This window comes from Notolabrus celidotus, chromosome 13 (genome assembly GCF_009762535.1).
Source record: "Notolabrus celidotus isolate fNotCel1 chromosome 13, fNotCel1.pri, whole genome shotgun sequence".
NCBI classification, from domain to species: Eukaryota; Metazoa; Chordata; class Actinopteri; order Labriformes; family Labridae; genus Notolabrus; species Notolabrus celidotus.
The window spans coordinates 16,899,296-17,187,653 of NC_048284.1; the positions used below are offsets into that span (position 1 = coordinate 16,899,296).

Here is a 288,358-nt window from a genome sequence, read left to right on the forward strand (position 1 = left end):
AATCCTGGGTTAAGTTTTGAAAATATAAAACCGTGTTTTATTCTTACTGTTTTCTTCCTGTTCACCACTGATACATCAGTGCCTATGCTATCACAAAGTTAAAAATGTCTTGACGTACAGCATAACTTTCATATCATCATAAACTATGCAAGTTAGATTCCTTTAACTTCTTATTTTACTTCTGTTCAAAAGATACATCTGTTTCATAAATATAAACACTTTTTTGACACAAAATTTTACTTCTTTTAATAACTTCTGTCAGTTTGTTAATGTTGCATACTCTTAAAAACTTGAGAAAAGTTTCAAAAAATATAAAAACTATTGTTTATTCTCAGTATTACTTTAACTGTCCCTCACGTAACCTGATTGGTCTGATTCCTGTAACTTTCTTATAGCTTGTTAAAGTTAAGAAAAACGTACAAAAAGTTTCATAAAACATTAAACTTTCATCATTACTTTTATGTTTCCATTCCTAACTTATGTCAGTCTGATTGTTACTTAAAAAATAATGAAAGGTTCATAAACACAAACCTCTATATAACTTTTATTTTCCTATAAATAAAATATCTCATGAACTCCTTGAACACATCAGAGACTGCAGTGACCCGTCAAGGTTCAAATTACCAATCAAAAAACAACTCTTCAGGGCTGCAGTCAACTTTAGTTTTAATGTGTGGCTTCTTTTGATGCTCCTCTTAAAACATGACTGTCTAAAGTGTCCTTCAGAATTTTAAAAAGGTGCTTTATAAATAAAATGTTTAATTATTATTATATCATTTTGATTCTTACAGCGTTGTTCATGATTAGTTATGACTGGGTAGGTTTGGTATTGTTTAAATGTAGACAAAAATGTATTTTACTGACAAAAAAATGAGTATCATCTTTTCCCCTGAAGGATACAAATTCGTTTAGAAAAAAAGAAAGAAAGAAAGAAAGAAAGAATTGATAAATAAATAGATATATAAATAAACTGTGGAAAGATTGTGAAGTATGTTGTAGTCCAAACCCTACTAAAGTTATTCTTGAATATTCATCCACACTGTGTCCATCAGCATTTGACAAACACTGCAGAGTAGAGTAGAGTAGAGTAGAGTAGAGCAGAGCAGAGCAGAGCAGAGCAGAGCAGAGGAGAGCAGGTCTAGCTATGAGCTGCGGTTACTTGAGGCCACACAGAGGATCAACAACAAGCCTGAAAAATACTACGTTCATTGAGAAACTTCCCTCTTATCTCACATCTACCCTGGTGGGACGTTTCTCAGAGGGGTTATTCCCGGGTACGAGGAAAAAGGGGAAAAACAGGTTGGAGGAATGAAACAACAAGCCCATCTCCACCCACTGGGGCTATAGAGCCCACCCTCCGGAATTCACAAGCTTTCCCCCTGCCCCCCATCCATCCCTCTGTCCCAGCCCCCGCGCTCAGGCCTGTTTTTGAAGATGCTTGCAGAGGAGGCCTCGCAGTGGCTACAGAATTACTGTTTGGGTCACAGGGTTGGATACCAGCGTCAGATGTTATCCACTCACTCATATCCTGACAGGACCTTTCTGATTAGGACACGTCATGAGAAATCACCGCAGAGCAGCTCACTGACATGAGTGCAAGCCAACGACAAAGAAGGAGTCAGATATGGACGGTTTGGGTGTGACTGTTAGTCAAAGGAAGGGACTGGAATACCACAGCAGAGATAAACTGAGGGTTCTCAAAGTGAACACTTTGATATGGCTGAGAAAAAATAACTCACTGTAAAATGAGGTATAAGAACTCAAACTATTATAACTGGATGTATAAGGATGCCTTTTCTGGAAGGGATATATTCCTCTCTTTATTTTTTAAACCAATAACAGCTACAATTCATTTTTTGGTTATTCACATTTTTTCTGCTGAAAAATCAGTTTTCACACCATTTGAGAACACATGTTTATCCACTCACATTTCCTTAGTTTACACCAATGTTGTTGTTTTTCCACTTTTGTTGATTATTTGTAAACTTTTTTTTTAACTTTCCAACCTTGTGTGAAAAAGCTCAGCCATTGAAAAAGAAAAAGGAAATAAAGAGAGAAACTTTGTGTATTGAGATTTTACAGCCATAAAATGGAAGGCTTATATAAAATGCAACATAACCATGAACTGATCTATTTAATTAAATTGGCATGACTTATTTGTTCTATATTCACACAAACTAAAAGTTAAACTTAAGCTGATATTACATTTACTCAATTTTTTTGTTTTACACTCTACAACAGCTTCAAGTCTTACTTTGAAAACTTTGGATTTGCCTTCCGGCTGCAGCATAAGTTTGTATTCCAGACCTTCCAGCTTTAGTGTTACACCAATCTCTTAAATCGACAAAACTATTTTTATGTTTGTATGCAAAACCTTAACTATTCCAAAAAAGGTAATTGCTCACGTTTAGTTGTTTTAGAAGTCACAGAATTTATATTTGGAGCACACCATAGTGAGCCCTTCCTTATGAAATAAAACTTTTTGGGCAACGCCATTGACAGCCAGAAAAGATCTGCATCACCTCTGACTTTGCTCATTTTTCTTTTTATTTAACTGTCTTTAACTTTTAAACTAAAAAATAATAATATATATATATATATTGAAAAGAAGAACATAAAGAAGATAACTTCTGAAATTTAGAGGTCCAATATTTTTATGAATTGACCTCTTTTAAAAATCTAGTTTTCCACTACCAGAATTGGTCAGGTCATGTTTGTAAATGAGAACTGGTTCTCAAACATTTTTACCTGGTAAAATAAAGGTCTAAACAAACCATGTTCCAGCTCTAGCTGTGGTAAATACAGCTATTAATGGCATTGCTATGCTAACACTTTAAAAAGTTTAAAGTAAGGTATTTGCTTTCATCAACCTGTAAGTTGTGTTCTTTGATACAAATGAAGGCATATCCCTTCTGTAGATGGTGCAAACAAATTCTGTGAAATGTGGCTGTGCTAGGCCTGATTCAGACCTCTGATAGTGTGCAGCATTTCTTTGGTTTCCTCCATTAATCATGTCTGTTATCTATCTGTTTATTCATTCACAAATGTTGGACTTGTTTCCATCTCTGTAATGGGGGTTTCACCATCAGTCTGACTTCACATGTGTATGATGGACATGATGAAAGAAAGAAAATTAAAAGCGTGTTTCCTCTTTTTAAAATGAAGGAGATGTTTGTTGGAGATGTTGCAGTTCACAGTACAACAACAGGACTTCATAATTAAGATCTCAAATTCAACTCTTCAAATATTTCTTTAGGAAAAACCTTTCTCATCATTCCTGATTTTCTGGATCTACCAGCGATACATCATCCTGAAGTTAAAGTTTGTACCTCTCCAGAATGGGAGCAATGTTACAAACTGAACTCTTCCTGATCTCTTTCTCTATCAGTCACTTATCTGAACCAAAAGCATCTTCATGAATTTTGAAACTCTCGGGTTAAAACAGATTCCTGAGTGGTTTGAATACCAACTTTTCTGAGCAGACTTTGGACTCTCTCACCCCAGCTAACCTCACCCAACCCCCACTCCTCACCCTATAGGCTCCCAGAGGAAATTTGCCTTTACCCTGTTGCTGTCAATGCAGTTCAAAGGGTTCATTGAGTTCTCCTCTCCCCTTTTACTCTTTTCCTTTTCAGAGAGGGGGTTATTTTTCTGTCGTTTACTTCATGCATTCCAGCCACCAATCCTTCACTTTTTTAGATCCTTGCAGGGGGAGTGTAAACAGGGTTTACAAAAGCAGCTCATCTGCTACCAGTTATTTCTCACAAGCTGATAGTGTAAGCATGAGATGGATTTTAAATGTACTGCTAATGTCGATTACTACTATTTCATCATGAGGACATTTTAAACTCAAGCCAATGTGTCTAAGCCAAGATATCAGTCTCACCCTTGAGGATTCTCTCTGTAACTGGAGAGTAAACTCAATGAATTGATTTTGGATTATTTTGAAGTTCTTCCTCCAAAAAATGTAAAGATTTCGTTGAGAAATATTTTGAACTAACGAAAAAAAATCACGTAAATCTCCTTATAACGCCTTTTTGCCACGTGCTGCATACTTTACCCTAAAAGAAAAGCCCCAAATCTAGAGACACTTGATTTTGCCTCTTTGGTTCATTGAAAAAAATCAACTAACACAGTGCTTACTAAACAGCTGTATCAACTTGTAAGACGCACAGGATGTCTCAACTACATACTTCTAAAACGAAATGTTTTCAAGAGCCTGGAGACTGTTTCCCCAAACTTTTTGATGCGACAAACATGACCCCACGTTTTGTTGTAGGAGGAAACAAGTGAGGCAAAAAACAAATTCCTTTTTTTGGGTGGCAAATCTAGAGGTCTGAATTATTTTTTTGAATCGGAATAATGGATTTAAGTTAGCAAACAAGCTGAGAGTATCTGAATGAAATATCGGTGACGTCAGAGAGAGAGGGGGAGCCGGAGCGACGGTGGAGCCGGTGCGCCCAAATTTGCGCAAAATGGAAACAAATATCAGTATTACGCTCCCACAGTTGTCCCATTCAGGGGTGTGTTTTTTTAGTGTATTTTTTTTGCTTGGATTCATCATGTAAGTACAAGTTTATTTACCTTATTCGGGCTCATTCAATCTTTAAAATGTGCCCACCCTGTGATCAGAACTGCAGCCTGTGGCTTCTGATGCAATGATCGATCGATTTCGATCGTGTTAATATTCCTATTACATTTGATTAATCAGGCACCAGTCGCTAAGTGTTCGATTAGTTGTATGTTTCCAATCTCTTATAATTTCCTCCATTGTTTTCTGTTTGAGTCTTTAATCCTCAGTGTATTTTTTTTCCAAAATAATAAGCTTTAGTTTGTGCCATGCGCGCGCATCCTTACTTCAAAACATTATTGAATGGGTTTAATAAAAGAGCCGATCCATCACTGTGTCATGTTGTTAACGCCGGTCATTTCAGGTCAATGAAAAGCAGGTTCTACAGCTTCAGGGGTGAGCTCAGTTCAAACCAAATCCCATTCAAAGTTCGGATTATTGAGCTCCAAACTAAAGTAAATGAAAAAGAAAATGTTGTCCATTCAGAAAGTTAGTGAAAAATAAACTCACCTTCATCAGAAGGAGCGGACATCCTCCTGGTTTCGAATGAATGGGATGGCACTGGCAGAGGAAGCGTTTCTCTCCTCTGATGGAGCAAAATGTGGAGGAAAAAAAGTTTAGCCTGTCTGACTTGAAGCTTGCCGACGCACTAGTTTGAGATACATGTTGAGGGCTGACTCTAACCTGGCAGCATGAAGCCGACTGACCGGCTGGAATCAAAGAGACTTTTCCATGGATGAATATTTTATAGTGAGTGTAACACAAGCTGCAGCAGCCGGAGAGACAGGCAGATTTAAGTGTGTTACAGTGAACCTACAGATTGATGCAGGAGCCATGCAGGGGATCACATCTGGAAACTCATCCCCAAAATGATCCGTAGATGAGGGACATTTTTCATTGTCAGGTCTCAATTTTTCAGGGCTGCCTCTAGAATGTTCCACCCAGAAGTTGAGTTTAGCTGTGAGACAAACTTTTTAAAAGCGCTTCAGCTAAAGTGTCTCCTGCAGGATAAATAAAGCCCAATCCTCTTCAGCTTTATCATGGCTCCTCAAACCATGTGGCACCCATGTCCTCCTCCATCATTCTCCCAGCATCCCCCACCTTCTTCTGGCTTGTTGATAAGGATCCATATACTTCACATCCCCCACTCAGCTTGCAAGCATTCACCTAACTTACACTGAAAAAATGCATTCTTCCCTTAAAGGAGGCAGCAAGTAGCTTCAGCTAAGGACATATTGAATCAAACACAGTAGGCTATCGTGTATATATTATCATAGACGTCTTGATCTTAAATTTCATATTTTTTTCTTTACATTTTCTCCAGGATTAATGACTTAAACTCCCCGACTGATCTGGCATCTGCTCACCTATCCATCAGCCTTGTGTCTTCACTCAGCAGTAAACAAGGAAGCTGTTCCCAGACATGTGATTGGAAGTTGATAAACTCAGAGAACTGGTCGATGGGGATGATATAAATAGCGCCATCCATCGGTTTGTTTCACCTGTGAAGATAGAGAGGTATAGGTAGGTAGATAGATAGATAGATAGATAGATAGATAGATAGATAGATAGATAGATAGATAGATAGATAGATAGATAGATAGATAGATAGATAGATAGATAGATAGATGGATAGATTTAGTTTCTTTCTTTTGTTGATAATTCAAAATATAGATAAAAGATTAGCCTACATATTATTGTGGAATAGCCCGACTTTTATTTTGAAGGTCTCTCAAAAATAAACCTACAGAAGTAGATAAACATCCTTGTTTGTGAGCTCACAAAAGAAGATATGGACCCCACTCTATTATGTTTATCTGCTTTCTTTAATGTTATTCAGGTTTGTAAAAAGATGTAATCAAAATCGTGTAATAGAATGCATACATTTTGAAACTTTTCAAAATGAGGATTTATTTTTGCATTTGCTTCTTGAGATTTGAGGTTTAGGCTACTTGAAAAACACTTCATGCCTGTTCATAATTTTTTTTCTTTCATCAAACAGAACACTAAAGAGTTGGCTGCAGTAAAATATTTAAAGAGTTCCTCTCGTACATTTCAGTCAAGTGTGCAGCTGAGGTTACAATAGTTATAAATATTCAAGCAGCATTTTCTAAGCAAAAACAAAAAAAAAAGTTGTAAATGAACAAACGATATTTAAAAAAAATTCCCACAATTGTTTTATATTTTATAACTGAAAAAAAACTAAGTAAAAGTATAGAAGCAAGATTTATTGTACGACCTGTTGTTCCTCCGCGAGTCAAAATAGTTCCTCAGCAGTGCGGGAGCGGCGGTTTCCGGTCGGCGCATGAATATGCCAGGGTTGCCACAGGTGTGCTCTCATTGGATGTTTCAGAACGTCTTCAAATGTGTTAACCAATCAAAACTGGGGAAGTAATCCATCAGCTTCACGAGGCAGTTGAGGTCAGAAGCAGACACGAATGAGTGGAATCCAACTGAAAAAGTGAAAGTTCTTCTTCACCCTTTTTCCAAATGTGCACAACTCAGGCAGCTTTCTACGCTTGAACGAAACAAACCATGTGGTTTTTATGCTAAAGCACCAGTAGTGCACCTTTTTAGTGCAGGGGGAGTAAGGCTTAAATAAGGTCTGCTGTGTGAAAATCTGAAGGCCTTTTCAACAGTATCGACACATCAGTCAGCACAGTCTCTACTTACTGCCTGTTCAGAGTTTTTCAGGAAAAGGAAGCGCCCTCTGGTGTTTATTATGCTCACGCGCGCACGTTTCCGCACGCACATACACACAGTTAACATAACATACAAATAAATGTACTGTTTTTATCCTCGTTTGAAGATACTTATTTATCACTACGAGGAAGATACAAAATGATCCAATATATGTATGCATTCAGATTTGGATTTTTCAATCCTGCATCTGGGTCCCATATCACTCTTTCCCCCTGTGCTGCAAAATGTATTTAGAAAATGTAAGTACAGTTCGTTTGCATGCTACTCTTTTTTTTCAAAGTTTCTCTGACTTTAAAATGATGAAATAATTCGCAAATGTATACTACTTTCTATTTCTAATTTGCTTAATTTGAATTATTAATGTTGATTTTGATTTTTGATGTTTTATTTCTTTGTTGAACATGTTTTTGCTGCACATACTTTTTTCTTCTTGAATGTATGAGTACATTCATGATCTCTTAAAGTTGGTGAGAGCATAACTGGAAAATGTTTCTTAAGTTTTGAAAGATGATTTAAAGTTAAAGTAATGCAGTTTTTTTAAAGTAACTTATACTGTTGTATGTCAAAGAAAACTATACTACACCTAGAAAAGAACATCTGTAATTTGTGTACACAATTGCAACTAATGTTATTTGTATGAAAACGTCCACTAGGAAACTGTTTCTATCAAGTTCTCAGATTTATCATTTTTAGTTTCAAACAGTTTAACACCCATGTCCTTAACTATTTTCATCCTTAAAAGATGGACAGAGAGTAGGTTTTTGATGACAAAGTTTTGGCTAACTAGGATATTTGATTTGAAGAGTTCCATTTTTCTTTTTTTTTAAATATGAAATCTTTGTAATCAAAACCTTAAAACCCAAATGAAAAAGCTTTCCGTAAAATTAACATGTTATATTGTTATATCTGCATTTATCTTTAAATCTTATCCAGATGTTTGGATCAGAGGGATCCAGATGTGACATGTAACCTAAACAACCCAATTTAATACAAAAAGACTTCTGTTAGTTTTGGTTACTTTGAATTACTTATTTTCCCAATACAACTAGTTAATTTTTATGCAAACAGTATGAAAACAGAATTTCAAATAAAGTAAAATGTTGTTATTCGGTATGATGTGTCTGTAAAATATTTGCATTGTTTCATGAAGTGTCAAAGTGAACCTTAAGTGAAAGACAGTCACATATGTGGGTGATTTATGAGAATTTATGTATCTTTTGGTCAAAGTTTGTGACACATTACAATCAAACTTTTAATCAGACAATTGTGAACATTTAACTTTCTACATATTCTTTTAAAGGCTCATGTTGTAGTTACTACTGTTTGCTGGCCTTGTACTGTTAAAGTGTTTTATTGTGTTTTTATGATGGAAAAATAGTTGAAAATTGTCACAGTGTATTAATATAAAAATGAAAAGCTAAAGTCAATTTTTAGGGGTTTTGTAAATTCTAAAGACACAGCATTTGACTTAATTTCTATGTTCAATTTTATGCTATTAAATCTAATTAAAATTTTGCCTTTCAAAATGATTTTTTTTTTTAAAGAAAGAAAAAAGTTGTCTTCCCTCCTTTTTTAGTCGATTTAATCTCAAACTGAGACGACTTAGAAGTAGAAAGTCAGGTAAAGTTTGTAATTTGTAGAGTCTTTAATAGTAAGTATTTTATATAATGTCCTGCACGAACATGAAAGAGCAGTTCATGAACACGAAACATGCATGTTGAGTAATCCACATGGGGCCCTCTGTCAGACCACCCTCACTTTTTGCTCCTGAAGCACGTGTTGGTGATTTTTCAGAGCGACTGCCCCCTGGTGGAGGAAATAAAACTTACAGAGTTTTAGCAACGACCGCTGCTTCAAGTTCCTTTGAAATCATTTCACCACTTTGAATGTCATTATGATGTATAATGTAGAAAGTAAAACACTAGATTATACATCTGAAATTTATGGAACAGTTCAGTTGTTGGTTCAGTATTTGGTTGTTTTATAAAAAAGGTTTCTTTTAGCTTTCAATATTATCTTTAGAAAAAAAAAAATAACCCTGTATAAAATATCAGATACTTGTGAATTTTGTTTAGATGGTGTGGGGGAGGGAGTAACATTCATTCAACCCATTAAAACCATATATATATATATACATTTTTGAATGTATAGTTTTAATTATATACATAGTTCATTTATTGTCTTTAATTATTGCGTGTACCTTTAAGGAAATCTACTATAGCTAACACTTAGACTATATGGGCTTATTTTCTTCTCAGAGATTTAGCCTAACCTCCCCACCCCGAATCAGCTTTCTCCTATATGGGACACAGCTTTTGTCCCCAAATGGACCAGCCGTCCCCAATTTAATGGTCCTTAGCTTGACATGTGTCCCCTAAAGTACTCTAAAACAGGAACACTTGGCTGGTATCATAAGGCGTTTGTGACCGCAGGAACTTTACCCTGCAACTAGGGACTTTACCCCTGAACTACGTGCATTTCGACCGGAGGAACCAGGGTCTAAATTCAGTTCAGGGGTAGATAATCTCCCCCCTGAAAAGCCCTTAATTGGGGGGTAGTACTTTTCAAAGGTCCTGGGACTTTTGGTTGAATGTAACAGTGTTTGTGGAGTTTTTTTTTTGAAGATATATATCTTTTGCCTTTTTGCCTTTATTTTATAGGACAGCTGAAGTGAGACAGGAAATGTGGGGAGTAGAGAGTGGGGGAAGACATGCAGAAAATGGCGGGGAATCGAACCGGCAACCCCTGCGATGAGGACTGTAGCCTTGATTCTCGGAGCACTTAGACCGTTAGGCCACCAGCGCCCCGTGTTTGTGAAGTTAACACAGTTGTTGAAACACAGAGGGAGTTCCTGGGAATGCATACTAGTTTAGTTTTTTATTAAGATTTACAAATATTATTTAATATCTTTTTTTTTTCTCCATACGTCACTGGCCTGATTTGCATAATCTATCCGGGACTTCAGCTAGAGGTCGAAATGTAGACAATAGGGGCACAGGAACCTTTTAGTTCTAGGTAAAGTAGTTATGGTGGCTAAAAGACCCCAGAACTCCTGGTTGAAATGAACCTATAGTCTCTCATTTTGATCTTGGATTCTCCAAACATGACTGAACAGACGAGTTTGATCGAACACTGTTTAAAAAGTTGTTTATTGAAGTTGTGGCATTGTGTTTTGTTCCCTTTTAAAGGTAAACAATCAGCACATGTCAAGAGGTAGAAATCATTATCAGTCTTGAAGAGTAGTGGGGACCGATTTTTAAACACACTTTCACACGTTTGTTTTTTTCTTCCTTTTTTGTAACTTTTTGCTCTCACATTCACAACAACACTGTTAACTTACAGCATCATCATTTTGCACTTGTCAGGATTATACATGCTAAAGTCATTACATATCCCAACAACCTCCGTCCCGTGCACACAAAATAAATAAAACGTAACACACCGAAGTGCCCAGAAGACCCAGGAACAATCTTACCTCATGACTGTAACTGCTGATTGGCTGACTGTTGTAGCCACGGAGGTATGTCCTCCTTTTTACACATCCACAACTGATATCACCATCATTCCTTCTTTCATTAGGACTACAAAAATGGCCATCGGGAGAAGGCTTGTTAGCTGAGAGCTTTATGTTGGCTGAGATCCTGATGAGTCTGCGTACTAACAGACTCACACAGAGAGGGGAAAGGGAGAGGGAGGGACAAAATTAGGCCTTTTTCACACAAGCTCCTGAACATGTACAGGCAATTACAGAACATTCAGGTCCTGAATTTTTCCAGACTTGTCCCATGTCTTAAATCTAGAGGATGCATCTGCATTAAACACCCAAGAGTCGAAAACCTAACACATGCAACTGTGATGAGCAGTAACGTGTACTGCGTGACGTGAACATTATTGTCAACACGCCCACTTGAACACAGCCTGGACAATGCTGCGTTCACATTCAAGCCTGCAGACTTCACCTTGATTTTTTAATATGTGGGATGCCATAAAAAAAATTGCTTAAAGTCGGATTTGAAGATTTGCATCCCCACACAGCCTGACATAGCATGCCAGGTAATCTTCAGGAGTGTAGTGTATGTGTGAAAGAGGCCTTAGACGAACACAAAAACAAAAGGAAACAAAAAAACATAGAGGCTGGATAAAAAGAAGTTCAAACATCTTGTACGTGTTGGTGTAAAGATACAAACATGGTGTGAACAGCTGTTGTAAACAGTATTCCAAATATGATAATGGATGGACAAAAGGGAGAGATCGAAATAAAACACAATCACACACACTGTTAACGGGACTTTCCAGTTATTTGACCCAGCTGATGCTGAGACAGCGAGCGATAAAGGCATACGTGTCGGCCACTTCCTGGATGACCTTGCTGGTGGGCTTGCCGGCACCGTGGCCTGACTTTGTGTCCACAAGAATGAACAGAGGGTTTGTTTGCTCAGAGCCGCGGCCTACAATGTGCTGCAGGGTGGCGATGTACTTGAGGGAGTGCAGAGGGACCACGCGGTCATCGTGGTCCCCTGTGAGCAGCAGCACTGAAGGGTACTGGACACCATTACCCTCAGGGATGCGGATGTTGTGGAGAGGGGAGTATCTGGAGGAGATGGGGGGGGGTTTGCAGAGTTCAGATATTAAACAAGTGAAGAGAAGAGTCACATTTAAGAGAGAGAGAAATCAAAACAATTCAGGGTTTTTCAATCTACTGATCAGCTTATCGTTTTAGCCATCAGGTGGTCAAGACAAAATGTTATTCTGGTGATATCAGCTTGTTTTTTGTAACTGATTTTTTTCCTCCATATGTGTAAATAAATGTTTAAAACAAATCTCATCATGTAACAAATCAAATTTGGAGTGTTGCAGTTCAAAGAAAAGACTCTCTTGCATTCATCCTACACCTGTAACAGGCTTGTGGGGATTAATATAAAATATTACACAGGCTACACATATCCCCAGCCACCCTCCATACATTTTCGCGAAGTTTCTCCCATCTGCAGTAAATTTAAGACAGACCTTGAGACTCATTATCATTATTTCTGGGGATGCAATAGAATTGGTAGGTACTGGAGTCACATAGCTAAGGAACTGAGCAGATTCTTTAAGACCACAATAAGAAAGGATCCAGGGCGTTTCTTATTGGGTTTGCCCTCTAAAGAATTAACACTTTCTCATAATCACTGCATATTGTTGGACAAACTGCTTCTTGCTCACAAATGCATTCTGTTAAATTGGGTTAAAGACACCCCACCACCCACAGTAACACTGTGGTATAGGGAGATTTTCAATGTTAGGCCTCATGAAAGGATAAGTGCAGTTCTTAGGACCAATGAAGGCTCATTCCTTAAGATCTGGAATCCTGTTCTGTTGTTTTCTCTCTCTGCTTTTTGTCTGTTTTTTTATTTCTTTTGTCTTTGCTTATCTTACCTTTTGACATGCATCATGTCTTTTTGAGTCAAAGGTCTGTTATTATTATTATATTTATTTTTTATTCATTTTTTGTTTGTTTTTTCTGTGCTTGGGGAAGGGATGACAGTAAATATCTTTGTCTGAAAATCTGCTATATACTCAAAATGAGCCTTGAAATTTTGTTCTGAAAATGATAAAATAATAAAAAAATATATTGGAAAAAAATAAGAAAAGAGAAGACTCTCTGACCATTGTGTTCATGATATCTGCTGTTCTAAAATTCTCCCTGGGCTTTTTAACCATAGCTTTTATCAATGCTTATTAATGATGTGAATTCAACATACAATATATTTTACATTACAAATACAAAATCTTTACTCACTTGATGAGCCAATCAAACTGATCTTTTTTCTCCGAGCAGCCAAAGTCTGTAGTCCATGCGTGGCCGATGGTGAACTTGTGGAACTTGAGCATGTCCATGACGCCAACCTGAGCCACAGCACAACCGAACAGCTCGGGCCGCTGGTTCACACATGCCGCTGAGAGAGGAGACAGAGTTAACTGTACAGCTGAGCTAACTGATTGAGAAGTCAAGTGGCAATGTTCATATTTGATGTCTTTCCCATTTAGTCAACAGTCAAGATTGAATACCAGAAACATTACAACTTCATCAGCTACCGTTTCAAAATCTTTGGCCACAAACAAGTTCAGATGTTTTGGCTCTTTGACAACAGATAGGGATACACGTTTTAAATTATTAATTTTGATAATTGTTTTCTCATTTATATCAGCTTCAGCAGGAACTGAAATACTCTCTATGCTTGCAGGTGTTTGAAGTAGTAGTACACACACACAGCAACCTCTGGTCTTAAAATATGAGTCCAATGCAGAAGTGCTAAAGACTGCACCCGAGTGTCCGGTTGAGGCTGGCTGCAGAAATACCGTAAACCACATAGACACACATTCAAAAGAGACGATCTTTGCAGCATTAATAAACATGTTAACAGCCTGGTTAGAAAAACATCTTGGTCTGAATTGCTCATTTCTCTATCGGCACACACTGTACGGGGATGAATTTTTTTACATATCGTTCTATTTTAAGATACCAAACTTACAAGTTTTGCCCAAATAAGGAGATGGCCTGCCTCTTTACCTCACACCAGCTTGGACAAAGTTAAGTTGAATTCAGCATTTCCAATATGGCACCCGCCAATTGGCTTCAAAACAGCGCTTCAGAAAACGGATGGGTGACGTCACGGATACTACGTCCATTTATTATTCAGTCTATGAGTAAACAGCATGAGCTGCTCCTGAAACATGACTTTTCATTACTTTTCTTTGTTTTACAAGCAGCATACATACCAACAAGTAGTCCACCGTTGGAGCCTCCATTTATAGTCAGCTTGGAGGGAGAAGTATATCCCTCCTTGACGAGATATTCAGCTGCACACTGGAAGTCTGTGAAGCAGTTCTGCTTGTTGGCCAACATGCCGGCTAAAGGAAGAAAAATCAAACAAAAGTGCTGCTTAAATATCACTTTCATACCATCTGCTTTACACAACCCCTCTTCAAAATCCTGAAACCACAAAAACCCTCTAGTCTCCTCTCACCTTTGTGCCAGGTCTCCCCGTACTCTCCCCCTCCTCGGATGTTAGCCACAGCCAGGACTCCGCCAAGATGTCTGACAAAGATGAGACGGGAGACGCTGTAGCTTGGCGTGATGGAGATGTTGAAACCGCCATAGCCGTACAAAAAACCTGGATGGGAGCCGTCAAGCTTGATGCCTTTCTTGTGAACGATAAACATGGGGATCTGAGTGCCATCCTTAGAGGGATAGAAGATCTGGCAAAAACAGAGAGGACAACGTCATTAGGTCACAAATGGGATTGAAACAGGGCCAGAGGAGGAATTACTGGGAACAAGCAGGTGCCGGTAGTTACCTGAGTAGTCTGGTAGTCTGAGGGATTGAAACCTTTGACGGTGACCTCTCTGAAGATGTGGGGCTGCAGCGGCTCCTTAGTGAGGTCACAGTGGTAGATGATGGCTGGCAGAAGGAGAGGAAAAGCCTGTCATCTCATTTATCCATAAATCTTTAAAGACGTACAGAAAGAGTTTTTTTTTTGTAGTACGTAAACAGCATAAACTTTGCACTCATGTTGCAAAGCATTCTGTAGTCTTAATTCGGCTTAAATGTCTCATACCTGGAGAGAGGAAGGAGGTGAAGTAGTAGAATATTTCAGAGTCCCTTTTGCGTCCCGTGAATCCCACCACAGAGCCGACATCCAGAGGGAACGTTCTCAGTTCCTCCCCGGAGCTCAGACGGTACATTTTCAACACATTCTTCACGTCGTGGAGGAAACACACAAACAAGAAGCTGGAGTATGAACAGGTGGCAAACACTGCAGGAGAGACACGCCGAGAAGAAAAAAACATAGGGAGCCGAAACATTAATGACATTTTAATCCTAGCATGTAAACAAAATAGGTTTCTTGAGTGTTGCAGCAGCTCACCAATAACATCCTTGTCATGTTGAGGGATGAGCTCCTTCCAGTTGGTCTGAGCCGGAGATGCAAAGTCAATGTTGATGAGGCGGTAACGCGGGGCGTCCAGGTTGGTTTTAAATGTGAATAATGTACCCTCGTTGGTCACGTACTCATATTCGGCATCAAAGTTGTCAATTAGCTTCACCCATGGCAAAAGTCCTAAACACAAAATGAAGAGGTTAATCGAATAATGACAGCGCTGGTAAGGCTTGCATTAATTAGATATACATATGAAACAGATTTCATTATAGTTCCAGCATGAAAAATATGCAATAAGACCATAAATCTGGTAATAGTTCCAATACCTGTGATACCCTGAGGAGTGGTCTGCAGGTCACAGTACCACAGTCTGTTGACCGGGTCGCAACCTTCCCTGATAGACAGCAGCACGTAGCGTCCATCATCTGACACCTGTAATATAAGAGATAACATTCAATCTTACCTGATTAATTATGATTTTGTGGTTCTTTAAAAAAAACAAAACGTGTGGGCTTATTCAAAAGCACTTTGTAGCGTACCTCCGCTCCACTCATCCACTTCGAGTGGTCAGGGAACTCAGCGCACAGCACGTCCTCAGACTGTGGAGTCCCCAACACATGGAAGTAAAGCTTCTGGTGCAGGTTAGTGGATGTCTCAGTGCCTGCAGGGAAAAAATAATACTGTCATTGTTGCCCTCTAGTGGTGGTTACAACAGAAACCTGATCATTCTTTCTGTCTCTTAAAGAAATCTATGAAGCTTTTCCCTTTAGCTCATGTAGAATTCTAACTGGGATGTAAGCATGTCTAGTCATTATCTCGTCCTCACCGTCGCTCTTCCCCTCCTGATTAGGGTACGAGTTGTAGAAAAGTCCCTTCCCATCGTGAGTCCAGGACATACAGCTGAACTTGACTCGCTCCAAGCGGTCCTTGAGGGGCGAGGCGTCTTCAACTCGCAGGAAGCGGATCTCCACCCAGTCTGAACCGCTGGCACTGGTGCCGTATGCCAGATACTCCCCATCCTCAGAGAAAGCATAGCCTGATACAAAAAAAAAGGAAATCACAGGAAAGGAAGCAGAACATCAAAAAAGACAGCAGGGGAAAGGTAACGATGTGCTTAGCTGTCAGTGTGTGGATGCTATGAATAGCAGGCTATAAATGGATCTGAAACAATCACAGAATCAATATTCAGTGTCATTACCATATCAAGAAACTACTCAGGTAGTCTGATTCAACTCAATTGTTCGATTGCTGGAAAAACCGAACTGCAAAAAGATTGCTAAATATCAGTAACGAACATTGAAAAGATCATCAAAACAACCCAAAACAGTCTTTGATACCTCGCAAGGCAACTGTTCCATCGTCTGAAAATGTGTTTGGATCCAAAAAGACTGTGGGCTCAGCATCCAGGTTCTCCTGCACATACATCACACTCTGGTTCTGGAGGCCTGTGTTGTAGAAGTGAAAGTACCTGAAAGTAAGAGGAGAAAATGTCACCAATCTTCATAGGGGATTGAGAGTGGGGGAAGACATGCAGCAAATTGTTGAGGCCGGGGGTCAAACCAGCGTCCCCTGCAACGAGGACTACAGCCTCTATATGTGGGGCCAGTGTAGCTGTATTGCAAAAACATAACTGTGTCGTGTCCTTCCTCACCTGCTTCCCCTCTTAAAGGGACAACTATACTTCGGGTAGTCATACAACTCAGTCATGCGCTCCTTGAACAGGTCTCGCACCTCACAGCGCTCTAAATACGGCAACGTCAGCTGGTTCTGAGCGCTGACGAAGGCCTGATGGAAAAAGACAATAACAACAGACAGATGTTTTACACATGAACGCATAAACACCCTGCACTTCAGTTCCAATACAGATGTTCAACTTATTGGAATACCTTTGCTGAGTTAAACCAAATCAGATGCTTTTGGTACACATTAGGGGTGTGGAGGTATTCGTATTTGGAACAAAAGTACAGAAACATTTCAGTATGGTGCAGAAATGAAATGGTTTGGTGTAAAACTAAAAGGTACTTCACCTCAGATTATTTTTTTTTATACACCTATGATATGCAATCTGCGATCCTCGGGCAAAGAGTTACTTTCTGTTCCAAAATCTTGGCTGAAAACTAGGGGGGACAAGTCGTTTTCAGTCCGGGCTCACAGCTGTGGAATGAACTGCCAGAGGAAATTAGGTTGGCAGACTCTGTGCTCTCTTTTAAGTCATTGCTCAAAACATACTTTTATCGGAGAGCATTTCCTGATTTTATTTAATCAAGGTGTCTTGCACAGGGTCCTGCTTTTATTTTGTTCTATTTTGTTTTTAATTTGTTTTCAATTAGTTTTTCTGATTTCAGGTTCTTTTAATGGTTATGCCATTTGCACTGACTGTATGGCCTTTTAAAATGCTCTTTATTTTGCACATGTCCTTAGAGGCATTGTAAAGCACTTTGTAACATAGTTTTAGAAAAGGGTTTTATAAATAAAGATTATTATTATTATTATTATTATGATCAGTGTTGTGCTGGGAACTCTAACAGTGGTTACCTGTGATCATCTGTGTGTTTGTCCGTTTCAGTGAAGAGAGGGAGGGGCAGAGCGAGCGGAGAGAGTGCTCTCACTGAGCGTATCTCTCAGGTAAAAAAGCATCTTGCAGGGTCAGGAAATTCAAAACTAAAAATGGGCTTTAGCCCTGTTAGCTGATGTCCAGTGTAGTAAAGAGTGGTGTGTGGCATTCCTGTGAGTCTGGTTCAGCATAGTTAACTTATATTAGGTTCCTGTTTTGATACAAACATTTACCTATTGTCTGGAAATAAGCCCTCTGAAATTTACTCCCAAATCAATCCACAATCAATGTTACTGATAAATATCTGCTTAAAATAATGTTGGCAGCCAGTAAAAAAAAGTATAACAAGGAGATGGCTAACTAAGGAGCCCCCGACAAAGGAGGATTGGATCAGAATTGTAGCCGACGTGCATAACATGGAAAAGCTAACTTTCTCACTGAATGTATGTATGGACAAGTTTGTTAATTACTGGAACAAATGGACGACTCACTTTAATGCACTGACTTATCAAAAATAAAGACAATGTCTGTTGTTGTGATGCACGGATGGATGTGTGTGTGTGTGTGTGTGTGTGCGTGTATATATGTGTAAGTATGTGTGTATATACGCATGTACAGGGACAACAATTGATAGATTGGGAAGCAGAAACTAGTATATATGTGTTTGCAAAAAAAAAAAAAAGAGGTGAGCAAACGTGACAAAGGTAAATCATGTGCGTCTTCACTCTGTTCAATGAAAACTAACCAATCAGCTTATAATAGCATAAATCAGAGCTGAGCTTTGATTTACACCTGCTTCATATTCACCTGTGTCTTCTCACTGTCAGGGTCCTCCAGCCAGCTGTATGGATCAGGTACTTTGTTACCATGATAATCATCCACCTGTGAAAGGAGACACAAATAACTGTGAATGTGTGAACTAGGTGTGGCTAAAGCATACAGCCGAAGCCAAGTTGGCACCTACAGATTTGCTGGCAATGCTAAACATAAAGCTAAATGTTATATCTAATACAAAACCTGAGGTCAACGAGGAGCGGCTGCCCCATGTCAACAAAGTCAACCTGTGTTGTCAAACCAAGCTAAGCTAACTAGCATGCTAACAAAGCAGACGCCCATGCCAATGAATGAAAAAGCATGATGATTAAGCATCCCGGCTTATGAGCAAGCTAGGCTAAGGAGCTAGATTTACTTACCACTGCATCGTCGCGGTAAGCCTGCGGGTACTGGAAAGACATTTTGGATGTCAGCTTTCGGGAGTTTCGTATGAAAATAAGTGGCCTCAGAGAGTGAAAGACAGGTTTTAAAATGAGTCTGTGGATGCTGTAAAACATCAACTTAAGGCGCTGAGGCTTTTGGCAGAAAAGATGCTCCTGCTGCTTCCACACAGTCAAAGAGAGCTTCAAAGAGAGTAATGTTGGTTTCTATGTGAGCAGCATAAATGATACAGCGCCCCCTGGTGGCAGAAAACGGAACACTCAGAATTTTAAACATTACTAAAGCAGGGGTGTCGAACTCACTTCAGTTCAGGGTTCCAGATACAGCCCAAGTTGATCTGAAGTGAGCCGGACCAGTAAAATAAAACATAATAACCTATAAATAATGAAAACTCTAAATTTTTCCCTTTGTTTTAGTGCAAAAAAAGTACAATTACATTCTGAAAATGTTCACATTTAATTAACTATCATTCCACAAAAACAGCTGTTGTACTTTTTGCCATGATGAGTCTCATAGTGGGGCTGAATATTTTACTCTTTAAGCACTGAAACCTGCTGCAAACACACCAAAAACACAGGTTTCCCATTCACCTGACACAGAGTGTAATGTTTACATCAAAAGAACAGATAGATTATAATAATGAACAAGGTGAGGTTGATTATTTTGGACACCCCAGCTCCAGCAGGAACAGTTTGCTTGCTGGACAATGTTGTATGCAGGGTAATCTAAATGGTAAATAGACTTGTACTTATATAGAGCTTTTCTAGTCTTTCTGACCACTCAAAGCGCTTTTACACTACTTGTCACATTCACCTATTCATACCCATTTACTCACTGCTATGTAGTGAGGGACCATCAGTGTTATTATGTTAGCATTCATTCACATTCACACACCTCTGAACAACAGAGGGAGAAATTTGGGGTTCAGTGTTGCTCAAGGACACTGCGGCATGTGACTGCCGGAGTTGGTATCGAACCGCCAACCTTCCGATTCACGACCAACTCTACCCACTCTACCGCAGGTATAGTGCTAGTATTAGTAGTTAGTGGATGATCTTATAGTGCTGTAGAAAGTCTTTATGAATCTCAACCGGGCTATGCAAACAGCATGTAATCTATTTTCTCACTTTGAGAGAAAAAGTCCCCCCCAAAAAAGTGCCTTTCAGGTGTGCACTGTCAAGACTATGATTTTATGCGACCCCCAGTGGACAAATCTGAAATAGTAGTTACTTTTAATGAAAAATTGCAGTTAATGTCTTCTCTGTAATTTTTTCACTTGGCAAACCATTCCGCGGGCCTGATTGGAACCTCTGGCGGGCCGGTTCTGGCCTACGGGCCGCATTTTTGACACCCTGGACTAAAGCAATGAAATAAGGATAAAGGTCTTGGTGCTCATATGATTTAACAACGGTGATGATAACTTTAGCTTAGCTTCAGCTTTAGCTCATTTGGCATTCTGCTTGAGCTTGATGAAGTTTATTTTTATTTTTGTAGAAATGTATTGTGCCAACAAATATAATAAAATATGGCTCATTCATTTACTTGCAGTTATATGCTGTGAATCACGGGATACAGTATTTCAATTATAATTTAAACCAACATGGATTTAGAGATGCTTTTTTAAAGCTTTTAAAATGTGTTGCTGTCATCAAATTCAATACGATCATATCATTTTTATAAAACAATAAAAGTGTTCAGTTTCAGCATTTGATATGTTGTCTTTTCACTTATTTTCAATTAAATATAAGGATTGAAATATAAGAGTTGAAATTCATCAACATTTTACACAGGACAACTTTTTTGGGATTGGGTTTGTGTAACATAGAGGGAAAAAACTAACCTATAGAAAACACTAGTCTTGCAGAGAAACTAGTACAGTAGCCCAGTAAATGGTGACGTTGCTTCAGTTAAAGGTTATCCCAGTGCACAGTGGATCTCCATCACTGTTCTTATCTGTGTGACAGAGGGGAGAGGGTCAAGCCTTCACTCTTCTTTCTTTCTGCTCATCATCCTCCCCTCCCTTCCTTCCTCTCCTTACTTAATCAATCAATCCTGATGTGACCATCATTATCACTGGCACCTTTTCTCACAGAATGACTGATAGCATGAGATAAGGCCCACCGAGGTAGCACAAAACTGCAGGAAATGAGTCAAATGAGTGAGGTTAATGATTCATTTATTTGGGGGGAGAATGTTGGACTTCCTTTGACCTTTGTCTGAATGTTTTAATGCAACAATCTATAATACTGTATTTTCAATGTTTAGGTTAAGAAACCACCTTGTAATATGTGTAGCGTTGTTCCTGTCTGTTGCTACTCAAAGACTGTAAGTCATTCTAAAGCTATGTAGATAAAGAGACTGGAGACAGATCTAATTGCATGGCAGTAATTCAGTCAGAGAGGAAGCAAAATGCATTGTTTGGATGCCGCTGCTGATCAGATAGTCAGATGTGCACGAGCAGATTCCAAAGACTTGTTACTTTCAGATTCAACTTGAGGTGAGTCAAGGCTGACATGCTGTCAGGCCACATTTCACAGGAAGACGAGACAGTTTGGCAGCTCAACATGTCTGACTGAAGGGTGAAAGTGGAGAAAAAGAGGTGGATGAAGAACTAAAAAATACATGAGGCGTTTTTTATTGTAAATAAAATGTATCATTAAGTGCTTTTGACGATTTCCATTTTTTTTCTTCCTCTTTTTCCAAGAAGAAGACATTTTGGGCTCCCTTTCTTGACCTTTGGTTTCTGAAATGTTTGAAGGTGGATATTTTTTGGGCTTAAGAATGGTCACCCTTCCCCCCTTTTAACTCTATTCTTCTTTCCTTCCTTAAGCTGGAGTCAGGAATACCCCTAAGTGCAACAAGGATCATGTCCTGTTTGCCTTTGTCAGCCTCAGATATGGGTCACAGACCTATTCTTCTCTAACGCCTCTGTTTCCCTTAAAACACACTGACAGTTTGAATGAGTATGTTTGAGTTTGCATTGAAATATAGACTTTTTATGCTCATAGAGAGGGTGGGTTTTATGCATTTGTGTGCTTGTCATAGGCTTCTTAGGAAGTGGCCATGCACAATTTAGACCTTCTTGTTGCCATGTTTTCCTCCATTGTTCAGTCAACAGTGATCTGTCCTCCGCAGTCGGAAGCACCTGTCTCTGCAGCCGACAGAAGAGGATGACCACCTGTTGGGTTTGTTGCACATGTGGGATCACAAGGTCATTAATAAATCGCTACAACCTGCTCTAAGTGGCTCCTGTAAAGCTGTAGTTTTTAATGGGTTGGTAAGTCTTCTAAACCTTGCATTTGATGAGCTGATAACGCAAAAAGAAAACTAAGGTTCTTACATCATGATGTTAGATCAAAGAGTTTGACAGCCCACGATGAATCAGTTCGCCCTGTTGGTCAACTCTCTAACCTCAAAGGGAAAATTATTTCCTTTCCTGTAAGTCAACACGTGTCACACATGCCATCATCACATTTAGAGGAAAACACAGATAAGTTGTAACTTACTGTGATAGTCATCAGACTTTTGCAACAACCAATCTTTTTATCACCTAAAGTTTTGGTTGCATTGTTCAGACACAAGATTCTGGATCTATTCTGAGATTAATGATGAATCAAGGTAGCTAAACAAATCTTTATTTGGGCTTGATCTTTTTGTTGTTTGAGTCTTTTAGCGCCAACAGATGAAGAATGGATCCAATGAAATCACTTAAAAATTCAAGTTGTTGAATACTTCCTGTTTGTACGTAATACACGTTATATGTTGTTACTTTAACAACTAATTAAATAAGTCAGTGTTGTTAAAGCTCCTATGAGGAGTTTTAAGCTGGATAAAAAATAAATGTTCAACAAAAGCAAACCAGGCCATCAGCGAGAAGACTTAAAGTTCCTTACAGGAGCTTTAACAATAGACCTTATTTCCACGACAGCCATCTTTTTGAGACATCACAAGGCTCAGTTTGGGAAGCTCAAATATTGTTATCATTTCTCACAACTATGTTCCAGGTCATATGTCATATACACTTTATTAGTTTGACAAATTATTTACCATTTCACAGCTCCCCAATTGATAAGCAATCCCCATGACAATAGCAGGTGAAAATCAGGAGCGAGATCGGGCCATATTTTAAATGAAAATAACAAAACACTTTTGACAATCTGTAAGCTAACATCAGAACAAAGCTGACTATAGCATTCAGCCGATTCCTAGTTTAGAAATATCTTTTAAATCACAGATACAATGGAACGGAGAAACATTTGCACAAGCCAAACCCTTTTTTTGATGAATTTATTCAAGATGCCAACATTTATGCTGTTGTCCAGTTTCATATCACGTTAGCTAGCCAACATTGTGACGTAAAATAATCATTTTGACATGTTTTATCATCTGCTGAGGCACTTTTCATAGCGTTGATAGGTGCACTGAGGAAAAATCCAATTGTACATCAGCTCATACATGTGGATTTTCAAATGCTTGTAGTAATTGGAGGTTTGAAAATATGGCCACCCTAGTTAAAAACTCCTGTGAGAGGTTTTTTGTAGGTTCAATCGTTGGTATAGTAATGACTACTGATGCATCTTAATGACCCACAAAGACAAGCAAGACCAGCAGGGAGCCAGTCAGTGGTGGCTCTAGACCAATTTTACGGGCCCCTGTTGGCCCCTCCCAAGAACCGCCACTGGAGCCAGTGTATTATTTCTTTATACTAATTTTAATGCCTGTAAATGATAAGGAGGGTAGGTGTCACATGAGGATATAAATAGCACATTACAGACAGAGATCATATTTTACATATGTTAAGATTAACAGCAAATTATATGTTTGACTAGTGATAGACTACAGGATGAGTTTTTTTTTTTTTTATCAAAATGAAATTAAGATCAGCAAAGACATAAGAGATACAAGTCAATTCACAGAAGGCACCAAATCAACAAAAACCAAAAGTTCAGAAATTAATTTTGCTATTAGTTTGATTATGCTAACATGCCGACTGGGTTACATGTCATTAAGATAAAGTGTTGCCTTATTTCATTTAGTTACAATTGACCTGGAGCATTTTCCTTTTTATGATATCTCACCAAACCTCAGCTAAAACCACACTGTCCCAGTCAAGTCACAGTCACTGGGCCTAATAATAGTAGTCAAAAAGGATCCGGGCGCGACAAAACAATACTCAAGCAATAATAAGGACGCTGAGATCACAGGGGACAGCTTCCTGCCTGTTTCTCTCATTCAGCTGTCATTAGCAGTGCTGGGATAATAGTGTCTGATCTGTCCTGTCCTGTGTGTGTGTTTGTGTGTGTGTTTGTGTGTGTGTGTGTGTGTGTGTGTGTGTGTGTGTGTGTGTGTGTGTGTGTGTGTGTGTGTGTGTGTGTGTGTGATGGAGGGTCAGTCCAACCTGTCAAGCCCCTCAGATGTCCTCAGACAACAGGATGTTATGGAGGATCAAATCGGAGAAAAAATAGTGTACATGGAGGATGGATGTGATTGGTGCAATAATTATAGGAAATTCTAAATGGGTTTGTCATCATGAGGTGGGGCTGCTACTGCTAGTTTCTTCAATGCCCATTTTAAGGGAAAATACCGTGCAGTGTAGCGTTTCAGAGTTTTATTTAAACTGTGTGAACACGTTCTATGTTTACTAGAAGTGACTTCATTTTTGTTTGTTTCTGGAGGCTGGATCTAATAAAGCTCTGTCAGTCTCTATTCAGACTTACAGTCCTGAGTTCTTTAAGCAGGAAAAACACAAAATAACAGTGACAATAAGTCAGAGTCAATCAGCCTGAAGAGGAGGGAAGTTCGTCATTGTTTATAGTGATCATGTTGAAAAAGGAAAGAGAGCACTCAGGTTGCCCAAAGCCAACTTGGTGAAAGAGTGGAGGATAAAAGGAGAGTGTTACAAAAATGTGCATTGATGCTGACCTAAACCAAATATTGTTAGTAATTTCAGGAGAAAGAAAAGCTGATGTCATTTACTGAAAATAGATATTTATCTTTCTGTCAAAGCATTTTGTATCTCTGGCTCTTTGTTTCCTTCCTCGTCAAACTTGTCAGTGCACCTCATCCTTCTACACTTCAGTCTTGCCAAAGTCACATATCCTGGCAGAGACACTCTCACCACAAACATCTGAGGACTTTCTTGTCTTAATTAGCTCGGCTGAGTGAGAGAACAAAGCTGAGATCTAATGACACTTCAGCTGAGGAAGTGGTTTGTAATCACTGAGGTAAAGTCCACTCTGACCACAAACAAAGGTCTGAAAAAAATAAGTTCCTCCTTGTTATTATACCAGCCCACAGCCCTAGTGTGTGTCCATCATCTCCACACGTCTCTCTTCGTGTCCTTTTCTCTGTTTTGCCTTTGAACATCACCTGCTTTGTTTTCTGGGTTTGCCAGAAAAATACAGAAGAAAGGGAGGAGGGCGCAGGGGAGAAAATGAAACGTATCGCTTGCGTGCAGACGGATATTACCCTTTTTAGAAGGCAAAACAAATATGTGTGTGTGCACATGCCCTGTAATTTTGCTGTTGACATGTGCACTTACAGTGGGGATCCAGGACCCTGGTAATGACTGGGACAGGTAACACTGGAGACAGGTGGAGGACAGTGCTGTCTGACTGGTCCTACAATAGAGAGAGAGTGTGTCTGTGCGTGAGTGTGTTAAGAGTGTCAGACACAGACTGAGGTGTGCAGACAGACATGGTGGCACCAGGTGATGTCACTGATGTTGTCATAGAGTGGCAGTAAAGTAATGGACATCATTCCTGAGCAGTCACACAAACTATTTAAATACACTGTATTGTACAGCTATTCTACTCTTGCTCAATAAAGTGTTTACAATACTTAAATGTTCAATGTAGCATGTATGTCAAAGGAAGGTTGTCATATTATGAAATGCTCCACATTGTTATTTTCTAGAGATTTAGATGAAAAAAATAAAACCTTGTCCAATGAAACGATAACCAGTAGTATCCGTGACGTCACCCTTCTGTTCCTGAGCGCTGTTTTGAAGCCAATCGACGGCGGCAGCCATATTGGAAATGCGGAACTCAACCAGGCAGATAGGTCTCAGGAAGTTTCAATCTGTTGCCTACCCAGGTGGGACACAGTCAGCTTAGATAAATAGAGTAGCTAGACTAAACATGGCTCTGTTGAAAGGCCAAAAAAAACAACCTTTCAAGCTCACACTTCAACATTAACTTACCTGTTATAGCCACATTTTTGTCTATAAAGGCTAGCTATTCCTCTCAAAATGTCATTCAGTCTTTATGCTTCACTAAGCACACACTTGTTTTAGCTTATGCTACTTAACAGACAGACAGTAGAATATAACTTACAATTAAACAAATAAAGCACATAAGCAAATTTATCTGAACTATTGATTTCAATAAACACTACACAAGGTGTTCAATGTTCATTTGTGAGGCTAATAGGTGGTGGTGAGCAGCTGTCTTTACTCTGGAGGGCGCATGCTAGCTTCTCCCCTTTAACCGGTATTTAAGCACACCTCACAAGTTGCTTGCTGTCCATGGACATAAAAGTAGTATCAATATGTTATTCTAATTTGACAAATAAAGAAATAAATAAACAATTGAATTAACAACTTTAAATGTCAAACATTCACCTAAGGATCATAGCACTTGTGAAGTAAACATTGCCGAACATCTACATGATTCTGGCAGCATTTTTGTCAATGGAATTCTTCGTTTACTATCATGTTTGATGCACTGATATCTTTGCCAAACAGGTTTCACATGATTCTTCGTTTGATGTTTTATTCATAGAACTGGAGGGGATTGGTGTCATAGCTGCACAAAGGAACTTGTATGCATGACTATACGCAGGAATATTGCACCCACTAATACAAAAGGTCACAGATGGCCATTCTGAGTGTCTCTATTTGGGATGTCAGGGAGGAAGTTGTGTGTCTACTGTATGTATGTGTGTGAGTGTATGTCTGAGTGAGAGAAAGTCAGGGGAAATTCTACCCTGAGCCAGAGTGAGACAGCATGGATCAGGTTCACCTCTGTTTGTTCAGCGGCGGTCCAGAAATATGGCAGGAATCTGAGAACAGCAGGGTATCCAAGGGTGAATGAGCTGAATCAGCTAGCTGCTCCCAAGAGACAGATAGAGACGGACAATCAGAGTCATTCAAAAACAAACAATAAAATTACTTAATTCAAGATTAAATATGTCACCATTGTCATTGTTTGTAGGAGGATTATATTTTTTCTTTAATTGGGGTGCTACCTTTTTAGCTATAAGAAATGTGTAAGATCATGCATTATGTTTTCATGTCTGTGAGTGTGCACACTTCCAGGATGACGTGTCTCTCTGCTGGTCATCGCAACAGTCTGCCTAAGTAATCAAGAGGAAGACAAAACAATGTGAGGATCCTTTAACACAGTCAGGTGGGCCTCCTGGGGTCTGACACTTCCTCAGACACACAACTGTCCTCCTTAAGAGATCACTTCATCTGTAGCCACTCAGGAGAACCTTGATTTGAAACTAAGAACACAATATTTTGTGTGAGTATAAGATTGCAACACATCTATACAAGTTAAGCTGATAAAGGCTAAATCTAGTTAGACAGTTTCAAATGTAGATTCCCTGCAGTATTTTTTACTGTGGGGTCAGTTAAACAGAACTGCAGAAGTAGTATATCAGTATTTGTGATCGTTTGAGAGCCACTGATAAACATGGTTATAAGAGTGGAGAGCAAGCGTGGGAAAAGGGAAGCACTTCACTCAAGACAAAATAGTCAGAGGATGTTTTTTTTAACTGTATGATGAAACCAAGGGTCAACCACTATGTGCTGAAGTCTGAGATCAGGAGTTAGATCAGCAACAAATCCAATCTGTGATTTTTAGTACATTTGCCTTACACATGAATATTTTTAATTTGTTTACGCTTATGAATTATTAATTGAAATAAACTTCATTTAGTATTACACTAGGCAAATACAGCACTTGTAGCTGTGCATTTTATTTCAACATTAAAGAGAAAAAAAGACTTAGAACTGTCTTGCTGTTTTCAGTCTGGGATATGAGACAGACAGAATAGTCTTACCAATATTGATGACAAGGAAGCCGGGAGCCTGGCAACAAGGAAGCTGGATGTCAGACATCGGCCACTTGTGAAATCCAGACATATAACTCACTGAAAAAAAAAATGTGTTACATGGTGTATTTGTCTCATTGGTAGACCAAATATCTCATTACACAGCCACATTGACTTGACAAGTCCAAATAGAAATCTTACTTCAAGATACTACAAACAAAAATTTAGGAATTCATTGTTTTATAAAGAGTAAGACTGAGTGCCAATGAAGCAACATAGTATTTTTGACAAGTTTCAAGAAACATATCAAGGAAAAACTTGCTTGCTACTTTGACATCTGGACCCCGAGGTCATCAGGTACTGGTCTGCTTTCAGTTCCTAGAGTCAGAACGAAACATGGTGAAGCGGCGTTTAGTCATTATGCACCATATATCTGGAACACACTCCCTGAAAGCTGAAGGTCCGCTCCAACTCTCACCTCTTTTAAATCAAAGACTAAGACATTTTTTATGTGCCACTGCCTTCATACCTTAGCTTATTTTAACTCACTTTAAATGCAAATTTTAATGTAATTTTTAATATGTTTCTAATTTTCCTTTTCTTTTCTGTTTCATTATATTTGTCATTTTAATTGTGTTCTTTTATGCCTGTCTGAATGTTACCAATGCTTTTAATTTTTTAATGTAAAGCACATTGAGTTGCCCTCGTGTATGAAATGCGCTATACAAATAAAGCTGCCTTGCCTTTGGCGCTACTCTTTACTTATTATAATTAATGAGTCCATATTTTTGGTTTGTGGTACCTTGAAATAATATGTATAATTAGACTTGTGAGGTAAGTGTGGCTTATATTAAAAGTAATGAGATACTATAACATGTCAAGACACAATACACTATGTAAGATTTGTTTTTTTGCAGTGCAGTCAGCATCAGTTTGTCAAAACCATCATCCAGGCTTTCAGCACCTGTAAAAAACAACCTGACATCTATACATGAAATACATTTTTAATCATTGTAGGTCCAAGAGCCACACATGCATATTCACTGTGTCATCAGTTATGAAATTATCTTCATATCTCACGGGTTACAGACATCAATCCCTGCAGGTCAGCTGAGTACAGACATCACAAGTTCTTTCCTCATCTCTGTGGGTGGTTTTGTCAAAATTTGAAAAGACATCTGTTGTGAAGTGTGGTAGCATTCCTGTTAGCCCTGAAACCACGATAATAACCCTCTGCTTGTCAACAGGAGATCATCCACTGGCTGAGAGGAGATGGTTGGTGGACTAGGTGGGTGGTGACTCTAGCGCGGTGCTGACATTTATTCACACCTGAAATGGAAAACAGGAGGGGAAAGGAGATGAATAAGAGACAAATTAAATATCTGTTTTTACTATTCAAAGCTTCTGTAATGTCAGAAAAGCATTGATGACCTCAGTCATTCTGAGAAAGCTTGGAGGAAATTAATGTACTTATGAGTGATTTCTCAACCACAAGCTGAATAGAGTGCTGGGTTATGCATGGTACAGGAAATCACTTAAAGGAACATGAAATTGACGGGTAGATTGAAGAGGCTGACAGGCTGATAACAGCACAGCATGGCAGGGGGAAAAAGTGAGGGGGACATATGAGAGTAAGGGGCTGTGACAACAAAATAGTCATGATAGAATGCTAAATCTTTCTCCTCCAGTCAGCCATAACACTTCAGAAAAGGATGAGGTGGAAGCTGCTTCAGACATTTCAGCTGTAATGGGTTATAAAATGGGCTCAGTCGCAGGCATGTCTGCCAAAGATCATTGTACTCATCCCTAGGGGAGGTGACAGAGGGGGAGTGGTCACCTTTAGTGTCGCTGCGAGAAATGACCCTAGGCTGGTACATACTCAAACATGGAAATTACAGGGCTCAGGGTACCTACCCCACTCACAGAGGCCTCAAAGTCTGTACATATACAGCTCTCTGTATTTACTGTGTGCCTTTACTGATGACCAACTTGTCCAGCCGTCTGTCTAAGGTAAAATACGAATTTTCCTTTCACTGCAAGACATTCGTATAAGCCCTGTTCACACGTGCACTAAACTCCAAAAAATGTTATGACTCTTTAAAGGTATAGGCTATAAGTGTGAACACAAACGGCCAGATTTTTCTGACCTCATCTTGACTTTTCCAATGTGTGTGAACACAGCAGAAAACCTTTAGTGGGAGTGGGTGGTGACGGTTATGTCATGCACTTTGCACACAACAATTGGGATTGTCGGGCACGTAGTTAAGCTGCTTCATATTCTTTTCAGCTCGCTAGGCATTTTTCCACACAGTCTATAATACTGTAAAGTATGTTTCTTATAGCAATGATTGTAAGGCAAAAACTTTTTTAGTGTCTGAGTCTGTTACTTTATATCTTATGTTGTAAAATTCACCTTTTCTGCCAAGAATACTCACTCTAATCCGTCCCTTGGGACTGGAATGACTTCCCCTGCCCCCCTTTAATTTTTCTAGTATTGTATTCTTCATTCTAATGTATGTGTTTATTTACTGTTGAGTGTTGCTTTCATTATTGCTATGTTGTAAGGTGACCTTGGGTGTCCAGAAAGGCGCCCATAAATAAAATTAATAATTATTATTAATAAACAATACATGGTGACTCCATGTGTATCCACTGATAGGGGTATGTGAAAAAAAGGTACTTTGAAAATTTCAGGCTTAGACGGTGCTGACATTTTCCAGAACTTTTTAGAAGTGCATGTGTGACAAGGGCTATCAATATAAATGTTCATTTACCTAGAGTATTTTTTTTTAACTGAATGAGATATCATCTGAAATAAAGGTGAGTGGAATTTTCTTTTTTTTTTTTACCATTCATGGTACTTTGGACATACCACAGTGCAAAATGTACATCAAAGAGTTCTAAGGAAGTATTTCTCGTGTAGGTAGTTCCACTGAAACCTGCTGATGCTGAGGTCTGTGATTCATTCAGAGTAACAGACCTGTCTCTATTTAAGGGAGACACAAAGGGTTTTTGGCTGGTTAGGAAACAGATTGAAATGAACACTGTTGCTGACAGAAACTGACAATTCTATCTTGTAGTTTTTAATGTCTGTTAACACTGTGAGGGGGCAGGCAAGGCAAATTACAACATGCTTCAGATGAGTATTTATAAATGTAAGAATTTGTAAGCAACATAAAAAAAGTCATGTCAGTATCGTAGAACTGGGGTAAGGTGGTACTTTATTTTAGTCAGATAACGAAAAAAGACAAACAAGTCATCCTTAAAGTCTTGGTATGACCTAAAACCATTGGCTGGGTAACCACTAAAGAACACAACATTTGTGAAAAAGAAAGTACTCCTAAATTATCTTAGAAATGAAAACTTGGAATTCAAAATACACACAAAGAGGTCAAACTAAGTTTAACAAACTCACACTTTGCTGCTACTTTTCTATAAGAGCCTTATTGTTGCTAATGCTAGGGTTTTTGAAGATTGCCGACTCACTTCACTTACAATCGAACTCTTTTCCTCTTTTGCTTCTCTTGTGCTACACTAACCACTTACCATGTGTGTTGACAGAATTTAAAAAAAATGATAGCAGTGGCAAGCCTGTTTTTGAAACACATGTAGAAACACAAATAGAGAACTAGCCTACAGCAAACTTTCCTAGCATGGTTTCAACTTTAGAGAAAAATGTGTCCATGTCCTGATTTATGAATGCTTCCCATGAAAGTTCAGAGATAGTAGAGAAAGAATATGGACTTCAGTGAAAACAGAAGCTAAGCTAACCACAAACACTCAGCTGCTAGCATAAAATCAGCTAGGGTCTTCTAAGTTGGTACAGTTACTAGTTTGGCACACCATAAATGCTTTTCTATCAATTTCTACAATGTTAATGAAAAAAAATCTTCTCATACAATGTCTCTGCTATTATCAATGAGTAAGCTGGTTCTTCTTGTTTGACTCCCACCACACTTTGAGGCTATCATTTTCACTTCTCCATACGGCCACTCATCATCCTGTCATTCAAAGAATGTCATGTCAAATATCAGGTAGACCAACTACCAACTAACCACACTGCATCCACCCACACAGCCAAACTTCTGAGTCGAATCTCAGGCGTCCCTCCGCTCGACTCATATGAGGAGTCCAAGATGTTATGTGAATTACTCTCACGATACGTATGAGTAATACATGTAGTAAAGAAAAGGTTCAGATAGAGAGGCATTACAGAGGAAGAGGAGGAGAGACAGAGGACAGCTGAATAGAAGGTGATGAATGAGATGACTGAAGGCAAAGAGAAGCAGCTAAACAGCAAGAGAGAAGTGTATTTTAAATTACATGGTGGCTCATGTCAGCACCCATAATTAGTAGCTTGGTCAGGTGTGATGAGTTGGACAGGAAGCATGAGAAGACGGACAAAACACCGCAGGAACGAAAGAGAGTCTTGAGGCAATAGGATCCACTTGACACATGGCAGTGGAACACCAACTTCCACAAAGAGGAGAAAGTGAATGAGAGCACTGCATTGCAAAAGCATGCACCTATAAATGGAAATAAGCTCACAGACACGCATACATAGCTGTTGTTTGCAGCACGTCGCGTGTCAAGCGCGTGGATGACAAGCCTGAAAATACAGACAATTCTTAAGCAGGGTTGGCAGCCAGCCAAGTCAAATGTTGCCTTTAGAAAGGAGAAAGAGAGAAGGGCAGAGTGGGGTGAAAACAAGGCTACAGGTAAACTTACAGCAGCATGACACAAGTATCAACACATTCTGGACGTTCATCCCCCGCTGACACGTACAGAGGGACAGCTGGGCACTGGTTTCCTGAAAGGGAAAACAGGACAGAATAGTTCCTGCAAAACACAACCTTCACAGTGGTACATTCACTTATCTGTCTTTAACAGCTTTTAAAGAACATTTGGGGATTTACTCTGCATTTCTAAATGTCGGATGAGAGTTGATCCAAACACCTCACTCCAGAAGAAAATGTCAGAAGTAAAAAAAAATGTTTTTTCCATATTTGTTTAATAGTTGTATGCTTTGTAGTCAATGATACAAAATTTGACTTAACACTGATATTTCTTTTATTCTATTTTTGTGCTTTTTTATGCCTTTATTGAGAGCTAGCTAACCCGTGAGCTAAACTGGTAGCAGCAGTATAGTTCTTGTTGATGGCAATTTCAAGTGAAGTCAACATCTACAATAGAATGGACAGACATTTTATCTTAAGCTTTTTGATAAAGCGCTGGTTTGGCCCAATGGTTGTATCTTGCGTCCCACTTACAGAGGCTATAGCCCACGAAGCAGAGGGCCAGAGTTCAATTCCAACCTGCGGCTCTTCACAGTATGTCATTCCCCATATGTCATTCCCCCCTATCTCTCCCAGTTTCCTCTCCTATCCACTGTCCATACCCTCTCAGTAAAGGCACGAAACCTCCCTACCCCAAAAGTACGAACAAGGTGAAACTTAAAAACTACGGGACTTTGATGTTCAAGGATTGTCAAATGTAAGACTTTGCTGCCTCCACTATCCTTAAAGGATATTGAATATGTTTGGTATCAGGCTGTATCATACAATAATACAAGATCTCTGGTATTCTGATGACAAAATAATTTATTAATAAGTATTCTACAGATGAGTCAATTATGAAAGTGACTGTCAATTGGAGCCAAAATTCTAACAAACAGCTTTTGACATCACTTCATTTTTTCAGATCGTTTTTCTTGTAGATTTACTGTTCCAAGTTTTTAGTTAATATTCAAAGCTCTTCTCAGTTAAATATAATATGAACACTTGAGTTCGTTTCTTAAAATTCTTCCCAATAATTCTACTCATTAAAGCTCAACATCAGCAGTTGTCAATGTGTCAAACACTGATACATTGACCAGAAATAGTCCAGCCTGCAGCTGGTTTTTGACTGTCATTATATTTAAGCAGCATTAGTCAAATTTATTTTCTTTCTGTATCTGAATTAAGTGGCTAAACCTCAAGAAATTTAAATAAATAGGATTCTTTCAAAGACAAAAACAAGTGTTGTAGCCCTGTACACATAAAGATTCCTGGTAACTCTAAACTGACTACATTTGAACTAAATTCACATCTTTAAAAAAAGTTTCCTAATCCTGCCTCACACAACACAAGCATGATCTCATCTGCTCCTCGATCTGCCCTTGACTTCCGAACACAACACAGGTACGCCTGAAGATGAAGTGGGTGGCTGTCAGAAAATGAAGACGTATATGTCTGATCCGGACATAGCTGTGTGACAGCCAGTGCACCCCCCACTTCACCCCCCCATGCGCCTGGAGAAAGCCTCACGCCTTGGGGCAAGAGAGTGACACACACACACACACACACACACACACACACACACACACACACACACACACACACACACACACACACACACACACACACACTTAAACACAAAAAAACACTCCCCAAGGAGGAGTCATGGGGCAAAGGGGAGGAGGGAGCAGGATGTGTGTCTGTGTCTCTCTCTCTCTCTCTCCCTCTCCCTCTCTCTCTCTCTCTCTCTCTCTCTCCCTCTCCCTCTCTCTCTCTCTCTCTCTCTCTCTCTCTCTCTCTCTCTCTCTCTCTCTCTGTCTATCTCAAACACACCTTCCCTCCTCCTCACATGCAAGAAGCTAAGAGTCAGACACTTGAGTGATCAGTCGCACAGTCACAGGTACACAGGATACTGAGGTTGAGTGAGCGACTGAACGAGAGAGAGCAAGAGACGGACAGCAGACACTGGTTGATCAGAAATACAACTTTAAAGAAGAGCCCTCACAGCCTGCCTTATGTGTGGCTCCTCTCAAGGCTTCACAGTAAGTGTGCAACATCCTTTTAACTCCATCTTATTGATATTTATGTATCATAAGGATAGTTGTAATTATCCTAAATTATATGCTCAGCTGTATTAGTTTCAATATTAATATATTTTTTGCACTACATAATCATTCTGTGATATGACAAAGTTAGATAAAGAGAGCTTTCTAAATTCAACCTGTTACATGTCGCCCGAGAGCCACAGCTGTGCGCCTTTGACTCATGTCTTGATTTCAAGAGTATATTTAATGCTGTGTCACCAAGTTCAGGGGTTTCACAGTGAGATGTCACACTTGTGACAGTCATTTCGAGTCAGCTGTGGTGACACACTTCAGAGAAAAATAGGGTGAAACAACATTTGTAAATCTCTCTTCGCGCTTTTATCTGCATTTTTGAACTTCTTCAATTAGACCACAAAGTGAGTGCTGAAAGATTCCTCCATAATAAACTGCTGTTTTTTTATAACATCCAAATTCAATTCAGGCTGTTAATATTTGTTCACACGTGACTGTGCTGGGTTTTTGAATTGTGAGCCATGCAATTTTTAAGCGAGGTGGAAGTTTCAGCTGAGGTTGTCCACAATGTCAACAAGTGTTCACCAAAATGTAACAACCTTATCTATCGCTATCCCTGCAGCAAACTGATGAGCATGTGAAAGGAAGTTCTGAGCACATCTGAGCACATCTCAGCATTGTCTTTTAATCACAGGTCTTCTTTCCTCCTCTGCTATTCACTATTTCACTGTTTCATTCCATCAGTCTAGGAATTCAGACTTTGTCAGTGGCTCTGCTGTCTGTCAACAGCCTTCATGAGGCGATGGATAGATAATGTAAAGGACAGACAGACAGAAAGAGAAAGAGATTCTTAATCTGGCTCTAAGCCTAGTCTCAGTCAGTTCAGAGGAAGTCTGGTCGATTCACTGCGAGCACTGATTTCCTTGTGAAAGTGGTCTTGCTCCGGGGATGACGTGCACAGGAACCTCCCTTATAGCCTTGGGGTTGTGATTCAGAGTCAGAGGATGTATGGGACAGTGGGGGCAACAGGGAAGGTTCCACTTTGAAGTTTGTTTGTCCGGTAGGACCTGTTAATGGGAAAGTAAGATTTTCCACAAGGGTTCTTTCTACTAAACATCCCCGACCTGCTACTGTGTCATATCTCTCACTCTGTGGTCTAATTTCAGCTCCTTTTAAAACCTGACTACCCTTTGTAATCCAGCTGTTGACTATACTGTGTTTTCCCTCATGTAACATCTGAAGAAAATAGAAAAATGTCTATAACAATAAGACATCACCCCCAATGCTCATTTTTTTAGTAATATGGAATGACAAACTTTAACATGTTTCACTAGGCCTCCTCCTCTCAGTGCACCACAGCCATGTTAACCTCAGTAAGGACGCCGCACAGCTCAGGGACCATCACAGCAGTGATGCCAGAAACTGGAGATGGGGACATGACATCATGGAGAGAGGAACACTTTGAGGAAAAGTGCACTTACATCGTGAAGGACCAGCCTCTTGAAGAGGAGTCCGAAAACAAGCGCAGGACACGAGCTGAGAGATCCTTACCCAGGAATCTGGCTCTGAAGCACTCCAACGACTCTGCGGAGGTACGCAGCAAAGTCAACCTTTCTTATTTTTTTTGTCCTTATTATTTTAAAGCAGGAATGTGATGCATGAAAATACATCTTAGTGGATTAAACATGTGCTATAGTTGTTTATGTTTTATGCAGCCGCCGACTCTTTGCGTCACTCGAACATCCTTCCATCCACTCATCCATCCTCAGGCAGGAAGCACTTGACATGTTGTTGTCTAAATTTGGCCTTTCCTCTCTGCTATGTCTGTTTAGGCAAAGCTAAGAAATGCCTGCCCTCTCAGCACATACCCTGGGGTCTCCATGATTAGTAGCCTCCTCTGATTCCCAACCCATTGTTACACCGTAAAGCAAGGCAGCGCCACGTGGACCCACCTTATGTATAACACCATAAACATCCTCTGGGATTAAGCATGTGACAGAATACACAGAGATAGGTTGAGTGGTGAATTCATGATAAAAGATTAACTCAGTGACCGGTTCATGAAAAGGAAACATGAGGTTTCCTAAAGCAAGATTAGGGTTGAGCCTCTGTAGATGCTAGATGGTAATCAGGTGAGATCAGAGGAAGTAGGTGAGGCGTCTGCAGCAAAATACCTGTACCACCACTTTGACCTTCTAATAATCTGTCTGAGGTCTGAAGAACAGGATACGTTACCGTAATCTGCAACACAAGGGCACTTCAAATGGAGCCCTCCCAAAGCCAGTTGAAGCAGAAGGTAAAACTAGCAGGCCCAACTACAGCCTAACTCTACAGCTACAAGCATGCAGTGGTTCAAGCGTCATACCCCATGCCACTCAAAGATGAAAGAGAGAATACATTACCATTGCTTTAGGGGGTTTTAAACACAGAGCTCAGGGTGCAGTTGACTGGCCAGGGTGTGCCCATGACACCTTATCCTCTCTTCCACACCCTGGAGGCTCGAGACACAGGGCTGAGTTTCACACCTGCAGCTAGCAGAACAAGGGTAGTGGTGAAATTTTAATATGGTAGAGAAACTGAAGATAACTTGGTTGATTGGCTTATGAAATATTCAGCGTGTGAAGGGAGGGACGCATTCTGTCACAGCCTTGCAAAGTTTGCAGCCGTTTCATGGGTGATTTGCCACGACAGAAAATATATAATAACCACTAAATGCTCGGTCCCTTGAAGGAGCTCTCAGGGGACAATCTTCCCGTGAAATGACCTGATCTTTCATATCAACCACCCAGAAGAAGCAGGACTGTGATGTTTTTCAGCTTTGAGTGCATCCGGCGGCTTGTTCAGGCCTCTAATTTGTGAGTCACTCAGTTGATTACATGCCCTTGTTGTCAAACAGGTGCTTGGGGTGATCAGTAAGGAGCTGATTCCAAAGGGGACACGCTTTGGCCCTCTGGTTGGGGAGAGCTACACCAATGAAACTCTGCTGAAAGATGCTAACAGGAAGTACTTCTGGAGGGTAAGTGGGTCTCTGGATCTGCTAATCTTGCATGTGTTTCAAAACTGTTCACATCCTGTACCTTCTTCCGGGGACACCGCTGTAGCTGTGGCATGGCACAAGTTAGCAGCTGTGGTCAATGTTTGACATCCTGTGAACATATAGCTCTGTTCACCAGAGCTTGTGTTCTTAAAATTTAACCAGATCAGATGTATATGGGTGCCTGCCAGTTTTCTTTGTGGCTTTCTAAGGTCACACGCTTTCTCACACACACACACACACACACACATACACACAGCTGTTTGGTTTCAGTGACGCAGCGTTTTCTTCTCTCTCTCCGCTGCTCTCGGCAGTGGTATCACTGCCAGTAAATACACCATACGCAGGTCCGCACTGCTCCAGACTTATAAACTCTCACACTGACTAAGCAAGGAAGTGGCTTTGAGCCTGAAATCGGTTATGTTACAAAGCAGCAGCATCAGGACATCTTCCATTACACTCACACGCCTGTGATGATTCTACAGTTTAGAGTCAGCAGCCTTGAAATCATGCAACCCCAACCGAGACCTGGAACAGCCATAACACAGACAACCTGTTAGCATTACAGCCATGACTCAAGCAACAACACAGCTTTGAAGAGTAAAAGGAACTTGTCCTTATGAGGAGAAAAATGGTTTAAGTGAGCTAAAATTAAACAGTTTTTTGAGAGGTCAGCAGATGCAGTGATGATTTGCTTAGAAAGGAGACAGACGAGAGAAATAGTGGGTGTGATAGTAGACCCAATACTACAAATCCAGTCATACTGAGAAGTTCTTGCCAAGTGCTGCTGGGGGTGACGTATAGTGTGGCTATGTCAGCTGAAAGAAGATACAGTATTTACCATAAAGACATAGGAAAACCTCTGACATCATTGTTTCTGATCTAGAGTACATCATGAATTCATTTCAAATAAATTGTCTCACCACTTGTTTTCTGGTTCTCTAGGTCTTCTCTGAGGGGCACTTACACCACATCATGGATGGTTTGAACGAAGAGCGGAGCAACTGGATGCGTTACGTAAACCCAGCCTGTACTGTAGAGGAGCAGAACCTGGTTGCCTGCCAGAATGGTTTGGAAATCTTCTTCTACACTATCAAACCTCTTCAGCCGGGTCAGGAGCTTCTGGTGTGGTACTGCCCTGAATTTGCCCAACGCTGTAACTATCCTCCACTGGGGCAGCTGGCCATCGACAATATTGGTGAGTCTGTGAGCAGTGGAATTAATTTGAAGTGTGTTCTGAATAACTTATTGGTAAATGGTAAATAGACTTGTTCTCGTATATTGCGCTTTTTTAGTCTTTCTGACCACTGAAAGCGCTTTTACACTACTCGTCACATTCACACATTCATACCCATTCACTCACTGATGGTAGAGGCTGCTATGTAGTGAGGGACCATCAGTGTAGCTAATCTCATTCGTACACATTCACACACCTCTGAACAACAGAGGGAGCAATTCGGGGTTCAGTGTCTTGCTCAAGGACACTTCGGCATGTGACTGCCAGAGCTGGGATCAAACCGCCAAGCTCCGGATTGATAGACGACCGACTCTACCCACTGAGCCACAGCCGCCCCCATTGCATCAGGAATTATTCTTAAGCTTGTTTCACAAACCTTTGCTCCCAAAATGTACCAAAGTTGTTTGTTCACACATGTCCTTCACAGTCTGAAATCTCCTGCTCTCAGGGATTTTTCCCAAAGATTTCCTGCCACATTCTCACACTGGCTCATCCTGACTTCTTGCCAGACTTTCACCCTGAAGCTTGCAGGAAAAAGTCAGTGAAAAATGTGGCTGTTTGCACTTGCACGTGCAGCCCATCCCAAAACCTTGGGGACATTTTCAGGAGCTTTGTGCATGTGTGAATACAGCTTAAGAGACACATCTGTGGTGTACTGTCACTGCCGACTAAAGCTCCCAATCAAAGCGCTGACCGACTGACACACTCTTTGTGTGGGTTTTTAAGAAGTTTCTCAGTCACACCCACAGCCCTTTTGTTTGAGTGGGACACAAAAGAGAGGAATAGAGCCCTGGAAGCAAAGAGGGTCTGTCTCCAGGTATAGCCATAGTACCTGAGTAAGACGAGCCCATTCTCAGGACTTCCGTCAATCTTTCAGTTTCTCTTTTTTTTTTAACATCTACAAGGAAACACAGCTGGCAGCTCTCTGCCATACAAAGCATCTGACTTTCATTCACAAACACAAAGAGCGCACAGGCTAGCAGAAAGACCACATGCGCACACCACAACGCTCATTTACACACACGCTCCTACACAAGCTCACACACAAGTCTTGTGTGTTGTCAAGAGGCTGCCTGAGGTGCTGACAGCATTCTGGCACGATTCCCCTTATTTATTTGGCTCTTAAGGAGGAAGAGAGGTAGGAAGCGCTCCAGTGACTACTTGAACTTCCTGACGAGGCGACCCGCTGACAGATTGATATCTCACTGAGTGTCGGCTGTTTGTTTGCTGAGAGCTGGCCTCGCAGAGGAGGGGGAGGGTAACACAGGGCAGCTCTCACAGAAGATAAGGGTGACTCTGTTTGTGTAGGTTGATGTTGTGTCCATAAGTAGGTGAAATGAACATGCACACTTCGTTTTTTAGTCTTCCTTTGTTTGTCAGCTCCTGTCATTTGTCTATTCTGGAGCAAGTCCGTTCAGTTGCATCCACCTCGTGACTTCCTGGGTGTTAAGATTCCAAGATAGAGTACAGATTTTAATTTAGATTTTACAAATGTGACCTGTGTAGAGAAAAAAATGAATTTGTGGGTCAGTTGATGTGCTGCAATGGGCATATCTTCTACTCTTTAATGACAACTATTGGGATCAGTCGAGTGATTGTAATCTGTGATCATTCAACTTTTTTACAATGTGTATCCTGTCCCACTTGTGATGGAAACACAGTCTTGGGGATGATGTTCTGACAGCCACAAATATGAAAACACACCAGGTCAAAACGCCCACATGCTTATCAGCTGATCTTTAGCATATAGAAACAGGTTGGACTGATAGTAGATGAGGAACTTGTGTGCATGATCTGACACTCACGTGTGCGTCACCGAACTAAAGGATGACAATGCCCCGCCTGCATTACTGTAAGTCTAAAAAGTGTTTTCACCTTTGTCTCTGCTGACGTTTCTCTGTTTTTTGTTTCTTTCACAGACCAGACTCCAGCTCAGGAAAAGACATTGGGTAAACGAGGACACAGCGTCTCTGAAATCCTCAAAGACGAACCCTCCAAACCTCTGAATCTCTTCCCCTTGTGTCCTCGTGTCGTCTACGCAATCCAGCCTCACTCAGAATCTATCCTTGGCCATGGATATGTCACTCTACCGTCTCTGCAATCATGTAGTCCTCCAGCTGCCAAAAGGCCAGCTCTAAGTAGTCCTGTCCCCTCCGGTTTGCACTTCAACTTTCAGCACAGTCAGGGATCAGTTCCTGTCAAACCGTACCAAGAGCCCTCTGTTCCTGCTCTGAGGCATTCTCCCTACCTACCGCCGCACTACTCACTTGGCCTTCTACCTCACTCATACCCTCTTCACAGTGAGCGACTGAAACCTCACTTGATGTCGTCTGCTCTTCTGCCTTTTAACGAGTATGCCCACTTCCTCCATCCTCTGGCCAGCAGATACAAAGATTTGACACTTGCACTATCCAACACCAAACAAGACCTAATTTTTCCGCCAACCAGGGATCACAAAGACAACAAAGACCTCATATCTGAAAGAAAAAGCTACCTCAGGGTCCCCTCAGATGACCACAGAGAATTCAAACAGGCAGACTTTGCTATATCCGCCATATCGAGTGCCTCATCCATGGTCACCTTGCAGAGTCAAAGAGCACTGCCCTCTCTTGCACCTGGGGGACGTTCACCACCAGTGGGCATGGCTGCTGTTTTTTCAGACCACCTCCCTTCCAAGCCCACCCCTGCCACTCAGAGCAATACAGAGCACGCAGTGGACCTCAGGAAGACCAAACCAGGTGGGCAGATAATTGGCTACAAGACCCTGTCTTACCCCCTCACCAGGCAGAATGGAAAGATCCGGTATGAGTGCAACATCTGTGGAAAGGTCTTCGGACAGCTGTCAAATCTCAAGGTTAGTTCCTCCTCATCATATTTATACAGTTACTGTAAACTGTCTTTCTCAACACTGAGAGGGGTTTGAGAATAATGAAATTCATTATTTCACATACAGAGACAATACCTGGGCAGGACGCCAAGACATAATGTCAACCATTTTTAAAATGTTCTTATCTGAATAGAATCGCCAACCACAACCAATGATTTTGACGATTCCTTGTTGCGTCTCATAACTTGCAGCAACTTTCACATGGCCTGCTGCAGATGATAAGAGAGAAAGAGAGGGAGAAGTCATAGAGTACATACCCCAGAGGCTATAGTCCTCGTGGCAGAGGTTGCCGGTTCGACTGATCAGTTGACCATATCCTGCATGTCTTCCCCCACACTCTACTCCCCACATTTCCTGCCTCTCTTCAGCTGTCCTATCAAATAAAAAAAATAAAAAATAAAATAAAAATAAATAAAAAAGGAGGTGGGGCAGGACATGATGTTTAATGCACAGGTTTGCCTCATTCTGTGGGAAACAATGACGTTGACCAGCCACCCTGTTTTTTTTTTTTTTTTTAAGTTTTACAAAGTAATTCAATTGATATACTCATCTCTGACTCACAATTTCAGGTTCATCTACGAGTGCACAGCGGAGAGCGCCCCTTCCGTTGTCAGACATGCAGTAAGAACTTTACACAGCTGGCTCACCTGCAGAAACACTACCTGGTTCACACAGGAGAGAAGCCTCATGAGTGCAAGGTATGACCCACGATTCAAAACTATGTTTAATTAATTCCCAAAAAGCTTTATACCATTTTCACAACTGTCAAGTTTGATTCGCTTAGCAGGAGAAACAGATGGCTGAGCTCATTCCAAATGTAGCAGAATACTATAAAGAGCACTTCACAAGCTAACTTATTAGCAAAACATATCTTGTTTGCTTCCATCCATGCCAGAACTGAAATATGAAGCAACACTTCCACATTTAGTTTTAGTTTTTGAGTTGCAAAATAACCACCATTCCACAAAAAGATGTTTTACATTACAACAAATGATGTAGTGCTATTGTTTTAACCCTCCTGTTATGTTGCGGGTCAAATCGACCCATTTTAAAGTTCAAAAATCTAAAAAAATGTGTTAAACGTATTATTTTGCTATGAAACTTCTGCTTGGCGTAATACCGTAAACAAAATATACAATGAAAATAGCTCATTTCACACATTTGTAATATGTCCCACATCTGCACTACATTAAAAAAATTCTATGTCATGTAAAACTATTGTATTTATATTTAAGGCTTTTCAATGTACATTAAAAAAAGTTTTAACATGAATTTTCATTAAAAAAACGAGTGAGTTAACCTCATTGAACCATGATCTGTGAGAATTAAAGAATACAATTGAACTAAATATTGATTTCAATGGTTAGTAATGGAGTTAATAATGAGATTTAAAAAAATGTTTTTTAGGGTTTGGCCACTTTTGGATCATTAAATATGCCCCGGGTCAAGTTGACCCAGGACCATTATTTCTGTTCCAGAGAAACAAACATAACAGGAGGGTTAATAACCCAAAGTCATCCCCAAAGTTGATATGTACAGGTTTCTAAACATATTGTTCTTGTTTCTGTTTTGCTGCAGGTGTGCCATAAGCGATTCAGTAGCACTAGTAACTTGAAGACTCACCAGAGGCTACACTCTGGTGAAAGGCCTTATCAATGCAAACTCTGCCCAGCCCGCTTTACACAGTTTGTCCACCTCAAGCTCCACAAACGCCTCCACACTGGAGAACGACCTCACAGATGTCCCTGCTGCCCCTGCGCCTATCTCCACCGCTGCAGCCTCCAGGTGCACCTGCAAGGCTTTTGCCCTCTTTCCCCCTTGGCCTCCCAGAGGCACTCACCAGAGGAGCTACACAGAGTCAACTGTGAGATCGAGAGGTTTGACATAAGCGAAACAGCAGAGCAACTGGAGGCCATGGCTGCTGAAGCTGAGTTGGACAAAGGGAATATTATTGAATTAATAAAGACAATGGAGACTCATGCATCCAGCAACGGGAAGGGCGCTACAGAGGAGGTAGAGCTGAGCATGTACAAGTCAGCAAAGGCTGTACAGCTGCTGAATCACCAAAGCTCTCTACCTCTGCATGCAACTAACATCAAGCTGGAGTCAGGCTGCATATCAGAGCCCTAAGACAGCCTCTAATCCAAGCATATAATCCTTACAGGTCAACTCAGCAGCTGTCTCTTACTGCCCTATTTGAAGACCCTAATCTTAATCATGGATTGACTGGCCGATACTCTAGAGACTTAAGCGTGTGAAGAATCAAGACTTTACCAGCATGGCCTGGGAATAGTAACTTGAGTGGTTAACTGTACACATTTTTGTTAACTTATTATTTTGCTAATATTAAACTAAACCTATTAAGAGAGAGAGGCTGGTGATTTTCTTTTTTTTTTTTTTTTTTTTGTATCTCTGAAACATCTTTATAAACTAAACATGCAGAAACAGAGTTGTCTTTCATTTGTGGTTTAACTGTTTTATGTGTGTTTCCTATTCATATTAACAGCTACTGCAAAGGCTAAGTGAACAAAGTGTTCAAGCAATAACAGAGGAAACCTCAGGTGCCTACTTCTCGTTGTTTAGTGTGCTGATGAGAGGGCCGATGATGTGGATAAACATCCTGTTATGAGTTTTGGGATAGTCACCATCAGAAAGTGCAAAACCTTTAACGCACAGCAGAATTATCTTAACCCACACCCTCATTAGTCATCTTTCTTTTTTCAATAGCTTTCATATTCTAGTCTCAGAATGAATCCAGTGTCAGGGGTTACTCTGCAGTTTATTTTGATATTTAAAAGCTTTTTGGAGTAGCATCTCTATAAATAAAACACATGCTAGCTGTAATAAAACAGAGATTTTACTGACCCTAGAGCAGGGGTGTCAAACATGTGGCCAGTGGGCCAAAACCGGCCCGCCAGAGGTTCCAATCTGGCCCGCGGAACGACTTTGTAAAGTGAACAAATTACAGAGAAGACATTAACAGCAATTTTCCAACGAAAGTAACTACTATTTCAGATTTGTCCTCTGGGGGTCGCATAAAGAGTGCTGACTGAGCGCACCTGAACAGCACTTTTTTTCTGGGACTTGTTTTCTCAAAGTGAGAAAATAGATTACCTGCTGTTTGCATAATCCGGTTTAGATTCATAAAGACTTTCTACAGCACTATAAGATGATCCACTAACTGCTAACACTAGCACTACACCCCTGCATACAACACTGTCCAGCAAGCAAACTGTTCCTGCTGGAGCTGAGGGGTCCAAAATAGTCAACTTTACCTTCTTCATTATTATAATCTATGTTCTTTTGCAGTAAACATTAGACTCTGTGTCAGGTGAATGTGTGTTTGGTGTGTTCGCAGCAGGTTTCAGGGCTTAAAGAGTAAAATATTCAGCCCACTATGAGACTCATCCTGGCAAAAAATACAACAGCTGTTTTTGTAAAAATATAGTTCAATAAATGTGAACATTTTCAGAATGTACTTTTACTTTTTTGCACTAAAACAAAGGTAAACATTTGGAGTTTCATTATTTATAGGTTATTATGTTATGATTTTACTGGTCCGGCCCACTTCAGATCAACTTGGGCTGTATGTGGCCCCTGAACTGAAATGAGTTTGACGCCCCTGCACTAGAGAATGAATAAAAGCTGCCCAGATACTGTAAAAATTGTTCAATGTTACACAGTCTTGCCAAAGGCCATGCTGAAGCTTCAGTGTTTCTCGCATTACAACTTAAAAGGGGTGTCAAATGACCTATTGTTCAAGGTGGCCATCAAATTATGAGACTGTTCACAAACTTACTGAACACTGCACCTCTTCCGGACTGATGACACGCCCCTGATCTGGTCACACCGTGCTCACAGCTGCTCTGTGGTCCACTTCAGCCTCTCTAAACGGAAAGCAATGGGACAACAGGGATCAATAAAAGATATATTTTAATATGTTGCTGAATAATTCAAACACATATCGATAACTATCAGCTCTATCATTAATACATAAGTACTATATAATTTCAATAATGGTATTAATGAGCTGAAGAGGTGTTCACGTGGAAGAGACAGCCCAAGGTGGCGGGAAGGTGAGCTGTGTACAGTAACCGATGGTAAACCGATGCCCCTTTAACACGCAGTGACGTCATGTATTTTTGACGTGGGGCAGGCAGGCAGCGGGAGAAGAAGGGAGCGGATGCACCCGGGGTAAACGATGCCCAGGATAGTGTCACGGGTTTATTCGCTCTCCCACCTCTCAGTATCATGATAAACGCTGCTGGGGCGGTCGTCCGCAGGATGCCCTCGGCGGCCCGACGGAGCGGATGCTGGATAGCCTGGTGCCAGGCGGCGCTACTCGGCGTGTCGGCGCTGGTGATCGTGGCTGAGCGGAGCGCTCGTAAGTGGGAATAGAAATGAGCTTAACCCGGGGCTGCTATGTTTTTCTGTTGTGTGGGCTGGGGGGTGGCATTTGAAAACAGGGCGGAGGAATGTTGTTTTTGAGGGGGTATTATTTCCGAGGCTGTAATGAATGAAAATGCTGTTGCTCAGCCATGATGCCTCGTGCAGGAGCTTACCCAGCAGCAGGTTAGAAACAGTTCAAATGGTGATGCTATAATGCTGAATAGACAATCCATAGTAGTTTTACTTTATATGCAAAGCAATTAGCATGTTAGCCCAGGTAGGTTTGTCAGGCTGGGGCCCCAGGACCTCAAAGGGTCATTCGACAGGGTCACATGATCAAATACACTAATTAACCCCTGTAGAGAAGGGCTGTCTTTGAAACTTGTAAACATAACACACTCTTTTAAATTTTTTCCTGCACCCACCTATTCTAAAAACATGCTTTAAATAGAGGTTTATTATCAACATCATCAATACTAATGACATTATTATAAAGCCTCATGCAGTACTGAATGCACATCTGGAATCTATATTAAACTAAGTGTGCAGCTCGCTCAGGTGTGATGATTGCCTGACTAAGCAGATCAATAGGGCAAGGGCAGGACACCAGAGGGATGAGGTGGCTGCACAAGTACAAAGTGTGACTTTGCCTTCAATAGGTATACCATTCCCATAAGACCAAAATACTGTGCTGTCTGCGCCATAGACTATATTTGAGTCAGTCTGAATAAAAAAAATGGGACATAATTAAAAAAAGATAAATTCAGTAAGAAGATACACTTTCTGGTCCTGATAAGTCATTAGGTTTAGTATGTAATAACTACAAGCTTTGTGAAAGACTGATTTAAGACAGAATTGTATCATCTCATAAACTGAAAGACAATTCACAAGAGGTGGTTTGCTCTGCTCTTTAATTTCTCAAGGACTCTGCAGCTCCCTACAAATTACAAATATGGCAGGCTTGTTACTTATAAAAACTGCACCATAATATGATTCATCAGACTGCACTTCATGATATGTATGTTTAACTAAAACAACAACATTTGCTAAGACGAATGAATACTTACAGCACCTTGCATATGTTTCTCCATTTCTATTTGTTTGTGTGTGTGTCTGTATGCATGTGCTAGTGATCTACTGTATAGGATTTTACCTTTGGAATGAAGAGACGCAGTGGGCGGGCCTCACTCTGGGCCTCTTCCTACCGGGTACAGCAGTTCAGCTGCTTAGTGTGAAATGGTACTATGATGATGGTGATGACAGGCGATGCTACCTCTCTGTCATACACATACTGCACCTGGGCATATTCAAAAGGTAAGATTACTGCGACTCATGATCTCATTTTGCAAAAACATTGCATAATTTGTTAATGTGGAAGAATACAGAATATTCTATTGTCATCATAGTGTCATTGAAACCCTCATGAGGAGGTTACCTTGTCTCACTGCTCCTATGTTTGTGTCTGTCTCCCTCTTCTGGCAGGATGTGGGACTGCATGAGGGCTGTGTTCCGCATGCAGGACTCTGTGGCTGATCTTGGAGTTGCGGTCATGCAGCAGGCAGATGTTGCTGCTTTGTGGCTGCTGGAGGCCCTGGTTCTCACACTGCCTCAGAGTCTGCTGCAAGCGTATGTCGTGGTGTCCACTGATGTGGGCATCATGTCCCCAGGTAACCTGATGTCACCTTTAACAACCTGATCCTGCTTGTGTCATATCTGTTGTTGTAAAAAGGGTCTAAATAATAAATAATGTGTTTTTCTACTCTTTTTTTACTATAGTGGCCTACTGCTGTGGTCTGTGTGTGCTGTCTATTTCCTGGGCACTGGTTCTGTATAGCAGAGCCTGCTGCCTGATACGACCGGGCCACTTGGCCATGCCTCCAGCAGCCTTGCTGTGCCAGCTGGTGTGGAGGGCTGGCATGCTGGGTGCGAGGGTGACCTGCCTCATGTTCTTTGCCAGAGTTTTTAACTGGTGGGTCTGTGGAGTAGCAGGTGAGCAGCAGGCTACATGGGCGGATACTTACATCTTAGAGAAAGAGAATAATGATTGTAAATGGTGCAGGAAAAAGATGCACAAAATCACTCGTATACACTTGTATGTAGGATGTAATTATCCTCAGTGATGCAGCATGTCCTTTAATCCAGTTTCTCACTTCTCTGCATTAGGATGCTACACTGCATATGGATCCCATAATAAGCCCTAACTCTTGTTCTATTTTTATGTCGACCTCCAGGTTTCCACTGGCTCACAGCCTCCTTCTGGCTGGTTTCACAGCAACCAGACATCTGCACTGGCCCCTGGTGTTGGCGAGCCTTTAACGGCATCATGGGGCTCGTCCACGTCTTCGTCTTCCTTAACGTCAAAGATGGACCCTCGCGCTTCCGCATGGCCAGTTTTTATGCAGTAAGACATGATTAAAATTAAATCTTGCGCTTGATTTCCTGTTGTCAGAATGTTGTTTTGCATGTCATATAGAGCACTGCATACTGACATACATGCAGGGCCGATAGTTTTCAGTTTCATCCTTACTTCTAAAGCTGTGTGCAGATGACCTTCTCTCCTCCCTCAGTTCATGCTAGTAGAGAATGCTACACTGCTGCTGGCCGCCTCTGACTTCCTAAGTGAAGCATCATGGGACAGCATGACCCTTCCCACCACTGTGCTTTGCAGCTTTCTCCTTGGTGAGTCACTTTCCCTATCTGCACTTTTTCTGTTTGGGAACAGATTTGTCTTAGATGTTAAAATTAAACCAAAGTCAAAATGTGCAGCAGTTTCTGTGGTATATGAATAATATAGAATCAGAGGGGATGCAAACAGGTTGAAAATAAATTGAATTGAATTGACATTTAAGTTGTGTTTTTGAACTATCAGCAAAAGTGGAAGTGTAATTTGTGGTATAGCTTTACAGTTCCTCACTTGTGCATGTTTGTGTTTGGCTGCTAACACAAAAACTGTAGAGGTTCCATAAAGGGATGCACTTAAAGGTTTGAGGACTGAAGATTTGACTCAACAGAAGACATGAAAAACACGTCAACTGGATGAAAAACTGAAATAACAATCTGTACTCTTCTGGATACTTAAGATAATCAATGCAAGTCAATTTTCAAAAAATAATTCCTCTATCAACTCTTCCCTCTTCCCAGGTGCTACCTCTCTTGTCCTGTACTACCGATTCCTCCACCCAAAGTCCACAGAGATCTCCCAGGGAATGAACCGAAATCACATGGGCAGCACATGCATTGAACGCGGGGAGTCCTCCTTCTCTCTTGGCGATAAAAGCCTTCCAGCTCCCTCCATTCAAAACCACGGCAGCTTTTCCCTCTCCGGTGTGGCTGGTTCTCTACTGGAGCACCCAGGAACCTGCGGGGGCCGGGCTAACAGCTCCTGCCCATGCTATCATCACCACTGGCTCCTCATTCGGCTGGCTCTGAAAACAGGAGACCTGGGGAAGATCAACAGGGCGTATGGGGCTGGTGGAGCGGCAGCCATACTGGACTTGGAGGAGTACAACCAGGAGTATAAGAGTAACGAGGGCATGACTATCACAGCAGGAGATGAGGGTGTCTCCACCTCTGAGTCTCAGGGGAAAGGCCTGGCACCTCTATCGGATTGCAAAGATGAGTTCCAGAGTGTGAGCGAGCCAACATCGACTGAACCACCTGAGGAAGAGGATGATAGCCTAGAGATGGAGAGCCCACTGGAGTCACCCGCTTCAGATTTCAAACGTAGCTCACCAGAGGGAAAGTCTGTGTTTGGAGACAGTCCAGAGCCGTACTTTTGCCCCACAGAGTCGAGTTCGACCTTATACTTCAGCGCTGATCCTCAGTCTCCCAGCAGTGCCAGTAACCCCCGTTTGGACCGGGACATTCATGAACAGGGGGTACGTCTTAACTCCATCCCCAGCGATCCAGCCCTTCACAGGGATGTACGTGGACTCATGGGCCGTGTTGGGCCACGTTGTACTTCCACTCCTAGATTGGACTCTGGAGCGTTGGACTCCCCGTCTAGTATCCCGCATCTCACAGGACCCAGGAGGCAGCTTATAATGTCCCGACGAGATGAAGACGATAGCTTCTAGCTGCTCTCTGGAGAGAGAGAATTAAGGGACGATCCACAACAAAAGGAGAACACCAGCTTTTTGGGAGACTGCTTTTTCATTACCTCAATGCCGTAGGATGAGAAAGCTAGCAAAAAATCACCTCTCTATGTCTATGTATTCAGCACACTATGGGGTACAGCATATGCAACAATTTTGGGCCAATGCTAAACTTGCCTGTAATCGACGCAACCTATTTTCTTAAAGAACTGCTTTGCTCCAACAAAAATAAAAAATCTGAAAATCAGTATTTTCATCACAACTTGAAGATCAAATAATAGCTAGCTGGCCCCTAAGGTGGTGTACAGAGCTCAGACACACTTTCTACCTGACATCCAATAAACATCTTGTAAATTCTTTTGGCAGCAATTAACTTCAGCCTCGAGAATAACACTGTGCAAAAAAAGTAAACACTGGTTCTGCCAGGGTGTGATTAAATATTAAAGACGTAGCCATGAGTAATATCAACAAACATTATTAGAACTATGCTGCTGTTTTATAATCCAGACAAATGTGGATCTCTATATTACATACAGAAACCGCTTCTACTCATTTTAATAAATCTAGCAGTTATGTAAATGGGGAACTTATATCTTGATATAAGAGGACAGGGATGTCACTTTGACTTGTTTGCTTGTCAGTGTGAGCCAGAGATTGTTGGCTTCTTAAAAGCACAAGTATCTTCTGAACTATAGTTGTATTGCTGTGATTTCTTTTGGTATTCCCATTTTAACACCTTGCTGATTTTTCAGAGATCAATATGCTGTTTTTTGTAATATCATGTCCACTGACATTACATCACACAGAGCTGGTTTATCAACCTGGCAAACCTGTGTTGTTAAATGTTTTAACTTTATTTACATGTTGACCATGTAACTGCAACAATGTCTCTTGAATTCACATTATGTTGAGAGAAAATATCATGTCTCAGGCACTAATTTTGAAAAGCTTTCAAATGTCTCATGTAAGAAAAGAAAAAGATGCTTTTGAAGTATTTGTAGTGACTTTTTTATGTGCTATTGATTTCTATTTCCAGGGAAAAGTTGCTTTTTTTTGCTTCTTTGCTGTTCTGTAAGAGGGATGAAATCCACTAACAAAGCAGTGAAGTGTTGCTGTGGTTTTCTCTTGCAGCTAGGTGACTGCCTATACTCAATTTTGAACTGTGAAGTGAAAGGCCACTGGTGGCTTTAATAAGCAATAAACCGCCTACTTATTGGGGTGACTGGAATACAAGTGTTTCCTATTATTTAAATGTTCATTTTCTTAATAATAAGGTGTGTGAATAAGTTGCTGAAACGCTGTTAGTTGTTCTGTCGAGTCTGACGGAACATATTACCATACTTGTGTAAATGGGCTCAAAGAAGGTATTTATGGCACTTGCCCTTTAAGAAGTCGCGCATGCGCAAATCAGTGAGAAAGTTAACTCCTGAACTTCGTAGTCAGAAAAATTCTGATTTATAAAATAGCAGGGAAAACACCACAGAGTTGACATGGCATTTCGCCGAAGAAACAAGAGTTACCCTTTCTTCAGCCAGGAATTCTTAATTCAGAACCATGCGGACATCGTCTTTAGTTTGGTGATTTTCATTTTGATTGGATTGATGTTTGAGGTAAGATGAACTCAGGATTATCTTTTCTTCCCTCGTCTCCCTCTCAGCTGTTTTTAAGATGGCAAGCCCGCTGCACTTTCAAAGATGTACCCCACTAAACTGAGTCTTATTCGTCCCCAACTATGTCAGCTTTGTGAACAAACGTGTGCTTGTTTGACTGCATCCTTAGCTCTGTGTCGGTGAGATGTGTTCCGTAAGATACATAGTGGTGGAAGTTTATGAAGTTTATTTATTAATAATTGAAGCCTCTTTCGTGGTGTTAAGTAGCAACAATGGGTGATTTTAAACTGTGATTAAAGGTGAGAGCTGGAAAGGTAGAAATCACAGCTGTACGCTTTGTTTTAACTTGTTTTCAAGTTATCTTATCAACGTTTGAGAGTAGTTTCTTTCGTGATATTAACCCCATTGGCTTAGACATACGTGGCTTGTCCAGAAACAACAAACTGTACCTCAAATGGTTTGTGAAATTCACACTTTTAACCTCTTGATAAAGTCTTGTTCCAGTTTCCAGAAAGACAGTCCGCTGCAACAGTTTGATTTCGAAGTTTGATAGTTACCACTAAAGCCTGAAAATGAAAGGAAGTAAGTCCTGTCTGGCCTTCAAAATAAAAGCATAGCCGTTGCTCAGAGTGAGTTCCAGAACGTGTTCGACTTTTAAATGTCTTATTTCGAAAGGCACCGGGGGAAGTTGTTCATCTGTTTTTCGCGAGCTATACGGATGTGCTTAACTGCCACGTCTCAATCTCTGAGCCGCTGCTGCTGCTGCTGGCTGCTGTGGGCTCAGTTCAACTAAAGACTTCTTCGACCTGAGGGAATTTCACCGCAGACAGTTTATGAATGAATTGGGTGTCTCAAAAAGCCTGTAGAGCGTACACATGGACTCACAGGCGGCCCCGCTTTGCATAACAGCGAACTTTCAATCCGGAACCCTGGTAGTCTCACACAGCTGGCCATGTAAAAAATAAAAAGGGGATTTCCTTTATTTTTTTCAACATTACAGAAATGGAGAACAAAACTGCAGCACTGGCCTTTTAATAGGGTATTTTGACGTTGACAGGTCACCTGAGGCCTCCCTCGGAGCTCAAGGAGTGACTGGGGTCTGTTTGCATAGTACTCCTAAAACTGGGAACCTGTCTTCAATGATGCTCCTCAGTATGGATGTGACTTAAAGCTCCTGTGTGGAGTTTTTTTTTACTTTTTAGAAAACAGAATGAAATGAATACTTACGGTTCGATATGAACTACTAAAGCAAAACAATTTTCAACTATAACAGGGGCTTTAAACTCTTTTCAGTTCAGGGGCCACATACTGCCCAAGTTGATCTGAAGTGGGCTGGAATAAAATCACAACAAAATAACCTGTAAATAACGACAACTCTAAAAGTTCATTCTGAAAATGTTCACATCTAATTAACTATCTTTCTACAAAAACAACTGTTGTATTTTTTGCCATGATGAGTCTCATAGTGGGGCCAAATGTTTACTCTTAAAGTCCTGAAACCTGCTGCGAACACACCAAACACACAGGTTACTCATTCAGCTGACACAGAGTGTGTAATGTTTACTGCAAAAGAACAGAGATTATAATAATGAAGAAGGTAAAGTTGATTATTCTGGACCCCTCAGCTCCAGCATGGACAGTTTGCTTGCTGGACAGTGTTGTATGCAGGGGTGTAGTGCTAGTGTTAGTGTTGACGGAGCGCACCTGTAATGCATGTAACACATGTACGGTAAGCACACGTACAATATGTGTCTCCTTTCGAAGATTGTGGACCCACTGTTCCTACTGTGACAAGTTTATATATGTAAACTTTACTGCTAATTGGATCATCTTTTATTGCTCTAAAAAGTATTTAAGAATGTCAACCGGATATGCAAACAAGAAGTAATTTATTATCTCAATTTGAAAAATAAAGTCAAAGAAAAAAAGGGCCGTTCAGGTGCGCTCCGTCAACACTATGATTTTATGTGACCCCCCAGAGGACAAATCTGAAATAGCTGTTACTTTTATTGAAAAATGGCAGTTAATGGCGGGCCAGTTTTGGCAAGAAATGAATACTTACGGATCGATATGAACTCCTAAAGCCAAAAAACTTTCAACTAGAAGATTTTTTCTTTTGGAAATAGTAATAATAATTTTTTGAAACCACTGGTGGGGGTATGTGCCAGTTGAAGGGATTTACAAAATGCTGCATTCAGTTTTTTTTTTTTTTTACATTTTCCACAGCAAAGACACTCAGTGTGTGATACATTTGAATATTAGAACTAATTGGGATGAGTTTTCTTTTGTACAGAAGACGATAAGATACGAGGTACTGCTTTGTCCACAGGGGGCGCCCATAGACTGTATATAAAATGAACAGCGTCACTTCGCCTTTTCCCATTGAACGGCTTTGAAGCCAAAATATCCTGTTCCAGAACGCTGCCATCTTGTAAATTTTCCTGCAGCCAGAGTCTGCGCAGTAGGGAATTGCGTGTTTCCATGATAACGAGCTCCGCCCTACAGCGTAGCGTCACAAGGTCCTACGGAGTTTCTCTCTATGGCAGCTGTCAATCAAAGTAAATCCGGAAGTAAAACCCCGTTTTTTAACCTCTAATAATTAACGAACGAGAAACTTTTCAGAAAAAGAGGCCTTGAACACAAAAAAGTCAAACAATAACTACATATCAACACAGCATACGGATGTGAGAAACATTCATACGACGTGTATTTATTTTTTAAAGTTTGTCTACAGCCCCATTCAAATGAATTGGTGAAACAGTTTTTGACCTATACTACAGCCAACCACCAGGGGGAGCAGTTCTTTGCGGCCATTGCGGCGGCCTCACTTCGAGCCGAGCAAGATGACGTCCATTTTTTTTACAGTCTATTGGGGCGCCATATTCAACATAAATTTAGAGTTCCTCATAGGAGCATTAAATCTTTAGTCAAAGTCAAATAAGATTGGGTTCCTTGGATCTTGATTTTAACGAAATCCCACTCTGGTCCTCAGTGGGTTGAATATAAATGTAAAAGCACACATTAGTAAAAAAGTGAGCACTTGACACCCAAAATGATGATGACTATAATTACTGGGTTTTTTTATATCATTTCTAATTGTTTAGCAATTAAGTAGTCAACTAGGAACCACTTTTTACAAGTGCTTTAGTTGTTTGTCTCACAAATTATGCCAATGACTTTAAATTTCTGTCTATATTCTAAAAGCTGTCTGCAATCTGTTTATTAAGAAGTGTAGATAATGCTATTGGGTTTCAGAAGCTTCCCTGTTGGCTCTGGGAGATTGGGATAGGCATTTCTCTGGCAGAACAAACAGTTAACCAGTTTATTAACATCAATAATTGCAAGATTAATTGTTTATTGTTAGAGCTGTTACTCTTTTATATTGAGATACTGTCATTCTGCCTCTTCACACTTCCTCGTCGCAATTAAATAATTTGAAAATCAGCATATGAATTCACTAGTCACAGTTTTTAAGACTGCAATTTTCACAAGGAGATGCAAGCCTTAGACAGCTGTGAAACCACATTCAAATGCATGTATCTTACAAGGGATGCTTTACATAAAATAGTTTTAGAGCTCTGTGACTGCTGCAAGAAAATTAGAATCCTCACTTCCTTGTTCTTACTCATCCACAAACAGAAACTTGTTTCAAACCCTCCTACATACTTGTATGATACTTTCACAACTAGTGTCTTGAGTTCTCACTCAGGCAGGTTTTCTGAATTATTGCTGCTAATACAATCTTTTCTGAATTCCCAGGCAACAGCGAAGACAGCCATACTGTTCATTCAGCCTCAGTACAATGTCACCACACTATCACCAGGTATGCAGTGCAGTTCTAAATTCTGTATATGAGTTCAACACGTCTTTTGATTCACAGCTTCTAACCACTTTGGACTGCTTTATTCAGTGTGACCCCTGCTAGTGCTTGTTCCTGCTTGTTGCATTGTTACATTAGTCATATTGAACTGTGGTAAAAACTGTGAGTGTGACTTGTTGAAGATGTGTCTTATTATAAACATAAGCTGTGAGTTTGACCGCTCCTATGTGTGATTAGAGGGAGAGGTGACGCTGTACCATTACGGATGGAAGGACAGTGCAACCATCCTCTTCTACTTCTTCATCGCCATCATCCTTCACGCAGTAGTGCAGGAGTATCTCCTGGATGTGAGTACTCAGTGTCACATTGAAGGGTCATTTTATCCTGCAGTTGTACTGCGGTTCTAAGAGGAATATACTGAACAGTTTTGTCAACAAAGTATAATAATTGAAACTTTAAACAAACAGAAAAGTTAGCGGTTAGGGAGAACAGTAATACGGGAAATATTTTATTTTGCTGCACATATCCCTGAGATGTTCTCTTTTCTTTTGGTACTAATTGGTACGAAATCTACTTGCATAATTACTCAATATTAATCAAAACAGATGCTTTTTAAAAAAATTCATTTTAGCTTACGAACTTGATTATCTGTCTTTGTTGAATTGTTTGTGTGCTTTTAGATCAATTTGCAATTTCTGCACTTCAGCTGACCTCAGATAAAGCAACAATTGCACATTCAGCAGTTAATTCAAAATAAATAACTGCAATTATAAATATTAATATAATCTCTTTATTCCCTATAACCATGGCAGATTTTTTTCTCTTAAAGTACATATTTTGGATAGCGTTCAGAACTCCCTTAGAATAAAGTTTTAGAGTTAACATTTTTGGATGCATTTAGGTGCTGTTCATTTTTTCTTTGCACCTGTAAATTCTAAAGAAACCTTTCATATTTTTTAATCCTGTTTAATGTTTCACCAACAACAGACTTTGCTACTAACGTACTGGTAAATATCTAAGCTGGGGAAATGCATTCTTTTACTGCTTCAGTGTATCATTCCTAGTTCTTCCACACTAAATCTGACCGTAAACATTCAGATTTAGTCTGACAGTTTTGGGGAGAAGGAAGACAAAGCTGAATCTGATCCATCTTAAAGTCTGCGCCAATGTGTCATTGTTTAGAAATAGGCCAGCAAGAAGGAATGATGTGTTATTTTAACTCCATCGGCGCAGTTTCAGACGTGTCTTGAAAGGCTTACTTCTTCACAGGAGTGTTTTCAGCAGCAGCTAAAAATAGCCCTGCTGTCTTTTCTTGGCCCAGTTATTTGTGTTACTGTGAAACTTCCTTGTGCATGACAATGACAGAGTCGACATGCCATCCATTCAGACTGCTTGGAGCTGTATTTTGATCTGTGGTGTTGTTTTTATGCTGCAGAAAGTGAACCGGCGTCTCCACCTCTCCAAGAGCAAGAACACCAAGTTTAATGAGTCGGGTCAGCTGTGTGTGTTTCACCTAGTGTCAAGTGTGTGGAGTTTTTACATCGTCATTACAGTGAGTGAGACTTTTTGATCAAATGTTTAGTCAGTGGCACCTTCCTGTATGTTTCCTTATGAACATATCACACACTAATGAATGTCAGAATAAAGTAGTCTCTTTATGATCTCTTTACACAGGAAGGTTATCTTCTGCATCCCAGCAGCCTTTGGGAGAACTACCCCCATGTTCACCTTAGGTATGGCTGAAACCTCAACTCTGTTGGTGGCATATTTATATTACAAAAATGTGACAGATGTAAAGGGAAGGGTAGTATGACTTTAAGAAAACTGCACCGTCTTGTTTTGTTTTTCTCAGTGAAAGATACACTTGATTAAAATACATTAAACATTAATTTCACATTTATTAATAATTTACTGTCATCAAAACTCTAGAAGTAGCATCAAGTGCTATGATTGGCTTGTAACAGCGCGCTGCTTCACGACCATATGATTGTGACTGATTCAAAACCAGTCCTCAGCACACACTGTGTGTTTTTCATGATCATAGTGAAAGTTAAAAACACAAACAAACATGAAATGAACGCGCAGGAGGCGGGCAGAACTGCAGGACGGGATTTGATTGGTTTCATCATTTGGCTCCTGATGGCAGGGATTGGTTGGTGTTTTCCCAGGTTTACTCCGGCTGTAGATAGCAGCTTTTTTTCACTCTTTTTTAAGAACACATTATGTATTGATTGCCATCGAGACATAAAGATCATTTTAGCCAGTATAACAAAAAGTGTATCTAAATCTGACTTCCAACCCCAGCTTTAATGTTACCTACTATAGCTTTAAGCAAACCAGCAAATTTGAGAAGCTGAAATTTTCTTGGTCGTTTTTGCTTAAAAGAAGAAAACTGATTTTAATCATTATCAATACTTTGACCTACCTATGTTTATTTTTTATATAACCATTTTTTAAACATGTAACTTAAAATATAAATGTAATGAATCTAAAGTGGACCCTTTATGACAATGTAGGAGCTCTCCCAGGGCTCAACAATTCAAGGAAATAGTTGCCTCAGATTAAATGTACGAACTTCGGGACCCCTGGTTTCTTGCCATGATCGGGTGGTTATTCAGCAGTGCTCTTGAAAAAACTCCTACACACATCTTGCACACAATGCCAAAACTTTCAGCATACACAATCTCATAGAGATATACAATCAGGGATCATAGTTTCCTCTTTCAGATCAGGGACAATGATATAACTCACACAGACACATTTGAGCTTGATTACTTGTCTGCTTCAGCTTTTAACTGGTCTGCTTATATTTGTTTCAGACTGGGAACATGTGCTCTCCCCTTAACAATTGAAAGCCTTTCCTTTCCTCTGTGTGTGTTTCTGCTGCAGGTTTCAGGTGAAGTTTTTCTACCTCACTCAGCTGGCTTACTGGCTCCATGCCCTGCCAGAGCTCTACTTCCAGAAAGTGCGCAAGGTCAGTAAGGAGGCCTGGGAACTGGAGGAACTCTGGAGTGTGACTAGATAAGCTGTGTGTGTATGACTAGATAAGTTGTGTGTGTGTGTGTGTGTGTGTGTGTGTGTGTGTGTGTGTGTGTGTGTGTGTGTGTGTGTGTGTGTGTGGTGTGTGTGTGTGTGTGTGTGTGTGTGTGTGTGTGTGTGTGTGTGTGTGTGTGTGTGTGTGTGTGTGTGCGCGTGCATAAAACAGAGACTGAGACTGAACGGAAGAAACCAGGATTTGAGGACGATACCTTTGCTAATAAAGTATGTTGGTTTTTTAGGAGGAGATTCCTCGGCAGCTGCAGTACATCTGCCTGTATCTTCTGCACATCTTTGCAGCCTATTTGTTAAAGTAAGAACCCTGCAGAGGAAACTTGCAAACTTAAAGTCATTTAAAATGCATTGTTTTACTGCTACTGATTTTGCATCCAATTCTGAAACCACTTCTGTAAAATAATTCATCCCCTGCTTCTCTTTTTGTTGTTGTGCAGTATGACTCGTGTGGGTCTGGTGCTTCTCTTTCTACAGTATGTGTCAGAACTGGGCTTCCACTTTGCTAGACTCTTTTACTTCACTGATGAGAACCATCAAAAAATGTAAGTAACCTCTGCATTTATATGATCAAATGTTAATTCAGAGGGATATTTGAATGCGACAACTTTAAAGCATTTTCCTCTTAGTTTGAAAACATTACGTTGGGGTTTGTGATTCCTAACCAGTGTGTTGTCTCTGCACCCATTATTTTACACTGATGTCATCTTCACTGTGTGGGTTGTGCGCCAGGTTTGACCTGTGGGCGGTCAGCTTCGTGTTTACTCGGATGGCCACTCTGACCCTGATGTTCCTGGCTGTTGGGTTTGGTTTGGCTCGAGCTGAGAATCAAGGGTTAGACTGTGAGATGGGCAACTTCAACACTGTACTGATAAGGTAATGAACTCTGTCCTAAATATGAGGAGAATGATTCATCTTGTGGCTATGCTATTACATTTTTACAGCTACTGTAACAACTTCAGCTTACAATACACTTGAAGCTTATAAAAGGTGTTGACTTTTTAATGTTTTATTGTTTTATTACAAAGTTCATGGTAGGTCAGGACTGGAATTTTGATTCTGACAGAATTTCAAAGCAAGACACATCTCTACAGATGCGTTGAATTGGATTTAGCTTTTTAGAACATGACCTTTCAAAACCTGATTCACCAAAAGAAAACAAAATGTCACAAATTGACAGTGATGAGCCAGAATTTTTCTTTTAAAACAGATGTTGCAGTGATTCATTTTAAAGAGGATTAGGGCCACTTAAGAATATTCTTTGGAGGTTAGGATAGTAAAAAAAAAAAAAAAAAAGTTGTTGGATATTTCTTTTAATTCTTTTTTTTTTTCATATTTAAATCTGAATTTTGAGTTTTATTTTGGAATTCAGAGAATAAAGTCAGAATTCTGAAATTTAAATCAGAATATTGAGATTAAAACAGAATTCCAATATTATTCCCAGAATTCTGACTTTAAAATTAGAATAAAATAAAAAATGTAAGTAAAAAAAAATGTATTACAATTTTTCGGTTACTAAAATCACATCCAAATTAATATTAGGTGTAAAACTTTTGGTTCAGTGACTAGCTGTGTAGTAAGCCAGATAATGTAAATGTATTTTCCTAGGTAAACTTTGGGGTCATACAATCTGCTATAATCTGCTAACCTTGTTGGATATGTAAATAAAACTCATATTAGAGATGATACATTATTATTATTATTATTATTATTATTATTATTATTATTAATTTTGCATTATATGTAATGTTTTTTTTGTCTTTTTTTTATTGTCGCTTGTTAATTTTTACATACATTTCAAAATAAACACTTTTGCATCAAATCAAATCAATACTATACATTATCCCTGAGACAGTAATTCTACCAGTGGATACTTTACTACTTTGTCATGATATCACTTATTCACTCAAATTTCAATTCAGTACTATTACATGATGAAATGTGTCAGCAGCTCTTTCCTAGGACACAGATAAAAGAAAACCTTATTTCTAGCTCACACACCAGGTGCTAGAGAGTAATTGTTTTAATAATGCACACAACGTCTGGTCTATTTTCCAAATCACACTAATCTTCATACCTTGGGGCCCCTTCAGGATGACTGTTCTACTGCTGGTGTGTTTGACCCAATCCTGGCTACTTTGGAAGTTTATTCGCTTCCAGCTGAGACGCTGGAGAGAGTTCAGACACGAACAGGCTGTTCGCAAGAAGACTGCCACAAAACAAGCTCTGCGGCCCCTGAAGAGAGACTCATGTGAGTGTAATCAACTGCTCCAACATGCTTCAAAACACCAGATTTCTCCTGATGATAAATAGCAATTTTATGATTATACAATAAAAATTAATGTTGACTTCTCACCTTTGTGTCTTGTACTAGTTGGTCATGAAAACGGAGTACTGAAAGCTGAAAATGGAGCCTCTCCTCGGACCAAAAAACTCAAATCTCCTTAAGATATCGCACTGACTGGCCTGAACAGCGGCCTTAGCCCCAGCTGAGGTTTCTCATCAGCACAACAAGGAAGCTGGCGGCCACAAGCCATCGAGCTTCTCGTTGAGTATGTCCTGAGATGTTACAGAGACTCAGCCACCACAGACTTTGGCCTGAATGCTGGAAAGAAACAAAAAATCCACAGAAATCTCTCGAGCCCGACAGACATTTACTCTTCTCGTCATATCAGTATTTTTTTACACATCCACGCAGCCTGCTATCCCGCCCTAAGAAGCACCATCGTACGCAGAATGATTCAGATGTTAAGTGAACAGTGTGTGGCACACACGTTATCCTGTGTGCGTGTGAGTGTGTCAGTGTTGAATGTGTTGATCCTCATTCATAAGTACTGTATTGGTTGTAGCGTTGTCTGAGGTCGCAGCTGTTTTTTCAGCTCTCCCCATTGAGCCGGCTTTGCTTGTTTTCTAGTCTGTTCCATTGGAGCAGGAACATGTTACTGATGATGTCATGGTATGATGTAATGGTATGATATCTGCTCACTGTGTGCTGGCCTGAACATGATCTATGTACCCCTGTGAGGAAAGGGATCATAGTGCTCGAGTGCTCACCTGAGCTCCACTCAGTGATTTATTTCTGTTTAAAAGTCTACATTTGTTTCTGGTCACTTAACAGATAAGCATCAAGTATGTATGTTTGATATTACCGCATGCCATTCCATGTTATTTTTCTTTTCATTTTTTTGTTAATTACTTTATTAAATAATGCAATTTTTCTGAAATATGTTGTTAACTCTTATGTTACACATTTTCTACAAGTTCGTTTTATTAAATTTTTATACACATATCATTCCTGGTGGTATGGTGCATGTAGATTCAAAGAGGTTTTAGCCTACTTCCCCCCCTTTTAGCTCACTGCCAACGGTTGCATAGGTCTTGGTCGAGCCCTGCATTTCAAATAGTTAACTTCCTTGTCCTCATGTTTGTACTGCAGTAGCCTTAAAGCTGGGGTTAGTAGTCAGATTTCGATACCCTTTTTGTTATACTGGTTAAAATGATCTTTATGTCCCGATGGCAATCAATACATAATGTGTTCTTAAAAAAGAGTAAAAAAAGCTGCTATCTACAGCCGGAGTAAACCTGGGAAAACACCAACCATTCCCTGCCATCAGGAGCCAAATTACAAAACCAATCAAATCCCGTCCTGCAGTTCTGCCCGCCTCCTGCGCGTACATTTCATGTTTGTTTGTGTTTTTAACTTTCACTATGATAATGTTTTTGTGTTTTCTTACTGCTAAGTGAGACCTGAGTTGACGTAGTGCAAAACAAAAACGATGTCCTGAAGACCGGTTTTGAATCAGTCACGATCATATGGTCCTGAAGCAGCGCACTCATGCATGTGAGTGTGGGCGTTGTTTTGGAGGAGCTCCGAGGGGAGGGGGAGGAGGGGTTAGACGGAGTCCTGAGGAAATGCTACATTCAAATTCATGCTAGTTTTCCGTGACTACCAACCCTAGCTTTAAGTATGAACCTTGAACTTGAACAGAACTCCGTATTTTATCCTGGGTGAAAGCAGCGCAACCAGACCAACACCCAACAACTTGACATATCTGGTACATTTCACAAACTTGTCACATTTTGCCAAACAGATCTTGTTTTTCCGACAAAATGTTCATGTATATCAAGCGGCAACCTCCTAACTTAAATTATGAAGCACATGCGGAAGTGCAAAAAACTGCAGTTCATCGCGTGTCCACTTGAGGCTGGCTGCAGAAACACCGGAAACCACATACGTACCCATTCAAAGAGGACGACGATCTTTGCAGCATTAATAAACATGTTTACAGCCTGGTTCAAAAAATGGTTTAAGTCTGAATAGCTAATTTCTCTATTGGCACACACTGTACGGGGGTTAATTTTTATAACTCAGTATTTTCAAAGATATTAACTTATGAGTTTTGCCCAAATAAGGACATGACTGACATGATAAACAGGCGGGCACCCTGTAAGCTGTTAGCAAAAAGTCTAAAGACCTGCCTTTTTACCTCACACTAGCTCAGACGAAGTTAGGACGAGTTCATCATTTCCAATATGGCACCCGCCGACGATTGGGTTCAAAACAGCTCTTCAGGAACATACTGGTGACGTCCTGGATACTATGTCAGTTTTTTATACAGTCTATGATTTTATACACAGTAAATATATATATATATACATATATATATATATATATATATATATATATATATATATATATATGAACGAATAAAGACAAGTAAAAGAGTTACATTATGGTCTTGTGGTCTGATTTATTAAGGATTGAAGCCTTTCCTGATGGATCATGAAGAAGACTCTTCCACATCACCTGATTAAGAAACATCAAAAACAGTAAGCATTATTGGTTGTATTAATCTCAAATCCTGACATCTACCTGAAGATATTTATCACTGATTTCATCCACAGAAACTTAATTTAATGCCTGATAAATGTTTTACCGTTTGAGTCAGCTGCTGGATCATTAGCCGTCCTCACACCCAGCTTCTGGCGCAGAGAATCCAGCGTTTGTTGAGGGACTTGGCTTGCGATAGACTCCAGATACTTCAGCACAAAGTGGTCAGCATCGGTCAACACAAAGCGATGGCTGAATACTTAAAAAAACAAAGGAGAGGAGAATAATGCTATGAGATTAGTGAGAAAATAGAAAGAGAGTATGACTTCAAACTGAGCTTCAAGTATTTAAAAAGTCAGCCTTTGGCAACTTCAGTGATACACTGCTTCTTTTCATGAATTTTCAGCAGTAGTCTTCAGCGTCTTTCTAGAAACCAGGACAGAAGAATACATTCATCAGTCCAGAGTGTTCAACGGAGAATGTTACCCTCTACAGTGGCTCCGATAGCAAAGTCTGCAGGTGAGTAGAACTCAGGATTTTCTACTGTAAAGTCTGGCTTAGGGATGTGTGTCTTCTCCAGAAACTTGCCACCGATGATGCCAGAGTTGCGGGTGGGCTTTTCGTAAATACTGATCATGTCATCGGACAGGAAGTAGGACAGTACGAAACGGCGGGCCTCATCATCAGGATTCTGGGAGAGCTGATATTTCAGAAAGGAAAAAGGAGAGAAATGATTTGTGCTGTTGTTGCAACTTCAAGTCCCTCAGACAGTTTAGTCAGAGTACAAACACATGATCACATATGTTGGCTCACCAGCCTGGCACTGTAGCGCAGTACTTTGTTGTTATTTACTAACATCTTCAACAAGTTCTTTACGGGAGGCTTAGGGAGTAAGCTCAAACTGTTCTGGAGAGAATCTTCAAGTGAACCAAAACCATTGTAGGGAGGAGCCTCCTGTACACATGGACAACAAATGATTACATCATATGACCCGCCCTCAGACAATAAGGAAAGGTATACAGGTCCAAATAAAAAAATTTGATTCACAACAAAAACACATAAGTTTCTCACCCTCTTCTTCTCCTGAGGGATGTCCTCCATCTTTTCTACCTCTATAGTTTTTATCTCCAGCTCAGGGTGGTTCTTCTGGTAATACTCTTTAGTGTATCCATCGCAGTCATGCAGCAGGAAGTGACGCCCCAGCAGCTTCATCCTCTGACCCACCTGGAAGTCTTTGGGGGAGAAGTACTCGTCTACTTCTTCTTTTGAAATTTCCAGCACACAGCGGGGAAAGACCTCTGTAAAGAAAGACAAGATGTAGCGGTTCATGGAGAAATTTACTTGTTTGTTGTTCATATGTTTTTAAAATGTCTGATATGAAGTCCCTTTTTTTTTTGCTCCTTTTTAATTTTTTTTCTTTTAATGTTTGTCTTTAAATATTAGTTTTTCTCCATTTTACCCTTCTTACTCTATAAATCTGATTTTAAAATGTGTTAATTTTTGTTCTTGTAAAGTCAAGGGTCTGCATTGGATCTTTAAAATGTAAAAGGCATTGTACATAACAAATAAGTAATGTTAAAGTTGAAATATTACCATAAGAGGTGGTCTAAAAAAAATGACATGACAAAAAAGTTATAAACAATCATCGGAAAAAAAAATAAATATATAATGTAAACAGTTTTGTTCCTGTCGCTGCTGTATTCAACAATATTCACTGTAATCGTTCATGGCTTGATGCAAAGCGCTTACCAGACTCTGGTTTGATCTTCTTGGGCATCTTCTGTCTGCGCATCAGGACTGGGAAGGGATCCCGGCCGCTGTTGGGTTTGTGGATCTCTCTGATCTCCACTGTGTCATCCACAAGGAAGTACTGGATGGTAACATGCCTGGTCTCCCTGTATACAGAGTCAGAGTCCTCCCAAAGGGCAAAAAAACGCAGCACCTGACCAAGAGAAGGTTAGGCTTAAATATTTAACATTCAAAGGTTTGAAAGTACAATTTTTTTAGGATAACTTTACATATTTTGTTTGTTTCATAAGAGTTCATTAAACTTAAGAAGGGAACTGATATGTTCCAATAGATTAAGAAAATGTTGCTTTATTTTTAGTTTGTCAGTTTTTATTTACTTACTCATGATTTGCAAGTTTCTTTAGTGTCCCACTTTCAGACATGTGTTCTGCTGTATTAAAGTGTTGCATATTCTTTTATATCTCTCTTTCCTGATCTACTTTAGCATCAATGCTAACTGTTAATATAGGCTCAATCTTTTGCAGCAGAAACATGAACTTCCCAGGAATTGAACAGTATAAATTACAACAGACCAAGCGGCAACCTGGTCTAAAAATATGAGTCTAATGCAGAAGTGCTCAAAACTGCAGTTCATCGAGGTTCCACTTGAGGCTGGCTCCGGAAGTACCAGAAACCTCATACACACCAATTCAAAAAAGCCGATCCTTACAGCATTAATAAACATGTTTACAGCCTGGTACAGAAGACGAGTGTAGTCTGGATAGCTAATTTCTCGATAGGTAAAAACCTTACGGGGGGGATTTTTTTCATAACGCTGCAATTTCAAAGATATTTAGATTACAAGTCTTCCAATGAGAGGCACAGCTGACTTGATTGACAGGCAGGAACACTGTAGCTGTTGGCTAGGAGGCTCAAACTCTGCCGCTTTCCGTCACAATCGCTCGACAGCAGCAATATGGCTGCAGTCGTTGATTGGCCTCAAAACAGCGCTTCAGAAACAGATGGCCGACGTCATGGATACTACGTCCATATTTTATACTGTCTATGCAACAGACTCATAATGTCCACCTGTGAGTGGTGTTATTTGTTCTTTCATCACTTGCATCTAGGTACATCACGAAAGGGTGGAGACTTCTTTAATAAAAGCCAATGTAACATGATAGCAGATGTAAAAACAATGCAAGCAGATCTTTTATTATCTCCTTTACCTTACGATCCATGGTAAGAAAACGGTGCATGCTGTCAAATTCAGAGGCTGTTCTGAAAGAATCCTCAGATTTTTCTCTGTGTTTGTTGTATGGATCAACAGGCATCAGCTCAGGGTCATTCAGTACAATGCCCTCACTTTCCATGAATTCCTATATGATGAAAGAGATGGCCATATGTTTGTGTCAGACACATAAAAAATAAAAACAGACAGAAGAAGGAGCGTTCACACAACTAAGCTTTGTACCTTTGTAAAATGGTCGCATTGTGTGATGTGGTACTTGACCCCGTACACCTCCAGGTCCATGCCAAGGTTCAGGTCTTTCCAGAGGTAATGATCTCCACGCTTATTCTGTGGCAGGCGCTGGCGTTTGATCCGTTTCCCCTGTGGTATCCCAGAATTCTCCACAACTGGCTCAATAATGCACATGCTATCATCTTCGAGGTAATAGTAAATGACCACTGGGCGCACACGGTACTCCTCATCAAGGGTTTCCTCAAAGAAGGCATAAAAGCGCAGAACCTACAAAAGAAGAAGATGACGAGCAGAAAATTAAAAAACTTAGAAGGAAAAATCTTTCAACTCTGATCTCCTTAGGTGTTTTTCTACCTTCTTATCCAGGGCCACGTGAGCTGGGATGAACTCTTTGGATAGGCCCCGGGCGAAAAAGTCATATGCGATATCTGGTTTCTCAAAGGACAACTCATTGATTTCCTGCTGAATCAGCTGCTCTGATAATAAAGGATCCTGTCCAATGCCCACAGTGGGGCGGCGGGGCAGAGCATAGCCATTCTTGTAGTCCAGAGTCTGGGGACGATGGAAGGCTGACTTCTGCACAAAAACATCATAGAGGAGGTGATAAATTATCTCTTTCTTGAAACAAAAAAACTTTTTCAGCCCACGACTCCCAAAATACAGGTGCCAAAGACTTGTGACCCCCACTGTCCTTTGAAGTGATTAAATGTAGCTTCATACTTAATTTAGCTATTCTGCAGAGAAGTAGCCACCTACATGCACATGTTGCTGTGTTTCCTGTGCTATTATGAATAAACCGCTGCTACTGATGCTTTTGTTAATTAACTGCAAACTAACCCTAACTCTAACCCTAACCTTAGTAGTCGTCTAAAGAAAGGCAGAAAACTAATGAAAGAAAATGTATTTGCAAGTTTTTTTTCTAAATGAATTACTTAAAAAAATAATATATATATATATATATATTTATGTAACAGGGTTAAAAATACAATATTAATTGTTATTGTTTTATAATTACACAAATTATACCTGTGTTGTAGAGCCTCTTTGTATTTTTTTAAGTATTTTATGTGCAGCCTCTTCTTCCGGTCAATTTGATCTTCGTTGGTTTCTTGACCTTTATATTTGATTTGCCCCCTTTCCCTCTCCCCTTTTGTATGTTATCCCCATAGACTGTATAAATTATCCCTAATTTATCCCTAGGTTATCCCTGGGGGAGAGGTAGGTGTCTGTTGCTTATCTTTTCTTTTTCCATCTATTTATTTATTTTATGTGTGCTTTTGTCCTGTAAGGTGTTTTAATGTGTTTATTAAACAGATTTTATGTTTATTTATTTATTTTTATAAGTGTTTAAGTAGACTAGCTGAACGTGCACATGCATTGTGCTGGTTTGCGTGCACTGAGGTTTAAGCTAGTTGAAATGTGCTTTATCTGTGCAGGAGCGGGGGAGGGCTGCATACTTGTAAAAGCAGTGGTTCCTTTTCTATCTGTTAAACAGGTATGATTATTGTGTTTTATATCTATTATGTGTCTGTAATGTTTATGCTTGTTAGCCCTTTTGTATGGTATCCCTGGAGTAGAAGAGCAGAGGTGGGCTGCACTTTGTAAAAACAGAGGTTCTTTTTCTATCTGTTAAACAGAATAAATGCAGAGAAAGCGAGATCCTGGTGTTGGTCATGTGTCAGTCAACTTAAAAAACACAACGCAGACTCCCACCGGTTTCATTTACAGTAATGTAAATATATGAAATTTCAAAATACTTAAAACCAAAAAGTCTCATGATCCCCTAGGGCAGTGGTGTCCAAACTTTTTTCAAAGAGGGCCACTTTTGATGTTGTCAGAATTCCTCAGGGCCAGCAGCTCCTACTGAGACTTAGGCATCATAAAAGTTATATATGAAATCTCCCTTTGATAACAATTATTTTGATTTTTTTTCTCAATAAATCAGTAACTGGGTAGTCCTCAGTTCTCCACAAGCCATGTATACATTAGCAAACTTTATCTTCAGGAGGAAAATGGTCGGGCAGTGTGAGAAAAATATTGTATCATTATTTTTCTATGGCAGGATCATGATCTGGATTTCATCACACTTCTTTTTCATGTTGTTTTTAAGACTTGTCTGACCAGCAGACAACAATTTAAGAACAAAATGATTATTTTCCTGAGTTCTGTTAAGTTTAGTGTTTTGCACCAAATTTTGCCTTTTCTGCACAATTTTATAATTTTGATCTTGTCTTGTGTCCTCTTTTGTGTCTTCTTAACTTTTAGTGTTCATCAGAACATTTTCACATCATGATAAAAACATTAATTTGAAAACCTGTCAGCTTTAAGAGTTCTTGTGTTTCTTCTTTAGTGCCGTCTTGCAGAATTCCCAGAGCTTTGGCTTTTATAAAAGAAACTACAAATGTATAGATGATTCAGAATGGGATTCATTTCTGTGCCATAAATAACACATTTAAAGATGGAAGCTTGGGGCCATAAATAAATGGACCTTGGGCCGTGATTGGCCCCCGGGCCGTGCTTTGGACACCCCTGCCCTAGGGGGTCCCAACCCCCACTTTGGGAACCCTGTGTGAAACACAAAGTTATGAATTACATGTAAATGTGTGCATAATGGTAATGATAGGGTTTTGAAGTGAAATAAAATCAACAGTCAATTCAGTAACACAAATTGTATAATAATTTATAGTAAACTTTAAAGTAATTGATGCACCTCCATTATGGCAGCACATATGTAATAATAATAATAATAATAATAATAATAATAATAATAATAATAATAATAACTTTATTTATATAGCACCTTTAAAAACAAATGTTTACAAAGTGATCTGACAAACAAAGCAAAGCTCAAATAACATAGCAATTAATAAAACAATAAATTATTTGCATACAAATTTAAAATAATATTAAAATAGAAGTAAAAGCCATTAGAAAGATAAAATCACATAAAAGCAATTCTGTAAAAAATGGGTTTTAAGAGGAGATTTAAAAGATGGCAGTTGAAGTTAAAGCTAACAGCATCCTATTACAGGCCTTAACAGCACTATTTAAACACACGCACACAGTCACAGGAGCACTGAAGGAATGCAGGAACTACATTAGAATTACTGAAAAGGAAACATTGTATTTAGTTAATAGAAGCTCAAAGTAAGCTAATGAAGATTTAAACACATTTACATTCTTACCGTCACATCCCGGAAAGAATATCCCGGTAAAAACGGTAAGCCATTGCTGTTCCAGTTCCACGACATTGTCCGTCTTGGTGAAAATTGTGTTTGGACTGTTTCGACTTCCCCAAGATGGTTTAATTGACAAGATTAGTGGATCCAATTAGTTTTTAACGGCGTGTAGAGTTATGAACCAGCAGCCTCTGCTGGGGTAAGTTTATAGTCTCTATGGCAACATCACGACAGCAACAACCAAGAGGAAAGAAAAATATAACATATAAAATACAATTTAAAAATATTAGAGTTTAATCTTGAGACAATAACACAATGTTACACATTTAAAAAACACTGACCAAATGATGAATAAATAAAAATAATTAATTAAATGTACATTCTGGTGGCTGCCTTGAAGTCAATTAATTTAGGGGTTAACCTATGTATAAATCGCTGAAACGACTGGAGCTCATAAATACATCTGGAAATGATTACACATTGCTGTAAATTACTGTATTACAGTAAAAGTTTAGACATTATTTCATTCACTCCGAATTAATTTAAAGGGAAGAGCTGCAGCTTGACCAGCAGGGGGCATCCAACACCAACACATTTATTGTCAGAGCTCTCCACAGCTCGTCATGTAGGCTATACGCCATCTATTCGTGGTGATTTCCATTGTTCAGTCTCTACCCTATTTGTAGAATCACATTGATATGAGATTACATCTGTTCTATTTCTTGGATCCACGTTACAGAGTGTGCATTGTACAAAAGCAGACCCAACAGATGCAACGTGGGTCTCTTTTTGCATTCTCCACTTGCATCTTCAGGTACACAGATAAACAAGACTTGGCAGATGTTCCAACTGTAATGAGAAAAAGAAGAGGAAAATGTACCAGAAAAACAAAAAACAAAGGACTACTTTATTTTTGAACAGTTTATTCCAAGCACAGGAGTCATATTTTGGTCTCACTTTACCAGCTAATGGCACAATTTGATCCCATTCAAATTTAAACGCATTGGGAAATGACCTTATAAAACTATATGTGGATGACCTTAATATGTCCTTGTGTACTCTTATTTTAAACTCTCAGTCAGAAAAATACCAAGCCTTCTTCTCAAAACTATATTTATGCCTACACTTAAATTCAGGTCAGCGCATACATAATTGGATTGATGATAGCTTATTTAAACTGGCAACATGATTTTAGAAACTCTGTTTGAACACTTCTTTTCACTGCTGGTTCTTCCTCCAGTTTACTATGATGAGCAGATAGATCTTTAAAACAGCAGCATGACAATACACCTTAAATTTGCAAATGAAGGATGACTAAACATTTATCTCTAGCAAATTAAATGTTACAAAATAGACATATATCGTGGATAGTTCTAGTTTTGGCATACGTATATGATAAGATACATTTGGGACAATCAATTCATAATCATGCGACCAGTTATACACTAGCTGCAGTGTAGACAGCAGGGACTGAACAGCTTGAAGAGGCACTGCACTGTGAATTAAACATACTGTATCAAAAATAAGCTTGAATCACTAAAAACCTCTTTGAGGCTCTTTATATGATAGATCTAATTGTTTTCATTAAATGCTGACATCACTTTATAAATGGGCTGATCCCCTTCTTAGGAAGCCAAATACAATAGCCAAACACAGAAACACTAGGATTGCATCCCTGAGGTGCCAGACAACCTTCTCAAAAAGTATAAAAATATCTCATAAAACAAACCATACTTGAGAACAAAAATACATAACATCAATAAACTATTAAATATTATAAAATAGATTTTATAAGGGTTGAGATGAATTCTCCCCAAAATATATCTTTTGGTTTTATAAAAGTTCATAAGGCAGCATAGTTTTTCTTAAAGATTGTCTCAGATTGTCCCACTGCCCAGTACACTTCTGTCTGCTTTTATTTTGAAAAGTCCACTCTTGAATACTTGAGATTGAAAAGCAGAAAGCTCCAAGTGTCGCCGTCTTCTGCAGCTGAATCAGACTCATCTGAGGCCCTGGTTCTTCAGTCACCATGTAGTCTCTGTGGGCCTGTGTGTGTCGAACGCAGCTTACCCATAAATCCCCACTTCAAAAAAGGGCCTGCCGAGGTCACAGGCAAGGCGATATAGCCTTTCACCTCTCGCTTCCGGCAGAAAGAGGGCGGCTAAGAGGCAAGCTTACCATGCAGAGAGGGAGCTTATTCCCTTACAGCTTATTATACCCAGAGGAATATGCAAACCAGTTTTTCTTCAAGTCTGCAAAAAGACTGTTCCCATCCAAGTGAGTCCACAGTTGCCTTTGCTCTGCTGGCTTGTAAAGCTTCATAGGAGCCAAGTGTGTCCTAAAGTTCACTGAAGTCCCGTCGCAGTCTTTAGTAATACCGGTTCAGGCTACGTGTCCCAGGAATATCCGGCTGCCCGTTCATCCAGATCTCTCGTATGATCCTCTCCCTCTCCTCCAGCCTCTGCGCCCTTTCCAGTTCCTCTGCTGACGTGAACACGTTCATGTTGAGCGTGCGTTCAAACCGCCGGTGTCGCCGCGCCGAAAGATCCGACGTGGTGTCCCAGTCCGAGTCTGAATCACTGGAGTCAGAGGATGAGTCGGCGGGGCGAGCTCGTTTCTTGGTGGGAGGCCGCTGGCGAGGCTGGCAGTCTGTGCGACAGGAGATCTGGACCACCAGGGCGAAAAGCGTGAGGAAGAGGCCCAGACATACACCACAGACGAAGAAGAGTGCGGCCCTCTCTGGGTGGTCTATGAGAAGCGACAAAGTTTGATCAATTTCTTAAAGAACAGAGGCAGATCTCTCCTGTGATGCTGCTGGGGCTAGTTTTACTCATGTCCTTAGCTTGGTCTCTTAGACGGGCCAACATGCCTCTCACAATCTGCTGCATGAGATAATGAGAATCTAATGCCTTAAGATACACATAGTCTATAATCAGTGTGATATTTGGAGTGATATTGGTGCGGTATTCAGATGATTTTGAACTAGAACCCCTCAGATTCTCTCCCTCACCAAATTCAAATCCGGACTCAAACCCCCCTATTTACAAAGGCTTTTAACCTATAATTGATTGATTGTTGGTTTGTGGTGTTGTGTTGTGTTGTGTTGTGTTGTGTTGTGTTGTGTTGTGTTGTGTTGTGTTGTGTTGTGTTGTGTTGTGTTGTGTTGTGTTGTGTTGTGTTGTGTTGTGTTGTGTTGTGTGTTGTGTTGTGTGTTGTGTTGTGTTGTGTTTTGTTGCTTTGCTTTGCTTTTTTGCATTGTTTTCCTTTGCTTTTTTATTGTATAATTTATTTTCTTGTAAAGTGTTTTAGAGAAACTTTTAAAGCGCTTTTATAAATAAAATGTATCATTATCATTATCATTATCAATATTATTATTATTATTATTATTATTATTAGATAGAGTGCCATTGTACTGAATATAAGCATGCTTTGGTTTGGTCATAGGCATTACTCAGCAGTCCAGATATGTAAGATAATACAACAGACCAACCTCTAATACCTAAGTGTATTAAAAAAACACCACAAGCAACAACATTGTTACCTGTATGTTTTCATAGGGTGAGGTTAAAAACAGCATTCAGAACCCTTAAAAGACCCAGTGCTGTTATACTCAATATTGGCACTAATGGAATGTCTCTCATCCAATTAAATTACAAGGTTGTAACTTACAGTGGTATGTTTCTCAATAACAAGCATTCATAAATGCTGCTTATAAAATTAATAGCAGCTTCAAGTTGAAAAAGTTAACACATAACACCTTTGGAGATGAGTTAGCTTCCCTTATAGGGGTAGCCTGTTTTACATATTACAGCATCTGTAGTATGTGTTCATATGACTCATGTAATTCACTATGACTAACTGTTTATTTAAGTAAGTTGATGTATTAAAACAGGAAATATTAAAACTGTTCCAGCAGCAGTTTGAAGCAGGTGAGTGACAGCATGTGTATATCGTGTGTAGTGTGTATGTAGCTGTTATCTTACATCTACGTTCCTCTAGCCTGTATTTACCCGCTTTTCATTCCCAGGAAAAAGGAAATGGGGGGGGGGGGATATTACCCGAAAAGATAGCATACCACACACATGCACCACACATGTGAACATGCACTTAAAGCCCCATTATCGGTTCATAATGAAAACATGATTGCACTATGACTAAGATTTTACAAAAGTGGTCCTACCTGCTATGTAAGTGTAAGCTGCAAGTGCGTTGCTGATGAGGGCCATGTTGACAGAGGTGGAGTTGATGATGGGATTAATGTCTGGGGGACGCTGAGGACTTTCCCCTCCTCCTCCTTCTGCTACTCCTGGGGTTTCTGGAAACTTCTCCTCGTTGGGGTTTGTCTCCCTGATCTTCTTCCTGTCTGCACAAGACGACAGAGCAGAAAAGTTCTGTTTAAAAACATGACTATCATGAGAAGAACGTATTTCTTTTCAACATTTGAATTCTTCTTTTAGACTAGACTTTTGACCTGTGAGTGATTTTGATTATCCCACGTACAGTCAGATCATGGCAGCACTGTGTAGGTAATTTACAGTAAAGTCAGTGTATTATCTCTGGGGTATTGTGACTACAGCATTCAGACCACTGAGTCATCCTCTGTCAGCTCTGTGCGGTTCAGAAGATACACTTCTGCAGAAAGATGCATCACCAATAAAAGACACACATGTTCAGTGGGAGTCGAGTGATTCACATGATAGCACAACATCCGCTTCTGCAGTGTTCATTCTGACTCAGGTTATTAAGGAGCACAGAACCACATAGGAAAAGTCTGCACTCTGGCAACTTTTCAGAAAGCTCCCACAGATATGTCAGGAAACTATTTATAGTCGGGAACAACTGTTTCCTCCTCTCTCTAGATTCTCATCACAGTGTGGCTCCTCAAAGTGTTTACATGCAGACGTGTGTTGTGTATGCAGGAGTGGAGACATTGTGATGCAGTTACAAAGGAGTGCAGAGTGATTTGATTACTTTCATTTTTGTGCGTGTCGCCTCTAGTTAATCCTGAGGGGGTGTTTACTACAGTAACTTTATCTCTGTGAGTAAGCAAAGCCTGCCTGAAAAAAACAACCCTCGAGCTACATTAACAGAAGCACTCTTTTTTTCTGTGTACAAAGTCATATCCACATGTGTGATTTCGGGTCAGTGTAGGTAGGTATGTTTTGGTGAACTGTCACACATAGCAATGACCTCAAATTGTAGAGTGTCTAAGGTGTGTCAGGCTCACTTTATCTGATAAATGCAGTTTAGACTGGAATCGCACACTAAGTAGGTAAATGTTTCCACCTGGACCCTCTGCTGTGATGAAGCAAACATCAGGTAACATTCAACCAACGGACCACAATCTCTCTTTTAAACAAACATAAAAACAAGGAGACAAATTGACAACAGAGAACAGTCACAGTACCAAAATACACAGAATATGTAAGAATTGGAACAGAGAAGTAGTGTGTTTGAAGGAATTCTCTCAACATTGTAAATTCACATGATTGTTCTCTTTAAAAATAAAAAAGACTACAGTATAGTTGGTGGGGAGTTGCAGTGCAAGAATGCCACTACTACTAACAATTAGGACCAAAGATGGACATAATAAAGGTAAAATGTTGTGTTTTAAACTCTCTAAGTTTGGGTCAGTCACTATGAAAGATTTAGTCCTGAGTGTTACACATCACATAGTTACGGTGGCCCTGAAGGACAATTTACATTTTGGAAAACATTTTCACATTTTATAAAACAAAATTACATCAGCAAAACACTTTCACCAAGGCCAAAACAAATTTATATTTAAGGGAACAAATTTACAAAAGATGAAATACTTTCACCATTTCTGAAACAAATTAACATTTAATTTTTACTGAAAGGGAATGTACCAAATACCGGAAGACATCCAGAAGTGATCGAGTGAGGGGTCAATTAGTTTGTTTGGATGGAGAGAAACCAAACGGAGCGAAATGGTTTAGAACATCCTCAGGTCTCAGAGTCAGGTGTCAGACCTCAGATGAAAAAGCATCATGTCTCCGGAAAAGGTCCGTCATGTCTCCACAAAACCTTCATCATGTGTCAGAATTCAGCTGAAACAGCCTCAGGCCAAATGGAGTCAGGCTAAAAGGAAAATAAAAAATTGTCTCCAGCTTTGTAAAAGTGTTTTATCTTTTGTAAAATTGTTTGAACTTTGTAAATGTGTTTCATCTTTTGTAAATTTGTTTTGTCCTTCAGGGCCACTGTACATAGCTTTATTTAAAATCAGTTACAAGACCCAAATGTTTTTTGAAGATACATGTTCTGCCAACATTTTGGGGAAGCTTTATATTACTGTTCACAAACTAAAAACAACAAGTTGTTCTTTTCCACTGTCACTTGCTAAAGCTGATAAGTGCTTTGCTCATGGTGAGTCAGTGTTGAGTCTTTGTAAATAATACAACCATATCTTTATGTTGTCTGTCTTGAGATAACTATTGTTATGAATAGGTCTTATACAAATAAAGATTGATTGAGTCAGGACTTGACTAATTCACTCAATGATGGCATCACAAAGCTTTTTTTTAACATTGATCTAAAAACATGAATGTTGAGTCTGCAAGAAGGAATTTAATACATTTCACATTAGAGTATATGTGTGTACCTGTTTTGCATTTATAGTTCAGTCAGACAACTCACGTTTACTTAAGATAAAGTTTATTGCAGCATACAGTATTGTGTTTGGCGTATGGGCTCCGAACCTCATTACTCCTCGTAGATTATTTAAATGCAGACATTTAGGAGAAATGAGATAGGACTAACTCCCCTCGGAGCCCACAGGTGGATGCCGGGGAGGAGGTGGGTACGAAGTTTGCACACAGCACTGAGCAGGACAGTAGGAGCACTTATAAAGCAGAGGCAGAGACAGGGAGACTTGCAGCTTAAATAGACCGCCAAATGAGAGAATGTTGAGATCAGCTGATAGGGAGGATGTTGACGTGTCAGTATGAATGAGCGCAGCTCAAGTTGTCTGCCTGAACTAGCTTGCAGGCGGTGCTCCATTTATTTATTTCTACTTTGTTATATGGTGATAAAGACCTACGGGTCTGAAATAAAATATAATGTAAAGTATGTAAATGACAGAAAGGCGAGTTCAAAGAGGGTATTTTATGACCACGGATGACATCATCTTGGCTTATTTTCCTCTTTTCTGAAAGCGGAATGAGAAGATTTGTTACCACTCTCATTCCTGTACAAAAAAGTATAAAAAGTTGTGTTTTGTTTTTGTATTTTTACAGGAAAGTATTTGATGGACTATACCTCAACTGGTTATGATATGGTAATGATATTGTGGAGCTACAGATGTCATTGGAACGCAACAGTGACAGAAAGCCTCGAAGAAATAACCTCAACTGGCCAAACAAAATCCTTCTAACACCCCTCAGATTTGTTCTTTTCGTTTACAGTCTCTTTGCTAAGCTAATTAGCTGTAATTTCCTCCTCTAACTCTTGGTAAGAAAAGGCTGGGCCTATTCCCTAACATATTTTTTGGAAATGGTGATCCAACTATTGACTGTATGAAAAGATAAATGACAGCTCTACAAAAGAGAAGACTGGCTGCAGTATAGGTCATAAAGCTTACCTCCTCCATGTTAACAGGTGGGGCATGGATCAGACTTTAAAAACAAAATACATTTCAAGTAAGTTTTTCTAAAACATGGCGTCAGTTCTTAACATGCTGATTAATGTGCAGTTGTTTATTTTTCAGAGGAGATCAGTTTTGATGGGTCATTTGATGCTATAAAAAGGGGTGTAACAGCATTATTGAGAATTTTGTTGACAAATGCAGCACTGAATGCACCAAATGAGCAGAGTAGCGAAGGAAGAGTCATTGAACTTTCAATAGGTGAGTGTCCACCTCTAACAAATTCAGGATTCAGGTCACATACAGCATATTTACAGTCAAACATTTCTTGCTCCGCCTTCATATTCCTCCCTCATGTTCTGTCTTCTTATTGTTCATCCCCCATCAGAACATCAGAGGTGGAAACAGGTTTGTCAAGATGAAGCCAAGGAAGTGCAGCCACTCATGCATTTTGTCAGCAAAAACATCTTGTTTTTACTCCCTCTCCTACCTCCCTGTTCATCCGTCTTTCCTCCTAATTAGCACAGAACTGGAAGACAAGCAGAGTGCGCTGGATGCAGGCCTCCTTCCCTTATGAATAAAGCTTTGTTTAAGTTTCCTTCCTTGCTGGAGTCTTGTTTTCTTTCTTTCTTTCTTTTCATTGTTCAGTCTCCTCCATCTTTCTATCTGTGGGAGAACACACTGTGGGCACATATAACTGGCCCTTAGAAAGCACTTTTTTAGGACCAATGATCATAAATGGACCAAACGATGGCTTATGCCTCTGCTGCATGGAAAGATTTGAAATTGTGTGTGACTTTAAATATACATACATCTTTACCCCGACTTCAGACCTGAATTACTGTTTCTCTTGATGCCTGTGGGGGCCTTGTGACTGTTTAGTGTTAACTGCTCTCCACAGGAGGCAGTGAGAGTGAAAAAGCTCCTGTGTTTGTCATTTTGCTCACCTGGAACAGAGTCAGGGCTTCTGACTGAGCTCCCCTCTGGAGGGCTGTCTCCCACTATGTTGGGGTCATGGGCGCTGGGTGGGGGGGAGAACACCGGTGGTCTGGGTCCCTGCTCCTGGAGCAACTTCTTTGGGACTTTGAAGAAAAGCAAATGTAGAGGAGAGGAGAGGGAGGGGAGGGAGGGATGAGGAAAGAAAAGAGAGACACATGGAGAAGCATTAAATGATGTCTGTGTCAGATCTGCATAGAAGTTGACACATTGGTGGAAAAAGTCGTCATTATTTGCTGACAACAATGCTGTGTTTGTTAAAGATGTATCAGTAAATTACTGTTACTTGATGTTTATTACACCTTTAGTTTTATTTAAATTATAGACAAATGTAGTTATATGCATTTAAAACACTGTACAAACTTCAATATCTAAAAAAAAAGTATCATTAGATATTAAAAATTGTTGTAAATAATAATAAATTAATTTATATAGCACCTTTAAAAACAAATGTTTACAAAGTGCTTTGACAAACAAAGCATAGTTCAATAGCAGAGTAAACAAAATGACAGACAGGGAGGAGAAAATTTTAACAATGCAAAACAAAATGCAACGCAGGAGGTTAAAGGGAGTACAGTATAGAGTGGTATGACAATGGACCAGTAAATCATTGTTGAGAGGTTTTTCAAGGTAAATAGATTAAAAAATAAAATAAATAAAAAATAAATAAAAAAATACATACATACATACATACATACATACATACATACATACATACATACATACATACATACATACATACACACATACATACATAAATAAAAATGGAGAAGTAAATAAAAGCATAAAAAGGGCAATAAAATACGTTTTTCAGAGTAAAAGGACGACATCACATCAGGAAAATTAGAAAAAGTGCAAAGGATGAATTAGGAACATTAAAATAATAAAAGAAAAATAATAATAACAAATTAAAACAACAAGTAATCAAATGAAATAAAATAATACAATTTAAGAAAATGAATTAGTTGGATAAAAACTCAAATTAATAATAAAATAGACTTAAAAGCGATTATAAAGATAAAGCCACATAAGAGCTAGTCTGTAAAAATGGCTTTTAAGAAGAGATTAAAAAGATGTCACTGACTCTGCGAGCTTTATCTCCCCAGGGAGGTAGTTCCAAAGTCGAGGAGCTCTGACGGAGAAAGCACGATCCCCTTTGGCTTTGAGCCTCGACTTTGGAACAACCAAAAAGGCTCCATCCGAGGATCTAAGGCCGTGAGATGGCTCATAATTTATTAGCATTTCTGCAAATGACATAATCACAAACGTTCCCCATTTCTGAATCCCACACAGTGGGATCTTCACCAGCTAGTAATGTTGTACATTAAGTTTTCAGAGTTCTTTCTCACTACAAATGATGCCAAGAAAGTGAGCTAAAATAATAGAAATGCAGGCTGTAAAACCGAAAACAATGAGCTCAAAGGTGCCAAAATGCCTCATAAATCTCAAGAGAGCTGCAGCGATTTGGGAGACACAACTTTCATACAGCAGAAGTGAAATCATCCAGATAAACATAAGTCATGTCATTTAGTGGTATGTACCACAGCTCATAATCAAATATCCAAATTAGGGGCTGCCTTGCCAGAAAATTTGTTTATATATAAAATGAATAGCTGCTAAAATGTCATCATATTTTTTCCATTCAGTTGATTACATAAGTATTCATCAAGCTCTTTTCTGGGACTGGGGCTGCAACTTACATGTTTTTCAAAGCCGTTGCACTTTCTCAGAGCCAAAGTGGACATGATTAGAGCACTTGTTATGTTAAAATCAGCAGTCCAAAACCAGAAGTTTCCTATATGGGTAATAAAACCTCCAAGAAATTTCCACTCAAATGGATGAAGCCAATGGATATACAAAATTGATGCTTGAAGAAATGACCTAAACATTAAAACGATTACATGGACAGTTGCAATTTAGTTTTCATCGATCACTTAATTGGCTGTTTCAGCTATCCTCGACTTTATGTTTGTAGACAAGAAGTTGAAATGTACAACCAACACCTCTCACTCATAGCTTGTAGTTTAAAACACTTTATTTAAGCTAAAATGACAGTAACAATACCTGAAGTCAAGAATATGTTGTAGTGGGATTTTAAGAAGCTACTCATGAATGAGACAGTTGTAAACAGCATGATTCACACACTCCTTCTGACCTTGCACTCTGATTCCCGAAAGTTATGCTGCCCCCCTCCACACCTCTTCACATCCCCCAATCTCACAGTGTCCTGTGAGTCAGGGAGTCTGCACTCTTTCCCCCTGACACAAACCCACAATGCAGTGGGCCATACATTCCTGCCCCCTCACATGTGGTTTTGGAGGCCGGGCCGCGCTCCGGTCACAACCACACACATGACTGTCCGTCTGCTGTTCTTATTTTCACTTTGATCTGCAGAAACAAATCTGCAGTGACGAATCATCAATGGAGTTGTTTTTGCTGACATCAGTACTCGCTAATAGTGAAATTATGACATGTGATTCTGGTAAAAAATGGGCCGCTTGTTGAAAGGCAGCTGAAAAGACACACTGAACAGATTTCCAGAAACAGATCTTGGCAGCGGCCCATAAGTCAATCAAAGTGTAGGAAGCAGCAGAGCAGACCTCACAGAGCTTTGTTCCACTGGATACTATTAATGACCTGGATATGTTACAAGAGGTTTACAATGATTCAAGCTTCAGGAAGAACATGATGGTATTTTCATCATCATCATCATGATATAAACATGTATAAACTCATAGAAAGACTGCCTCAGTCATAATGAATACAAAGAAAAGAGGTTTATGTTAAGGGTGCATATACCATTTTGGCAAAATGTACACAAACATGGAGATTTGCTTCCAACACCAATGCAAACACGGTGGCAGGCAAAAGAAAGCACTGGAACAGATGTGACTTACAACCATGTAGCTTGAGTCCTGGTTCAGGCCATGTGCTGAAATGGACTCGGTTTGACTTGAACGCAGCACAGCAGGGATTTTTAGCCCCATTACAATGGATCTAAATGCATGAAGTTGTGTTTAAACCAAGCGGCAACCTGCGGTCTAAAAATATGAGTCCAATGTGGAAGTGCTAAAAACAGCGGTTCATCGAGGATCCGCTTGAGGCTGGCTCCGGAAGTACTGGAAGTCACATACACATGAATGGGAAAAGGCAGATCTTTAGAGCAGACATCAACATGTTTACAGCCTGGTACAAAAGACGAGTGTAGTCTGGATAGTTCATTTCTCGATCGGCACACACTGAATGGGGGTTGAATTTTTTTCTAACGCAGCAATTTCGAAGATATTGAGATTACGAGTCTTCCAATGAGAGGCACAGCTGACTTGATTGACAGGCGGGAACACTGTAGCTGTTGGCTAGGAGGCTCAAAGCCCGCCTCTTTACGTCACAATCACTCGACAGCAACAATATGGCTGCCAACGGCGACTGGCCTCAAAACAGCGCTTCAGAAACAGATGGGTGACGTCACGGATACTACGTCCATATTTTATACAGTCTATGGTTTAAACTGATGACTTGTTTGTCCTAAGTTAATGATGATTAAAAGAGGAGTGCTGTGGTTTGTCAAAGGAGTGGCTGTAAATACTCTGAAGTGTTATTGAAAATCACCACTAATTCTTTCTCTGCTTAAGATCAGTAAATGTGGTGATAAACACACATGACAAACACTTCACAATAAAAGTTCCCAGTTGTAATGTTGAAAGAGTTTTTAAGAGTTTTATGAAACAGCCATAACGAGAAATTGTGTGTTTTCCGGAATTCAATAAAGCATGTTGAATTTAACCGTGGTGTAAAGACACTCACCCACCTGAGAGACAATTCTGGGTGCATGTGCAAAGTCACACTCTTGTACTCAAACATACAATATTATTTTCTCTGAGCTAAACATAAAAGGCTGTTGGGAGCAGTTCGCATGTGAGGGGAGAACTTCTTCTTTACTGAAACTCAGACTTCAAAGAGCTGGCTCAATCTGGTTCCAGCCTTTGCTTCTCCTCTTCTCCTCATGAGCAAAATGTCACAAAGTTGAAGCCAGACTATTAGATGTAGTAAATGATTCTTGGTCTTTCTTTAAATCAGCTCAGACCTGACTGCGTGTGGAGAGTTCATATGGTGTCAGGTTAGCTGCCGGTTGTAGAAACATATACTCTTACATTTAAATACCCCTCTGTAATTGCATCATCTCATGTGGCATACCGCACCAATCTGTCTCCTAAATAGGTTAAAAAAACAAGAATCTGAAACCCCCATTTTCTCCAGGTTGTGGCTGGCACAAACTAAATAAACATGGCTCCCCACACGAGGAGGTGGTGAAATTAAAAAACAGGATTTGGCCCTGGCAGCCCCCCTCCTCTTCATCAGCCTGACACACTAATCACGGGTCTTAAAACTACCCCCACTGCCACGCTGCCACCATCCCCAATGCCACGCCCTGATTACAGCCTTCTGATTGGCTGTAATTGGCTGCACATGTGGCCCAGGGTCACAACTGAGACGCCATGATGTGCTATACATACAAGTTCTTTTTGCACACTTTTATACAAACTTCAAGGCAGTATGGTTGAGATACAGCCGTGCATGCAATCACAGAGCTACATGTGCATAAATAAAACACTTTTGGATGCATTAACTAAACAAACAGTTAAACATGCTTCCTTAACATCAGAATTTGTTTTCCTTTCTATAATGGTTGAGAAGTGCAAAACATTTTGCACATTTGTTAACTAAAAAAACTGATGGAAATGTGCTACAAATGAAAAATGTGCAGCAAGCGCCATGCAAATGAGAACAATATAATATAGCAAAGTCAGAAACACAAAACCAGAATAAAAAAATGCAACAAAAATCCCTTTTTTCTGTTCCTCACAGCACATTTTCCTGTCAGATTTTTCTATAGACTAACTCTGTTTACCAAAGCGGGTACAAGTACAGTAAATTGTCTGCTGCTGCTTCCTTTCTAAAAATAATCGTCCAAAAAGGCAGCAACCTCTCGAAGCAAACAGCCACAAACCACACTCAAAGAGCCAAGCAGTAAAACGTGAACCAGTAAAAAAAAAAGAGAAAGAGGAGTGCAAGGGAGAGAAACCGACACATAAATCACACTCTGCAGCCTGCATTATGATGACTTGGTCATATAAACGCATTGCAAATGAGTCCTCACAGTTCTAAACACAACTCCACTGAACTGGACCGTCTCCAGCTCTGTACCTCTCTGAGCTCTGGATCGCCACGGGGAGCGAAGATACGAGGCGGGAAAGAGTGCCCATAACAATGCCTGTGTTTACACTGGCAGAGCTGGGTTTTGTTTTCACTGCGGTCCAGAGTATGTGTGTGTGTGTGATTGTGTGAGAGTGTGTACGACCCATGTGCTGACCAGTGCAACTGGAACAAAGCCCTGTAATCCAGAGCGGATATAATGAAATATTAAACCAGGCTAAGTCTGAAATGAGATCTGACCTGGGCCAACAATTTGGACATATTTTAGCTTTAATAAATTTACATGGTGGGGAGTTGATGTTTTTGAGCTTGTTTTAGAGCATTCTTAAAGCTTGGTCTAAGATGTTGGCCCTGAAAAGACAGTTTAATCAACGACACGACTTTCCTGCGGTTGTACTCTGAGCTGTCTTGATGTGGTGAGCTTGTCTGAATGATACTCTAAGCAGGGTGAAACAAAAGTCAGGAAGCGTGTTCAACTTGACCCTGGTGTGGCCAGGTTGAGATTTATTGTATGATAATAAAACTGCAGGGAAATACAGAAGGCTGGAAACTTATAATCAAGCGTGTTAGCAGAACATGGGAATGGCTTGAAGCTAAATCAAAATATGAGGAGCGCTTATTCTTATTCTTATTCTTATGCCTTGTACAAAGAGAGCACAGTTTACTAAAGTCAAATTCCTTGTGTGTTCAGGCATACTTGGCGAATAAAGCTGATTCTGATTCTGATTCTGTTCCAAAGCAGATATTCAATTGGAATATAACACATATTAGTTTTATAGGGTTGACTAAAATGTCTAGGTAACAAAACATTTATCAGGTGGGATGATCATTTTCCCTTCGAGGCATATTTTTAGCATTTAAAGAAAAAAAGGTTGATAATGGTGCATTGAAACACTATGCCTTAAGTGTAACAAATCTGAGCAAAGCATCTGGGGTTTCAATCTGCACACAGTGAGTGCCTGCTTAATCTACAACATTAAAGTGCTGTCTAAGATATTCTTGATACACACACACACAAAGCACAGCTAAAAACCTCCACTCAAAAGTATAAAAAAAGTGTTCTTTTTTTTTAAGTCTGTGTCTCCAAAACTCGGACATCACACAAACAGGCATGCACACATCTGCACCATCCATTCTCCTACACACACACAGAGGCACACACAACCATTTTTCACTTAGCTAATGGCATTCCTGCAGAACAACATGCAAGGTGAAGAGGGCAGGAGCTGAAGGTGTTGAGATTGCATTCCTCCTCTCCCTCCCTTTTGCTTCTTTTTCTTCGTCCAACCCCCCATGTATGGGGGGGTTGCTCTAACAGCAACCAGCTGACAGCGGCTGATTGAGACCAGTTTGTTTGTGTGTGTGTGTGTCTTTGTGCAAAAACTTGTGCACCATTGACAGCCTTATTGCAAGCTTAAGAGAAACGTAGTTCCCAAACAGTCAGGGGCTAACAGCCCATGTAGTTAAAGTGACATTTTTAAAGTTTGCTCAGAGTTGTTGGTAATTGTGCTAGTATTTCTGAATGTGTTCTGCTCAAACTCTTTAGGGATCTAGGAAACAATACCAGTACTGGATGCTCTAGAAATAATATACATGTACACAAAGTCTGTACATCTTACTTTAACATTACTGTTTTTATAATAATCAGGGGTTAAATCAGTCAGTGGCTCATCCCCCTGTACATAAAAGCTGTCATTACACATGGCTAGCTGCTCTTTGCTAGCTCTTTTGCTAGCTAGCTCCATAAAGTAAGCTGAATGTGAACCATAGACTGTATAAATAATGGACGCAATATCCGTGACGTCACCCTACTGTTCCTGAGCGCTGTTTTGAAGCCAATCGACGGCGGCAGCCATATTGGAAATGCGGAACTCAACCAGTTAAAGTGTGATGTAAAGGGGCGGAGTTTGAGCCTCCTAGCCAACAGCTATGTGTTCCCGTACGGGAGTCAAGTCAGTCATGTCCTTATTTGGGCAAAAACTCGTAATCTTAATATCTTCTGAACCGTCACGTAAAAAAAAATTCACCTCCCCGTACAGTGTGTGTCGATAGAGAGATTAGCTACGTAGAGCCAAGCCGTTTTTTGAACCAGGCTGTAAACATGTTTATTAATGCTGCAAAGATCGTCTTCTTTGAATTGGTGTCTATGTGGTTTCCGGTGTTTCTGCAGCCTCAAGTGGATTCTCAATGAATTGCAGTTTATAACACTTCTGCATGGGCTTCATAGTTTGAGACCGGAGGTTGCCGCTTGGTCATTACGCATGGGTAGCTGCTCTTTGCTAGCTCTTTTGCTAGCTAGCTCCAGAAAGTAGGCTGGATGTGAACTGAAATTTGTGTCACAGCTGTTCTGAATCCACTCGAGATGCAGCTCATCAAAGTCACATTAAAACGCAAAAAAACTCAAGCAAACTGCTCAGAGCCACAGAACTTTGTGGGTGTTTTTGTGCTTGACGAGTACGAGTAAGCAATTTGCTTGTATACTAGACCTTGAGGTGGAGCAGATATAGGAGCAAATGAAGCAATAAGCGGCCCGATCCATTCTTAGTGAATTCCTCCTCATCAAGTCTTGTCTTATGGAGCAGGTTTGAGGTCTGGTAATGTGAACTCTATCAGGGGAGAGGTGGTCTGAGCTGAGGGCTTTTCCTGGTTCTGCTCCATTTTTGTATCAATGTGTGCGACCAAACCACCTGTGCTACTTTCAAAGGTTTTTGTTATGAGTTTTCATGTCTTAAAACAATCTATACTGGGACTGTGGTTATCTTTATAGAGCCTTCAGGGAGCATAACAGTGCTTTTAAAAGTCTTATCCCACTAGTGGCTAACTCAATTTTCTTAAATGAATGTTAACTACTTCACAAAGCAGGCCCCAAGTGTTGTATTCAGTTGCTAGCGTTATCAAGATGGTTAACATTAATTCAACCAAACCACTAATATGATGTTTTACTTATATAATTTAGTTTAAGACACTCTACATTATAACTGTTACTTCAAAGGGAAACTTCACAAATAAATCTCTATGTACTTTGCAACCTGTGTAGGACAGATACAGATCATATGGAGGATTTATTATCAACTCTACATAATACATTTAGAGAACTTTAAAAAGCCTTTGAGGGTCAAAGTAAGAGGTAAGCTTGCTTTAGAAATACAAAGACAAGTCCTCAGTTTTTGACTGCTTTTCTGCTCTGTGTGATACGCCTCTTAAGCCCAACCCACTCACAGACATTTTTGGAGTGATTCTTATAAAAACTAATGCCTCAAATTCACAGAAGAAAGCAGTAGCATTTAGTAGCCTCATCGCATGCAGACTCATTCTGATGAATTGGAAATCTAATAAACCCCATCCCTTTAGAAGATGGGTACATGAGTTGGTATCTCTGCTCCCACTCAAGCAAATTAGACATACACTGAGAGGTTTCCCTGACAAATTTACTAAAGTATAGTCCCCATTTGTTGAATTTGTAAAGGAGTTGACTCTGATGCCTGCTGACTGATGCCCACTTGGTTGGCCTGTTTGCTGCTGTTAACGTTTCTTATGCATTGGATCTTTATTTATTTATTTATTTGTTTATCTCTTTCTTCCCCCCTCAATATATCTGCGTGTTGCCTTCCTTGCTACTTGTCAATATGTGTAAATTGCTATATTTCACTCAATGTCAGATTATCGCTCCTTTTTATTTATTTTTTTTAATTTTTTTTTTATTTTCAGAGCACCACATTCAAACAGACTTCAACAGTTTTACATCATTCTCAATCATCATGACATATATCGCTCCTTTTTCTTATTTATTTATTTTTCTATTATAATTATTATTTTTTTATTATTACTATTATTATTCCCATCTGTTGCCTTGTCATTTTGGTTATTTCTGTTTTTTCCTCTTCCTGAATCTCCTTTGTTGCTCTGTGTTTAGGATTTGCTCTTGGTCGTGGGGGTGGGTGGGGTTAATGTGGATATTGTCTGTACAAGTTCAGTTTGTCAATATGTGTGTGTTGTGTTCATGTTTATATGTTGTAGGCCTATAAACCCAAAACTTCATCAATAAAGTTAAAAAAAAAAAAGAAATACAAAGACAAACACTGACTGTGTTACTAACAGGCAAACTGCCATCTATATGTCCCCTATAGGCTCTTAATCCACTAAGGGAAATCTGGCTGTCTTAGGAAGTTTTAATAAAACATGTTTTTAACTGCATGAATGAGACACAGACAAACTTCAGAAAAGTTATGAGAACTAAGCTTCAAATCTTGGAGATCCTGGCAAGCTTTGGCTCGGCGCTTAATCAAATCAGTGGTACGAAGTTATCCAGTCAGCATGGATTGTGTACAATGAGAAAAAAGTCCTTGGTTGGCAGGAGCTTCTGTGTGCCAAAGAGGGTAGCATTCATGCAATGTTTGTTAACTCAACACAGATTTGAGTTTCAGAGTGACGATTCTTATGAGGCAAGACATAGCTGCGTGGTGACACAGTCTAAAAGCATCCAAACTCTTGAGGTTTGGGAGTAAATTCCAGGATGGAGAGCACCCCCTCCCCTTCTGCCTCGCTGAGACCCCTGCCCTACATTCAACTGCAGGATTTTTCCCTCATTTACTTTAATGGATAACACACATCCCTCTGCTGATGATACACTGATGCCACAGCGTGAGCTCTGAATGCAATCACTCTCACCTCACCACAGACATCAGTTATCCTCTGAAACCCCAGCTGTTTTGGCTATTTAAACGCCACACATGTGCGCACACAAAACACACAGTTGGTGTTGTTAACAGAGATGCAGAGACAGGAGGAGTAGGAGTTCCGCTGACAGTGTGGGGTCATAACTATCTGTGATGGAGCTCCTCATCAGACCCCACACATGCTTGAGTCTTGCTCTTTAAAGCCAATAAAATCCACAGCTTTAGTCCAAGAATGACATCAATGTTCTCCAAGGTGTACTTATTATACAACCTATGAATCAAACATAAGCATCTATTTGGATTATGTTGGCCTTTATAGCTCAAATTAGACAGGTTTCATGTATTTGACTGATTCCACTTTTAATAAACTGAATGTCTGCAGTAATCAATCACTACAGCTCCAGTTATCTCAAGTTTCAAAAGCAAGATTTGATCATGACTGCCTGAATGTAGACTGCAATCTGGAATAATGATTTTGTATGAACTTCTATTTATATAAGTTTAACAAGTTTGATCATATAGTACAGCCAAATGTTCAGTAACACAGCACAGGCACATGTCTTTTCATGCACACTGTGAGTTTTGGCGTCCTTGCCATGTCTGTGTGAGGAGGACTGGTCTTTAATCCACACACACACGGATAAGACGAATAGGCAGGGATAAGGCTTTTAAGAGAAGTTTGATGGTGTTACATTTATAATGAAGACAATTTAAACTGTTTACCATTGTTCATTTTTCAGAAAATACTTCTTACTTACTTCTAATTAAAAACCAGAAACATTCCTCAGCTGTGTTTGCACTTAAATACATTGTGCCTTGTTAAGTCTTGTGGTCACCTCTTTGCACCAATCATCATCGGATTATAAACAAAGAAAATGTAAGCTCCCTTGAAATAAATGAGACTTTTTGCTGTCATGGTCGACAGTGTTCTTTGGTGATATTTTGAATATCTCGTACCTCGGCGAACAAAGGGGAACAAGAGAAGTTCTTTACTTCATCAACAGGTGTGGTTTCACCTGGTATTAGTGATGTGTTCTGGCTGATCAGGTCACAAGGAGACAGCTTTGGGCCCAGGTAATCGCACCATATGTTTGTCCCTTGTTGAACTGTTCTGTTTAAAGCTCAAGCTGCCCTTCCATCCTCCAGAAGTTGGTTTAATTTCTGTGCAAGACTGGAATTGATGTTCAACTGTTGCTAAGGTTTTGGGTTTTGTCCAAGCGGCAACTTCCGGTCTAAAAATACGAGTCCAATGCGGAAGTGTTAAAAACTGCAGTTCATCGAGGATCCACTTGAGGCTGGCTCCAGAAGTACTGGAAACCACATAGGCCTACAAACCTATTCAAAAAAGCTGATCTTTACAGCAGAAATAAACATGTTTACAGCCTGGTACAAAAGACGAGTGTAGTCTGGATAGCTCATTTCTCCATAGGCACACACTGTGAGGGGGGGGGGAGATTTTTTTCTAACGCGGCAATTTCAAAGATATTTAGATTACGAGTCTTCCAATGAGAGGCACAGCTGACTTGATTGACAGGCGGGAACACTGCAGGTGTTGGCTAGGAGGCTCAAAGCCCGCCTCTTTACGTCACAGTCATTCGACAGCAGCAACATGGCTGCCGCCGCCAATTGGCCTCAAAACAGCGCTTCAGAAACAGATGGGTGACGTCACGGATACTACGTCCATATTTTATACAGTCTATGGTTTTGTTCAATCACAGAGAAGTAGTGTTTGTAGTCCCACCCTTTCTGTTTTCCAAAATGTTTTTCACATGTAATAAATTGTGTCACATATTTTTTGTTCTCTCAAAGCTCTTGTATTGCAATATTTTTTTCGGTTTGGATTCTATAAAACCCACATCCATTAACCTAGAAGTCTTTTCTGTTTAAAACCATTTTGAAAATCTTCTCTCCACAGCAAGACTTGCTCTGACCCTGCCACACAGAGTCTGCCACACTGCACGCTCCCCTTCAGATATCTCCACAGTTTGTGTCTCCTCGACTTTTTCCACTGGACGTGGGAGTGGCAGGTCCACTGTCAGAGTCAGCATAGCCTCATCATTATCTGATGTCCTGCTGGGTCAACAAGGATGTGACCAGCGCTGAATCATCAAACTGCACCGCTTGCCTAAACTCACTCCTCCATATCAGGGTTATGAGGTAATGGCATGCCCCAGTTTTGATTGGTTCTAAGAGCTGCTGAGGTCGCCAAATGACTTGTGAAAACAGTGAGGACAGAGGTTTGTCATTTGTTGTTGCTGATATAGACAGATAGTGGTGGGGCTCATCGAGATGCAATCATGACGTGAAGAAGGCAGCAACATTCAACAAGCATGCTCCAACATATGTCAGGGCTCATCCAGACAATGGGGCTATTTTTAGCAGAAGGCAGCAACTGGTCAGACATGGTGGTAAATAACATCAACACTTGGACACATTACAGTCTACCAGGACCAGAGGAATGAGCAACATTTAGTGTAGGATAAAGTATGTAGCAGAGTTTCTTCTGAATCATCCAACTCTTTGTTTGTACAGTATACAATCATCTTTGTTATTGTCTAACAGTTTTAAGATTTTAGATGAATGTTGACTGACGTAGGTGAAGCAGGGTTCCCTTCAGTCTCTTTAATGTGAAGTGTTGCCTTGATTTTATGATAAAGTTTCCCTGCAGTCTTACATTTGATGGGTGTGATGAAGCACAAACTACAACAAAAATTCCATCTTTAAACAAGAAAGATATAGTATCAGATTTGGAGTCCTGGATCTGCTTCTTGGTCTGATTGAAACATAAAGGCTGATTTATACTTCTGCATCGCCCCTACACAGCAGGGGGCTGACGCGGACATGAGCACCACATACTTCTGCGTTGAGGTGTCCGTGACGCGTAGCAATTCCGAGCCGAGACACCTGAGGGCAGTGTGGTCTCTCTGATAGCCCGTCTCTGTTTACTTTTCCACAGCGATTCAGAGTGTGTTATGTTAATCTACAGCTGATACATGTTACTGTTTATCATACAGACATGATTACAGGGAAGAGTAGAGAGGAGGAGATGAAATACATGGCTGTTGTGCGGCTGATGAGCAGTCACAGGGCTTGCGGCCTGCATCAATTCTACGTGTACATTTTGGAGGCGGTGCACGTCAGCTACTTGTGTAGGCCTTTGCGTAGGTACAGGAGCTATGCGGACCTCCGGCGTAGGCTATGCCGTCGATTCGACGCAGAAGTATAAATCAGCCTTAAGGCATACTCTGTAGTTTTGAAGTGCAAAACGATTCACATGATCTGGTGAAGGAACTTGACAGGAAGTGGGATCAAACCTCTACACTTAAGGCTCACAAACGTTCATAAGTGAATACAGTCATGTCTCTTAGTCATGTGAACAGGTTTCGCACTCAACAAGCAGCAGATTACTAATGTTTAGATTACATAAGTTTCAAAGGTAATTCTGTAATTATAGCAAGTTGCTTGACTCCATCCGCCAACAGAGACACCTCATGAGTTTCAACAAGTTTAGGAGCTACCTTGCTGAAAGAGCCTCTGTGATAAAGTTAGCTTCACTAAAAATTAAAGTGAAAGGCATGCAGGCAAATGTCAAAGGTATATCCTATATGATGCACATTTAACTCCATCAATAGAGTGAACTACATCCTGTTTCCTTGTGAAACCAACATGTTGGTCATAACCTTGCACTTAAGGAAAAAAGGTGGTCTAAAACCTTGTTGAGTACTGATTTGATTGAACAGACTACTTAATTTAAGACCACAAGTGGCCAGTGGAGGTAGGTCCGGCAAGTCCAGGTGAATTGGTTGAAAGCAGTGGGTCCCTACCTCACAGTTATCACACAACTTCTACTACAACAAACTCTACATTGGGAAGAAATGATGGCACTATGAAGAGCTAAACAGCTGCACAAAGACTGCATGTTGTGGACTTTCCTGAACACAATGGAAGTTGCCACAGAAGAAGACATTTAAAACCTTTTTTTTCAGTGAAGCTTATACTCCAGATTTCATGGTGTAACTAGAGATCATCCTTAGTGACTAAAATTGTTTGTCAACTATTTTAACATGGCTAAATACAGTATGTATGAGTACACGCCCACATTCCTTGCTGCAACCTTGTTAGGCACTTTTTTGTGTTTATGATAAGTCCACTGAAGTTTTCTTTGTTTTGTCAAATATGAATAGACTGAATATCTCTCTCTTCTACTCATGCAATGTTTGATCTCTATCAGGAATTATTTCTCCCCTTCACAAGCAGTAGTCTGCTCTAAGGCCTAGGGACAACTGAGATACTGTCAGAGATACAGCAAGAGTAGGGGCTCATAGTCACATGCAGTATTTAAAATACTCTGTATGACACACTGCTTTTCAGTAAACAACAGAAATGACTAGACTGGATGAAAAGCCATTGTGTAAATGACGGAGGATATACCCAAACGAAATAACACAGAAGAGCCTTTCCCAGCGCCTGTGTGTCATTACATGCTCTATGATTTAATGCAGGCCACCGCTATCCCTGGTTCTTTCTTTATCATTTTAGCTAAACCACCACCTGCTTCATATAGCGCTCGCCTATCATAGATGCCTCTGTGCCCTGTCATTGTCAGGTAATTAGCCAAGCCCGACGTGAGAGTAAATCAAAACCTTGGGTATTTAGTCTAAGTTCCACCAGTTCAACAGAGACAGAACCGAGAAAAACCTAAAGAGTATGTGGGAGTGGGCATGTTGAAGACAGGGAGGCGTGTGTTGACAGGGTGCTCGCTGTATTAAGCAGAGAAAGAGATAATGGCAGTGAGGTCTGGGTCAGCCCAAGTCTGTCATCGGTAATTGCTTATACCCATGAATACACACACACATCCATTACACCCAAAATCTAATATGTAGTCTCCTGCCAACAGACTCAATGCTGGAGTTGTTCTGATACCAATACCAGCATTGGTATCGGTCTCCAATACTGCCTAAATGGTGTTATTGAGTATCACCAGTATGCTAACAAATGGCTTGACTCAACACCCTAACCCCGAAAGTCATCTCAGCTGCTTAAAGATAGGTTGTAAATGGAAGTGGGAAATGAACAGCTCTTAAGGCTGATTTATACTTCTGCGTGTTGGTCCACGAGGCTCCTGTACCAACGCAGAGGCCTATGCACGTAGCTGACGTGCACCTCCTCCAAAATGTAACTACGCGTAATCGATCCCGGACATCGGCCGCACATCGGCCATGTATTTCATCTCCTCCTCTCTATTCTTCATGTAATCATGTCTGTATGATAAACAGCAACATGTATCAGCTGTAGATTAACATAACACACTCTGAATCACTGTGGAAAAGTAAACAGAGATTGTAGCGGGGCCGGAAGGAGGCGACCGGCTATCAGAGAGACCACACTGCACTCAAGCGTTTTGGTGGAGAATTGCTGCGTGACACAGACACATGACACACGACGCATGAGTATGTGGGGCTCATGTCCGCGTCAGCCCCTGCTGCCTGGGGGGGACGCAGAAGTATAAATCAGCCTTTAGTTGGTACTTTTCTAGTCTCTGACCGCTCAAAGCGTTAATGCAATACATGTTGTAGTCACCCTCTCAAGTATGCTCATTCATACTCTGGTGGTAGACACTCTATGCCAAAAGCTAGGCTTCGTACCAGTATTGGTCCAACATTTAAACACATTAAAACACAAGTGATTGTGTCTCTTCCCAAAGAAAATTTGACATGGGATTGAACGGCCATCCTCCCTATTGAAAATAACCTATATTACAACTGAGTCCCTGTTAAGTGTCCTCTGATGAAAACAAACCACAACAGGGTGGTGCTTGAAGAGAGTGACATGTTAGTCAAAGCTATCAAAATGGGTGCAATAATATTATTTCAATTATTTTATTGTACCAGTATCGATTGGGTCCTTCAGAACATTTCTTGTAATACCCCATTTCATTAACAGAACATTACCAAAATTCTACTTTGGGATACTTTCCTTTGGTAAAATGTGTACGTTTCAATACCTACCAATAAAAGCATGAAAGTTTGTTCAGATAGGACAAGTTCAGTCCAAGGAAAGCATACTTTTGACGTCACTACTATGTGCTATTATTAGAGCCAACACCTAAAATAGACATTTGTAGGCGTATGCTATCACTGAGCAGCTGTTTTTGATCAACACAGAAGAAAGAGGGTGATAAAAGAGTGAAAGACATTTGAAAAAACCTCCATGAACATTTCCTTTTATTCCTCCCTGAGCTCTTGAGGCCTGTTGGCACACAAGAGCCCATTTCCATCCCGTCTGCAGAGACTTTCAGGGTACAGCTGCTTATCTGTTTGTTCTGCTGTCTTTATTTCCTGCTACATCCAGTCTGTGTCCCGTCTTCTTCTTCTACCCCTGTCAACCCGGCCATGGTCTTTAAACAGTTTGAGCCACAACAGATGCAGATCCCTCAGGGTTAAAAGTGGGGAGAGAAACAGGCGGAGTGATAGAAGCAGAGGGCTGCCACAGCCACTTTTACAGCAGTCTTTAAAGCAAACACCTGCTGCCGTGGCTGAAGTGCCTGGGGAACATCACAGATCCTGCAGACTGTAAGCACATGGCAGTGATAAGATAATGAAACTGAGCTAACTGAGTTATGACAGTACAAATTACCTTTCAAGTCCTGGAATCTGAATTAAATATCCTGTACAAGCACAGTGAGAAACAGGACTCATACATGACGCCTGGTCTTAAGTGGAGGGCAGACGCACGTGGTTGACTTCCTCTCAAGTTCTAAAATAGTCTTATGAGTATTAAAGAATGTACACATGCTAGTGCCCAAGAATTATCTTCTCTCTTGCAGTTCCTTTCACAATCTTTAAGATGGAATGGTGGTCCGTCCACTTTAACATTTGTATCCACTGACCACAAAGTTACTATGAACCAACTCAAGTAACATACAAATTAATCCATTTTTTGTTTACCTGTGTCAGAATAAGTGAGTGAGGTGGCATGTTTTTGTCTTTCATTTCAAACAAAAACATACGAACAGAAACGGTTCAGTAATTCATTTTGTTAGATCTGTATAAAGGTGGGAAGAGAAAAAGGCCTTAGGAGGAAGAAAGTACTTAAAAAGTACTGTGCCTTGCCAGCCTTAGTTAGGACCTGATTTTATTATATTTTTATTGTATTTTATATTTAAAATTTTGCTATCAAGAGCTGGAAGAGAGAAACAGCATTTTGTTTTTCCTGTATGTCTTCGTATATATAGTAAAAATTGACAATAAAAACCTTTGAATCTTGAATCTTAATTCTATGCTAGTTAGCCCCTGTTGGTTTTGTGAAGCTACATCTCAGAATAGGCTTAGTTCAAACTTCTAGAGTACACCTCATAGCAGGGTCAGAGTGTGTGTACACTGAAACTGAACTGAAAAGCAGGAAAACGTTCACTCTTGACTTCACTTTTGTACAACAGGAGGAGAGGGATGCACGTCATAGTCATTGTTCTACACATAAGAAGGTCATTCTAATCAAAAGCAAACTCCTGAAGCTGTATCAGGCCAAGAACTTCTCCTTCTGGAGAGTGTCATTTTAGTTGTTTACACCAGAGAACAGATGCTGTGTTTATATCTACCCAAACAGATTAACATAAGGGGGGCATGTAAACAATTGGTCCTTATATTATCCAAGCAATGCAGGGTTGAAAAGGCCCAAAGCAAAGCTTTTATGAACATTTTCTGGAACCAATATAGTGCCACACAAATATGAATAAGAGTTAAGAGTATGGAAATCAATCTGAAATGTGCGGCATCAAATAAAGCTTATAAAAAAATGCATTCATATATCTTACTACCAATCCTCATATCACTTGTTCTTACAAGAAACAAAAGTTATTGTTTATTGTGTGAGGCTACATTGAGCAGCACATCTAAATTTGAAGTTTATGACGGATTCTAGGAGGTATGACGATACACTTTAGCCTGTCAAGAATGCTGTGAGGATAAATGACGAATGGATGAAGTAGCTGACAAAAGGTAGAGCTTACCTATCATTCTTTCCAACAACTCTCCCTACAGCAACAAATAACTCTCACTACAGGAACCAATCTGTTGTTGCTGCTGAGAAGATCCGTCTTCTCAATCCCCAACCCAGTATGCAGTACTTTCATTCCAGCTGTGCCGTAAATCATCCCGGTATCAAACCCTCTCTCGGTGGGCCAGCTTTGGCTGTTAGAGTAAGAAAACGCAATTTGATCTGCAGTGGTTGTGTCTTTTTTCACATTGCATTTTTGTGTGGGGTTTGGTGCAGATTTGACATACAGCAGACTCACACAAGCATACACTGACATACAGGTCAACACTTGACACTTTAACTCACACATACATTACACAGAACACCTCTACAGTGATATATTCAACTCAGAGGAAGAGGAAGACAGGAAGGAAGAGTGGGAGGGCTGAGACGACGGGGATAGAGAGGTAACTGATGGCTCTGCCTCAGGTTGATGTAGACAGATCAGCTTAAACCAAACAGTCTGAAGTATCTGTATATATAATACTGATAACATATCCATACATTTAGGAAGGGAGAAAGATGGAAACATGCAGACGGAAATGTAAAGCAGTAGTTTGAACTGTAGGAGAATAAGCTTTCTCAGTTTCTTCCTGAACGTTATGTTTGGTGAAGACTAGTTTCCTTGTGAAAATGGAAATTCCAGGAAGTTATTGCTCCCTGGTGGAAGAAAGTAATCTAAGACTGTCAGTTAAATGCTCTATTGTCATTATTTGCTTAGGTTTTTCCATTAATTAAACAAAAGTGTATCCAACATTTGTCTGTGAGCCTAGAGTTGCTGAATGGTGGATTTTGTAACCTTCAGACAGGGCCTCACAGTTAGTTTTTTCCCTGTTTCCAGTCTCCATGCTAAGCTAACCCAATTTCTTGTCACCACAGTGCAGCATATTCACCCTTCAACATGAGAATCGTGTCAATTATCTCAGGTAAGTCTTGGAAAGATAGAAAAAAAGTGGTTTACCAAAATGTTGAGTGATTCCATCAAATTTCTGCCAATGAAGTCACTAGAAAGTAGGGCTGTAAACGAATATTCTAAATTCGAATATTAAAAAAAAACGGAGATTCGACTGTGAAAATTAATATTCGACTGTGGAAAAAAACACATCGGCGGCTGCTTTGCGAGTGGGCGCACTGCATGACGGGTCAGGGACAGGTCACAGGAGTCACACATGCACAGCGTGAAGCAGACGGCAGAGAGAAATCCTTCCGTCCCCGGATCCTCAGTGCGCTCTGAACGCGTCTTTTCCTCCGTTGGGAATACAGTGAATAAAAAGAGATCTAGCCTCTTCACATGTGGACTGTCTTGTATTTTTGGCAAATAACCTGTCCGGCCTAAGACCCTACATTGACAGTGGACTAAAAGAGCCCGACAATCAGTGACACTGGGATAAAATGCAGTTTTTTCTCTCTTTTTTTTATACAAGCGCCAAGAATGTAAGTGGACTACTTTTTCGTTTTTAACTTTAACTTTAATTAATGTTAATAATATTTGCTTCAATCACTGAATGAAGCCTGCCTATATTAGGGACAAGAGTCGGGACCTTTAATTGCTCGCACAAGTCTTGTTCTGCACTCACTCAGCGCATTACGTACAGAGAGGGGAGCGAGCGAGCGAGAGGTCTCTGGTCTTCAAAGTGTTTTGGTAAAGACCATTAGGTCATTTACTTGTTTTGTAATGTGTAGGTATGTTTTAGGCATGTTATATCTTAAATAAAAATACATATACAAGTAGTTATGTCTCCTTGTATTAGTTTGTCCACCTGTCATTGACATAATGCGCAAATATAGATATTCGAATGGTTCGAACCTATGGGTTTTTTTTAGAGCGAATATTCGAATGTCATTTTGGAGCAATTTTGACAGCCCTACTAGAAAGTAAGCTAACGAACACTGGTGCTTTCCCAGTCCTGAAAACAGAAATTTAAATTCTGACTAGATGACTGGACTTAATGTCCGATGGTCCGCCACTAAAGTTTTCGTCTCGCCATCGTCTCGTCAACGAAATCAAATCATACGTTCGTCAGAGTTTTTATTATCAGCGATGTACTTTAGCTCGTCATAGTCTTGTTTTCGTCATGAAAAAATGCTTCGTTGACGAACATTTATCGCCATAATTCCATTAACAAAATTAAGACTAGTGGCTAACAATAGCAGAGCTAGCACAACCAGCCTTTGGTACTCCTTGCATGTTAACATCCACATTACTCTGCTGGTTATGTATTGCTCCAGTCAAGTGGTTATATGCCAGTCCTACAAGACACTGCCTACATAGAACTTGTTTACATATTCTAGTGCAACAAAATACCATCTGTCCTCTGTGCTTATTAACATCTGGGTAGTAAAGCAAGATTCCTTGTGCTCATATATAGCAACAAATAACTGTTTACCCAACAGCCTTTTAAAAATTTACAGTGCAACATGGTTATAGCAGGTTCAATGAAATGCCAATGCTGGAAGGAGTTCGAGGTTAGACTAAAAGATTCCTGAAGAGTAAAGGACCACCCATGAATTCATCAACTCTGACCTTTATAGGGCAACTGTCATATTAACACTGACAAGCATTTTATGAAGCATTTGAAAGAGTAGAGATCTTGCCATCAAAACACAGAACATGTGGGTTACTATAAAGTTTCTAAAAGGAGGTCTGTAGGTCTTTAAAAAGTATTTAAAACATCTTTCATCATGGTAAAAAACAACAACTAATGTTAGAACCTTTATTCTGACATATGTACTGTTTCTGTCCCTGTGGCTGAATACAAACAAAAGTTTGTACCCTCCATACATAACGTAACCTTTTTTTTTCTTATTTTATTTTTATGTATTAATGTCTAAAACTGTTTTGAAAATATGTCAAAAATGTTTCACTGAAGGGCCCAATCAACACTTTTTGCTATACTGGACCCCTCTATCCATCTAAATGCATGATAAAAAGATATGTCAATCAGTACTGATCAGCCTGCTGAAAGTCAACCTCTTCTCTTTGCTCTTCCAAGTGGTCCACGCTCAACTACAATGCATCTGGCACTGATAACAAGGGAGAGTTTGCTTGCATCAGCACGCTCCCCAAAGTTTGGATTGAATAAAAAGTTGCATCCAAAAATGGTTTGGCTAAGGCTATAACCAGACCTGCGGCGGTCTGGATTCACAGTGGCCTCTCTAAACAAACACAGCCTGGAGGTCTGGCCTCACTTTTGCTGGCCATCGTCATTATGCACATCGATTAAAAACAAACACACTGGCAGAGAGAGGCATCCAGCTTTTCAGTGTGGGCCCAGAGGTGGAAAATCCCCATCTGACGGAGTTTGAAAAGAAAGTGAAAAAGTGAGGCTCCTTTTTGCTGATAGACAGGAGAGCGTAATTTTATTTTTTCATTTTCTGATCCGTCTAATGCCAAAAGCTGACTTTCACTAAAGCAGTAACTGAGCTGGCAGTAGAGCTGAATGCTCAAAAGACTTTTGACTTCACTTTCCCTCCTTCATTGTAACAGAAAGCAAGTGAAAGAGGAGAGTGGGGATTATCCAGGTTCATGTAGCTGGCTCTATTACTGTTATTAGTGGAAAAAAGCCAAGATCCAAACACAGAGAGCCACTCTCAAGCATACACAAGACCAACTGCTGGTTGGGCAAACCAGTAACTCTCTGACTGCCAGATTATACATCTATTTTTACCAGCTCATGGCTGTTTACACATTCAAGAAGAAGACACAAAGTGCTTTATTTCCAAAAAACACATGTGACACAGACAGAGAATAAAGCATTACTACATCACATCAGCCACTGAACACAATAAATATGAATCAGTTACACAGAAGTCAGTGGTTCCCACACACCTCTGGGGAAGCGTGTCTACTATATCACACTTGAATCACATGAGAGCACATGGGCCACCTCGTACCAACATAAATGACTAGTTCTATTAGTATAGGAGCTAATCATAAACCCGACAATAGTACACCCGCAAGAGAAGCAGAACCAAATTGGGTGCTGGTGTCATGTTGCAGACAGGAAACAGATGGCCTGCTGGGAAAAAAAGAAGAAAAAAAGCATGCCAAAGAAGGCCAGAGAGAATGTTTCCCTCCCTCCATCATGCCTTCATCTTTGGTTGGGAGGATAGGGAGGACTGAAGCCGTGGTGGTGTTCGGAGGCTGGATCAGTGGGCTCTGGCTTGAGATCAGAGTGATGGAGTTTCTCTGGCAGATTTTTAAATAACAGCCCAGCCTGGCTCTACTGTACTGGGACAGGCTGAGTCTGCAGGCTATTTACGATTTTAGGACACAGCCCAACGGGTGAGAATATATTTAAACCTTTGGGGAATAATTCTGACATCAAGTGCTGCTTTTAACATTAACGCTTCTAATATAAGACCTACTAAATACAGTGGGTGTCTGAAAGAAGAGATATCCCTTTTCAAGTTTTAAGTATTTATTGAGAAGTTTATGTATTAAAAAATGTTCCCTTATTGCACATACAGGGTTTAGAAAATTGACTTAAGGGCCTCTGGTGACCTAGCGGTCTAAGCGCCCCACATATAGAGGTTATAGTCCTTGTTGCAGAGGTCGCCGGTTCGACTCCCAGCCGGTCGACCATTTGCTGCATGTCTTCCCCAGCTCTCTACTCCCCACGTTTCCTGTCTCTCTTCAGCTGCCTTGTCAAAAAAGGTAAGAAACCCCAAAAAATATACCTTTAAAAAAAAAAATTAAATTGACTTAACTGTAGCCATAACTGACTTAAGTTCAGCTAGCGCAAGTCGAGTATTAGCTTATTTCAGTTTAGCACAGCTAATCTTAAAAACTGGAAACAGGGAAAACAGCTAGCCAAGTTGGTAATCAACTAAAACACTTTAAGCTGCAGTTGGTAGGATTGGGGTAAAAAACTGTGCTTATTTTTATGCTGTGTTCGTAAAAAAGTCATAACACTCATCAACAGCCATCAATAAATGAGGTATTTTGAGATTATGGCGAGATCTCTGTGTTTTCCTATGCCTCTGTATCCAGCAATCTATAAATTCCAATCGCTCGCGTCAGCTCTGACCAATCAGAGCCCCTCTCCTGATTGGTCCTCCTACATCGTCCTGATTGAGCGTGCACTACGATCTGTTTGTGGGCGGGGCTTACAGGAGCAGAGAGGGGGTGGTGTAGTAAGAGGGAAATCTGGTGTGGAGGGGTAGTGTTGACATTTGAAATCTCTCCCTGAACTGATGTTTACACCAGGACTACCAACAGCAATCAAACCCCATGACTAAAAATTAAATAATATCTTGTTTGTTAAATGCTTGGAGCAAACCAAAATGAGCTAGGTAGCCTGGCTCTGGGACTTTCATTGTGTACTTCTAACCAACAGGTAATTTTACACAGTAACATCTTGGTTACTACAAATAAATACTTCTATACCTTTTCCAGTATTGATGGTATTGGAACACTGAATGGATCAAGCTAGGTCTTGAGTCCTGTTCTGTACTTTGGGCTAAGCTAAGCTAATCTTCAAAGATCTCAAACTCAATTCTTAGAAACCTACAATTTGAAGATAAATTAATGTTGTCATAAGAAGATTTCAGCTTATTTCAACTAAGGTTTTGATTGGCAATCATTTCTGACTCTTTTATTAAAGCTTCTATGAGGAACTTTTTAGCACGCCCTGTTGGATAAAGCAATATCTCTTATCTCTGCTAATTTTGTCCTGAACATGTGTAAGTAGTGTGTTCTGGGGAAAAAATTATAAACCTTAATGTCTTTTACCTGTTTTAATGTCTCATATGAAACTTACTCATTTAGAGCGGTTGCCAGCATAAAAAAAAATCACTCAGTAGAAATAGGTCAACATGCACCTGATGGTCCTTTTTGCTTTTGTAGGTTGTATAGAGGCATCGGTATCTATTTCAGTCGGTTTCATCATGGGTTTAAAAACTCCTCACATGGACTTTATCAGAGTTAAGTGCTCAGACCTCAGAATATGGTGGTATGAGTCTGTTCCTGCATCCAGCAACTATGAGCTTGCTGAATAAAATGAGGATACAAGTGATGACTAACATATTTGAAAGGCCAAGCTGATCTTGGAATTAATTAATTTAATATCAAAAGAGGAAAAAAAGGCACAAGTTGCCCAGATCAGTGATAAAGGGCCAGACACATTAAACATATGACCTGTTAAGTTTTCTTCCTCCAAAACAACCTCTTAACCTAAGCCAGGTACACAGGGCTGACCTTTTAGCGGCCCACAACAGATAACCTTTAACCCTGGGAGCAGCTATCAGTGACCAGTATTGTCTTGAGGAAGGCCGGCTGCTACAGAGAGTGCATTGTTAAGTGGACTGTCCCTGAATGCTTGAGGTCGTGATCCATCACATGTTTACTGGAGCTCTGTGTCCTGTGTTTTCTACAGCTGCAGTCTCAGATCTTTGTCATTCTGAACCTTCTTATGTCAGGACCATATCCTGGATAATCTGATGTCTGGACCATCTCTAAATGTTTTCAGCAAGGTTCAAGAAAAGACTAGAGGTGGTAGTATTTGACTTGGATGACAAGCTCCTTTATCTAGTGATTCAGCAAGCAATTCTAATGAATTCCAACTGATTAACCAATCCAAAGCTCCTGTGAGAATCATTCAGTCTATATTGATATTGGCACCCCAAAAAGACAGAGTTGAACCTTTTATCTCTGCTGATATTGGTCTGCATATGTGTACTATAGGTAAAGTTTTCTGAATAAAAAGCTCTGTGCTGTAGTCTCTTTGCAGTTGGGACTGTCAGCAAAAACTGTTCACCAGAGATACTGTAACTCGCTTTGTCTGACACCTACCCTGCAGCAATGATTATGGGTATTGAATATAACTATACAGACAACATAAACAAAAATAATCAGTCACCTCAATGATTTTTTTTTTGCTTTACCAGGTCACATAGAGAAATCAGTTTTAATTTCAGCCAGTTTCATCACCAGCTTAAAACTCTTAACAGTAGCTTTAAATGCTTTTCCCCCCCAGAGGCTAAGATGCTATTTTAATGTTTTTACTCTTCCACAAAAGCCATTGAATTGATTTGATCAAATGTTGAAAGATAAGTGTACTTCAAAGTAAACTTCAAGCTAGTGTCAATAGCCACTGGTTACTTATTATTACCACTTTAAGTCTACATCAAATTTGGGCGTGAAAGCCTTCTATTTAATGAGAATTCACTCAAAAAAACTTACACCACAGCAGATGCAAACGTCTACAAACCTGCCTCCATCTGCAGCCAGTCATTTAATGCTTCATTCAAAAACCCTGGGCTGTAAAATACACAGACATCATTAAGCATGTCTGCTAATTTCTAAAACCTGAACTACAGTGGCGATAAAACCACTAAAGGCAACACAACCCAAAACACATGTTTACTGTGTATTGAAACCGACCAAACATGAGCCCACTTTAAACACATGTTTAGATTGAAACCTCCTCTCAGTTTCTTCATTCAGACATGGGGTCTTCATTAAAGTTGCACTCTGTAATCCTGCTTCATAACATGTCAACCTTTATTGGAAGTCTTGGTGAATGTAAAGGAGTGTTTGGGCTTTTTGAAAGTCTCCAGACTTCTAATAAGGCGTCAACTAGGCCAAAGCATAAAATCTTTGTTGATCTGAGAGGAGTGCTCTGTCTTTATTTCCCTTGCTCTGTCCCTCTTTTTATTTCACTCCATCACTTTGGCTGGCTTGTAAAAAGTAAAATAAGTTGTTCCTGTGTTTGCCAAAGCATACCTACAATAAATTAGACCTATACGCTGATGATTAAGTACTTCATATGTACATTATAAATGTCCCTCCAAGTTTTCTGCCAATCCGTCTCCCTCTCTGAGCCAACAGTGATTTCTTCTTCCCAACAAGGGAAAACAAGCTGCTTTTTGCCGTCTTATGCCCGCACAGCACATGTTTCAGTACTCACAGCGATCCTCGCCACTCAGAACAAATTGAGTTTAATGGGGGTGAGGCAGGGTGAGCAGAGGAGGAGGAGAGGGAAACGAAAGAGAGGGCTGTAAAAACACCACATGCTACTCCTTGCCAGTTCCTATGAGGAGAACAGCATTACTCTAGCTCTTACACCAAATCCAAGAGTAAAACATAACCGCATAGCAAGGACAGACACTCAGCGGAAGGGAAAAACACATCTGAAGACGTCATTTAAAGAGAAAGACTCTTATTTTGTTGATTTCTTGAGTTGATTTACTCCTGGTGAATTAAGCATTACACTTGAACAAATCTTCTTTATATTATTGTGTATGGGAAAAGAAACCTGATGCATTTGTGTTCAACCTTCAGTATCATTTGCAGTCGACCTGTCCAAGCAGGGAACTAAAACAAACATACACACCTTTGGCAAAACAGTGACATCATCACACATACTATGGCTGGTATGCACTTGAACACAGGTCTAGTTCTGCTCTCCTAACGCTGCAATGCCCTGGCTTAATTAACTGGATGACTGTTAAGGTTCTGCTAAGGCCAGTTAGTCCAGGGAAACACATACACACACACCAGACTCACACACAGCCAGCAGTACAGCATCCCTTGAGCTGACCGGGGTGCCTTGGGAAGAAAATTAATTTTCCTAGGTGAGCATGGCTCGCTAAAGGGCAACTAAAAAGTCAGAGAGCTCTGTGAATAAAGCCATTCAAGCTGGTCTTTGGTATTCTATCCATGAGGTGCAGGCCTGAGCATGACCTGGTCACGCACAGGCTTTACAGACCATGAACTTCAGCTACAGGTCTTTTGTTAGCTACTGTTATTATAATTAACTTATCTTTACTATTGCATAAGCAACAAGACTAATAAAGATACAGGCACAGCTTATAAAACATCCCATGCACACGTTATGAGCAGTATGATTGCTTTGTATGCAAAATATATATGATATAGTTTATATATACTGAGATTAAAGCTCCAGTGAGGAGTCTTGCCAACTATGAAACAGGCTGAAATTTATACAGAAGTATCTTAATGACCTACAAAAAAAAAAAAAAGTCCATCAGCAAGAAGACCTTTAGCAGGTGCTGTAGCTCTGGTTATTGGCTACTGCCATAATGCTTTAATACTCAACTACCTGGATAGATGGATAGATGGATAGATGGATAGATGGATAGATGGATAGATGGATAGATGGATAGATAGATGGGAACTTTATTAATCCTTTCAGAAGGTTCCCTCAGGAAATTCAGATTCCAGCAGCATGTAACAACAAAGGACAGAAAAACAGCATGCAGATACACAAAATAAAAAGTCAGTAGCAGCAATATACAAGTCTAAATAAGGAATACTGGTGCATGTTTACAATAAAATAGCAGCAGCAATAATTTAAAAAAAGCATTTGTTTATAAATAGATAAATAGATAATTAACTATAAATATTGAGTAGTGAAAACTGTTTGAATTGTGTTGTGGTCAGTTCAGTTAAGGCCTACTTCTGCATAGATGACAGACGGCATCTCATAGTGTGGCACAGTTTGGCAGTGTTTTGTTCAAGAAAACGGAGATAAAGGCTGTAGTAGGTTAATCTGGAATAGAACCACACCATTGGAGCAATGTGTAGCCAGCACGTGCATGTGGACGTTAACCTGCATGGAGGACAGAAGGTGGGTGGTGCAAGCTCTGCTAATGGTAGTCACAGACTGAGAGAAACTTGTGCTCAGGTTTGACTGTTTTCTGAGTTCTTTCTTACATGTCGATTAGTTGGTTAGCCTGAGTTTATATCTTTGTATAAATGACAAAGAAATTAGTTGTTTCAGGACATCCATTGGTAGAACAACCCTTAGAATAACCTTTTTGTTGCTTTGTTTCATTATTGATTCTTCTCTTTTAGAATGTCTCGTCCCCCCTGTGTGTGTTTTTGATCTTAATATTTAATGTCTCTGCGTAGTCCCATGTGTTTGACACTCTTCTTTTTCCCCCTCTCCCACCTTGCTGACCTTTTAAATCTGTCCGGATCTAGGGAGGACTTACCCCTTGCAACCTCATGGGGGGATAAATGACTCCCCACAGTTGTAAGACTCTTCAAATCCCTCCATGCAGGACCATTCAGGGCAATAACACAGACATGAGAGGAGCAATAAAACACTCCTCCTCCTCCAGGGGGGATCTTTTAAAGCAGGAGAGGAAGTTCTTGTAGATGAACTGAAACGTAGTGGTGTGCTATTGTTTTTGGAGTGTGTAAAGTCAGCTTGTTATTAGAGACTGGAGGTGTATATCTAAGACTGGGGGTCCATGGCAGATGTCCTGGTCATGGTCATGTTGTGGTGACATGAAAAGAGAGGGAGGATATGGTAGAGGTAGGGTGTAAAGGTAAAACAGAATTGGTGATCCTGTGCGAGAAAAAGAGTGAGGTAGGGGGGGACCCCAGCACCACCTGCAAGCAGCTGCGGAGAAATACCAGGAAGCTATTTGGGGGAGAACCCACATCTGCTTTTGCTATCAGGAGACCCATTTACCCTCCCTGCACACTTCAAAATGACTTTTATTTCAGAGTACCTCCAGTGAGAGTCTTGTTCTGGAAGGAGGGAAGGAAGGAAGGGCATTAAGGACGAGAAAAAAGGAAACAGCATCTAGGAGAGCTGAAGCCATTAGGAATGCATGCTGAGTTTCAAAAAACAGAGAACAGAGAAGAAAAGGATAAAAATCAAATCAAGGGAAGGGAGAAAAAAGATGGGGGTTGGAAAGGAAAGAGGGCTTTGCTTTTCTGCGAGAGAACCAGGCCAAAGCTTAGTCCAGCGCCAGGTTCCATTCAGACTAGACAAAGTAAATAAAACCACTTGATGAAAAAGAGCAAGAAGAGAGCCAAAGGAGGGCAGAAAGAGCAGACCATTCAGGGGGGTACGAAGCTGTACAAAGTTACCAATATTCAAAGGAGAGAGAGTGAGAGAAAGAAAAGAAGGTCTCTTTTTTTCCTCGTTGACTGTTTTTACAACCGAGCAGTCAGCCTTATCTGGTGGCAGGACACAGATTTACCCAGATTATCGCAGGATTGTCAAACAAGAAGTCAAATCTCTGAGTGTGGGTTGTAGAAACACCCATTCATCTTCCCCATTAATCACTCGTCATCTTAATTTCTGCTTCCATCTCCAGAGATGGCTAATCTAGAATAATAAACAAACAGTTAACATACAGCCAATCAGAATGAGCGCTAAAGCGAGCATGGCTTAACCCTGTTCCTGTTTCTGTGCCGTCAGACTTAGGCCTGCCCTCCTCTCTTCTCGTAACCCAAACCACACACTAATTCATAAATTACAAACAAAGAGTCCCTTGTGGTTTGGGAGGGACCGGGCCGGCGCTGCAAACTGGCGCTACAGGGGGAACAGCAGCGCCTCAATTAGAGGAGAAAACTGTAGGTGTGGATGCATGCACACGCTAAAAAGCTCCCACACTTACAGTCCTGCATCCAGGAAGACAGGAGCACAGACCTTCTGTATGTAAAAGCACATAGCAATCAGGAAAACACACACACACACACACACATCACTTGGTAACTATCGGAGCAATTTTGTCATTTTGAAGCCCCGGAATAGACTGCGCCATTGTCTGGTGTGAGCAGAATGCTGGGTTTCTTGGTGCTGTTTACAAGAGGAGACGTGTGTTTAGGTGTTATGAATGTACTGATGGGAGTTGAGCTGAGGCAGGCTTCTGTGGGAAACACGTGCCATGCTGACGGAAAAGTTGCTACAACTGTGCATGTGGATTATCTAACATGTTTTGGGCTCTGAACCTCCTTGTTTCATTCATTCATCATTTGCAAAAATCTAGGTTTGGGACCTCAAATTTCCCATTCTTTTTCAATATTTTATTCAATGCAGAAAATAAACTGAATTGCATTACATTGAACCAAGAAAGCTACATCAAGCACCAGCATCCAACCAAATGTTCAACCAATTAATCAGTCAAACATATAGACAACAAGTCCCAGAAATCTAACTGGTCTAAAGATACACGTTGGGAAATGAATGGGTAGTGATAATTTCACTTTAGTGGTATTTCAAGCCAACACACACACAAAAAAGCCTTTCAAATTTCAGTTACCAACAGAACACGTTTGCAAACTCGCTCTGATTTATAACCCTTGCCCTTTGAGGAATAATATGATATAGTTATATTTATAGTTTGAAGAGCAAAATGCAACTTAACAGCATTTAGTCACGGTGATCATGTTTACTTTTCACCCAAATGGGGGTGTGGTCGCTTTAGTGATGCTCTGTCATGACCAAGCGGCAACCTCTGGTCTCAAACTATGAGACCAGAGGCTTGAGGCTGGCTGCAGAAACACCGGAAACCACATAGACATGAATGGGAAAAAGCCGATCTTTACAGCGTTAATAAACATGTTTACAGCCTGGTTCAAAAAACGGCTTGGCCCTACGTAGTTAATTTCTCTATCGGCACACACTGTACAGGGGTGAACTTTTTTCTAACGTGACGGTTCAGAAGACATTAAGATTTCGAGTTTTTGCCCAAATAAGGACATGACTGACTTGACTCCCGTACGGGAACACATAGCTGTTGGCTAGGAGGCTCAAACTCCTTCGCTTTACGTCACACTCTGCCTGGTTGAGTTCCGCATTTCCAATATGGCTGCCGCCGTCGATTGGCTTCAAAACAGCTCTCAGGAACAGGTAGGTGACGTCACAGATACTACGTCCATATTTTATACAGTATATGGTCATGTGAGACACGAAAACAAGGTGACACCCTTTATGACGATGAATTGTCACCTTTTGGTAAATTTGTTTCGGGCTCAAGCACTGCACAAGCTCAACTGTCTCAAAAGTTGCATTAATAACAAAATTACAAAATAAACAACAATACAGAGGAACACATACAAAAGGAAACTATATGCAAAATAACTAGTGATGACTTATTTTTAGTCAATTCATTCAACATTTTACAATCTAAGAAGTCTCATTAGTCTCTGAAACTGTAAATGACAATTTTTCACTATCATTGGCTTCTATGAAAATAATCAGTGCACCCACGATTAAATTAAATTCCTCTAAAAATAGATCAGTCTTTCAGAGAGAGAGTTGTTATGCAGTTGTTTTCAGTGAGCTCATCCCTGCTCTCGGTCCTGAGTCAGCACCAGTGTTTGCAGTGTGTGAAGACTCGCTGCCCCCGTTGGTTTTACTGTATTGTGCACCCTGTGGTTCATTACAGAGGAGTCAAACTCCTACCAGCAGCTCTTTATGAAAAACACAGACCATCACTGAAATAAAAGTGTCTCACTTTTTTTTTTTTTTTAAAGGACCACTAACCAACACTTAGCAGGGTGTTGTCAGGTATCAGTCTAATTGCTCTCTGTATCCAAGTGACATAATATTGTTCCTCAGTTACCTCATCTGTCAACACATGAAAACTAAAGCTCCCTGTCACAGTCCCATCCTGTCAGTGTACGATGAAAATCTGCCCATCAGTTCTTGAACACTTGTTTCCTCATGTTTTACAGGAATCCTTGAACACACACCATCTTCTAAATAACTAACTCACAGCAATTAATACACTTAAAACTCCTCAAGAACAAGAGCTGAGACAGCCATGACATTCCTGAGTGTGGTGCAATGTGGGGGGTTTCAACTTTCAATCAATCAAAGAGGGTAAAGCAGTCATACAACAGAATAAAAATGTAAACAAAATAAAAGTTCCAAGCTTCTGAGACTGAAATTAATCATTGTTTCATTTGTTTGATGGCATCCATCTTCAGCAACCAAAAGGTAAAAGAAGCCAGATCACAACAGAGAGATTTTAAAAAAGCATGCTCAGGAAGAAGATGAGGCGACACTTACACACACATGGCTGAATGGAAAATCCTCTCCAGGCAGTAACTTTCTTTCTTTCTGAACGTGTGTTTGTGTGAGGCTGTCTGGCTTGTCAAACTTTGCCCCCTCCTCCTCCTCCTGCTTTTACTCTCCGTCCCGCCAGGAGAGCTGGGTCGAGCTTTGCAGTAAAAACAAGCGCTCACGTGAATATTCCACCATGGGTCTGACGGAGCCCAAAAAAGGAAAATAGAGAACCATAGAGGGAGGGAAACAAAAAAAAGATAGCCCCTTTAAGAAGGTATGCTTCTGAATGGTGACTCCCCCTTGGTAGGAGTCTTTAAAGTTTCCTCCTCTTTTCTTCTCCTCATCCAGAGAGAACACTGATTACTCTCCTCTTCCTTCCAACTCAGGCAGAGGGAAAGTTAAACCCGGCTTTAGACAGCAGGAATGTGACAGCAGGAGAGAGAGAGAGAGAGAGAGAGAGAGAGAGAGAGAGAGAGAGAGAGAGAGAGAGAGAGAGAGAGAGAGAGAGAGAGAGAGAGAGAGAGAGGTGGTGAGGGAGGGACAGAAAGAGTGTGTGTCTGAGAGAGAGCGAGAGAGAGAAGCATGTAGTGTCCACCTACACAGCCTGCTGCTGTGTGAGTGAGCGATCACAGAGAGTTAGGAAGGGCAGGGAAGGAGGAGGCAAAAGAGGAGGAGGGGGCTGGGAGTGTATTCATGAGTGTGTAAGTGAGAGAAAGAGGGAGAGAGATGAAAAAGGGGATGGTGTGGCCCCAGGAAATGACTTGAGAATTTCATTCAGCTCAAACTGGAAATCTGTGAGTGTGTGTAGTGTGTTGGAGTAGGAATGTTCCACTTGTGGCTTTATTGGTAAACGGTTGAGTAATATTAAGCCCTGTGATAGGTTGGCGACCTGTCCAGGGTGTACCCTGCCTTCCGCCCGAAGCCAGCTGGGATAGGCTCCAGCCCCCCTTGACCCCTAACGGGATAAGCGGTCAAGATAATGGATGGATGGATGAGTAATATTAACATGTAGACCATAAGAGACTAAAGTTGTCAACAGGTTGTTTTTTTATTGTGTTTACAACTTTGTATCTGTCCTAGAGTTGTAACCACACCTTGCACATCTTGAACATAAAGTAAAAAAACATTTTTTTGATATAAGATCGCCATCCACTTTTAATAAACTTGTGTACAGTCTGTTTCTCTTTGTACTCCTTGGATGTTGTGAGAAGTGTGTCCACACCTGCTTTGCTGGTAACTCAGACAAAAAGGGAGACACAACAGACAACATAACAGACACCGTAACAGATGTTACAAAAAGAGCTCATGAATCTGAGTAGGAGCTTCTGCATCGAACATTTTGGATTGTTAATGGTCTCTTTCATTTTGCGTCCTTTCAAAATAAATGCATATCTTTTAAATCCAAGAGGATTGGATAGGACAAATTTTTCAGTCAACCTTTTCAGCTAAAGCACGTGGCATGGCTATATTTATTAAAAAAAACATTCCTTTTCAACATATATCCACCAAAGCTGATCAAAATGGTCGTTATATAGTTGTGACCGGAACTATTTTATCCCTTCTTTTCATCTTGTTAAATATATACGCACCAAATTTTGATAACCCAGCCTTTTTTTCGGGGTGTTTTCAGCCTCATCCCCGATTTAACTGCAACCAATCTTATAGCTGGCGGTCATTTTAACTGTGTTAAATAATCTAATGAAGTCCCTGAACCTGGTGGATATTTAGAGAATTTAGCATCCCGGTGAGAAAGAATACTTTTTCTTCTCTCAAGTCCACAAAACTTATACGACTCCAAATTAACATCAGCAATCTCCTCATCAAAATACCACAATATCGGGGCGCTGGTGGCCTAGCAGTCTAAGTGCCCCAAATATAGAGGCTACAGTCCTCGTCGCAGGGGTCGCCGGTTCGATTCCTGGCCAGTCGACCATTTCCTGCATGTCTTCCCCCACTCTCTACTCCCCACATTTCCTGTCTCTCTCCACCTGTCCTATAAAATAAAGGCAAAAAGGCCAAAAATATAACTTAAAAAAAAAAAAATACCACAATATCCTCATCTCTGACCACAGCCCTATTACCATGTGCATGGATGTTAGATGGAAAAAGACTTGTTGTAAGTAGAGTTTCAATCCAAACTTGCTAAATGATGAAATATTCTCTAAATTCAAAGGGATTAAAAATGAAAAATAAAAGCATAAAAATAAGTGTTTTATGAGTCAATCTCTTCTCCAAAGCTTGAACATACACTGGGTTATTAAAACCCTTGAACACATTGTGAAAACAAAGTATCATAAACCCATCATTGAGAATCATGAATTGCATCACACCCTTAGTTGAGTGTATCATCTTGAATAAAGTCATTGTAGGAAGTCTTACAAATATTTTGGCAGGACTGAAACATGACTCAATATTCCTGCTGATAGTCAAAAACAAGGCATTCAATTTTCATAATTCCCTCATCTAACAACATAAGGCGGTTCAGATGAGGCTTATTCACTGTTGTTATTTATGACTTGTAATTGTAAATGAAGCTAAAGCAAGATGACTCCTCTGCAAACCTCTGAGATGTATAGTTACCCAGAACGCACCTCTCTCAGTGGATCCACAAAAACATTTCATTGTATCATAAAGAACCATAATTCTAGCTTTAGATGCCCTGGGAATTTCTCCCTCTGGTTCCCACCCCCAAAGACTGACCCAACACACACACACACACACACACACACACACACACACACACACACACACACACACACACACACACACACACACACACACACACACACACACACACACACACACTTTCTCTAATTCTCTTCTCTCTCTTCCTCTTCCTCTCCCGCTCCCTCTGTCTTCATCCACCACAGCAGGAAAACTGAAACCAGCCACAGACTGGAAAGCATTAGTCCAACCCCTCCCCTTCTCTGATTCAACACAGTCTACATACGACAGAAAACAAGAACAACGGATCACAAAACACATAGTTTTAGCGCAAGCTTAGAGTGATAAAATAACATTAGTGTACACAGTTTATGACTACACAAAGCTGACAAAGTTGGCAGTGAGTTCTCGTGCGGGGCTTTGCTTATTTTGCAGTTTTCAGCCCAACAAAGAAGCAGTTGCTCATTTTGGAAATCAGGCCAAGTCCAAACCACAGTACAGGGGGGATGTTAGTGTGTTTGTGCGTACAGCGCAAGTACATGTAGTGTATAATCTATTTGTACATGTGAGTACATGTGTTTGTGTGCGAACATGTGATGTATGAATGTTGACTGCATGCTCCCATTATCCTACATTTGTAAAGGAGACAAACAGCCTGAAGCCAAATGCAGAACATTCCTCCTCAGCTCTGGAAAGTGCTTCATATGTTCGAGGCTACAGGGACATGAGTGGCTCTGACTGAGGGGGAGTGGAGCGACAGACCCCAAAAAGATTATCAGAGAGGTCCTCTTTCTAACACAGACCGGTGCTGATGAGCCTTATAGCCTAAGGTACAACAGAGCCCAGGCACGTATGAGTTTTCACATTGAAGCAAGTACAACAAACATAAGGGGGGGACACTGGTTATTGAAAAAGGTCTGAATGTTTAAGATTAACAGGTGAGGGAATAAATCTAACAAGACAGCAGTTCTGCTAATCAGAACAGCAGTATACAGGAGCTTACTGCTGTTCAATGTGACTATATAGAAAGCTCTGTAGTGTAGTCATGCTGTCCTATAACTCATTGTTTTGACGTATCACAAGGTGATCATTGGGTCAAACACCCCAAGACTTTCATCCTACAGACAGAGCTATGATTCACATGCGAAACTATCAGCAGATGTTTACCTCACTGGAAAGTTGACTCCTTTTTTAATGACTGTGAAAATGTTAAGTTTATGTTGATTTTTGGCACCCCCTGTGGACAAAGTGATATCTTCAGTATCTTTGCCATTTAGTTCTTTACAAGTTCAATTAGTCCCTGTCGTCTTTTAACTGTCAACCATATCACTCATGGTGAATCCTTGCCAGAGAAAATGTAAAGGTAAGGTGCTGTTATTTGCCGTGTCTGACACCTACCAGGTTGCAGCGTGAACAAGCATGAAAAAACAAACAAACAGATATAATCGATATTCTTGCTGATGTTCTCACTTGATTTTGTAGGTCATAAAGAGGCATCAGTATTAATTTCAGTCTGTTTATAACCAGCTAAAAGAAATCCTCGCAGGGGCTTTAAGTTGTGTCATGAAAGTGAGTTATACAATGTACATACTTAAGTCACCTAAGGCAAGTATTGGTGTTATATGTATCTAACTTTAACAGTTTGAGAAGATTTTGTTGCACAACTAAAATTCAAAACTAAAATTAATGTTTCTCTGCAAACTTCTTTTTGAAACTTTCTATGCCTGGATGTTGTTAATACATGCTCATTAACACAACCACTAATTTCCCGGATCTCACCCATAGACTGTATAAAATATGGACGTAGGATCTGTGACGTCACCCATCTGTTTCTGAAGCGCTGTTTGGAGGCCATTCGTCTGCGGCAGCTATATTGCTGCTGTCGAGCGATTGTGACGTAAAGAGGCCGGCTTTGAGCCTCCTAGCCAACAGCTACAGTGTTCCCGCCTGTAAATCAAGTCAGCGGTGCCTCTCACTGGAAGACTCATAATCTCAAAATCTTCAAATTTGCTGCGTTACAAAAAATTCACCCCCCTCACAGTGTGAGCCGATGGAAAAATGAGCTATCCAGACTACACTTGTCTTTTGTACCAGGCTGTAAACATGTTTATTTCTGCTGTAAAGATCGTCTTTTTTGAATTGGTGTGTATGTGGTTTCCGGTACTTCCGGAGCCAGCCTCAAGCGGATCCTCAATGAAGTGCAGTTTTTAGCACCTCCGCATTGGACTCATATTTTTAGACCGGAGGTTGCCGCTTGATCTCACCTGCTGTTGCATATTTATTGCTCTCCTTACACTAACCATAGAAGCTGGTTTACACATTTAGAATTGATGCAGTAAGGGTTCCTATGTTGTCACATTTTAAGTCCCAAAGGATAAAGCTGCATACTAAGCAAATGAAGACCTCATCAACAAAGGTAGTAATAGCACCAAATAAAATACACTGATTACAACAGTCATGTAAACAACAAGTGTCTTGAGTTGCATTCTTGACGTAATGTTCTCAGTTACAGTTATATTATGACAGTGGTTTATCTCATGTCTGAGTTTGTACATGATGATGAAGTACATGTTGCTATCCACCAAAAGAGCTGATGAGTTTGTTAAATGCTTCAAAGGTCTAAGTTGAGTGAATCAAAGCCACAATAAGTGGTGGACATTCATCCTGTCATGCTGCAATCACCTGTGTTATCTGTCTGTATCAGCAAATCCTTCCGTTGTTGTTGACTCCACATGTTTACTAAGCAGTCTGAAGATAGTTGAATCAAAACGCCGGGACAGCACACAGTCTAGTTTCTGTTCAGTGTTTTTCTCTCATCCTAACTTTATCATGGAGATGTTTATCCCAAAGGTTTGTCACTATTAAAAAACAATGGATTACAAACACTGCACTTCTGGCTTAGGGTAAAAAGGAAATTAACTCACATGAGTCATGGATATTTGATCCCATAGAAGGCTGTGTTGAAGGTTTTTTTTTTACCTACAGGCAAACTAATTGAAACACAATAGCTTAAGCATGTTACAACACATCTTTGTCTAGAACTGGCAATGAGCCTTATATTTTATTCTCTCTAGTAACTAATTACCTGTTACATTTTTAACTGCAGAGCTTGCAAGAACAAATTATAGAAACTTAGACTTAGACTTAGAACTTTTTTCCACAATGTGGAAAATTGCCTTCGGCTTCACAGACAAACAGACAATACAACATTGTTAGACAAGAACAGAAAGAGCGCTTGGGATTCTTCCTGGTGATTGCCAGCAGAATTCTTTTAAGGAGCTAGTATAAAATATGGAGTATAAATATAATAATAAGAATAAAAAACTCTGAATGAACCACATTGAAAATCTGAAATTAGTCCTGTTGATTAATGGTTTAAGTTATACATCTTTTTAATATGGAAATAATCATAGTCAATGTTTGGTTAGATGTACTTTATTGATACCAGACTAGATAGTGCTTATAACTTCAAAATACTCTTAAGGATACATTTTTCATCAATGATACTTCAGTGACACAATGCTACATTTTGGTAGAGTTCAAGCCTCAAGCCTTGTTTAGTCGTAGATTAAGTTACACACACTCATATTAGAGAGTTGCCTCCTCTAGGCAGTTATCAAGCTCTGTTGGCTCCAAAAAGAACTAAAACAATAATACCTGCATCACTCCATTACTCCCGATGACCAAATGTCCTAAGTAAGTCAGGGACACAGCCAACTTCCTGTCCTATAACCCCCAGGCTAATTCTGTCTGCATGGTCGGAAGTGGAGGACAGAGGGAGGCAAAAGAAAAACAGGAATGAGGGATGGGATGAAAGGCAGAAGTTTATCAGTTCTGGCTGACATAAAGGGGAAACAGGAGAGCACCATAGACTGTATAAAATATGGACGTAGTATCCGTAACGTCACCCATCTCTTTCTGAACGCTGTTTTGAAGCCAATCGGCAGCTGCAGCCATATTGCTTCTGTCGAGCCAGTGTGACGTAAAGAGGCGGGCTTTGAGCCTCCTAGCCAACAGCTACAGTGTTCCTGCAGGCAGCTGTGCCTCTCATTGGAAGACTAGTAATCTCAATATCTTCGAAATTGCTGAGTTAGAAAAAATTCACCCCCCTCACAGTGAGAGGACTGAGAAATTAGCTATTCAAACTGCACTCGTCTTTTGTACCAGGCTGTAAACATGTCTATTTCTGCTGCAAAGATCGTCTTTTTCCCATTCATGTGTATGTGACTTCCAGTACTTCCGGAGCCAGCCTCAAGCGGATCCTCGATGAACTGCAGCTTTTAACATTTCCACATTGACTCATATTTTTGGACCGGAGGTTGTCGCTTGGAGAGCACTGACCATATTGACACCTACCATTTTCTCCTGTCATATTCACAGAGGGAAATTCAAAAGCTGTCGATGTTTGATGAAAGCGTTTTCTAAGACCATTAGCAATCTATTAATTACTTCCAGGTTGAGCAACCAAAAAGACAACTTAAGAGTGAAAATGCTGAAAGAAATCTCGCTTTTTTTTCAAGATAGACAACATATTGGATAACGCATTAGCAAAAGACAAGCAGACTATGGCTAATGTCAGTCAGCAGCATTCAGCCACCTAAAAAAATAATTATTACCATTTGCTAGGAAGTTGCAGGAAGCTAACTTACTGATTGGTAGCTTTAAATGATTCAACAAGAAACGCTAACATTTCCAGATAACATCATGTTAGTTTGAACCAAAACACAAAAGTTTATGTTATGTTAGCTAGCTTAATTTTATATAGATTGTGCTTCAGTGCAAGCATTTAATTTTAAGCAAAACTCATGTTAGCTTGGGACAAATAATGAGTATTAGTTTATGTACGGTAAGCTAGCATAATGTTATCTAGAAAGTGCTTCAATGCTAGCATTTCAATTCTAGCAAAATTCATGTTAGCTTTTGACAAATAAGGAGTTGTTATCAGTTTATGTAAGATGAGTTAGCATGTTATCTAGAAAGCATTTCAATGCTAGCTTTTAATTTATTGCTAACATAATGTAGGCTTGGAACAAATAATGATTATAACTTCCTTGCTAGTTTATGGAAAGTTAGCCTACATAACGTTACCTAAGAGGGCCTAATGTTTAAATGTTATCAGTTATCTCAAGGTAAAAATGAGTTATAATCAAGTGGCAACCTCCGGTCTAAAAATATGAGTCCAATGCAGAAGTGGGTAGCTCATTTCTCGACCAGCACACACTGTAGGGGGGGTGAATTTTTTTCTAACATGGTATCTATCTTAAGATATTAAGATTACGAGTCTTCCAATGAGAGGCACAGCTGACTTGATTGACAGGTGGGAACACTGTAGCTGTTGGCTAGGAGGCTCAAAGCCCACCTGTTTACATCACACTCGCTCAACGGCAGCAATATGGCTGCCGCCACCGATTGGCCTCAAAACTGTCCTTCAGAAACAGATGGGTGACGTCACGGATCCTACGTCCATATTTTATACAGTCTATGGTTATAATAGTGTTTTACTCTAAAAGATATAATCAGGTTTCCCTCTAGGTGTTCAGAGGCTTATTTAACAAGAGCTGATGAAGTGTTGGATTTAAATGACTTTCAATCTGGAATATAGTTACGTGAGGAACCATTAAAGCTTCCTGCCCTGAGCATGCTTCAGGGAAAAATGCAAATCAAGAAAAACCCACCAGAAATGGGCAAAAATTCTGAGTGAAACAAGTGTTTGAGGTTGGTGGGAAACTGAGAAGAAATCTTAGGGAAATTCAAAGAAGCTGTGAGAACTTAAAAAGGAATTTAGCACCTCTTTTTCATGATTCATGTTAATCTGATTAAACTTCTTACAGACTTTCCCTCCAGGGCCAATGACCACATCGGCTGGGTATTAAACTAGATTTGTAGCCTAATGTGTGACTGTGTTTTTTTCTACAGTGTGTAATGCTCAGGGTGTAATTAACCTGTTTTCTACTTGTATTAAGTGTGTAGTGTATCAGAGACCAGATGACGTTTATGAAGGGCAGCTGACTGAACATGCTGGCAAAGCACAGATCCACAACCACTTGAATCAGCAAATCAGCATGGCAACCGTGTGTTCTGGCCAAAAAGAGTCCCGCCATGTTACTTTTCCTGCTTCTGCTCCAAACTTTCAGCAAGTGACTAAACCAAACTCCAATAAATCTAAGAGAAGATAGGCTGGCCCAGTTACAATTATTTATAGTGTGTGTGAGTGTGTGTCTGTGTGAGTGAGTGACTGTGTGTTTGGGTGTATGACGAGACAAAAGAGCTAAACAGAGATGATGTTATACCACTCAAATCAAACGCACTGCCTTTTATGGGCATTGGCTGAACCGACCACCACCACTATTGAAGCAACAGGGCTGACAGGTACACACGCACATAGACAGACACACCAGGGTCAGGTGAGGTCACGTGCCGTGTGTTTTCTTGCAGCAGTGTTCCTGAGAGTGCCAGCTGCTGTGTTGTTGCAGCTTTCTGCAGAGTCAGGTTTGTGTTACGAGGCTGGGGAGCATTCAAAGGGGCCGCTTCATTCCTTTCTGCCTGCTTCTCCACTCATTAAAATCAGACACACCGGGGATCACATCAGGGTCAATGACGTTTTTGAAACACCTTTGCCTGGTTCTGGGTTTGTTTAATCCCTAAATAAAATACCAAATGGGTGGCGTCATTCACTTTCTAATGATGAAATGAGGGCTAGAATCCTTTGGGGTTAGCACAAAAGTATGAGAAGGTTTAGCTAAGCTATTTTCCTTTAATTGACGCACCTAATGTGATTCTTTGGAGTCAATACCAACTCTGTCTGACCAGCCACTCAGGGGAAAAAAACACATAAAATGGGCTTTTTTTCTTTCGAGCATGTACTTTAATACGAAACATTATACAGCAATAAACTTGAGCATAACAAACTACAATGAGAGTGAGGTTAATGTGCAACAAATGTATGTGTTGGCATGAAGACAGTTAAGGGGAACTCTTGCTGATAACATCAAATACATGTATTTCAGAATCAGGATCAGAATCAGCTTTATTGGCCAGGTATGCTTGAACACACAAGGAATTTGACTTGGTAAACTGTGCTCTCTTTGTACAAGGCATAAGAATAAGAAACACAAATAAAAATATAAATATAAATATAATAATAACATCAACTATAAACACAAAAGAACAACAAATAGGCATGACTTATATGTACAGGCTACAATAATATGATAATAGTGCAGTGGTGAGTAGTGCAGAGGAAGTTTTACATTAAAAAAGTATATGTAGGTGATAATAAATAAAACAATAATATAAATATGTGTATTTTTAATATTGTATGTAAAGATGTATCTGACATACCTTGACTTATCAGCCAATGCTTAATAATATAGAATTCATTATTAATCATAGAACAGAATATAAGAGAAATATCTTAACTAGACTCATGAAACAGCCCGTCTGGCAACCTTTTACCCCATTTACACCTGGACAAATTCACCTGAAACCTCCACTTTATGCACACCTCAAGCCTAAACTACAACCATAGTTAAGCTAACAAAATAATTAGGGATCCGTGTCTCATACAGTATGTCAGGAGTATACAAAAGAAAATGAAAATTTCATCAATTTCTGACTGTGAATTAACCATTTTCTTAAAGTTAACAATTTTGGCTCCAAGTAGGTGTGATACCTGGCTAAGATTACAGCATTCAGACTGTTCAAATTTGTATATATTTTTTCATGTATGAAGGAATGAGGCCACCTGTTAATCATTTCATTGAGATCAATCATTTTGATGTCCTTAATCATATTTTTGGTTTGTCTGAATGCACAGACTAAGCAGACAGCAAAAGGTAAAGGAGTCAAACTCTTGTACTGACAAGAAAGCCAATACATTTTGAACAGTTGTCCCTGAAAATGTTGACAAATCAATTGTGTTAATGTGTCCGATCAGTTGATTACTTTGCTTCACACCGTTCAGTATCAACATGTGTGTTTTGCCTTTTCTGCAGTCATAGGATTTGCTATAAGGGGAACGATGGAACCAGCAGCAGCAGCTCCTGCCTGCTCCACAAACCATGGCCAAAACAAACATCTTCCCCACAGTCTCCTCTGCTGACATGACATGAATGTGCGAGTGGCAGCTTGGTAGTGTGTGGCTCTCAGTGGTCACATATGTACCTCAAGCATCTTTGTGCACGTCTGTGTGTGTGTGTGTGTGTGTGTGTGTGTGTGTGTGTGTGTGTGTGTGTGTGTGTGTGTGTGTGTGTGTGTGTGTGTGTGTGTGTGTGTGCGTTGAGAAAATCCAAACCATCATGCAAGCCTCTTAATAACATCTCTATCTTTCTCTATTTTCCCCTGGTACATCTAAATCAATCGCCCACTGAGCCGCATGTGGGCAGCCAGAGCCTCCAGTGCTTGGATGGCGCCCATTAAAAACACCAGCAGCAGTCCAGTGACCACACCTCTGTCAGTCCCTAAAGTTTAGACTCTGCAATCATCAGAATGAATGAAACCAGCTCTTACAGTCTCCTCTGACTGCTGGAGGAAATATTAAGCAACTGGTGACAACATGAGAGGGAAATTTAATTTTAAAGCTCCTGTGAGGACTTTTAAACTGGCTACGAAACAGACTGGAATTAATACTGATGTCTCTATATGATCTACAAAAGCAAAATAGACCATCAACAGGGAATTGGGTTGGTCTTTATAGATATTCTTATAGGCTGAAACTGTAGCGCAGGGTAGGCGTCAGATATGGCAATTAATTGTTTACATTCACAACAGTTAATTTTCCAAATGAGTGATATGTTTGAATGCTAGAAATAAAACAGGATGAGAGTTAAAAAATATATAAAATTATTATATGCACACTGGACAAGAAAAACAATTAGGTATCAGGGAACACCTTGTCTATTTTGGCGCCCCCTGTGGACAGAGCAGCTCCTCTTACAGCTGATTTGTTTTTGTATGTGTGAACGTTTTCTGAAAACAAAATATCATCCTGCTTGCAGTGAAATGTTTCACTCACTGTGAGTATTTGTTGTTAAGTTAAAAAGGCTGCTTCTTCATTGCCTCGTCTGACACCTACCCCCTCGGAGCGGTTGCAGGCATAGAAAATTACGGTAAAGAAATTATCAGTCGCGTAGCTGCTGGTCTCATTTAGTTTTGTAGCTCATAAAGAGGCATCACTGTGAATTTCAGCCCGTTTCATAACCAGTCAAAAACTCCTCACAGGAGCTTTAACTGATTAGAGCCTTCTTTACTTTTTTGTTGACTTTTTTACACAGATACCTGTACCAGAAGTGCCTCCCAAACACAATAATTTGAAGTATAAGGTGTCAGTAAGAGTGCCATTCCAGCACCCTGAAGTCCATAAAACATGAGCTTTTTCTTTGCCTCCAAGTCAGATCCCTTAACAGTTATTATATTTAGTAGTTTCCTCGATCAGTTACTTCTCATAAGCAGCAAACACAACAGGTTTCATTGTATGGCGTTAGCTAGCAACAACAGCTCAGTGCTACAAAGGGTGTGAGATCTGTCTGAACAAGAAAAATACTGTACCTCCTGTTTTCCCATTACTATTTTTTTAAGGTAAGACATTAAAAACACAATAAGGGTAGTTCAAATTTAATCAACAGACAATGGGGGGGCGCGACAGACTCAACTGAGGCTATCGGTAGCTTTTTTAATTAAGATAAGATAAGATATTACTTTATTGATCCCCGGGGGGAAATTTGGTTGTTGCAGCAACCCAGAGATAAGTACAATAAGACTCTCAGCTTGCTTTTAGGTAGGGATCAACATAGTGTACCAAATAGAGCCATACAAAAATGACAGCAATAAAAATGATAAGTGTTACAGGGGGACGGAAGGGCTGTTATCAGTGGGGTCAAGTTGGTATCAGGACAGCTCTAACATTGTTGAAATATAATTGCTGTATAATATAACACAATGCTGTAGGTTGGTTATGATCATGGGACATTTTTAAGGTTTTTGCTGAAACCAGGGAGACAATGAATTAAAGGGTAATGTGTATGAAATCTTTTTAAAAAGGCATTAAGGATCTGTATTTTCATCTTTGTTGAAGCTTTCTCTACAGTGAGGTGAGAAGGTTTGAGAACTTCACACAGACTTATCTTGGAAACCTCCTATGAAGTTCTCAAAGGTAATGTAAATATAAACAACTGCATGATCATAACATCTTAGCACTATGAAGATCATGTTATATAAAAGCTATGGAGCAGCTCTTAAATGCACATTGCCATGAGATTGTCTTGTTGAAAGAGTCTATCCATATGATTTATCATAGGATGATGGAAAATCAGCAAAGCCAACCAATAAACCCTGCAGAGTCATAGCCGTCACTGCAGCCCCCATCTGAAAACAAATAAAGGATATTAATGGGCTCATTATACTTTCATTAGTATATTCTGGGTATTTCTTTTCCATCTTGAGGTTTCATCCCCAAGGTTTGAAATGCCTGAGTTGCCAGTTTCTTTAAAGCCACTATCCTGGCCCCCCTTTTCCTCCAGACCAAGATCCCACGTTAACTAGCTAAGTGCCACAATTAATCCATTTCCTGCCCAGAAATTAGACCTGTTCATTAGGCTTTACATAACCTTTTATCCCCCTGCAAGTCTACTCTACCCGGTTCAAAAGTGGCTGTGTGGCTTGTTCAGGGTGATCCATTACACCGCAATGAACACTCTTGAGGGGAAAAGGCTTAGAGGGAAGTTTAGAAAAGAGAGGCCTACTCATGTTGATAGGAAGTTTGAAGCTTTAATATGTCTGAGAGGAAGAAGAGGACTGTACTCCTGAGAGGAAGAAGAGGACTGCACTCTTGGAAAGGAGGCCTGCATCTTGAATAGACAGGGGAGAGAAGAGGGAAAGTCAAAGAGATTTCTCTGCTTCTGATCAGTGTGTTAACTTCCATTTGTGATATTTTACCAAATTATGTTTGAGGCTATCAATGTGCTTTATGGTATGACACCCAAAAGCAGAGGGGGCTTTTCGGGTGTAGATTAAGTATCCAAGAACTAAATTCAAACATTGGTTCCTGCAGTCGAAAAACACATAGTTAATTCCTCAAAAAGTAACTAGTTCCTGGGGAAAGTTCCTGCAATTGAAATGCACCTTTAAGGCATTTTTTCCACTGCAGGAACTTTACCGCGGAACTAGGGACTTTACCCCTGAACTACGTGCGTTTCGACTGAAGAAACCAGGGTCTAAATTTAGTTCTCCTTCCTGAAAAGCCCCTGCTTTGGGGGTAGTACTTTTTAAAGGTCATGGGACTTTCAGTTTAATGGAACAGTGTTTGTGGAGTGTACACAGCTGTTGAAATACAGAGGGAGCTCCTGGGAATGCATACTAGTTTAGTTTTTTATTAAGATTTCTAAATATTATTTAATATAATTTTTTTTCTCCATAAGTCACTGGTCTGATTTGCACAATCTACCCTGGACTTCAGCCTGCGGTCGAAACACAGACAACAATGGGGGCACAGGAACCTTTTAGTTCCAGGGAAAGTAGTTCTGGGGGCTAAAAGACCCCGGAACTCTTGGTCGAAATGCACCTTTAGACTTACATTTAAGAGACACACAAAGAAATGTAGGAAACCTCCAACACCAAATCGACAAATCCTACAGATGTTCACATTTAACATTCCCCTCCCAATGCTGTTGCTGTTATCTGTTATTGAGTACTGGCCGACAGAGTAACCCTGCAGGAAAAAAAGCCCTACAAAATAAAGTTGAAAAAACACTGAGCAAGACATTTTACTAGCATTTACTGCTTAACATTTAGCCACTACCACTTTTCTACTTAGTTGCATGCATCATGTCACGTTTTTTATTTCACATGGTCTTGTTTCTTTGCACTTAACACTCAAACACTTTATATCTTATACTTTACTCATGCTTCAGGCTCTGTAGAAAGTTCAGAACATTTTCTGGAGACATCTGGCGCTTTAATTCCACTGGATTAATTAAGTTGTACCTTTTCACTGGTTGATCTTTAAGAGGGCCAAGAAATTGTGTTATTGGAGCGGTGCATCACTGGTATTGGTGACATCTTATTTTCTAAGCTGTCACAGGTCTTCGTATCTAAACAACTTGAGCATACACTGTGTGCACAAAGCATGAGCCAGAACTGTTTTTTAGATTAAATCATGAAGGGTTAAATATTGAAAAAATACTCCTTTTTTCATTCCTTCAGCTTCAAAAGGCACACGTCAAACCCTGATGAAGTAACCAACCCAACATTACAAGAACACAAACTTCAAAAGAGCCATATTGGAGCTTTGTTTTCTGAGGAAAATGCCTCCAGCAGACTCATTCATCATTCTCAAATAGTTGCATTGAGGGTAAACGTTTCAAAGTGCAGACTAAAAATAATTAGCCAGATTGCTGAAAGCTTATATTTTGCTCCATCTTTTTGAAACATGGAGAGGTTCATCGTACTCCTGGTTGAAGTTTTTTTGCTTTATTTAAAATAAACAAACACACCGCAAGGACTTCCTCTAGAGGGAGGGCGGATGTAAATGAAGCCTGACAGTGGCGACCGTGCCGAGAGTGTGTGATCTGCTGGGAGACTGATGGAAGGTTCCGGGCCATTTGCTTGCTGTGTTATTGCTAAAGCGCAAGTCTGACCCCGGGGCTGTGTGAGGAAGACGCCGGAGCTTGGACGGATGATGGCTTTATAAATCACAGGCAAGTTGAGGCCGATACTGAAAGTCAAACACTCAATCCTGCCTGTCCATATGTGTGCAGTACACCTAAACACCAACACATACACGTGCTTGACATGCACACATAAACTTTTTATAACATTTCATTCTTGGCAAGCTGCAAAAGCACCTAAAATAGCACTTAGGTCATCATAGGATAATAAAGATTTTAAGTGGGTTGACACCTCCTTCAGGCAGTATGGAATGTAACTCAATTACTGGTACACACACAAACAAACACACACACACACACACACACACACACACACACACACACACACACACACACACACACACACATACTAAATAGAAAAACTGTGATCAGTCATATCATGTGGATATACATTTAATGAAAAAATCAAAAATAAAACACGATTTTCATTTTGAGGAAAGGTTAGGTAGGTTGTAGCATGTAAGTTATCTATGAAGTTGCAATGATGAAATGTTCAAACCAAGCCAAAAACCTTGGTGTAGTCTTAGACTCAGACCTCAATTACAGCAGCCACATTAAGACAATTACAAAGTCAGCCTACTATCACCTTAAGAATATATCAAGGATTAAAGGACTTATGTCTCAGCAGGATGCAGAGAAACTCGTCTATGCATTTATCTTTAGCAGACTAGACTACTGTTACGGTGTCTGTACAGGACTTCCTGCTGCTACTTTATGAACCACCTCGACCTCTGAGGTCATCAGGTACTGGTCTGCTTTCAGTCCCTAGAGTCAGAATGAAACATGGTGAAGCAGCATTTAGTCATTATGCTCCACATATCTGGAACAAGCTCCCTGAAAGCTGTAGGTCTGCTCCAACTCTCACCTCTTTTAAATCAAAGATTAAGACCTTTGCATTTGCCACTGCCTTCCTATCTTAGCTTATTATCTGAGCTATTTTAGCTCCCTTTAAATGCAAATTTTAAATTTAGTTTTTATATATTTCTAATTTTCCTTTTCTTTTCTGTTTTATTATATTCTGTCATTTTAATTGTGCTCTTTTATGCTTGTCTGAATGTTTCCAATGATTTTAATCTTTTAATGTAAAGCACATTGAGTTGCGCACGTGTATGAAATGCGCTATATAAATAAAGTTGCCTTGCCTTGCCTCGCCTTGCCTTGCCGTCCCTTATTTGCAGGGGCATGGCCAGGCTTCTTTGCCAGGGTTTGTGCACACACGCACAAATTATTACTGACCTCAAAAAACTTCAATATGTCCAGAATTCAGCTGCCCCGGTTACTCACCCACTCCCACTGCAGAGCCCAACTCACACCCATCCTTCAGCACCTCCACTGGCTTCCCATACAGCACCGAATCCACTTCAAGATCCTGCTCATCAACTACAAAGCCCTCAATAACCTCGCCCCCTCATACCTGACCGATCTCCTCAAACGTCACACCCCATCTCGCCGCCTTAGATCATCAGATGCCTACCTCTTGTCCCCTATCACCAAGTCCAAGCACCGCACCTTGGGGGACAGAGCCTTGCCATCGCTGCCCCGGCTCTCTGGAAATCTCTCCCTCCACACATCGGCAACTCTGACTCACTTCAATCGTTCACAAGCCACCTCAAGACCTACCTGTTCAAAAAAGCATACAACACGCCCCACCTCTGTCCTTGTTCTGTTTTATTAACGTGTTTTAGTTTTAACTTTTATTTTATGTAAAGCGACTTTGAGAATCAAGAAAAGCGCTATACAAATCCTATGAATTATCATTATTATTATTAGCATTTACCCTCCCTGTATTCATTAAGTACATTTGTTTGAGACAAATGCATGAATCTTCTTAGTTTAATTCTTTAAGGACTTAAAAAGAAGATGTTTATCCAAAAGTCACAACTGAAGGATGCAATAGTTGAGTATAAAATAGTTCCTGCCACTGACAAAATTGGCAAATAGCCAAACATAGCTTAGGATATTGAGGTTGATAATCAGACGTTAAGGGCGTAAGCCACCCCAGATCACCACACCTGGACACACCCCTGTTAATGTGAGGATTTTACATAGACTGTATTATACTGGACGTAGTATCCGTGACATCACCTGTCTGTTCCTGAGCACTGTTTTGAAGCAAACCGGCGGAGGCAGCCATATTGGAAATGCGGAACTCAACCAGGCAGAGTGTGATGTAAAGAGGTGGAGTTTGAGCCTCCTTGCCAACATCTAAGTGTTCCCGTCCGGGAGTCAAATCTAATTTTAATATCTTCTGAACCGTCACGTTAGAAAAAAATTCACCCCTGTACAGTGTGTGCCAATAGAGAGATTAGCTACATAGAGCCAAGCTGTTTTTGAACCAGGCTGTAAACATGTTTATTAATGCTGCAAAGATCATCTTTTTTGAATTGGTGTCTATGTGGTTTCTGGTGTTTCTGCAGCCAGCCTCAAGAGGATTCTTGATGAATTGCAGTTTATAACACTTGCGTTCCGCTTCATAATTTGAGACCGGAGGTTGCCGCTTGATTAAAACTAATGAAGAAAAATCCCCAGGTTCAATTTACAGTATTTTGAAGCTCCACTGAGGAACTTGTGGGCAGAGCATTACATCTCTCTGCAGATTGTGTCCTTACATATGTCAGTGTTTTGATTCACAAAAAAAATTGAATCCTTCTTTCTTTAAAACAGTAAGATCACTCATTGATCATATTTGCTGTGAAAATGTGAAAAAACGTCAGTTTCTTCAGGGTGCTCATCTGACATCTACCCCTCAACAGAGGTTCCAGGCACTAAAAATAACTACATAGAAATAATGATTATTTTTAATGATGAGCTTTTATTGATCATTAAGTGACATCAACATTAATTTCAGTCTGTTTTATCATCAGCCAAAAACTCCACATAGGAGCTTTAAGTGTTTGTCACATTCTGTCTAAAAGTCCTATAATCGAAGACCTTATTAACTCATGTGCTGCACTTAAAAATTCTGCTCTTAAGTCGAGCGCCATCAATCACTTTATGCATAGACAACGTTCTCCTATCAGAGCAAAACATTGTAGGCAACACACACAAACCTGGACGCATATACATGCATATAAAAACAACCCACCATGTGGAGACCGACATCCTCCATCCCCTCCTCCGACATAAACGGGGTCAATCCTTCACACACTCAACCACCAATGAAAGAGGATCCCCCGAAATCAGCACTTAGCTGTAGCCTGGAGCAACCAGTGACTTCATGTCTGCAGCAGCCAGACTCATTTACTCACGTTTAACCCACCGCAACTCAGTAAGCACCCAACTCTCAACCCCCACCTCACAGCATGTTCCTATCTATCTGTTGAATATTTACACCATCCCACCATCTCACCATCTCACTCCAAACACTCACAGAGATTTGCTGAGCAGCACCAGAGCTGTTAGGAGAGTTTGGGTGTTATCGGTGTCAGATAAGAGAGGTCAGAGCCGGGCGACTCCAGAGACACAGCTGAGAGGTCAGCGTATTCTAGTCTGCTCTGACCGGTTGTTGCTGTGATAAGGGTGGATGGATTTATGGACAACAATCTGACAAACATTGGAGACAGAGAGGGTGCGTGGGCGGGTGTGAGACTTTGACATCAGGCGAACTACTAGCCATAAACCTTCAGAAGAAATTCAAAATGTGAATGAAAATCCAAGCTTCTACAAGAGCAGCAGAGTTCAGTTCACATAAACTCATATCAACTACAGTCCTAGAAGGGGACATAAAATCATTCCTATATCATCACACTGAAACGTCAGAAATCACTGCCCTTGTGATCTGGATCTGGGTGTGTGTGCTTATGAAATGGGCGTGGATGAGAGGCTCCACACCATGGTGCTGATTGATCAAATCCTGATGCTGTAGGCGTCTGTATAGTGTGTGTGTGTGTGTGTGTGTGTGTGTGTGTGTGTGTGTGTGTGTGTGTGTGAGTGTGTGTTGGGGGTAATAAATTACAGTCTCAACAGGTGAGGATTAGACTCGGGGTGTGACAAGAGAAAAAGGAAAACCCTGCTGATCCCTCATCCACTCGGACAAACAGTCAAAATAAAGTTAAGAAATTCAAAGAAGTTTAGTAGCTTTTTAAGTTTTTGTTTGACTCTCCTACATTAATATTCCAAAATGTAATAACAACACTCTGCCCCTTTATTAAAGCATTTAAATTAATTTACTGTTAGTATAAAAGTAGTTAAAAGTTATAAAACATTACAGCAACACACTATATTTGTGCTAAAGGTACTATAATACAGCCTAAGTTCACTTAAAAAGCTGAACCATTTCAATGCAGCCTTTTTTTATCTACTCGTAGAGAGAGCGAACAGCCTCATCATCCCATCATAAAAACACAGCTTCTTTTTTTCATTAAGTAAAACACAACCATTTCAGATAAACAGTAGTTCTCCAACACAGCTAAAATCATTCACAGGACGCTCCAAATGAATGTGATCAATAAGTGAACATCGCCCTCTGGTGGTCAGAAAACGCAGCCTGAAGTAAAGATGTGTTAGGACTCACCACAGGTGTAGATGACACTCAGGTACTTCCTGGTGCCAGAGTAACACGGGTCCCCAAACTCTCTGGTGGAGGCTCGAACCAGGCAGCTTTTCTTCCCCTGGCATCGGGCGGTCAGGATCTGCAGAGCCTCAGAGGACTGGCAGTCTGACAGAGATAGAGAGAGAGAGAGGGTGGGGGAGAATTAGACATCCAAGCTGATGTGGAACAACAATTTACATTATAACAGGTTTACAGTTTTTCTTGATCGTTTACCCACATTTTCTGAAAGCATGCCTCATACTTTCAGAACTCTACACACAAATCAAAAGACACACAATGGGCAAAACCCCTCCTGCAAAATGAAATTTTACATTCAAAACAATGTTATTTCTTCTCAAAATGGTATTTTGTTTTCAAATGACACACACAAACCACTGACTTAGGCCTTTTTTATGTTCAGTGTTACACTTACTACAGACGGTACATACATAAGTGTGTTGTAAAATATTTTAGAATATTGTTTTTATACTCAAAACACAAATACACAGTTACAAATATATTTTATTTTTCCCAAAAAAACAGTGTACACAATGTACATCCCAACCAACACAAAGTTGCACATACAGTGCAGTCTACATGCAAAACAATCGAAGAATGTACTGTATACAGTTACAGTAAAAAAAAAAGCTATGCTGCATCCTCTCTTCTGTTTCGGTCTGGCTACAGCACCTCATCCACATAACAAGCAATGTTTTCCCTGGCCAAGCAGCGGGGGAAATAAAGCTCTGATTGATAAATGTAAAACTGTGTGACAGGTGTTTGCCCATGTGATGAGTCAGTGTGCATAGTAGGGCAATTAACTTTAGATTTTGAATGACAGTGTCTTCCTGTGAAAACAAGAGATTTTCTTCATGAAAATGTGCCAAATGCAGAGAATTGTGTGTAGTGTTTTGAAAAAAGTGTATTTTAGAACTGCAATTTGAGGGTAAAGTACCTGTATTTGTGTGTAAACAATTGAGAAAAACTGTAATACTTTTAGAGAGAATGGTTCCTGTTTTCAGCCTTCTTGTATGACATTTTATTTTATGATCCACAGAAACACAAACTACACAAAAGCAACTGCTTAATGTAATGTAATATATAAAACTATAATTTTTTTTCATGATGGACTTGAAAAGGACAGTGCAATTTCATCCTAATTAAAGAAGATTAAAGGAGTACATCTGGCAATTAATCAATTAGATCACTTAATCAATTAATAAAATATTGGCAAAGCATTTCAATTTGATGATGATCTTTAGCCAAAATTTCACAGAATACATTGAATACATATTATTTATTTATTTATTGTTATTGTAGTCTAGTAAAGAGCCTAGGAGTTAATTTCGGCGCCTCCTATTCAGCGCCTGCAGCTTGTTCAAAATGCTGCTGCTTGCCTCCTGACTGGCAGGAAAAAGAGGGAGCACATCACACCTGCGCTGCGTGCTCTCCACTGGCTCCCAGTCCGTCACAGGATTGATTTTAAGATTGCGCTTTTGACGTACAAGGCCCTAAATGGATTGGCACCATCCTACTTGGCTGATCTTCTCCATGTTCATAACCCAGCTCGAGCACTGAGGTCAACAAACCAGCTGCTCCTGGATGTGCCTAAAAGTCGCCTTAAAACCCGGGGCGACCGAGCCTTAAGATCGGCCCCCATTGTTGAATTTTTTAAATCTTTGTTGAAGACACATCTCTTCTCTTTGGCCTTCTCCTCGTGAAGAGGGCAGTAATATCCTGATATGTTGTGTTGTTTATTGTTGTCTTCATGTACTTTTTACCAACACTGGTTGTTTTTAAATGTGCTATATAAATAAAGTTGACTTGACTTGACTTTTACACTGAATAAAAAGAAAAAACATAACATTTTAAAAGTAAAGTCTTGAGAAATATCTTCACATTTTTTTAATTATCTGCCACTGACCAAACTTTGAGCAAGCAATTCAATAAAATAATTAATTATGATCTAAAAATGAACATATTTGTTAGTGAAAGCCCTTCAGACAAGACGCTTGGTTACACTAAATTGAAATCAATATGTAGGGAAAAGTTCTGTCACTAATATACAGGTCAGCGAAGCATGCAGAATATAAAAATGTCCTGAGGTATAAATAACATGAAAGAACTGAAAACATTTAAAGGCCACAGTGTCCAAGTGAATTGAATCCATTTGAATCTGTCTAGCCAGTTTGGTGCAAGCTTGAAGGAAATGTCACAATAAATCCTCCTCACTTGTCAATTAACTCAAACTAACTAATCCATTCTGTTACCACATCTCTTTCTCAGAGGGAAAACCTTCTGATGACAAACTCTCATCCAAGTACCTCAGAAGCAAAGTCTAGAAAACTGTGTACTCCTGTCTAAAGTGGGTATCCACAGTGAGTGAATATACCTACTACCTTTCTGAAAAGTGTTTAACTGACAGGTAGTAGTTCAGGTACAAAGGACAACATGAGTCAACGTCAACTTTGCGCCAGAGATGAACACCCATGTACACACAAACAGGAGGACAGCGCAGAGGGACAGATCACACTCTTCCTCCCATGAAGGATTTCTCAGAAACCTCACTGGGGCCTCACATTGTTGAAAAGATACCTGATCCAACCTGTGTGTGTGACTGTGTTTGTGTACGGTGACCACACAGAGTAATGGACGTGGCTGTTTTGCATCATTTTCTGCACCTCTCATCCTGTGTACAATAAGGACATATTTCACTCCTTCCCTTTTCCTGCCCTCATTTCCTTCTTGTCCCACCTTTACCCAAATTCCTCTCTGAGGGATTAATAAAGCATTTATGATTCTGATTTTTACATGACTGTGCTTCAGTTCATAATTCATAGATTTATGTTTCCAGAGTGAGGAAAGGATAAAGTCACTCCTGAGCACATATTTTTGCTCCTGTTCTTTTGTTGATTTGAATTTTGAGAACTTTGAACCTTGGTCTTAATGAAACCACCCTGTCTTTTTGTGTACAGTGTTGATAACCCCTTAACCACAGATTTCCACACCATCAATGACCAAACCACCAACAAAAAACCTTGGTGTCAAAGCAAGGTACGAATGCTTGACAAAAAGTCCAGTGAATGATATTAATTGGTTGATTGATGTGTCTTCGCATTCTCTAAGGGGGATTTGTTTTGCTCCAACAGAAGATCGGGTGTCTTATTGGATAAAAACCCCCAAAAAGCTGTGCCCGCTCTTCTCACCAGAACGATGTGATGAAGTCTCAACACTGCCAAGAAGAGGAAGGAAAGCCACCCAAAAGGAAAGAATATGGAAAATCACCAGCCTTATAGGTCAGATGTTACCAACTGAGTGACTTGGGCCCAATTTTTTATTGATTTACTCTTTTGTGAACATTGTAAAACATTGTGAAGAACAATGAAGAATATGGAAAATGTTCATATGGTGAAACAAATCAGTCTTTATAGGTCTCCATTATTTCAAACTCAGGCAGCTGACCTTTATACTGTGTTTTATTGGTAATAAATGACGTTTTTCACTGTACCAAAGTAGTGTGATTTGAATTTACTTAACTACACTGTGTGGAAATTGTTGACATATTAGGGTTTAGTAAGTGTACTTTAAATAACTACAATTATGTAATTCAGTTAAGTTGGAACTACAAAGTGTAGTTTAGTTGGTCTTACTAAACACAGTTAAGTAACTAAGGTCCAACTGTTAAGTTACAGTTACATAAGTGAGTTAAGTCAGTATAATGAACCATCTTTATATTGGTATTAATCAACACTGTTAATTAAGGCAAAATAAACTGCATTTTGTTCAATTTATGTTGGTCAGTTAAGTTAGCTGAACATTGACCTATTAATTAAATCCAAGTTAACCAGATTGTGTTGAAATTGCCTAATACAGTCATGTTGGTCATACATAACACAGTTACTGCCATCTTAATACTATTAGTTAATTAAATCTAACGTAACTCAGTTTAGTGGAAATTGTTGACATTACTGTGTTAAGTAAATCCAAAAGAATATTTTTAGAGTATGTATGCTTGACAAAAAGTCCAGTAAGTAATATTAATTGGTTGATTGATGTGTCTTCACATTCTTTAAGGAGGATTTTTTGGATAAAACCCCCGAGCTAACCCAGCACCAGGGGAATACTGGCAGAGTAACATCATGCTAACACAGCTAACACCGGACACAAACGCCACATTGGAAGGATTTCACCTGCTGTGGGTGGACAGGATACAGGAGAGTGGGACTGCACTAACTGGGGAAGAAGGCCAGCTCAGTCCTGGACCCTGTGGAGGTTGTGGCTGACAGGAGAATTATGGCCAAGCTGTCGTTTTTGATGGACATTTTTTTTTCTATATATATTCTTGTTGAAATTCTTGTACTGTACACCTTCTTGTTTGCTGCTGTAACTCCATGACTTTCCCCGTTGTGGGATGAATAAAGGAGTATCTTATCTTATCTTATCTTATCTTAAGGCCAAGCTATTGGTTCCCAACAGAAAACTCTTATATGCACACTACAGAGATAATAGTAATATTAATAACCAATATTTGATTTTAGGTGAAGGTTTTATGAGCATACCGCATCAAGTGAGGACATTGAGATATGCTGTATGGGTGACACCGTTGTTCATTAATGCGTATAAAATATGTAAAGAATATAATATGTACTAAATATAATATGTAATGTATATAATATGTAATGAATGTAATATGTAAAGAATATAATATGCAATAAATATATATGTAATGAATATAATATGTACTGAATATAATATGTAATTAATATAATATGTAATGTATATAATATGCAATAAATATATATGTAATGAATATAATATGTAATTAATATAATATGTAATGAATATAATATGTAATAAATATATATGTAATTAATATATATGTAATGGATGTGTATAAATCTTATGTGCTTTGGCAACAACATGTCTTCGTTCATGCCAATAAAGCAAATTGAATTGAATTGAATTGATAACACTTCTTCATATGTCTAATATTAAATAGGGGGACAATGATGATCACAGTTAAAGATTTACTGTTTCTTTAGATATGTACCAGTCGCTCAATGCAACAGCTTGTATTTTGGGTTTCTGGAGATATACTGACTTGTTTCACTGAGTTTTGGTTGTTGGTCATTGTTAAATAGTTAGGGCCTTTAAAACCAACAACAACAGTTTCATAGCATTTACAGTTATACGTATTACATTTGAATATAAACAATTATACAGCTAACACTGTGTTGGACAGAGTGTGTTTTGTCACAGACCACCACTTGTGATGTCACAGTGAGGAGTTCCAGACAAGAAGTCAGTAAACCAACCTCCAGGTTAGAAACACTTCACTTCAGTAAAACTCATTATCAAGACAGAAGCAATTCACTGCCAACGTCAATCGAGTCGAACTTGGAAAAACAACAGACGCAAAGATGTTTCGCATATGTTGTGGAGAGGTAAGTTTTCTAGATGCAGCCTAATACACATCACCTGTAGTTTCTCAAACTTCACATTTTTTTTCACTGAAATGTAGAAACTTCATTTGAAGGTTAAATCCTCTCATTAGAAACATTAGATTCACACCAGATTTTGTTTTTTACAGAGGTCAGTGCAAGTTGTCAGTGTGGCCATGGAGGACAGCATGCCCATCGAAAGCTCTCCGAGGAGGTAAGGAAATCGATAAGTGATATTTTGGTTAATGGTGAAGTTTTAGTCAAAGTTACAAATGAAGTTGAATTTTCACACCTTTAGCATTATCATGCTTGTGTCAGGAAACCCAAAGCTTTGTTGTGGCTCTACTTCTCCTGTTAGTTATTACTTTATTGCCACCTAAGTTATCTATCTCTCCAGGATTTCCCACACATTGACAATACCTTGTGGGACACATTTTCAGCCGCCCAAGTATTTACCGACCTTTTTTTTTTACAAATTCCTTTTTTTGTACATATCCATACAAGATCCCCATTTGTAATCAAGAAATTAGACAATCTCTACACCCCTCCTGTTTATGATATAGCTGCTACATCTCATGTGAAATATGAATCTTCTCATACCACTGTTTTAAACGTAATGTGCAGCTGGAATAATTTGTACAATCTTAGTTTCTGAAAACTGCAAAAAGCTGCATCATTAACAAGCCTTGAAAACATGCTGATCACCTGTTGTGACAACCTAATATTGAGTCAAACATTTCTAAATGCAATTTCTGTTACTAAGTCTCTAAATAAAACACATAATCGATGGGTCCTGTCAAAATATCAGATATCTAAAGGCGAGAGTAAACAGCAGATGGCAGGGTGGGACAAGCCAGTGTGTGTATATAGAGGGGGAATGGATAAGGGGATGGATCAAGGGGAAGTGAACAAATTAAAGAGCAAATAAAATCATTAGTAGATGACACAATATAACAAAGATAGCCACAGGTATCGTGTGATTCTGTGGGAAACAGTGCACTTTTATACATTTGAATACAAGGTGTTACAAATTGTTGGCATTAAAATTAAACTTCTTTACTGTAATAAATTACCACCAAAATGCACTGAATGTAGTTGGTGTTGCCTGTTTTCATTCAAAGGTGAAAGTACTCTAGACTTAACATTTAGTGATCCCTGAAAAGGATCCTTCAAAATGATTTCCAATTTCCAACAACCCTAAAAATATTTCTTTATTTTCCCTCCAGTGGCAAGTCCATTGAATCCCCAGCTGTCACTCCCAAAAAGGAGAAAAAGACACCATGGTGGTGCAAGCTTTTTGGTCTCATGCCGGTAAGTTCGTCGAAACAAGTCAAAGCTCATGGTTGAACAAAGTGTTTTTAAAGAAATTACATTTCAATTAAATTTTTCATGTTGGAATAGGCAATTCTAATTATCACTTTTTGTTTACAGGTTCAGCAAAAGAAAGAACAAAAGTAAGTGTTGTCCTTCAGATTACATTTCTATTTTCCTCTTCATGTGTTCAAGTAGATCAAGTGACTTTTGGGAATTTGTATCACAGAGGAAGCTCACAGACTAAGCTCACAATATTAAAACCGTGTCTTTTTATCACCAGGGTTGACAATGACCAAACCACCAACACCAAGAACAAAAAGAAAAAGCTTAAGATGCCTTTGTGGTTCAGTAAGGTATGTATGCTTGACACTCAGTGCAGCTTTCAATGTAGATTTCAACACAACATAAACTGAAGATTACTTGATTAATCACTAAGTTTGTGAAACATTCAACTCAACTATTTTCTTTGCTCAAACAGAGAAGATGTCAGGTCTCACCAGCGCAAGAGGAAACTACCTCAAAGAAGCCGCGCCAGTACACTCTGATCCAGAAGGAAGATTTCTTAGTGCCCAAAGAGGGGGTAAAGACAAAGCCAGAGGAGGACAAAAAAGTCAACCAAGTCCCCAAAGAGACTGCTTCCACAAAAATCCCTGGAAAGCACCGTAGACATGAACAGTTCAAGAACCTTGGGTGAGTAGAACAGTCCAGACAAAGATCACAGAGACAATGTCATAAAATTGTGGATCAAAGTCAAATGGATCCATGTCTCATTGAAGTCCAAATGATACTGACGTGTTTTACTTATTCTATTTTTGTATGCCAGGTTCCCAAATCCAGCACAGAACTGCTATATGAATGCCTGCTTGCAAAGTCTATTTACTATGGAGGACTTTGTAAACTCCATCAACAGTCAGGAGCAGGTCTGGAGGTCGATCCCAGAGGCGCGAGTCCTGAGGTAAGCCATACAGTACATACAACCAAACAGTTTTCCTCAAGTTGTACACTTAAATCTTTCTTAAAATTATAAACTCAAAGACAATGCCTCTGATCCTTTTTCCTCCTTCTCTCCCAGATCATTTATGGAAGTAAAAAAATCCTACTTCTCCCAGGACAAACGCCTGAAGGTCAAACTACTCACCGCCTTCAAGACAGCAGTGTCTGTCGAAGCTCCAGAGTTCACAGACTTCAGACAAAAAGTACGAAAACTGTTTCATGCTTTTTTCTTTGTTTCAACAATTTCTGGTGGTTTCAGCTCAATGTACAAACTCCTCTGTTTGACTGTGTCTGCAGGATGCACATGAGTTTCTCACATCCGTGTTGGAGCAAGTACGCAGTTTCGCCCCAAAGCTGCGCATGACAGCAACAAGTATGGGTAAAACCTACAAGTGCCCAGTGGAAAGCAACACAACTTTTAAAATGGAGAACACCAGGAGATGCAATGGGTATGTTTACATGGACATGTCAATGATATACTTTTATGACTTGGTTGGGTAGGATCTCTTAGAGGCTCAGTTCACCCCACAAATAGGAATTCAGTTTATTGTTTAGTAGCTTTGATTGACTCATTAATAGTTTTCCTCCAGAGTAAGTCTTGGTTTAACCTCTGCAGCTGTTTCATAAATGTGCTTTCCTATCCTATGTGTTTCCAGATGTGGAGCAGAATCAAAAAGAGAGGAAGTATTTACCAACCTGTCCCTCGACATGGTTCCTGGACATGGGACGGTGGAGGAGATGCTCATTAACTACCTTAAGGTATCACGCATGTTACCTCATCCATTCTTATTAGGCAGATACAGTTAATCCAACACCTCCTGATTGAATCACAGCTTGTTTCAATGTGTGACTGTCATTCTTTAACTCCAGGGAAAGTGAAAGCATGTTTTTATTTGGTTGTGTTTGTACAGGAGACAAATTTGGAATACCGATGTCAATGCGGTTCAATCTCGTCAGGCCAACGGTCTTCATTCACCACCCTGCCAAGGTGAGTGGCATCAAAACCATCTCAGATAACCTAACCCCTGAATGTTTTGCTAAGTGATGATACTCTTAATAGTGTTTGATCACCTTGTACTGACTTTTTTCACTATTTTTGGTCTTTCTACAGCGTGCTGGTCCTGCATCTGAAACGCTTCAGTTTTACACCGACATACAGGCTTATAAAGCTCTGTGATCCTGTTCACCTCAACAGAGATCTGGTGGTTTCTGAACCTTCCCAGGGTGGTTGCTGCTACAGTCTGGTCAGCATGATCAACCATATGGGAACCACAGCAGAAAGTGGTAAGATAATATAAGCCGAGACATTGACAACACACTCAAAATTCAATTCCTAGTTGCCTCTCTCCAGACTTTAATTTACACAGAATCACTGTTATCAGTTAGCGTACATCCTTTCCACTGAGTCTCAAGACAGAGGTAGTAACAATGTTTTTTCATCTACTAGGACACTACATTTGTGACGGGATAGACCCAGATGTAAAACCAGAGGACCCGACAGATCGTTGGTTCACCTATGATGACGCATGGGTCACCAAAACAAGCGGTGCCTCTGTATGCAACAATCGAAAAAAAAGTGCATATGTCCTGTTCTACAAAAAACTGGTACGAATGAAATGCTTTCCATGTATTTTTTTCACATAAAACTTGTTACAATTGAGAGAATGATGAAGAAATAATCTAACACTTGATATATTGTGTGGGTTTACTCTCAGAACTAGAAAGTCAAGTCAAGTCAAGTCAAGTCAAGTCAATAAATAAATCTTGACTAGAAAGCGGGTGCGCATGAGTCCACATGATCAACCACACAGCTCTAAAGATTTACTTTGCATGAGCCCGGACGAATAAGATGGCCAACTATGTCCAATACAGGATTCCATGCCCACCAAGTCCAGTGGATGAATCCCAGACTTAGTGAAAGACGAATAAAGACAAAGTCCAGCAGGGGAAAGAGGAACAGCAGCATGCCGCTTCCTGGAGCAGCAGCCCATATGAGGATGGGCTTCCCAATCTTAGGACATGAGTTTTGCACATCGATGTTGGAGCAAGTAAGAAGTTTTGCCCCAAAGCTGCACATGATGGCAACAAGTATGGGTAAAACCTACAAGTGTCCTGTGGAAAGCAACACAACTTTTAAAATGGAGACCACCAGGACATGCAAAAGGTATGTCTACATGGACATGTCAATGACGGGATAGACCCAGATGTAAAACCAGAGGACCCGACAGATCGCTGGTTCACCTATGATGACGCATGGGTCACCAAAACAAGCGGTGCCTCTGTGTGCAACAATCGAAAAAAAAGTGCATATGTCCTGTTCTACAAAGAACTGGTATGAATGAAATGCTTTCCATGTATTTTTTTCACATAAAACTTGTTCCAATTGAGAGAATGATGAAGAAATAATCTAACACGTGATATATTGTGTGGGTTTACTCTCAGAACTAGAAAGTCAAGTCAAGTCAATAAATAAAGCTTGACTAGAAAGGGGGTGCGCATGAGTCCACATGATCAACCACATAGCTCTAAAGATTTACTCTGCATGAACCCGGACGAATAAGATGGCCAACTATGTCCAATACAGGATTCCATGCCCACCAAGTCCAGTGGATGAATCCCAGACTTAGTGAAAGACGGATAAAGACAAAGTCCAGCAGGGGAAAGAGGAACAGCAGCATGCCGCTTCCTGGAGCAGCAGCCCATATGAGGGTGGGCTTCCCAATCTTAGGACATGAGTTAGGCACATTGGTGTTGGAGCAAGTACGCAGTTTCGCCCCAAAGCTGCGCATGACGGCAACAAGTATGGGTAAAACCTACAAGTGACCAGTGGAAAGCAACACAACTTTTAAAATGGAGAACACCAGGAGATGCAATGGGTATGTTCACATGGACATGTCAATGATATACTTTTATGACTTGGTTGGGTAGGATCTCTTAGAGGCTCAGTTCACCCCACAAATAGGAATTCAGTTTGTTGTTTAGTAGCTTTGATTGACTCATTAATAGTTTTCCTCCACAGTAAGTCTTGGTTTAACCTCTGCAGCTGTTTCATAAATGTGCTTTCCTATCCTATGTGTTTCCAGATGTGGAGCAGAATCAAAAAGAGAGGAAGTATTTACCAACCTGTCCCTCGACTTGGTTCCTGGACATGGGACGGTGGAGGAGATGCTCATTAACTACCTTAAGGTATCACGCATGTTACCTCATCCATTCTTATTAGGCAGATACAGTTAATCCAACACCTCCTGATTGAATCACAGCTTGTTTCAATGTGTGACTGTCATTCTTTAACTCCAGGGAAAAGTGAAAGCATGTTTTTATTTGGTTGTGTTTGTACAGGAGACAAATGTAGTAACAATGTTTTTTCATCTACTAGGACACTACATTTGTGACGGGATAGACCCAGATGTAAAACCAGAGGACCCGACAGATTGCTGGTTCACCTATGACGACGCATGGGTCACCAAAACAAGCGGTGCCTCTGTGTGCAACAATAGAAAAAAAAGTGCATATGTCCTGTTCTACAAAAAACTGGTACAAATGTCAAGTCAAGTCAAGTCAAGTCAAGTCAAGTCAAGTCAAGTCAAGTCAATAAATAAAGCTTGACTAAGAAGGGAGGTGCATGAGTCCACATGATCAACCACACAGCTTTAAAGATTTACTCTGCATGAACCCAGACGAATAAGATGGCCAACTATGTCCAATACAGGATACCATGCCCACCAAGTCCAGTGGATGAATCCCAGAGTTAGTGAAAGACGGATAAAGACAAAGTCCAGCAGGGAAAAGAGGAACAGCAGCATGCCGCTTCCAGGAGCAGCAGCCCATATGAGGATGGGCTTCACAATCTAGAAAATTAACTCATATTGAGGAAACTGAATAAATTAAACAAACAAAGTTACTGTGTATTTTGTGAATACTATCTTATGTACAAGTTTAAATGCAGGAATATAATTTCAGGATCTACAAACTCCATCGTGCAAAGATAGTAAAATGTATGCATACAGGTGTGTAACAAACAAAATTTAGACATGATGAACCAATCATCTCAGTCCAACAGACAGCAAGAGACAGAAAGAGTTTGAATGGTTAAAAAATGTTCCTGTATATTGTGTGACTGTTTGATGGTTGTGCTGTGTGGCCAAGCTATATAGTGTGTTTGGAAATCAGAGTATTGAACTGTGTCTTTCTGTATAAGCTCAATAAAATGGTCCATATCTTTACAACCTGCTCATTTAACCAACAGTACTCCAACATCACTGATAGAGCTGTTGAGTGTTTAAAAATCACAAGCGTCAGAACATCATTGGTCCAAAAGAAAAGTGTTTTATCAAGACAATAAGCAGTAAAGGGTTAATAGCAAGCAAAAATGTGCCGCAGATAATTTGCAAAAAAATCACTTCAGTGACTCTGGAAACCTCAGGTATGAGGAGCACTTATAAAGTGTAAATGACCTCCTGTGTTATTGTGGGAATGTGAATAGGCCGAAGTTCCCCCACACGGCCCATCACACCCCTAAAAACAAGGAGATGGCTCTTTGAAAGTGGACACCATGCTTCTATCACCGTCTGTCCTGGTGGGCCCCAAAGACAGAGAGATCAGAAAGGTAAGAGGAGGTAACAGGCTGGTTAAGGTTTGGCTGACACGTCAACAGGCCACTACAAATTATGGGCTCAGGTCAAAGGACAAAGTCCAAGTCAGGAAGTTAAAAGGGAGTAATCTAGTTGTCATGCACATTGGGGATTCATTTAATGGTCAATATTTAGTAGTGATTTTTAATTGAATTACAAAAACCAGAATCAAGAACACGTTACATCTTGGCAATGGTTGTTTGCAGTGAAACCAGATCTTGTGCAAAATGTGAATCTAAATGGATGTCTATCCATTTGGTCACAGTTTGAAGGGGCAACTGGACACTCCCCAGCCAACACATTGGAATTCCCAACCAGCATGTCGATGCGAGGCCTGTGGGAACCAGCAGTGAGTGTAACTGGATAACAAGTTAGACATTTTAATGGTTTGACAATTCCTGTCTCTTAAAACACAACATATCTAGAGCCAACTACATTTCCTGTTTGGTTTTCACAACTGAAGAAGCCTTAGTCCAGTTACCTTGAACCTAGCCTTGAAATAAACTCGTTTCTCAACTCATTCTTCAAACGGTTTGTCTCAGAAAATGGAATGCAGCTTTTATTTTGGTAACCCCTCACCCTGAAGAAACGCATCTCATCTGGTCTGTCACGTCTGATACATGCCAACATCAGTACCATCTTAAAGTAATACAATATCAACCACTGAAAAAAGGTCTTACATGAATACGGTCTATATGCTTAAGATACTAAAGAAGGGATTTTTTGTTGAGTGAGGCCTTTTTACTATAATGATGCAAATAAGACGGCTTCATGCCGACAATAAAAGGGGGTAAAAAACAAACTAATAAAGCACTGTATAAACAGGATATCATCAGTTGAATCATCCTTCGGCTGTGACTATGAATAATGATAAAATATATAAAAAGTTTTTAAGTTAAAACTGATCAAAGCCAAAGAGATGCATTCAAATTTCTTAGCAAATTTTGACAAACAATGTAAATGCCAATATTTGGTGAACCACTCAAGGAAGAAAGAATATTAATATTTGATCAGTTTTATTTTACTTTAGAAAATATTTATTTATCAAATGTAAAAATAGTTATGCTGGAATTTTATCCTGCAATATTAATAACGAACTGATCAATCTTTGCTGCTTGAAATGAGAGGCAACCATGCAACAACCCCTCGTTCTCAAACATGAAGCTAATTCAGAAGTGCAAAGCACTGCAGTCTCTTGAGTGTCCACTTGGGACTGGTCCCAAACAAGCGTGCCGGATACGGCCCTGGTGGTGAGGCTTTCAGCAGTGTGACTGCCCCCTGGTGGCTGGCTGCAGTATAGGTCCAAAAATCTGTCTCCCCCATTCATTTGAATGGGGGAGCAGTCAAACTTTAAAAAATAAATACACGTCGTACGAATGTTTTTCACATCCATATGCTGTGGTTATATGTAGTTATTGTTTGACTGTTTTGTGTCCAAGGCCTCTTTTTTCTGAAAAGTTTCTTTTTCGTTAGTTATTAGATGTTAAAAAACGGGGTTTTACTTCCGGGTTTCCTTTGATTCACAGCCGCCGTAGAACGAAACTTCAAAGGACACACAGCGTCTTGTGACGTCACGCTGTAGGGCGGAGCTTATTACAAAGGCTTCACAGGCTCTGGCTGCACAATGGCGGCGCCCAGGAGAGGGATTTTTTGGCTTCAGAGCTGTACAACGGGAAGAGGCGGAGCAACACTGTCCATTTTTATTTACAGTCTATGGTCTCAAAGGCCAAGGATGCCCCATCCATTTGGGCCAGGATGGCCATTTTTACAGCAGAAATAAACCTGTTTACAGCCTGGTTCAGACACACGTTTGATCTTTGTAGCTTATTTCTTTATTTCTACACACTGTACAGGGGGCGATTTTTTTGTAATTTATCCATGTAACCAGGCATAATTAGTTGCATGGCTCACTTCACCAACAGGTGGGTTTTTGAGGATTTGCCAGGAGGCTAAGGCCCCACCTCAACTGCACCTCTTCGACTGTTTCTTGGCCTTAAGATAGGTTGAGTCAGCATTCTGAAACATGGCAATCATTGGGAATCAAAATGTCTCGTAGGTCCCTCTGAGCTGCTGTAGGCATCCTCCTGCAGTGGACGTTCTGGACTCAAGCTGATACGGACGTGCTGGACTTCAGCGGCAACAGCTTCTACTACTCGTCTCATCACTATCACCGCTCCCTCTCTCTCATACTCTCCTCTATCCCTCTTTCAAGACCCAACTCGGTCGAGGCATAATGGCTGTCTAACATGAGTCTGGTTCTGCCTGAGGTTTCTGCCTGTTAAAAGGAAGTTTTTCCTCGCCACTATAACAAGCTAAATACTGCGATGTGCAATGCTCATAATGGATGAAGGTGGGGTCAGACTGAGTCTTACCCCGTCTTGAAGTTGGGTCTCTGTTCATAATTTGACATAGAGTGGTCTAGACCTCCTATGTTTGTAAAAGCGTCTTGAGATAATGTTTGTTGTGATTTGGCGCTATACAATTTAAAGATTGATTAATTGAAAATGCTTCTTCAAAAACCAACAGTCGATGTCAGGGAGACTATGTCCATGTTCTTACAGTCTTTGGATGCAACTACCCATTACAGATCAAAACAAAAAACAACATTCATACCAGTCTAGAGAGGCTTTAATATTTGTGCAATTATCTTTTCATATACCACAACGGGAAAAGTCACTCTGTTCATAGTATGTGTGAGAATATGTACCATTGTCAGTGTCCATGATGTCCATGATGCTGTAGCACTGATATCCCCTCTCCCCTCCCTTGTCCTTTTTCATCCCCAGAGGGCTTGTTTGAGCTTCTGTGCCCCACTGAAAACTTTCCTCTGTGACGAGATGTGGAAGCCCACTGACAGACAGACAGACTATTAGCCGCAGCTTTGATTCCATGACTGGGTGATTAGCTGAGGGGCCCATGAGACAGGTGGGGTCAGGGGGGCCTTCGGAGACTGATGGAGACTTCTAGAGACAAGATGATGGAGACACTCCAGTAATTCTCTCACACACACACGCGCGCAAACACACACGCACGTGCACACACGCACGCGCGCGCACACACACACGCACGCACGCACGCACGCACGCACACACACTTGTATTTCTGTGCAGTTTAAATGAATTTCTCAGGGTCTGATCGTCTCTTGCTCACATAAGTGACTTTTATAGACAAGGAGTACTCTATCTTTTTGTCTTGCACACAAACACAGCAGAATAAGCATGAATAACCCCTGACACATTTTGCCTTTGCTATCAACCACCTCTGAGCCTGCATGTGCACCCACTCCACCCACTGACAAGGACAGGTAGATGCTTCAGAAGAGAAGGAAGGTCAACAGTCCGTGTCACAGGAACCAATGGAAAAGGAGGGGCGTCCTTAACAAGTATACATTTATTTTCACTCTTGATTGATGGGAGATTTAAGTCCTAAATGGGACACCACAAACCAGAAAACATGAAGGTGTAACTTTTACTAGTCTTAGCAACAGCTTCTTAAAGTGACAGACACCCTATAAAAAAAGTGCACATCAATGTTAAGAAACCTCTCAGTCCTGCATATGAAATGTGTGTTGATACACTGCCCTGTACCAGCAGCATCATGTTGTTGCTCTGCTCTGTTTGTCACATCAGTCATCGGTCATAAATCTAACTTTCTGTTTGTTTGAAACGAGTATCAGTTTCAGATTGTCTTCACCTCTATTTCTAGAGAACTACTATAACATGATGCAACAAATTCCCAGAAGAAAGTTGACACATGATATTGTTGAGTAGTAGCTCTTGCTTGTTGTGGTGTGTGTGTCGAAAATGATGTGTCACAGAGCCCTTATTTTGAGTGCTGTGTAAGGTGAGTGTTCACTGGTTAAGATATACAATGGTAGACTGTTAAATCAAATTAAGCAAATAACACAAGTAGGCACAGATTCAGAAAACACACACACACACACACACACACACACACACAGGCAGATACAATACATCCCTGACAAGCTTTCCCAGAACAATCCTCCAGGTATTCCACCCACGTACACCTTTCCCAGAATTCTGAAGACAATGCGTTGACAAACATGTGAAAAGCTCCTCTTCAACTGTGACTCACCAGTGCTGAGTATCATTTCATAGGGAGGCTTAAGTCATTGTTGCAGGATTAAAACTCTTTGTGTATATGGGAAAAGTGACTCTCAGGGGAATGAACCTGCACACGCCAAGTGCTTTCTGTGACATAAATAAATGTGAGAAAGCTGTCAAGTAAAATACAAAAATCCCTCCTCCACTGGTAAGCACGTGAACAAAAATCCCCGGCTTTGTTTGTAAGTTGATAGCTGATTACTTCTTGGGTTGGATGCACTTAGTAACAAAACAGTTGCATGACTAACAACATTCTATCATTGGTCACCATTTACTTTCAAGCCTTGCATAAAACCCGCTATCTGTTATTTTAGAGAAGTCCTCAGAAAGACTTCAGTCATTGAAATTCATCAGTCGTTGTAAAGCTGCACTAGTTTCTCTTTAGGAGCAGGTTTTATCGCCCAGAAATATACATTTTATCTAATCTGCAAAGTTCAAAACATCCTGCTGCTAATCTGCTCCCTGTGCATCAAAGTCTCAGCAAAACGCAGATAGAGTTCCAGTGGCTTCCAAAAGCCAAGTGTTAAATTCGAACCGCAGCTGTGCGTGCCCAGCTTTTAAAAGCTACCCAGATCATATGAGACATCAACCAGCCTGTACTTATAGTTTGAACCATCCTACTTTGGGCTGAGTTTGAAGCACACACTCAAAAGTGAAAGCACATAGTCCCTAAAAAAGGAAAAAAAGCAGGCTGCAGACCCTGCATGCCAAGCATGGGGGGCTATTTAGATGTCAAGAGGTGTGTGTGATGGTAATGGGGCAGATGAGAGAGGAGGGCTGAAGCAGGCCCCCTTTGCTTTGAGGATTCTCCATTGCCGCCGAGACCTGTCCAATTCCACCACTCCAACCCCACCCCAAAATCAAGGAGAAGAGATCAAAGAGGTCTTACTTTTGAGCATGCATGCCTGTCTATGCACTTGTTGTCTCACTTGTTGGCTTTGGATTCACGGGACATAACAAAGTTGCTCTCCATGGTGGTAGATGAATCTGATCAAATTACAGGTCAGACGACACCATCAGGCAAGATGGGATCTTCAACAATTTGTATTTTTTCTAAAATAGTATATGACATTAAGTTCTGAAAAAAATGCTTTAGGTTAGCATGTGTCGAGAGTTGCAGGTTCTTATCAGGACAAAATTACTTCATAATAAAATAAAAGCAAAGCTTCATGTCTTTGCAAAGCCCAAATTTTGTGCATCTACCATAAAACTGGAAATATGGTATCTTTTTCCCACAACATTTTGGCTCTACTTTATAGGCTTAAAAAAAATCTCCAGAAGTTTTATATGTCACCGGTGCATGTCAAGCCTCGGGTTCGCAGGATGCGTGGCATTAAGTTACGGCTGCGCCGCGCACTGCACAGCGGATACGTTCCCATTCTAGTCAATGCTCTAGCATCCATTGTGCGTGCTGCAGCGTGTCTCAGCTCTGTCTCGGGAGCGTGCCCCCCGTGCCACTCTGCCAGAGATACCCTTCAAGTCTATTTTTGACGGAGCCCAGCACACGTTAATATGCACAGAAAAGAACGACCTGGACAGGAAGTCAAGCACGAGGATCACATGCAACATCCGCCAATCTCAAAATAAAACATCAAATACGGAATACTGTCCAAATGAGCAGAAATTCAACCACAGAAAGGCTCTGTGACCTGTTGTTTGTATGTGGTTCTCTCTATGCAGGACCCAGCTGATCCTGCCTGCTCTGAGCTGCACTACGCTCCCAACACACGCCGTGGACCAGGGCACGAGCCCTCGGACGGAGTAAACATGCTGCGCAGCCGTAACGCGGTGCACACGCATCCTGTGGACTCCCCAGGTCAGTGTCCATGACGTCAGTTGGGTTGGTTTCACTTCATACATTAAGAGGAGATGGACGCACATCATCCATATCTACATGCATTTAATGTTTTTTTAGGTGGGGAAAGATCTAGCTTCATTTTGCAGGTGTTAGGTGGAGAGTTGCAAACTTAGCTGTAGGAAACATGAATTATAAACAGAGTAAAAGTAATTCCCTGCCAATGCAAAGTGCATGATTTCCTAAATGGCATCACATCTTTTTCCCCTGGGCAGGTGCAGCCAGCTGTCAGACCTCAGGCAGCACCTGGCAGAGGTTGCCAAGACCGTGCGGTTTAGGAGATTACTTTAACCTCCCTCTTTGGCACATTGATAGAAAACATAAAATCACAATAGCTACAAAAAAAACTTGCACGTAACGCTATTACCAAGCCTGAGATTAATCAAACATGGGAGGCACACTGTCACACATACACACAGGTGTGTGGAAGCCCACCACCTTTAACAAGAAGGCAAATCAGAGAGGGAAAGCATTTAACCATAATGAACAGTGTGTGTCCTCAGCTGTCACTCAAGACACCCTCACTTCCTGCTCCTGGTGACACGGGAGCCACATGAAAGACAGAGCTAACAGGGGGAAATCCCACTAGGCCATCGCTAGACTTTGTGGAACAGCCTGAGGAGGTGTTTGTGGGTGGTTTAAGTGTGTAAATGCATTTGTGTGTTTCCGTGCGTGTGTGTTTGTGTGTGTGTGTGTGAAAGAGACCTAAAATGATGGTGTATAATAGACGAACAGGAACAACAAGGTGTTTGTGTACAGTTGAAGTACATGCACATAAAGTCAACATGTGATTTGACAGTAAACACCACTGCTCTTCTATGCTAATCTGGCTTTTGTGCAGCTGTAACAGTAGAATCTGTTTTTAATGAATGCTGGGAGAACTCAGCTACTGTATTTAATCCTTAGTGTGAAACCAGATATCAGACCAGCCCGGTCTCACACAGTACACCTTACCTGTCGCACATTCCAGGTACACCTGCGATGGAAAGAACAGGCTTCAAAGTAGCTCTACCTGAGAGCTCATATCGAGCACAATGACACACACAGACACATACTCTGTCAAACAATGCCTTTCTTTTTATGTGTCTCTAATTACCCGATGACTGACGCCTGTGTCAGGCTTTCGACCTCATCCTGTCATAAGGATCATACAAACACTATGTATTCCATTAATCTCAATTTTTGCAAACTTATGGTTGCTCAAGCTACCAAATTGCAAATCTCAGCATTAAATACTGACTATATATGAAGGAAGGAGATAAAAGCTAGTGTGAAATAAATTAGCTGCCATGTAAAGAGACCATGGCCACCACAGTCACAGTGTTTGTACTAAGTCTCATTACAGATCCAAGCTTAGAGTCATTAACATTCCCCTAAACATCGTTGAGGGTACATCTGGATACCCCATGCACTCACACATGCACACACACATACTTGGAGGAAACTTAATACGGTCCCTTTTCTCAGGCCAAAGTCTTTGCTTCGGATGACAGACACCTGATCTACATTCCACCCCAATTCCCGAAGCAATGTGTGTGTGTGCATGTTTGTGTATGTCACTCTGGTTATATATAACCGTACACGCCTTCCTAACCGGATGAAGAAACACCAAGTGGTGAGATGTAATATTCAAGTTTAATTATCAATCAGTTATCACACTGAGAAGCTGCAGAGGAAGTATACAATTGTCCAAACCACACAGCAGTGTCTGGAGGCAATGTCACTCAAGATATTTCTGGAAGCAAAAACAACCAATAATTATGAACCTGGCAGGATTTGTAGTTCTGTTTGTGGTTCAGAGGTGTCAGAGTGCTGACATGTAAAACAGTACAATAAAATCTACTCAACCTGCTGGATGCAAAATGACTACTGGAAGGCTCTGAGCAGACAAATCTGGGCAAAGAGAAAAATAGAAAATCCCAGAGTGACCTGTGGTTCCACTCTCCCTAATCATTGATATGTAAAAGAACATTAGCAGAACAAGGAGTATGTTTAACATCATGCAAATGCAGGCAGACTTGATTTGCATTCCTAACTTCTGTCTTTTTGAAAGTAATCTCTGTCATCATCTGACCTCACACTGACCCCTAAACTTAGCATTTTAACCCAAACTTAGCTTAAAAAAATCATCTACCTTTCTAAAACCACAACTTAACAGCCCCAAAGGACATACTAGCATTTCTTAAAGCTGGGGTTGGTAGTCAGATTTAGATCATATGGTCGCAAAGCAGCGGCACTTGAGCATGAGCGGGGTCGTCGTTTTGGAGGAGCTACGAGGGGAGGGGGGGAGGGGTTAGACGGAGTCCTGAGGAAATGCTAAATTCAAATTCATGCTATTTTTCCATGACTACCGACCCTAGCTTTAAGTCCATAACAAAGTTTGTGTGTAAGTTCCTGCCTATTTTTCAACACTAGCTACTGGTTATCACATTAGCTTAGTAGTACCTGCTTGCTAACTTCTAGCTTGATAAATTAGCAACTATCATTACTAACCTACTTCCAACGAGAAGCACCAGTGAAACACACACACACACACACACACACACACACACCCCCCCACACACACACACACACACACACACACACACACACACACACACACACACACACACACACACACACGCGCACACACGCGCACACACACGCACACACACACGCACACACACACAGCAAATGATATACAAAGAACCCTGATATGCAGAAGAAGTCCATCACTATAATGACATGTAGTTGGATGTATTCGCAGTATAAACCAAAGAGTAAAAGGACATACTGGTGAGCACGAAAGCAGCATCGTTGTATGAACAAATATTGCACTTGTCCTATGATAAAAACGTCGTCTTACCTACTGAAGGCGCCCTCCTGTGGTAGAGGGGACACTCCAGGGTGCCTCTTTGAGTGCGGCCAAACATGGCGGAGTAAACAGCGATCTGCATTCCCCGTTTGCAGCTCAACCTCATCCTCTCCTCTTCGCAAACCACCTTACTCTTATACTCGTCTGGAGAGAAGACAAAAAGAGAGGATGCTAAATGTTACGAATAACATAAGAGTTTATTCACAAAGTAATTCCACAAAACAAATAAAGGTATGTTTGAACAATAAAAAAGGATGTGATTTGTTGCATGCTGCTCTGGATTACCCTCAACAATAGGAGAAATAAATCCTGTTTTCATATATCATTTGGGTAGGAATTTCAACTCTCTCTATGGTGCAACACTTATCAAAATACCAACGGCAGTACGTCATTAAGTTAAGTGAACAAGTCAGTGAAACAGTACAAAGAAGCACAAAGTGTTAAAAAAAATTTAGATGAAAACAATTCAAAGGTTTTCCTTAATTATTTCATTATTTTTAGTTGTGATCAAACTTCAGCAGAGCAGCTTTTAACAAGAAAAGAAAACAGAGGCCTGCCTAAAAGCTTCATTGTGTGTAAACAGGCAGACAGAGAGGTGGAGTTGCTACGTGGACATGTAGAGCCACGCAGAGGCATTCCTCACACACATCCAGCCACAGTGACCTGTGACAGCCAGAGCAGCTCCACTGGCCAGCAAATAAAAACACAACAGCAGTCGCTCCTTCATGTGGGGCGATGTGGGGAGTGGAACAGGAATGCAGAAAGAAGAGAGTGGACTAGTTCATTATAACCCCTGGTGACGGACTTACTCTTGTTTTCTCTCCCTCCCTCCCTTCCTTTCTCCTCCACTTCCTCTATCCTCCATCCACCTCTCCTTTCAGAAGCAGTGACACCTGCCCGATGCACCTCACTAACACCCCATGCAGCCTTTCTCTCCTCCCCAGAGAAGTCATTGGTTAAGTGACAGTGAACAAAGAGCTGTTGATTGGCCCCGGGGTCCGGTGGAGAAAGAAAAATCAGGGAGGGCAGGGGGATCAGTGGATTAATGCCCACTCCTGGTCACTCTGCTCCGCTGCACAGCTCAGTGCGGCTCGGCTCTGCACAGCACTGAGCCGTGAATGGAGACCAGGATCTGGGTGGGATTATTGCTCTGTTGTGGCTCCCCTCTGGAGTGATACTCTTAGCTTCCTGACTCATGCAGAGAGAAGGAAGAGGAGGGATAAGGGAGAGGCATGCAAGATATATTTTTTTAAACGAAGCAGGGAAGATTGCGCAAGTAAGAAAAACACTTGTGTAGACACTGACAGTATATTGAGTGTTGATTTTGACGTACTAATAGATAACTGGAGGACCAATTGTTCTTAGAAATCCAACAAAAATCCAACAAAAGCATGGCCAAGCATATTTTTTCATGGTGAAATACATTTCCTTTTGTGTCGTATAAACATGGGTTTCCTGTGTCTGTATGTGCATCAGTGTTTTTTTTTGTGGCAGTCCACTTCTGTGAAGCTCCAACATGCACACAGCAGAGGAGCAGGAAAAAGAAGATGCAGCCACAACAGAACATGATGAAAAAAAAACTTGTTTTTTAATTAATTGCATGGTTATCATGGTATGAACATTTACCCACTGTGTTGCTGGTAGCCCTGAATTACTCTATGAATATATTATCTGCTCGTATGTAATGCTTGGTGCCGGTGGGTGTTAATTTTGGACCCTGGTAACATATTGGACACAGTGATAGGTTCCTTTTTTAACACAAACACAGGCAATGAAGTTTACAGGTAACTTCCTCATGCACCATCCAAGAGAGTACAATACTGAATGCACAATACTGGAACACTTTGTCTTGTTTTGCAGCTGAAAATAGTCCCAAAATCCTAATTTTCTCTTTTCTGCCCAAATATGTCAGAAATGTTTTAAGCTTTCAGTTCTTTTAAGGCATGACAGCTTTTTGAATAACCTTTTCAAAACTACTTTTAAAGATTGGAATCCTCCTTCCATCTGGATAATTTTGAGTGTCAAAGGGATAAGAAGAATAGTTCTGCATGGTAGACTCAATACTTTTGGTCTTTTGATGGCATTTCTTGACAACAAGAAAACATACACTTACAACTTTAGTTACCATAATATACTTTGTAAAGTGAGGGAAAACATGCAGAGGACGTGTTTGTTGTAAATGTATTAGAAAGTCAAGCATTAGAAGCAGCCTGACAATGATCCTGTCTTGTAGTGTTGTACTCAAGCGGCAACCTCCGGTCTAAAAATATGAGTCCAATGCGGAAGTGCTAAAATCTGATCATTGAGGATCTGCTTGAGGCTGGCACCGGAAGTACCAGAAACCACATACACACCAATTCAAAAAAGATGATCTTTACAGCAGAAATAAACATGTTTACAGCCTGGTACAAAAGACAAGTGTAGACTGGATAGCTCATTTCTCGATCGGGTGGTGAATTTTTTTCTAATGTGGTACTTTCAAAGATATTGAGATTACAAATCTTCCAATGAGAGGCACAGCTGACTTGATTGACAGGCGGGAACACTGTAGCTGTTGGCTAGGAGGCCAATCACTCGACAGCAGCAATATGGCTGCCACCACCGGTTGGCCTAAAAACAGCGCGTCAGAAACAGATGGGTGACGTCCTGGATACTACGTCCATATTTTATACAGTCTATGGTTGTACTTCCCCATATCAGTATCCAACAAAGCTGACATTGTAGTATGATGTGAAATCAACTAGTGTTTTGTTCTGTGAAGTTAAAGAGTTCAGTTAGATATACTCCTCCTGACTCTGTATCTGTCACAGTCCCTCCATCTGTGTGCCTGTAACTGTGTGAATTTGTGTATTTTAAGAGTGATTGGTATGTTCTTAATCTGCAACCTCCCCATTTGCTCTGTCTTCTCCACTTTCTGCACACCTGCCCTGGATCTATAATCTTCACACCTGCTCCCAATTAAGCATCCACCTACACCCTTCAAGTACCCTGCACCTGCAGTCAGTCCCTGTTGGATTGTTGTGTCACATGCTGTTTGTCTAACCCACCAACTGGGTCACCAACTCAGCATAGAACCTCCACCAGTTACCCCTTCACTATTCCCCTGCCTGCTTTTCTACATAAAGCTCAATTTAGCCACCTTACCTGTCACCTGTCTGCATCTGGGTTCAGCAAAAATGTATGAATATTTTCCATTGAGCTGATTGGTTAGAGATTGCTCCTTAAAGCTTAAGGTGTTGTTAATTAAACCAGGAGGTGTGAGTACAGAGAATAAATAGGGCAAGTAGGTACAAAAATGTGTCACAGTGAACATATAATGCGTTAAGGGACTTACTCGGTCTGCATTTGTACCAGACAATGAGGTATTTACTGCTGCCAGGACACTGGTCCGTCCCAAACACGCGGCTATTGACAAGGACTTGACAGCTTCTTCTGTCCTGGCACTCGTCCAGCATTTTCTAAAGAGAGAAAGAGTGACAGAGAGCAGGAGGACACCAAAGAGAGGGTTAGACTGAGAACAATAAGCTGTCGATGGCAAGTCTAGCAGCAAGCAAACCTAAAACCACTTCAAACAGGCTGCCTATGGCCCTGGGAATACGCGGGAGAGGAGCAGGTAAGAGAAATAAGAGAGCTGGAGAAAGAAATCTCTGTAAAGCTCCACTCCACTCATTTCCTGGCATCCTTCTGCTTCTCTGGTTTCATCTTCTATAGCCGGCTGCAGAACAGGTGAGCGCATTCCTACACAATACATTCTCCTACACTGAAATCCCCACTCGCTGGAGGAATGACTGAGCAGATTCTGTTTAGAGCTTTTACCTAATTCAACATTAAAGGAGAGGCATTTCTTGAAAAAGAACAAGGAATGCAGAGCAGAGAATGAGGGATGTCTGTGTATTTTCACCTAATGCAGAGTAAGTAAACATCACAGTCCAGACTTTAAGTGACTTTAAAGTCAAATGAATGCAAAGTCATGTTAGGAATGTGACTTATATGTTGCTGATTTTTAAGTTTTTTGACGATGAGAAAAATCTAACATATAGCTAACATCACATTTTAAGTGATTACTCAATCAGGGTTATATTGGATATCTGTTCTACAGGTCTTGTAGGAAACATAAGGCCTGTAGCGTGACTGAAAAAGGGACAAATCAGGCTAAACACAGGGAATCTATTAAAAGTGCTTTAATTCTTAATTCTGCAAACAGATTTGCAATGTAAGGATTTAACGGATCAGGGAAACAATTAGCCATTTCACTAATTACTTACTTGACAGAAAATCCATGCGTACTAATATATATAATCGAGTTTGTATAAGCTTCTCAAATGTAAGTTTACACAGTTTATTCTCTGTTTATGTTGCTGTTAATCTAATGGGTTTTTAACCTGCTGGCCGCACAAAAACAACAACATCCTGTGCTCAGGGAAAGGACTCCTTTGCACCAGCTAAGTGTAAGTTATATAGGAGAGCAATACAGGTTTAGTAGCTGTGCATTGGTATGGGGGCAGCAAGAGCTCAGACTCTAGGGTCTTGGCTTGGGCATTTGGGGTCTCTAGTCACAAGATGCAGACCAAAGTATGGAAGTTGGGACTGGTTGCTGAAGAGATTAATTACTTCCTTGGGACTGGTAAAGTTCCCTTGAGCGGGGCGGCTAACACCAGTGCAGCCTCTTCAACTCAACTCAACTCAACTTTATTTATATAGCACCTTTCATTCATAAAAACATGCAGCCCAAAGTACTTCACAAAATAGCAGAGACACAAAACAATAGCAATGGTGAATTTAAAAAAAGGCAGGATTATAAATAAAATACTTAAAAATAAAATAAAATAAAATCAATGCAGTAAAATTAATAAAATAAGTAAGAGTAGAAAGAAAAGTTAAAAATAAGGTAGTGTTAACAAGATCAGATGAACACAATAAATAAATAGACATATAAATGATTCTTTTTTTATAAATAAGATAAATAAATGTTAAAACAATGATTAAAATAATAATACAAATAATACAAATAATAAAAATAATAATGAACTGACTCTGATGTCACTCCCCTCAGGAGTTAATAAAGTGTGTCTTAAAAATAATGAGCTACTAAAATGGTTGCACCACAATTACTTGGGACACAACTTAAGTACTTTTTGATTCAAAGCAAAGCACATCCTAGTAAACTTGTTCAAATCGAAATATCTTATTAACAAGTGAAGTCTCTATAGGACTGCAGTGTTGCAGAATTACAGGCAGTAAAGGGTAATGCAAATATTTATTGGAGTTATGTTGTAATCATGTAGGTCATGAACAGGTGATACAATGGGATTCCTCAGGGTTGTACTAACGTGGGTGGCGCAGCAGTCAGTCATTCTCTCACTTTAGCACAATGATCTCTCTGTGTCTGTGCATTCATGGCTGTCCTGTCTATTATGGAAACGGAGGGCGTTCAACGCTAGAAGGCAGACTGGCTAAGAATAAACCAAACAGCCCAATGAATGCTGAACAGGATGTGTTTGTGTGTGTTTGTATTGGAGCTGCAGAGCGGGGGTTCGGATCCAGCCGCATCCCAATTTAGGAGAGGATGCAAAGGCAAAGACCCCATGAAATCGCTTTGTGTCACAAGAACATACAAGCCGGCTTCCTCTTTAGAGAGTGTAATTTGCCGGAAAACATCCTCACAAAGCATTACATAATCAGCGGTCCTCCATATAACCCCTGGCCAATTTGAATGTTCTACAGAACTCTTTCTAACTGGAGGGTCTGCAGCCGAAAACAGAGGTGTCTATGAGTCTGGAGAGTGTGCTAATAGAGGGAGAAGTGCCAAAACAAAATCAGATCCAGTTCTGGCACACAATAAAACACGAAGGAAAGAAATCAAAGGTGTCATTTTCTGAAATATTACCACACCAGGACTGTGTGAGCTTAGTTATTTACCTGAAGTGCTGTGGACACAGAGCAATACCGGTCATCCTCCCGAGCGTTATAAGATCTGAGGAGAGCCTGGTAGGTCTGCGGGCACTGCTGTGGGTCTGAGGCTCCTTTCCTTCCGTAGAAAGCTGATTGGACTGTGATGGTGGTGCGGGGCGGACAGCGAACTGAGAGGAAGTCTCCGTCACAGGCCTTCTCAGTGTAGTTCCTCAGCACTTTTGATAGATAACCTATGAGACACAAATTGCAGAAGCTGTTGTCACCATGATATTTATTTGGGATGCACCGAGAGGAAAATTCTTGGCCGAAAAAGAAAACGAAAATGAGGAAACCAAGGCCGAAAACCGAAAACCAAAACACCAAAATAAATTATTATGCCAATTATGACTACCATTGCATTTATGGCTATGACTGTGTACTAAGGATGTCAACAATAAATCAAGTATCGATTCATTGGTTGTTAAGAACTTACTCAAACACATTTTTTTGTTTCGATTATATATCACGTGGAACAAAAATCATGTGGTCTTAAAACACCTTCCTGATAGGAACGAAATATAAGTTTGAAGCATGTTTCAATGTGAATCAGCTGACTGACGGTGTTGCACATAGCGGAGCCGCACATATTTTTAGTACGTTTGTGGGTTTTGTTTTTAAAGCAAAGCCAACTTAGAATCAGGCACCCAACCTGGAAATTACTCAGCCGACTGCAGTTTCAGTGTGGCCAAAATCATTCAAATCAGTCCTGGTAAACTACTGCAACGCATGGTTACTGCAGACATATACACTGGCTATCACCTGGACATGAACATAAATCAAGCTCACTCAATTTTTGTGGGTTTCATGTTATGACAATCACATTTTTTAATATAGGTACCATTCAACTAAATCAAGAAATTTTGTTTTTTGAGAGCTTAAGTTAGCATCAGTTTAGCTAGCAGCCCCCAAAGCTCTGCCCAAGAGATACTGTCAATTAACATCTTTCCTTAGTGTTTTTAGATTCAGTTTTTCATTGGGGAAAACACGACCTCTGAAGATATTTTGGCTCTTGTTAAAAAAACTATCCCAGCGAAGGAAACATAACTTTATTTACAAGTTGGGCACAAACAAACAAGCTAGTAGTAGCTAAGCTAGCAATCTGTGTCTCCTTTGCAAGACCACTTAAGAGGTGCAAAGACACATTGATTTTTACTTAAACTGATATGAAGTTTATATATTGTATATATATATATATATACACATGTAATATGTTTTAGGGAGAAGGACAACTTTTGGTGAATCAGCTTCTAGTAATAAAACAATTATGGTAAAATACATGACAGCTGTTTAAAGGACTATGTTTTAAAGTGAATGGCTTCAATGCCGTCGCCCCTACATTTCTTTGTTTCAAATAAAATAGAAAGGCTTGATATTATGCTGATAAAATGAAGTCTATCTGGGTCTTAGTCAAGCGGCAACCTCAGGTCTAGAAATACGAGACCAATACGGAATTGCTAAAAACTGCAGTTCATCGAGGATCCACTTGAGGCTGGCTCCGGAAGCAATGGAAACCACATACACACCAATTCAAAAAAGCCAATCTCCAAGTAGAAATAAACATGTTTACAGCCTGGTACAAAAGACGAGTGTAGTCTGGATAGCTCGTTTCTCGATCAGCACACACTGTAGGGGGGGTGAATTTTTTTCTAACACGGCAATTTCGAAGATATTGAGATTACGAGTCTTCCAATGAGAGGCACAGCTGACTTGATTGACAGGCGGGAACACTGCAGCTGTTGGCTAGGAGGCTCAAACCTTGCCTCTTTACGTCACAATCGCTCAACAGCAGCAATATGGCTGCCGACACCGATTGGCCTCAAAACAGCGCTTCAGAAACAGATGTGTGAAGTCACGGATACTACATCCATATTTTATACAGTCTATGGTCTTAATATTTGATCATTTCAACCGTCTCTCTTCAAGCTAATTCTCATTCCCAAATGTCTAAATCCATGCAACTATTGAGGGGGGTAGGTAGCATGCAAGAGTCTCTGATAATCTGTTGTGTTCAATAATGTAGGATTTCCATGGGCATTTGGTGGTGCTGCATATCAGCAAGCCCTGGCAGATCACAGCTTACATCTAGAAGACGCCTCAAGGCCTTGAATACCGCAACAACACAGAGAGGGTAACGCTTATGCCTAGCTTATGTAGCTGTTAGCCTCAGGTCACAGCTGAGGAATATTTTACTCCTGTGTTTGATATTGAAAAATTCTTGCCATGGATGATTTTAAAGCCTGACATTATTACATTTTTTTTCACAAGGATAGAGCACATACATACTTCCTACAGGTAACTGAGAGGCCTATCTGAAGGCTTTGCTAGCTCTGCAAAATGTTACCAGACCGTGTAATGGTCAGCTAACAATTTTAGGGCACTGTGGTTGTTACATTGACTAAAGTTAAATGTCAAAGAGATGTTACATTGACAAAGATATTATGATAAACCTTGTTCCTTAAGTGTCTTGCTGAATTTCTGTTAGCTATTAGCTTGCTTGTAACCATGCTTACTTGCCACAAACAAACCAGTTTGTACCAAGACTATGAATAGAGATGTTACATAAACCATTTAATAGAACAAGCACCAATTGAACTCATTTAACCTCAGAGGCTGCTTCAAATCAAATAAGAGATCTCACTCTTTTTAAACATTGAAGTCTCTCAGCAGACATTGCTTTCCCATTACATGTCTCTTTGAGAGCTGCCAGTCAGCCTGTCAATCACACAGGATAACTGAAGCCATCACAAAGCCACCATTAACATTCCTGCCTGGGAGAGGGGAAGACAGATAAGGGAGGAAGCTGATCCCCTGGTTACTATCATATAATGTCTTTTTCGACCTGTCTTAAGCATTTATGTGCTGGACAAAAAAAGAGGAGAAACGAACACTTTGCTCTGAGCATGACCACTCCCTTTCTGAGACTTATAGGACATAATAAACTACAAAACCTCTAGACAGAATCTCGTCTGAATTTAAAACAAGCAGGCTATTTGATAAGACGTTGAATCAGAAAAATCAATATAGCTTTCCTGTTTATCAACTTCCAAAGCAACTCAACTCCTCAACTCCCCTCTAAGTGCTCAGCAAACACATTTACAGATAAGTAAACACACACACTCACACACACACTTGCAAAGTGGACACACTGCCATCCAATTACCTTTTATTTGGTAAGTGTTTGGTGGGCAAGAGGAAATAAACAGTGTTAGCTAACATGAGCGTTAACATGCAAGCACAAACACACACAGACACACATTGTCCGCTTATCACCATGGCCACAGTTAAGAGGAGGGAAGGGAAACAAGAGACATTCTCCGGCGTTTGAAAGGTCAGCCTGTCTCTAAATAGAGATTGTTATTAAACCACCATGGCTCTCTGTAACAGGTTACCACCTGTGACTGGGTTGTGAAAATAGAGAGCAGGTGCACGTGAGAAGCTATTTTGACTTTTTTTAAAGATTATTTGCATGCCACAGATCAAGCCAGAAGGAAAAGCAAATCAAAGCAGTTGTTTATATGGCTGCTTTGGTTTGATTATTCATGAAGATTTGTACAGTGAGCAGTTATTGAGTTTTTCACCTGTTGACATTGGTTAATATCAAGTTGCAACCTCCGGTCTCAAAATATGAAGCCCATACGGAAGTGTTATAAGCTGGAATTCATCAAGAATCCTCTTGAGGCTGGCTGCAGAAACACCGGAAACCACATACACACCAATTCAAAGAAGACGATCTTTGCAGCATTAATAAACATGTTTACAGTCTGGTTCAAAAAACGGCTTGGCTCTACATAGCTAATCTCTCTATCGGCACACACTGTACGGGGAGGTGAATTTTTTTCTAACGCGACAGTTCAGAAGATATTAAGATTACCAGTTTTTGCCCAAATAAGGACATGACTGACTTGACTCCCGGACGGGAACACATAGCTGTTGGCTAGGAGGCTCAAACCTCGCTTCTTTATGTCACACTCTGCCTGGTTGAGTTCCGCATTTCCAATATAGCTGCCTCCGACGAATGGCTTCAAAACAGCGCTCAGAAACAGATGGGTGACATCATGGATATTACGTCCATTATTTATACTGTCTATGGTTAATATATAACAAGTTCGTATCACTTTTGTAGCCTTATTCAACCATATAAAGATTGATTGATTGATTGACTGATTGACTGATTGACTTGATGAACATCAACTTTAATTATAGTCTGAATCAATATCAGAATGTATGCTTACAGGTGCATTTGGGTATATATGTATAGATTTATAAGTGTGTGTTTTTCTGATGTTATATATCTTTATATGTATGTGAGTGTAGGTGTGTGTATGTATACAATTGTATAATCTGTATAATCTGTATATTATTATCCACTATGATTACACTCACGTATCCTATCAGGTGACCAAAGGGGGTGTATATATATATATATATGGAGGTGTGTCCCCTGAGTAGTTCATGTCTGATGGAAGTGGATAGCCTGAAATGTCACAGCTTCTGGTGTGTGGACTCATCTACTTTCTAAGATAAATTACAACAACACAAACATCTCTAAATGCCAAGTCTCAAAAAAATCTCACAAAGGTGGGTATTTTCTAACACAGCAGCCCTTTGTTGTGTGATAACTGAACTCCTGACATCACTTGAAATTTCAAAGTCTTGCTATCAATTATGACAGCTTTTCTCATTTCTCCTCCTTCAAAATAACTTCCCATTCACACTCAGGTCTGCTCTGCCTGCCACATTCCAAACAGGGTGAGAGATCTTGGCATCTCCCCCTAGCAGTGAGACCACACACACACACACACGCTCACACACACAAACACATGCATACAAAATGTCAACACAAACAGCGTGGTAGGAACAAGCCTCACTGCTTGGCTCTCGGGGCCTGGGTGTGTGGTTGTTGGTGTAACAGTATCACATTATTAGGGCTGGTTCTTGGCAGAGGGCCAGTGCCATAAGAGACCACGAGTTTGTGCCGCCCCCAGTTAACAGAGTCCTGTAGCGATGGAAACCAGGCCGAGGTTATGAAGAGGGTGAAACGGAGAGGACTGAGTGTAGATGTTTGAATTAAAGCAGGCCACTTGGAAGGGAGGAGGGGTTTCTTGAGATGGTTGAGCAACAGCTCGATACGCCTTCCTCCTCCCTTCAAAGTGAGACTGTGAGTAAAAGGCAAACAGATTATCTCACACAAACCCTCAAGGTGTGTTTTCCCTATCCCACCCTCCTCCCACTCACTCCTCCGTCTCTCTTTCTCTCTCTCCTTCAGGATTGTCACTATTGTTCCCTTCACGCTACCTGTTGACTGAAGCCTCCTTTTCAAGGCCGAACAAATCAGGTGGGGTTAAAGGCACCTGTGTAAACCGCCTAGCCAATGACAGGTGTCCCTCAGAGGCAGAAAGCCGAACAATGCAGGAGGAACACCCAGGCGTCTCCTCTTCTCCCTTCTCCCCCCTGTTTCTTTTCATGTGGGGACAGACTCCTTCCTTAACTAGCTCTCTGCCCTTTCTCTTTTCAAAGCGCCTCACTATTATGTCTGCTAGTTTGTTTATTCGGTCTTTAAGAAGACAGGAGGATGCGGTCTCGATGCAAGTCATGTACAAACAAGTCTCCCCTCCCGTGAAATGGCTTGTAAGGTCTCTTTAATCTCTGCACAAGCAGTATGGGGATTTGTTCTGAACATGTTTGCAGATGACTGCCTTTTGTCTCTAACATGTAAAACACATGGCTTCTTCTCATATGATGCGACTTAACCTGTCAGGAGGTACAAGTGTTCACATTTCAGCTGCAACCATAACCTTCTCTCTGCCATTTGTAAAGCCAGAAATCACAGGCCCTTGTGATTGTTAGCTCCTCGTTTGTGGTCATGTGATGACCCTTAAGTCTGACCTGGCAATGAAGGGGGTCAGGTATGATGGAGATTAGTGAAGGCCCGCTGTGTTGTGTCAACATGTCTCAGAAAAAAAGGGGTTTTCTCACAGCGAAATACTGATTAGCTGCAACCTGTGGCAAGTCACATATCTATGAGAATTTTTACTGAAGAGTGGATGTAAATATGTTCAAACAAGAACATTCATTGCGTCTGTGTAAGTTAGCTCTTACATTGGGACCTCTCGTGCAATCTCTTCTTTCACATATGGCTGACGGAAGCTGACAAATTCTCCTTGTGGCCAGCTCAGTTAAGGTTTTATGTGTCTGCCTCAGAAAAGTGCGACAGGTATTCCTGACATGAGCGTCAGGTGGGAGGACAAGAGAAGAAAGAGAGAGAGTCTGGACTGTTGCTCGTGCTCAGCGGTGCTCAGGGTTTCCCCCTGCGTTTGAAAGATGCCGCCACCTCCTATTGGCTGAGCCTGGAGCATGAACAACGCACTGCAGCATGAACTATAACTGACGTGTTATGACATCTCAGGCTTATTTCTGCTTATCATTCAGTTGCTTACTCATTAAAACCACTTTGCTTTGTAAAGCCTCACACTAGGAAAGAATAAACCATATCTGAGAATAACAGATTATAGCTTAGCTTAATGCCACAAAAGTGCATGTTTATGTTGTGTTTAAACGATAATCTAAAGGCTGTGTTTGAATCAGTCATAAGTCTATAAATAGAAAATGTGAGTGTTATAAAGATATAACTGCGACAACCTGTCAAAAAGCATTCCATAGCAACCCCATATATGCTCTTGAAAGCTGCAAAATCAAAGGCTGCATCCTGTTTCATCTTGGTACATTAGGTATTTAGGCATTTACAGCTTCATAACTTTTATTGGTGTTATTTTAAGCAAATTATAGCCAACAAACCATCTAAATTTCAAAGACTCGGAGCTGCAGGACTGCCGCTGGAGAAGGAATTCCCTTTATGTGGTGATTACTGGGGAGAGCGGAGGTTTCCCTCAAAGACGGAGGCAGACCGTGTTCTGGCAGCACTCAAGAAGAGGCTGGTGAAGGGCGAAGGAGTGAAGAGGAAAGAGATGTTGAAAAGTATAAGAAGAGATGAGTGACGGGGCAGGAAAGTGGCAGAGAAAGACAGACTGGATCCAAAAAAGACACTAAGTGTTGATTCAAATCAAAAATAGTTGGGGTGGTAGTTTTAATCAGGCAGAAAAGGGAATCAAATAAATGCTGATTAAGAAAAAAAGAGCAAAGATCTTCTAAAAGTGGTTACAGGATGTGGTAGCAGAGGTCCAAAAGGCCAGAGCGGGTGGCTTTATGCCCTGTAGTAATTACTTTCCCCCACAGACCACGGAGGCGAAACAAGAGCCTAGAGCAGGGCCTGACTCTAAGATGAAAAACCACTGGTTCTAAATCATAAATCTGCATCAAACTCTTCAGGCTAAAACTTTATCTGAGTATATGATACGCAAGCTCAATGGGACTGGTTGATGAGGTGTGCTTACATGAAACAAAACCTCAAACACAAGAAGAAAAAGGAGCAAAAGTTCACAGGGGCACACACTGCTACACAATGAACATGATGTCAAAGGAAAGCTACACCAACGACCTGCACAGTGAACGTGCCAAGTACAGTCCTCACTGCTAAGCCAGTCAGATTCGGGTCGCAAAAATACATTCCACAAACACACTGCATTCTTCAGCTTACAATACATTAGTCTTGCTACTATAGTCACGTTTTGGATTAGCCTACTTACCTGCTAATCACACTACAGTACAGGGCAGCAAAAGAGCACAGAGATATTAGGCTAGAAACTAAGAGGTTAGATTTGACATAAGTCAGAGCAGGATTAGATTTTAAACTACTCAAGCACTGTTAGTGGGTGGCTCTTTGAAAGAAATTTCCAGTGCTGCAGAACATGTTGAGTTTAAGCATGTAGGATTTGTGCAGTATTTTCAAAAAGCATGTTACAGCTTGACGTTAGGGCACAAATCTTGCATGTATTTGATCTTAAGATTTAATGATTCATCAGTCTGATATCTCATATCATCAAAGGAGAGACGGGGAGCTTAGACTATCTTTAACACTCCTTATCATGATCGGCTGGGTTTGAATCATAGACTGTATAAATAATGGATGTAGTATCCATGATGTTACTCATCTGTTTCTGAAGCGCTGTTTTGAAGCAAATCGGCGGCGGCAGCCATATTGCTGCTGTTGAGCAATTGTGACGTAAAGATGCGGGCTTTGAGCCTCCTAGCCAACAGCTACAGTGTTCCCGCCTGTCAATCAAGTCAGCTGTGCCTCTCATTGGAAGACTCATAATCTCAATATCTTTGAAAGTACCACATTAGAAAAAAAAAATCACACCCCATAGTGTGTACTGATAGAGAAATGAGCTATCCAGACTACACTTGTCTTTTGTACCAGGCTGTAAACATGTTTATTTCTGCTGTAAAGATTGGCTTTTTCCCATTCATGTGTATGTGACTTCAGGTGGTTCCGGAGCCAGTCTCAAGGGGATCCTCGATGAACTGCAGTTTTTGAGCACTTCCACATTGGACTCATATTTTTAGACTGGAGGTTGCCGCTTGGTTTCAATGAACAAAAATCTCTCTGCTAGATCTGTTTTAACATTTCACATATTCTTATCAGAATCAGAATCAGAAATACTTTATTCATCCTGGGGAGGGAAATTATTATTTCACATATACTCCTTCCTCCTCCTTCCGTCTTTGTTATTGGCAGAGCTGTGCAGTGGTCTTTTATTCAACATATGCATGCATCCAATCAGGATTGAGCAGCATTTGAAATGAAAAGTAATGCAAACAAACGTTTTCACGTGTGTTTTTCAGGCAGTGAGCATTCATAACGTTGTTTTCCAGAGCTGATTTGCTGAAGGGTGAGTCATCTTGTGTCCTTACTATCCCTGCTGAGAGCTGTGCATGCAAAGCAGTGACTGGGGAGTGACAGATAGATAAAACAAAGCAACATGTCAGCAGCTAATGCAAAACCATAGCATTCGTAAACCACTATAGTACTCTGGGAGAATCTCAGGCTTCAATAATCTGGTGCAAAAAATGGGCCACCTGCAAAACTAGCAAAGCTCACCTTGCATATCATGGAAGCATGTCATTAATATAGAAGCGTTTGAAGAGAAGGCCCATTTTGACATTAAAGCCACAATAGGCGTTTTTCAACCGCAGGAACTTTACCCCAGAACTAGAGACTTTACCCCTGAACTACGTGCGTTTCGACCGGAGGAACCAGGGTCTAAATTTAGTTCAGGGGTAGATAATATCCCCCCTGAAAAGCCCCTGCTTGGGGGGTAGTACTTTTCAAAAAGGTCCTTGGACTTTCGGTTGAACGTTACGGTGTTTGTGGAGTTTACACAGTTCATAAAACACAGAGGGAGTTCCTGGGTATGCATACTAGTTTAGTTTTTTATTAAGATTTAAAAATATTATTTAATATAATTTTTTTTCTCCATACGTCACTGGCCTGATTTGCAAAATCTACCCAGGACTTCAGCCAACGGTCGAAACGCAGACAACAATGGGGGCAGAGGAACCTTTTAGTTCCAGGGAAAGTAGTTCTGGGGGCTAAAAGACCCCAGACCTCTTGGTCGAAATGCACCTAATGTGTGATAATGTGAAACCTTTCCCAGAGATCACTCCATCCTTTTCTCTTCTTCTCATCTCTTTTCCTTCCTCCTCTCCTTCTACCTAAAAAATGGTGCAAACGCGTACTGTAGTAACCAGTCAACACCTTACATTAACACTGTTTTAGACCAAAACAAAAGTTTGTTTAGATTGCAATCTTTAAAGGGGTGTTTCAAGTTTAAAAGGCTGGCGTTAAATTTAACAGCTAAATGCTAAATAAGAACCATTCCTCATTGTTTGTTTGCAATTCATTATCCAGATAGGAGATTAAGTGCTTCAGTAATCAAGCAGTCGAATATCAAAATAGTCATTAGTTGCAGCCCACCTGGTTACATAATATGCAAACATAATTGTCGGATGTGCCATCATTGAGGATTGCAGAACTGAGCAGACTTCTCAGAATACTTACTGAACATGTCAACACACACAGACGACACAGTTACTGAGTTAATAGAGGAGTGTCAGATTAGGGGGCGTACTCACACCAGGTTCGGCCCCCTGAATTTCACCCCACTGAGGCCCTTCAAAACACATATTTAAACCCCACCCCACACACACACACACACACACACACACACACGTGTGCTCTCCATAGGAATAAACAGGGTTTCTTTTCCATTCATTAGAGGTAAAACTTTCATTTTGATATGACAAGCATTGGAGATCAGGGTTGATGCAACATTTATATCCCGTATATTGTTTGTCTCACCTTTTCAGTCTGTCATCAGTGCGGGTAACCATACGTGAGAAACAAAACACAATCTCATGTTTGGATTTGGTTCCCTGATGCACTAACAGTCAGTGGTATTCGGAGGATGAGGGTGTGCATTACCCAATTGTTTTCAAACCGCCACATGAGCTCGTCCATTGGCCTGCATGTATCCTTGGGCAATGTTCTCTTAATTTGAAAGGCAGAGTTGCTTATATTTCCCCCCTTCCTCCCTCAAACACACAGACAGACAGTCAGAGGCCGGAGCCTGAGCAGCTGAGGTCATTAAAACCAGAGACACAAATACAAACACTCTGCCTGCCCGGTCCTCTCCTCCTCCCTGAGATGGTTTATCTTTCTAACACCTACACACACAAACACACACCCACACAGAAACCCACAGAGGCACAAACTTCCACTTGCTGGACATAAACAACAAACTTCCAGACTCACTCCAGCCCCCCAGCTTTCCTAAACATAGCTTATTTATTTGTTCACACACAGATAAATGAATCCATCAGCAGCTGTCTCCCAGACCTATAATCAACTGAGGTAGCTGTAGCCCCAGGGTCTTCATTGAGCCAATGGGAAGCACAATATAAAGACTTAACAGCACTCACTGCTAAGTGGTTAAAAAATAGCAGAAAGCAACTTGTACAGTAGTCATAGTGGTGTTTTGACGGATGTGGTGGAAGGCACTCTGCAATACTTTGGTAAAAACTCTTCCGATGTGGTGAAGCGCCCCGCTTGAAGCAATAACTATATCTAACCACATATCTCTCCATGTTTCTCTTAAACATTTATTTGATATCCACCTGACTATTACAGCCTCACCAGGATTAAATACATGAAACGAGACAGTTGCGAGGGCATAGAATTGTGTCAATGAGTTAATCCATGTTTAAACACTGCTGTGTGGAACTTCTTCCACTTAAAGGTGGACAAAAAAACAAAAGCAATATTACAAGAGGAGAATAAATATAAAAATTGGCAAACCATTGGTTTCATTGGATTCAAGTGTCTGTTTTTATTGTAAGGGTGCAGCTGCAGCATGTACAGTGTGGTTACTGGTTCTGGAAAAAGTTTGGTTGTTTCAAATGCAACAAGGCAACTTAGTTAAAGCTACAATTAGTCTCCCTCTGGAACTGAGAACTGTGGACACTGTTGACAGGTTCAAAAAGCAGTTGTAGACCTATCTGTTTAGACTTGCCTTTGTTTAATCTGTCTGTTTTTATGTCATGTTTTCACTGTTTTGCCTTTTAATGTTTTTCTATTGTTGTTGTTGTAAAGCACCTTAAGACCTCTGTTCTTGAGAGGTGCTCTATAAATAAATCGTACTTACTTACTTACTTACTTTTGGTTTGTTTCGTTTTTGGCACCCCGTTGGGACAAAGTAAAAGGTACTTTTACCTCTTTGCTGATTTTGACCTTTTACTTTGTAACCGTAAAAAAGGAACCCAAAAACATTGAGTTATTGAAATTGTCTGACAACCACCACCACCAGCAGTTTTAGACATTATAATAACTTAAAACAAATAGTCCGTCTTACCCTAATGGTCTTGGTCACTAAGAGGCATCAGTATAAAATTTGGTCTCCTGCACAGGAGCCTTAAGGTAAGCAAAACAAACACTTTACATAGTAAGGGGATAGTTGGTAACAAGTTGAAAACCAAGTGAAATTTAACTTTTGACAGTATTTTGAGTTTGGTCACCTGAAAGAGAAATTGGTGTGCTAGTTGTCCATCCAATACCCAGACCTCCATACCTCCATGTCTTCTGTCAATACATGCTGGAAGTACTACTTCCTGGGTTAGCACCAAGCAAAGGCAACGGCCATAAATCATGAGGCGCTGATTCCCAAAGATACTCTGCTTTAACTAGTCCTGCCAAACTGACGTTAAGCAATTAATCTTGGACGGCTATGCTGCCAAAATGTAATGAGCTATGATTTATATCAAAGTCAAAATAGATCAAAAGCTACAAAGTGGAGTTTTATCAGCCAGGCAAATAGAGGAGGTTGCTTGAGGAATGCTCAGTCCAACATGCATCAGGCTGGATAAAGCAGAGTAAGCATGAACATGAACGCAACCTGCACCACCGGCTTTTTCTTAACCACACTCAGCCAAGAGACAAATCCACACTAAGTGCTCTAGCTTAAATTAAACAACAGAAAAAGGTTAGGCTGACAGGAGAAGGCTAACTCAGACATGTTACCAACACATCTGCGGTGAATATTCCAGGCCATCAGCATACACTAACTGACAGACAAAGGGAGGGCATCCACCTGTGGGTCTGTTGTCTAAATCTCCTCCTCGGGGGGTGACAGGCTATTTAACATCTGCCGGGCCAGATGATGAGCCTCATGGTTGGAAAGTGGCCACTAAGTCTACCCTAGGGAGCCCCCAAAAACCAAACACTGGTCACACCCAAGCCCTCCCATGACCTCTGTTAGCACGTGCCTCCTCGAATGACCCTCATGGTCAAAGGGCAGCAGGCAGGAGGACGCTTTTACTCTGACGCTCCGAATGTTTGTGTGTTGCATTTCTTATCATTTGTGGGATGAGATACGTTGGGTTGATGGGTGGCAGAGGCCCCTGGAACTTCCTCCCTGGTGTTTGGTGAAAAAAAGGGACACAGGGTGATGTAGAGGAAGAGGAATCAGTCATTTTAATGGTCACTTTTACGGCCTGGGAGAGTTGGGTGGCAGCCAGATCGCCTCTTCACTAACCGCAGACAGGAGACAGACACAGCAGTGTGTGATTGTTGCAAAGTGAACGACAGATGTGTCTTTCTTCAGTCGCCCTCCCCAAGTGATTGTGGGGTGGGGCAGTGGTAGCTTCAGGCTTGGAGAAGTCAGATGGACAAAGGGGTGATAAAGGAACCATTTCTTTTCACTGGTTTGCTTCACTAAATGAAGTTCAGTCAGAGTCTGTAACCACATTACTGTGATACGAAGCTGTTGTGAATGATGCATGAACCGTGCGCTCTGCCTGAGCTGATGCTGTGCTTCACTGGTTGAGCTGAGACTATTGTGAAGGTGTGCAACTGCTTTAATGCAAAGGCAGGTTATAAAAAACACTTGTGTTACTGTAATGATAACAGATTAATTCATTCTTCTTCTATTACGGTCAGACGTCTCTTTGTATTGCATTGCAAATGTTCCATTTCATATTAAAGCTGGGGTTGGTAATCAGATTTAGAAACACTTTTTGTCATACTGGTTAAAATGATCTTTATGTCCTGATGGCAATCATTACATGATGTGTTCCTAAAAAAGAGTGAAAAAAAACTGCTATCTACAGCCAGAGTAAACCTGGGAAAACACCAACCACCGTTTTTTGGCTCCCCAAATTTTAAACCAATCAAATCCCGTCCAGCCGTTCTGCCCTCCTCCTGCGCGTACATTTCCCCGGCGTGCACTCCTCCGAGTCCCCGTCTCCTGCCTCTACTTCCCCTGACTCTATTTACTGCCCCTCTCGCTCGTCCTTGGGCCTGTCCCCTCTGACCTGATGAAGTGCTTTGCTCAGGACTGTAGTCCGGATCAGAGTCTAAAAAGCTCTCACCAACAAGTAGAATAATTAATGACGTTCAGTAAGTCCTACAGAAAATATATATTTATTGTAGCGTCCGTCTGGACGCTGTAGTGATGACGAGCCGATTCGTGAACACGTTGAGTTTTAATAACCGGTCACTGTCGGCCGTGATCACGCCAACCAACAAAGCAACAATCAATGTTTGAATGAATGAAGAACTTCTCCTCTCCTCTCTCCCACTCGCACACTCTACATCTCTCCTGATGCCTTCACTGACCGTCAACACTGTAGGAATTAAGAACATCTACACTGAACAGGTTTAACAAACAGTAGAGCTGTTACAGTATTATATGTATTATAACTTTTCTCCTGATATCGTGTCACCAGTACAACTGGATAATGCTAGCATGATAGTTGTGAGTACTAACAGCAGCCATGTGCAGCTACATTCAAATTCATGCTGGTTTACCGAGACTACCAACCCTAGCTTTAAATACATTTTTAAAAAAAGGGAGAAATTAAATTACCCATCTCATCTGTAACTGCAGACATTTTTCTTTTTGGTAAAGCAATTGTTCTTGTTTGGTTTGGGTAGATCTTGGGGTGTTACATCCAGGATGTTAAAGAGTTATTTGTTGTCCCAAGTAGAGTGATTTCAAAGTTATTATCTTGTTTCAGAGGTTATTCGTTATTTCAAGTTATATTTTTGTGGTTTTCTGCCTTCATACAGAAAGGATGGGACAGTTGATAGAGCTGGGAACACAGAGAGACTGGGAACTGATATGCTGGAAAGAGGTAACAGGTTAGAATCGAACCCAGGCCGCCCACCTGAGGACTATAGCCTCTGTGCATGCGTCTTAACAACTAGGCCAAACCGGCGCCTCCAGATCTTATTTTAACCCCAAAATATTCAGTGAAGCTTTATCTGATAGGCTAATGGATTCGCTATACAGTTAAAACAGTAAAGTTTTCAATCATGACTCATCAAGCAAGCAGATATTAATTCTAGTACTGCTCCCTTTTTGTCTTTTTCCAAAGGATAAAGATCCACACCAGCAGGTACTCTGACATTAGTCATGCAGACAATAAACTTAGTTTTTTATTTACTTCCACAGCCCTAACACTTTGCAACTCTTTCCTTTCATTACACCCTTGCTGTTCTTTTCTACTCTACTATGGTCTAGTAGCCTCCAAATTGCTCTGTCATTTTCTGCCCTTATCCATTGTCAAAAACCCCAAATCCCCTGAAAAAAAACAGTCATTATTTCTAATGCAATAACAGCAAGACAGCATACCTCTACTAAGGTCCAAGCATGCGCTGTGAACAGAGGAGAGGTATTTCCTTAAAAAAAAAAAAAAAAAAGGTGGGAGTTGGTGGGCAGTGAATGGCTGGGCTTTTTGAGGGAATTAACAAGCTTATCAGGGGGGCTGTTCTGTGAAAACAAGCAATAGAACAAGTCCTGAGGAGCTGAGGGAGTGAAAAGCCGTCTGCAGCATGTCCAATGGGACTTAGCAGGGAGATCTGCTTCCATTTATAACAAACACAGGCTGATCTACAGGAATGAGAAGACTTAAAGTGAAAGCTTACCTTACTTCATTCATTCAGAACTAAAGAGAGAGTTTGCTTTTGCAGCCACCTGGGATCTCCTTGGGTATAACCTTTTGTCTGCTAAATGTGCAGCCTGCAGGTCTGTGTGATGTCTGCTGCTACATAAAATAATTTTCTGCACTACTCCTTACAACAGAATATTTATTATCATCATCATCATCAACAAAAAAGACCCAAATAACCCTTTACAAGTTGCTAGCTTGACTTGCCAGCACCTATTGAGCTTCATAAATCTATAGTAAGCCATCTTGACATCTATGGCATGGCCTGGGACAAAACTTTTCAATGTCCCCAGAGGATGAATTGCACTGACTTTTCCTCTTTAGCACAACAATGAGGTTTATTTGTTCCTTTCATAAAATTTCACACAATATTTCAAATGGTTTGCCATTCAATGAAATAATAAAATGTGGCTAGTTTCTTGACATCTGAGCAAATTGTACAGCCTTTGTTTTTTTGTAAATTTGTGAGCAATAGCACCTTACATATCATATGGTACTTCCTAGTACTTTCAATTCAATTCAATTCAAAACCTTTATTTCATGTAGGATCCATAATTCCATTCCAACAAGTCTGTAAGGTAGGTGGGAAGCTTTCCAGCAAGCGCTTTAAAAATAAACAAAAAACAGTGTTTGTTTCTCCTCTGCTCAAGAGAGGGCCAACCAACCTTCTCATACAGGACACAATGATGGGTGTCATATCTGTCACCAGTAATGAATCTGCGAGCAGGGTGGTAAACAGAATCCAAGGGTTTTAGTGTTGAAGCTGCAGCATGTCTATAAATCACATTCACCATACAAACGATACAAATGCAAACTGCAGGCAGGTGAATCAATGTAACTCAAATCATTGCAGTTCAACCAAGCCTGACACCTACCAATTAACCAATAGCTAAGCATGATGTACCTTCCATGAAATATTTCAATAGGACAGAGTTATTACATAATAACCAACATGCCAAGTACACCCAATAATATTATATTTTTCTACCCTATACGTCATGTCTCTAGACGTATTCCTTTTAAGACTACTGGTTTGAAAATGACACCAAAAAGTAGCAAATGCAACTTTATTCACTTATTTTTTGCTTGAACATAGAAAAAAGCTTAAAGATATTTCTCTCCCCCTCTCTCTGGTTCCCTCCCCTCCCTTACCTGAGAAAGCCAGAGGGGCCAGTAAGCAACAGATTAGCAGTGCTTTTGGGAGCAGGCTGCTGTAGCGTGCTGTAATGCAGACTGTCAGTCCGACACAGTTGGGGGGCTACACAATGCCTCCTTGTTCAGACTGGCCCTTGTGTGCCCCACCTCTCTACCTCTACTTCTCTCTCTGTCTCTTTCCCTCGTTTCGCCTCTGGGGGTTTATTCAAACTATAATAACTTATGTTCTTTTCCCTCCTCCTTTACCGGAGGAGGCATTAGGTACAGAGAGGATTGAAGGATGGAGAAAGAACAAAAAAGGAAGCCAGATCAAGGCGGACATGTCGACTCCTAAAGCACACATAAATCAGCTCCCAGGAAACGCTGAGAAAGACAGAGAAAAAGAGACAGAGAGGAAGAGCAGGGGGGCATCAAAGCATGGTTTACATTCTCTCAGAAGCATGAGCAGGAAAGGTATGTGCGCGCAGCGATTCGCACGTGCATGAGAGTGTGTTGCCCGTCTCTTGAGCACATAATTCAACAGTCGGGTGGACACGAGGAGATAATTGTCGGTGCACACACCCACCAGAGTCTTTCTCAACACTTGTTTCTGTTTATCTACGGCTCAGTTTCGACTTTACGCTGGCTGGTGCAAACTCTCTGTACTTGCAGCTGCAGGGATCCCTGCTTATCTCATCCTCAGCTTTATGCTCAGAATATGACAAATGGGGCTTGATTAATAACAGAATTGTTGCCTAAACAGAGGCGTAAAGATAGCTGGCTGTATGCAGCTGCATGCAACAACGCTACAGTGTCACTCAAGAATCTTCATGACACGTTTTGCTGTGTTTTCTTTGGAGCTTTTCTCACCTACGCTGTGCAAGAGTGGGCAAGTGCAAACACACCAGCAATGTCTACATATACATCTTAGACTCCCTCTTTTTTTCCAATAACAGTTATTACTATAAAAACATTCAGCTCAACTTCTGATTGGGCGATTTGGGTGGTTTTAAGGATAAACAGGAATCTATGCAAAATAATGGTTATCTAATTAAGGGCTGAGGGGTTGAGGAGTTTTTGTGCTGATTATAAGTCTTGATTAAGAGATGCAGCCTTATTCAGACGGTGATTAAAACTCCTCCACAGTCTGAGTAGGTCATTTTGAGAGCAGTCTGGGTTTAATTTGGGAGTTTCACCCCAAAATCATGTTCCAGACAGACACCGTCTAAAAAGTGACATCCACTCTCACAGAAATGATAGTGATTTCTGTTTTGGACAACCGCCAATGTAAGCCCTCAGTCAACTGATAACACTCCATTATTATATTGTGGATGCTGGGAAACTATGGGTGTTCAGTTTATTTGAATCAGGCTATGGCAAAAGTGGGACGTAAACACGTTACTGTGTGGGCATTAAGTGTCACTCAGTACACAGAGTATGACACAAGCAAACGCACTTGTGTTTAACTCCACTTCCAACACTCATTTAAGCCTTTATCTGGACATTTTGGGTTGTTTCTGGGTCCACACAAGAGTCAGACCTTCCTCCCAGAAATTAAAGCTCCAGTGAAGAGTGTTTCGCTAGTTTTGAAACAGACTCAAATTAACTTGATGCCTCATAATGAGCTACAAAAGAGAACAAAAATACCACCAAATTCTATATAGTCATTTTTACTGCTTGTCGCCGCTACTGCCAAGTAGGTGTCAGAGGAAGTGACAGAAACAGCTTTTGTTGACATTTTCCACAGCAAAAATGGACAGCACATTGAATAGAGTGACTGCTAAAAGAAAGCAGGATGTTTAGGACAAAATCAGGAAATCTATTCAATGTGCCACTTTGTCCACAGGGATCGCCAAAGTTCATCAAAGGAGCTTTAAGTTCATATAAAACTATTTATTATAATTCTAGGATAATATAATGCTAACAGAGGTGTGTTTTATATTATAGTGACGAGGCATAAAGTTGGTAACTCAATTTGACAAGTTTCATTGTATTTTTTACTGCCTACTATTTTTGCTTACAGCCTAGGTGACCTAACCATACACTTCCACTGATTGTAACTAAGAATTATTCAAATTTCATATGGTTATTTAGTCCTAGATAGTCAGCAGAGACTTGAGACATAAGACCTTCTTCCAGTTGACTATTACCAAAACCTTTGAGAACAAGTTAGCAAGAGACAAACTGGTTGCATGCTGAATGGTGAAAACATGAAAAACATTACAGCTCTATACCTTTCGTATTATGTTAGGATAGCTACATCTTGTTAACTTCCCTTCTTCTTCTCCAGTTGATGTTTTAAATACTACCTGGCTCCCTTCTACACGCTTTAACTGTTTGACTTCCGGGTCAAAGCTAAGCATCATAGACTGTATAAAATATGGACGTAGTATCCGTGACGTCACCCATCTGTTCCTGAGCGCTGTTTGGAAGCCAATTGACGGCAGCAGCCATATTGGAAATGCGGAACTCAACCAGGCAGAGTGTGACGCGAAGGGGCGGGGTTTGAGTCTCTTAGCCAACAGCTGTGTGTTCCCGACCGGGAGTCAAGTCAGTCATGTCCTTATTTGGGCAAAAACTCGTAATCTTAATATCTTCTGAACCGTCGCATTAGAAAAAAATTCACCCCCTGTACAGTGTGTGCAGATAGAGAAATAAGCTACGTAGAGCCAAGCCATTTTTTGAACCAGGCTGTAAACATGTTTATTAATGCTGCAAAGATCGTCTTTTTTGAATTGGTGTCTATATGGTTTCCGGTGTTTCTGCAGCCAGCCTTAAGCGGATTCTCGATGAATTGCAGTTTATAACACTTCCGCATGGGTTTCATAGTTTGAGACCAAAGGTTGCTGCTTTTTCCAGCATGCAACCCGTGGAGCATGCACAGAATGCCTAGGCCAGTTTCGGTCAAACTAATGCAATAAATTAATTTTTTTTAACATCATGTAAACGTATACAGACTGACCACAATCTTTCCCTTTAAGACTCCCCAGAGTTTGACAGTCAGCTTCTGCCCAAATATACAAAACTAAACCAGTCCAAGTTTGCTCCAATGACCATCTTTACTCAGTGGGGCTTTGACTGTGGTTAATGCCACTGATTTTAATCTGTGTATCAAATCAGTTCTATGTATTGAGATCCTACACACTGGTAGATGATCACTGATCCCTTCACAGTTTGATGTGTTTCTGTTCCTTGTGTGGTACCGAGACCTAACTGACAAACCAGACATTAATTTAGTGTAATAATGCCCAAACAGCAGCCAAATCATTTATCAGTCATCTCCCTACACAAATCTTGGCAATGAGACAAAAACATATTTTCACTGATGCACATTAATATGGCTTATATGCCAGGACTTGACGTGCAGACTTTGCCTTTGAGGCTACATCTCCTTTGAACACATTTTCTCATTAATCTTGTCAACACTTTTGTACTCAATGCTTTGTCCTACTACCTGGGAGTTTCCTCCAGCACAATGTTGTTTTAGAAAAAAAGCAGATCAGAATTTGATTCATTAAGATAAGTTCAAGTTGCATAATATACCTAGACAGCAAATCACTGTTAATCCCCTCATAATCAAGCTAAGGCGTAAAAGGATTCTGTTTTTATTACATTGTGTTATTGGGTAATTTAATTGTATCGTGCTGACCTTAAAACTATCCCAGGGGGAGAGTTGTTTCCTGTTGTAAACACCCTTCTGTCATCACCAACACCTTATTGTTGTTCCCCGACATGATGTCAACCTCTGCTTTATGTTTTGTGTTTGTTTATGTGCTTATTGTATCCAGGGGGAGGGACCTACACGGTGGGTTATGTCTTTCTTTGCGATCATGTTTTGCCATGCCAAACTTCCCCTGAAATTACACACATACACACACACACACACACACACACACACCATGCACTGCAGTGACATCAACAGAGGAACACACTACTAGGAGTTATCTACACCTCAAACCTTTCTGTGTTGAGATATGTCTTGTTATTATCAAACTATATCAATGAGTTTTTAACTGCTATACATAAAAAACATAAGCACTATTTTTTTCCCTTTCCTGTCAACTGGCTGGTCTGATACCTACCCTGTTGCAACGGTTTCAGGCGTTCAAAGTAGATTACAAAAAATGTCATTCATGTTTCTGGTGGTCTTGTTTGCTTTTGTCGATCATAAGGAGGCATCGGTATCAATTTCAGTCATTTTTGCAACCCTTTAAAAACTCCCTACAGGGGCTTTAAATCCAAGAAATCCTTAGCTTTTTAAGAAATGTGTCATATCACAGCAAACTTCTCTCTTAAGTTCCTCTAAGAATTAACAACCTTAGTATTTGTGTTGTAGATTTGAATATCTATGACTTCTGTTACATAAAAGTTATGAAAGCAACACCCAAATGGATTTAACAAGGGATTTTAAAGGACTTAGACTTGATAAGCTGATTTCGAGCAAACAAATACTTCTGAAACTTGTCTCCTGTCAATAAAAATTCAAAGTAGATACTAGAAATAGGGGGAGAGTTCAAAGCCTAAATCATCTGAATGGTGCTTTAACTAATTGATAAGTTCAGATGTGACACAGAACTTCAATCCCCCCATGTCACAGAGCAACTCTGTGACTTTTGACACCAACATGAATCAAAAATTCCTCAACAATTCCCTCCTTTGAGAGCTTGTTCACAGTGATCATTCTCCTAAACGCAGCACCCCCCCACCCTCTCTATTCAGCTGGAGAGAAAAGCAGCCTTATGTCAGGCCCTCGCTGTCTGCCTTGCCGCCTGCCTCCACCACAGTAGACAAAACAAGAGGGAGGCAGGATTTGTTTAGACAGAGCTCACCTGGCGCACACAGACACAGAAACAGTGATCAGGCAAGCCCTAGGGAGGAGCAGAGGCAGCAAGGAGGTGGGGGGGGGGGGGGGGGGGGGGGGGGGGAAGCAGGGGAGCCAAAGTGGGGGAAGGAAAGGGGGCTAAGAGAGGAGAGCAGGGGCTTGATGTGCTACCCTAACCCAGGGCCAAAGTGGGGGAAGGAAAGGGGGCTAAGAGAGGAGAGCAGGGGCTTGATGTGCTACCCTAACCCAGGGCCACTCCAGAATCTGATCGGATTAAGAATTGAGGGCCCGGGAGTAACACTTGGTTGTAGGTAGAGGGCTGTGTTTGAGGTGTGTGTATGAGTGGGGGTAGGCAGTAAGGGGTAGCCTAATCCAGGACAAGCCCATGGGGTAATAGCATAGGCGGATTTCTGAGTCTGTGTATGTGTTGGCTGCGGTGTCACGCAGCTCAGAGTCCGTAAGGTAGCAATCAGCTGATCTGTCACCTCTGAAAGGATCCAGCTCCTGAACATTTCTATGTCACATGATTACAGGAGTTGAACTTTTTTTTTATTTTACATGTTGATTGCAAGGCTACAGTTCATGCTCATTTCAATAGTTGATCAAGCCTGGCAATGTCAGATTATGTAGTCTGAAAACTGTCAGTTCTTTTTTTCCCTAGAGCTGTCATCAACGGTGCATGGGCAGTGCATTTTGTAATGCACTTATATGTTACAACCAATCAGAGCGACGTGTGAGCATGTGTAAACGCAAACTGCAAATTTTATTCGCACAGTTTAGCCCAGACTTTTTTTCCTGCAAGCCCCTCTCATAAAACTTCCATCTGAGGCAGGCGGCAACCTCCGGTCTAAAAATATGAGTCCAATACGGAAGTGCTAAAAGCTGCAGTTCATCAAGGATCCGCTTGAGGCTGGCTCCGGAAGTACCGGAAACCACATACACACCAATTCAAAAAGGTCAATCCTTACAGCAGAAATAAACATGTTTACAGCCTGGAACTAAAGACAAGTGTAGTCTGGATAGCCTATTTCTCGATCAGCACACACTGTACGGGGGGGGGGGGATTTTTTCTAACGCGGCAATTTCGAAGATATTGAGATTACGAGTCTTCCAATGAGAGGCACAGCTGACTTGACTGACAGGCGGGAACACTGTAGCTGTTGGCTTGGAGGCTCATACTCTGCCTCTTTACGTCACAATCGCTCGACAGCAGCAATATGGCTGCCGCTGACGATTGGCCTGAAAACAGCGCTTCAGAAACAGATGGGTGACGTCATGGATACTACGTCCATATTTTATACAGTTTATGGTCTGATGTTGGAATGAGCCAATGTGAGAAAACAGCAGGAAAAAACTTAGGAAATTCATCACAAGCAAGCATTGATGACATCATGCAATCGGTGCAAACTCAAAAGGGAAACTTGTAAATAACAGAATGAGTAAAGACAACTGAAAGAGATGAAGAAAAATCTGTTTCAAGACAAAAACAGCAAAGATGTCTACACAATTAAACCTAGCATCGATATTTTGTCATTATGGCATAAGTCTCTGTTGCTTCATCCACCATCATGTTAAAAACATTGCACTGTGGCTTCTAAGAGGTGATTTTAATGTTATGTCCTGCCTCCCAAGGCTGACCCAAACCCCTCATCCAACATGAAAAACTTCAGGCTGCGAGGGACTAATGTTTAAAGGAAGCATTGGAAAATTTCTGGGGCAGAGTTCCTGAAAATGTCCAGAAAGATTTACTATTGCATTTGTGAAAGAGGCTGTTGGCTGCCAATCAAGGAAACCAGTTCCAACATCCAATTAATTTGGCTTTAATTCAACATAATAATTCCAAAGAATGATGACTTAGATGTAACCTGAGAGCGTATTTCCTCATCAGTAGCTACAGCAAAGTTTTACAAAATTGGTTCAATAGTGTGTAAACCTGCCCCCTTGTAGATAAACAGTTCTGATTGGCCTGAACTGAAGGTGGTTGGATGTATATTTGTCTGGACGAATGGGGGCAAGACCCCAGCTACAGCAACAAAAAAAAGAAATGCATTCTCAGATTTGTCTGGTTGCTAGACTGTCTTGAATCTAATATTTCCATTAAATGAAAGATATTTTTGACAACTATTAGCCTCAGTTAGTTAGAAACCATTCAGTGAAGCAGAAGAATTAAGAGCTTATTGTAAATGGTTGCTGTTGAACATCAGTGCAACACATTTTAATTAAAGGTGGACAGCCACACAATATACAAGTTAATTGAGAAAGTATATCTCCACCTTTTAAACTGACTAAGATACATTTTCCTGGACTGTCAGGTTAATTGTAGAATCTAACTTACAAAATCTGCACATGGTTTGTAAGTGCATGGTTTATTAAACTGCAGCGCCTTTGCTAGAACAGAGAAAAAGTGAAAAATACTGTGGTGTGTGTGAATCAGAACAGCATAATTATAGTCGAAGTAATCATCATAATTATTTTAATCAACGTTTAACTGATCACAATTATTCATTTCTCTCTGGGAACTAATTAGCCGTGCTGCCTCTTGAATGTTTTAAACTGACTGTAATTTGTTTAAACAGCACTTCACAGAAATCAAATGTGTTTAGACAGAAAAAGTCTTCTCCTAAAAATAATTAACGAAAGAAATCAGGAAATGACTTTAAGAACTAATTTAATTGAAGTGCTCATACATAAACATCTTCATCCTCTTCTGAACTTGATTGCAATTCATGACCCAAAATCTGCTCCTGTGTTGACTTTCATTCAACCTTACCCCACTGTGGTCAACATGTGTGATGCGGATAACAAAGGGGAACACAGAACAAGATGGATGATGACTCCCCCTAACCACACACTCACAGTCACTATAGGTTGACCTCAGTTGACCCCTTGGCCCCTCAACAGCCTCACATCCCATTGACTGAGGTTAAATAGGGTTTTGCCTGCAGGGTTTCATAAAAGAGAAGGAGAAGAAAAGTTGCTTCACTGTAACCCTTCAGCAGAGTCACAGAGTTTGCAGAGGAACAACTGTGTCTGTTTAGAGACAAAATGCCAGGTTGTACCAAAAACACTATTGACTGCTATACTTTTCCTTCATTCATAGATCTGCACTTATTCACTAAATGAATCAACTTTTTAAGGATAGCTAAGCAGTGTTGTCCTTATTCCCCCAGAAAAGCCAGACTGTATGGCATACATTGATGTTGATGGTTTTTACTAGCTGTCTGCTACAGAACATTTAAGTAACACATTAAATGCTCATGTGGTAACCTGAGTCAATACAGGAGAAGACACAATCATTTTTCTATTAGCTTCTATTAAAAAATAACAACAACAACAGCAGAGTATTGAGAACTTGCAAAACAAACAGCAGGAGCTTGATAGGTAGCTAGCTCTTCGCCCAGGGGGCTTGAAGAGTTGCACAGCACACTCCATACCCCTAATTAGGTGTTGAGGCAGCTTTATAATAGAGGATGATAACAGGGGACGATAGAATTTAATTACCTACTAACCAACATAGTTTGTTTGCCTTATGGTCATGAATATAAAACTGATGTTACTCCAGATGTCAACATGACCCATATGCGTGACACACAAAACCTCGAAATTAAAAAGCATGTGATAAAATAAAAGAATCCTTCTCAACTGTTCACATTTCTCTACATCAACAGTTGGTGTCTGCACCAGATTTTCCACCATCCCTGACCCCACCACTTTGACCGACAGATGTTTGATCTAAACCAACCACTCCGGTCACCCTGCACCCTGGCACCACCTGTCAATCAAAGCCCTCCTCTCTCTGGGTCTCCAGGGAGACTCCAGCTGGTCAAGAATGTGAGGACTGAAGGAGGTCTTTGTCCCTGAGGTATTCTGAGATAGTCCCCTTTCTCATCTTTTCATTCACAGAGAGGCTTGGTCAGCAGTTCTGTAGAGGCAGGTTGAACTAAAAATTGCATTTAAGGACTCAACACCAGCATCCCTCTGGTCTGGGCCAGATAAAAATAATCAGATAATAGTCATTAAAGAAGAATCCCAAACAGAGCTGGTTTGATATTGTTAGTATCAGCATTGGCTCTGACACTGTATAAAAAGTGGCATCAGGCATCTATGGGCTAAAAGTCTAACACCACATGCATTTATCAGATAAAGATAAATCTGTCTTCATCACAGCTATAATATCATGCTTGCCACTGTTTTAGAGCACACAACAGGAAGTAACTAGGTAAACTATCATAGAATGTTAGCTAAAACAACTATGTGGTGTTAGCAGAAATAGCAAAGCTGGCTGTCAAAATAAACAGCAACCAGTGTAAGACATAAAACATTTTCTGAGGCTTATGTCATATTTTATTTGAAATAGGTTAATCAGAAAATCAAAAATACAAGTCGTTTCACATCAAAAAGTCAATTATCTCTGACAAGCAAGAGTGGTTGCTAGCTGAGCTACTGCTAGCCTTAGCCTAGCTTGTTTTGTTGGGCTTCGCTTCAGCCTATTTCTGGGTTTGGATCAAGCGGCAACCTCCGGTCTAAAAATATGAGCCTCATACATACCAATTCAAAGAAGCCGATCTTTACAGCAGAAATAAACATGTTTACAGCCTGGTACAAAAGACAAGTGTAGTCTGGATAGCTCATTTCTCCATCGGCAAACACTGTAGGGGGAGGGATTTTTTTCTAACGCGGCAATTTCGAAGATATTGAGATTACGAGTCTTCCAATAAGAGGCACAGCTGACTTGACTGACAGGCTAGAACACTGTAGCTGTTGGCTAGGAGGCTCAAAGCCCGCCTCTTTACGTCACAATCGCTCGACAGCAGCAATATGGCTGCCACCGACGATTGGCCTCAAAACAGCACTTCAAAAACAGATGGGTGACGTCACTGATACTACGTCCATATTTTATACAGTCTATGGTTTGGATGAAGGGCTCTGAACCAGTCAAACTAACAAATATTCAATGTCACATCCAAACACTGTTAACAATAGTTATAATGACTACTTTTCTCTTATTCTTTTCTTGCAAACTTGTACCTGTACGGTCTAAGCATTAGCCTGAATCTGAAAACGTGTTATGCTTCCTACTAGCTTAGAAGCAAAAAGTTAAAAGTCCAGTGGTAAACTTTCAGGACAAATCTCCCTATAAACTGAGACTTTAACTAATTCAATCCTCTCTGTAACATTAGCATTTGAAAAATGATGTCTAAGCAGCTAGAACTTTGGTTAACCTGCCCCCAGCAGTGCACATCTAGCAACAGCCCAATACAGATTCCCCTATTTACTTAATCAACCACCATTAGATCTACTCAGTTAAATGTCAAAACCACTGACACATGCTTGGCTGTAACACATGCAACCTTGTTAGCAGCTTTCACTACACCATGATCCTTAGCAGCCCAATAAGCAGAAACATGGACACATTGCACACACAGGAGCATGCAGCATACATCTGCTCTTTAGCACCTTTACCCCACAGAGTTAGCCTGCTCGTTTCCAACCATTAGACCCATTAGAGGCCAATTAACACCGACACAAAGCTCTCTTCCTGTTTTATGACGCTGTAAACAAAACCTGCAGGCTCGCCTTTGGGCTCAGCAGAGCTCAATAGCCCATAATACAGTTACAGAATAACTCATTAGTTTAATGTGCTGCCTTAACTTGACAGGTATAAAAGCTTTCAGAATCAGTCACACTGGATTGCACATAAACCTGTGGTAAATGACAGGTCCTAGATATGTGTGAGCACATGATATGAAAAACATAAAGACAGCATGCTTCTCTTCCAAAGGGGGAAATCCATAACAAGAGACAGCAGTAGGTCTAGACAATAGTTCCCATCTAGTGACACATTAACCACATTATCCCATTAATCTCTATTGCATCAATGGGATATGTCTCTCAGTTGATAATCCCTATCATGTAGTGCAAGTAGCTTTAGCAAAGTAGAAGCATGTTGTTTGAAGATGCACATGTGGGTCAATCTGTGCAAACTGTGTCAGTATTGGCCAACAGATAAGAACAATATGGGTGTTTTCCGCGTCTTTAAGCTGTCTTCTTCCACTCGGTTTATGGAGCAAACATTTATGTGCATGCTGGAGCACGCCACAGACACGGGTCGTCTTCAGAGAAGTAGTGTGATGCAAAACACTCCAAAAAGCACCTTCTGTAGTAGTTTTCAGACTGCTGTTGTGCAGTTTAAAATCACACGTGATGACTTTCCCCGAGTAGGTTTCATCACATCATGCGTAAAGTTTAAGCGTCCTGTTTTACGTTAATACACCAGTACAATAAAACAAGTGCTGCTACCCCCAGAATATGTTGTTTCATTTAAGTTTTAATGGCTTCAAAGCAACTTTTAAGCAACAAAGATGGTGATAATGCCAACCTGAGAAGTCTGAAGACCCCTTGGTACGGTCGCAGAGCCCGGTCAGACACGTTATTCCCAACAGGAACGCATAAGTGACGGCTGAGAGAGTCCCATCTGAGAAGAACATCCTTGAAGCCTCAAAGTTTGGGGGTTTCTCTGTAGCATTAGAAAGTCCAGCAGATGTGGCAACATTGGGTTCTTCTAGGAGATGTGAACTCCCATGTTTCTAGTCTTCTTCTCTCATCTTCCTCCCACCACAAACCAGCACACCGCTGTGAGAGACCAGGGTCGAGGTTTCTGTGAGCTGGAGCAGTGAGTGCACCGCTGCTCTCTGAGAGCCCTGCTGCTAACTGCGTGTTGTGCTGTGGAGGCAGCCCACCTGGAGAACCGACGCTCCCCCTGCATGGTCTCAAAGACCCTGAGTTCCTTACCAGGCAAATGGAAGGGCAAACTTTCTTTTAGAATAAAGTAGCCTGTTCACTGCACGCTTTAGGCAAGGCAAGGCTACTTTATTTGTAAAGCGCATTTCATACACAAGGGCGGCTCAATGTGCTTTACATTAAAACATTAAAATGACACATAAAATAAAACAGAAAAGAAAAGAATATTTGGAAATACATTAAAAGTAAATTGAAAATTTGCATTTAAAGTGAGTTCAAATAAGCTAAGATAGGAAGGCAGTGGCAAATAAAAAAGTCTTAATCTTTGTCTTTAGTTTCTTGATAGTGTGTTGTCTACAAATTGTGTACAGTAGCCTGCCCTGCTCTAGTAGCCTAATATTTAACATAATATGTTAAATTATTACGTGAGTTCTTTCGTTTTACTGTCCCACCTTATTTTAGATTTTTATTTTTATTTTATTAGTACTATTTTTATTATTATCATTATTATTATTTTCCCTTAATATGTCTTGTCATTGTTTTATTTCTGCTTCTTTCTTGTTTTTCAATCGCTGTAAAGCACTTTGGGTTGCATTTGATTTGTATGAAATGAGCTATATAAATAAAGCTTGATTGATTGATTGATTCTACTAGGGTATTGCTGCAACGCACAACTAGACAGCCTACCTGAAGATCTGAGGGCTGCCCAGAGCATAAACAGTTTTAAAGACCAACCTTTTTAATCTAGCTTTTAACTGAGTCTTATTCCCTCTTTATTTATTCATTTATTTATTTAATTATTTAATTATTTATTTATTATTTAGTTCAAATTGTAATCAAATTCAAAAGTATATACTGTCCTATTTAAATTATAACAGACACACACATTATTTGTTCAGTTATTTTTTATTATTTATTTATTTATTTGAATTTACTATGGATTATTATTTCATTTTTATTTAGTTATTAATTAGATCTTATCATTTTAAGATGGGGGTCTTCTACATATATATTTTTTAAATGTATTTTCTATTTATTATTTGTCTACGCCACTTTGTCTAACAATATCATTGTATGAAAAGCACTTTACAAATAAAGTCTGATCTATTGATAGACTGAACTGTCGTATTCACAAATTGAAAAGTAAAAAACTCTATTGGCATCAAAAATGTAAAAAGTGTGGTATGGCTACTCTGATCCAAAATTAATGCAAGGTGACCCTCATCAATAGTGGCATAATCTAGTGTCTTTTGTCATCATCATCATCATCATCATCATCATCATCATCATCACATGGCTACAAGTCACTGTGCACCTTTACTGTCAATAAAAGTCCTGCACACAGTTTAGCGAACAGAGACATTGAGCCACATTGAGCTACATTAACACTCACTTTATTTGTTTTATTTGAGGCTGATATTTAATACTTTTGATTGAATGTAGTGATACTATTTTGTATTTTTTTAATAGATTGGTTCCTGTAGTAAATGTTTATATTGTTAATTTAGTTTGACATTTGTTTGTGTACATTGTAGTCCCGTCACTGTCAACCAATGTTCATACAGATTTGTTATCAACTTTGCTGAAGAAAATTTGAATGCGATAAACACGACTGGAGTCCAATGCTATGGTGGCCCTGAAGGACAAAACAAATTTACAAAAGATGAAACATTTTTACAAAGTTGGAGACAAATTCACATGTTGGAAAACATTTTTACATTTTATAAAACAAAATTACATCAGCAAAACACTTTTACCAAGGCCAAAACAAATTTACATTTAAGTAAACAAATTTACAAAATCCCAAAACATGCTTACCAGGTTGTTTGATCACTCTAAATTGCCCGTAGGGTGTGGGTGTGAATGGTTGTCTGTCTCTCTGTGTTTGCCCTGTGATAGGTTGGCGACCTGTCCAGGATGTATCCGGCCTTCCGCCCGAAGCCAGCTGGGATAGGCTCCAGCCCCCCGTGACCCCTAACGGGATAAGCGGTAAAGATAATGGATGGATGGGATGGAATTTACAAAATCAAAAAAGCACTTTTACAAGCGGTCACACAATTTTACAAACGACGGAACACTTCTACCATTCCTGAAACACATTTGAATTCATTTTTAACGGAAAGGGAATGTACCAAACACCGTAAGTGATCCGGTACCAAACAGAGTACCAGTACCAAACGTCACTCCGTTTGGTTTCTCTCCATCTGAACAAACTAAATGACCCATCACTCGATCACTCCCGGATCACTTCCAGTGTTTGGTACATTCCCTTACCGTTAAAAATAAATGTGAATTTATTTCAGAAATGGTAAAAGTGTTCCGCCGTTTGTAAAAATGTCTCACCGCTTGTAAAAAGTGTTTTTTTATTTTGTAAATTTGTTTTCTTAAATTTGAATTTGTTTTGGCCTTGGATAAAGTGTTTTTATTTTGTAAATTTGTTTTACTTAAATGTAATTTTTTTGTAAATCTGTTTTGTCCTTCAGGGCCACCATACAATGCTTTGAACGATGGCAGATCATGTGGCAGATATTTTATACAGTCTATGGGCAGATACCAGCCTGGTTCCTATTCGCTTGTTAATTAACAAAACAGCTGCGCCATCTAGTGGACACTGGGATGCAATGCAAGCTGTATCCCAAATCCAGGGGCTGCGAACGAATCGCGTTTCAATCATATTTGTCCTACACGGCTTCCGTACTCGTTCGCATGTGAACAGAAGGTCAGATATGGCAGCCTGCGCGAAGAGAGTGGACAAATTTATGTTCACTCTAAGGTTATTACGAAACCTTCAACTACGAAATGAACGTAAGTAAAGTGTACTAACTGCATGTTAACCACTTTACTTAATAATTATTTGCCATGGATGTAAACTCTGTTGTTTCCGTATGATCGGCTAACGTAGCTAAAGGACTGTTAGCTTGACATTTTCAACCTGATAGATCAAAACATGGTTTAATACAGCTGTATGTATAACTAAAGGTTGATAGTGTGTTTTCTTTTTGCTTCCAGGGTCCCTGTCCACGTCTCTGTGCCGTCTCGCTGCGGGGACAAACAGCGAGCCTCCTAGATTCACCCCTCCATCTAAACCTGTCATCATAGATAAAACACAGACTGCTGCATCCCTGCGGAAGTATGATGTTTCTCTTGAAAACCTGAAACTAAAACCTCACTCTGACACCTACAGATATGGTTGCCAACTTTCTCATTACTAAATAAGGGACAGGTGCACGGTGCCATGGTGGTGTGAGATTGATTTGTGAATTCAGCATATATTCATATTCTTATTCAACTGGAAATGCAGAAAGTGTGTTTATTCCCTTTAATCCTTACTGTGTCATTCATAACCCTCATATGAATAAACCTCAAAGAAACCACAATTTGGCTCTTTACATAAAAAAAAACAGGCAAAAGAAAAATGAAATGCAAAAGAGGAGTATGACTCAACAAATGTACTTTTTCCATGGATACTTTTTGCTGCTCTTGACTGACTCAAGCAGTCTTTTGTCCTTGTGCACAGCCAGAGAGAAGTCCTTAAATGACAGGTCACAGTTTACAGATATTTAAAGTTCATTTTTGATCAGCTCTGTGCTGCATCTGTTTCTCGAGTCTGACCATTTAATGGCCATCGGAGAGAAAATCATCCACACTGTTTTTGCAGGACTTGAACTGATGTGTGTGAGGGGGCCTGTGATTGGATGACAGGTGGTGTTATTGGCACATGACCTGCCACTGTTGTTTTATCTGATCTAGGATCTGTAGAGTGCAGTCTGCTGTATTTACAAGAGTTAATAGTCAATATACGGGACAATTGAGGTCCCGTATGAAACAAACTTATTCAGCCCAATATACGGGATGTCCCGGCTAATACGGGACAGTTGGCAACCCTCCCTACAGATACATACTTTGTATTGCGACTGTATTGTATTTAGAATATGGTGCTAAAGCATTGTCTCTACCTTCCAGGTTCCTGAGCCCTGAGTTCATCCCTCACAGACAGAGAATAAATCCCATCAAGTTTGCCATAGAGAGGAAAGACATGATTCGCAGAAGGAAAGTGATCGACATTCCTGAATTCTATGTTGGTAAGAATGCAACTTTGAGTTTCTATTGTGAAGGGGGGTTTACCAAAACATATGCATTTGGGACAATTTCTAAAAACATCAGGAGCTCTCTACTCTAGATTTTGCAGAGTTGCCTTTAAGCACATTTGCCTCCAACTGAGAAGTTAAATCACAGCAACAGAAATAACTCTGTGGTTCCATCTTAGGGGCCAGAGTTTCCCTAATCCTTGCACCCATGCACCACTCTCCTGTTTTTCTTACCATACATGTTAAGATTTTAGCTTTGTGTGTCTCTGTGACCTCATCTGGTTAGATACTGCATCCTGACATCCGGATGCTAAGCCATTTTCAGATTTCTCACATCTCATATTGTCTAAAGGGTGGCAGGCTCATTGCTGTCTGTGCCAGAGATTTTTAGACCGATCAGACTTTATTAAGTTCAGATTCCTATCACAAGTAACTCAGCTTTGCAGATATGAAAGCTTTGCAGACATTTTAAGTAGCAGGAAATGAAGGCTGGGTTTCTCCCTCTTCTTTCTTTGTGCCCTATTGTTGCCTGGCATGATGCATCACCAACACCTAATCCAACTTTTCACATCAGTAGCAGTTCATTATCCCAAAACAATCCCATCAATAATGATTCCAGGCATCTCCAATTTTTGTGGTTACGTTTTAGAGCTTGTTTCATGAATCTCAGATCTGCAAAGCGTCCACAAATCCCACTTTGTCACTCAAGGCATACTCTTAAATATTTAATTTACATCATAGGAAAATACCTCTGTTGTTCATTATGTGTTTGCTAGAATCTGATTGTTATTACAAGTGGATTATTTTGCTTGTTTTTAGGGAGCATCCTGGCTGTGACCATGGCTGACTCGAACGCCAGTGGGAAGAGTAACCGATTTGTTGGCATCTGTATCCAGAGGGGCGGAAAGGGGCTGGGAGCCACATTTATACTGAGAAATATCATTGACAACCAAGGTGAGTTTTATCTATTAGAACTGCCTTACTGAAGTTCTCAACCTAAACATCATCATATCCTACTGCATGCCTCTCTGTAAAAAACCCTCCTAAAGCTCAAACTGCAACTGTTCAATGCTTATAGACTTCCTCACAAGAGAAGTGACCCATTGGCCTTCAGCTAGAGCAGTAAGGGTATCAATCAACCTTGTATTTCTTCATGTGTGTGGCTCAGGTGTGGAGATATGCTACGAGCTGTACAGCCCTCGCATTCAGACGATCGAGGTGCTGAAGCTGGAGAAGAGGCTTGACGATAACCTGATGTATCTGAGAGACGCTCTGTCCGAGTACAGCACTGTGGACCCCGAAATGAAGCCTCTGCCCATCTCTCCCACTGGAGAGGTGCCCTTGAACCAGGTAAGAGACAAAAAAAACAACAACAGTTGAGTCATTTTAACTTCTCTTGTAGTTACTATGAATTATTTATGCTGAAAATAGTGGTTTAATGTCTGTAAGCTGGAGTAAGATCTCAAACTGTGCTCGTGTGTGCCCTGGCTACACCGCTTTAAAATGAAACACCAGAAAATAAAGTATAAAAGGTTTGAGGAATAGTAAATTAATATCGCAAACTGAAGCTAGCATTCTTGTCTTTTGACTAGATGAAAGTAAGGATGCGGCCCAAGCCATGGTCCAAACGCTGGGAACGACCCAAGTTCGACATCAAGGGAATCCGCTTTGACTTGGCTCTGACCCCCGAGCAGATGGAACACGCTCAGAAGTGGGCGGAGCCTTGGAACGAGTACGACATGCTGAAGGAGTACGACACATCTAAACTGGAGGAGCAGATCCACAAGGAGGTGCAGCAGGAGATGAGCAAGTGAGGAAGATTCTATCGGAAGTGTGTTCTCAGTATCACCATCAACAGACTTCATTCAGGAGCGGGAAGACAGGAATATGAGCTTTATATGGAAGTGGAACACTCGGCTGGATTATCATCAGTTTTGAGTTTTGCAGATGCAACACCAGTGAGTTAAAAGAAGATCCTCCAGTGTGGAAACAGGTGTTTTCTGAAGAATCAAGCAGCCTCTGTTTGTCTCTCCGGTCTGCTGTGCTGTGCAGTATGAGTTTGAAATGTCACTGTTGTATCTGTCAATAAGAGGTTTCTATAATAAAAGTTTAAACTGATCAAGCTTTCGAATATTGGGCTTTATTTTTGAGGTTATCATACTTGTAATCTATTTGAAGTACTAGCAACTGGACACTAGGTGGCACTATTCCTCTATTTTACGCTTTAGAAGCAAGCTGGTGTTTTTAGATAAACTCCTGCAGTGCTAAATAAACAGACTATTACCTCACTTCAACAGAACAAAGACGTTTACTCAGTTATGCTTTCTAAAAACTAACAAAAGTGTTTATAAATGCATTTGTTGTAAATTTGAGGATCTTCTTGGTTTAGCCTATTTAAGCTTTCCATTGAACTAAATCATTCTGCTCCTAGAAATAGGCCTCAGCAGCACCCTGCACTTTGAAAACAACTCAGTATCCAGGGATCATACACCAAAGGACACCCGGTAGTGTTTTACTGTTGCGGATGGAAAATTGTGGTGTTAAGATGGCATGTTAGAGCGTCAGTCGGGTAGTATAAAAACACTTGGACTCCTTATGTTATGTCTGCTCCCTGTGAATGTGTGTGTGTGTGTATAAACACCGTGAATGAGTCCCTGCACTCTAATTTCTCCATATTACAGGATGAGACGCGGAGAAAATGGTCTCTAATACAGGAGTAGCAGATGTTTACTGAGCTCATTACGGACCACACACATTTCCTGTGCCGAGATAGAGGAATAAAGAGGGAGATTATTCCTGGTACGTTTTAAGGTAATGGGGTGGAAGAAAGGCGCTTTAACGTCACACAGAACATTGCACATTATGAGGTTATTGAGTGGGGTTAATTCTTTGATTCTTTTAAGCCACATTTCTGCACCTGTTGAGCGATGTCTCAGCTTTTTGTTTGGTTTTAAATCCCAGCTATCTCTTCCTGCACATTGTCATTACACTACCCACTGCACTGGCTGGCCCCTTTCACCTCTTCATTTCTCACTCTCCGTATTTCTCTGTTTTTGAGAACTGATTGATGTTCACATGTGTAGGCGGTATCAGAAATGTTTATCCTCACAGCACATGATTGCCGAGTCTTAAGAAGCATTCCTCTGCGACACCGCTCGACTGGTAAACCCGTTTAAACCACAAAAGTTACCCAGTCTGAGTTACTGCTTCAAGAAGACTTCCTGCCTCACTTTGACTGTGTGTATATGTGTGTGCAAATGTGTGTGTGTCAGGATTGTGATCTCAACTGTATGTGCCTCCCATGCCCTCAGGTTGACTTCTCTGCACCTGGAGTGAAGTTAAAGCCCCCTTGGCTGGGAACAGAGATCAAACACTAGTTCTCAGACACACATCCACACACACACATTGTGACTTGCAGACATGCTATCATATCAGCCTTCACAGACAGACGCACACCTCAAACAGTGCCAACTGTAAATGTCTGGGACAGCCTTTTCTGTCAATCCTGCTGCGAAACACGATCCCCTCTGTTCATGGTTGGGAATCGGTGGAATTGAGGGTGGGGCGTACAGGTTAGAGGACCCCATAATCCCACCCCTCAATAACAGATGACTGTAAAGCATGGTGGGCTGATGATAGCTACAGTGCCACACTACTATGAAGGTCAGAGCAGGAATGTAGGGAGGGACACACACTCCTCTAATCTGTCTTCCTCCCATGACCTTCATCTCTCTCTCTCTCTCTGAGGGAGGAGAGCGCCTGCTTTGAAAAGTTGCCAGGTTGACGAATTGGAGAGGATGTGATACAGAGTGTGCAGCAACTCCCACAGGTTGAGTTTTTTTTTTTTTTTTTTGTCTTCCACTAAACGCTGCTTTTACTTGATGTGTAACATCTCTGTCAGTGTGTGATTTCTTACTCTCCTGTCTGGGGAAATTAGTTTCACTCTCTCTGTCTTCAAGTGTGAACTGTATTGGAGCTGTCTGTGAATGTGTGTGAGTGTGTGACAAGTGCAACGGGATACTGGGCCACCCATAGGCCCCAGGTAAATTACACCCTGTCACCGGGTGTGTACGTGTGTGCGTGAACACGTGTGTGTGTGTGTTAGCTGAGGCCACCCGTGGTCCTAGGTAAATTACACACTTGAGTTTCACCATATGTTTGCAGTGAAACAACACGACCGTCTGCTCCTCTCCGACTGTCCCGTGGGCCTGACGGAGGCTCCTGCTGCCATCACTCTCTCTTTGTTACACACTCGCACAGGCGACCCGACAGTGCGACAGCTGCTAGGAAACATTACATCGCAAGCAGCTGATGCCTGAAGCCAAACAGGCAGATATCACAGTAGTTTTAATAATGCGGTCCTGTGTGTGAAGAGGATCTGGCAGCGCCACAGGAATCAAGGGTTCATTTCCAGTCAGGGCCAAGTGTCCTAAAAATGAACCGATAACAGCGTCTACTAAAATTACGCTTGTTCATGAGCAAAGGTGAGTGTACAAGACAGAACTGAGGTCACTAAGGAGAGCAGTCAGGGAATTCGGCATCACACTTCTACAAAGTTGAGGAAAAAAAGAAACACGGGTCAAGCTCTAAAAACAGTTTAACCTCAGCCTCAGGAGTGTTTATCAATTTCTGCATCCACATTTTGGTTCGACTGTTTTAGTCACAAACCTTAAAAGAGATACACAAGTGATGTCACTCCACCACAGTCAAAGTTATACAAGTGTTTTCACAGGCTGTGTACTGTCTGTGACTTGCACATAAACTCTGACTTGACATTTTGTTAGAGCGGCCCTTTAATTTAGCAACTTGTTTAACTCAGGACTGACTCTGTTGTTGTATTGTGTTTTGTTTAGTACCCTTTCAAAATAAAGTTGATGTTTTGCATTGAGCAGACAACTTCTACATTGGGTGCACTTGCATAATGCCTTTCTAGTCGTCGGACCTCTCAAAACAACGCATGTCACAATCATCCCATCAACACACTCATTCGTAATAAGAAATGCAAGGCTGCCAACGTTCACACCACAATCAGATTAACAATGTCACACACTTTTGCACGTTGATGGGTATGCGTACAGGAAAACTTAAGGTTTGGTATCTTAAGAGACTAGAGGAGCCAACACCCTACATCGTGAGCCTGATTCTATCTTTTCTCTGGTAAGTTCCAAACTCCTAATAACATTCAACATTCCTCTTAATGCTAATAAATCAAATGAACTACCAGTTTGCAGTGCAGTCTTGCTTATTGCTACATTCTATATCAGTGGTGTCCAAACTTTTTTCAAAGAGGGCCACATTTGATGTTGTCAGAATACCTCAGGGCCAGTGGCTCCTACTGAGACTTAGGAATCATAAAAGTTATATATGAAATATCTATTTAATAACTTTTTTTTTTCTCAATAAGAAAGTAACTAGGTAGTCCTCAGTTCTCCACAAGCCACGTAAACATTAGCAAGCTTTATCTTCTTCTGAAGGAAAATGTTTTCCTTTACGGTCGGGCAATGTGGGAAAAATAGTGTCTCATTATTTTCCTCTGGCAGGATCACGATCTGGATTTCATCACACTTCTTTTTCATGTTGTTTTTAAGACTTTTCTGACCAGCAGACAACATTTTATAACATAATATTTTCCATGCATTCTAAACAATTTTTGTGCACCAAATTTTGCCTTCCTTTACGATTTCATAATTTTGATCATGTCTTGTGTCCTCTTTTGTGTCTTCTGAACTTTTAGTGTTCATAAAGAACATTTAACATTAAAAACATTAATTGGAAAACCTGTCAACTTTAAGTTTAAGTTCTTGTGTTTCTTCTTTATTGCCGTCTTGCAGAATTCCCAGTGTTTTGGCTTTTATACAAGTAGTCCACTTGTAGCATTTTGAGACGTTTCTGGATTGACTTTAGTTTTGCTTGTGCGCTTGAAAGAAACTGCAAATGTACAGATGATTCAGAATGTGATTAATTTCTGTGCTATAATTAACACAATTTAAGATGGAAGCTTGGGGCCATAAATAAATGGACCTTGGGCTGTGATTGGCCCCCGGGCCGTACTTTGGACATGCCTGTTCTATATCTTTCATTGTGTGTAAAAAAAAAAAAAACATTAAAAATACGAGAATGGAGACACCAGTTTTACTCAGTGGTTAAACCCTGTCCAATGCACAGAGGCTGCTGGCTTTAAGGCAATCAGTGCGGGTTCAAATCCACTCCATGGCCCTTTGCTGCATATTTCCCACTCTCTCTTCCTATCCTTTAGAACAATGGTTCCCAAACTTTTCAGCCCGTGACCCCCAAAATATAGGTGAGCAAAGACTCCTGACCCCTACTGTCCCTCAAAGTGATTTAATGTTCATTTAGCTGGTCTGCAGAAAATTAGCCTACCTATATGAGCATGTGGCTGTTTCCTGTTCCGTTATGAATTAACCTACTGCTACTGATGCTTTTGATAATTAACTCTTCACTTCATGGGACCCTCTCTCATGTTGATCAGACTTCAGGTGGTCTGTTCCTCAGACCACCTGAGGTGAAAAAAAAATCTCACCTTTGAGGGTAATCCAGTCAGATCTGTTATACATACAGAAGCTAAAACTCAGGTAAGATTAGAAGCATCAGTTATCCACCTTCAATACTTTCTGGTAACAAACACCTCATTGATTCAATGCCTGCAGGATATTGTCATTAAGATAAAAGCAGAGTCTGTTGCCAATAATAACAGACATTCACACACAAACTTATTATGTATTGACGCAGCGCCACACAATATCTCTGACAGCATTCCTGTCCGTCTTCAGCTCGCAGCTGTCTGAATTTATCCTTTAACTTTGTGTTCACTCCTCTAATATTTTTTGTATTTTCTTCTTTTAGGATGTCACCGTCCACATGCCGTCCAAGATTAGAGCACCCAAGGCTGTTTGATGCATTCTTCACATTTCCTTGGAATCACTGCTTGTTCCTGCCATGGCTGCTGTTTGTCTCAGAGTGTGTATTCAGTTGTGTTTTAACACTCTTGTGAGCCTGGTCATAACACAGCACATTATTCCTTATGAAGGGTTGTTATTCCTGTTTGGTCATGATGACCCTGCCTTGTTCTTAAAAATACCCCAGCCATGTGGTCTTAAAAGTTTGCTTCTGCTTTGATGTGAGGAAGGGAAATTGTGGAATGCGTACTTGCGTAATTTTTCTCACCTCTAGGGGGCGACCTTATCTGTATTTCTCTTCTAAATGCCTCCTGCACAGCTGGCCTTCTTCTCTCCTGAGCTGTAATTGCAGCTCTGTTCTGGGAAATAGAGGGAGGAAATCCCAGAGCTTTCGCTGCACAACAATGACAATAAAAAAGAGGTGAGGAAAAGAGGAAGAAAGCATTTCAGCTGAGATGAAAGAAAGAGGCGAGGCTTAAGGAGGGAGACGGGAGGTGGAGGAGGTAGAGAGAGAAGGGGAGATGAAGGAGGAAAAGCAGGAGAGGAGGGATGGTGTCGCTGATGGTAGTAAACGCTCAGTTTATTAACCTCATTTAGCTGAGAGGCTGTAAGTGAGGGAAAGAGGGGAGGAGTGGTGTGTTCATACTGCAAATGCAGGGCTGGAGTTTGCTAATGAGGGCTGAAAATGCACACACACACACACACACACACACACACACACACACACACACACACACACACACACACTCACTCACTCTCACACACACTTTCCTTAGCTCATACCAGATTCACCTTGATCTGATGCCAAGTATACAGGCAGAACACACATTCACAGGAGCGGGCCCTGCTAGCTTCATCCCTCTGCCTCCACTTATTTCTGCTCTCGTATCAAACTGCAGCTGAGAGGCAATTTTGCCCAAATTACTATTGATACACAAAAAGAGAGTTGATATAATGGAGTTGATAATCCTTTGATTCACAGCCAAACCACACAGCTTCAGACTGTCTGACAATCTGAAGTGTATATTTTGTCAAGTGTTGCCAGCAGAGATTGGATGATATCCACGTTAATGGAAAGTTCAGAGTCACAGTACACCTTTAATGCTCGTCTTCTTACTGTAGGAGGAAGCCAAAGCAGTCAGGGGGGAAGTCAGGTTAACTCTACACTGCAAGGCCTAGGGTCAAAAGGCCAACACGCAACTTTGCAATTCCTATAAAGTCTGATGGGTAAGAACAACCCTGGTTGTAATTCTGCAACACTTATAACGTCACTCAGATTTTGATTAAGATGTCAATAAACTGGTTGAAATTCCCAGAGGACACTTGTCTACCAGTGGCAGGGTGGGCATTTTGGGGGAGGGGGTGGGTTTATAAAAATCCAAAACATCCTTAAACTGTTCTAAAACATATTACTTAATAAGAAAAAATGACGTGTTCCAGCAGTTTATTTCATTATACTGACAGGAACGTCTGTGTAATTGCTGAGCTGGATGACATTTGTAGAAGTGTTTGTGGTGAGTGATTCAAGTGTATAGTATTAAAGATAGCTACTATATGGGTCTGCTACTGATGAGAGCTGTGGCAGCATCACATATGGCTCAGATTTATCTCAACAATAGACTGTATGAAACATGGATGTATGTAGACCTCACCTATGTCTGTCTGAATACAACTTTTGAAGCCCAGTGATGGTGGGCGCTATATTGGAAATACCGACTCTACCTAACTTTTGATCAAACTAAACACAAAGAGGTGGAGCTGATGAGGGCCAATAATAATCATTGTGTAACACTCTATATTCTCACATCTTGAAATCATCATAATTTATCATACAGTCTCATTCTACTGATGCACCCCCCATTGTGAGTCAGATGTCTCTTATTTTCTGTCTGTTCTCACTGTATGACACTTGTGTCGGCTGTATGGCATCATGATTGGCTCAAAAATCTTTTTGTACTGCACATGCATTCTCCAAATTCAGATTTAAGATGGTAATGATTAACTTTTCATCCTCAGGAGACAAATGTGAAAAGTGCATTCCGGTGTCAGTGTCTGCAGAATGGAGCTAAAACATGCAAAGAGTTACGTAATGAGAAAAACAAACTTTGGGTGGTTTCAAAGTTTTAACATATTAAGTCCATTATTATTAAAAAAAAAAGTACCTGGACAGTGAACAGTTAGAGCAGTGGCATGTCTTATGGTTATTGTGATAGTCATTTATAATGACTAAAACTAATAAATCTGTTTTGGCTCATGTTTGACTGTCACTCTGTGAGGTTGTCTGCTCTATGCCAATAACTGCAGAAAAAGCTGTTTTAACACAGCAGTGTGAAGTGATACAATCAGTTTGAGAGAAGAAAAGAGAGCCCTTCACATTATCTTGATAACCACCCACCTCATTCATCCATTATACGCACTGACCACTAATGACCTGAGATGGACACAAAGAATGCACACTTAAGACGCTCGCTGAAGACGAATGAGTGAAGATGCACTGTGAACTATTGACAAATGGCGTGAAACACACACACACTGTGGACACACACTTAAAATGCAAAGTGAAGATGAATGACACAGGGAAGATGTTCCCTGAACTGGACTGTAGGTGACAAATGATCAGCAGCCTCAGTGGGTGTACTGACCCTCTGCTATGTTTGACCAAAGGTGGGTTATTCTGCAATTTGACAAATGTTAAGTAACCATTTCTTCACCACTTCTCCAGCTGATTCACAGATAAACTATATATTGACTTATTCTTTCTGTGCTAAAGCCTTCTTTGAATTAAAGTGATTTGACAATCAGCTGAAATCAATTTTATTTTAAAGCTCAGATTCTGAAACGTAGGGAAGCCTATTGCTGCCATACAATAAAAAATATATGTGATGATGTAATGGAACAGCTTATTAATCCCTCAAAAGCTATTGTTCTTTCACATTATTTTATACCATGATAGAAACATTTATCACATAAAAGATGTTGTGTTTTAACATGGATAGATACAGAAGCCCAAAGTGGACATGTACCCATACGTTTTATTTACCCTGTTTGACACTGATAACAATTAAGTAATTTTTCACATATCTTAAGATAGCAAAGCTGTTTTTTTATGACGACGAAATCATTTTTTGATGATCTAGAAAATAAAAAACAGACTGGTGACTGATAGGCCAGACCATGACATGACATGCTGCTATTGCCCACTCTTAACCCTCCTGTTATGTTCGTTTCTTAGGGACAGCATTGATGTTCCAGGGTCAACTTGACCCGGGGCATATTTAATGATTCAAAAGTGTCAGAACCCCAAAAAATCCCAATAAACATTTTTTAAATCTAATTATCAACTCCATTACTAACCATTTAAATCAATATTTAGTGCATTGGTGTTCTTTAACTCTGACAGATCATGGTTTAATGAAGATAATTCACTTGTTTTTTATGAAAATTCATATTAAAACTTTTTTTATGTACATTGGAAAGTGATTGGGGTGAAATATGTCACACAGTTGCAAATAAACATTTAGTATTTGACACTTCTGACCCCTTTAAGCTTCCACTTCAGACTGCCGAGTCCAATTGACCCACAAACAGTATCTATATAATATAAACATGCAGAGGGGGTTGCAAATGTGTGAAATGAACCATTTTCATTGTATATGTTGTCCACGCTAATAAAGCCAAGCAGAAGAAGTTTATAGCAAAAAACACTTTTAACATTTTTTTTTTTAACTTTAAAATGAGTCAATTTGACCCGCAACATAACAGGAGGGTTAAGAAGTAAATAAGCTTATTTTTACTACCGTTTTGTGTTATTGCAACTCTTGAATGTGAGTTATCATCATCTAGTGCTGAGTCGAGACCTCCACAGGAAAACAGAGTGGATAAAATGTACTGATGCATGGTCGCTCATGGCTTCCATAGAAAGCATTGTGTTAAAATGTAAAACATGTCAAGTAACAACTTTATGGAAAAACATTGATAACTTACATGAAAATGCAATGAGCTGTGGGGGTGGTAACAATGAGCTTCCGTAAAAATGTGCATCAAAGCTTTTAAAGACAGCGCTGTCTTTCCCCCAATTCTGACTAGTAGTGTGCAGTACTGATTTTTAATCTACAAAATAAGGCAAATTACTAACATTTGGAACTGTTTTTTTGTCAGAAGACACCAATTGGAACCTGATTAGAATAGGAACTTGATACAATTAATCGATTTACTTTCTATTAACTGAAAATTACAAAGATTTCTGTGTGTCAAAACTCTGCATAAAAAAGAGAGAGGCAAATGAATTGGCCCTTCTACTGAATTCCTTTAAAACCAAACACCTTAGACTTTTACAGTAGTTTCCAGTTATTTTCTGATTAAACAAACCAAACGAGAGGGCTTTCTTTACAGGAGAAAGTCTAATGTCAACCTACTTTTCTGTGACTGACAGCTCTACCAAACACTCTTTGAAGGGCTCTGATACAGTAAACGCTTCTTCATCTGGAACTTCAAGCAGGTCTAAACACAAGAAGTTAAACTAATTTGCAAATATTTAACCTCAGACTGAAATAAAAACAAACCCAACTGCTCTAGCAGACTTTAGTGGGGCTTTGATAACACTCAAACTGAACAGATCCATCAGTCCAGCACTACCTCCTCAAATATAAAGAGCTGTGACCGTCCACTTAAGGCAGCTCTGAACCGTTTGTCTACATGCCAATACTCTACCCAGTCACAAAATCACTATCATTAAACTTTTGACCCTGCTGCGACTGTCACTCTTTGACAAAACCCCACTTTTTGAGCTCTGTGACTACTGTTGATGTCCTGGTCAGTTCTGTCACACTCAGTTTACTTGTCTTGTCTTTATTGTTTGGTTGTCGTTATCCTTCTTCGGACCGCACACCTGGTGAAGCAAGTCAGCTGCTGTGAGTGGACGTTAAATCCTCCTGTGTACAGTTAAGCCTACAGCGCTCTGACTGCTCTATCTGATCTGCCTTCTCAAAATGACACCCCATTACCAAGGAATAGCCCACACTGTTGAACTACTAAGATCTCTTTCACAGCCCATTACCAGCTAATAATGAAACGGTTCCATTATTTTATTGGTGATAAGGCTTGATTATCAATGCAACTTATAAGTGTGTAAACATGCAATCAATCAAATTGATTTCTATAGCACCAAATGACAAAAAAATAAATATAAAGACGCTAACAAAACTTCATTACATGATTGTCTTGAAATATTTAGGGTAACACAACATTAAACAGAGATGAAAAAGCACATAGCAACAGTGTCAAGGAAAATTCTTAACAGGCAGAAACCTGAAGCAAAGCAAGTCTTTGGTAGACAGCATCTTCCACACCTAGATGGGCTGAGAAAGATCTATCTCTTTAAATATTACTCACAGAAACACAATATTAAAGAGCAAGCACCAGGCAGAAACCTCAAGCATTACCAGACTCATTGGTGGTCAGCCATGTCTAGATGAGCTGAGAAAGATCTTACTCCTGTATCATAAATAACAGTGACACAACTTTTTTTTGACCACAAGCACTTTGCAAAAGCAGAAAAGACAACTTCCTTTGACAGGCTGAAACCCTGAGCAGAACCAGATCCATGTTGAACAGATATCTGCTGCAAATGGATGGGTGAAAGGAGACCTAACTCTTACAGTACTAGGCTCTTTATTAATTCATGAGCATTTGTCTGGCAGAAACCTCCAGAAAAAAAACATTCATTGGTGGACAGCCATCTACCACAAACAGATTACTTAATAAATAAATTATTCTTGTATGATTATTTAGAGAAAAACCCAATATCAACCAATCTATAGCATGCATTTGGAAACGGTGTCAAAGAAGACTTAACTTAAGACTTACCTTTTTAATCTAGCTTTTAATTTGGAGTAGTTTAATTTTAGCCCTGAACTGCATTATTATTTTAATTATTATTCTAATCATTATTATTTTAATCATTGCTTTAACATTTATTTATCTTATTTATAGAAAATATTTATCTATTTATGAAATTTAATTATTTATTTATCTATTTTTATTTGTTGTGTTCACCTGATCTTGTTAACTCTACCTTATTTTTAACTTTTCTTTCCACTCTTACTTATTCTATTCATTTTACTGTATTGATTTTCTTTTATTTTTAAGTATTTTATTTATAATCCTGCCTGTTATAATTTTACCATTGCTGTTGTTTTCAATTCAGTTCAATTCAATTTGCTGTTTTTGGCATGAACAAAGACATGTTGTTGCCAAAGCACATAAAATTCATACAAATACATTACATATATATTCATCACATATTATATATATTACATATTTTATACACATTAATGAACGATGGTGTACAGCATATCTCAATGTCTGTCTCTCTGTTATTCTGTGAAGCACTTTGGGCTGCATGTTTTTATGTATGAAAGCTTTATATATGCTATATAAATAAAGTTGAGTTGAGTTCTTCTTACAGGTTGAGTCCTTGAGCAAAACCTTACTCACTTGTGGATATGCAAATGTCTTTACTGTATTGGCCAAGAAAGATCTTACTCTATTAAGATTATTAACATGGACTCAATACTAACTATAAGCAATCACTCTGCAACGGTGACAAGAAACTTTTCATTTAACATGGCTCAAGCAGAACCAGACTTGCATTTCCACAGCCAACAGTAGCTCCTCTCTTAAGGGTCAGATAGGTACGCTTGTTATCCAAACAGGAGGGTGTGAAAAAAGCAGGATGGTAAAGATTTGTTGTTTTGGTACCTTTCCTGACCTTTAAAAGTGGAAATGCATAAAATTGGGGTACTGTACCAAACTGAACTGAATTGGACCACTTGTTGGAAACAGATCTTTATAGCACTGTTGTCTATAATTATTCCACCATCAACAAACATTTAGCAAAAGTGAGGAAGACAATTTCCTTCTACCAGACAGATACCTTGAGCAGCACCAAGGTGAACCACTTTCTGCCATGAATGAATGGATAAGAAAGAAAGAAAGAAAGAAAGAAAGAAAGAAAGAAAGAAAGAAAGAAAGAAAGAAAGAAAGAAAGAAAGAAAGAAAGAAAGAAAGAAATTGAAGGAGACAGACAGATAGACCAGGAAAAATAAAAAAATAACAGCTAACAGGAAAACATAACAGCATACCCATAACAATGATACATTAAGTATGACTGATAACATTCATAGCGTTGGTAGTCTCACTTGTCTGGTTGATATCATGTGTTGTAATAGCATGTGGGTGTGGACTAGACGGTTTTTACAATGGCTTAGCCAGCTGATATCCCTGATAACAGACCAGTATCCATTACTCGATGCTCCATCCAGCCACCATTACAAATTACCTGGGGGTCACGACCTCACAGCCACTCAGCCTCCTCGCCACTCTCCCCCAAGTCAACCGCTGGCCAGTACCACTCAATACCCCAGGTCCAGTTTCCCCATCTGTATGTATCAACCCTTTCCCCTCCCTCCCTCCACAGTCCCCCATAGTAGTGCCTGGACTGGACAAGGGGGGGTGTTGGCGCCTAAACAGCAGCAGATGTGGCTCCGCAGAGAACACCGGCCCTAATTAACTTCAATGGATTTCCTAATGCGACAGCTACCATATTTCATTTACCGCGCACCCGGACCCCAGCGGACTTGACGGGGGCCAACTGATACTTCCACCCATTTGTGATATGGAGAGTGGTGGCAGTGGAGGGATCTGAGTAAGGGGGTGGCATCATGAGTGAGGGGTGAGGGGATGGGGAGTGTGAGGCGGAAACCAGAGCAGTGGACATGACCCCTCTTAGCGACGGGGAATAAATTAATTCAACTTTTATGGAGCCAAGGATGTGAAGAGGAGCTACGACCGAGTCAGCAAATTTGTGGCAGGTGTCAGATTTTACAGCAAAGCCAATTTTATAACATCAAACAGGCCGTCCCATCTCAACATTAAGAGCTGATTTTGTTAGAATAAAGAAATTGAGAGGTTTTTATGTAGGTATTTGCTGTGAATTACAAAAAATGTTTGTACCTTTTTATTTCTGGTTCTCTATCCTTATCGAGTGTCTCCTTTTAAGTAGCTTTTTCTCCAAACCAAAAATGTGAACTTTATGAATCTAAATTAACGTATATAAGATGTATGTTAAGTACAAACCTTGCATGTTTCACTCTGTTTTCCCATGGCTTTGGAAAATGTATCTTTAATGTACTTTTGAGTGCATCTTTATCACTTAAGTTGCCTGTAAAGGTGATGAAAAACACCCCCAACAAAGGGAACAGGATGGATGATAGGGTTGTTTGGGTGTGGAGGGTTAAAAGAGATAAACACGTATGTTAACTGAGATGGATGCCGGGGAAGAGAGGGAGTAAGGGAGTGGGGGAATTTATGGTCTTGGGTCTTATTGTTCCTGTACACGTGAGGGTGCACAGCTGGGGGAAAAGAGGGAAATGGGGTACAGATGTAGTGTATCAAACGCAGAGGCCTGGACTTCAATAGATACATTAAGATGCGAACCCCTGCTGCACTCCCTCACCGAACATCAAAAACCTCCATCTACCTTTTTCTCACCCTTCTAGCTACTGCCCCCCTCAAATCCCTCCTAACACGCTTTTACCTGATAGGCCCGTTCTCTTGCCAATATCCGTAGCCTGGCCCTGTGATTTTTTCTTTTCTTTTTGCTCTGCATTCAGTCCACTTTATTCACTTTCTTTTACGGGCCCAGCAGGTAGACGCGGTGGCCTCCTTTGAACTTCAGTGAGCTTGTTTTAAAACTTACCTCAATGCACATACACAAACACATGTTAGCAACGTCCAGCCCCCTAATGACATGGGTATATTATCATGCCCCAGACGACAATACATCACAGCTGTTCACACTTGCCCCCACTACTCCTTCCACATCCCTTTAAAACACACACATGTACACAAATCATTATGAGAGGACGTTTGTAGGGAGAAGTGGAAGTGCGAGAGGGTGGGAGAAGTTGGTGCCCCCTGAATCTCCAGGAATTTTCACAATTGCAAGGCGGGTGGTGGTGGTGGGGGGTGGGGGGGGAGTAGACATGTCAAACGGAGGTATCGATGGAGGCACTAGAGGTGGCTATGACCCTCTTCTCCTTCTTTTCTTCCCTGCTAACTAAAGAGAGACAGAGCGAGGAAAGAGAGAGGGAGAGGGAGAGAGAGAGAGGTTCCCCAAGGAGCAGAGCTGAGACGTTGGATAATTCCCGGTGCTTTCCCGGTGCCTATAGAAGCAGGGGCCCCTCTGGATTTGTCAGTTGTGGCTGCAGCTGTCTCCGGGCAAAATGGACCACAGTGGACCTGACACTTGATCTCTCGTCTCTTTTTCTGCCTCTCTTTCTTGTCCTTTTATCTCTCTCTCTCTCTCTCTCTCTCTCTCTCTCTCTCTCTCTCTCTCTCTCTCTCTCTCTCTCTCTCTCTCTCTCTCTCTCTCTCTCTCTCTCTCTCTCTCTCTCTCTGCACTAACTCCCCATCAGTCTTGCTCCATCATTCCTTTCATTGTGTCACATTTTTATCTTTCTCACTCTCACACTTTTTTTTTTCTTGGTCTTTCTTTTCTTCTTTCTGGTTCTTGGAATGTCAACTCTGAGTTGGCTATCTTTGAAAAATGATTTTATTTCCTCTCTTATTTCCTGCCTTTTTTGTGGATGACCTGCAGAGGTGCAATATGATGCTACAGTTGTTTTAGATGATGCAGCTTTCTCTTGCCTCTAACCAACTCTGTTATCTCTTAGTTTTTGCATCAATACTTTGCAACTCACAACATTTTAGCTGTCGTTCATCTGCATTAATGCAGACTTTTTTTATTGCTGTCTTCAGTGAAGCTATGACAGAACAGCTGTTGCCTATATTGTGAAATAATTCCCCCTGGGGGAATTATTTCACAACATAAATGGAAAGGGATGACAAAGGCAGTATTTACTGACTCCCATTCTTTATACTACAGAAGAAAAAAGTGATGAATATGAAGGATGATGAAGATGTTTGTCTGTCAAATTTGATCAACTCTGTCTTTACAGCTATGGCACCTTTCAGCATCTTGACCAGATGATTAACAGCAAAGCATCTCATAATTTCAATCATATTTCGCAGGATACAGTAGGCAGGGGTGTGTCCAGACTTTTTTGACTGGGGCATGCAGTGGTGGCATAAAGTATGTTTGCAAAATACAACTGGGCAAAATAGTTCCGGGTTTTGAGGGGTGGCCCAAACCGATTTCAAAGGGCCAATGCTACTCCTGGCTACCTCTCTGGACTCACTCCTGGCATAAGTTAACCTGTGCTTCAAGCAGTGACCATATAAATGACATACAGAGGTGGCATAAGTAGCCCATGTCTTATTTAGGTAGTTGTTTCAACATTAAATGATCTGCAAGTTTCACCTGTTGATCAAGACATTACATTCCATGGTTGAGTGTCCCTTTCTTCACTGTTAGCTCTTGATAGATACGTATACCATATCTGATATACACCAATGGTTACATCAATGGATTGCCTTTTTATGTTACTGTCTCACAAATGTACACTTGAATTTGTTTTGGTGTTAGGAAGATAGCAGCCAATGATGCAAAAGAAGAATGATCAACAATCTTCAAAATATGCTTCAAGATAAATAGTAGCTAATAGTAATTAATAAGTAGGGATGTGGGTATTTATTCGACTACCTGGTCAGTCAAACACCTTTTTATTATTGTAGGCCTAAAATGCCAGTCCTATGTTGTGTTGTTTAAAGCTGTTTTAGGAAAATTACCAACCTACCTCACTGAACTTCTACATTACCCAGACCGTTTACATCAGACTCGCACCTCAATCCAGCTACTTTTGCATGTTCCCCAAGTTTGGAGAGCCCCGCTCTGCAACTGTTTTAGCTAGGTTAACCTGTGTATATTTATTGTATCATTTTAACCACCGGCCCTTCCTATTTTAGTGCTTTTATAGTCAATATCTCCTTTTATTTGTATTATTTTATTTGATCTTTTAATTTTTTTATATCCAAATAAAAAAAGTATCCTATTTGATGACTTTTGATACTCTTGATGTATTGTTGTTTGTTTGTTGTTTGTTTTTTTAAATGTCACTGCAAATGACTCGATATCATTGTAAATGAGGGTTGCCCCTCAATGATCTCTAGAGTATAAATAAAGGTTGATTGATTGATTGATTTCTTAGCTCTAGCATAGCTTCCTGCCATAATGCTATAATGCTCTACTGCCAAGATGTAAAGAAGCATAGATGACCAATATCATCTCATTATGCAGTGCAGTTTGGCAGTATTTTGATCTAGAAAAATGAGATAAAGTTGTGTGAGGGCAGTGTCTGGTTAAACTGGTATATAACCACTGGACTGGAGCAATACGTCACCAGCACAGATATGTGGACTTTCACCTGCAAGGGGACCAAAGGCTGGTGTTAGCAGCAGACTCTGTGATCCCATGTTTAGCCTTGTTGAACAAATAATGTCAGCAAGTTGGAATCAAAATTTTGATGTAAACGACCAAGAAAGTAATCACTTTGAAACATCCCTTGTAATAAGTAAGTAACAGAAATAATAATGTTAGATATTGAGTCTGCTGCGAAAGTGGGAGAAGTAGAATATACAGATATTTGTAGGGACCAAAGAAAAAACACTCCATTGAAGTACAATTACTCCTCTATTTCTTATCCTCCCTTACATTGTCATTATGTTAAACTCTGGTTCAGAACAAAAACAGAAAACTGCAATCGAAGCCCGACGGCTAAATTAGCAAAAATCCATATCAGGTTTGTAGGGAGACAAGCCTTCAGTTCTTCACATTAGTTCCCTCCCTTGCCTGGAGCGGAGTTTAATTGACATATCAGCGCCTGTACCTGAGAAAAGTGTCTCAAGTAATTGGCTTCCTTTTGTCTTTATAACACATCTGGTTCCCAGAGCCGCTCAGTCAGGCCCAGAGTCTCTATAAAGTGGAACACCATCCATAAAATCTCCATTAGAGCGGGGCTGCCTGGAGGTCGCCGTGAGGAGAATCAGGGGGTCAGCACTCCACTGTAATGCCTTCACACATGGGGTTAGAGGTGAGCGCAGTTGACATTCCTCCCATGACGGTCTGATATTAGCATGATTGATCTGCCGCAGCTAGGCTCTGGGAAGTACACTCCCCACTTTGCTCCTGAAACTTAAACATTTTTGTTTTGGTCCTGCGTCTCTTTATCTCTCTATCTTCCTCTCCACCTGAGTGTCTTATCCCCCCCTCCTCCTCTCTCTCACCTCGATGTCTGGTGGATCTCCGAGCCAGGCTTTGGTGTCACACAGGGATTGACCTTGGAGAAAAGGTACCAGAGAGTGTTTATCTGGCTTTCCTCTTAGCTAAACCAGATAAAAGAAGAGAGTCGTGATTGATCGCCCACTCTTTCAGCTGAGCCTTCTTAGGTTTTTCTGTTAGCAGCTCTATGTGAGCTACAGTAGAGGGCTGTGAGTTATTGCCCCGTCAAATTCCACACCTTCTGAGTGCCCATGGCCTTGGATGGGAGGTAAAGACTTCTGTTCCTGCATCAGTATATGAGTGGTACATTTCTTTCCCTATTAATACATTCTATGGTTTTACCACCACTGTGGACACGATAGGCTCTGAAACAAGTCCATTTCTTCAAACAAACTTTCACAGGAGACCCTTTTTAATGGATTTTCTGGAAATTTGAATATTTTTTAACTGTATTCAATCCTTTTAAAAACATGTTACTCACAATATTTTTTGCTAGAACAGCAATCACATTTTTCGACCATATTTCATGATCTGCTGTTTCATTTTGCTACATTTTTTAAGCACTTTACAACTTATATTTTCAAAAGTGCTTTTCAAATAAAGCATCAATTATATACTACAAAGACTGTGTGCAAACATCGTCTTTCAGATTCCAAAATAAGGCAAACATCATGACTTCAAGTTCCCTCACCCTTCCAAACACATGGTAATTCATCCCTGGGGACAAATTGTGCAAGCAAGAGTCTTTCATGATCCTCAAACACAGCGCTTGGCTATTGGCGAATACCTGCCAATAGTTTGGGTTGAGACCAAGCAGCAACCTCTGGTCTTGAGAAATGAAGATTACAGAAGTGCAAGAAAGTGAAATTCCCTCAGTGTTCGCTTTAGGCTGTCTGCAAAAGCACCAGAGGCTACATACAGTACACCCCCATTCTAAAAATCCCATCTTTACAGCTGAAATAAACATGTTTACAACCTGGTTCAAGTTTTGCATAAGGGGGTATAGCTGACTTAACTGACAAACAGGCACACTGTAGCTGTTAGTCAGGAGGCAAAAGGCCTGCCTCAACTCCAACTCTTTGCCTCTTGCTAGGACCAACTGTCCAATGTTGGACCGTCAATGATAGGCTTCAAAACTATGCTCAGAAACTAGTGTGTGATGCACCAAAACAACATCCATGTTTTATACAGTCTATGGTTGAGACCTAGAGCACTTGATGTGTCCTCATTGGTTGCCACTCTTTATCCATCTATTCATTATGTATACCACTTCTCCAACTGCCCAGCCCCCGATCCCAGCTGTCATTGAGCAAGAGATGAGGTACACCTGGACAGGTCGCCAGCCTTTCACAGGGCTAACATGTAGAGACAAACAATCATCAACAACTCCTGTGGACAAATTTGAGAGACCAATTCACCTGACAAGCATGTTTTGGGACTGTGGGAGGAAGCACCTGGAGATAGCCCACACGTGCAAACTCTGTACATAAAGAGACCTGCCCATCCGGGGGATCAAACCTACAACCTTCTTGCTGTGACAGTTCACAGACAGTATCTTTATTTCTCTCAATCTTTTGCTCCTGTTGCTGTTTCTCTCTGTTATCCATTTTCTTGGCTTATCCTTTCAGCGGATGAGCCAATGCTTGCTCATTGGTCGATCAATATTGGATATCTCTAAATAACAGATGAATAGTGTGATACAGACCTGCTCTTGATGTAAAGTATGGTGAGTTCACATCTTCTGTGATTTATCACTATAAAATTGTATTAATTGAAATGAATTGAAGATGAAAGTTGGGCTCTACTTTCTCTTTCCTTTCAATCATTATGGGGAACAGTAATCTTCAGTGCTTTGAAAATCAGGAAATTGTGAGTTTTTACAGTAAGGAGACAATTGAAAAAAGCACACCCAGCTTTCCCGTAGGCGGGTCAGTCATTACCGACCACTCACAGCCCAGCTTATCTGTCCAAATCAAATACACCGGCCCCATAATACCCCAGGATGAACTAAATCACATGTAATTGGAGGCTTTATTTTATCCAACTCCTTTCAGCCTCTGCAAGCTCTGTGAAGATAACCCTCCCTGCTGCTGCAGTCTCTGGTGTCTTTGAGTAAACAAACAAACAAACAAACTTGGAAACAGACGGTCAGAGGCTGGGCGGGCTGGTCAGGGTTCAGTCACTGGGGCAACGGGATCCCGAGCCGTTTGTTTTCCCCCTGGGAGGTGAAGCGGGTGAGATCAGGGGGGTGACTTGTTGTTTATTACTATAATTTGTCTGAGTGGCTCTGGAGAGATTTCAGGGCTCTTTGAAGCAGGGCTGGATGAAGCCTGGAGCGTGGCATGCTGTGCCGGGCTTTGAGCCCAATTTCCAATTCGTGTAGACCCCCGCCTCGGCCCGGCCTACCCCCTTTCTGTAATCTGCCATCCCAATCCTTTATCCTGAGCTGCGTCATCCCGGATCCTCCAGGATCTTAAGGGCCACACAAATGGAGAAGTAGTCTCAGAAATCTACCTTTCTGAAATGTTTTCAGGGTCTTACAATCCCAACTTTTTAATTACATTCCCCCACAGAAAATACTACAAGAAAGGAGATAAAAAGATGAAATGTTCTAATAAATACAAAAAAGTTTAACAAAAATCTATTATGATCTCATTGTTTGCTTAAAGTTGCACACTTTCTGAAATGCTGTGTGGCAGGGGCAGGTCCAAGGTGGTGGCCATGCCTCCAACCCATTGTAATGTGACTGGCCACAACAGGTGCCTTCCAAAACCCCTAACTATGATTGGGTGTTTGCTCGAGATAGACCGATACGGTACCGATTATTAGTAGTCAAGGAGGCTGATAACCAATATTTGGAGCTGATATTAATTTGCAGTAAAAGGGGAAATAATGGCGTCAAAATTTTGAATAACACAAATTCCAACACTTAACTTTGTTTAAATGCCTTTAAGCATATGTTTATTAAACAGCCTTTCAGATTTGCAACATATTAAAGGTTCTTTTTTTTCTTAGAAAATAGACATCTTTGTTTTAAAGTTCTAACGTTAAAGTTAAATGAAAACTTTTTTAAAATTATATTTCTTTGGTCTTTTTTGCCTTTATATTATAGGACAGTTGAAGAGAGACAGGAAAAATGTGGGTAGTAGAAAGTGGGGGAAGACATGCAGGAATGGTCGACCGGTCGGGAATCGAGCCAGCGACCCCTGTGACGAGAACTTTAGCCTCTGTATGTGGGGTACTTAGACCGCTAGGCCACCAGCACCCTGTTAAATGAAAACTTAAACAAATAAATAGCTCCCTAAAGTTTTCTACAGTAAATAAAGTTTTCCAAAATGTCAATATAACTGAAATGTTAATCTTTCACTTATATTTGTTTATTGGGGTATTTAAGTTTTTTTGAAGTGTGGTTGTATGAGTTTTAAATCACTAGTAATTGTAGGGGACCCAACGGATGCTGCTCAGCTCGTCCCCTGCAATGAGAAACTGCAGGGAGAAATGGAACACAAGCTAGGCTACAGTTTCTGTAGACGGTGTCATTTCTGCCAAGTGATTTAGTGAATTTTGAGCCAAAACAACCCAGTTTTAAATTGATCTCTTATCGGTTGTCGGATTTCTAAAAAAGGCAGATGCCGATATGTGTCAAAATGCTGAATATCGGCCCGGCCGATAATGGGTCTATCCCTAGTGTTTGCCATATTAGAGATGGGACTTATATGTTGTATATTGTAAAAGACAAGTCATCTCAAATCACTATGAGTAGGTTTGTTGAAAAAGTAAAGATAAAGGACTTTAACACTGTGTCAAATAAGTTCAAACAATTGAAAGGAGAGTTTGAATGACCCTCAAATCTCTATTAATGTTATGAATTCTGTGAATTTACACCTCAAACTTTGTGTCAATTTAACATAGAGGCATTTTTTTTATTTAGCTTGTATATGCATGTGTGCTTGCGGGTGGATGTCTACGTCAGTGTGTCTGTGTTTATATTGTATCCCTACATTGGAAGTCCTCTCACCCAGCTTTCAGCCATCATGTGCATGTCTGTCTGTCTGCTATGTCCTGGGGGGGGAACACTCAGTCCCAGAGCAGGTTTAATTGGTGTCAAGCAGGCCTTGGTGAAAAGCCGTCAGAGACTAGAGATGCTCAGCGAGACAGGAAACCTTTTATTAGGGGACTTCCTCCAACTGCATGACTCTGTGTGTCCCACTCTGTCCTATTGTCTCTCCCCATATCCCTCCCTCTTAAAATCTCTCATCACCGCTCAGTTTCCATCTGCTCTCTTCCTCTTCCACTCACTCCCGGCCAGCTTCAAACATTTACTATTTATCACTGCTCTTCTCTTCTCTCCATGTGTTCATTCTCTCTCTCTGTCTCTCTCTCGGTGGTATTGTTTTTAAGTCTGATGTCTGTCCTTGAATGAGTGAGGGAGTTTGTCTCTGGGGGAATCCGGTGACCACAGAGGCACACCAAGCCAGCCAGGCTAATGATGAGAGCACTTCCTGACAGCCAGCAGACACACTCATCATACACACACGTCCAAACATACCACGAGACAGCAGCTGCACATCTACGCAGGGGATTTTTTTTTTCTCCAACAAATGATCAGTTATATCCCCAGAACTATAAGCAGTTTAGTTTCTGATTAGATTACTCTCATTGTGGTGTGAGTCAGGCTTCCTCTTTATGATACATCTCAATAATGATGTCAAACTTGCATCAAAAGACACAATTAATAATCTTTAAATGCACAGTCTTATCTCTCAAAGATAGAAAGCTACATCCACAAGTTTGAAGAAAAAAAAGCCTTCAAGAAGAGGAGGGTCTTACTGCTGATTTGATTATCTGGCTCAACCTGTCTTGTCTGTGTGTCCAGTTTCTTTTATGGCTGGTTTGAAAAGTCAACCTCTGGACTAGCATCCGTGCTGTTGTTGTTGTGGTTTTGTGACATTCGATTGGGAGTCTGCACAAGGAATTTTTGTTTTGAAAATTAAACCGATTCTTAACAGCATCCTTATGTCTGCTGCTGTGTGACTTTTAGCTGGCCTCATGTGAACATAGTCACACAGTGGTCAAGTCAAAAATAGGTTAAGCTTATATTTTTAGAGGTGCACTGTGTAAAAACTCTTCGGGGATGCTTCTTAAAAGCACCGCAGAGTATCAAGGGATTAAAGTAAAACAACAACAACAACAACAACAAGAAGTTAAAGAAGTGCTTCCCATAATAGAGCTTATGTTTTTCCAGAGCAGGTTTAATTGGTGTCAAGCTGGCCCGGCAGTAATGACTGAATTTCCCCCTGGAGTATATAAAGTATTACTGATTTCTGATCTGATTTCCATCCAAGAAAGAATATGTAGCACATTTTCTTTTTGAAAGTTCCAGATCACAGTTTGACCTTACTGTGGCTGCTTTAACATGTAGGTGGCATACAGTGGAATACATTTAATGCTTATACAAGTTAGCCAGTTATCACCTAAAAGTGATACCCTTGAATACACCAAACTCGAGACATAAAAAATGTGACAAGATACCAAAGGAGATTTAAGTAATGGGGGCTGGGGGAATTGTTGATACAGTCTGCAGATTATGCTTTTTGAGCATTTTTTAAATAGATTATTAGAAAAAGGACCTTGATATGAAACCATAAAGAACAGCAGAATAATTACTCAGATCTTTAAGTAGCCTAGTAATATGACTGTGCAGAAATACCCTCACAAGTTTTGTGCTTCATTAGCCACGGTTACATGATGTTTTTTCGGAATTAAAGTATTCTCCTTTGCGTTTAAATGGAAATAGTAATTCCGAATTGAGGTTTATATGGAAAACATGTTTCATCGTCTTTATTCAATTCCGCTTAAGGTCTGGGGGTTGGGAAGGGTTCTGATTGGACTGGGACAGGCGTGACGTATTTACGTTTACTGGAAGAAAACAGACTCCAGTTCCTGCTTCTTTTATTTGAGGTTACAACATGAAAGACCACACAAGTGACAAGTCCCTCGATTAACTTGGATGCTACAGCTTTAAAAAGGTCCACATTTTTATGCTTCCGTCCATCAACTCTTTTCATGATATCCATTTCTTATAAGGCTCCTATTAAATAATAGTCTGGGCTCGAGTCCAACGCTTGCTTCGGGTGTCCATCCTGGAATATCTGCCCGCTAGCGCGGAATATGTGCGTCATCGCGACAGGACAAGGGAACGAGCATTCGTAGAAAGACCGGAATTAATTTAAAGCAGGATGAACGTATACATGATCAAGGAATTATTCAATTCGGTTTTAAAATGAGAATAAACCAACCACTTACTTCGGATTTAAGTTTAATTAATTATAAATGGAATTGCACAAATTAGTCAAACTAAACTTATGACAACCAAACCAAAAATATTATGCATTAAAGCCTTTTTCAGGATATTTATAACACTATTTAAGAGTCATCTTTGATGCATTAATGTGAACATTTTATGTCTGTTTCAGTCTAGTGAAATTTAAGAAAAAGTTCTTTTTCACAGAAAACATTTTGACTTGTCATCAAAATAGAACAGGTTTTGCTTTTAAGATTAATAATTTAAGTGTCATAATAAGCCATAACAGTGTGAGAACCAGCACACACATCACCAAGACCACATCCTGTAATAATCACATCTGTGCTTGTCAAAATGTCTCTTTCAAAAAAGACTCAAAATGTGTTCAATCTTTTTACTAACAGAGGTTATATTTCCGTTTATTCTCTAAGCAAAAAAAATGCCTCATTTCTATGTCCAACACAAACACACACACTTACACACCCACCTACCACCCATCGGACACATTTACATAAACATACACAAACAGAACTACCCACACACACCCACACACAGTACCACACACACACGTAAAGATAATGAAGCAGCTGCAGTTCTCCAGTGTTGTGTGCTGTGTTTTGTCAGCAAGTTCAACTGTAACCGTAACTGTAACTGTAATTACTGTTGCACAAGAGCAAACTGACAAAGACAACTCACACACACACACACACACACACACACACACACACATACATATCTGCAGTGTAGACAATCTCTTCCTACACATAAGCACTTATGCTTACTTGCAGCAAGTCAGGCAAACACACACACACACACACACACACACACACACACACACACACACACACACACACCTGCTTTTCAGGTAACTGAAGTTATCTTATATTACAATCTCTCACGTGTGTTTAGGGACCTTTTTGACATTCAACTTCTTTGCTTTCATTCTTCAGTTTGACATTCACATCTCCGGAAGCTGTGTTGTTATACTGGTTGCAGATACTTGTCTTTTAAAGTGGCACTGTGCCAAATGTGTTACAGGAATGTCCCACCTGCACGTTTCCAAGCATAATTGACCTGGACTGGAAAGTGCACAAACCACAATGTGAGAAAATGCCATTCTGTGCCGGTTTGGATACGTCACAGTCAAGAGGTGGAAAAACCATCTTTGTAACAGGAACCAGGAAACGAGGACAAGCAGAGACTCATCCTGACAGCTAAGCTGCAACGGTGGACGCCTAACTGCCATTGTTATGAAAGCCTGCACAAAGTTCATTTGTTTCGTGACGAGACAAGCTCTCACACTCCTCCAGAGCGGAAAAAAAGAAAAACTATCAGGATGATCTCTGTGTACCTGCAGAACAGGAGAAGTCTGTTGAAACAATACAGCAGGTTTTTGGCCCGTTACCATAACAACTGCTGTTAATGGAGGTGGAAAAAAAAGAAAGCATCCCAGCATTTATCTTAAAACTAGACACTGCAATCAGCCCTCCTGCCAATCTGTTTCTATCTTCCCCTCTTTTTTCTCTCTTTGTTCCCTTTCTCAAACTCCTCTTTTCTTTTCTTTCAGCCTCTCCACCTCTCTTTCACTCTCTCTGAACTCCCCCACTCCTCCCCCTTTTCTCTTTCTCTCTCTTTCATTTCATTTATTCCTGAATGCAACCCTTTTCTCTAAGTCCCCCTTATTTCTCTCTCTTTCTCTGCCCCCCCCACCCCTCCCTCTCCACCTCCACCTCTCCTCCACCCCTCTCTTGTTCGATCCCTGACTCAACTTTCACATTCCTGGAGCATTCCTGTAGGATTAGCCTTTAGCATTCTCAGGCTATGCAGAGGCCACAGCCCCCCCACTGTGATGGTGGCAGGCACTAACGGACGACAGTGAAAAGTGCCTGTGTGTGTATGGGTGTGTATTATCCTCTGACTCTCTTTCATCACTACCCTCCTCCAACTCCTCCACCTCCTCCTCCTCTTCCTTCTCTCAGCCTGCTGCCCCAGTTCTATCGCGCTCAGCTTCCATCACAGTCAGCAACCTTCAGTCCTCATCACCCTCATGCCTGGGTGCAGACAAAAACTGTGCACATCCAGGCAGATTCATATACATGCAGACATGACTACTAATCCATAAACTATCAATTTAGTCTTTCACATTTCCATGACTTGAACGGCTGCCGCAAGGCAAGTGTGCACAGAGTGAGCTGCATGTTCCCCTGATAAGATGTCCATTAATACAGTATGGTTAAACATTTTATGGCCTGTTTCAAATAAAATGTTATGGTCTAAATGTTATTATTTTATTTGTTACGCACTGTATTTTTTGTATATCTAAATTGTTTGATTAATAAAGTCACCAAAGGGTAACATTGCTGAATCTTTGTCGATGTTTTATACATGGGTTATGGTTATGGAAAGGGTATATATATTGTGTGTGTATATCAGAATCAGAATCAGAATCAGCTTCATTGGCCAGGTATGCTTGAACAATCAAGGAATTTGACTTGGTAAACTATGCTCTCTTTGTACAAGGTTTAAGAATAAGGCATACAAATAAAAATATAAATATAATTATAATAACATCAACTATAAACACAGAAAGAACAACAAATACACATGATTAATATGTACAGGCTAAAAATAATATGATAATAGTGCAGTGGTGAGTAGTGCAGAGGTAGAGGTATATTTATTTATATATTATATTTATATATATATATATACACATACATGTACAGACATTGACTAAAACAGGCTGCTGGTGTACATAATAATAGACACTGATGTATAATATTGCATTAAAAAATATATATTTCAATAATACAATAATCATGATCCTAAAATTGTTTAAGGGACTTAAAAATAAAAAAAAACTAGTATTTCTACATTTCTATATTTAAGTTATTCTAAAAACATAATTTTGTATTTGAAATATTAAAGCTCCAGTGAGGGACTTTTGGTTTCTGTTGATTTTGCCTCCCCTTAGAGGATGAAGATTTTTTTTTCATTATGCACTTTGAGAAAGTGGAAAAAACATTTCATGATTAAAGTTGAATCATCGAGAAAAAAGACAAAATTGAATTTCAAGAATAAAGTCAATGCGCAGCATTGTCACAAAAAAAAAGTAATGAGACCTTTTTTCTTGATTCAACGTTCTTATACCCGCTCGTCAACACTTGCTCTTCCTTGCTCTTTGTGTCAGTGTACTTGTTAATAAAAAGTCAATATACTATCAAATTAAAAAATTCAAAGCATTTTTTAACAGAAATGCATAATGTTCAGCTCTTGAGTGACCCAGCACTTGGTACTTTGAAAATTATTGTGGTGATGACAAGTTAATTGTTGACGATGATAATGGAAGGTCTTAAATTGTTTGGTTGCTTCATTGTAGATGTTCCTTATTTTACTAAAATTAGAAATATTAAAAAAGTAAAAATTCCTTGTTTACTTTTGTGCATTGCCTTTACACTGCTTGGCAGTACCTGCATCCAAATGGACTTGAAGCACTTTGTTTCTCTTACTGATCTTGCTTCCTCTTGTCTAGATCTTTGCTTGTGTTGTTCTTGTTCTCTTATGTACGTCACTTTGGATAAAAGCATCTGCTAAATGACATTGTAACATTGTAACATTGTCTTCTGCTCATATGGGCAGACTGTTATCAAACTAACATCATATATGGATAATACCAATCATTCACAAAAACATTAAACAAGCGTTGTCATTATTTAGTCTTTCTCTTTGGCTTTGTTGTCCATCTATCTTAAAATTCAACTAATTTTTGCCAACTGAGTCGCTGGCTATAGAAGCCCCATCCTGTATTTGATAACAGTGCTGTGAACCACACCAGCAGAGGGAGAAGAACTCTGTGATCTGTGATCATTTTCACCTCAACTGTGTATTGCACTGTGGACTTTTGTAACGTTGTGTTAACCCTAGAAAACTATTGCCGGGTGATTTTCACCCGAGCAAATACATTTACATGATTTTCATTATGTTGCGTTTGTCTGAGTGTCATAGGTCACTGGGTAGCTTCAGCATCGTCTTTTACGTCTTTGAAGGCGTGGGTGTTTCCCTATTCCAAAACCGTCTTTTTCCTACAGGCACGTGTTCGGGTTATTTTCACCCTTTTTTATTTCTCTCTCCTGCAGCTGTTTGCGTGTCAAGGAGACTGTGCCTTCACCAGGGACGTCTCAAATGTCCCAGGAATGGGTGGACCGAACACCAAGTTTCCAGTTTCATCGTTTTTTGTTTTAGAAAATTTTGGTCCAGAATTCCAAATATTCAATAATTTTGGAGCATTTTTATAGGGTCCCCCCATGATAAATTTTTTTCATTTTGTTAGACATGGCACAGTTTAAAATAAAAGAACACTACTCTAATTTGTCATGTATTGTCATATTTTGATGACAAGTACTTTTTATTGGGTAAAAAATACCCAGTGTTAGTGATAGTGTTACTAATTTTAGCGATAGTGTTCTAGGGTTAAAATGTCTGGAGTCATTTTAGAAGGTAGATGAAGTGATTGACTTCAGTCATTTCTTCTTCTCTTTCCCATCACATGGATATCAGAAAACATACTAATGACAGTCTTTAAAGAGTCTGAACTGGAATAAACCGAGCACTACAGCATATTAAAATGTGATACACTGTCTCAGCTTTGACCCAGAAACAGTTTCATGCTGAAGTGGTTTGTCACCACAAACATCCATTAACTGTTTTCTTGTAATTATACATTTTTCCTAGAATTCCAATTTTATTCTCAACATTTGGACTTATTTTGCATAATGAAAAAACTTTCCTTCTCTATTTTCCCCATCCCTGGAATAACATTCATCTGTACTGCCTTCAGTGTTGCATAGCGGATAAAAACAGCGAAACATTTTCCTCTAAAAACCAATTTGGTATAGAAATACCGTAAGCAACACAAAATACAATTTCCAGGAAAAGTGCAGTCATTGAGAGTACGTGTGACCTGCAAAATATATCTTCTTTGGCAGCAGAAATGCCTCAAAATAAAAAAAAAGCGACCGATTTAATCTTGTTAATGGCCTTAAATCATTTAATGCAGCACTGAGATTTGAATAACACAACCACAGAAGACCAGAACAATCCTGGAAACAAGCTAATTTGCACTCAAATTAAGTAAAAAAACTATGACTAGTGACTGTGCTGCCTTTACTGTTTGCCCCAATTCAAGCTCACTGTAACAAAAAGCAAAGAAAACATTAACCTCTCATCCATCTTCTCTGTCTTGTCGTCTCCCTGATAGAGTGTGCAGCCAACTGTGGCACCATTGGCACCAAGTGGATTAATGTGTATTTCCCAGTACCATGGGTGTGATCTTTTATTGACCCATCCAAATGACTGTCACACTGACCTGACTTGTAGTTACACAAGGAGGGATGGGACGGAGAGAAGGTAAATGAATGACCCAAAGGTTTAATTCAATCAAAACAATATGAATCTTAAAGTTGTAACATACAAAGGAAGGAAAATTCTTTTAATGTCCCTGCTCTCTTTTCTTCAGCACTTTTTCCCAGGTTTTTTTTTCTTTTTTTTTTACCAGAGTGTTTGAGTTAAAAGTGTAGCATTGTGAGGTAATCGCAGCCTTTTCCTGTTTTCTGTTCTGTTTCTATAAGGGGGCTTTGTGTTGAGTCAGTATTACAAGCCAAACTAGTAGCACGGGCCGACCACATGTGGAAACACTCACATCACCTCCCAGGACAGAAAAACTTGGCAGGGGTAGGGGCAGACGGTAGGAGGGGGTGAAGGGGTGAGAAATAGAGAATGAGTGTGTGTGGATGAAGGAGGGAGAGAAAGATACATAGAGAGAGAGCCCTTTCTGAGTTGAAGTATCACCTTACTGCAGCCAAAATAAAAGCTCGATCAGAGCCAAAGACGCACCTCAAAAACCTCTCAGCTGTTTCCCCATCGCTCCTGCCAACATGACTCATTTTTATCCTCACCTCCCCTCCCTCCTTCCCTTCCTTTCCTCCCCCACTTTTTGACAGACTCAGCCTCACTTCATTGCCTCTCCAAGATTTTTTTTGCATTTCACACAACTCCGAATCCATCCAGCTATTTAAAACTCACTGTTTCCTTTCTGCATTTCTCTCTTTCATACCCGCTCAGATCTACTCCTTGCTTAGCTCTTTTTTTTCACGGTGTACCTCGACTATTTCCACTCTCTCCGCTTCTAATTTCCGCCCTTATCCATCCCTATATCTAAAGCCCTTTCTCCTGGCTCATGTTGCAGCTCTCTCTGTGAATGTACAGTACAGTATTCTGTTCCTCCACATCAAGCTGATTGCTTTCTGTCAGCCTGTACGGCTGTAGGGGTCCCAGAGGGGGCCCAGTCCCTCACATCTAAACATCTGTCCATCCCATTACTGTAGCCGCTGCCGAACCTGAGCCCCTTTTACTCACGCTGACAGCAACGTTGGCGAGAAAAGGGGAATGATATCCAAGGGAATGCTGGGTTCCCGGGTGTCTCCTCAAAGCTCCTGATTGTGTGAGCCAGCTGGTTGAGAGACATGAGGAGTCGCCAGGCGGCGTTCCTCAGGGGCATGTGATAGGGCCCCGGATGTTTTCAGAGTATGGGTATGGTTAGTAGCATGTACAGGGATCAGTGTGGGGATGGGAATGCATGCGCTGCGCCGGGCATCAGTCGCCTGGGTCGTTTGGTTGGAATGTGACTCAGGAAACCCATAATGGGGCTTACTGTATGTGCTGTGTGGATGACTGTTGTCTTTTAGCATTGTGAGGTACAGAGGAAACGGATATGGCCAGGGGTGGTGGTGGTGATGATGATGATGATGATGATGATGATGTTGATGATAATGATGATGATGATGATGATGAGGAGGAGGAGGATGTTGATGATGATGAATAGAATAAGGATGAGTACAGAGTAAAACAACCCTCTTGTTTGATAAAGGGCTCCGCTCTATGTATCTGTGCAATAACACGCAAGTTTATGAAGAATAAGTGAAGTTGTAGTCTGTTTGTAATCCATTTGTAGTCCATTCGTAGTATAAACCAACTATATCTGAGAGGACCAGAGTTGCATTCCAACAAAGCCCATGTAAAGGGATAAAGTGCACAGAGCATATTCACAACTGGGGCTCAGTGGAAGTATCAGCAGGGGCGCATGTTTAGAGGAATGACCAGGGGCAGCAAGGCCCCCCCTTGAAATCTGTTTGGCCACTCAAAAATACTTAGCTAATTTGCCGTGTTTATTAAAGCTGGGGTTGGTAGTCAGATTTCGATGCACTTTTTGTTATACTGGTTTAAATTATCTTTATGTCCCAATTGCAATCAATACATAATGTGTTCTTTAAAAAGAGCGGAAAAAGCTGCTATCTACAGCCGGAGTAAACCTGGGAAAACACCAACCAGTCCCTGCCATCAAGAGCCAAATTATGAGACCAATCAAATCCTGACTACCAACCCTAGCTTTAAGTACTCATACTTCATGCCACCCCTGCGTGTGTCAGTGCCTCAACTGGGCCACCCAAATCAAAACAATCTAGACATGCCCCTGAGAGTCTGTAGTCTCTTAGTCAGGAGGTTGGCGGTTTGATCCCAGCCCCTGCAGTCCACATGCCAAAGTGTCGATGTTCAAATATGTCACAAATGCTCAATAAGCAGCATCATATGTAACTCTGTATTTAAAAAACAAACAAAAATACAGTTTAAACAAAATGTTTTTTGGCCAGGCACTTTACATCGCATCCTCTGCCATCAGTGTATGAATGTGGTGTGAATGGGTGAAAGAGACATGAAGTGTTAAAGCACTTAGAGTGGCCTGAAGACTGGAGAGAGCTGTGTTTTGGTGCAGTTAATTCTGTAATTTACTGTTGGCCCAGTAGGAGTCTTGGATGCCATCAGGGCTTGTTAAAAAGTAGTCCGCTATTTATTACTCTATGTGAACAACAAATGACTGCAAACTTTCTGCTGTTTCTCTAGGAGGGGAGGTAACATGGCTAAATGTAAGCCTAGGAAAACTGAAATTGTCTGTTTGACATAAAATGGACTTATTAAAAATCTGTTTTCACTTTATCCAAGACTCAAATCAATGACACTACAAACATCTACAAACCAGTCACTGACAATGTAGTCGATTTCTTCTCCAATAGCAATTTTGTCAGGATTATCTTAGAAACTAAAGCACAGTTCACCTGTTTCATGGTCATGTCAGGGTGCTAAAAGCTGTCAGCAACACGTTCTCTGAAATATTTTAGGAGTTAGCACAAACAATATTGAAAACAGAAACTAAATTAATGCAGCAAAATGAACAATGTGCTTTTACATACACATATTTGAATTTCAAGTCAGAATCTAGAGCATCCATAATCTGTAATGCAGTTAAACGACCACACTATAAAAAAAGATTTTTGTGGGTTGTAAACATAATCCATACAAATTGTCTAAATTGTACTGAAAAAATGTAGGTATGCAGGTAAACTGTATTATTATGGCTACATTTGACCTTCTTTAACTATTTTTTAACAGTAAAAATAAACTAAATAATATCTACCCAAAGATATTGGGTGTGCACTGAAGGATGCGCATTCGTCATCACTTCTTCTTTGCTGAGGACAGTTTCGGTTGGCGGGACTCTCCGGTTGCGGTTTGACATCGTGGTGGAAGGTAGGATTGATATTAGGGTTGTCACCTTCCAAGCAGAAAAATAAAGGACACCCCTGACAGCAGCGGTGCCACTCTGCAGGGGCCTGACCACCAATGGCCTAATAATGGGATGGGGCATCAGCTGAGGTAAATCATAATAAAGACATTGTTTTAATAATGTGTTGCCTTAGCTGTTAGCTTGTTTGCTAATTACATACTGCCTGTAATCTCACTGTATAACCAGGGTGCTTGTAGCTCAGTGGGTAGAGTTGGTTGTGTATCAATCGAAAGGTTGGCAATTCGATCCCAGCTCTGGTAGTCATCACCTTATTTTTAAGTTGTGAAATGTATTTAAAAAATATGAGTAGCTTTTATCTAAATTATTTTAGTATTTCATCATAGTAAAATATAGCTAGTCTTCACTTTAAACATAAGATCAAATGTACACTATTAAATAGAGTGCAAATTGTTACCTCAATTTTATTGAGTAGAATCTATAGGTTGTTTTTTATAGTGCAGTGAGGTCAGAGATCCAGGTGTTTTATGCTAGTAGCCACCAGCAGCTAGCTTAAAACAGAGATGTTGAACAGGCGACAAGAGTAGTTTTGATTTCTTAACCTTTTCTCAATCATAAGTCTTCAGAACCAGTCAATATACTGACCTCGTGAACTGTGTGCCTGTCACACAGGGGGCAATATTGAAGCTGAAACACAGTTGGTTTCATTGTGAAAATCTGTGCAGCCTCTGAGGCGTGAAAACACAGCAGCTGGTGGACAGCATCAGAACTGTATTTGCAAGTGGCATTGATGGAGGACGAGCTGCTTCTGCTGTGCAGGGACAGTCGATTGCAATTCCAGGGGCCAAACTGTTATTTGAAGACGGACGAGGCGGCAGGACATTTCTAAGATGAATGAAACTACATCCATCACAAGGAGCCGTAGTAACCAAACCAGAACCTTTTCCTGAATAATCACTCAAAACAGGACTTGTTTCAGCCTTGTCTGCATACTTCACTGTGATGTGTTTGACTAATTTCTGTTTCCTAGCTTTGTCAGTGTCAGCCTGAGCAGGTAACGCCAGATCAGAGCTGGTGATCCTCAACAATTTGTCCTTCGGATGGACTAACCATAAACCTCCCTCCAGCGCTTTGCGACTTTGACCTCCTGTGTGGCCGGATCAGATAAGAGCTACAGGTAAACACAAACACTGTGAGAGGAGGGAAAACAAAGCGCCTGATGATAAATGACACACACGCTTGGGTGCACACGCACACATTTGCAGACTGAACGCAAAGGCAAAAAGCTGCTCTAATGCAATGATGCTCTTCCACGCACACACACACACGCACACAGAGCATTGGTGACCCTTCACCTTTGATTGTAGCATGCTGAGTAATGAGGGGTCATTTGCTTCAGTTAAATATGTTTAGGTTGTAGGGGGGGTTAGGTCCAGAGGCATAACCACATGCTGACACACAAAGAGGCATGTATACACACACATGTTCCCTTACATGCATATAAATAGACCTTTTGCACTCATTTAGACAGAAAGAGACACACACACATCCAAGTCTGCAGATGCTTCTTCATGTTCGCCATCACACACACACAAGCCCCCTCGCCTCCACACACACTCCGCACTTGTCTTGTGTAAGTGAGATGTCTTCTGTTTCAACAATGTGTGCAGTGTGTGCCGACTGCCTTTTCTTCCCTTGGCAGAGTTACCCAATCCCCCTGACACGCATTCTGCATGGATGACGGCGAGCTCTTCTCATGACGCCGCTGGAGCCACCCGTTTAGTTCCGCCTCGGTTCTGTACACGCACAGTTCATGGGGTCAGAGGGCCCAGGGGTGCTCCCCCCCCCGGTTGGGATCAACACTGTGCGTGGACAGTTATGAAAAAGTATAGAGCATAGAGTCTGTAATGAAACGCTTTGATGTGCTCAGCTTGTCTTTCTCTTGAAGATAATAAGGTCTGACCTGGCTACCAAAAGTGCAGGGGTCCTAGTACAGTGCTGTACAGTGTGAAATCTCACTGACCCTGAATCTGATTTGTGAAAAGCAAGAATTTAAACCACAGAAGATGCAAAAAAACGTAGAGCTGACCCCGCTTCCAAGCTTCTGATTGTCTGTGTGTTCATGTATGGGTGTTTGCATTTGAGTGTCCTTGCCTGTGGCTATGCCCTCACCTCCGCTGACCCCAGAGAAAGAGCTCAAAGGCGCAGAGGTGACGGTCTCTGACCCCGGACAGAATCCCAGCCAAATTAGAAAACTCCACTCATTTATTATTGCAGGTCGCGACGCTTCCATGGATAACACGAGAATGCACTCCTAAAATCAATGCCTGGGTCGAGACCTGCCTGTTTACAAGTCACTGATTATCATTCCTCATTTATTTACAAATGGTTTAGTCTGTTAGCATGCTGCTTTTGTGAGATCCCACACAGGGAATTTACTGCATCAGTTTGATGATTTTTTATAAGCGAGTGAGTCAGCAGATTAGGCACAAATCTTCACCTTGCATGTGGTGACCTTTTTTTCATCTTCAAAGAGCTTGATATCGTGGGAGAGTGAAGTGAAACATCTGAATCGAAACCAAATGAAATCTCGCCTCTTTTGTCCTTAATTGGTGGCTCTTTTTTTGCGCAAGCTCCTGCATGCAGCGCCTCAGCCAGCAACACCCCAGAGCCTCCTCCCAGCTGATTCCCAGAGCAAACAAGTCGTGGGTGCTGTGAGACTCTCAATTAAGACACACTGAGCTGGTTATACTCAGCCTGAGGTCTGGCATGCAGCTCCAAATCTCTTGCACTCTTTATGATGCTCGCAAATCTATAAACTCACTTATTATATAATCATATGGCAGAGACTGAGAAGCATTGGTTTATTTAAATGCACGTGTGTGTGTGTGTGTGTGTGTGTGTGTGTGTGTGTGTGGGTGTGGGTGTGGGTGTGTGTGCATGTTTTTAAAGGTGTGTATAAGTCAAAATAGGTTGTGTGAAAGTTTGGAAATACATAATTGCTCTTGTTTAGTGTTGCATGTGAATGCATGTTTGTACCGTCATGAAAAAGGATGTGTGTACATACTGCAGACTGGGGTTTGGCATGGTTGCCTACAAGGCTGGCAAAGTTGAGAGTAAAAGCTGGCACACAGTCATGTTGTGACGCTGCAAGTTGCGTAAAAAAATGCAGAGAAACACAGCGAGAGTCACAACACTCTGAAAGAGAAAAAGAGGGTGTGAGGGAGAAACAAAGGAAGCTTTGACACAATCAGGCTTTGAGTCTGTTAATGTTAATGGAACATGAAGAACTGGCAAAGCGAAGGCAGCACATTTAAGAAGCTATTTGATTGCTCAAGATGTAGGGAGATTATCTCTTGAGCTCTGTTCTGTCTATTTCACAACTGTGTATTTTAAAGCTTTACGTATCTGTTATCAAGGTTTTACCAAGGCTTTATTTTTTCATTACTACCCTGCTGTGTTTAATACTTGATTCTGATTGGTCAAAAATCCTAGGACAACGGTGATTCATTCTGAATAGCAAAACTAAAGCCACCGACAACAACCTGATCACACACATCATATCCAATCAGTCTGCAGAAATTAGTGTAGCACATTTCACCTCTGCCTGTTGACACTGTAGCAAAAACATTAGTGTCTGTCTCAGGCTGGGACCGAAGACTTGAAGGAACTTCTTTTTTAGAAGTAAATTATGTTTTTTTAATTCAATAAAATCTTCTTTAGAGCAATATTTTGTGTCAAGACCCCTCCAGGAATCGGGGTCTCTTCCTTGGAGTGTATTTTCAGTTGGATGTCATATTGCGGTCAGACCTGAGTTTAACAGGCACCAGAAATTTCTGAATTAGCCAATGTATTGAAGATTCAACCCAAGCAATCCTATTACATTGCTTGATACTATTCAAGTAAATGTGACTAAGGCTACGTTCACACTGCAAGGCTTAATGCTCAATTCCGATTTTTTTGCTCAGATCCGATTTTTTGTTTGCCTGTTCACATTACCATCTATGTGACCTGTATCTGATTCCAGTGTGAACTGTTTGCGCCTCCAAACTGCCCCGCATGAAGAACAGTAACAATGACGTCACATGCAGCTGTTTCACAAACGTAAATATGGAGGAAGTCAGCATTTTCGTCTTTTTTACAAAGTTTTTGTGCAGTGGGAGCTGGAGAATGATTGACCAGCTTCTTTAAACATCGCTTTAAGGCTCTTTACTTTTCGCTGACACTGCAGCCGCATTCTTCTGTGTCCCCGTTCGGCAAGTCCTTTGATATACTTTCAAACACAGACCGGTTACGGTATGAACCCTCAAGCTTTGCTTGTATGGAAGTGTCACACCATATATCTATATGGTCCAAGACCTCGCTGTCCCTCCATTGAATTGCTCCATCATTGCTATCCTCTATTTTTGCAAGGCTACCGCAGTGCAGAATTGTGACGTGTGTCTCTATAAAGTGACGTGAAAGTATCAAATGCGCATCAAATCCGCCTTGGCCGTTCACACTGAGGTCGCATTGAAAAAAATCAGATCTGTATCTGATTCAGGACCACATATGGAAGTGGTCTAAATCTGATTTGAAAAAATCTGATTTGGGCCAGATTTGAGTGTTCACACTGCCTCTAAAAAATCTGACCTGGTCACTTGACCCCAGAAAAATCGGATTTGGGCCACCTTGCCTGCAGTGTGAACATAGCCTAAATGTATTTTTCCAAATCCCTTACCATTTTCTTGATGATGCACTGTATTAACTGTTTGCTATATTCTTGAGTTTTCAGACCCTTAGTGTGGAAATTAGGTGTCTGGTTCTCCTGTAGACGAGGGAATGGCATTTTGGTAGTGGTGATGTCCTGTGGAGGGACTACCATGATGAAATTCTGGAACCCATCAGCAGTCATTTAATTACAATTTAGCCTAAACTAATGTATTTCAATGTCTGTCATCATTCAGGGGCAGCTTTTAAGTCGTTGTTTCTTAACATCAATTCCATTCTGACCTCTCAAGTTGCACATTGAACTGAAAGTAATGGCAACATATCTACAGGAAAGTCTTTGCCCTGATCATTAACCACTGGTTTCATCATTCCAGCCCTATAAAGCTACACACTGATCCCAGAGGCTGTGCTGCCAGATGATAGCAAAGTGGTGCAGCAATTATGATTAACAGGTGATCAAAATGTCAGTTTACTCAAAAATGTAGTCAAAATGGGAAAGAAGAGAACAAAGCAGAAAAGTGTAAATTAGAGGAGTTTCAACAGGTTTTACACAAAACAAATAGTGGGCCTCTTACATAAGTATAAACAGTAATGGATAGTACAATACTATGTCCTGCCCCCTTCCATACATCCTGCCCTCTTTAGTCTCACTGATGCTCTTTAGACCTCATCTTCCTTCCAGGGTTACAGCCCAGGCCTTGGCCTTTCACCAGGTGGCTCCTGTCTGCACATCCCACCCTGTCTGGGTTAAAAGACCACCTAACACAAATGTCTGCAAGAACTTCATCATGCATTATGAGGTGCTCTAAAAAGTGGATATGATTATGAGGTGAATTGGAATTTTGGAAGCCTTTGTTTGAGGATTCATTTAAATACACCTAAAAGAAAACGTGACAAGGAAAGTACCCGCAAGTAATTTTAGCAAACATTTACACTAATTTGAGTTCGACAAACCTTCTTGAAACTGAGGTGTCTTTCCTCACTTTCAGCAATGTGTAGGACACAACTAAAGCTGCATGAATTTCAGTCATTCCTGGCTCGATCCCAGGATGTTTCCATTACACCTCCAGCAGCTCTGCCTTCCTGCCTCTGTGTTATCACCTCCTCTCACTTCCACTCTCTTTACAATCCTGCTGAGACTAAAAGTGTGTTTATATGTTTTTGCACACAACATGGAGATATTTGTGATGTCTTTTATCTCCTTCATTTCTGCATAATCGCAGGTTCAAGCTCTTTTCTTCTTTGTTTATCTTGTTGGAGCCTTTGTTTGCCTGTATATGTGTGTGTATGTGTTTTTCTGTGTGTGTTATTAAAAGGGGGGAAAAAAAGACGGCGGATGTACAATGGGAACTCCTGGTCCAGACACCTTGGGAACAATCAGAGGGTCTTGGCTCCATTTCCTGTTTGACTTTTTATTGGCTCTGCAGTCATCACTGCGGCGACACAGACAGGAAGTGCTGCAGCGCTACATGATGGACAAATGGACAGGAAGATTAAAAACACGAGGAGAGAATGTGCGGATACACTCCCCTAATCTATTTCAGGCTCACACACACACAGACTGAGGATGCTTTGCTTCCTGCCCTTTGCCACCAGTGAGTCAGACGTTTTTACTCGTGCTGTGTTGTGTTTTGAATACCTTTCACTTCCTTCAAACAGCATCAAGTCTGTTTTGTGGTTACATGACATGTGAAAAAGCCACCAGTGTATAAACAGTTGAGTTAGCTGCCACTTAAACAAAATACAGTGTTTATTTACACTAAGTGCAAACCGCTCAGAGCTCATTTGGACTATGTAAATATTGAGAGCACATAGCACATTCTATCATGTACAAATGAAAGCTCAGTTTATAAACATAGAACAACCAGCCTCAAGTCAATATAGCTAAAAGTTTAGGTAGAATTCCCCTGACTCCTCAAGTCAGGATCAGTAATGTTAGATAAGTTTTGGTAGTTTTGTTTTTTCAATCCCTTGACTCTCCCTCTTTCTGTTTGTATTCCACAACATAAAACTTAAGTGGTTTGATAAAACGCACTGTATTTTGTTTAATAAATTAACCACACATCCAAGCTCAGTGAATTGGGGCGGCAGTAGCTCAGTCCATAGGGACTTGGCTTGGGAACCAAAGGGTTGCTGATTCAAGTCCCAGTATGGACGAAGTTTGGCAAGTGGACTGGTGGCTGGAGAGGTGCTGGTTCACTTGCCTGGGCACTGCCGAGGTGCCTTTGAGCAAGGCACCGAACCCCCAACTGCTCTGGGTGCGCTGGTTGACAGCAGTATCCTCACTCTGACATCTCTCCCTAAGCATGTTCACTGCATGTGTGTGCATTTGTATGTATATACCAAAAAAAAAAATAAATGTATGTGTAGCATGTCCAAAATAGCATGAGTGAAAAAATTGAATTTCCCCCCTGGGGATCAATAAAGTACCTTTAATGTTGCTAATTGATTGTGTAGCCCAACATATTGTCTCTCATTAGACCCCTATATTGATTGCTTACTGAATGGTTACAGAATAAGATCACAATCAAAATATTTACCTGATCTGTTGGTGAGGACAAACAAGATGCCTGATTAATTATCAAACTGATCCAAACCGTTGTAACAATCAATAAATATGGATTGGAAATACTTAATTTAGTTCTGGGTGAACAAGACCCTGATTTGTGGAAGGGTTTTGCAAAAGTGGACATAAAGTATTGATCTCAAGAAGATTTTATTGATTTAAAAAATGATTGATTTATATAGTTAAAAGTTTTCAGTCTGTAACTCCTCCATGAGAACCTGTCCTTACCTGCCTTATTGCAGGAGGAATTTACATTATACTTAACATTTCAATTCATGGTTAAGTTAAAACATGAGCTTGCTTGTTTGTTATAATTCACATTAAACTGAACATTTCCAGTAAAGGTAACGGGACTTCTGCAGGAATATTCATGCTGATATTTGTGTCCACTGTAAGTTACCACTCGCGGTTTAAGTTCCTTTGTAGCAATTGGCAACTTAGACTCTGAATCTTCAGATGCATGGTGAAAAGTTTTAAAAATTCTGTTTTGTCTGGTTTCGATGAATGATGACGTCATAACCTCAACTTGCACATTACAATTGTTATTTACATGTATTGTGCATGCATCATAAATCAAAGTTGGCAGAGTTATACTTGCTTGATACAGCTCTGAGTTGATATTCTCCTGGCAGTAACTCAACATCATAGTCCATCCACACATGTGAATTGCATTTCTTTTCTTTATATTCTCAACCGTAACATTTGCCGCTCGCTCAAGAATATTTTTGAGCAAGTCTGTATCTTCTTATAAATACCTGGGTTTCATAATTGATGACTCGCTGTCCTCTAAGCTTCACATTCAACTGCTCATTAAGAAGTTGAAGGTGAGTTTGGGTTTCTTTTTCTGAAAAAAGTCATGTTTTTCTTGTGCCACAGAGAAAAAACTTGTTGATGCTACCTTCATGCCTTTGATTGATTATGGTGATGTTTTACATATGCATGTATCTACTCATTGCCTTTACTCTCTGGACACCATTTTTCATGGAGCTCTGAGGTTCATTACAGGTTTTAAATCTCTAACCCATCACTGTTCCCTGTATGCTCGAGTTGGCTGGACTGCATTGTCTACCCGCAGGCTAAATCACTGGCATGTCCTTGTTTTTAAAGTGATTCTTAACTTGCTTCCCTCGTACTTATGCGATTTTATTCATTTAAAAAATACTGGAAGCTAGAGTCTCCGCTCAGTGACCCAGTCACAAAAGTTGCTTTTGCTTTCAGTCCCCAGAGTGCGTCTTGAAATGGGTAAAAAGAGTTGTAGATACGCTGCTCCTGCAGCCCGGAACCTATTGCAAGAGAGCTTGGGTTTGAGTGAGCTTGTCTCTTTAAATGTGTTTAAAAGCAGACTGAAGGCTCTTGAGGAAGAGGCTTCAGTTTGTAGATGCTTTGACTGATGGCTTTTGTTCTGAACCCTATGATATGTTGTAATGTTTTAGAATTATGTGTTGTTTGTAACTTTTCTGGAATGTGCTGCTTCTGATCTTGGGCAGGACACACTTGAAAATGAGATTTTTAATCTCAATGTGGTTTCTCCTGGTTAAATAAAATAAAAAATAAAAAATATATATGCTCACTAGCCTTAGAGATGTACTAACCAGCTCTACTGCTGCAACCTGGTTTGCGGGACAGAATCTTGCCCCACTTTTCCCTATCAGAGAAGCTTGGGGCCCAGTAGCTCCTCAGGCTGTTGAAAAAGGTAGTAATGTTGCTTTTCCAGAGCTCTGGAGTGGAATGTTTTTATGAAAACCAACAGAAGCACATCTGTGCCTGGTAACTGTGATTATTTCCTGTCTCAAGACCAGCTTGAGATGGAAACTAACATTTTTGCCACAGTGTTAACAGGCAGGGCAAATGCATGTTTTGTGTGATTTAATTACACATTGGTCATTATTTTGATCCTGTTGATGTGGCATTGCTTTTGCTTTTTGAGAATGAATCACTGTTATCATGGGTTTTTGACCTATCAGAATCAAGCATTTAACACAGCCTGGTTATTAGTAAGAGAGCCTGGTAAAAAAAAGTTTTAGAGTTTCACACTTAACCTGCTTCTTAGACCTTAGCTATAAATTAAATAATGGTGCCTCATGCCAGGTATTGCGGTAATCTTTTTTTTTACAATGACTACCAACAGTTAAAATGCTTTTTGTGCTGTGTCAGATTTTTGTCTCAGTTCTTCTGTGGTCCTCTGAGAGAAACTGGTCCCAAACTTGCCACTACATCTTATCAATGTCTCTTACTGCATGCATGTGTTGTATCTACTCTTGTTAGAAGTCAAATGAATAACCTTAATGACTTTAGTGAATCATTGAAAGTGCAAAGTCATTGTCACTGTTTTTCAAAGTGTCCCTTTATAAGGCTGGGGAATAATGACAATGGTTTTGGTGCAGCTACTTATCAAATTTTTGTCTGTTCATAATAACTTCACTGGTAGAAGACTCGGTGATACGTTTTTTTATCCAGCACCACATCACTGGTAACAGTCCTGCCCACTTCCCATCTCTCAGTCATGTTCCCAGTGGAGTTCCCAGTAATCAGCGCTGCTTTGATGGGGAAGCAGTGCAGGGAGAGGCACTAGGGATTATGACCGAAACAGCCGGAGCTTTGGTTACAGCCTCTATGTTTTCTACACCAGCACAACGGCAATCTGGGAATTTTCCACTGAATCACAGAAAAGGGGATGCCAGGGTACATGGCTTGCAGACGTAATCACAGAAAAATGTACATGCTACATATGTTGACTTTAATGTGCAAAGAAAAGCTTGCATGAGGCACCGGCACGCACAGGGAAATACCCGGCAAGGGCCAGAAATATTATGATCTGAATATGGCTGAGTCAAACTCAATAGATCTGTTTCAATTAAAGTGAAGTTATAGAAGCAGTGACAAAGGGGGCCCAACAAAATTAAGAATCCTACCCCAATAGAAAAGTTTGCAAATGGAAATGCACTATTACCTTTACAATATTATCCTAATTTTTGCTGGTTTCTTATCAATACCTTAATTACTAAATGCTACATTTTTCTGCATACTACATTTTTTCTCATTATCCTGAAAAACATATAAACACGAACACCTCCCATTCTTTCGCCTCATATTATTTCATGTTATTCTTATTTTACTAGCTCTTACTTTTATCATCAAAGCTCCTATTAAGAAGCATCCCCACCAGGGATGAGTTATAATAGACCACTTTATTGCACATTCATTTTAAGATCTTTAATTCCCCTGAAGAGTACATGTCTCATATTACTGTATGGGTGTGAACGAGGTATTCCATTACATCATGACCTTCTTCCAGGGCCTCATTAGCCTGCTCGTTATCTCATTAGCAAATTGAGTGGACCTCATTAGCACCTGCAAGCACCGCCAGGGTGGTGCTAGTTAACAAGGTGCTGTTTGTTAATGAGATGGATATATCAGAAACAAGACTGCTCCACTTTTTTTATTTATTTATTTATTTTTCAACCATTTTTTGAGTGGATTTCTGATCTCGAGAAAACTTTGAAAAGGGCTGGGCAGGAGAATAATTTTATCAACAACACTGACCTCATTCAAGGCCAGCTCTGTGTGTCTCTGTGTGTGTGTGCATCATCACCGTGCCAACTTGAAGCCAGAGCTTGCAGCCATAAATTTGGACCACAAGCCTGAGTCACTGGCTGCACGCTGCTGTTTAGATGGTTGAAAGGAATGTTTAGACTTAATAGATAGCAGCCTCCTCTTCTGGGTTGGCAACAACAAATACACATATAAATTTAGAATTGCAGGAAGAGAGGCTTTCCCTTCAAAGGGATGAAAAAAAAAACCAAGCAAGAAGAAAATAACCTCTCTCCTAAGTTGCTCTGTGTTTCCTCCTAAAGAGCTTGTTTGAATTACCCCTTTATTTGTGTTAAGTGTCTGTGTATTTCTGGAAGTGGACAGCCTGAGGAAAGAGGTTGTGGGGTGGTGAGTGGAGGGTGTCCTCTGGGTTAATTTGGCCCTATTTTGTTAGTGGTCATGCCATAGTTGTGTATTGCCCAGAGGGACATGCAGTTGTGGGGGTCAGGTTGGGGTGGGTGATTCTTTTTTTTTTCAATTTTCCAGAGGGGACACAAATGCACAAAGGAAACACTGGTAGCACTTAGGAAAAGTCAAATAAACAATTTGGTTCCAAATGATTCACAGGTGTGGGCAGGCAGGACCGCCATCTGTGGCGGCAGGGCCCCTATGGTGGCACCCCGCCTGCCGCAGTGGTGGCACTATCCTCAGAAAGAGCACGATTATGTAATCACTTCAGCTGTTGGTAGAGCTCACGGCAAACCACAGAGGGAGGGAAGATGGGTGCTGTGGACTTTCTGGTGTGCTGTTTAGAGTTGATCTCCCCATAGCTCTCCATGAATGAGTGTTTGTGTGCATGCATGTGTTGCATTCTGAGTGTCCCTCCTGTTCAGAGTTCTCATGTTCCCTGTGCGTTTTATGGTTCTGCTGTGCTGTTATTGACAACTGGTTGGTGGTTATTGCACAACATGTTCTCTGCTGTACAAGCAGCACTATAGGATAAAGTGAATTTGCAAGGGCTAGTCACTGAGCTGGCAGGTGACCAGCTTTATTTGGGTTAATTAACAGCTAACTAGTGAGTTCTTCGCAATAGGCCTTTGAAATTCCCCCCATGTTCTTCATTTTTATTACATGACTTTCTTTACAACCACCCGGCTGTGTTAAATACTTGATTCTGATTGGTCAGTTAGTTAGTTAGCTTCAAATTGGACATCACGACAATACCACCAGTATCTGTAAGCATGATAAAGGCTAAAAAACATGGAGGAAATTCTAATATTGGATCCCGTCCTGCAACCATAGAATGTTTAAATAATGGACGTAGTATCCATGACGTCACCCATCTGTTCCTGAGTGTTGTTTTGAAGCCAATTGACGGCGGCAGCCATATTGGACAACCATACAGTGTGTGCCGATAGAGAAATTAGCTACGTAGAGCCAAGCCGTTTTTTGAACCAGGCTGTAAACATGTTTATTAATGCTGCAAAGATCGTCTTTTTTGAACTGGTGTCTATGTGGTTTCTGGTGTTTCTGCAGCCAGCCTCAAGTGGATTCTCAATGAATTGCAGTTTATAACACTTCCGCATGGGCTTCATAGTTTGAGACCGGAGGTTGCTGCTTGCCTGCAACCCAGGGGACAGCAGTCAGGTGAGTGCATCTCAGAGTTGCTGACAAAGGTGTTCAATGACGTGTCAACTGCAGAGAGCTGAATGAGGACCGAAGGATCGACTTGAATACAATCAATATGTTGTACCAACTTGTTATGTCTTTTCTTAGTAGCCAGGTAATAAGCAGGATAATGTATAGTGAGCAGATGGTCATGCAAAACGAAAATATCTTCGGGGTAGAGAAGATATTTAGAAAGAAATTTAAACACAGCTATCAATATTCATTCAAACGTTATTTGTACCATTACCTAAATTATAAATAGATACATATAAATCATTGTGACATTGCAGATGTGTTTTACAACTGACTATCAAGGAAGTGGATGTAGCTACCCTGATGTCACTCCTTGCCACGTGAGCTCTTCACAACAAGTAGCTGTCACCATCTTGTTTTACTGGAACCAGAAGTGACCATATTTTGACAATGGGATGGATATACATTGTTAATTGTCTATCCTGGCTCACTGCTGCTGTGCTAGTTACTCATCAATCACAGGTGGCAACGTCTTACAGTCTTAAAGCCTTAAAGTCTTAAAGTCTTAAATTCTGAATTAGGTTTACAACACTTCACCATTGTCTTCACTTTTGGAACCACTAGCCTACGTTCATTTCTTTTAAATAGAAACGAGTTTTACTGTAAAGACAACACGAAAGCAAGGGGGAAAACATAGCTAATATGCAACAATAGGTCCCTTCATTTTGGACTCTGCCCCATCATCCCCTCAAAGCCAAGCATTGTCATGAAATTTGACTTGCTATCGGTTAAAGGCACAAATTCTGGGGTCAAAGCTCACAGAGGTTGAGCTCAATGCAGACATTTGAATAGATCAATTTGCCTCCCCGAGAAGATCTCCTGACTGGTGATTCCATCAGCATGACTTGAGTTAACCACAAAATTTGATGGTTTAGTATAACAACATCTTATAGGTGGCAATGGTGGCTGGGGGAGTCCATTATTTCAATACAAGTTTTACAAGTTTTGACAGAAAACCAGCAGATTGTTGCCTTCTTAAGATATCAGATTATACCTGCCAAACTGAAAACTCAAACTGCACCAACAAAAGTAATCTCACTTCACTGATGCAAGTTCAACCCGAAGAAAAAAACCTCAAACTCAATATGGTTTGTAAAAAGCGCCAAACACAAACACATCATGCAGCTTTTTGACAAACTTCCTTTCAATAATGACCACAACCGTCTCAACCTTAACTTGATTAGTGGGATAAACATCAGCTCAAAAGCATTAGTGTGGTATGGTTAAGCAGTGACCTCACTGATAATGCTCACACACACACACACACACACACACACACACACACACACACCCCTACACACACACACACACACACACACAGACACACACACTTAGAAAGCACTAAAACTAAGCTCAGCATGGGCAGCTGCCAAGGCCAATCAAAGCCCTCTGTACATCCTGTGCACAGCTGTCCGCTCCAATCATAGCTGCACGTGTGGCATCTGCCTTTCAGTTGGAAATGAAGTTCAGAATAGCACAGTGTGAAACCAACGGCATCCCTCTTTTTTGGCTGCATGTGTCCTCTTGTCAGGGGGAAAGGATGGATTACATTTCTAAAACCTCAAAGCCATATTCAGATTAAAAGTAATTTCTTTTAGATGAATGTGGCTAATAATTTATGTAAAGTGGAAGTAGAAAGCTCCAGAAATGACAATGATCTCTCTCTGAACATCCTTCCAACAGAAGCCTGGGATCAATCTAAATATGTTTTAGATGAAAACAAACCCAGCTGCTTACTTTTAATTATCATGAAAACCCTGGATCTACCTCATCTCTCTTCCTCTATGATCCCTGTAATAACAGGTTGGTCTAGTCTTCTCCCCAGCAGGCGGTGGAGCCTGGAACTCCCACTATTTTACCCACCATTACATTCCCTAATAAGCCATCAAAGTCCTATCAGTGCACACGCAAACTCTGGCAGACTCTGGTGACCTCGGGTGACCTCTGTGCAGGTCAGTTCCTGTGCCCAGGGGTGCCTCGGGGCTTGCAAAGAGCTAAAGGGGGGGGGGGGGGGGGGGGGGACGAGACGATGGAAACAGAGATTTAAGGGAGATGGAAGTAGTCACCTCAAAACATACAACTCGGTCCAGATTATCTAAGGATAACCAACTGAGGTGTAAGTGTTCTCCAGGGGGGGGCTGGGACAGAGCGAAGCCCTGTTTCCTTCAGAGCACAAAGTGTGTCTGTGATGAGGTCAGCTGGTGACAGCTGAACGCTCCCAATCTGTACACCTCAGCCAGCCAATGCTTCACATACTTACTGAAAAGGCTGATTCATGCATTCATCCTGGTAGCCAAATGATTCACAGCTCTCTCACACACACACAGGCACACACACTACACAAACACAGTTGGACCCCAAGCAGGGGCTGAGAGGTCTTAACACAATCACCTTTTCTTCTTTGTTGGAAGGCAGGAAAAACAGAGGTGCGACACGACGGCTTCTCTGCCCATGTGGAAAGACTCATGGGAGATTATCGCAGAGTTGCCTGCTCCGGGGCCGAACAAGGGCCCAGCTGTTGAACAGGAAGTCACCTCCGGCATGGCCCTGCGCCGCCAGGAGTCCTCCTCTCTGCCTAGCCGGCAGTTGGTTGAGGGAGGAGAGTTAAGACTGACACTGATACAACAAAGTCATGAGAAAGCAGCCAGTGTGCTCAGAGGGTAAATCTGAATTGAAGAAGGGAGATGGTGGATGGAGAGCAGTTGGAGACCGAGATGGAGAAATAGAGACACAGAGAGTTTATGAAATCTAATACATTCAAAGAGAACGAAGTGCCCAAAAAGACAGACTTGTTATGTCGGTGGCGGCTAATTGTGTTAAGCGTTTTGATCCCAGACTATTTTTGCGACATATACAAAAGAGTGTGTAAGATCCTAGTCTATCATAGCAAATCATATAATGCATCAAGTCATATCGAATCATATCATATTATAACGCTTTTATAGTAACGTATCATATTCTCACATATCATACCGTGTTGCCTTATATCGTCACATATCGTCATGTATCTCACAGTCACGTATCGTATAGTCATAAATCTTATAGTCACGTATGTTATCGTCACGTATGTTATCGTCACGTATGTTATTGTCATGTATGTTATTTTCACGTATCGTATCGTCACTTATCGTCACGTATTGTATCTTTGTATCGTATCTTCACATATCGTCACGTATCATCACGTATTGTATCATCACGAATCGCATTGTCATGTATTGTATCGTCATGCATCGTGTTGTATCCTATTGTCAAATATTGTGTCGGATCATAAAGTGTCGTATGATATAATTTCTTCACATTTCTTGTCGCATCATATCTTGTCGTATAGTCAAGTATCGTATGGTATATTCTAGTATGGTATCATCGCGTACCGTATAGTATCGTGTCGTATTGTCACGTAACTTGTTTTATCGTCTCGTATCGTATTGTCAGTTATCGAGTCATCACGTCTCATATCATCACGTATCGTATCTTCACATGTCTTATCGTCACGTATCGTATCATATCGACACGTTTCATATCATCACATATCGTATCTTTTTGTGTCGTATCGTCACGTATCATATCGACACGTATCATATCGTCACATATCGTATCTTCACGTATCATATTGTCACGTATCGTATCGTCACATATCGTATCTTCACGTATCGTATCGTCACATATCGTATCGTCACATATCGTATCTTCACGTATCATATCGACACTTATCATAGCGTATCGTATTGAATTGTATCATATCGTGTCATCATAAATCATATCCCAGCATGTCAAGACATATATCATATCATACTGTATCATGTTGTATTGCACTGTAGTTTATTGCACGTTTGTTTAATATTATATCATGTTGCAGAGCATTTTTGACTGTATAATACTGTATCTTTGATTCACATGGAATGGTATGTTATTGGTCGTATAGGATCAAAGAAAATTGCATTGCAGCAAATGATTGTACTGTATTTGTATTATATCATATCGTACCTTCCCATACCCTATGGCTTTTATATCACAATGCATCACACTATATCGCATCATATCATATTGTAATGCATCGTATTATGATCTTTTTTCCAAAGAGGTGTGAAAAAGTGAGCTGGGATCCTGATCGATGGGGGTATTAAGCTGTTTAACTATGAAAGTGAAGTTAACTGTCCCACAGCTGCAATTCTGTGCTGCTTTTGGACTGCACAATGGACATCTGATGGAGCAACCACAAAGAAATGTTGTAAACAATCTTTCAAACGACATTTTCCAGTAAGATTGAGCCACAGTGCGCTCACAGCTGATCTGTACGGCCTCTTTTGACGTCTGGAGCTTTGATGCGGACTCAGATGTTCCGCCTACGCAAGAGAGAGGGAGAGAGAAAGAAAAATGTGGAAAGGCAAAAAAAAAGTTGAAGGGACAGAGATGCATAGAGAAAACACAACCTCCCTGCCAGAGAGAAACACAGTCACTCGCTCAGTCATTAGCAATGCAGATGCTAGTGATAGGAAGTGTGAATGGGCCTCATGCATACAGCATGAATCCCAGCATTGTCCAAGGACTGCGCAGTAGTCCTACTGTACGGCAGAGTGTGGGAGTGTTAGAGTGTACTGCAGTGGTCGGAATCCACTGTGGATATGTGTGGGATTCAAGGCTTTCCTCTTATCACAGCCAAATGTCAAAGTGAGGATGTAGCGGCGCGGAAACAGAATAAAGCATAGCAGGAATACTTCTCAGGCTGTGTCAGCGGCATACTTTACATTCAATAGCAGACTCAAGTTGAGGCACTCTCTTTCAGCTCCCAGACCTCCAGCTGATGTGCTGATATAACAGGAATATGGAGATAAACAAGAGAACTTTTCTCCAAGTTTCTATTTCTATTCCCAAAGCTACATAATTTATTCAACTTATAAGACCGCTGACTATACATAACAATGGCCACTGAAAGTCGCCAACTCTTGCCTTTGCTATCTTGATTAACTGGCACAAGAAGTGGCTATATTTGGTTGAAATGGTGTTTAGACTATGAGATGAAGCTCAGAGACTCAAGCTGGCTGAGGTAACACCAAGTAGCCAACCAGTTTTAAGAGTTGTAATTTAAACAGACGAGTTGTACAAAAAAATCCTACCCTGTGCAATTGTCATAAACAGCAAAATGATCTAGATTGGAGTAAAGGCCTTCACGGGTCCAATATGTTGGACCCAAAGCCTAATGGATCAGATGATTTAGTTTGTTATGGTCAGCAAACTGAGTCAGGACCCATGGCGTTGGGAACAAAGAATGGGACACAACCAAGACTGCTATAACATATTGAAATATGGGTCTTTACTCCTAAGGATCCCTGACCAGGCCTCTGGCCCTAGGATCATGCATCAAGATCGCCTCATGAACTGGCCTGCTTGCTTACCCGATCTCAACCAGACTGAGAGCTTGTGGTCAATAACAAAGAAGATAATTTAAAGTAATGGCAAGAAATACAGCCCAAAAGAGCATCTTTGGAAAGCCATACAAGCTACAGCACACAGAGTCAGCAGAGAAGTCATCAGAAACCTCACTAAATCAGTTTACCAGAGACCTCTGACCCTCACTGAAAGAGAGGGAGGTTATATTGGACATTTGAGAAACACTTTAGATTTGAAATGTTTTAAAGACTGTAACAGTTTTATTTTGTATACAAATGTAAAGAAAACTATTGTTTTTGTTGAAGTTTGAATACAGTTGTAGTAAATAGTATTATTTTCAATCAATAGAACATTAAAAATTATGCCTAGTTTTTAATTTTCACAAGTTATATGCTCTTATCACCAACTTGCATAATAATTTGGCACATTCATTTCTGCAGATTCTGCATTTATTAAAAAATACAGCCGAAAGCATCATTTTAACCACACAGTTGAAGAAATATATTCCCTATCTGACTTCTTGACAAATTTGAAAACGACTGTTGATGTAGTTTTAAAATATTTAAAAAAATGCATCTTGCATAATAATTTGGAACATTGTATTTCTGCAGTACAGTTGAGCACTTTGTCATTGGATTTTGTTGGAAGTGACACATTTTTGAGCCTGCCTCAAGTGGCCATTGTTGGGTCTAAAGCATGTTGGTGCTTCCATGTTGACTTCGCTCATGATCAGCCCTGAACATACGTCTTTTAGGATCCAGTTGGCGAGAGCATGAAATTAAAAAAGTACCCAAGAACAACAACCATTAGGGGCCTTGGAGTGGGTCCAGGAACTGCAATTTTTTCACTTCACCGTTTACCCCCCCATGTCCCCCCCTAATGCTTGTATAAGATATTGAAAATATTGTCATAAAAATTTAGACCCTGGTGGTTTCTGCGGTCCGATCAGTTGAAGAGCTCAAATTAGATGACGTCTGATAAGTGGGTAAAAGGTTAGGAAATCCCCTCTAACCTGCTGACAGCGAAGGCTGCCTTTGTACTTTCGTTATCTCCTGTAACCTCCATGATACCTCATCCAACATGATCAAATGCAGCTTAACAATGTTAGCTCTGCCCTAACCACAACCTACACTCCCTCCTGACCCTCATTAACAGACTCTGTCTGCTCACTGCATGCTCCGTCAGTTCTGTTTGAAGTGTGCGTGTGTCACTGTCACCCTCAGCTCTGTGACGGATGACCCTACGACCTTGTCCTTCAGAGGCCGGAGGATCGATAAATGCAAGGGCTCCAACTGCCATCATCAAACAAGCTGGATTTGTGTGCGCTTGGAAGAACCTGCGTGATTGCATGTGCACGCATCTAAACCTGCCTACAGCTGGTGGAGTTCTGATTCTGGTGTCTGAGGATCAATACAACTAGCAGGGGGGGTGGAGGGGGGGGGTTGGATGATTTGCATTAAACATGTCTATTGATTAGGGGCGTTAGAGCTGAATATTCCCTGATGCACACCGCTAGGTGTTTAAGCACATGGCACTAATCTATAGGCACATAGTAAACACTATTTAACAAATGACAGCACCATATAGCCATTTAGCTGCTAACTCTACACAAAGTTACTTCAAACACGTGTAGGGTAAGGTTTGTGTGTTGGTCATAAGTGCTGTGTACAAACATTGTTAATAAGGGTAATCGTTCAATGTTAACTACATAAAATACCCACATTTTAAATCCATTTTAACATAGGAAATATAATCCAAACATCAAGACACTTTAGAAGAACTTAAAAGTTGAAGGTTAGAGTTGTGTTCTTGAGCAACTTGGATCGCTAAAAAAATATTGCTGGAAAGGTAAAGCCCTTTTTTATTGAAAAACTGTAGTTTTGTACAATTAAACTCCTATTTTTGCTAACCTAATACAATGAATAGAAGGTGCATTCACAACTATATTTAGCACTAAAAAACCCTCACAAAGTAGAGAGCAGTGTTGAAGTTGTATGCAATAAAAGCCGTCAGACTTTTTCCTGTAATTCATCAAATGATAGGAGGATACGGGATGTGATTACTCACATGTTGTATTTTTCTAAGTATGAAAAGGAGGGTTCACTGGGCATTACAGTGACAGTAAAAATGTCATCTCCGCCTTTAAGAATGGCTCACTCTGAGACTTTCTTTTTACATCCGTTTACCTCAAATATGCAGTCACAGCAGCTCGCTGGGAGTATGGTCGAGCTGCATAACTTGAGGTGAAGGCGTGTGTACTTTCCATACTCACACAGCATGGAGGCTGATTTGCCCTCGACGTCTCACGGCAATCTGTCAGGGAGCCACAAGCGGCACGCTGACACACCAAAACAGGGGCTCCATTCTCCTCAAATGTTTCTCAACCTAGATGAGTCACAGAGTAACTGGCACCGCTTGAAACAAGCATGTCGGCCCTTTGGTTCCTTGTGGCCAGGGCTGAGGGGATAATAAGAGAGCTGGTAGGAACCAGGGGCCTTTCGAAGCCTAACCTCCACATAGACAGTACTATTATCAGCCTTGTGTTTAAGGCAGATTACATGCTGCAATTAAAGGAGGCATCGGCAGGCTTCTTTATGGGAACTGCTACAGCCAGCCGAGGGCAAAGGTTTGTTGAGTTTCGGAGAAAGAAAAGGCCTCGTTTGTGGAGTGCAGAAACCAAGAACTGTCTTGGTGGTAGTGCTGGAACGGTTGACTCATGAGCTTATGCTAAACATGGGTGGAGATGCAAAAACACGGACTGTACACAGAGGAATATATTCATATACAACAGGGGGGAAATTTTGAGAAAGTGTTCCTACACATTTTATACACAGCAAACAGGCAGACAAAGTCCTGAGTCATACCAGAGGTATGCTGCTGGCTCTTTAAATGTTATAACCTTGTAAAAATGTAAAGGCTTTACAGCTCTGCAGCATGTTGGCCACTGCTTTCAGGGAAACGGGCTGATTATCAATCATGTTATTATCTGTTATTGGAGAAATCAATGGGCTGAGCTACTTAGAGTGGAAGTATACCTGTTAACACACCCATCCTTTTTGCATTCCATCTACTTAAACAGATAACACATGCACACATAACATGCACACAGATTTACAAACAAAAGTCACAGTTCATCTGTTAGTAGGCAGATGACAGCTGGATCAAAACCAAGTCAATAGCAAATGAATAAATGAATAAACAAATGTGTAAATGAAGAAGCAAACAGACAAGTGAATGCATAATTGTGAAAGGCCTTCTGTGCGCTCCTCCTCCTCCTCCTGGCTGCACACAGCAGCGGGTGTGTGTGGCACTGACGAGAGGCCAACGGGGAAATCAGTGGAGACGCTTTAAATGCCTTAATGCAGTCAAATTGTTTTCAGATTTCCCATTGATGGACAGTTTCCTTTTAACCATTTAACCACCTCCACATACACACACTTGTCCACAGCAGTGGTCAGTCTGGATATCGTTACAACGCTCTTTGCTCGACCCTTGCCCTCTGACCTGTGATCCTGAAGTGCTGTTGCATCGTGAGCCACCAAGGTGGGCAGGATGGAGGACTAATCTGAGACAGGAAGTCATGGCCGGAAAAGATGGAGAAGGCTTGGCAGAGTCTGATTGATATACACCCAAATAAAGCAATATAGATCAAAGGCACAGATAAGCCATGAAGAAGCGCTGAAAGCCTTCATATCTGTTTTTCTCTCTCCCTTCCTCACCGCCCAGCAGAAACAGAAGTCATGAGGTGTGAGGGATATTTGAAACACCAGTGGCATCCGGTTTCTGCCCAAACTTGTGCTTTCCACCTGATTAGTTACAGGAGGGGAACAGATGAGAGCAGATGTAGTGAGATGGAAGACATATGGGATCGGAAAAGAGGAGAGGAGAGAAGAAGAGCTGCCAATCCTTGACAAAGCTAATGCCTTTTATCTTGAGACACATCTTATCTAGCTGGAGCTAATCTCCAGTCATCTCATTACTCCATCCACTCAAAAGGCGTCCTTATCTGTAAACACAGTGAAAGGCAGGAAAAAGGAAGGTACTTATGTCATCTGCTAAAGCAATCTCAGTTAGAATGACTGTAGAGCAATGGGACTTTATTGTCTTGAAGTGTATTCTATTTGATTGGATTATCTGTCTACACTCCCCCCCCCCCCAAAAAAACTGGAAAACGTTCAGAAGATGACATGAAATGACACTTCATGAGGTATTACTTTTCAGCATTTTTCATCCTATTGTTTCTTCGGCCAAAAACTGAACAAACTGCCCTTTATGTATTCCTTTTCCCAAACCCAGCAGAGCTGAGTGACTCAGGCATGTCCAGACAAGTATCAGGGTTTAGGGTGACAGAGGGAAAAGGAACTGAAGGATGGACGGATGGATGGATGGATGGATAGAGAGTGAGTATGGGGGTTGTAGGAATGATCTTGGCTGGTGAGGAAAGGAGCAAGTGGATGGATGCAAACACATGGAATAAACTTTTGAGGGCTGCAACTCAAGTAGCAACCTATGTTCTTGAAAACCTTTGTCTTGGCTTAATTTTTCATCACCGGCGGTTGTTCCTTGGTGCAAACTGTACAGGAAGGGAATTTTCTCTTGCAGAACTCATCTGTTTCATGATATTAAGGCTAACAGTTATGCTTACACATTTGCATAAGTAGGGGCGTGCATAGTTGACCAACAGGGGGGGAGAGTTGCTGTTTCCTGGGAGGTGTAAGGTTCCCCTTAACTCCACCTCTTTGTCTAGATTGATCATAATGTGAAGTCAGCATTCCAAGTATGGCGACTGACCCATCATTTGGCTTCATAATGCCTCTTCTCAATATCACTGAGACTACATCCATGTTTTATACAGTTGGGATTTTTAAATTTTTTTTGGTACATATCTGAGCACGCTATTTAATAAGAACCTGATTGCTTCACACACATTGATATTTTCACTTGTACTAAGATAGAGATGCTGCTCTTAAAGATTTGGGTCCTCCCTTGCCAGAGATCGTCTAAATCTGTGATTTTCAACCCCTGTGCCGCGGCACACTAGTGTGCCGTGACAGATCGTCAGGTGTGCCGCAGGACATTATCAAATTTCACTTAATTAGTCCAAAAAAATACCATTCATATACTGTAAATAATTGGCCATGTAGTGTGTCTGTGCCTGCAGTGTAGTGACTGGCGGAGTAATTAAATACTTGTCCATGTACTGACCTGCGCTACCCATCTACTGGGTGGTAATAAAGCACACTTATGACCTTGTTAATTTAAGACTATAGAATTAAAGATGCGTGTGAGGTGTATGTGACAAGACGTAGGCGTACAACAGCGACGGATAAATATTTAAAAAGACTCTGAAAACTCCAAACAGTGCCCTGGACAAAATTCTAACCCGGATGAAGAGTGTAATATGGGTGGTGGAAAAGGCATTTTTTATGAGAAAAAATTACATCAGTGACTGCGAGAGCCCTCAAAGCTAGCTACTTAGTATCTGAACTCATAGCCAAATCAGAGACATTAATACTACCTGCAAAAGCTATTGTAAATAAGATGCTTCGCCCTGACACAGTTAAAGAAGTAGCCAAAGTCCCTCTCTCAGATAAATAGATTAATATATTGAGAGACTAAATGTGTCATTTTGTAAAACTTTTGGTTGGTGGTGTGACTCAGGATATTTTTAATGTATGAAATGTGCCTTGGCTCAAAAAAGGTTGAAAAACACTGTCTTAATGCCCAACGGCAAAGTCCATCCTGCAACTCTGATTCTAGAATTATGAAAGGGATATAGTATGGTAAGCAGGTTGTTATGGGAAAAAGAATCACTACAGGGTGAGACAAGACCCAGAAGATCAATAAGACAGCTGGGTAACAATACATTTGGATATACAGGTTACTTTGTCAGCTAATCATCTGTTCTATCAGTGGTTAAAAAAAGAACAGTAAACAGTGACTCAACTTGTGCCACCAATTCATGTGTGGACTGCTGTTTTTAGGCCTGTTTTTCTGCTCTATGTAGGTTTTGTCAGCGCTTAACAGACCTTTTAAGAACAACAGATTCTACAGACAGTGCATTGTTATAGCTCTATCCTGGTTCACAAGTCTGTTTTTTAACAACCTGTTTACTGAGGTCATAAATCAAGCGAGGAGAAGGTCCGCTTTCTATGCCGGATCCTCACAGTCAGACTTCTACAACCAGTGAACAGAAAAAGTCTTTTGCTCATTGGTTGCTTTGTCTTGTCTCTTGATACCACAGTGAGGATCTCATTTTTGGCTATCTGTGATCATTTGAGTCTTAGTTATTTCTCCCAAGGGACCTGTAAGAGCCATGAAGAGAGAAGAGAAGCAGGCAAGAGTTTTATGAGACAAATGAGGCAGAACTGAGATAATCATATCAGAAATAGTTGAGAGATCTGTGTTTATCTTGTGTATGTGCCACTTTTAATCAAGATCATTTTATAAGGCTGGAATGAAAAGTCTCTACTTGAGACTGACAGTCACCACATACTGATAGCTGGAGAGAATACAAGCACAGGGTGCATCCTGATCAAGTTTTCTTTGTTCTAAGAACTGTAATGACGAAAGAAGACTTATGACCAAACATATTTCTAGTCGGTTATTATTACAAAAACTGTGTAAAGCGCTTTGTCTTCGCTAAAATGTGTAAAATTAGAAATGATTTGTTTAACATATTCAGCTCAGAAAAAAAACATTATTATCAGCAGCTGTAGTTGATCCCAATAAGAAAAAAAAATCCTGTATTTCTACTCCACATTCTGCTGTTATCAAACTATGTCTTTGTTAATGTTATTGCCAAGAGGCAAAAACACACACATTAGATAATTGACATCAGTTTTTAACCAAAACCATTGAAGGTTCTGGGTCCTCCCAGTGTGTTCGTAGGTGCTCTCCTCTGACTTCCTCTGTCACTTCAAGGACATACTCATTAGGTTCATAGATGTCATGACTCTAATTTGTCCAGGTGTGAGCAAGTGTGTGTGTGTGTGTGTGTGTGTGTGTGTGTGTGTGTGTGTGTGTGTGTGTGTGTGTGTGAACGATTGTTTGTGTATATATGTTATAGACTGTATAAAACATGGACGTAGCCTAGATGACGTCACCCATTAAATTAAATCACCATATTGGAAATGCTGACTCATCTTATCTTCGGTCAACCTAGCAAGAGGAAAAGAAGTGTTAACTGTAAAACTGTTATTTTACTTTTCGTATCAAGTATTGTCTTTATATGTGTCAATTTAGTATTTTTTAATTATTTTTTGATATTAGAACACTATTTGGGTGGAGGCTTCAAATAAGCTCTTTGCATTTTCTGCCTCTTCCTGCACAGTATATTATGTATCACCACTCTTTTTTCATGTGTATTTTCTTTTAATTGTGCAAATAAGTAACATGAACATAAATATAAACAAGTGGAGTTGGGGCGGGCCTTTTGTCTCCTCACTAACAGTATAGTGTGTCTGCCTGTCAGTCAAGTCAGCTATTACGTAAAGTTTCTAACCTTGATATATTCTTAACTACTGAGTTCTACTGACCTGTCCTATGACAGCTTGGATTGGCTCCACCCTCCACGACTGGAACAGGATAAGGTGTAGGGATAATGGATGGATGGAATATTCACCATTACATTACATTATTCACCATCCCAAACATTCTGATGTATTTCAGTTGGAGCTAAATATTGTTAATTGTCTCACACATTGATTCTATACCCTTACTACCCATTAAGATTTACTTGTTTAGTTGTTTACGCATAACATGGTCTTCCTTGCAGCCCAGATGTCAGGGAATTGGGAGGACTTTAAGAGCTTTTTCACATATTGGCTTAACGTTAAGATATAAGATCCATCTAGCCGCTGATCCTGACCTTATATGATAATGACAGTTTAATTAAAAGCTCCTAACTTTTATTATCTTGTCTGTTGTTTTACTCTAATTACTATGTTCATCTTATCAACTCAACTCAACTCTCCTTCAACTCAACTTTATTTATAAAGCACCTTTCGTACATAAAAACATGCAGCCCAAAGTGCTTCACAGAATAACAGAGAGACAGAAAACAACAGCAATGGTTAAATTATAAAAGGCAGGATTATAAATAAAATACTTAAAAAATAAAATAAAATCAGTACAGTAAAATTAATAAAATAAGTAATAGTGGAAAGAAAAGTTAAAAATGAGGTAGCGTTAACAAGATCAGGTGAATACAAAAAATAAACACTTTCAGAGAGCTCGCCTTTTTAACGCAGAGAGTTCCAAAGCTTGGGGGCATAAAAACAAAAAGCCCTCTGGCAGACGTGAGACGCATGAGGAATATTTAAAAGGGAAGCATTCGAGGACCTCAGTGATCTGGTTGGAACATAGAATGACAGGAGATCAGTGATGTATGGAGGAGCAAGGATGTTAAGAGCTTTAAAAACAAGTAAAATAACTTTAAAATCAATTCTAAAAAAAACGGGCAGCCAGTGCAGAGTTTTAAGAAGAGGGGTTATGTGATCAGTTTTATTTTTCCTTGTTAAAACTCTGGCAGCAGTGTTTTGGTCAAACTGTAGTTTTCTGATAGAGTTTTTGGGCAAACCAGTAAAAAGGGAGTTGCAGTATCAGGCATGTTGACATATATAGCTAATTCTAGTTATTCTTCTGAACGGAAAATAGTTCAAACTCGTGTGCAACAGGAGCACACTCCTTGTTCCTGTTTACCACTTTAGTTTCATTCCAATAATCACTGGCAAACTCAAATTCATGTTAGTTCAAGTCGTTGACTCATGCTGGCTGAGTCATGTTTAAAACAGTCGTAAAATACCTGCTATATAAACAGCCAGTTTATTTGAACGTTAGTGTTTCTTAATATTGCTTCATGAAGCCGTTTAAAGCACTGAACATGTTTAGTCACAGTATAACAGAGTGCACTTTCCCAGGGCAATTACTTCAGTCAAACATTTTTCTTTCTGTAGTTCATACCCGGGGTCCGTCTGTCCTTGGTTGATCCAGATGTTAACTAAGAACCAGTTTTGCACGTTTTGCATGTTTTGCAATATTTGCGCCCCACTTTTAATTTTTCCTGTTTTTGTTTTTTTCCACTCTTTAGAAGTTCCGGCAATACTTCAGGCAACACACTTCTCCATGAGAGGGTTTTCCAAGAACAACAAAATGATGTGACTCAGGAAGCAAACGCACCAACACAAGCTCTACAATCTCTCTTACACTCACAGCAACATCTGCGTGTGATGAAGTGGTCGGCGCTCCAGTAAAATTCGATGAGGCTTTAAAGACATTCCTCCACTTTACAGCGAGGTGAGAGGGAGAGAGAGTAAGCGAGAGACGACGGTAATGAGGAGGCAAACAGCTCGAGTGTCATTGACGCAGCAGCACCTCCCCTGATCCCTATCGCAGCTTTCCACCAGGCCAAACAAACAAACAACAACAGGACAAACAATGCAGAGGTAATTGACATTCCTGATGAGGTGGAACACAACCCCCTGCAGGATTGCATGTAGGTTTGTTTGGGTGTTTGTGCTCACTCAGCCCAGCATCTCATATATCAGTCATTGCAAGGCTCACTGGGTGCTCAGTATTCAAAATCAGATGCAGGATGTTGTCTCTGCTGCAGAGAGAGATGGGATAAGTTAATGTGTGATTTGTTAGGACTTAGGCCACTATGCCTTCTGAGGTTTGGGACAACCAACAGTTAATTATCCCTTATTCAGAGTTTTTTACTGATTCAGTATTCAGATCTACTATCTGGTATTGTTTGTTGATGCTAAAACCTCAAGCTTGTCAGGCTGCCCGAGCATTTTCTATGAATGGGAAACAGCGGCAGTGCACCCTCAGCTGCAAAATCTTCAGAAGTTAAAGGTAGTTAGTGCCCTGTGGTTTTTCAAAAAGAGTACTGATGTTCATTTTTCATCCCACCAATTTGAATAATCTCTGAAGTGCATTGAGTTTTAGTTCTCTTGCAAGGTACCATTGCATTCAAAGAGTCAACAGATATGGTGAAGAATCAAGGACAAGAAGGCCCACTACTCTTTGGCACAAAACAAGACACTGACAACTAATAATAATTATAACTGGTATTCATATAGCGCCTTTCAAGACACCCAAGGTCGCTTAAAAGAGTCAGGTAGGGGGTCTGGGGGTAGGTGGGGATAACACTATCTAACGCGGAAAGGCCTTGAGGAAAAGGTGCGTTTTGACTGCTTTCTTAAAAGTGTCCAGGGTTGGGGCGCTGCAAATGTTGGGAGGGAGAGAGTTTGACAGAGTGGGGGCTGCCACACTGAATGCTCTGTCCCCAAAAGTCCACAGCTTAGTCCGAGGGATGGAGAGGAGGCCGAGGTCCGAAGACTTTAGGTTCCGGGATTAAGTGTGTTGGTGGAGGAGGTCAGCCAGGTATTGGGGGGCAAGGGCATGCAGGGATTTCTAGGTGAGGAGGAGGAGTTTGTAGGTGATGTACTTTACAGGGAGCCAGTGGAGGTGAATGAGAGTGGGGGTGATGTGCTGCCATGGCTTTGTGTGCATGAGAACCCTGGCAGCTGAGTTCTGCACGTATTGGACAACTGTCTCTCCTGTTGGAAAAAAGACCCATTCTCAAAAACCAACTGTCTCTCATCTGAGGAGAGAACAACCCTTGAGAGCAAAGATCAATATCTAAGGGCCTCAGATGTAACCAAGCATTAATTAAAGACTTAGATGTAGACTTTCTTTCCATGTATGTGACACTGATTACAGTCCAGCAATGTGAAATGTGAGCATTTAGCTAGAATGGAGAGAATATATCTTTGTCCGTATTGAACTCATATGTAAATGAAGTCCAACTGTTATGATGAGGTATGAAAGCCACTAGTAACAGTATTTATGTTTAAAAATCTCAAGCTACTAGCAGACTCTGTAGAAGTACTTGCATTTGGTTAGAAAACCTGTCTCAACAGACCTTTCATGAATAAGAGTCTGCAAGGCTACGTCTAACAATTTTTCCCACAATCCAACATTCAGTCCCACTTTCCTTATTTGACCAAAGACTAAGAAAAACCATGGACAGAAAAACAGTCTTCAGTTCAGAACTAAAAATGCCTCTCGGAGGAGAGGTGAAACGTCTTTAAGAATTCCTACCAAGTCCAGTTGCCTTTTCAGATCAAGATTCAAATTACCATGGCATGGATGACAGAAGCTTCACAGACACTTGACTGAGGACTTAGAAACTCCATCAACCTTCAATGTAAAATAGAAATACTAGTGACACATGGAGTCTTAGCATCTTTTTTTTTTTAAAGATTTTTATTGATTTTTCACATTTTAACAAAATAAACTAAACAATAACAGTGCTCTTAGAAGTAGAAAGATTATCGGAAACAATTGTTGGTCAAACATTCAGATTAAGACAGAAATAAATAGAAAAATAAAAAATAGAATAAATAAATATTCCACCATCCAAGCTAGGGTATCTTCAAAAATAGATAAGAGAATAATAAGTAATATTGATAATAGTTATTTTATCAGTAACAGAATAATAATAGTAACAAAGAATGTATATGTGACAGCAATATCAGCAATAGCCACACTATTACCAAAAAACAGAACAAAAAAAACCCCAACCCATAACAAAAAACAAAACAAAAAACAAAACCCTGAATCTAAGTCCTATGCATTGGAGGGTGACTCCAGTCAAAGACATAATTCCCCTTTTTTACAATTTTCTGGAGGGATGGGGGCAGATATTTTATATAAGCTGATCATATTTTTTCAAACAAGTAATCGTCTCCCCTCATTCGTGCAGTTAAACTTTCAAATGGGAAAACTTTGTGTATTTCACGGTGCCCCTATGTAACTGTGGGAGGTTTGTCACTTATCCACCTTTTTAGAATACACTTCCGAGCCAGAAACAAGAGTTTGTCACACAGCTTAAAATTGTCCTTGCATCATTAATATTGCCTCAGACTCTTTTGTCCCTCAGGGCAATTTGTCTTACAGCCAGGTGAAGAGACTTTAAGAGACAGGTTCACTGACTCAGGTACAAAACAACATAACATGAATACATCGAGTTACAACATGACTTCCATGATAAAGTTTAATCAACAGCCTTTGAGAGTTAAATGTGAAGTAGTTAATGAGCCAGATCACCATCAAAATGTAACTGCTCAGTACCCTGAGAGATTAAAAAATACTGTTCAGCCTTTTAGGATTACAAGCTTTAATTCTCCTAACAGAACATGAAGACTTGTCTGTCACTGTCTCTACCATGCAGTAAAAGTTTAAGACTCATCTTTGCAATTCTAATGAAAACAATAAAAGATCTCATTGATTTGTCCCTTTGCATCTTAAATATGACCCTCAGTACTTAAACATGAGTATTGATCTTAACCACTCAATAAATCCGCTGTCAATAAAAGGTAAGATTTGCATACACACTGCCATTAAAAGAGACTTATCTGCGAACATGCTGCAGCTCAAGTGACTATGGAAAAAAAAAAAAGGAAATGAGAGGACTGACAGACATAGAGACCGGCTGACAGACAGACTGACAGCTCTCTGCTGCGCCACATTCCTCCTCTGTTGAGTCATGGCACGCTGAACATCAGACACCACTTTCTCAGCAGACTCTCAGTGACTGGGTAATCTGGAGTGTCACACACCCTGCTCCAATCCCAGGCCAAGTTATCCAAACAGCGCCGGCGAGCAGGGGGAGGAAATTGAATTTCCCTCCTCAAAGACAGGCCCCCAAATCCCCATCAACAGGAGCTTAGAGAGCCTGCAGTCCATCAAGTTTCATCTGCCACGGTGGTCCGGCCAATCAGGTTCCTCCTTTTTTTTGACAAACAATGCGCTGGCATGCATGATTGCACACGCAAACATGTCAGGATGCATGCAGAAAAACTGCCTCTCCCATGCACTCAAGCACCCACAATACCCTCGCATGCACAAATAGATAAATACACACACAATCAAGGAAATTCAAACTCATACACAGATATAAACACACACACACATAGTCCTACCCCTCCTCTTAGTGCCCGTCTTAGCATCAACAATCAACAATCTGAGGCATTGTGGAGCCTGTGATCCTGTGACCTTTAACCTCTGGAGTTAACCCCAGAGCAGCCAGTGCTGAGAGGTGAACCAGGCGGCTCATTGAAAGGCGGCATAGTTCCCATGAGAACGAAGACGTAGGGAAGCTCAGAGATCCAAGACCCCGATGATGATGATGGTGACAGAGCGTAGGAAGTGGACTTCAGTGTTCTAACATGCTGGTCCAGCTTGTTCGCCATGTAGACACTTGGAATATAGAATCCAGCAAAGTGCAATACCTCTGTAAATGTCCGTAGGTGTTACCTCAGAGAAGCTGCATTAAGCGTAAAGTTTTACTCCTCAATCAAGGGAGTTTCAAGGATGTGTTTAAGAGTCAACCAGGGACAGTCTTGCAGTTTTATTTTTACTCTCTGCCACTTCAGATCAAAAGTAAAAACCAGTTAGTCACTGGTGTAACCCAAGAACAAAATTCAACCAAAACTCCTTGTGCCAGATTTAACCCCTCCTTCACAACTGACAGTCTAACACACAACAGCTGCTCCCAACCAACACCAGCAACGTCTCCCCAGAGCTCCATTCCAGCTGCAACACCTCTCTCTGGGCATCCAGGTCAGTGGCCCCTGTCCCTCCCAATGAGCCAAGGGTCTGGAATTTTAGGGACCAAAATATCCTTTCAGTGAATGGAATTAGGTCATGAAGTAATGCTGAGTGCCAAAAATCCTGCAATGTGAGGACAGACTGCGATTGAAGGGTTTCATACTGAGGAGTAATAGTCTCCATATTAGGAGCAAGTGTTGCTCTTCTTTCTTTCGATGAAAGATAATTGGTTGTATTGCAGGTCTCAGCCTAATCATGTATCCCAGTTAAGTTTAAAAATCTACCAAATAACTGAATGTGTATTGCCATACCAGTCTTTTCTCAATTCTATCTGTCATATACAGCAGCTTGGTCAGTGACCCACTGAGGCTAAGTATGATCTGTGTGTGTGTCTTGACCCTCCTGTTATGTTGCGGGTCAAATTGATCCTTTTTAAAGTCTATTTTAGGCAATATATGCCTTCCAAACTAGCTAAATGCAGCATAACAATCTGGGCAGCATGTGACAGAAGAGGAGTCGTGTTAACACACCATGAAAAATAAATAAATAAATGAAATATAATAAACAAAAATCTATGTCATGTGAAATTATTGTATTTATATTTAGGGCTTTTCAATGTACATTAAAAAAAGTTTTAACTTGAATTTTCATGAAAAACGAGTGAGTTATCCTCATTAAACCATGATCTGTGAGGATTAAAGAACACCATTGCACTAAATATTGATTTAAATGGTTAGTAATGGAGTTATTAATGAGATTCAAAAAATGTGCATTGGCATTTTTTGGGGGGTTCTAACACTTTTGGATAATTGATAATGCCCCGGCTCAAATAGACCCAGGAACATTATTGCTGTTCCAGAGAAACGAACATAACAGGAGGGTTAAGTATACTGACATTTTGATGATGCATTAAAATCAAGTCACATTGTGGCATTGCATGAGGAGCGGGAGAGTCCATTGACATTGTCAGGGCATTGAATAAGGCAGACAAATCCAAGGGATTCTTGGGGGAGACAGGGTTTGGATTATTTGTAAAACAAATATTTAATATGGATCTTTTAAAAGACACTGGCCTCGGTTTGAGCTATGTATACTACATTATTCTGAGAAAGAATCTATATGTAACTATGTGCCTTAGTACTAAAACCAAACCATGATATTTTTTCCTAAGGACAACAAAGTGGTTTTGATGCATTAGGGCCTGTGTCCACTGACAGCATTTTCTGTACTTGCAGCGCCCAGGACTGCAATACTTTTGCTTCTCTTTGCTTAAGTTTTAAAGTGTTCTCTATGTTAAGTATTTGCCTCTACTCAAGAAAATGTTATAAAGACAAAGTAAAAAGATGGAAAGAGACTGCTATGCTACTTTTTTTCTCTAGGCTGCATAAACATTACACAGAAGTAACAGCTCGGACCTTGTGAAAATACAATTTGATAAACTTCTCTTCAGCCTTTGTTGTTGTCAGAGCCATCGTCCATTCCTGATTTGATTGCTTACCAAGCGAGTGCAGGGGTACCAAAAGTTGAATTGTTTTCAACTAAGAGCTGAGACTTAGGGGTTTTTGTGCTTTGGATACGGAATACTGAAAACACAAAATTGCATTGGTTTGTTGTAGAAAATAGGAGCTGCCAGAGGGAAAAAACAAGCTGTTGGTGGAAATAGGCCCTTGTCACAAAGCAGTTTTAGTGGCTCACCTTATCGAAATTACAACCATTTCAATTTGTTTTAACCCTCCTGTTATGTTGCGGGTCAAATTGACCCTTTTTAAAGTAAAAAAAAAAAAAAAAGTACTTTTTAGCTATAAAACTTCTTCTGCTTGGCTTAATTAGCGTAAACAACATATACAATGAAAATGGCTCATGTCACGCTTGTGGGTCAATTTGACCCTGCAGTCAAAGTGGAGGCTAAAAGGGGTCAGAAGTGTCAAATACTAAATGTTTCTTTGCAGCTGTGTTCATAAAAAAAACGAGTGAGCCATCCTCATTGAACCATGATCTGTGCGAATCAAAGAACACCATTGCACTAAATATTGATTTAAATGGTTTGTAATGGAGTTAAAAATGAGATTTAAAAAATGTTTATTGGGATTTTTTGGGTTCTGACAATTTTGGATCATTAAATGTGCCCCGGCTCAAGTTGACCCAGGAACATTATTGCTGTCCTTAAGAAACAAACATAACAGGAGGGTTAAGGGAATAAGCACATGAAACTGTACTCTAAGACTTCAGTACATATTTTGTGAGTTCAAGTTCAGACGTAAGAGAGTATCCTGATCTTCACTGTTTTCTATTATTTGTAATGGATTGTTCAACAAAATAATTGTGCAGCATCAGAGTGAGGTTTGCATCATTCTTGGCCCCGTAACAATACCACTTACAAAAAGACCAAACAAAAGAAATACTTTGAATCCACACGTGTGACAGTACCTTTCATTTTACTTGTTATCTAGTGATGTGGGAAATCAGAAGATGAGTAATTAGCAAGCTATTCAGCTTCTGTTAACGCTCCTGCTCGTTTTGCTTTAATACTGTTTTGATCTTTTCATCACTGTTATTAATTTCACACTGAGTAATCTGTTGCTGCAAGCAATAAAAACTACATGGAGGGGAAGTACCATAGTCTATGAATCACTCAAGTAGAAGTGCTGCCTGTGATTCAGCGGATCCAGGAAACTGAAATCTGTAATTACGGGGTATATATCTGTAAAGTAGCTAAAGGCCATAAAGCAAGACTAATGGTCTGCACATGAAAAGGTGAGTTTGTTTTTTACGTATTCCACAACCATTCCAGTTAAAGTTATTGACTGTTTTGACTCAATGTCTTCCAAACTTTGACAGTTTGTTTCTGGAACATCTTTGAATGAGGGTTGGCAGTCAGTTGAAGACATTGAATGTTACTACTTTCAAAATAAGGGCCCAGCTGAGTTAGTCAGTGCAGTTATCTGTTGTTTATTTGAGAAACCTCATAGTTTCAGTAGCAGCAGAGTTGGTCACACTCACTGTCTCTGACTTACAGAGGCCACTTTAACCTCCTGTAAACTATACGACCACATCAACACCTCACAGATGCATGAGAGAGCAAACATTGACCACTATAGGTAAAGCACATGCTTGCACACACACTGCAGACCCATAAAAGTCTCAAGTGGGATACAAGACTTCACCTTTTAGATCATGTGTTACACAATCAAATACAGCACACCCACAGACACACTTTCTAACAGTTGTCTACATCCTGTGAGGCGGTGCTACACAACCTCTGAACAATGTATCCTTTAGATAAGGATCTGATGACTGTGTGTGTGTGCGTGTGTGTGTTTGTGTGTGTGATGCTGGCTATAATCGCCAGTATTCATGCTGCACCGGGCTCCCAGCGTTTCTACAGCTGTCGCCTCTTGTACTCGCTGACCTCCACCAACAGGTCCTCAGGCCATCAGGCCTTATGGCAGACACTCAAACTCTCCACTGTATGAGCGAAGCTGCAGAGTCGCTGAGCGAGACGGGACCTGCCAGTAGGCTGAATGGACACTCGTGTCGCATGCAAATGTTTCACGGCCTTGACACGAGATGCGAGGGAATCACAAACACAATTCATAATGTGTACACAAATCAGCAAATGAGATTAGATACGGAAGGATTCTTTAGATTTATGGCTAAATTATTCTCTGATGCTTTATTAAATCACCATACATAAACTTTCCATCAAAGTTATTGACAACTTTGTGGAAAGTTTATGGCATTGACCAAGTGAAAATGCTAAATTCTTCTCTTTCAATTGGATATACACATTTTTATTGGTTTATGCAAATTCTAGTTGATTATCTTTGGGTTACTTAGAGATACATAAAAGCCTGAATCCCCAAAAAGATGGTGTGCTATGTCGAGAAATTGATGTATATTGATTTGAAAAATAGAGCAAAGACAACATAGCAAACATTGAAACTAAATTGTATTTAATTGATGCCAAATTCTTCAGACAACACCAGATTCTTCTTCATGATATTATGTTCTGTACGTAGATGATCTTTGCAGTTTTACACTGAGGAACATTATTCTGAAATCATTGAGCTCTTTGCTCTCACAGTCTCTCACAGAGTAGTGAATCACTTCTCACATTTGCTCCTGAAAGACTCATTCTCTCTGGAATACCCTTTTAAACTCTGTTATGTTATTAACCTGTTGCAAATGAACCTAATGTTTAAGAAGATATTGCTCCATGTTTTTTAGGCACTTCACAACTTTTTCAGTGTTTTGTTGTGCCTGTCCCATCTGCTGACATCAAATTTAAATTGAGTATGTATATATGTATATATTTAAATCAATACATTTTTAAAGTTTTTTTTGGATACATTTGCACTATTTACAAGTAATATAATTAAAATGGTTTGTTAACCATCAAATTCTATTTATTCAAAATGTAACCCTCCTGTTAAGTTTGTTTCCCAGGAACAGCAATAATGTTCCTGGGTCAACTTGACCTGGGGAATATTTAATTATCCAAAAGTGTCAGAACCCAAAAAGATTCCAATAAACATTTTTTTTTATCTCATTATTAACTCCATTACTAACCATTTAAATCAATATTTAGTGCAATGGTGTTCTTTAATCCTCACAGATCATGGTTCAATGATGATAACTCACTTGTTTTTCATTAAAATTAATGTTAAAACTTTTTTTAATGTACATTGGAAAAACCCAAATATAAATACAATAGTTTAACATGACAGGGTTTTTTGTTTATTTTATTTTACATTTTGAATTTTTTCATTTTATTAATTTCTTCTTTAGATTTTTGAACTTTAAAATGGGTCAATTTGACCTGCAACATAACAGGAGGGTTAAACAGCGTCCCAGCTATTTCTGAATTGGGTTTTAAGTTGAAGTTGAAAACTTAGGTTCTGGGAGTTTGTAATCTTTTTTATTTCAAAGCAATACAAATGTCAAAAACTGCAGTTCCCTGAATTTCCACTTTTATTTGACCTCAAAATCCAAGAAAACCACTTCAAGACACATATTACATGCCCAATTTTCCAGCAGAATTTAACGGATTACAGCCATGTTTATAAAATCGTTATTTGTTTCTATGCTTCAGTTGTTTAGTTTGTTATAGTTTGAGCAACTTTATGTGGGTTGGGTATTTTTTAATTTTTTAAATCAATTTTGGTTGAATCAAGACTAGAAATTATGCCCAGGAGTTGACTCAAGTGCATTTAGGCGCATTGTAGCTGTTTGACAGGTGGGTGTGATCATTAACAGTGCTCTTATTTTGGTGAATGGTAAACGCAACGTCTAAATTTGCAGCTCAAGAACAGGACACAAAGGCAGTTCACTCTGGAGACAGTGAATGATCGGTCAGAAGGTTACCAAGCACTGTGTTGTATGGCAGCCAGAGTTGGATGAACTGCACCCTTCATGCATTCGGCATAGCTTATGCTGCTAACAATTCTGGTTTACTCAGTGATGCTGAAGACGCCAGCTCTTGTGAACATTTTTAAGAGTTTAATGGCCAAACCAGCACAGTTTTAAACTGGAAAAAAATTGTACAGTTTTAGAGGTGAAGCTTTTTGAGAAAGGAGATCAATAATTTTTTGTGCTTGTTAAACGTAGCTCTTTTATTTTGGGGGATTTTAAACCATCTTAACAACATTGTCTTTTCTCCAGCAGGTTATGTGTGTATCTGGGTTTCAAAGTTTGACCCTTTAGCCAACAAATTATAATTATACATGTTTCTGAGTTTTCAAAGCTGCCTCTACCCCCATGTTTAATTATGATTTTCTAGGCTTTTAAACTTTATATCTGTCTATGATTGGGTAGTAGGATTTTTTACAGTTTGTGCATTAGACCAGTCAAACGGCACTTCACATTTCACAGATAATGTGGCCTTTTTCTCACCCTAAATGTCATAAAGATGAAAAAGATAAATTTCCATGTAATCTGTTCGGTCATATAAAATGTTTCCTGCAAGCAAGCATGTATTTATTTAATATTGTTTGCATGACAAGTATTTGCTTGTGACACAAACGTCATTTCACAGACATTCACTAACCCAGTCCACTTAACTGAAAACCCACTTCCCTTCCACACACATTTACAACTCGTCATTTATGGCTGTGGAGCGTTCATCCGGGGGCCTCAGACAGATAGACCCTCTCTCTGTGGACCCTCACTTAGTCACATGAGGCTCATGTGTGTGCCCCAGAACAAGGCACACACAGACACAGTGTGATATCCATCACTGATGGCATTCATATTTCCCAGCTTCAAGCCTGCAATGAGTGCAAATGTTCACTATTGGAATCATGTGCAGGCAGATAAGAGCCAAACAGCAGAGGGAGAAATGAGGGAGGCCTTTAAATAGTACATATCCAGTCCTGTTAGGTTTCATCAGGGTCAACTTAAGTAAAGCTATCTCAGAAAAGGGTCATCATCATAATCATCATCATGACCATGATACTCAACATCAGCAGCAACAGCAACAGTAGCTGCATAGATGCTCTTCTGTTAATCCTCCCTCTATGTCTCGCTGCCATGTAGACATGCAGACAAGCTGCTCTGTCAGCCTGTGATGGATGTCCATTTCACAAATGTGAGGATATGAAGTCTGGGGATTCCCGTTTCCCAGAGGCCTTAGGGTGGATGGATCTCTGTTACGTAAACAAAGCTGTTTGCACTTCCTGCTTGGTCAGAGAGAGCGAGCTAGCCATGCTTAATTTTTATTCTGAGACAAAACACGGATCACAGAGGAGGACGCGGGAAGAGCAGGGGGCAGGAGGAGCGGGGGTGGCAGAGGAAGAAGAGGAAGAGCCCTTTCCCTCTCAGCTGCGCCTCCTCTTCCTGTGGGGGGAGGAAGTCCCTTGTAGGGCGCGCAGTGATCTCATCCTCGCTTGCAAGGATGCTTCCGCCCGGACGAGTTGCGGCGCTTTGAACCAGCAGCCATAGGAGGCAAATGTAGGAGTAAGTGAGACACACACACACACACACACACACACACACACACTTACACACGCCTGTCCTGATTATCACAGTGGAAAACAGACGGACACCCACACAGCCGGCCCGACAGGAAATAGTGCTGTTCGGAACAAACAAGCACTTCCTGTGTGTGTTGGGGCCCATTCACAGAGAGGGCCCAATCAAAATCCAATGTCCTGTCCACTGCATCATTATCACCATCATTCAGGGGACATTACTGCTCATTTGCTAATAGCCACAAGGCCTTATTTATGCCGGACCCCCACCCCCTTTCACCCTCTGCAGCCCCCTCACTGATGACCCAAGTTTGGACATGTTTCTTTACACGGACGTCCGCTTTTCCTTCAAAAGTTTGCCACTAATTGAAATACATTAGGCCTAAATTGCCTCTTTTTCCCTTTCACCCATCATGTTGACAGACCAGCCAATATTTAAGTTTGCCTCCCTAATTTGTTGTAGAAATACCAAAGCAGCGAGGCAATGTGGCTCAAGGGGCTGTGGGGCTGTTGGTTTACAGTACCATTACATTGAGAGATGGCAGGAACAGAACAGCCATTATGTTCCCAGTTCATAGTGCGGTCAACATTGGACTCCATAGGGTCTGACCATGGTGGCTAACTGGGACCAGGGTTTCTGTATTAACTGCAAAAGTCTTCAATAAAAGTATCAGTTATCATCATTTGAGAGTACCCAGAATGTTTTCATGGTTTTTCTATCCATCACCATTTTTGTACCCTTTCTGCTTTAAGTTTTACACCGAAGAACTGCTGCTGGATCAAAATCAAACACTGCCACTTATATCTGCAACTTTATATATCTTTAGTTTTCTGCTGCTGGTGGTACGTATTACTGTAGTGACTAAACAGTGTCTTGTTTATCTGCATATGTTTGTGTCTTTACATCATAACCAATCAAGCCATTTAGCTGGATTCATTTTCCAAAAAAATAAAATAAAAGTAAAGTAAGACACATTGAAAAAACTTTGAGACTGTGTCTGAAATCAAACACATTTACTATATTAGCTGTGTCCCAATTCAAGGGTAGGATCCTTACAAGGATTCATCCATCTTAGCCTGCATAGACCCCTCAAGCTGTGCAGAAATAAGATAGTCATGGTCTGCAGAGAATTTCCCATTTTCATCGCTAGTTGTTCCCACCCTTACACTTATGGCCCTTTTCCACTACACAGTTCCAGCCCTACTCCACTAGACTCTACTCGGTTTGGGTAACTTTTCCACCAGCCCGAGTACCGACTCACGGTGGGCCGGGTCATCATAACACAGCTGTGCCACTAGACCTAAAAAAGTCCGGACCTCGTCAACAGACTATGGAGAAACTTTCGTTTTTTAAAAATGGCAGGTTTGATTCCTGTGTTGGGCGTCATGACTCTTCGATGACGACATTCTTTGACCAATCAGTGGCCGGCAGTCCGTCGACGTCACCTTTCAGTATCGGCTCAGCTCGCTTGGAACCAGAGCAGAGCAGGTACAAAAAACTGGTATCTGACACAACGTGCCGCACCCGTGGAAACCGAACACAAACCGAGTAGAGCTGAGTCAAGTCGAGTAGAGTAGGGCTAAGACAGGCCGGTGGAAAAGGGCAATTACATTACACAGCGCCACCCCTGCTGGCTAACTAGCTAACATTGCTAGCATCACTTGACTTAGCCCACTATGGCCATAATTTTAAAGATAATTTAAAGTTTCAGGAGTCTGTCTTCAGCAAAAATTGTTTGCAATTCCGTTGGGTTGCAACCAAATTGTTACAACACAAATATTTAATTGTGCACTGCTCAGCCACCATCATGTTTGAATTGGCAGAGAGTCTCAGAATATATTGCGTTGAAAAATGAGTTTGGAGCATCTTTCATGGCCCAAAGGGGAGGCCAAAAAATTAACAAATTTTTCAGCTGCATTAAAGGAGCCTTCAAAATGGGATAACCTTTCATGCACCAGCATTAGCTCAGCTTCAAATACACCTTTTGGAGGATGCAGTGGTCTTATTGTATCACACAATGTAATGTGAAATACTGTAGTATACAACCGATGCTCAGGAGCGAAGCAGTATGCTTTGCCTAGAACAAGAAAATGATGGATGGATCAGAAGAGTTAATATTTGATGGCATTGACCAAAATCAGGCCGTTGAGCTGCATATTTTAAACGTGCGACAGCATGGACGTCATTGTCAGTGTCTGATGGTCTGGTGTTTTTCTTTCCTCATTGCAGAGCTCACAGTATAGTCCTCTCCAGAGAACTTACTTAGTAAGGAGAAAGAAGTAATGAATGGTGATCAGATTTCAAACACAGACTAATATTTCTAGCTTGGTTTTGTTAGTATTCAAACCCAGGGTTACATCGTGTAGCATTAATTGTTTTCCCTTTCAGTGAGCGCGAGTTTCAGTCACATTAGACTCTTTCTTATTTTCTAGGCACATGCAATAAAGGCTCCAAACTGAACCGAGATTGTCAAACTTACACAGCACTCATCTTAATACTGAGCTACCAGGTTGCTCCAGCATTGTAGGATTAAAAATGCTGGTTAGGGAGTCTACATTTTGAAATGGATAAAACAAAAGAATGCATCATTTAACCCAAGGCAAGCCTAATCTCCTTAATCTATTTTTATTCTAATTCAGTAGCACAGTCTTAAATGTCCACTAAGCAAATTACACCAAAAACAAACACAACCACAGTCTTTCCAAATCACTGAGTCACTTTTCAAACAAATGATACCTGTGATAACACACCACTGTTTGCCTCCCAACCCCCCTTTTTTTTGTCTGTCAGTCTGTCTCTCTGCCTTTCTTTTTTCTTTATGTGTATGTTTGGACCAGGAAGCAGCCTTTCTTATCTGAACACACAACCCCAGTGGACTGCAGGGCAGCCTGTGGAAGCTCAACTCTGGGTAAACTTTGCCTTAACTTTGAAGCTGGCCATGTGAGTGCTTGTCCTCGGGGCTACTCGGAGCACTCAGCACTGGTGGCTCTCCAAAGGGGGAGGTCAACGGGACAGGTAAACAGGAAGTGGCAGTGCGGTGATTGACAGCCTGTTTGGACACAAAGAGATGGATGCTAGGAGAATGCCGACTCAATGACGAATCACCTCTCACTGACCGGATTTCGAATTAAGATGCTGCGGGGCATGGGGGTGCATTTTCTTCCCCTAATCACAAACAATACAATAAGTTCTATTTTCACTTCAGCACATTCTTCCTTGCTTATTTTTACACATTTATTTTTGCATTTTTTGTGTTTTACTTCTCCCTATCATCCAGTGAGTGAGGACAGAACTGCAGGAATACCACGTGAGATATTTTTGGCCACAAGATGCTATTCACTTCAAGTGCCACGCCCTTTCTGGAAGTGGTATCCAAATTGCTTTTTATATGTGCCTCCGAGGTCAAAAAGCCTGCGTGCAAATCAATATTTCATCCAGCTAGAGCCATTACTGATGCTCAGAGAGGGGCTGTGACATACAGTAAGAGCCAAAATGTTTTTACAGTGTCTGGGTTAGTTTCCCAGGGGGAGCTGTTTGTTTGTGACGCCGCACTACAGGAGGAAGTTGTTGTTTTTTTTCCCACAAATCTGGGTTAAATATTCTACAAAAGGTCAAAACTCTGAGCTATAACTCATCTTTCCTTTTCCTTTTATTGTCTTACTTGGCTTAAATTAAGCAGGTTACAGTATTACTCCTTCTGCCTCCATCATTCCTATAATGCAATTCTCAGGGTGCTTGTAGGCCAGCAGCAGCCTGGGTGGCAGACTGAGCGCTGAGGCCGCAGCTTGCTTGAGCTAATCATGTTGATTATTGCGATTACAGACCATTTCCCCCCACCCTGTGTCATGCTGCAACTTACTGACCTGAATCTGACAGGAAAAAAAAGTCCTGGTTGCCATTGGCGATCTGTCTTCCTGTTCTCCACAGTCCAAGTCCTCTCCACTGAAAAAAAACAAAAAACGCCCCCTTCATCCCTCCCTCCTTTTCCTCTGCTCAAACACAATCGGTCCCAAAGGTAGCTCAGAGACTGTTTCCTCATCCCGAGCAAGTCATGACCAAGAGGTTTACAAGAGACACACACGCACGCACACACACACACACACACACACACACACACACACACACACACACACACACACACACACACACACACACACACACACACACACACACACACACACACACACACATGCATACACACTCATTTCCCTTCTCAGCCAGCTTCCTCTTTTTCATTAAAAGCTGGCAGCAGGATAAAGTTTTCCCTGCTACTGTGTGGCCAGCAGGCGTACAGATGTTCTTGCGGTGCTCCTTTCCACATGTGTTTATCAGATCACTGCGCTATTTCATAATCTACATTATAAGCTCTGAGCAGATAACAAAGCCTTTGATTTGGGCCTGATTTCCCCCTTATCCCCCCATGTTAAATTTAGCACAGTGATCACTAAGTGTGATTACGGGTCTCTGCGGCCCTCCGTAAATCATATCAGACCCCCACACACACTGCGGTCCTGCTCAGAGGAGGTGAGTCTGCACAGTCAGGTCAAACAGGAAAGTTATGTTTAAGGATGGAAGGATTTATTATATGTTACCTTACCTCACCTCACTGTCTGGGATTTTTCTCATGATTACACATTTCCAAGTATCAAAGACTCGTTTCCTCTCTGGCAACACTTATTAAAGCTTAACTCCCCTGTGTGGTGTATTATGGTCGACTGGAGCTCATGTGTTTGCATCCAAGCCAAAGAATTTTATAATGTTACCGAAGCACAGCCCTGTCAGGCCTCTTTGTCAATGGAGCTCAGATAAGAAGTCAGCCCTGCAGATGAATGGGGGACTTCTGATAGAGAAAAAAATGCAGAAAACGGAAGAAGAGTAGTGTTACACCTTTAACACCTGGGTGTTTTGTCAAACATTATTACATATCTAAGGTATCTAGCTTCCTGGTGCCCAAATTAAGAAGAAAAAGATGTGTATGCGGTTTGATTTAAACTTCAAAAATGTGTCATAAAGACAGTCACAAAAGTATATTTGTGACATTTCTTGGAATCATTTTTAGATGTTAGATACCGTTGGTCACATTATCTTGTTTAACAGGTCAACAGACTCAGTTTTTGTATCTATGGGTATCGCCCCCTCTTTCTCATGGGGTACCTCAGGGGTCGATTCTTGGTCTCATTCTTTTTCTTTACATATACTTCCTCGGGACGGTCAATCAGCTGTTTTGTTTGTATTTCATATCATTGCTATGCTCACTCAGTTATATGTATTTATGTCTCTGCAAACCCCAAAGACTACATCAACCTACTCACTCTCAGCTCTTTCAAATTCAGGTTGAAGATTCACCTGTTTACAGCTGCCTTTAATTAGATTATTTGAATGCCCATTTTTATTGCACAATTCTGCATTTTAACTTTTATGCTTATATTTCAAATCTGTTATTACATTTTCACCATCGGCTTTTGACTTTTTTGTATCACTTTTCCCTTGCTTGATTTCAATTGGCTGGTTTTAATGTATTTTTTATGTACCATTTTCCTTTTTTATTTAATGTTTTTTTTGTTGACCTTTGTAAATTATTCTTTTAATGTCTTGTGTGAAGCACTTAGAATTGCCTTATTGCCAAAATTTGCTATATAAATCAACTTTCCTTGCCTTGCAATGGAGAACTTTCCGGCCACAAACAAGAACTGGATGTGTCAGAATTTCCTAACAGAACTGCGCTCCTGTTAGTCCTGAGCGTTTCTCCAACAACACTCTTGAGCACAAAGGAACACTCTCCCTGTTCATGAGACCTTTCTCTAGAGTTTAAAGCATTTAGTTTGACCATCATTTATAGTTTGATTTTCACGTTAAAAAGCAAGTCCAGTCTTGTTTCTTTCAACAGCACACAACATCACAATAATAAGAGATTTACCAGTCCTGAACTTAGGTAACATTATTCCCTCACTTATATTCTCCCGACTTAACTTTTGCAATTTACCTCTCACCTTCCTCAGTCAAATGGCCCTGACCCTACTTCAACTCAAACAAAGTGAAAGTTTATGCTGTACTTTTCACAAATTCCACAACAAAAGTCTGACACCAGGAAGAACATTTTTAACAAATCACACTTTTTTGTTTGTATGTCACTCCAATCTTATCATGGGCACCTTCAAGGCTTAGTATTTTAGTGTGGACAGACTGATATGGCATCTCCAAAATGATGTGGTTGCTCTTTGTTGAGTGGCTGCATCCGCTTAAGGCAATGGTTTTCTAGGAAAAAGTTTTCACTTGTGCTTTCCTTTAGTTTTCCAAGATTTATGAATTCTGATAAAAGAAAATAGTACTGTTTCATAACTGTGATCTCAAGCAAGATTGGAGGAGACTACTGGAAAACCAATGATTCTCATCATTTTTCACCCTTAGACAAGAGAGCCTTATAAAATAAATAGAATCAAGAATAACAAACTGATTAAAAGAATGACATGCATGAATATGATTGGTCATATTAAAGCTGCATACTGTCAAAGGCTCAAGCTATGCTTTTAATGGTTGAGCTGGATTTAGTCATTACCTTCAATGTCCCATTTTACAATCAGCCAGTTACAAGCATGTGCCTTGTAATCACCGCCTTCTACTTGAATTGACACTTTGATCCTCAATAGGGTCTTTACTTGTGATATTATTGCAGCTGCAGTAAATTGAAAAGAGGGATACGACTTTGCATATTCCAACCTTATCACCGGGCCATGACACTAATAATCGCTAATAACTAAATGCAGTTCAATTCAACTCCAGCATGATCTCCTCAGGCAACATGAACACTGAAGTATACAAGAAGCTGGAAGGAGGCTCAACACAGCAGCACTGATGCCCCTCTCACTGCCCTCTAGCATTCTAATTGCTGAGGACATGAACACACAAGCAACAGCTAAACATGTAGATAATAAAAACCAAGACAAAGAAGACTGGAACCAAGCAGGCAATAAACATGTGATTCACAGAAAAGAGGAAAACTGGGCTACAGTGTTCTGGAGATGACTTTAAAAAGAAATGGTCATGTGTTGAAGGTTTTCAGCCCACACAAGCATTTTTGGATCATCTCCAAAAAGGTTGCCTCCAACCTGAAAATGCTGGAAATATAGAAAAGCACTGGAGCCAGGAGCTGCACCACATGAATTTTCACTATTTGGATGCATTTTTGTACAAAAGACAAAGACTTTAGGATGGGTTCATGTGTAAGAATTCTGCTTTCCAGCAAAGAGATCAACATCAAAAGTTATCATGATGGATGTCATGCAAAAAACTATTATGTTTTTACAAGATGTAGTCTAAAATATAGAGGAGAAAATTTGTGTTTATGTATTTCCTGAAGGGTTTGGATGGAGCCTCTTCAGTTGTGACATAAGGTGTGAGGTTAGATTCGTTTTTAGATGCTTTCATTTTATTCAAAACATGTGGTGAGCATGAGTGAGCATTATTGAAAAGCCCTATGTTCCTTCCAACTTACTCATGGAGTATTTCCAATAAATATTCAAACGCCAAGGAGAAAGAAAATAATTCATATTATCCACTTACAAATCGATTGTATACTTGTGTTTTTTCACTAATTAGTCCTACTATTACTTTATGACATTAACTAACTGCTGCTCTGATCGGCTGCTTCCTTACCAGTCCAGGTTTTATTGCCACTATTCATTTCCGGTGGAACTGGACACCAATTACAAATGTTTCCCCCAATAAGTGATGGAATAAATCAAAGGTTGCTAATCAAATACCACATGCTTGTTCTAAGAGCAGCAGGGGGGCGAGGGATTCTGTCGTGAGGAGGGCAGCAGTCATTCAAGAGAGAAACCCCCAGAGGAAACGCTGGCTTGACCTCACAGCAGAGGAATGTAAGATGCAGCTTAATTGATTAGAGGACCACATGATGGAGGTCTTGAGTGGAGAGAGGTGGAGAAGGAGAGGAGGAGGGATTGCCAAGCATTTTTTTTTTGGAAGGGAGGGAGGGGGCTTATTGACCTTGTAGAGGGCACAAAGGTCTCAGGCCTGTAGGCTACTGGTGCCTGTCGGGAATCCCTCCAACAAAGAGCTTCTATTCTAATATATTCACATCAATTGACAGCTAAGAATGATCAATGATGACAGAACAGGGCAGTCTGCTTGGCAAAGGGTGGAAGTTTGAACTCTGTGGATGGAGAATTGTTCGACCCTTGTTTTATTCTAACTCTCTTTAGTATCTCACTTCTCCGTCGCTCAATCTGTTCCTGCCCCTCTTTTTTTTCTTTTAGTTTTATGTTATCCCTGCACGATTTTCACATGTTTTGCAACAAGCTGGGTGACGTTCAGACAGCAGGTGACTTGTCTGAGACTGCCACACACACTCACACACACAGACCCAGCCTGAACAGATGGAGCGGCATGGTCTGTCTGGCAGCACACCTTGTTGGTGGTCGGATTGAACCCGATGCCCACTGCTCCCCTCCTCTCAAAAATCGCCACACACACACACATACCAACACACCCAGACTGTTGTGCGTCTGTGAGCCACATACTAAGCCTCGTCTACCTTGCATGAGTTATTTTTATCCCTTTCTTTCAGTCTGACCTCCAGAGACATCAAACCATACTTTCAAAATAAAAGCATCTAAATATAAAGTACTTTGCATAAATTGACACAAAAGAGATCCATTCTAATCTCTGTGTTTGAAGCTTGAAATTTCTTGCTCGGTAGACTACTTTTCCTCCGTGGTTCTTGATGTGGCAGCCTGTCTGATTTCTTAGAGCTCCTTAAAAAAAAAGCTCAAGGGAGAGAGGCTGATGCGAGAAGGAGGAAGGAGGAGGAGAAGTGGAGAAAAAGAGGGAGGCTGCCACATGCCTGTCAATACACCAATCAAAGCCAACTCCCAAGAGAAGGTCAGGGGGACAAGGGAGCATCTCTATGACAACCCACCGGACCCCCAAAATCAGGACTTCAAAGGTAGAGAGGCATCCCATTGAGCGAGTGGGAGACCTCTTCCTGCAGTCATTTACATCTCATTAAGACATTACAGCGAGGAGTTTGAACCAGTACATACATGCCCCCATGATGCACAAATGCATTTTTATATGCTGCCTCTCTCATGACAGGAATGAAGCAAATTAGGCTTTTATCTCCAGTTTCATAACACAAACATCAAATCAGACACAACTCATTAAGTCAGGTAACAATCCATGTGATAACCCTCTTCTGTTTTTTTTTTATCAGACAATTCTGTAATCTCTGTCCTCATTTACCTTCTTCATTCTGCAGTGAGAGGAAGTAACATGCTTCACTACATCTACACATCTTATCAACTGGAATAAGAAGGTTGATGAGCTGCAATCAGGTGACACCTCAGGAACAAACGTGTTCTTTTCATAATATGTCGGCTAATATGAGGTGACTTCGTTGTAACTTCAAATTCATAGTTTCCGTAATAATAAAATAATTTATTCATCTCTTGGTCTTTTCCAATAACCACTGGCTCAAACAGCTGATCTGACACCATATTCTCCATGTGTAAGAATATAGGGCTGCGGTGTGGTTAAAAACATAGCCCCAAAAAGAAAGGGCTGTCTGATGTCAAAGTGAAGTGACCAAAATACAGGGTACATTTAAAGGTATAAAAGAAAACAAAAATTAATACTGATGTATCTGCATGAGATACAAACACAGAAAACACCATCAGCAACTTGACTGATTCGTTCTTTGTTGTTGTTTTCAATCTGAAACTGCTGCCACAGAATATGGTAGGTGTCAAACAGCATTTTTTTTCATTTTCAACCACAAAGGTTCACAATGCAGGATGAATTTGTCTCATAAAGAAAAGCAGAGTAGACCTTTAGCTCTGGCCTTAGATGATATACTTGTGATTCCTCTTGCATCGTAAGGTCTGATTTCTAAGATATGTAACTGTATATCCTCTCTTAAAAACATCTCTTGCAAAGATTAAGGGGGATTGGGAAAATGAACTTGGATGGGGATAGATGGAACTTTGCTCAACAAAGAATACATGATAGTACTTCCTGTGCAAAGTTGAACAGTATACAATTCAGGTTCTGCATCGGGCTCACTTCTCCAAAGCAAAACTTTCAAAAATATATCCAGGTGTAGATGCTAGCTGTGACAGATGACATAATACTCCCACTAATTTAACTCGCATGTTTTGGTCATGTCCTTCCCTTTCATCTTACTGGGGTGTGATCTAGTGGACTGAGTTTCTTCTTCTTCTTCATCATGGTTGAGCAGTTTGTAGGAAACTGGACTCTGGTCTCCAGCAAGAACTTTGATGAATACTTGAAGGCAATTGGTGTGGGCTTCGCCACTCGACAAAAGGGCAACATAGCAAAGCCGAAACTGGTGATCAGCGTGGAAGATTCTGGCGTGATTTCATTGAAGTCTGAGACCACTTTCAAGACCACAGGGATACAGTTTAAGCTGAACGAGGAGTTTGAAGAGACAACCGCGGACGGTCGAAAAACAATGACCACATTCAATCTGGAGAGCAAGACTTTCAAAAATATATCCAGGTGTAGATGCTAGCTGTGACAGATGTCATAATACTCCCGCTATTTTAACTCACATGTTTTGGTCATGTCCTGCTCTTTCATCTTACTGGGGTGTGATCTTCAACTCTTTATCGAGGGCTCTATTGAACTTCGACCAAGTGCAGCTGCAGCTATATTTGGTATTACAGATGAAGATAACTGCACATTGAGAAGAAGACATAAAGGCGTTATTGCTTTTACAACACTGCTTGCACACAGAAGAATACTTCTGCATTGGAAGTCATAGAGCCCACCCAAAGCGTCCCTGTGCCTGAGTGACTTATTGCACTTCATACAATTAGAAAAAAATAAATATTCATTTAGGGGGTCTGGGAACAAATTTCACAGCATCTGGGATCAAGTTTTCATGTATTTAGGTAAACTTCAAACTTTACCGGATACTACATAGAAGAGAGAATCAACAACAGAGGAGTGGTACCCTGTGTTCCAGGTTGGGGTTGGTGGTGGTGGTGGTGGTGGTGGGGGGGGGGGGGGGATTATAGTCTTGTTTTACTTTCAGTTTTGTTTTATTTTGTGTTTCTGTGTAAAAAAAAAAAGAAGTATCCTTAATACCTGCTTGTCATTAATGGATGTGAATAAAATAAATGTTAAAAAAAAAGTAAAGCAGGATAAGATTAAAAAAAAAAAACAGGGATCCAATATCACCAAGATCAACCCAAATCCAAAGTTCCTCATAGGAGCTTTAAACTGAAATGTTGTTATTTGTTGGCTAAAGAACATGTTTCTCAAACCCGTCTTCAGCCATTACTAGCATCATGAAGAACTGCAGCAGGCCTTTTGCAACAGGAGCCGTGCTGACTGACATCCACTGAATGTACCACACTCACTGTTGATAAGCACCTCAGACAACCCCATTTAACAAAAAAGAACTAACCCTTGCATGCAAATCATAGTGTTCACCTGCATCAAGACACACACTTACTTACCTTGTCTGAGATATTTCACTTTGTTCTGTACATTCAAACTGTTAATCCTCTGACTGACAGATTGATTTCAGTCTAGTGTAGCTGTTATTATAGGTATTTATGTAAGGGATAATGTATCATGGAAAGGTGGTTATACAGCTTTGGGTGCCTACAGGGTGAGCAAGGCCAAGGTCTTACTCACCTTTTAGGGATTGTTATCCACACAACCACCCGCTCACTTTCCACTACACTGCTTATTAACGTGATACCAACCAGAGGCATAAACAAGTTAACAAAAATACTGATTAAAAAGCATTTTGTTGATCTAAAAAGTATATATATATATATACTTTTAATGTAAATTAAATTAATCCCATAAGAAAGCTGCATATATATATATATATATATATATATATATATATATATATATATATATATATATATATATATATATATATATATATATATATGCAGCTTTCTTATGGGATTAATTTACATTAAACTGAACATTTCCATTGAGGGTAATGTTATGTAAGGTGAGCAAGAATTAGAGTTTTGCAATTGACGTACATTAAAACATGTCACAACTTTTTAAATTATTGCTATTATCACCACAACTTATGGTTTCAGTCACTTTGTTACAATCAATACTTTAGAGATTGCCTCACCAGCTCTGCTGCTGTTGCCTGGATTGCCCGACTCTCAGGACCAGCCTGCAAGGGACACTAAGAGGTATATCACAATGTTTATTGATTTAGAATGCTAATGAAAACTAATGTTTTTGCCACAGTGTCAACAAGCAGGAGTGAAATATTCTGGACTCCTTAACATGGATTGGTTAGATATGACATGTGATCTGATTTGTCCCTGGGGTCATTTTTACTGTCATTAACTATTTATTGTTATGTGGTTTTGACCAATCAGAATCGTGTATTTAACACAGCCAGGTAATATAATATATAATATAACATGAATCCAGTCCAAATCTAACAACAACATACATGGAGACTTATACAAAAAAGTGCAATGACTAACACACTTCTGGATACATACAGGTACATACACACAGATACTGAATACAAACAGCATGCTCATGTATTAAAAACGTGTGCAAACTAGTGTTGTCCAGTTTCTGTTATATGTTACTGCAGCTGCTACCCATATTTACTGTAATGTGGTATTAAGTGTAGTAGCATGAAGTCCATATTATCTATTCCCACTTTACCTTCAGGTGAATTCAGATAAGACTGAAGTTCTGATCTCAGCTTCTGACCGTGTTGTTCCTGAGGTAAAGAGAAGTCTTGGGTTTTTGTCCTCTGCTGTTAAACCTGCCCTACGCAATCTAGGGGTCCAAATGGACCAGGCCCTTAGCCTGGACCAGCATGTTAATAGTTTGGTACGTTTTTCTTTTTATCACTTAAGAAATATTGCCAAACTCAGACCTTTTGTGTCCACAGCTGAGCTGGAAATGATTATACATGCTTTTGTGTCATCTCGCTTAGATTATTGTAATTCTCTATTTACATGTCTTAGCAATGCATCCTTGAACTGCCTACAAGTGGTCCAAAAATGCTGCTGCTAAACTGTTGACCAAATCATCTAGGAGATCTCATGTTACACCGATCCTCATTTCTTTGCACTGGCTTCCAGTTAAATGCAGGATCCAGTTTAAAATTCTTGTTGTTGTGTACAGAGCACTCAATGGTCAGGTTCCATTCTACATCAGGGAGCTGCTGAAGCCTTATCACTCCAGCAGGACTCTGGGGTCCTCTGATCAGGGTTTATTGGTTGTGCCTCGTACCAGGTTAAAAACTAAAGGGGACTCTGCATTCCAGGTTGTTGGTCCTAAACTCTGGAACAGTCTCCCTCTGGAACTTAGAACTGTGTGTCATGTTTTGTCTGTATTTGCAATCCCTGTTTGGCCTTTTAATGATTTGCTATTGTTGTTGTTCTAAAGCACCTTGTGACCTCTGTTCTTGAGAGGTGCTCTATAAATAAATCTTACTTACTTACTAACTCTTAACCACTACTATCTTAAACAGTCACTTTAACTGCCATTGGTTCAATTGCAAAAACACTAATAGTATAAGTAACCACAATAACCACGGCTGTAATCACTACTTATAATTTCTAGTCATAACCACAGCACTGCAACTAAACAGCTGTCCCTCTTAACAGACATCCACACACACCACACAGACACAATAACACACGGCACACAAAGAAATCTGGGTCATGTATGTAGTGTGAACAGACATGACACATCGTGAGGGCTAAAATTATGAGCGGAACCAGGAGCTCTAAATACCACAGGAGGGTCCAGCACAGGCGGAAAGAATCACTCATCACACAAACAAATGGATCCTTTTCCCACTGATACCTAAATGCTGTTAGGGCGGCCATTTTTTCTTTGACCACTGGCTTCCTGTTTTGGCGAGGGGCTCTGCAAATCACCAGTGATATCATTAAAACACTGCCAACAACACAATTTCCTGTCAACAAAACATTCGCTTTGAATTTATGGCCTTGGTTTCCATTTTTCCCACCTCAGAGGCAAGTCATAATTGTTGTTGGATTGAGTGAACTTCTCCTCTTTTCTCTCTAAGACCCCCCCCCCCCTCCAAATTCTCGTAAGTCATGCTAATCTGACTGCAGCCGACTGACAGGACAGAGCATGTTTGCAGGAAGTGAAACGTTCCATTTTCTTTCTCCTCCAAACTGAACACTGATGATGTCAGGGGTGATATATTGACCGAGAGGCTGGGAACCCAACCCTCAAGGAGGAATGTATCTCTGCACACACATACATAGGGTACAACTACACACACACACACACACACTAACCCACACATGCACTGAAGGCCTCTCTTGCCGGAGGTGTTGAAATGCTTGTAAGTCTTGAAATGCCAGTTGAGATGCTGAGCTCCCCTTTCACACAGCGCACAGCCACAGACAAGAGAGCTGACAAATGGATGTGTTGAAACATATTAACCATCTCCCTTTGTGAACAGACAAACATTTAATCTGGCTAATGACCCCTGAGGATCAAAACAAATGCAGGGAGATAAAGAGGGGTAAGAAAAGGAGGAGGGGGCCTAAAAAAAGCTCATTGACCTCCAGGAGGGCTCTGCAGAGTTCACAAGGTCCAAGGGCTTTTATTGGGGTCTGTATTTTATCTATTTATGATCATATGGTGATCAAAAAGGATAAGGATACACATAAAATACTTCCTCTTAAAAATATGGATGCACTATTTTCTCATGGACCTAGGTGTATGTGTGGGGTGAACAAAAATCCAAACAAAAACTCTGGGTATCGCAGTATCGCAATAAGCAGTCACTTACTGTGACGCTATCTCATACTTTTTCTTCCCCTCAAACCCACATTGACTCTCTATCTGCCACCAGCGATCACTCAGGTGATGTTATGATTGGACAGAACACACTATGTGTTATCTGTCCTTCTGCTATCAAAACTAAGCAGCAGCTGCACCAACCAGTCAGGGGAGGTCACCTGCACTATCATGGAATGGATGTGTCACTTTTAACACCAATACAACACTGCTGTTATCTCTCAGCATCACTTCCATTCACATATTCACAGTTTGTGTTGAAATACTCACACAGTCTGTTGTAGTTGCTGAAAAAAAAAAGTATAAATTAGTTTAATAAGGAAAAGTGTATTTCTAGTAAAATATAGAAAATTCTTTCCCAAACTCTGCAAGAAAGTATTGACTTACAACCTCAAATCAGCACCTTCTGGCGACTATCGATACTAAGCAGGAATCACTTCACTGCTTTTAAAAAAACTGCTGTTTTTTTACACCTCCAAAACTCCTCCTAAACTGAACAACTTATATTTTATCAAAAGTTGTGTTTCAGGCTACAAAGGGAATTTGGATCTGATATCTGACCTTTTGAACCTCTGTTTCTGGTTTCAAAGTTCTCCTCAAGGCTACACTATTCGCTCAACAGATGCTGATGCTCTGCTATGATGAGTGCATAAATACTCTTATTCAGTATCTGCTGCCAGTTTAACCAGTAATCTGTTTTTCAGAGGTTTTCTCTTTCTGAAAATTAACCACTAAAAGAAGTGAAGTCTGTGCTACTGGTTTTTATTGACTAAAATTCTAGCAGTACTTTAATGATACAAAAGCACTTGTTGCTAATTAGCAGGTAGCAGGTAGCAGGTATCTGTGTCTCCACATACCTGACCTGGCTTGTTAGCTTGTTCAGTATTGCTCAAATTGAGGCTCATTGTAGAAGCTCAAGCAGGAGTTAGGATTAACTTTGCTTTTCCCTACAGGAGATGGTTGGCCAAGGAACAAGAAAGCTGTATTTTTTTTAGGATATCCTGTCTGTTTGTTTACTGCTGCTTGGTCTCCTATCAAAGAAATTTGACTTATAAATGAACCCCAAAACAAATGTATGTTAACTGGCAGGGTGTTAAACTAAAACAATACCATCAAGAAAGCTTAATAAAAATTAAAACACACACACACACACTCACTGCCAGCTAAGTTCCTTCTACTGTAGCTAAGAGAGTGCTAATACAGAATGTGCTGTGGAAATATGTTGTCAGACTTTGACGCTGCACAATCACTTAAAAAAAATAAACTTTACAGTAATAAAATGATTGAAAAGACTCAAAAAATAAGTACTTCCATGGTCTTCTGTAGCAGCTATGTAGCTTTCAAGCTAACTGTCACATAGATAGATCTTCAGTGACATTTGCAGCAACAGTGATGTATGCAAAGTAGCTGCTAGCTAAAATAAATTGTTGGGTAGATGGTAGATAGATAGATAGATAGATAGATAGATAGATAGATAGATAGATAGATAGATAGATAGATAGATAGATAGATAGATAGATAGATAGATAGATAGATAGATAGATAGATAGATAGATAGATAGATAGATAGATAGATAGATAGATAAAAAGCAAACATTAATACTCCAGCTAGTTAGCTAGATAGATAGATACACTGCGGCACAGCTGAAGCTCTACTGTCCCTAAACTTCTGGGCGTTTGACTTTACATAGCACTACAGTGATGTGGGAGCACAAGCAGTGCAACCATAGACTGTATAAAATATGGACGTGACGTCACCCATCTGTTTCTGAAGCGCTGTTTTGAGGCCAATCGACAGAAGCAACAGTCCCGTCTTGATCAAGCTATAATGTGAGAGGAGTTGAGACAGATTATTTACCTATCTCTCTGCTCATTAGGGCAGAGTTAATTTAGCAGGCTGTTGCCCTCCTTTCTGTGTCTGACCCCCATATTAACACGAGTTAAATAAGGCTTCCTTCCCGTGATTCACGACCCAACAAACTTGCAAAAGCCTCCTTTTTTTTCTTACAAAGACCAACAATAGGCTTGTAAAACTGTCAAGGCACAACCCAATTTACGTGCAACACTTAAAACAGTCGCTTTAACATTTCTCTCAGGGTGAGTTAGGAGAGGTTTGGGTGGAGTTTTAAGGGCTGTGGGTGCATTTAAAAAGGGGGAGATCAAACCAACTGGGTCATGCTGCTGTTTGTGACTGGTGCCCATGCTGTTAATCCATCACTGATATTGATTTCCAGTTGATCGTCAGGCCGCCTAATGATGTTCACCTTCAGGGCCAGGCTCATTGATTCATGGTCATGACTTGATCCATAACTTGTAATGTGAGCCGTGCAACAACAGTGATGCACAATTACCTCCCATTTTACGCTCCAGTGGGAACTGGTGGAGGCTGTAACTGATCAATTCAATGAATAAATAAACAGAAGTCACTAAAATGGGATGAATCTCCAAAAAAAAAAAATGCAGAGACTACATTCTGGTGAATGAATGTTCAAAGTGTGTTATAATCTTCTTAAAATTGTCTTTTTGTTATCTTTACTTTCCTGTAGCACTTTACCGTAGCAAACTGGGGAGAAACATACCCCTGCATATCACCTCCCATCTCTAAAAAGGCTCTCACACGCAGAGAATGCCTGCTCTCTGTCTGCGTGAAATATCTTAACGCATTCCTCACCTGGTCCACCAGTAGGTAAGTGCATTATTTCCAGTTAATGTGTCTGTTACTTCCTTTTACGGCAAACTCTGCAGACATAAGTAAAACAAACCCCTATCCTGGCTCACACTGAGATATGATGAAGCTACACGATACCACTGCTGGTAGTTAATATTCAAACAGATAAAACATATTCATGTACATTGGTTTAGTGCCAGCAGTGATGTGCATTACAGTAATATTTATGTTTCTTTTTATACATGAGGACATATTTCCCAAGAGGGGTGCGCCTTACATCCATTCTTTTCAAACACATTTGCTTAAGTGCCAAAGCAAGGATTAACCTGTGAGGGATGGATTACACCTGAGATCCGGGCAATAATGCACAGAAGCATTACCCAAGTGGAAAAAGTGCTGTTTATAGGCTTCATGAATCATGTGATGTGTCTGTTTAATTGTACAGGTAGAGCTGTCGGCATACTTAGGCACAGTTTAAGGGCAAGATCTAACAAGACAACAGCAACTTCCTTCAAACAGGCACACTTATGGCACACTGTAAATCAGATTTAAAAAGGTCAAAATACTTCCACAAAAAGTCCTCCCCCCCCTAAAAATACACTTAGTGGGAAAATATTTCCCTTAAATAGACTTCATGGGAAATGGCCTTTTTCGAAAGCATATTTGCAGTTTGGTTTATGATCAAAATAATGGTTAAAAATGTTTTGGAATGGTTGCTATTAAGATCTCACACAAGAATTCCTCAGAGCTTTGTTGCAACTCGCTCCTGCTTTCCTCTACATGCTGATATCTCTTGCAAAATCTGTATGAAGTCATCTCTGGCACCGACGTTGCATATTAAAAGCTTCTTTTTACCTGAATCATCATCTGGAGGTCATGCACAGTCAGACGTTTTACAGTAAATAACTGCTGGATATTAGGCAGGGATAACCCGACACTATAAGAAGAATGCCCTTGGGTTATTCTAACCCGCCAAAAGTGGAATCAACAGGAAACTAACAATAAAAGTACAATCATCCTTGTGATGAGCAAGACTTGTAGCCCTCTAAATAAAGTCAGTCTGTATTTCAAAAAGCTTAAAGGGCATCAAAGCTTGTCTTGGTGGAAACAACACAAAGACTGGAAGAACAGTTGATTGAAGACGTTAAAGTGGGACTAATGTGGATCACTGTAAAGTAGTTCTGGGGTGAGGTGAAGGTGAGAGGAGTGGGGATGGGGTATAGCCTCAGTTCAGGGTGGAGGGTTTCACTGAAGCTGAAAATGTAATGATGTGGATCATAGACAAACATGGTGTGTTTAAGGAAAAGATGTCACAGTGGAATTTGACTGACATGATTAAAGAAGAGGAGACTTAATGCCTTACACAGATTGAGAGGGGACGCTGTGCAGGTAAGTGTAGGCTCATATGTAGACCCTATAGGAAGCTGCTGTATTCAGTCAGCTTTTGACATCTCTGATGGTGTAAAAATGACTGTTTGTTTTTAAAAGGAAACTTAAGACCTATCTTTTTGATCAGCCTTTTCATTCAGAATGATTTAAGGGTGTAGTGAAAGTTTTTATTGATTTTAAAATAGTTCTTTTTTGTATTTATTTATTTTCGTTCAAATTTAACAGATTTACTGTATTGATTTTTCATTATTTATTTAAATTATTCTAATTTAATTTTCTTTCTTCTTTTTTTCTCAAACTGTTTCTGTCCATATCTCCTTTCTTATTTTTCTGTTGTTGTGAAGCACTTTGGGCTGCATGCTTTTATGTATTAAAGGTGCCATAGAAATACAGTTGAGCTGAGTTTTTGGTGTTGAAATGCCAAAATGATGAAAAGGTATCAACCAAGCGGCAACCTCTGGTCTAAAAATATGAGTCCAATGCGGAAGTGCTAAAAACTGCAGTTCATCAAGGATCTGCTTGAGGCTGGCTCTGGAATTACCGGAAACCAAATACACACCAATTCAAAAAAGCCGATCTTTACAGTAGAAATAAAAATGTTTAAGCCTGGTACAAAAGACGAGTGTAGTCTGGATAGCTCATTTCTTGATTGGCACACACTGTCCGGGCTGCAGTGTGAAGACACTGTAGCTGTTGGCTCGGAGGCTCAAAGCCCGCCTCTTTACGTCACAATCACTCGACAGCAGCAATATGGCTGCTGCCAACTATTGGCCTCAAAACAGCGCTTCAGAAACAGATGTGTGACATCACGGATACTACGTCCATATTTTATACAGTCTATGGTATCAACCAGCCAAAAATATTATTCACAAACAGAAGCAGAAAAACAGAGAATTCAGCTACAGTACACAGGGGCAGATCCAGGCTCTGTGACAGGGTGGCTCAAGACTTATAAAGGGGTGGTATGAAGGGTTTTTTCATACACATAAATTTGCAATCAATTGCATTGATTTAACCTTTCTATCTCCACTAATCATAAATACTTTGACTAGTTTTAGCAAATAAACTGTCACCTAAGAATGTATACAATTTAACAGTGATTTCTTTTTCTCTAATTTGCCCATGAACCAGCAAAAATATACACTTGTGTTCATCTATACATCATTCAATTAATTTCTAAACATCAATGAGCTTGTTTTAAACAAGAACATCTTGAACATTGAGGGGGTGAAAGTTCTATTTAAAAGGATTAAGACCAGCATGTTTTTCATTCAGTAGCCCATATTTTCAATTTAAAAGAACAGCGTCGGGATTTATATAACCAGCTAGTGCATGGAAATGAAGTCAGTCCAAACGGCAGCTATTCATGTTTTTAATGTATGTAACCATGTTTGCATTATTGAGCTTTGAATTTGCATAATGAGTCATATAACCACTGTTAGTGAGCTCACGTGAACATCTGCAACAATGTTACACCACAAACACAGAACAGCAAATATCAGAGTCAAGTAAACATGATGTAGTCTCCTATCACTAAATATTTTACATATCCAGGGTCAGCTGAGGTTATATGACGACGACCTGCAGTATTTATTCATCTCTGCAGCATCCCTTAATGTTTACACTGAAAACAAAACGATGACATCAACCAAAGCCTCACACCCACACACTCAACACACACCCATACTCACACTTCAAATATTGATATGAGGATGAGGTGCGTGCTCTCCGACCTAACACAGCCCATCCCGGTGTCACTGAAGCAGATTTTACTGACAACATGCTTGTCTTTGCACGATGCACCAGGGTGACTTATGAATCTTTTATCAAAACTGGCCTAATTGCTTAACCATCCATGTCCCGGTCCAGTGGTGAAAGGAGGGGAGGAGGGGACTGGGCATGCCATAATGGACATAAAAACAACATGCAAGGACGCCAGCAAGCATGGGTCCACACTTGAAAGGTCTGCCTTTTTATGGAGTTCTCTTTCTATTTTCATATGGATTTCATTCATGCAAAGTGGCCCCATTGTGCACATTTTGTCTCCTTATTGTGAGTGTTATAGTGTTCCTATCAACAATGCACTATAATGATTCTCCAAATAAAGTCATTTAGAGCCATCCAGGGAGAGGGTTGAGCTCATTTTCCCTGTTATGCATGTGTATAAGGAAGGTTGTAAGAGGTTCCCTGTTATGAATACAAATCAGTAATAACCGCAGAAAATAACCATATCAACATCTGGTCAATTTCAGTGCAAATCAGTGCATCAACGTCTGCAAATTTGTGTGAATGCAACCCAAAACAGCTCAGTTCAGCAAGCATCCCCCCTATCCATCTGCTTATTTTCTTAAGTGTTTACTCTGCTGCTGCACACAAAAACAAGCAACAGTACACAGCTTCCTGTCCTTTCCCTTCTGTTCTCACTCCCACTCTCTGCCCTGTTTCACAGCAGAGGAAGCTGCTGCCGTTCTTCTGCAGCAGGAGGGTCAGAGATGAGCTGTAGTTTGGGAAAACAGCGAAGAAGAGAGATAGAGGGAGCGAGAGAGAGAGAAGATCGGACTGGATGAGAGCCTGTGGGGACTTTTTTGACTCCCAAACCATCTTCCCCTCTCCAGTTCCTGGGAGCCGACACAGGCCAGTCCCAGGAAACTCCCTGCTATTCCTACTCTGTGGACATAACAGCTGCAGATTCTCACTTTTCACTGGCTGTTGGTCGTTTGAAGTCAACCCCAAGCAAGGGAAAGAAAATCCTATTTTATTTTTACAGAGGAGAAAATGTGGCAATTCTCACAAAAGCGCTCAATCTTGGATCTATCAGTTCTGAATTCCCTGATCTGTACCTTTGAATAAACAGTGAAATAAAAACCGTCAATTCTTTTACACAGAGTCTCCAAAATCGATGAAAATACCAGTCATCTCGGTGTGAATAACAATATTATGGGTTAGTTTCGCTCCTCACAGCTGGCGTTTAACTCGAATCCGTTTTCCAAACGTTTTTCCCTGAATATGTCAATATCAGGGACTGTGTGTACGCCTGTGCGCATAATTACAGATGCGCCATTCCTCCTAAGCTGTCATTAGAAAAGGGAATGGGAATGACTCCAGGCTACAACCACCGCTCGCGGTTACGTAACATGCGCCTCTCGGATCCTGTCTCATCTCGGAGACAACTGAAAACACCCTGCTGCTTCCCTTGCCTTTTGTCTGAGGGGATGTTGCTCGTCATAACACTAAAGCTGTTTTTTATTCTTTCTTTAAAGCTTCCTGCATTTTTTTCATTTAATTTATTATCAAACTGCCCCCTTTGTTGTTTTTTGTCTTTGTCTGCTGCGCTCTGTTTGTCTGAGGCACCGTGCATAAATGTGGCGCAGTTCTCCACATGTCCGTGTGAGGGCGCAGTGAGCCTGGCTTCGTCTCATCCAGGGATGCTGGTGGCCCTCAGACAAAAGAGAAAATGATATTGAGAGCAGCGCAGGAGAAGGGCAGTAGGGTACATGTGTGTGAATACACAAGTGTGTGATATGGTTATTTATTTCAACATTACTTTAACCCTCAATTTATTAGGCATATATTGTGTCTAATTAGGACAAGCTTCCTTCCAAATGATAAGCAGGAGTAATTTATTTTAAACATATGTCCTTCAGGCAACATAAATGCTTCGTTGTGTCCAATAAATAAATAAATCCTATCTGAGGGTTTTCAGGGGGTTGATAGTTTTAAGCTCTGCCCTTCACCTGGACGGTTAAAGCCCTGCAGGTTAGCAGTAACATTCAATCTGCTGAGATGCCCTTGAGCAACCAGAGCAAGACTTCAAATCACTAACAGCCCCAGGGTTTATTGGACTGTTTCAAAGCTGATCTTTGGTTTGACATCCCAGTGGAGAGAGGGGGAGAGAGGAGAAAAATAACAGTTTTCCTGAGGCAGTCAATAAAAGAAATTTACTTTTTATGTTTCTTCCCTTCGCCTCACACCAACTTGTATTTTTTTTCTTTGCTTTCATTCTTGCTGCAATGTTTAGGCTATTTTCTCCATTCACCTTGAAAGAAAGGCTCCTTGCCAGCCTGTCTCCCGCGCCGCAACAAACCCAAGGCCCGACTGTACCCCCCGCCCCCCCCTCACAGCCTGAGAGGGCGGAGTCAACTCTCCTCCCGCAGAACTGAGTGTATAACACTCTGCAGCCAGCCACAATGTGTGTCAGAGGACTGTCTGTGCTCCTAAAGTAGATGACTGCTCTAAATCTGGTGTCTATATTACTGACTGCGAGATACGAGAAGAATTGGTTCGCACGTTATCATCCCGAGTCAGGACAAGGTGAGCATCTTCCCATTTTAGAGCTTATATGTAAATAAAAATGTTGTTTATTTTCCACATTTTTAACACCAAACATTTCATCTGTTGGATGTGATTGTTGTCAAACCATGTGATTTTTGTAAACATGCCTTTTTTTAAATCCTAAAATCATTTTCTGGCGTGTTTAGTCAGTGGTGTGGCCATGTGTCCTTTTGCACAGTTTGTGCGTCACGGTCACATATACTCACATACTCCTTTGAGATTTGTGCGGTTTTTAAACCCCACAGAGGAGTGAGTGTGGAATTTAGTGAAGCAGACTGTATGTCTGTGTGTGGGCTTTCACTCATGAGTCGTTTTCAGGTGTGATAGAGGACAGACGGAATGATCAGAGTCGCTCTTTCAGTCTTTTTTGGAGGACTAAAGTATCTTTTGTTGCTCCTCAGGTCTTTCGATTGTGGGATAGAATGCCGGCGATCACAAGTAAAAACTCCGATTTGGAGTTTGACTCCCTACAACCGTGTTTCTACCCGGATGAGGACGACTTCTACTTCTGTGGTCCCGACTCTGCGCCACCAGGGGAGGACATCTGGAAGAAATTCGAGTTGTTGCCCACTCCGCCCCTCTCCCCGAGCCGAGCAGCGCTACCGGGGGAGCCGGCGTCTACCTCCCCGGAAGTAGACCCTCTGGGCTTCGGTTTGGGGGACCCTCTGGACTGGGCTTCTGAGCTGCTGCTCTTGCCCGAGGACGATATATGGGGGGCGTCCGACGATGGGGACCTGTTCGGCTCAGTTATGGATACTACTAACCCCAACAGCATCATTCTTCAGGACTGTATGTGGAGTGGCTTCTCCGCCAGGGAAAAGCTGGAGCGGGTGGTCACGGAGAAACTCGGAAAGGCTATTTCGACAGCCACAGGGGGCGGCAGCAGCGGAAGGAGCGTGTGCGTCAAGGTGCCGGAGGTGGTGAGCCGCAGCTCGGTGTCAGAGTGCGTGGATCCCACGATAGTCTTCCCTTTCCCGGTCCACAAGAAGAACGGCAGCAGGGACTCAACGGGGACCGTTAACACATCCGCGACGCACGCGAGCAGCCTGAGTGATTCCGGTAAGAATAGCTTAAAGCCTTTGTTTTCTTTTTAACAGAAATGATAGCGCCAATAATTCACACAGAAACTGAAGTATCACATTTGAGTGCCTTTGTTGTTGTTTTTATTATTGTGGAGCTTGTTCATATGACTGGCCCAGAATCGGATTATCTCGTTACATTCCACGCACACACACTCTCTCTCTCCCTCTCTCTCTCTCTCTCTCTCTCTCTCTCTGTCTCTTTCTCAAACTCACACACACACACACACACACACACACACACACACACACACACACACACACACACACACACACACACACACTAGAGTATAGTGACACAGTGAACGAGGTTTATGTAATCAGCGGGCTCTTCATCCGGCAGATGGCAGTAAAATGGGGAATTGTGTGCCTTCTTGAACTCAGTTGGCATCCGAGCCAAACAAAAAGACAGCACACAGTCAGTGAGGGCAGCAGCCGGCGCAGGTTGTCGGAGGGAAGAGATGAAAAGGTGTTCAATAATGCGATGAGCTGATAAAGTGTCAGGTTCACGGCGCACGAGTGCTCCCATTACGCATGGATTAAGGGGACAGTTTACGCACAGTGGGGGAGAAATTGGCACTTATTTGGGACAGCGTTGACAACTGTCGCTCTGAGGTCAACTCACAACTAAAATTAGCCCCAAGAACAACAAAGGGAGTCACAATACTTCAGTGATGACCAAGCACAAGCAGAAATACGCAACGATTCTGGTTACTTTGAGTATAATGAAGGATGTGTTTATTGGGAAATGAAGCCTGTGTGCATCTAATCGCCCTAAGACTTCACCTCCCATCTATTACCGCCTATGAGTTCCCTAAACAAACACTCACGAGCGCTTATCAGCGTGTTTTCGCTGTGAAACAGTAGTACAAAGGCCTCCAGCTTGGCACAGAGGGCAGACTCAGCCAGCCTTGCCAAACACCTCCTCCAAAGAGAAGAAAAGAGAGCACAGAGGAGGGCCCAGGCTGGCTGGCTGGCTGCTTCTCCTTCTTTTAGGGAGGGTGACAGCTTTGAAACAAGCGCTCCATCTCGACAGCTGTCTCCCTGGCGCCGCTCCAGCTCCGAGGCTTAAAAAGGGGGTGGTGATCCGATCGCCTGCCGCACCACCACCATCCCGGGGCGCTCAAATGCGCTTCCGCCGCTCGCAGCGTTAAGACGCGTCCTGCTTTTTGTAGTTTCTCATCAAAGAAGCCCATTTTTTAAAGCTTTTATTCCCATATCTAAATCAATCTTTCTATTAAAGAGCCCTTCATGTAGGGAGATACATGGAATGTGCGCACAGAAAGAACACTTTATCTTAATGCTTAAGGCTAATATTTTATCTCTACGCGCAGAAATGCCGAACCCTTTCTTCTATTTATATATTTCCAGCTTCAATAACTGAGCTGTTCCCTTCTGAGGGAGAAAAAAAACACCAAACAAGCTCAATCCCAGCTTCACATGTGGCAATCCGGCCACGCCCCCTCATCCAGCCAGCTGTGCCCAGCTTTGTTTTGATGGCAGCAGCCAGACTGTGAGTGTGTGCGTGTTGTCAGCATGCCTCTGATCAGCTTGTGTGTGTGTGTGTGTGTGTGTGTTGAGACAGCATCCTAGTACAACTGCATCTGAAGTGGGTTACTGTAAGCTGTAAAATGCTATACTCTTCACATGCTCCTGAGCTGATAATGAGAGCCATTTTTACCACAAAGGCATCATTTCTTTTTAAACTGGGCCTCACACTCATGTGTGTGTCTCACCACTGCCCCACTTCCTCTCATCTTCAAAGGAAATGGTTCATGAT

At 40.5% G+C, this 288,358-nt stretch overlaps 10 protein-coding genes and 1 long non-coding RNA gene across 13 annotated transcripts in view; 6 read left to right on the forward strand and 5 right to left on the reverse strand.

Annotated features, from left to right (window-relative positions):
- The window catches only part of lin28b (lin-28 homolog B (C. elegans)), an 18,864-nt gene extending 13,751 nt beyond the window's left edge, over positions 1–5,113 (reverse strand). Inside the window, exon 1 of the mRNA XM_034699824.1 lies at positions 5,081–5,113. Coding sequence (XP_034555715.1) covers positions 5,081–5,102 — 22 coding nt within the window. The 5' untranslated portion in view covers positions 5,103–5,113. The remainder of the gene's footprint in view (positions 1–5,080) is intronic.
- Positions 5,114–10,403: 5,290 nt separating this feature from the next.
- On the reverse strand, positions 10,404–19,162 carry prep (prolyl endopeptidase). Its single transcript, XM_034699377.1, has 14 exons — positions 18,943–19,162; positions 18,557–18,631; positions 16,847–16,980; positions 16,533–16,663; positions 16,022–16,231; positions 15,735–15,856; positions 15,522–15,627; positions 15,184–15,375; positions 14,875–15,072; positions 14,614–14,717; positions 14,284–14,515; positions 14,036–14,167; positions 13,056–13,212; positions 10,404–11,864 (listed from the first exon to the last, which is right to left on the reverse strand). The coding sequence occupies exons 1-14, from the start codon at positions 19,078–19,080 to the stop codon at positions 11,570–11,572; spliced, it is 2,226 nt and encodes a 741-aa protein (XP_034555268.1). The 5' UTR covers positions 19,081–19,162; the 3' UTR covers positions 10,404–11,569.
- Positions 19,163–29,007: 9,845 nt separating this feature from the next.
- LOC117824157 lies at positions 29,008–52,628 on the reverse strand. The gene is made up of 6 exons (XR_004633538.1): positions 52,554–52,628; positions 47,836–50,481; positions 47,554–47,697; positions 45,811–45,898; positions 32,750–32,831; positions 29,008–29,350 (listed from the first exon to the last, which is right to left on the reverse strand). It is a non-coding gene; the product is annotated as an uncharacterized LOC117824157 (long non-coding RNA).
- On the forward strand, positions 34,691–44,381 carry prdm1c (PR domain containing 1c, with ZNF domain). The gene is made up of 7 exons (XM_034699554.1): positions 34,691–34,838; positions 36,188–36,445; positions 37,750–37,869; positions 38,833–39,085; positions 41,044–41,978; positions 42,581–42,709; positions 43,590–44,381. Exons 1-7 carry the CDS (start codon positions 34,812–34,814, stop codon positions 44,139–44,141), a joined length of 2,274 nt encoding a protein of 757 aa, XP_034555445.1. The 5' UTR covers positions 34,691–34,811; the 3' UTR covers positions 44,142–44,381.
- xkr5a (XK related 5a) lies at positions 46,087–51,722 on the forward strand. The gene is made up of 7 exons (XM_034699555.1): positions 46,087–46,395; positions 47,531–47,714; positions 47,883–48,067; positions 48,177–48,389; positions 48,632–48,801; positions 48,968–49,079; positions 49,542–51,722. The coding sequence occupies exons 1-7, from the start codon at positions 46,263–46,265 to the stop codon at positions 50,474–50,476; spliced, it is 1,932 nt and encodes a 643-aa protein (XP_034555446.1). The 5' UTR covers positions 46,087–46,262; the 3' UTR covers positions 50,477–51,722.
- tram2 (translocation associated membrane protein 2) lies at positions 51,889–62,196 on the forward strand. Its single transcript, XM_034699556.1, has 11 exons — positions 51,889–52,104; positions 55,864–55,927; positions 56,162–56,271; positions 57,360–57,476; positions 57,599–57,657; positions 58,814–58,898; positions 59,203–59,273; positions 59,413–59,517; positions 59,705–59,848; positions 61,066–61,223; positions 61,347–62,196. Exons 1-11 carry the CDS (start codon positions 51,985–51,987, stop codon positions 61,418–61,420), a joined length of 1,107 nt encoding a protein of 368 aa, XP_034555447.1. The 5' UTR covers positions 51,889–51,984; the 3' UTR covers positions 61,421–62,196.
- Positions 62,197–63,698: 1,502 nt separating this feature from the next.
- On the reverse strand, positions 63,699–70,420 carry efhc1 (EF-hand domain (C-terminal) containing 1). The gene is made up of 10 exons (XM_034698856.1): positions 70,200–70,420; positions 67,369–67,590; positions 67,006–67,281; positions 66,761–66,910; positions 65,553–65,745; positions 64,875–65,101; positions 64,617–64,757; positions 64,290–64,503; positions 63,910–64,062; positions 63,699–63,779 (listed from the first exon to the last, which is right to left on the reverse strand). Exons 1-10 carry the CDS (start codon positions 70,263–70,265, stop codon positions 63,754–63,756), a joined length of 1,668 nt encoding a protein of 555 aa, XP_034554747.1. The 5' UTR covers positions 70,266–70,420; the 3' UTR covers positions 63,699–63,753.
- Positions 70,421–71,086: 666 nt separating this feature from the next.
- On the reverse strand, positions 71,087–185,660 carry LOC117823825 (protein eva-1 homolog C). Its single transcript, XM_034699067.1, has 8 exons — positions 185,253–185,660; positions 157,483–157,706; positions 154,898–155,021; positions 151,555–151,707; positions 130,334–130,477; positions 78,744–78,878; positions 74,374–74,556; positions 71,087–72,941 (listed from the first exon to the last, which is right to left on the reverse strand). Exons 1-8 carry the CDS (start codon positions 185,359–185,361, stop codon positions 72,562–72,564), a joined length of 1,452 nt encoding a protein of 483 aa, XP_034554958.1. The 5' UTR covers positions 185,362–185,660; the 3' UTR covers positions 71,087–72,561.
- Positions 135,626–142,000, forward strand: LOC117823827 (ubiquitin carboxyl-terminal hydrolase 37-like). 3 transcript variants are annotated; one of them, XM_034699070.1, is made up of 17 exons: positions 135,627–135,795; positions 135,942–136,006; positions 137,019–137,103; positions 137,224–137,246; positions 137,387–137,459; positions 137,585–137,796; positions 137,930–138,061; positions 138,179–138,302; positions 138,397–138,548; positions 138,756–138,858; positions 139,011–139,087; positions 139,211–139,383; positions 139,547–139,576; positions 140,304–140,431; positions 140,542–140,975; positions 141,183–141,285; positions 141,476–142,000. In XM_034699070.1, exons 1-15 carry the CDS (start codon positions 135,772–135,774, stop codon positions 140,545–140,547), a joined length of 1,407 nt encoding a protein of 468 aa, XP_034554961.1. In that variant the 5' UTR covers positions 135,627–135,771; the 3' UTR covers positions 140,548–140,975; positions 141,183–141,285; positions 141,476–142,000. The 3 variants fall into 3 exon arrangements, with proteins under 3 accessions (XP_034554962.1, XP_034554961.1, XP_034554960.1); XM_034699069.1 differs by having other exon boundaries at positions 135,629–135,795; positions 139,547–139,704; positions 139,815–140,431; XM_034699071.1 differs by lacking the exons at positions 139,011–139,087; positions 139,211–139,383; positions 140,542–140,975; positions 141,183–141,285; positions 141,476–142,000 and having other exon boundaries at positions 135,626–135,795; positions 140,304–140,392.
- A 2,623-nt stretch (positions 185,661–188,283) lies between the features above and the next one.
- mrpl19 (mitochondrial ribosomal protein L19) lies at positions 188,284–191,820 on the forward strand. The gene is made up of 6 exons (XM_034699072.1): positions 188,284–188,419; positions 188,624–188,744; positions 189,578–189,696; positions 190,522–190,656; positions 190,871–191,052; positions 191,295–191,820. Exons 1-6 carry the CDS (start codon positions 188,341–188,343, stop codon positions 191,514–191,516), a joined length of 858 nt encoding a protein of 285 aa, XP_034554963.1. The 5' UTR covers positions 188,284–188,340; the 3' UTR covers positions 191,517–191,820.
- Positions 191,821–285,319: 93,499 nt separating this feature from the next.
- The window catches only part of mycn (MYCN proto-oncogene, bHLH transcription factor), a 5,674-nt gene continuing 2,635 nt past the window's right edge, over positions 285,320–288,358 (forward strand). The window contains exons 1-2 of the mRNA XM_034699068.1: positions 285,320–285,478; positions 285,901–286,558. Of these exons, the coding sequence (XP_034554959.1) occupies positions 285,922–286,558 (637 nt within the window). The 5' untranslated portion in view covers positions 285,320–285,478; positions 285,901–285,921. The remainder of the gene's footprint in view (positions 285,479–285,900; positions 286,559–288,358) is intronic.

Coding starts and splice junctions, on each gene's coding strand:
- LOC117823825 (XM_034699067.1), bottom strand. CDS start 185,361: ATGTTCTTCTCAGATGGGACTCTCTCAGCCGTCACTTATGCGTTCCTG. Junction 151,708..154,897: donor CTGGTACAAATGCAGACCGA/GTAAGTCCCTTA, acceptor TCTTCTCTCCAG/ACGAGTATAAGAGTAAGGTG. Junction 72,942..74,373: donor AGCTTACACTTACATAGCAG/GTAGGACCACTT, acceptor CGCTTCTCATAG/ACCACCCAGAGAGGGCCGCA.
- prdm1c (XM_034699554.1), top strand. CDS start 34,812: ATGTGTGGCTCCTCTCAAGGCTTCACA. Junction 39,086..41,043: donor GCTGGCCATCGACAATATTG/GTGAGTCTGTGA, acceptor TTTCTTTCACAG/ACCAGACTCCAGCTCAGGAA. Junction 42,710..43,589: donor AGAAGCCTCATGAGTGCAAG/GTATGACCCACG, acceptor GTTTTGCTGCAG/GTGTGCCATAAGCGATTCAG.
- prep (XM_034699377.1), bottom strand. CDS start 19,080: ATGTTTTACAGCATCCACAGACTCATTTTAAAACCTGTCTTTCACTCT. Junction 15,376..15,521: donor CACTCCTCAGGGTATCACAG/GTATTGGAACTA, acceptor TTTTGTGTTTAG/GACTTTTGCCATGGGTGAAG. Junction 13,213..14,035: donor CAACGGTGGACTACTTGTTG/GTATGTATGCTG, acceptor CTCCTCTCTCAG/CGGCATGTGTGAACCAGCGG.
- tram2 (XM_034699556.1), top strand. CDS start 51,985: ATGGCATTTCGCCGAAGAAACAAGAGTTACCCTTTCTTCAGCCAGGAA. Junction 57,658..58,813: donor TACCCCCATGTTCACCTTAG/GTATGGCTGAAA, acceptor TTTCTGCTGCAG/GTTTCAGGTGAAGTTTTTCT. Junction 61,224..61,346: donor GCCCCTGAAGAGAGACTCAT/GTGAGTGTAATC, acceptor GTCTTGTACTAG/TTGGTCATGAAAACGGAGTA.
- efhc1 (XM_034698856.1), bottom strand. CDS start 70,265: ATGTCGTGGAACTGGAACAGCAATGGCTTACCGTTTTTACCGGGATAT. Junction 64,504..64,616: donor TGCGCTACAGTGCCAGGCTG/GTGAGCCAACAT, acceptor CTGAAATATCAG/CTCTCCCAGAATCCTGATGA. Junction 63,780..63,909: donor TCCAGCAGCTGACTCAAACG/GTAAAACATTTA, acceptor TTTCTTAATCAG/GTGATGTGGAAGAGTCTTCT.
- mrpl19 (XM_034699072.1), top strand. CDS start 188,341: ATGGCAGCCTGCGCGAAGAGAGTGGACAAATTTATGTTCACTCTAAGG. Junction 188,420..188,623: donor CCTTCAACTACGAAATGAAC/GTAAGTAAAGTG, acceptor TTTTGCTTCCAG/GGTCCCTGTCCACGTCTCTG. Junction 190,657..190,870: donor AAATATCATTGACAACCAAG/GTGAGTTTTATC, acceptor TGTGTGGCTCAG/GTGTGGAGATATGCTACGAG.
- LOC117823827 (XM_034699070.1), top strand. CDS start 135,772: ATGTTTCGCATATGTTGTGGAGAG. Junction 137,247..137,386: donor CAGCAAAAGAAAGAACAAAA/GTAAGTGTTGTC, acceptor TTTTATCACCAG/GGTTGACAATGACCAAACCA. Junction 138,549..138,755: donor AACACCAGGAGATGCAATGG/GTATGTTTACAT, acceptor ATGTGTTTCCAG/ATGTGGAGCAGAATCAAAAA.
- xkr5a (XM_034699555.1), top strand. CDS start 46,263: ATGATAAACGCTGCTGGGGCGGTCGTCCGCAGGATGCCCTCGGCGGCC. Junction 47,715..47,882: donor CACCTGGGCATATTCAAAAG/GTAAGATTACTG, acceptor CTCTTCTGGCAG/GATGTGGGACTGCATGAGGG. Junction 48,390..48,631: donor GTGGGTCTGTGGAGTAGCAG/GTGAGCAGCAGG, acceptor GTCGACCTCCAG/GTTTCCACTGGCTCACAGCC.